Raw genomic sequence first — 266,816 nt, 5'->3', positions numbered from 1 at the left:
GGGTGTTCATCCTGCCCGGATAGCAAGAAAACTCCTGCAGGGAATCTCATGAATGTCAGAGCAAGCAGGTAACGAAGAGCTAAGCTCCTGTGAAATATCTTTCTTCCTTCCTTTGAGGAGGAGGAGGAGAGGGGAAGGCAGATGGTAAGTCTTCACTGGAGCACTGTGCGTGTGTCTGTTTTTGAAGCTTTACCTCTCCAGAATCGATGTGTTTGACTAAAGAACTGCATTCTTTCTGCAGAAAACAGAAGCAAGATCTCAGCACGTTGAATGGCTGCATTCTCCTGAATGGAGGAAAAGTGTTGGGGAAAGCAGTGAGAGGAGAGATGAGGAGCTGCCTGCTGCAGAGAGAACTGCTGGCTAGAAGAGAACCTATCAGGACAACTGCTGGCGTACTGAGCAAGAAGCGCTGGGAGGGTTTGTTGTTCACACTTACCAACCTGATGTGAGTTACTGTGCTTTTATTTCATCTCCCTCCAAAGATATTATGTCTGTTTAAATACAGTTTTCGCTCTGTTGCTCACTACTGGAGATGCTTCACTCAATTAGGCCTAGGTAATACAATGCAGCTTCTCCCTGGAAGCCCAAAGTAATGATTAAATTATATTCTGCAAAGACTCTGTAAAAACTGAACACAACCTCTGCTTTGTTAGTCAGTTTGTGGCAGAACAGCAGGAAAGCCTGTCTGAACTTGAATCTTATAGCTGCATTAAGTCATATTTTTTCACAGTAAAGACATAGCCTCCATCATTTCAGAATATAAGAGCATATTAAAAACACTTGTAAGGTATTATTTGTTCATTAGTGCCGGATCATATTCTAGGGAAGACAAAGCGGTACATCCTCTTCAATACAAGGGGAATATTTCCCATTTCCTAAATTTGGGGGTATACACTGAGTTTATTTCAGCTAAATGGGGAGTCCATCACACTGCAGGGGCCAGCAAAAAAGCTCTTGGTGCAGAGCAGCCACAGGCCTTCTGGCTCTTTATCCATTGGGTGAAAGCAAAATCTCAGTAATTTGAGAAGCTGGGCAGAACCAAGGGTGTTCACACACTGTGGGCAGGCACTGCTTCCCTCTCAGAAGCAGGTTCAGGATAGGAGGAAAACTGTTCCATTCAAGGCGCATGGGGTTGGGGCTAATCCATGTCATGGCAACCACCTGCCCAGACAGTGTCCATCACATTACTGTGGGGATGCTGCTTAATGGTTACACAGCAACAATGTGCAGAGGCTGTGTTTTGTCCCTGGCCTTCCCCCCACAGTCCCAATACCTAAGGCCCATTCTGCCCCTATGGCATTGATTAATGCCAAGTAAGGCCAGCAGGTGTCACTTCCATGTGTTGCTTCAATGACCTGCAGCAGGACGATGTTAACACAGAAGAGAGTTTTAGCCAAAGCAAGCAACCAAGGGTACGTGAGGAGCATTATGTTTGGGTGTTACCATCACCCCATCACATGTGTCAGTGGGAGTCTCACAGTCCAGGCAGCCCAACTGTTTACCAGAATCAGTTTTCTAAACAGTTTGTGTCCATGTGGCTGCCTGGCTCCCGTTCTGCAGCAGAAAACAGAGACGGATGGAGGGGGGGAAGGGGAAATTAAGCTGGTGTGATCCAGGGAAGAGCAAAGTGGTCTGAAGCTTTTCTTCTCCTCGCTGTCTCATGTTACTCCAAGCCAAGGACGTGAAAGGTGAAGGAAAGAACTGCTGGAGACATTTCATTGCTTCAATTTTATGGCGAGGAGAAGAAAAGAAAAAGAAAAGAAAAGAAAAAAAAAGCAACCCAATTATTTATTTAATTCTGGCTAGTCTGAAATAATTGACTTCACTTTCCTGTCTGTTATCCTGCATAGGAAGCCCTCAAAGCCCTTGCCTGCTCCTTTCTGTCGGGTATAGCTAAGGACGACTCAGGGCAGTCCCACTGATTCAACACGTAGCTCTGCTGACTCTTTGCTTCTACTGAGATCTCAGCAACACACGCAGCAGTTGTGGAATGCCTCTCCTGCTTTACATTCAACCCTTAGCTTATTCTAAAGCAACTTTCATGTGTAGACAAGCCAGGGCAAGGCTGCAGTGCTAGCTACCCTTCCTTTCTGTCTTCAGAAATCCTCCCATGGGAAGGCAATGCTTTATTTCCTCTTTAAGGCAGCGATTTGTCTCAGTGTACTCCACAGCTGCATAAAAGGGGGAGACTAAACATCAGGATTTGTTCAAAATGAGATGGTCTGGAACTGGAATAAGCAAATCAAACTCCCTTCCCATGAACATACCACCTTCCATTGCAAGATGGATCCAAATCAGAACACTGAATGCAGCTCCTCTAATGCCAGAGAAATTCAAATCCAGGTCTAGCTTGGAAACCTAGGAATGAGAGGTGAGGTAATACAACACTTCCCCTTGGGATGACTGCACTAAAGAATGCAGGAAGGAGGAAAAAATTAACCCCATCTGCACACAAAGTGAGCCACATCCCTCCTGCTCTCCAATCCTGGGGGAAATGTTCAAGATTTGAACATTATTCCTATCCTCCAGGCAAGAAAGAGCACGACACAGTTCTAATGAGTGGGATCTAGGGGAATGTGGAATTCATTATGAATAATGATTATATCATTATGATATGATGATCATCTTTCTATGATAACAACTTTGCAATACTGGCTGTGCAGTGAGGAAGAGGCATGAAGCAATAAACATTTGTTTGCTTTCATTTGATGGAAGGAAGATGGTTTAGCAAATAGGTTGTACTTGATATTTATGGCATTTTTACAGGTGAGCCTCACCTACACTTGGGTGTTCAGTCAGTTGTGTAGCACTGGATTCAGAGTGAATGTCGTATTCTTGTCTGTGATGAATAAAGATGATCCTAGAATTCAGCACCACTAGCACTTGCTGTACTGTTCCTTTTCTCATTGTTTCATAGCACTTACAATATGATGTAGAAACGACAACGTGATTTTGGAGGCAAATGCAGCAGCAATAACACCCTCACTCAAAGCTTTCATTAGAATCTTTTTTGGAAAGGAAAGAGATGAGATTTGAAGGAGATGAAATCTGAAAAAGAGCCTGAGGCAATGGCTGATTTCCACTTCAGCAGATATCAGAGATGGGCAAGGGAATCTCAGCTCTGGTTCCACCTGAACAGTGACACTTTTAGTTCAGCAGCACCTAAGTGTCATCAACCATCAGCCAAAGTTTTGTTCAATATTTGTACAGAGACAGCACCTGTGATTTCCTGGTTGAGAGGCCGCAGTAGTACCAAACAATGTGGAGAAGTAGTATCTGCTAATGCAAACAAACTCACTACGCATACACATATCTATTTGCTTGACAGTGCTATGCTTGCTGATAAAAGGCCAGTATTTAGTCCTGAGCGTGCAGATGTACTTTGTCAAAGCTGAAGAAGTGGAAAGATCAGGTGGGAAGCACTTACGGCATTAAAAACAGGACTCGCGTTCTGCACAAGATATTCCATTATAGAAGGTTTAAAACATGCTGTGACTTTACTTACTCCTACCTTTTGGATCAGTGACTGTTGAAGTTAGCTGGAAAAAACCCAAGGCAAAACGCAGCCAAAACCACGGAGCTGCATATGGTTTTGACTCCAAATTGTGCAAAAATGCAGTTTGTCAATGATTTTAAAGTTGAAATCATCATTCCTTGCCCCCCCCCATTATGTGCTCCATGGTTCCCATGGGCAAGGATGCCCATTGGGAGGCTCTGCTCTGCTGCCCCCCAGATGGGCCTTGGTTTGTCACAAAGGGCTGTGGAGCAGTCAGGGTACTCAGCTCAGGTTCAGTGCTGGAACAGTGAAGCCCACAGCTGAACTCTGGAGAGGTCTCAGCTAGATCTATTTAGAAGCTACGACTTCCATCAAATTAGTTATTGCCCCCCGTGGGCTTAGATCTAGGCCAGTTTTTAAATGATTGCAGCTTATTATATTTAAATACTTACACCCTGCTTGTATGGTGGCAGTGCAGTTTCTAAACCAGGTCGATGACTAATCAAGGGCAGTTTGTGCTAAAAAGGAGACAAGAAATTGTGGCAGAGGCCTTGTGTCAAATGCGGGCTCTGCAGCTCCTCCCAAAGTATTCTGGGCATTATCCTGGTGAATGCTGAAGGGGAATCTGGTGTTTTCACTCAGTTTTAGGCACTAAACTGATACGGTGTTCCAGCTATCCCACTGTGGGGTTAAGGGAACTCTTCACATCATCTCAAGGATGATGCATTCACATGCACTTTGGTATAACGTTGCACACGCAGGTGTCTCACACAGAACTGTCTCCACACCTAAGGGCCCAATGTCAAGACCCCGTGTGGAACTGCCATCATTTCTAAAGATGCAAAGGGATTAATTTCACTTAACTTCAGTGCTTACCACATCTCTTGGCTCAGATAGCCAGTGGGGCTCCCTCTGTAACCAGAGAGAAGGAGGCACATTACTTTTTTACCTGATCTTGAGATATCTGCACAAGGACAAGAGGAATCAGGTTCTGGAAGAGCTGATTTCTCTCCAGGAGTCTGTCACTTTGCTTTGGAACTGCTGCCCCAGCACTGCAACCTCCTCCCCCTGTGCCACTCATGTGTCCTGTGCCTTGACTGACTGCTGCTTCGGTTGGACTAGATGATCTTATAGGTCCTTTCCAACCTTGTGGTTATATGGTTCTATGATTCTAACTGCAGAACACCACCTCTCCAGGTGCTCCCCATCACCCTGTGAGGATTGCAGCCTGCACAGACATTCACAACCACAGCTGACCCCACCTGTGCTTGCTTTACCCTGCCTGGCCATAGCAGCCTTTTGCTGGAAGCTCACCACCCCAAGATGCAGGGAATGCCAGGACACAAGGAAGCTGGCCAGTAACCCAAGCCTACCCCGGGACTGTGTACAAACAGATCTGGCAACGAGCCTGGCCTCCCATGAGCTCTGAGGAGAAACAGCACGATGAGCAAATGTAAAATACCAAGAGAAGAGGCTGAGGGAAACAGCTGAGCTTTTCAGATGATCCAAAGCAGAATCTAGTGGGTGTTTCATTCCTTTCAGTTCCCTCTGAAAACCTTGGCTCGCAGCGACAAGATCACATGGGTGCACAAGCCACTGATTGCACAATCTTGTTCCGGACTGCTTCAGAGGCACTGCGGCTGTTTTTTAATATACACTGCCCCCTCTGGCTTCCCTCTTTGTTGCTTCTCTGCTGCTGCCAGGTGCCAATCTCCTGCAGGAATCAGGGGGCAGGGGCGCAGAGGAGGTGGCAGAGGTGTGGCTCTGTGGCTCCATCACCAGGCTGTGCCGTGGGGGTGGGGATGGAAGGATGCTGGTAGGAAATCTGGCGAGCAGCTGGCATCGTTTCTAGGGCACAATAAGTGCACGAATGCTTTTCTGCCTCCGAGTGCCATTCCCGCTCCTGCAGCTGGCACTGCGTGGTGATAGGGTTCACTTTATTTGACTTCCATTTATTTTTGTTTCTTCCACGGTTTTCCTTAGCAAATTTAGCGCTTACATAATCTCTATCAGCCTCTGATATTAACACCTCATTAAAATGAGCAGGGAACAGGATTCGCACGCTCCTGTTGCTGTATCTGCTTGGAGACAGGTGTTCTCTGAGATGCCTGAAAGAAAGAAGGTTTTTGTGGGGAAAACTATCTTTATAGGAGATAGGGCTAAGAATAGAATAACTCCTTGGCTTGGACCCATCTCTCAAAGAGACATCCAGATGGGAATCCTGAGTCCAGTGAGTCAGAGCGTCTGTGCACGATGAGGGGGCAGAGGGCCCCTTCTCTGCAAGCCTTCATGCAAGATTTAGGGAGGATTTGCACCCCACAAAAGCTCCCTGTGACACTGCAGGGTGCTGTGGGCACCTATGCAGAAGGTTATGGCTGTGGATAAGACCACTGCCATGCTATTCCCAACCCAGCACAGCCACCAGCACCTCCCTCATGGGAATACCCTTTTAAGAAGGCAGAAAGGGAAACACTGGCACTGCTCCAGCAGAGAAAATGATGTAGTGAAGCTCTCAGAACAGCTGAGGAGAAGAGGCTGTTCTTCTATGGGTTCAGAGAGGACTTTGCTCAAAGGAGAGGAAGAAGAAGGCAATCCAACCAGGCTGTCCCCATTGTGAGATTCCCTGTTGCCTCCCCCTTGCTGCCAGTGGAAAGGGTGGACAAAGGCCAATATTCCTAAGGCAAAAATGGGCAAGGAATGGACTGGTGAAGGGAATTTTGAAGCTGCCTGTTAGATATTTTTTCCATTGTAAAAGTCACTAACCCATATTTGATTGGACATGCCAGGAATGAACTCTCTTTTTGGTGTATGGCATTTCTGAGCCAGCACAGAAAATCTGGCCGGATAAATGCAGTATTGAATTTGGTGTTCAAAGTGTTTTTAAAGATGTAAGGATCACTGCCTCTGCATGAAGTGATTTCAGGAATCATCCCCTCAGGAAGGAATTGGGTCATTCAGAAATGCCAGGGAACCACTGCCCGAATGAAGGTCTTCTAAAGGCAGCCCTTGTAAGAGTGAATATAGAAATATTCAGTCTTGCACCTGCATGCTCACAGGTGACTGAGATATCTGCTGAGGTTCCACTGCTACAGTAAAATGCTTCTCCTGGGATACATCAGCAAGCTGGATATGCATTAACCCCTACATTTAGATAAAAGATCTACAAATGCAGCCACATTGCAGATGTTTTCTTTATACCTATAAAAATAAGCATATATGTTACATGGACTCACCCATTCTGAAAATCACAGCCTAAAGGAATATCTTTGGTGTTCAAAGAAATGGCACAATGTGTATCTTTTCTTCACTGGTAGCTTTCAGTATTGTGAACATTTCCAGTGCACAAAGCTAAATAAAAGGTATTGAATATCTCTTTGTGTGTGGGATTCACTCTCGATTCACATGGCAACTTAAATTATACTGTCTTTGTTACGTGAAACAAATCAGATCTGCTGCTCAGCATCAGCAACTCGAAAACACAGCTTTGGGGATCGTAGGAAGAAGTACTGCTGCTGTAGTGTGCCATTATGAGCCCAATGGGAAGATCTTTTTTATGGTAGGGAAAAATAGTATCTCTGTTCATCATTTATCCTTAATCATTTTACAGGGATTTCTCTAAAACAAATACAAAGAAAAGCAATCGTAGAAGGGGTTGTTCTTGTTTCTTTCCTATTGCATTTGCTAAGCAGGAGAGCAGCAGTGGTTCTTTGTCAATCTGCCTGAGCTGATCTTGTTCTTGGCATACCATGCATCAGGGAAAGATCACTTTTATTTGTAAAGTACCTTTAGATGCTCAGAGAGAAAAGATATTATAGGTTGAAGTGTGACTTCTATCTCATCTTGCTGTTATTTCTATAAATCCCAGAGGCAAATAACACCAAACACAGCAAATCACTCCCTATCTATTAGGGATGGCATTTCAGGGTTTGGTAGAGCAGCAAATTAATACTGCATTCTGGATGACTGGTTGAAAAGGTCTGATCATCTCTTTAGCTTCTGTGCTCATAGATTTTAAATGTTCAGTGTTCAAGGATGCTGACATATTTTTCTTCCCCCCAAAGCTACTCCTTTGTAAAGCCATCTGTGTAACTCAGTGCAGTACCATGAACCACATGTACCTCTTTTGCATACCTAACCCTTTTCCTTTTGCTTGCTTTCAGCGTTAGGAGTGACTAAGGTCCAACATGCCCTAATACCCAGAGCAATGAATGGAGGTGAGGCATCTGTCTTCTTTGTCATTTTTGAACTTTTTCCTTAATTTCCAGGTAATCTCATAGAGATCAGCTGCTTGTATGAGAGGGAATGACTGTATGTTTCTGGGAGCATTTATGCAGGGAACAGAATCAATGTTCTGAATTAAGGCAAACAAGTGCACTCTTCCACAGGAGAAGTAAAGCAGAGAACTGCCTAAGCATACCTAAGCACGACCAGATGCAGATGCTCCCTGTTCAGATTTTCCCCTAACCTTTAGAGGCCACTTTTGCCTGTTAAGGGCGATCTCTTAGACATGAGCACAGACTTGGGCTGCATCAAATGGCACCTGAAAGATCTGCGTTTATGGGAGCCAGCAGATGGAACATGTTTAGATGTTTCCAGAAGCTCTCACAGAAACCTCCCTTAGAGGCAAGCCGGAAATGTTCATCAGCTAAAGATAACTGCTATTGGAAACCAGTTTCGTTGCTGGTGAGGCCTAGCATGTACCTGGCAGGTCAGGTAAACAGAGTGCCCTTCCTTCCTGAGGCACTGAGTCACACAATGGATCTGTCTTTAGGAATGGCTCAGGAATGCCTTTGCCAGGCTGGAGCAGTTGATAACAGCTGGTGGACTTTAAACTCAGATTTCACCTGCGTGCTTCAACCTCTTCAATCCCCCCAGGTGCTGTTGGCTGTAGATGAATGTCCCTCCATTTCCCTTTGGAAGTGTATGCTGAACCTTTCGCTCTGATTCTGAGCCCTTCACAACCTTATCATGCCACAGAACCAGCAGGGCTAACCTCAGGAACAACCTCCTGCCTTGTTTTTGGAGGCCAGTGGACCCAAAAACACTGCACTTGTACCCTGGGAAGAACTACCCCAACCAATGGACTCCATCCTCTACCCAAAAGAACAGGTCCTTCCTTCAGTCAGTGGCCAAAGCAAAGTCATCCCCTATGATCCCAATGCCATCAAGTATGCTTTAGTCTCTCTGCAACACCCCCTCACCCATATGTAGCAATACATGTATGTCAATACACTGTGATGTATTTACCAACAACATGTTTACCAGAAGGAGCCACGGCCTACAAGTAGAACCAACACAGCATGAAAGAGTGGAGGAGAGTTTGGTTTACTAATTGCAAAACTGCATTATATTCAACCATAAGGAGTAAACAGAACTTGGCACCCAGCACAGATAAGACAGTATTAAAGAACTGCACACTCTCCTACATAGATATTATTAAATGTCAGTAGATCAGTCATGTAATCCTCTTAATTCTGTACATTAGAAATGAGGCCCTAATTGCAAGAGCTCTAAACTACATCAGAGTAAAACTATGCCTGCTCTGGGCTGACACTTTCCTTTAGTTTGTACAGTGAATGATGCCTAGACAAAAAACTATACCAAGGAGCCAAGTGGAACCTGCCAAAGCATCAAGATATATTTCATAGGAAGAAAATGTATAAAATGAGTAAGATTTATGCATAGTTAAAACATATTTGCCAAATGCTGAGGAAATGGGAAATATTAATTGATAGTGCTTTTTTTTTTTTTTTTTTTTTTTTTTTTTAACAACAGAAAATTAATTGCAATAATTCAGAGTCCAGTTCTGCTTTCCTTGTGCTGTGACTAATCTAACAGAGATGAATAGGCTGCTTGTGGAACAAGAAACTACTCAGCATGACTAATGGTGGTGGAATTGAGCCCCCCGTGAATATTATGAACCAGTTCTGAAACAGTGCTCATTTTGTGTCCCACTGAAAGACAGACGATTTTGTCCCATCTTTAGGTTTCTAAGATGCCCAGAAAGGAGTCCTTCCAAATCATACTAACTAAAAAGACTGTCACGAGAATGCAGAATGTATTCTTACAACTGCAAAATAGCGACAATAAGTGATATCAAGGTTCCAAATGTTAAGTCTCAAGAGGGCAGGACCTCTGCTGGGCTGTTGTGCTGGTAGAAGTTTAACATCGTCAGTGTCAAAATGATGCATTGGGCATTCTGGAGTCAGCTGAAGGCAGGTGGTCTGACAGCACAGCTCAGGACCATCCCCTGCGCTTCTCTGTTCTGCAGCCATCTGCTGCACAGAGCTGATGCTCTCGGCAGTGTTCATTACGAGACACGGTTTTAAAGCATTCAACATAACCACAGGCTGACAGACAGGAAGATGTTTATCCCCTCAGGGAAGATAGTAAAAAAAGTGCATCTGGAAGCAAAGCTTTTGGATCCCGTCTTTGTGGCCTGACTCCATACATGATGAAATCAAACGTTTTTGATTTGTAGGTGAGGTGCTCCAGCTCTCTCAGCAGCTTCATGGCCCTTCTCTGGACCCGCTCCAACAGATCCACATCTTTCCTGTGCTGGGGGTCCCAGCTCCCTCAAGTGGGGCCTCCTCAGAGCAGTGTAACAGGGGAGAATCACCTCCCTCAGCCTCAACCTGCTGGCAGTGATTCTTGTCACTGATGAGCACCTGGCTGCCCGTACAATGTTAAGCAAAAGGTCTGCACTCATTTCTTTCAAGTGCCCTGATACAGGCCTGGGACCTTTCCTGAGATACTGTTTTGTTGAAAGGTGGAGCTTAATGGCTATTAAACTGGGCCAGCCTCAGTGCCTGAGGTTGGTTCAAAGAGCACCTGATGGCCTGATAAAGGTCACCCCAGATCCTCCAGTACCAGAGAAACAGAGAAAACAAAACGCACAATATAAGCACTGTTATTTGAGAGGCTGATACTTCAATTGATTGCACTGATAGGTGAAAAAGTCGTGTGGTTAATGCCGTACATAAACATGCACACATCACACTTGGAATATGAAATCATGCTCACTGAGTCAAAAATACACATTGAGACTTGGTTGGTTTGAATGCTACTCTCAGGCTTTCCTGAATGTAATTGTTATTTGTAAGTGTTCTCAAACACTTGAGGGGAAAAAAACACACACATTTTTGTGCTGTGGGTTGTCTGCAAATGTTCATTTTGACAAGTTGCTGTCTGTTTCTGGTATTGGACTCATCACACACAGTATCTCATGTTCCCTAACGGGATGACAGGCTTGTAAAACAGAAGAATAGCAAGTGACAGATACTAGCATGATTTCTTGTTATTTTTTGTAGCTCCTGATTTCACGGGCACTGGAAGCCACGTGAATACCTTGAACGGGATATTAGGAATGAGGAGGTTATTGGAAAATAAGCCAGCACTCACTGGCCTTGCCAGAAAATGAAAGGCTTAATGATGAATCAGGTAGCTTCCCTTTGTGGAACTGGCATTTGGCCGTTGATGTGTACAAAGGAGCGTTGGGAGGAAACAATGGATAGGACACAGCTAGGTCTGACACGTGAAAGACTTGTTTAAAAACTCCTGGCACACTGTAGAGAATGTTTCACAGATGTTTCACGCTTATATGAGCAGAGGGGAGAAGAAGGGGAGACACCCTTACAGCTCACAGCATCAACTGAGCAGCTTGAAGACCAGTCGTCTATCTTCTCACCTTCTCAGATGTTCTCCATACCACTGTTTCTAGCCTAATGAATTTAACACAGTCTGGGGCTAGAACAGCAATCACACAGAAGCATCTTGTTCTCAGCATCTTCTACCTAATGTGTGCCCAGCAAGCACCTGGTGTCCCAATTAATTCTTGCACAGAACCTCAACAATTAACCATCTGATTACTGGATTACGGTCAAGTGCAAATTACCACTCTAACAAACGTGTCATCCTTTAACAGAACAAAATTCACAGTGGCTCTATGAGTACAAAGAACTCAGAATTCTGTTTTATTTTCCCATCCCTGAATTAAAATTATACTTAAAACATTGATGTTTATCTGGCAAATGTTCTAATTTGTTCCAAAGGGAATTTACAGTGATGGATATGTGACTTTGGTAGCATTTGTTAGCCATAAGAGGAGCATAAGAGATCAGGGGATCAGAGTAAGAAAATTAGCATAACTGGAAGGCAGTGTCCATATTATCCACACAGAACATGAAGCATTCTGTCATTTGTGCAACCAGGTTTTCTGGAACACAGACTTTATTTCTTTTTGCTGATTGATGGATGATAAAAATCAGGTAAGTACATCCATAGATGTCAAGAAGGTATTCAAGTAAGTAAAATTGTGACCACAGGAGTGAACAGCTTTGAAGAATCAAAAGCAAGCTAGCTGAAAGGGCAACGCGAGGCCATAGGAAACTCACCATAGATAAATGCAAGAAGGTACTTGTTAAAAGGAAAAGTCAGGGCCTACCACAAATTACTGGGACCTAAATGAACCAACTGAGCCCATAAATACCTGTGGGCATGATGCTGGCTCTTGACAGAGGCCAAATAAGCAACGTGTAAATGAGAAGAGTTGACATGTAGGCAGAATGTGGTTTCCACACAGTAATGTGTCCTCTGCCAGCCCCCAGGCAAACCACGCTGAGAGTGAAGGGAGCCAGGACGAACAAGGTCCCATGGCCCCATGTGAAGGCTCCCTCTGTGTTCTCAGTAGGCATCTGCAGTTTAGAAAGGGCTTTTGAGGCTCCAGCAGAGAGCTGGTCTCTCCAGTAAATGCTTGATAAATGCTTCTGCAGCTCTATGCTCCAGAACCAAACTCCAGCAGGATGAGTGAAGTGAAGGGGCTCACATTCATACACGACTTGTGAGCAGGAGTTCAGCGCAGAGAAGAGGTTCCCTGAGGAACCATTTCAACCTCAGTGATAGCAGGAAATTCAGTTCTCATTAGTTGCTATGCCAGCCACCCTGCTTTAAAGGCAGAACATCCCATTTCTGATGGGAGGTGGTAACTAAGAGACTGCGTGTCATGCCCTCCCTGCAAAGGAGAGACGAGGATGCCTGAGTATCAGCTTCACCTGAGTTAAGGTGACTCTGAACCTCATTCTGGAAGCTGGGGCTGCTTTTATCACCCCACACGGTAAACCACAGACAAGGTGGAATCAAACCTTGTTCGACAGGAGCAGAATTCACCTAGCCCCAGTCACCCCGAGGCTGCTGTGTGTCAGCTGTCTCAATCTCCTCTGCAATCAATGGAGAAGAGAGAGGCACTCATGGGTGACTCACTGCCTCCTCAGAGAGCTGTCTGGAGTAGGTGGGATGACTCATCCTTGGAGTGGTCCTTTCCACGCAGGCTCCGAGATCATAGCAGAAATCATCCGCCTGCCTTTCAGATGGCTATGGGAAGCAAAATGAACTCATGTCTTACAAGATGATAAATTACCTTCTCTGTTTTCTTGCATGTACTTCTGACCTAGGACTTTTGGATAAATGCACAATGTCATGTGGGACTTAATGTATTTTTAAGGCCTTTCGCAAGCAGAAGGCTAAAAATATAAAATGGTTTTCACAATTTTAGACAATTTGTACTTCAATTATATTACACTGCGTGCCCATTCTGGTCCAACCATCAGCATCGCTCAGATATGGATCATCAGAAAGCCTGTAGTCCTGTACAAAAAGCTGCTGGTGTAAAGATCGGAATGAAGTAAATTGGAATAGCTGAATAAGTAACCACAGCATTAGGATATTTTGTTGTGAACATGCACCGCATACTCAGTCTGCATGGGCTGCTGCCAGGTGGGTGCCTTCTTTCTGCTGGTGGAACTGCTGAAAGGCCAGAATGGGACACAGAAAGCAAATAAATGGCACTCAGATTAGGGTTTCCTTCTCAGGAAAGAGCAGATAGTGAGAGGAGAAGTGGGAAGGGCCTTAAGTTAAAAGAGGGGAGATTTAGACTGGATGTTAGGAGAAACTTTTTTACTTAGAGGGCGGTGAGGCCCTGGCACAGGCTGTGGGTGCCCCATCCCTGGAGGTGTTCGAGGCCGGGTGGATGGGATCCTGGGCAGCCTTGTCTGGTGGTTGGCAGCCCTGCCCATATTGTTGGGTTGGAACTGGATGATGTTTGAGGTCCCTTCCAAATAAAACCATTCTGTGATCCTGCACTTCTGTGCTCCTATCTCACTGTCAAAAAATGAGGCACATGATATCATGGCATCCTGCTCCCAGTCTGGAGGGGTGTGGAAAAGCTCAGATCCCATGCTCTGAATTCATAGTACTTCTTTAAGCTTATCTGTTTTTCCAGATCACCTGCTTTTGTGTTGGCACAACTTCTGCAGGGCTGCAATGGGGCAATCCCCTCTGTGGGACCCAGGATAGAACACTGACCCTCTGAGTGGTCTGTGTGATGTAGTGGGACGCTGAGAGCAAGGAATAAACAAGCACTCCCTGGCCTAACAGACATGAGAAGAAAAGGGGGCACGACTGTGCCTCGTGCTCAAGCTTGCACCTCTCATCCTCCAGGCACATTCATGGACCAGCCTGATTGCTGCCATCTGAAAGGTTTTCAGCAAGAAGTCACCTCCCCTTTGCCCCAGGTGTTGCCATCCTCCTGGAGGAGACCATTTCCCTTGCAGGCAGAAGGTTGCCTGTCTTTCTGACACCTCTCATCACCTCTCCTCTCTTTTCACTTGCACTGCCTGTGGGAAAGTCTTATGGACTTCCACATGTGCTGTCCCTAGCCATTAGTCTCCAGGGTGAACAGCTGTCAGCTGCATCCCTCAGGTTCAGGTACCTGCTTCAGCAAGTGGCAGTAGATATTTAGGTCAACTGATTGCCAGTGGTTGCAGAGCTGGGGCTCTAACTGCAGGCTGGGTGTTCAGATACAGCACTATGTAAGCCAGGAAGATGAAGAGTTTGTTGGAGCATGGCATCACCTAAAAGCCTCTTCCTAGAGGTCTGTGAGAGCAGTTTGTGGCCAGGCAGGAGGTCTAGGTAAAACCCAGCTTATTTCTCACTCTCTGAGGATAGCTAGTTACATAAACAAAAGTTGTCCAAATTTACACTGGCATAAAATGGCAGGAAAGACAAGGAAGGTGTTGAAAACCCATGGGTGGATACCACAGCTGTACACGCAGTCACTGCTTTGCATGGAGGGAGCTGAAGGTGGGCTGGGGCTTCATTTCCCCTTCAGGCTGTGCAGTGAGTCAGCTGAAGCTGTCCCTAGGCCCTAACTGCAGCAGGGATCCAGGAGAGGACTGCTGGAGCTCACTACTCACCCCCATTCAAACCCTTTGTAATGATGGCTTGTTTGCTTGCACAGTCACTCCAGGACTTCTACATTTTATGGCAGTGGTTAGCATTATACCTCTGATTGCTGCAGTTGGTACGCTGATGACGTAAAGCGTTATACAACCACTCGTGTGTGTGCATTGCTAAGCACCCAGAAAGAGACCTTTTCTCTTAGCACTGAAATGCAGAATATTAATGCAGGTCTACATCTAAACACTTTAGTGGTAACAGGAAAGAAATCTCATTAATGGTGTGGGAGATCACAGCTGAGACCATGGGGTTGCCTCCTCATCCCAAGACGAATGTATTCAGGCTCTGGATGGAGACCAGGCAGGCAAGCAGCAGTCAGGACTCTGTGCTTTGGTACTTCAGCTTGTTTGCAGAATGGCTGGGGAGAATTGCCTTAGAAGCTGCCACAACGGAAGAAGGTGACCAGGAGAGCAAATTGATTTCTAAACTCACTGGCAGCTGACGGAAATCACATGCAAATCCTGCTCCAAGGTCAAGATGCTTAAGGGCCTTAGTTTGGCACCTGCCAAATAATAAAATAGGTGTGAAGTTACTACAGCCAAAATTGGTCATTTAGTAAGATTATTTTTTTAATAATAAAACAAAGAGGACTTCAGCACTATTGAGATACTCATCATAGCCGCGTCAGTTATAAAAGCTTTACCATCTGTTTTATTTTATAAACCCTAATGTTAGCTTTCTACTTTGCAGCTTTCAGAGGGCACAATGGCAAATCCACTGGGATGACACAGGATTAAGGAAAGGAATTAACCTCCAGAGAACCGACAAGCTGTGGTTAACACCTTGGAATCTCAGGTTGGCTTGCCTGGTAGTCAAGCATGCACGTCACATCCATTTCTCCCTTGTTGTACAGATGGGCTAACACTGCAGAAAGGGGAAAAAAGGTGGTAAATATATGTATGTCTATGTGTGCAGCATTACTTGCCTTAGCTTTTTCTGATATCACTGGCAGCTGAGCTTTCACTGGAAAAGCAGAGATTTGCAGGCCTTGAATGCTTCCAGGGATGGGGCATCCACAACCTCCTTGGGCAACCTGTTCCAGTGTGTCACCACCCCATGGTGAAAACATCATCTCTTCTGAACAGCACAGTCACTCCTGCAGGAGATGCTTATAGCTTTGTGGGCCTCTAATACTCAGAGCTGTAACTTTTGCACTCAGTAGCTGTTTAAAACAAGTGTGTAGGAGGCATGGCTTTAACCTCTGGATGTAATTAGCAGCCTCACTTTGATGGCCCACCTCCCCACTCATGGTGCCCTGGACTTGCTGGATGGTGTCTCAAGCACAAGTAATCTACATGCAGCAACAGTCCTGGAAACAACAGAACTAAACATGAAAGTCACAGCCTGGAGTCCTGAGCAAGTTCCTCAGGACTGGGTGTGAGCTCCCTACCATCTGGCTTTCCAGGACACTGGAAAGTTTAATTCCTGGAGTGTCTGGCTCAGTCTCCAGGGATTGTGTAACAAACTGTGCTGTCCTCATCCTGGCGGAGGGAGAGATGCAGTTTTCCATACTCACACCGGGATGAAGTTATTTGTCATCTGTGTCCCCAGGTGGGCTGGGGCTTGTCCAGATCCCCTTGGGCTGTTAAAGCACGAACACAACCACCTCGGGACCACTTTGTTACAGCCATGTGGGATTCATCATGACAACATCTGCCTGTACTTACTGCTGTCTGTTCTCTTTCGCATTGCCCTCCCCAGTTCCATTTTCTCTTCAGACTCAACTGCTGAGTTTAACCTGCTTTCCCATTTAGCTTCATCCTGATGTGAATTGCTTGCAGAACTTTACTGGGTGCCATCAGTGAAAGTTTTAGGAGGTGCTTGGCAAAACTCCTGCTGGGATCAAAGCTGGGGTAAGGGTTTCTGCCTTTGGTTTATGTCCACTTGCAGCAGTGTGTGTTGCTGGCTCTGCAGAGGCTGAAGCCAGCACTTGTATGGGCTGCCTTCACTCAGCTTAGATGGGCAGCAATTAAATTCTGTGTCCTATAGGAGAATGAAGGGCTGGCTCTCAGGCAGGAGGCAGAGGATGCAGGATGCCCATGGAGATTTTCCTTGGTGTCCATCTACAGTTCACAACACTCCATCAAGATTGCCTTTTATCTTGCTGCTCAGCCTGAGAAACTGCTAATAATCTCAGGGATATGAGTATAATACATACACAGTGTCCATGGAGACGTTCTAGAGCTCTGAAGCATCACTACCTTGTTTTATTCCAGCTCCAGCTTGCTTATGAAAAATGTGTATTTAGGAAAACTTTCCTTTTAAATGGGCGCATCTACTTGCTTTTAAAGTGGTGATGACTTAAGCAATCCAAGTCAAGCAGTCTCAGATGACTTTTGGATCCTTCTCATGGAAAAAGAGTTGGCTTTCCAGGCATGTGACCCAAGCATCAGAATCTCTCTTGATGCAAGAGAAGTTTGTCCTCCCTCTCAGAGTGAGCCACCTGGAGTGAACGATAACACATAGATGCTTATCCTGAAATGACTGTGAGCTGCTGCTTTGTGCCAGAAGCCAAAATTAGGCTTTCAAAAGAGGTGGAAGGAGATGAGGGAAGGGGAGAGGAGGGAAGGAATGGGAAGAAGAGGCGACAGATGGGAAGGAGATTCAACCACCAGCATCTTGGGGTAATGATGCTCTGCAGCATTGGTGTCTCGTGTGCCCTGCAGAAGAGCTGCCACCTCAGCAGAGAGGCAGGCTGAGTGCTGGCAGCATGGTTGGTGTCTGTACAAGGCACATCATCACCAGGGGGTCACAGGCAGGGAAATGAGTGGTGAAAGACAGTCCACTCACAACATGTAGGAGGTGCTCAGCTCTTCCTGCAGCCAGCATCTATATCCTGCATGTCGTGCTGAGCCTGCCTGAATAGAGCCCAAAGCTCACAATCTATCACACCTTTCCCCATCAGTATTCAAGCTGAAAACAAAGGAGAGTCTAAGGGAAGGATAAGTACGTGCTTCCAACAAAAGTTTTCAGGAAAGAACCCTTCTATAGTGGTTCCCAGGTCTTGAAGGGCACCCATCAATTTACAGTACAGTTTCAATAGGCCCTGAAATATAGGAGTTAGAGTTCAAATACCCTCACTGGTTGCTAGACTGGGAAAATGCTACTTTTATACACTATTCACAAGGCTGATGCCTGTGAATGTTGCCACTGCTCAAGCATTAGTTAATTAATTGCAGTATGCAGTAGCTGTAGCAATAGCAAGAGTGCCGAGGCTGCGGATGGCTGACCTTGGGACAGCTCCCTGCACTGGAAGGACAGTAGGACAAGAGGTAATGCATTACATTGCACCTTCCCCCTCAGTTGTTTAATGTTTTAAGTGGTTTCTGGTCACTCCAGGTTGATTCAAGCTGGTCGAGAAGATAACTAGATCTTGCAGACTGTGTGTAGGGCAGATCCTCACATCCCTCCGATGGGTCTGTCCTGCTGCTGATGAGCAGACATGGCCTACTCGCAGCATGCACATGGTGTTCCTGCTCTGACAGGCCCCCTGCACCATCACGTTGTTCCTTGACTTGCAAATACATCCTCCAGGAAGCTCCTCATGGGCTGTCAGACAGGGTCCTGAACATGGGCTGAAGTACCAGGGTACTTGGGGATGAAGCAGAGTGTGGTTCAGTGGCAGTGCCACCATGTAAGGCTCGGCCTTGTCACGTGTACTAAGTGTTTTCTCTTGGGGAAACAAAGGAAGATGATAGAATGGCTTGGGTAGGAAGGGACCTCAAGGAACATCTAGATGAAACCCATCCCTGCAGTGGGCAGGGTTACCAACCACTAGATAAAGCACTTCATCAGGCTGCCCAGGGCTTCATCCAACCTGGCCTTGAACACCTCTGGGGATGGGGACATCCAGCTGTTCTGGACAGCCTGTGCCAAGGCCTCACCACACTCCCTGTGAAAAACTCTCCCCTGACACCCAATCTAAATCTTCCCTCCTTCAATTTAAAGCCATTTCCCCTTGCTCTATTGCTATTTACCCATGTAAAAAGTTGCTTTCCTTTCTGTGATGACATTGAGATTGTCATTGAGGGTACACACCAGAGCAAGCTGCTAAAGGACGATGTTTCCTTCCATTTAATGGCAACAGAGAAAGGCAAGTCAGAATTCCCTAGGGCACAGGTAGAGCACAAAAGTGAAGCTGCTACAGAAACACACCACGATCCCCTGCAACAAACCCAAAATCAAGGGATCGTGGTGCATAGGTCTTGTAGGACCCACAACTCTGTGCCCTACCTGAGCCCTTCTGCTTGTCCCAGTCCCAGTGCTGGTCCACTGCTGGCATCCCAACCTTGGCACTGGTCACCATACAAGGAATTATGAGGTACAACAGAAGCCTGTTCCATTTAGTCAGAAATGAAAATCAATATGTTCCAATTGCCTCATTGGTCAGGGAGTGCTGGGGCTGAATATTGATTTTCAGGACCAGCAGAAGGTCTCGCCCTGAATGTCAGACAAAGCTGCAGCCCCCAGATGACAGCCAGGCAGGTCTGTTGTGAAAGAATCCATGTGGGGTCCCTGCAGCAAGCACAGCCAGGCAGCACATGAGTTTGCACATTTGAGAGATGAATCAGCAGAACAGGAAAAATGCAGATCTAACCCGGCACCATCTGCCACGCAAGGCACCGTTTCATATAGAAACCTCATTAGTACCTGATGAGAGGGAAGCTGGGTGCACAGATACTTCTGTTTGCAATACAAGGTGTGTGCAGTGATGCCAACATCCATGTGGCTCCTCAGGAGGGGTGGCTCATCCCCTGCAGCCGCTCTGCCAGGGCCCTACAGGGACCAGGTGCAGCCTCTGCTGGGTGTGCAGATGCTCACGCTCAGACATCCCAGGGGACAGCTTGGGAAGCCCTGCAGTCCCTGACCTATGGCAGAGGAGGATGAGGCCCAGCCAGGCTGAATTTATGCTCCGTAGGTCCATATTGATCAGAGGAAAAGCTGAAAACGAGAATGGTGAGGAACCGAAATAGAAACAGCCCCATCCAACACACTGTCCCACGCTGGCAGGGACATGGGGACACGGCGAGCACAAGAGATGCTGGCTGTGCCAGATGCCGAGCTTGTGACCTACAGTGGGCACTGGAGCGAGGCCCAGGCTCATTGCTAAATGATCTATTGCTGTCTTTTAACCGAGCACTCCCACAAGGAGGGGCTGGCTGCGCTGGGGGACAGCCAGAAATGGCGTGGGAGGAACAGGGCACAGAAGTAAAGGCCTCAGAGAGCTGGTATGATCCAGAGATAAAGAAAAGTAATTAAACAGAGGGAAGCAGAATTAAAGGGTCACTTGAGGGCTGTCATGTGACAGCCGTGTTAAAGCTGTCGTGCCAGTGCAGCCTGGGATGAGAGCGTGGTGCTGACACGGGTACTGCCCTACAGGCTCTGTTCTTTCCTTCTCCACATTGCAACCAGATGTGGTGGGTGATGTCCCTGCCCATGGTGAGGGATTGGAACTGGATGGGTTTAAGTTCCCTTCCAACCCAAACCTTTCCACGGCTCTGTGATAACTGCAGCCTGGAAACGCTGCAGCAGGCAGACTCTTATCCTACACATCTCTACACAACCACAGCGTTTGCACTTATCAAATGATTCTGTTGATTTAGCATTTTAAATTCTAGGCAATTTCAGATATGCAAGGGGATGCATTAGGCTAAATAATTCCCTGCCAAGCAATCCTGCCCTACCAAACAGCAGAGAGGCCCGGGGAGGTGTGTGCTGGAGGTGAGAACGCAGCCCAGCGCAGTGTGTGGAGGAGGAGTTTCTATGGTGACATTTGCAGCTACAAGCGTAAGTGTGGCTGCCTGGTGAGGATGCTGCAGCCCGGCAACCCTCCAGGGAGCCCGCTGTGTTTTTGTCAGGGTTGTGATGCCCTTATGCACCACCCTCACAAAGCACCCCAGCCCACATCCACAGCAGCCACAGGGGCTGTCACCTGGGGCAGGGCAGCCAGGAGTAAAGTGTCCTGGTGCTCCTGGGGGATTCATTGTGAGGAATCCCTGCTCCAGGGCTGCTGCTGCTGCAGGAAGCGCTGTGTGGCACCATGGACTAAGGCTAACCCCGGCGGTTTTCAGAAGGAAGAGGAGGAGGGTTCGGGGCACACATTTCATGAAGGGGGATTTCCTGAGGCACAGAGAGAAAGGGAAGCAGGCAGCCCTGTGTAGAAGGGTATTGGGGCAGCTCAGGAGCATCTCTGGCACAAGGGCTGTGTGAGGGAGAGGGGAAGAGTTGGTCCTGAGCAGCCTGTGGGCAGAAAGGCAAGATAGCCCAGAGGGAATGGGATGATGAGGGCTTCCCCAGCAGGGGAGGGAGCTGGGGAAGAAGGAAGCACAGGGAAGGAGGCCAGAATGCCAACATAATGCTACTCACCGCAGTGCTGTGATATTTGAGGAACGTGGCCAAATCTTAGAGTGGTAAGGTCCAGAAGAGCAACTCTACTGAGTTGGATTTGGTTAGTAGTAAGAGCAGAAAGCTCTTGGTACTCTGAAAATTAATCTTTCAAGAGTGTCATGCATCCAGCATCAATGGAAGCAAACATTACAGCAGGAACAAATTAACCCCGCTGTGCTAGTTAGTAAATCAGCCACAAGAGCAGCCCTGTGCCACTGTGTGGGGCTGGGCACTGTCTCCCCACGGCCCCACAGCACCCAGGAGCTCCTCTGTTGAGCAGCACTGCTTTTAGAAATGAAGCACATCAGACAAGGCATCACTTACATAAAGACATCACCTCTTTCCTCATCTATTGTCACCTTCTTTCCTCTATCTCAGCCATTCCCTGACCCCTGCCACATCTGTAGGGGGCCAAAGGACCTTGGTGGAGTCCCTTAGCATTGCCTAGGGCTTGTGCAGAGAAGGAGACCCCCCACATCTGCTGCATTTTAGTGTGGTAACCACTATCAAGTGCTGGAGACCAAGGGACTGGCCAGGCGCTGATCACAGTCAGCAGCTCCTGGCTCCTGTCTGAGCCTTTCTTTGACAGGTGGAGGTGAGCAGATGACTCACCTGCCTGTGACAACCTTCAGCACTAACAGAGGAGTTTCTGGCTTCATTCTGGAGACACAAAAAGCACCAGGTATGGTAAGATTACAAAAACCACCCAGAGAAACAGCCCAGTAATGAATAGGGAGGAGTGCTTGGGAGAAGCTAGGCAAGAACATTATGAATTTGTTTTAACTACAGCAATCACTACCAAATGGCTGGAAGGATGCTACAAGTGCAGTATTATTACACTGTGCAGAATCTGAGGTAATTTGCTGCTGGAGCTTGTGTGTTATTGAATTCACTGGATAACATCTGTCTGGAATTCCTAGTGTAAAAACAATAAACACAGTGAGCAAGGCAGCACATCCAGACCGAGGAAAAGCAAAGCCCCACGAGATGCAAAGCGGAGGCAAACATCTCGTTACTGCCAGGGCAGCTCCAGAGGGGACCACCAGGGAGGAGTGGATGCTGCAGGTCACGATGAACGTTCCAGGCATGAGAGAGCCAGACAGAACAATTCTGGCTGCAGACAACTTCATCTTTGCCATGAGCAGAAAACGGAAGGAGACAGTAATACACCCCAAATCTCCATACTTAATAGCAGAACAAAACGTACTTTAATGCCTGTGCAGTTGGTAGCACAGAGCCGGAGCTTTCATCCTCTTACCCCAGGGTGCTTCTATTTGTTCTGCCAGCCCCTTCCCTGCCAGCTGAAGGACATACATTATTAATGCACAGCCTAAATGATGTTCTCACTCATCCCTTTACTATTAAAAAGCTTTGCTTACATGAAGAGAAGAAATAGGATTTGGCCCAAATATCTTAATTGTGCCACCCTGATGGGTTGTCTTAACACAGATTGAAACAGGAAGCTTTGTGTTCCAATTTTTGTGAGTGTTTTAATTACTCAGTTGGTTATTGTTGGGCTAATGTACATCAGCATAGAAGGGGAATACCCTGAGAACATCTTGGAGGAGTATCGCTGTAGCTCTGTCCAAATGGCAAGAGCCTGAGGCTGAAAACATTGCTTTATAAACTATGATCGTGAGCAGCTTGTCATTGTTGTTAAGGGAAAGGATCTGCACAGGAAGAGATGCCACCTGCAGAGGAAGCTCTGTGTTTGGGGCTCATCCTGCTCCGGCTGAGATGAATCAGCACCTAGCCCGCATTGCTGACTGCTCATGGCCCCATAGCAAATGTGAATTGTGGTTATGCAGAACCACAAACAAGTTGAGCAAGTGTAGCACCCAGTTGTTCATGCACAAAAAGTACTCTGGGAAACAAAGGAGAAAGCAGAACATAAATGCAAGCAAAACCTTTGGAAAGCTCTCCTATTACAATGACAGGTATAGAGGAGCACAGCACATTAAATAAATGAGAGGCTGCAGAATCTCGCCACAAAAGGCCTGGATGAGGGCTGCAAAACAGAGATGAGCTTCTTGCTCTGATGAACAAGGCCCAGGGGTGACCTGGACAGTGCTGCTGCCCCGACTTGTTGGGTATTTGCTGGGTACGTGGCCAGTCACACAGATGTGTCCTCATTTGCACTGTGCCAAAGAGGAGGCAGGTCAGACTTGCTTTTTCTAGACAGAAGGACGTTAAATGAAAGCTAAATGATTTGAAGGCCAAGGAAAAGGGAGAAGCAAACAGGTTGGGCAGGAGGTGCTGGAAATTCAGCAAGGCAGACCTGCAGTGTCAGCCGGGCAGGGTTCACCTAAGGTGAGCATGGTGTGGTGAGCCTTGGCCCAGGAGCTGATGATGTTACATACTAGCAGGGCTAGACATGCAAATGGAAAATGGAAGAGAGCAAGACTGCAATTTATTCCACAGCTAAGAGGTAGACACAGGATTTACTGGGAGCAAAAACAGTAGCTGGGACGTTTTTGAAGATGAAAGACTTGTACAGCTCTCCTAGAAAACTGGCTGGAAAGATGGAAACGAGGATGAAGAAGAAACCACCAAGTCCTGCATTCACTCTCCAGGAGCACATTAATGCTTTTATTTAAGAAGCTGGATGCTGACCTTCAGAATGACATTTCAGCATTTTGTCTTGATCAGTTTTAACAATTAAGGCAATGAGTTGTTGGTAAAGATTGGCAGCTGCTTGAGAATCACAGCCATTGGTAAAGAAGCTCTGGGATGCAGCACTCCTTTCAGCTGTTGAGTTCATGGCTCACCTTCCTTTTTTGATGGTATTCTTCGCTGTCCCAATTCCTCTCTTCTAGTCTCCTCTTGAGCAGTAGCTGCTTCATTGAGTTTTCCTGCTTGTTTCCTCCCTTGGAGCTCACTGGAAATGAAAGGACTTCCTTTCTCTCCCTGCCAGCCCTCCAGTATCTGACCTGCTGAAGTCAAATTCTGGTCAAAGACAGTTCATAAACATCCCTGCTGACAATGAAGTCTCAGCATCAGCTTTGTTTAAATTTCCGTCCAGCTTTCTCCCTTCCTGAGACACCAATTCTAAATAAGTCTGCTCAAGAGTATTTGGATAGATGAGTACCTGGGTAAGTGTCAGCACAGCGTGTGGAGGTCTGGTGTAGGCAAACACACAACAAGGAGGGATGGAAGAGGGAAAGGAATCAATCAAGGCCTTGGCACATTCATTACCACATTAGCAAGGGGAATGATGCGTCAGTGATTGCTGAATATCTGCTGCAGGTGCCGTATAAAGCGCAATCTCTTCCAGACATTGTTAGTTTATTGCCTTTAAATGGACCTTGGCCATCATTAACAATCAATCAATTCTGCGCCAGCCTCAAGTGTTCAAACACCCCATGCAAGCAAAGGCTGAGTGAATTGCTTTTGCAGCCTCGCTGAGATCCAACCTCTCCCTCTGCTCCTCCCCTCGCACAAAGCAGCTATCAAGGAAAAGCTGGTTTTCTTTGCTGATCCTGTACAGAAATACAGACTCCCTGGGAAGGAGTCAAAGCTCAAGTAGCTCAAGATACAATACAGGGACATTCAGCATAAGATCTGGGACCCCTCAGCCACAGTTCACATGCCAGGTTGAAGAGGAAAGACCCTTCATCTCCTATCTCACACTACCAGCCAAGCTCACCCTGGTTACCCTGCACCAGGACTTGGCAGGCTCTGCCCAGGGCTGACTTATCTCGCTTGCCCAGCAAAGTCAATGGGATCATTTTCTGTCCGACTGCCAGCTTGAGTCGTCCCATGGAAGTGCCAGCAAATACCCTATTTGTGTCAAAGGTGATGGCAGGGCACACAGCCGGCAGCAGGAGAGGGAAGCCAGATCTCCAACACTGAGCACATTTGGTGCAGTTTTCACAAAGCCCACAGCACTGAATTGCCTTTATAATACCTCCCTTCTTGCAAGATTTGGCTGTAATCAGCCAATGGGCTTATAAGTCAGCGTCCAGGGAAAGCAGGATATGACTCTGGTGTAATTGTGTGAGCCTTATTTCAAGAGGAAAGCATGTCTGCAAATGTCAGGTTGCTTTACCCCATCACAGCAGCGAAAGGTGAAGTCAGGCCACCACCAGCTAAAAATAGGCAGTGCAATCAAACCCCCATTAGCAGCCAGTAGCTTCATGGACACGATCGCACTCCTCCCCATTCACTCACCCCAGCTGGGAAATGGGAGGAGTGGCACAGAGATGTTCGAGCCCTGAGAAAACAGCCCAGAGCCACACAGTGAGCAAGAGACAATTAATTACGCAAGTGCCTCAGACAGAGGTTTCCAAATCTCTGTCCATGGGGCAGCAGCATCTGAGGTCTGCACAGACACGCTGCCCACATTGCCTTTGATTACACAGTAGGGAAGAGAAGATGAAATTTTGAGGGCTGAGTGACTGCAGCCCAAAAACATCTTATGGTTTTAGGAATTACGGTGTGTGAAGCCTGTCGTAGCCGGCACTTGCACTGCACGTGATCCCTACATTAGCCTGGTGCACCTCCTATGCACATATAAACTGTGTTGCCATGTTGGTCAGTGAAACTGACTCCAGTAAGGCATCAAGTTAGTGGGCTTCTGCACACGCTTATGGATGTCTATCAAATAACAAAACCAGGTTCCTACCAACTTCAGCACACGGAATTAAATTTGTGCTTGAGGAAAACAGAGGCGTGCTTCATCCACTTAGAAAGCAGCCTAAAAGCTGCAAAGGAGGAGGCTCAGGGGGGACCTTATTGCTCTCTATAACTTCCTGAAGGGAGGTTAGCAGGTACGATTAGCAGGTAATGGCTCCTTGAACTTGAAGGCACAAAAGGCAGAAGCCAAGAGTGAAGGCCCATCTAGTAGGCCTGAAAATACAAAGTGTAATTAACATGCATTTCTTCTCCAGGCATACTTTAATCTTGCAAGCAACAGGTGGGACACAAAGGAGGTTTGGGTTGTGCCCTATTACCAGTACACAAAAGGTACTGTGAGAACAGGCCTGGTGCCATGGATGCACGGCCTCTGACATGGTCATTGGGTGAAGGCCTCACAGGTGAAGCAGTAAGCTCTGATCCATACTGACCACCAGTGCTCTTGGAGAGTCAGAACCAAGGCTTGCTGGGAGCCTGGGAAGATACCCCAGCAGGAAACTGAAGGGCTTTGTGTTGGACCAATCCCATTCTACATGTCTACACACAATTCAAACTGCAGAGTGAAAGAGGTCCTCTGCAAGACCTTCGAGTGAAACCATACTTGGATGAGCTACAAACAGTACAGGAGACAGGACTCGGATGCTGTTGTCTTGGTAGATTTGACTGAGACCCACTAAAGACAGGTAAGTATGCATTAAATACATAGGCAGAAAGAAGAGGTTATTAGGGTGGCCCCAGTGTGATGCTCTTCTAAGAAGACAGATACAGTTCCCGTGTGTTGTTGATAGAAATGATGTCTGCAAGTCCCAGTTCTACACTGTGCTGGCCTCTGTCAACACTTCGGGTCACATTTCGGACAACGCGAGTGAACATGGTCAGACTGGAGGACCCAGAGAACACAATCTCTAGAATTAGAAGATGTACTATGAAGAGCATGAATTACCTGGGTTTACAGATAAGACTATAAAGACATAACAGCCTGATAACCTGCCCTGATAACACAGCTCCCTCATGCTGTATCTACTGTACCTCAACCATGTGAAGCAAAGACAATGGAGAATGCATTAACACGATGATGAAAGAAACTCCATCCATTACCTCATTTCATCAAGATAGGAAAACACTTCAGTAGAGTTTACAGAAACGCTACAGATTCCTTCATTGCTATGTGGTTTGCAAACAGCCCCTGGTCATTAGCTTTACTTGAAGTGTTTTCATCCTAACAGCAAATAACCACAGGGGATGGTCTCCAGGGACATTCATGTTGTACAGCATTACTTGTTTTTAAAAGCAGGCAGAAAATATGATATTTTACATTTCATTTTTATTCTCTTTAATCAGACACGTTACAACGCACAGCTGTGTCTTTAGCCAGATAACAGGGTGCCATTCTTCAGATCAGGAAGAGGCGAAGGACTCCTAGCCCTTCCTCTGACTTTTTAGGTTAAAGGAGTATCGCAGATATCCTAAATAAGAACTATTCCCTCATTTAATAGAGCATCCCCACTACACTCTTAAAGCATTTAAAACAGTTCAGTCATAGATTTCACTTGTTCCTGTATTTGAGACTGCAGCTACTGTAACGAGGGGCATTAATGACCCGAGGATCACTCTTGCTTTCTACAAGCTACGTGGAGAAAACATTAGTTCATAAGGTGGTTTCTAATTGAGCATCATACAGTCTTGAAAATACAATTCTAACTTCACCATCCCGCCACTGATGTAGCTTCCCAGCTCTTCAATGCTCATTGAGAGAGAGTGTTTATGAAACAAAACCTTTTTATTGAATGCTACACAATTTGAATGGAAAGAATAGAACATATACTTCACCTCAAGACCAAACTATAGGGATACATCCCAGAACATTTTCCAGAGTAAAACCAGATTACTGATTGCCAATCAGTGCAAGAAACATCTTTATCCATTTGCACTCAGTGTATCTTAGACAAATGACAGCATCAGAACATTGAAGTACCTCTCCTCCATACAGCAGATCTCTGTGGGAACCAGTTTGTCGGGATATAGTTACTGATAACATTAAAGAAAATAACGAAGGGTTACATTCTGATGTCAGGTGTACAGGTGCAGTAATGGATTACTCACAGAGGAGAACAACATCATCTATAAAAGTTAAGTGGTATTCAGGTTATCCTGGGGTGACTATAATACAGAGAAACTTCATGTCAAAGTAAGTATTTACACAGAAACTGTCACAGCAAAGAGGACAGGAAGCTTGTCTCGCTGAAGTAGTTCATTAAAAAGCAAATGAGTGGACAAAGACAAAGGCTTTGACTTTATATAATAAAATACCAAGTGCATTCTTTTAAGTGAATGAGTCTTTGAGACTATGGTCCTAGACTTTAGGAAGCCATGTGAGGGTCAGATGTACAGCCCTGCTGCGTAGCAAGGGTTACTTGGACTGCCAGAATTCTTACGTCTCTTGTAACCGCAATAAATCACAGCAGTTCTAGTGGTGCTTCTTACTGTGAGATCTAAATGAAAGCTCTTAAATAAGCCCCCTCCAGATGCCAAAGATAGGTTGTTGTTTCTTTGTATAGCAGATCCTCCAGAACAAATCTGATGTTTTTCCACTACTTCTGCACCGTACATCTGGGATTAGAACTGAGCCCAGAACACTTAAAGGCTAATTACGTTTAGCTTCTCAAATGCTCTTGGCCGGAGAGTTATTATCCAGCTTTTTCTTGTCAATGCAACTTTAATTGCATGCAATTTCTTAAGCTAGCCATATCATTTCAGTTGCTTTGGCTCTTTTCCAATAGGCTTATTTTAGTCTCGTTGCAAATTAAGGTTATTAATGGCTGGCTATTTTACGTATTTCTTCAAGAGCCGCTGCTAAAATAACCAGATGCATTTGAGGGTGAACACTTGTGGCTGACTGCTCAAGTAGCTTCAGAAATCATCTCAAATCAGATTTTCAACTAAGAGTAGAATTGTTTTTAACTAATATTCGTGAGCATTTTTTAAGCCAGCATACCCAAAAAGCATTAAACTTTACCACCTCTCAGCTTCCTCAGCCAACTACCAACTATTAAGGATCACAAGGCTAAGCAGAGTCTCCGGTGAAAGACTCGAAGGAACAAGCTTGAGCCCTCACAGTACAGGAATCCCATTTGAAATGGCTTGTAGTAACAGACTCCAATACACAGGACAAAACCGTAGAATAAAGTCTCACGATACTATTGCAGCCTCTTGGGAGCTTGCTGTGCCTCTTGAGTCAGTAACTCGAACGTTAGTGACTGAGCTCAAGCAGGCACCACACTGAACAGTCAATCTGAGCAGCTTCCCTCTTGCGTTAAAATTAACTTACTGTAATGTACATTACTTTCAGTGGAATGATACTGCTCGTGTTTTAGCAGGACGGGGAAGATTCCACTTTGTCTTTTCTTGTTTTATAAGGCAGATAATGCAGAAAGTTAAAACAGAACCTCTACAAGCGTTTCATCTGTGATATTGTAAAATCAAAGTACTACTTTATTAAATGAGTTATTTTACACAATATGAACATCAATATAATTACAATTGTAAAAAATTTTTTGTGTTTTTATAACAAGTATGGACTGATTTTTTCAGGATTTCCAAAGAGGGCACAACTGTACATTTACACAATTGTCTTTGCGTGAAGCCCGAGAGGGAACAGCATAAAAATATGAATGTTTCTGTAGCCCCTTCATTTTTGCTGATCAACAGTTTTAGAAAAGCAGCTGCAGGTTTGTTATGTAAGGTCTGACAGTAGAAGAGTCAATAGGTGCCATGATTTCACCTATAAGAAATAAGAATAACTCAGTTAAGCTGATCCATTACACGATGCCATTTACTTTAGAGCGAAAGAAATACTGCAACTGTTCTTCGCTTTATTTCGGCCTTTAATTGTAACTTGTTTCAGTTACAGTCTAACAACAGGCTGTTAAGGAACCTTCTAGAGAGAAAACGGAGGTTAAATTCTGTATTTGAATGCAGAAAAATAATCTGCATCCACTTGCATAACTTCAGGAACAAAAAAAGCTGAATCATTAGAAATATGCTAAACAATTCGGCTTTCATTACATGGTTTCTAACAACAGGCACACTTAGTACAAATATCTTCATCCAAGCAAGAACTGTGGAAGCTGACATTTCAAAGCACTAACTGAAGAATGAAGTATTCCTACAGCTCTAAGGACGACCATTTCAAATAATGTTAAACACCCTCCTTTCAAAACATCTTCCATGCAATGACAACCATTTCAGCCCCGTAACAACAGTTCAGGGGCATAACTTTAACCTATACTTAATTTGTACATTAAAAAAAATAAAGCATCTTTCAAGTCCAAGTGAGCAGGGGGAAAAAAAAAAAAGCACCAAACAAGTGATAATATACCTTCATTTTTAAATGATTATCTGATAAAAGTAATGACCTGTAGATATCTTTACGCCTGAACATCAGCCAGTTCTGGAGGAAGTGGAGTCTTAGGATGTTTGCTTTCAAAGTGCTGTTTGAAGGTCTTGGGATCCGGCATTTGTGTCTGATTAAAGAGAGACATTGAACTTTATGTGCAGTACATGAGCTACAGGATACTACAAAACCTGCCACCCCCCATGTTTTATTTTACTTCTGAATCTAATTTGGAAACCCTAATTAAGACCCTCAAAGTAACAAATCTATCCTAATCTATCCAAAAACTGACCATTGAGGTTAAAATGACAAATGAATCCCCCAGCTCCAAAATGGGCACACACAGGAGAAACAACCAGAAGGGAAGTATAACCCAAACAGCACTCCAATTTCTGATTTCCTATTAAGACGTCTATGCTAACTGAAGTTAGTGTATACTGAACTTGCATTAAAGCTTTTGGCATCATGTTATATCACTTTTCCCTCTCTACGTTAACACTGATTTCCGCAGATGTTAAGACGTTAGACAGGAAGATCTATTCTGTATGATGATCTAGTAATTGTGGAAGTTTGGTGGCCCTGCTAGGCAGGGGGGTTGGAACTTCATGATCCTTGAGGTCCCTTCCAACCCGAGTCACTCTGTGATTTTGTGTGATGGAACTGGCCTATCTTGAGGTTGATCAAGAAGTATTCTCAAACCTTCTATGCTTTAGACCATATACTACCAGTGCCAACCTACCCTTGCAATTCAAAAGGCAAGAAAACGATCTGAAACAGATCAGTACGTGGCATCTTATAATTTCTTGTATCTAATTATTAGTCTAGAAACAGACCCGTGTACAATAATACTTAGCCTTCAGTTTTTCTTACCCTACAGACAGTGCAGGTATATATCAAGGCAGCCTTGGCTGCAGCCTTCTGATCGTGTCCTTGCTTCTTTTTCTGCTCAGCTTGCTTTTTGGCATTTTTCTGCTGCGACTGAATCTTCTGCTGTCCACGAGCCATATCTACAAGCAGAAAGAAGATATTTAGTCTGCAAGTGTGAGAAACTGCTAGCTGACTCAGGAGTCATAACTATGAATGTAAGTAGTCATGCGCTCTGACCCACAGCTCCCATAATTCATACACAACAGGCATCTGTTTGAGCTTCTTACTTTGTGAAGACCCTCTGGTTTCAGTAGTAAAGAGACACAATAGTTCAAGTCCATTCTAAGGCTTCTTCCTTTGAAAAGCTTCAACATATGACTTTGATAAATGTTTAACAGAGACGCTCAATTTGTATCTCTGGAAGTTTGAATAGGTTTCAAGAAAGGGAAATGATCGCTATTCCCCAAGCTGTATCAATGTCTTGTGGTGTACTTGTTTGTAATCTGCTCTGGAATCGGGAATGGTAAGAGTGATGAATCATCCTTCTTTATCAAAGGCTGTTTGTAGAGGTGGCCACCCTTGGCAATTTCCAGCTGATTTTACAGGCATTCCTACATGCTCCTTGAAAGGACGTAATAGCTGCATCCACCAGAAGCCACTATTCTACACAACCCAGAAACACAAAGGAAGCTGGCACCACTGCCATTAGAAGGTCCACCAGGAACAGAATCAAGGTACAAAAGCCTTATTTCACAGAGAAGCAGAGCAGCATAATCTGCAGCAGGAGCGTTCCACCTGCACGCAGCCCACGAGGACACCCAGCTCAGCTCACAGCCCACCCCCACAGCAGACGCCAGGCAGGATTCGGTCACACCAACACAACAGAATTCAGCATGTGGTTACGTAAAGCAGCAACCCACTTCCACCTATTATATCTCCTCCAGTTCCTCGTGTCCTACGCCTAATCTAGTTGTGGGGCTCACAGAAAAGCAAGGCTTACTACTATACAAGTACAGGACAGCTATTGAAGTCCTGTTTTTTGAGGACAACTATTAAGGCCTGCTGCTCCTAACAGGCTGGCTGGTTATCACCCCTCTATGCATTATGTCTGCTGCTCAGGAGAACACATTGCATGGACACAACTGGCCTGCCACGCAGTCCTTCCCACAAGGGCAGAGGCCTTCCACCTTCCTGGACACAAAGCAGTACGGTGATCAACGCTGAGTAACACAACCCTGACCCAAAACATCCTGCAAATACCACAAATCCAGGCTACAGTCCCTTTTTCCCCTATGGTATCTAACACCACTACCCAGCCCTTTGGAGAAGGGTCACACCACAGCTTCAGTGCTCCCTCACATTTCACTTTTTCTAAAGAAATTCCTAAGTTCAATTAACTCCAAAAGAGAAAGAAGGCATTGCCAATTGCTTTGCATGCGCTAAATGGAACAGCAGAATTTATTATGCTTCTATTTTGTTGGTACCATAGAAATCCTTCAGAACTCAGGGGCTCCTGACAGACAAATTTCCATAGAGCATTTGTGTATTACTTTGTATGTCGGCCCCTTGAAAAGAGCATAACTCATACATTGCAACAGCTCACAGGACCCTGCATTGGACAGCTCTGAGTTAAGATATAAACAAGGAAACACAAACAAAATATCTGTTCAAATATATCATAGTCTCATGCGGGTTGGAAGGGACCTTAGAGATCATTGAGTCCAACCCCCGGGATTCGAGCCTCTGTGTAGCAGAGCGGCACTTCTACCACTCTCTATGATCCTACAAACAAGAAACCAGCAGCATTTGAATACTGAAGTTACATTAATGAAGCTGGAACACTTGAATGAATACTTAATTACAAGAAAATTAAGATTACTCGAATTATCGGCATACTAAGAAAACAACTAAAATCCATCCTAAAGTTGGTTTACAAAGATACAAAGAGGAGCCATCAGTCTCCCCGCACAACACAACACAGCGCTGCCCCCCTGTCAGTCACACCGCCCCATATCGCTGCACCGACCCGCTGCTTTCAACTAAACCCCAATTGCCGCGGATGGCTGAACCTGGCGGTGCCCCACGCGGGCCGCTCCGTGCAGTAACCGGAGCGGAGCGGCTGGTCCGGCCCGTGTCCTGCAGCAGCACCGCTCCCACGGCCGCCCTCGGTACCGCGGGATGGAGCCGGGCGCGGCTGCAGCTCGCTCTCCACGCTCTCGGAGCCCGGCCCGGGGCCGCGGCCTGCAGCACTGATGAGGCCTCCGCGCCTGCGCCCAGGCCACCCCCATCCCCTTGAGGCCGCGCCGGCCGGTCAGGGCGGCCGAGCGTCCCGTCCCGCCTCGCCGCACCCCGGGCAGCCCCCATCCCCGTCCGCCCCGCTCCCCTCACCCGGCTGGGAGCGCGGCCTGGGGGCCCTGGCGAGCGGGAGGAGACAGCAGCTCCGCGCGGCCCCGCCGCAGCCGCCGCCGCTGCCCGAGAGGAGGAGGGAGGAGGAGGGGAGCGAGCAGCGCGCATGAGCGGCACCACCTCAGCGCCAGCACCGCCCCACAGCGGCGGCCAATGGCGGCGCCGCGCCGTTACATAACGCGGGCAGTGCGGCAGCCATTGCTACCGTCAGGAGGGGCGGTGCTGAGTGTAGGAGGGCTGGGAATGGGAGCAGGGCGAGTTAAGGTTGAAAGAATGGGCTGAGCTGAGAAGGGTCCAGAGGAGGGCCACGAAGATGATCAGGGGGCTGGAGCACCTCCCCTATGAGGACAGGCTGAGGGAGTTGGGTTTGTTCAGCCTGGAGAAGAGAAGGTTGCGGGGTGACCTCATTGCAGCCTTTCAGTACCTGAAGGGAACTTACTCCCAGGAGGGGAGTAAACTCTTCGAAAGGGCTGACAATAGCAGGACATGGGGAAATGGTTTTAAGTTGAAAGAGGGAAGAGTTAGGTTGGATGTTAGAGGGAAGTTCTTCACTAGGAGAGTGGTTAGGCCCTGGAACAGGCTGCCCAGGGAGGTTGTGGATGCCCCGTCCTTGGAGGTGTTCAAGACCAGGTTGGACGGGGCCCTGGGCAACCTGATCTAGTAAAGGTGTATGTTTGGTGGCCCTGCCAGGCAGGGGGGTTGGAACTCCATGATCCTTGAGGTCCCTTCCAACCTGGGTCATTCTGTGATTCTGTAATACTCCTTGAAGGCAGCTGCTGTGGCTTGGCCAACTTACATGCCAACAGGAATATTTACACATACACATGCAGGGCAGCAGGGAGATGCGGGGTGGATATGATGAGCTGGTGCAGGGGCAGAGCTGGCTGTGTGCGGGATGCTTGGCATAGCTGTGTCGGAATGAAGCGCTTGTAATTGCAGATTATCTGGCTCGTGGACTTCCTGTGCTTTGTGCTACTCCCATGTGAGGTAAAGCAAGCCAGGGTACATGAAGGAAAGTTAAAGAACCCTTTGACTGAAATTGCATGTAAATAGAAATATTCTGTTTTTCTGTGCCCTTCTTTAATTGTTGGAGGGTTTTTTTTAGCTTAAAAGAAACATTCTATGTCCCCATCATTTTCTGTTCAGGGACAGAGATGCTCTTTCTGGCATTATATCAAAATACCCATCCTGCTCAACAGCGATCTGTTGGCATTGACTTTTGTTGCCAGTTAGTCTGGGCTATCTCACTTCAAAGTGACTGGTGTCCCCAGCACAGTTCCCTGCTACAAACCACCTGACATTTCGATATACGTTATTAAACCCACTTTGAAAACAAGAGTTTGCTTATGGCAGAACGGGTGGGGCTGCATCTCCCTTCTGAATCAGTTCCTGCTGCCATCTGCCAGTCCCTCCCAGGGCCATTCCCTGCCACATCATTTTGCTGCTTGCTTTCTTGCGTGCTTGCTATCGATCCAGTGCTGCATTGATTAAACCTCATCCCAGCAGCCAGTCGCTGGCTGGTGGCCAAGGGCTGCCTTTTACTGTTTGCTTGTGGGGAGCATGCAGGCTGACATCATGAGTGTGGCTACCAAGCAATTTCTTTTGGTGCTGACCATGACCCCTGGCACATCTAACAAGTGAAGGAAAGGGAGTGGGACATGCTCCAGGCCTGCCAGTCATGGGTATATTCTCAGTAATTTTGTGGATGCAGACCAGTATTAATAGGGACGTGAAAAAGAAGAGATTGGTTCTGCAGCTAAAGGTTGAAAAGCTTTGACTTTGAAGCCAGTATCCTTGGGAAGGATATGCAAAGCTGGTGTAAGAGTAGATCAGAGCCAGTGCTGCTGAATTGCATGGCCAGGTGACATGGTGGCCTGCAGAGCACCAGGCAGGCTGGAATCCTCCTGATGTGATAGTGCAGCAGTACTTAACAGGGCTGAAGGTCCTGACAGGATAGTGTTCTGCTCACTTACCCTTTCTCTGCCATATAGATTTTTCTCTCCTACATGCATTAGTACACCATTATTTTCCCTGTAAGAGAATTCTTCACAGCCACTGCTCCAGCTCTCATGCCTCCAGCTCTCATACCTCCAGTCTGCACCTACCCAACACCGTGTTGACTCCTGTTCCTCCTTTGCCCCCAGTGACCGTGTGCTACTCTTATCCAGCTGGGATGTTGACATCTCATGGGCTTGCCCAATATTGCTACTGTGGTACATATAAGAAGAAATTCATGAGATCTAAAACAACTTCTTCACTTTTCAGGTTGCCTAGTTGTTTAGCTCTGCACCGGAATGAGATGATACCAACTCACAATACGCACGTGGTGCAGAAAGAAATGTTCTAAAGCATGTGAAGCTATGCCTCTTTCTGCTTGTTTCTGCAGAACCAGCTATTTTTTCACTGCACAGTGTGCTGATCTACAGGCTGCTTCAGTAACACTCGTCTCTGTTGGAAGGGGGAGAGAAGCCCAAGGAAGGATGTGACACGGAGCTGCCCACATCCTCCGAGAGGCAAAAAAAAAGAGAAGGCTTGAGTGGAAAAGCTCACAAGGAATGACAGAGGGGGAGGCAGTCGGCAGCTGTGAGATCCAGTAGCTCAAAGGTTGGTGAGGCTGATGCATGTCCTGGAGAGCTCAGGCAACGACTGCCTTGTGACCTCTAAGCATTTGGCAGGTTCTCCTCTTTTAAACCCACATTTTTTTCTGCTTAAGAAAAAAAGAATACAAGGCACAAATGCCTTTCTCAGCATGTCACAGCTCTTCTGACCAACCCACACAGACGAACTGGAGGCCTTGAGAACATACGCTTCCGTACTACATAAACAGTTTAAAATAGATTTGAGCTGTGCGCAGCATTATGGACTGTTACTATTTTCAAATGCACGCAGTTTAATCTCTTGCATTCATTTCCATTTTGCACGTGCTCTCCATTCATGCTTTCGGGTCTCCTTCATGCTGAGGTCCTTGCCTTATCATGAAAGCCAGTTCATCTGTAGATTTCTCAATAAAAATACCAATGTTTCCCTCGTGTTTTAAGGATATATTTTAACACCTGTATGAAACATCCTCACATTGAGCTGTGCTTGTTAAAATGCACAGCAATTGTATTTAAAATCTCTTACAAACGTGCCAGCCTTGTTCACAGCTCTGTTCTAGCCTTGAGGAGGGTGGTACATCCCTCTGTCTGTGCTCCTGAGCAGCTGCACATCCTGGAGATGCCTCTCCCTCTGCCCTTCAGTTATCCCTGAGCGGATTTCATTGTTTCATCTTCCTGCTGTCCAAATAGTATGTGAATCTTGCGGTCAGTGAAGCGGAGAACAAGGATGCATCCCAGAATGACACATCCCAGAATGAGCACTAGGGCACAGCGTGCAGGAATGGACTGTGCTGCAGGATGTTCCCCCTGGAAGGAAGCAGCCTCTGACATCCAAAAGCGCTACATGCTGCAGGTTTTCCCATGTCTGCTGCTTCAGGAAGAGCTCAGTGAAAAACATCTGTCAGATTTCAGCTTTTTCCTTCTTAAATACCCCATTACTTGCACTCTGAAGTCCCTGTATGACTTAAAGGCAGGAATCCAAAGAGCCTGCTGCAATCTGAGCTGTGAGGATTGCGGTGATTGTCAGTGCTTCCTGCTAGCTGGAACATACTGGGGTCTAGCTCACAAACACTGGTGAATAAATGGGACCTGGCAAGAGAAATCACAGGAGTTATTTGGCATATCTGTTTTCTTGCTTTACGGCTGGTGTTGAGCAGCACCGGCAAAGGGCTGCTATTTCACTCTGTCCTTTAGCCTGGCTTCTGCTTAGAAACTGCAGGAGAAAACCAAAGAAAATGAATTATGCTTCTGTGAAAACCCTCGGTGCATCTCTCTAGTCAGGCAAGAGAGTATAACACTTAGAGGAGAGTCTCAAACCTGGAAAGAAGCAAGAGCTGGTTATGCGGTATCATTAGGTACAGGCTTCATACAGTGGTACGTACTAAGCTATAACAATTTAAATGTCTCATTTAAACTGCTTGATTTTAAAAGTAAAATTTAAAAAAAAATCAAGACTTAAAGGACTGCTGATCTGTGAAACTAATTTGAAAGGTTGTGCTCTTACAACTTGGCTGAAAAATTACAATGAACTGAACTGGAAATGCCTGAAACGGAGGCTTACATGTCAGCTCCAGCAGGGAAATGTCTTTTACAGTGCTGCCATAGGCAAAAAGGCCAAGTTAGAAAACAAAGGCCTGATCCTATCTATGCTCAGCCAGAGGTGCAGGCCCCACATCCCCAAACCAAAAGCACAGCCCCTGCTGTCCTTCACATGAGCCTCCCTGCTCCCATGTCTCTGTTTTACCCTTTGCCACACCAGCTGTCCCCTGTGTCCCGGTATGCACAGCTGTGCAAAGCTCGTAGTGAGGGCTGCCAGCACAGTGCATGCCCTTGCTCACTTCAGCTGCTCCCTATTTGAAAACATACACCTTTAAGGAAGATAAATTTAAACTGTAAATAATCTCTCAGGCCTGTTGCTTCTGTGTTCTTCTCTGATACCAGAAAGAGTTCTTTGATGTGAGAAATCTTTTCATCACGTAGGTAAAGATCACTATCAAATCTTTTCTTTACCTCCCTCTTTGATAAACTGAAGAGCTTGATCTGGAAGCATAGGATCACCAAGGTTGGAATAGTCCTCCAAGATCATCTGGACCAAATGTCCACCTACCAGCAATATTTCCCCTCTAAACCATGTCCCAACATCTAAACATTTCTTGAACATAATGGTGCTGTGCTCCAAACAGTTACTGGCACCAGTACAAAGGCTGACACTTAGGATGGCTTTCCATTTATAATTACTGTTTGAGATTCCATGTACTCGGGTCCCAGTCTGTTGTCATGGTTTCCATCAATTTCTTCAAACAGAGAGCCTGTATCTTGGCTTTCTGACTGTGCCACAGACATGTGCGATGTGGGCAGACATGCTGCCCTATGCAATGACCATAGGGCCCAGGTCTTATGGTGCCCAGATGGAGCCTCTGTCCCGTCTGAGTTATGAGGTGCCAAGAAGTCCTGGAGGCTTCCACCAAATCTTTCCTTGGATCCCTCTGAAGCTCAAATCCCTTACACTAACCTGGCAGCCTGGTACAGCGCTAAACTCCATTCATTAGACCTTAGCCTGGGCCAGGCAATGACCTTTGTGCACTGCGCAGCTGGAGGCCTGCAGCTCTCCTTGCTGGAGGTGAGGCAAACAGTGGTGATAAGGGAAGGAATGCACAGCCCTGCTGGCTCAGCACTGGAGGTGGTTTTCTGCCACACCTGACTGTAAAGAAGTTGGAAGTGTTTTTCTTGGGAAATAGGGGGAGGTAGAAGGATCCACCTTCATGTGTAGCTTACTCAGCACAGGCAAGAGAAAAGGCTTTGGTCAACTCCTTCTGAATGTGGAAGGAGTTACAGGACAGCCCTGAGGAACCAGCAAAGGGCACATTTGTCATGCTCACCATCACCTGTTTCTTCTGATACTAAACCTGCTGGAATACTTGCACGTTGTGTCTCATCTAGTGTTAGTGAATCCTGAAGTGTTTTAGGTGGGATTTACTGGAGCAGAAATGATCCAACTTGACTGCATGGGAGAAAGCCCAGTTGCTCCCACATGCCTGCAGCTCTTGTGACAGGGGGACAGCAGATTGTGGCACTAAGGTTACTGGCCTGGCACTGTTGTGTAGTGGCCCTTCTGACCAAAAGGTGTCAGGTGGCTTCCAGACAAGGCCTCAAGATCCCATTACTCAGACCTCAGGGAAGAAAACAGCTGTTCTGTTGCACCGTGGTGGAAAGACCACAGAAAGGATATGCAACACAGTGCCGGTAATCCCCACAGAGTATCTGATAACCATAAAAAACATTTTACAGCCTTCAAAGAAAGGGCTGACACCAGGCTGGACAGTCCTGGTGTGAGTGACGTTATTCCAGCCTGTCATGAAGGCCTTTACTGGAGAAATGGCAGAGACCGGAGGAGTTAAACCCAGTAACATCCCCACTGCTGCCCTTCAAGAGCTGGCTTTGAATGGGGCTGGCAGTGGCTGGAGGACACACATCACAGTGTGGTCTTGGCCATCCCCAGTCTGAATAATGACAGATGTATTATGGAAGATAATGCCAGCTATGAATAACATCATTCCTTAACATCTAAGGAAGGTGGGACTGGGAATTTCTGACCTTTGATTTGCTCACCAGGCTTCTAAAAGGAGATAATCCCATGCAATGCTGTGGGCCACGCTCCACTGACGCACACAGCTCCATTAGCATCAGGTACAGGGCGAGCACTCAGACAACAGCTGTACTTGGCCTGCTGGGGTCTGCTCTCCATTTATGTGCTAGACAGAAATACTGGAGGGAGCCCAGCCCAGCTCTGCTGCTCTGAATGCCGCTGCTTCTGTTTGACTCTTCCCAAAGGGCCCACGGGTGAATTTAAAAGAGGTGCAGTCGTTCATCTGCAGCTTGTACACCACACAAGAATGTGGTACCTGGTCCCCGAGCTCCTCATCCGCAGGACATGTCATAGCTGATGACTGTGCTTTTCCTGCTGGCCTCCCTCTGTGGTCTGTGTGCTGCTGTTCTGGAGATCAGTCCTGGTCTTCGGCACTGATTCAAGTTATAAAGTCCAATTTATTCTGAGCACATCTCCTGGAACTGCCGCTGCAGTGCACTGGCCCAGCCCATGCAATCTCACTATCTTGGGAGCATCTCTGAGTCCTTCCCTGCTGTTAGCAGGCACAGGCAGCAGTTAAGATGATGGTGGTGTTAGGAGGGCTCTCTCCTCAGAAGCGTGGCCCCAGCAGCCTGTCCCTGCTCGGGGGCCTGAGCAGCATAGCAACGTGTCTGCCATGGGCAGCGGGGAGCTCGGCTTCAGCCTCAGATCTCACTGGGCTTTACATTCTTTCCTCTGCTTTATCTTAACTTTTCTGTTCCCTACACAGCGTTATCACAGCTACTTGGGCTCTGTTGGCAGGTCTCCTCTATGAGCAGTTACACTCTGTTGGTAACAGCAGGCTGGTCAAGGTCAATTGGTTTCCTCACATGTGTCTTGCTGGATATCAGAGAATTCAACTGTAAGTGCAAGGGAAATCAAGCATCCTAAACTCTGCTGCTTAACCACTTTTTAACATTTAGGGGTAAGGTTTTGTTTTATTACAACCAAGAGCAATAAAACCAAAGAAACTCTCAGGTGCCAATGAACTCTCAAGTCGTCTTTTTGTTGGCAATATCTGCATTAGCCCAAAACTGCAGCATGGGAGAAGCAAATGAGGATTGGAGCAGATATCTGTCATCAGCTAATAACAGCAACTGTTAATTATGCGGTGCTGCTATAAACGTACCGTGCTGTGTAGTGAAAAAAAGCACCACTAGGAAGGACTGATGGCTTCCATAGGCAGAACAAACCAAGATGCTACCCAGGAGAAGGAACATTTCCCAGTGGTGGGGGCTTGATGCTTGCAATGGGTCAGGGAGTAGCACCTCCAGTTTCCAAGGAGGTGGCACCAGGCTGCTGGGGGCAGCTTTATGGAGATTTAACAAAGGGAATACAGAGCAGAAATAACACAACAGCCCCATAGCGAAGGGAACCCTGTCCTGAAGGGGCAGCTCTGCCAGCCAAACAGCAAAGCTCCAAGGGTAATTGCAGCGAGCCCAGCTGGTGGTAAGGCGGAACGTGCTGCATGGGAGTTAATTAAGATCTCCAATAAAGATGGTACAAGCTGACCTCACTCATGTTATCTGAGAAATGTGATGGGGCGTGCAGAAGTGGGGGCAGGCAACACAAGCAGCTTTGCTCAGATGTCATGCGTTGCACTTGGGTGTATCAGCACAAGCTCCAATCCCACATTTACCTTTGGGGCACAGTTGACTTGTGCAGGCTGCAGGCATACACAGAGTCTTACGTGGAGCTCACGTTGCCTTTCTCTCTTCCTCACCTCACTGAGTGTGGGAATGATCATTCTTCCTCTTTCTTCGGTTCTTTTGCCAGCAAACCAATAGAAATGCCATATTGCTGAGCTATCAGACTGGGCAGAGTAGCATCTTACAGCTGTGATTTAAAGTCCTTTGCGAGCACAAGGTCATCACATAAGGAAGGTGAAACCGGGTGCTTGCAGGATCTTCCTTGCAGTCCCAGCAGAGGTGGGGCACCCCAGCAAAAGGGCACCCAGGAAGCTTGGTATGTATATAAGATCCTTCTACATGAGGAACAGCTCTGCCAGGAAGCAGCCCCCCTAGTTGCATGGCTATAGGGATGCCCAGGGTGCTGCCTGCCTGGGCATTGCTTTGTGAGCTGGGACTTCCCCAGAAACCTCACTGGAACCCAGTGAAGTTTTTCTGCGGCATGAGAGGATGATCACTGATTCCTGAATAAATAATGTATTGCTTTCCTTCAAGGTATTAATATGCATTAGCCAGAAGAGCTGAACAAGCTCAATTTTTTTAAGCAATCCCCACTGGATTTATAGCAGCTCAATAAATACTCAGGTTGGGAGGGCTTGGGAGGGAGCTGGTTTGATCAAGTGCCAATCTGCATTGCAATAGAGCTGTCTGTGGGCACCTTCTTGGCAGACATCATGAAGAGACCTGAAATAATTTCTGGCCATTGCTATTATTTGCCTTACCTCCTTGAAAGATGGAGTGCTAAAAATTAGCTCACATATGCACTTTATTTTCCGCACTTCTCTTGATTATTTTTAATGTATAAAAATAACGCCCTTGACAGCTTACCCTCTCCTTTTCAGGAAGGTTCTTATATGAAAGCTGAATGTGCTTCTATTCTCCATCTGCTTCGCCTTTTGCCCACTGCTTTGCAGGCTGCAGCCGCAGTAAGGGCATGCACTGCTTTCCCATTGCATTTAATGAAAGATCCCAAGATAACAGGAAACGTGACACACCGCCACTGCTGGGCATGTCCTGGCCCTTCCCAAAGGAGTTTCCCATCCCTGCGTCAGAGCTGTCATAACCAGAGGCACCTCTCACAGCACTGATAACATCTTGAATGACTTAACATTTTGCAACAGAAGATTAAAGATTCCTCTGGTATTACTGGTTTTATTGTATATATATATATATATTTAGTTTGGATTAATTTGCTATATGTGAAGCCTGCAAAAAGAGTGCTACTCTCTTAATCTGAGATAGCAAGTAGGCACCTGTACCCAAAGGCTTGTGGCCAAAGGACCCTTCATTCTGAGGTGAAGGGCTCAAGAGTTATCCAAAATCCTTCTTAAAGAAAACTTTGCCTCAGAGCCTAAAGCAGAATTGCAAACTAAGCAGCAAAAACCTTGCTGGAGGGAAAGATGCCAGCTTCCCTCTGCACAGTTCTCAGCCAGAAGCTTAGTCCCACACCACAGTGAGACCTCAGTTGTGCATTTGTGGGCCAGCTCCTGCTGTCATCTGACCCTCCGCTCTGGAAAGAACAGAGGATACGCCAGTATGAGACAGTCTGTAGCCACATATAGGCAGAAGAAAGGGATGAGGAAGGAGAGAGGTAGGAGTGTGGCCAGCAGGGGCCATGTCTGGACATCTCAGTTCAAGAAAGATGGGGAATTTTTGGAGAGAGTTTCTTGGAGGACCTCATCTCCTGTATGAAGGAAGGCTGAGAGGGGATCCCATCAATACTTATAAGTATCTAAGGGGCAGGAGTCAAGTGAATGGGGTCAGGCTCTTTTCAGCTCTGCCACCCATTTACTTTGCCTCCTCCAGAACCTCATGACCCAAAGAGGAGCGTTTCCACAGGGTCACCCAACCACTTGACCATGGCATTGGTGATGTGGGGAGCAGCTGTGGGGCTCAGTGACCTTCTTTTCCCTTCTAGGGTTTCTTGGCCTTCTGTCTTTGTCCAAAGCTCACAGCCTTGTTCTGGAGGAGATGGGCACCTGGCCCAGGGGTCGGACAAACAGCAGCCATGCAGACAGCTTGAGAGTGTCTCTCGGAGCAATTGCCAGCCAAGTGGGGAAGTGCCTTCACTGCAAGGAGACCTTTCCTGAAGGCGCCAGAGGGGCTCCTGGTGTGCTCTGTGTGTCCTCACATGGTGTCAAGGAGTAAGGGAGGAGAGAGGCCTGAAAGGGAGCAGCAGGAAGGATGAGTGTAGAGAGCAGAAAGCCTTGAGGAATACCTAAGAGTGTGTGACTCACAGGGAAGGGAGCTGCCTGGTAACACGAACTGACAGAGCGCTCCTTTCACGGAGCATGGATTAGCTGAGGGCTCCATCTTTCTCTTACACAAAAATACTGATTTCTGAGAACCAGAACTTTCTAGGGCTGTCACTAAGCTTTACATGGAGGGATCACATGTAGAATAAATATCTCATTAAGCTTGACAAAGCAGTCTTTCTGTACAGCTCGTAGCAGAAGCATGAAGGCTGGGATAAGAGCAAACCAGCCATATGTGTGCTGCAGGCTGGCACCTGGCACGGTGAGCGGCCCCTCCTCTGCCACACACACAGAGGAGATGCTCTCCTGGATTCTGCCGCTGTGGGCCAGCAAAAGGGAAAAGAAACGCCCCAAACCTTCACAGCGGAGTCTTTTTAAGGGTACAGTAGGGTTAAGCTGGGTGTCAGCTTCTGAAATTAACGTTCCTATGCAAATGGAAGCTGAATCCTTGATAAAAAGAGCCGCTGTGCCAATGGAATGAGACAAGACAGGGCAGGAGCTGGCTAGCATGAGGCCAACCCCTGCTCTGCCCATTGATGAAATAACAACAGCTGAAAGGATGCGGGTCGACTTCCTCAGACTAGTGTAACTCGTCTCTACCAGCGTGAGGCAACTAAACAGCATGCAAGAGCTGCTTGGCGGCTTTGTGGGAGTTGTCATTTAATGAGACAAATAGAAACATTTGTCTAATGGAAACAAAAGCAAATACAACTAATTCAGCATATTCCTGTTGGGAACTTGGCAACTGGATCCTCAGGAACTGTTGCTCATGTGAGGTTGGCTCAGAGGTTGCTTACACACACCGCTCACTGCTCATATTGATGAGGGCTTGGATGTGGGCTGCTTCTATTTGTATACAGAAAGTTGTGGTGCATCAGTGAATGGTGCTTGCATGGCTGTGTATAGGTTTGCATGTTGTGGAACACCTGCCCCCAGGGCTGACCCTCTCTTCACCTTCCTTCGCTGTCCCTGATGGTGATGAAGTGCTACCAGGTGTCCTGGAGCCCTAACCTAGGAGCTGCCCCATCAGAGCTGCAGGATGGGCTGGGGCACAGGCACAGGCTCCTCAGCATGGCTGGGCTTGGCTACACCTGTCCTGCTCCCATCACTATGAGGCAGGGAAAAGGAAGCTCAGAGTCTGATCTGAAGGCAAGCTGATGTTGGCCTCTGTGGGAACAGTGCCATGACTTCCCAGAGCACCAGCTGAGGATGGAGCCTGAAAGCCACCTGCTGCAGGGAGGGCTGAAATGCTGCTGCTCCCTTCTGCTTTCCTTCGAGCTCAGCAGTGTAAACGGAAGATGTGTCTTTTCAGAAAACCTTCTGGTTCCATTTTTCCCACGTTTTTTCTCTCTCCAGCCTCTTTTCCATGACCACACATGCTTCAGTCCCCTGCCTGCTCTGACTTTTCTCTGCCTTCCCAGCTCAGCTCTCTATTTTCTCATCCCTTTGCTCCCTGCCATCTCACCATTAGCTGCAGCATCTCCCCCAGCGCCGGCACAGGCTCAAGCCACTCCACTGACTTTTATCTCCACTCTCCTTTTCATCTTTCCTCTGTCCTAGACGTTTTCCAGTCTGTTTCCCTAAGTGCAGTCTGTGGCGTACAAAGCCGTAACATTCTCTCTGACCTCGTTTTTCATTTCCATTAGTATTTTACAAGCAAGGTTGGATCTAACACGTATCACCTTTTGTTTTTTCCAGCTGTAAGGAGATCTCAGCTAAAGCAAACTCTAGGAGTTCCCAATAGCTGTCACTGAGGTATGTTTATGATACTGCTATTAATTTTTCCTAAAACAGAAGCTCTGTTTCTTATTTACTCCTCTTTCAGCTAAAAATATCCTCCATGCAGATTATGTACAAGGCAAATGAAAGGCCCTTATTTCTCTCGCCTTACTCTTATTTTTCACTGTGTGAGCTGCGGCAGCTGACTGCAATGACAGCATCATGATGGGAGCAAGTGGATCCTCCTCCCCAGGGTGACCGTCACTTAACCCGGCAGCCCGTGCTGTCCCGGCTCAGGCGTGCTGTGAGAGCAGCGTCAGCTGTTGCTCCCTGCTGGCAAAGCTCGGGAAGGCCCAGCAGGAGGGCAGCAGGATTGGTCATGTCTGCTGCTGGTCTGCTGCAGCTGCATCGGGGCTGCTCTGCTTAGACAGAAAAGACCTGGAAGACAGGGAAAAATCCCCCTCTTCTAATAGGATGTACGTTATTTTTCAGTTAGATGTGAAATTGTTGAAGCCTTTGGGAAAACTGCTTGCAAGCACGGGCTTGGATCCATGCAGTAATTTGCTCTCCGTGTGCCAGAGGAATCCCACTGCCTTCAAAGGAGGTGCAGACAGGGATGATGTGCCCACACAGCAGAGCTGATTTCTTCCTTAGGCATCCACTTGTGCAATTGCCAGCTCTTGGATGAGTTACTATGGTAATAAGAATATATCATGGGCATTACACGTGCTGTCACCAGGGTCAGAGGAGAGGACGGAGCTTTGTGCTCAGTGATGCATCTGGGAGGGCTTTAAAGACAAGGAGCAGGGTGCTGTCCTAGAGCTCAGCTGGCTGCCAGCAGGCACCAGGCCGCTCTCATCAAGGAAGGAGGTGACACGGATGCTAAATATCTGCAAGAAGCTGTGACCTGGACCTGAACAGACAAGCAGCCTCTGAACTGGCTCTGCAAAATGAGGTACAGGATCTGGGTTCCATTGCCTGAATGCAAACACTATTAAATCTGTCCTTTCTTCCAGGGCCTGCAAAGTTTATGGGAAAAAAAATGGATCTACTGGTGCGGAAACCCTGTTTTGTGCAGCATGGAGTGTTAAACAGCACCTTGTGCAGAGACTGTGAGTGCGTATGTGGGAGGAGCACTCAGGTCCTGCTCTGGCAGCCCCAAGCACTGCTGCCTTCCAGCTCTGCACTGCTTCAGCTTCAGCCTATTTTTATCACTTGGGCTGCAGTTTTTACATACTATTCTTATCCTTCATTACTGATTACACCTGATTATGAAGGAACTTAAATTTCCTCAACATGCATTAATGACTGTGTTGCTCAGCATAAATCAGAGAGCAAAGTTGGCAGCCAAAGGTGAGGAATGGGGGTCTGCACAGGGGCTGCGGTTGGGTGCAGGAGAGCATTGCCTTGTGTTGGGACCAGGCACTGACAGTTTTTGTAACAGAACATGTAAAAGCCCGTGATTTTATTCTTCCTTTTTCCTTCACTGAACAGTCAGTCAGGAGAGTTCTAAGTCACCCGCACAAATAGCCAGAAGAAGCAAATCCAAGCAGCTGTCAGGATGGATTTCCCTGGAAAGATGAGCACAAACCCCTGCTCTGATTTACATTATTCATGTACATTTTTTTCTAGTTCCGAAGGATTCACTAGGGCATATAATGTACTATTTCCAATCAAATGAGATAATTTCTCGGTAATTTTTCTGCTTTGCTGAAATCCACTGGCATTTTTTTTCCCCCTTGCATCTGTTGGAATTATTATTTAACCAATCCCTGCAAAAATTTAAGCTGCATGGATCTATTTACACCATTTGAAAGAGGAGAGGAGAGGAGAGGAGAGGAGAGGAGAGGAGAGGAGAGGAGAGGAGAGGAGAGGAGAGGAGAGGAGAGGAGAGGAGAGGAGAGGAGAGGAGAGGAGAGGAGAGGAGAGGAGAGGAGAGGAGAGTGAAAGGCAGGGGAGGGGAGGGGAGGAAGGAGGAGGGGAGAAGAAGGGAGGGGAGGAGAAAACTACATGAATTACCCACACTCAGATATGAAGATCCTTTGGAGCAAGAATAAGCATGTCTGACTGCAATCTCTAGCATCACCCTGAGGGAGAAAAGAGCAAGACGCTTCTAGAATGAAGAGCCACTTCTTTGCTGTACTCTGCACAACAGGCCTTGAGAAGCCCAGCAAGACCCCTGCAGAGTCAAGCTGCTCCAAGCACCCAGCATCGCCTAATCCCCAGCACACGCCTTGTGAACCTCCTCTCCACAGACGAGAAAGGTCTCAGCTGTGCTTTAAGCCACCTCTTAGACGTTGGAACAGAGGCAAGGGCAGGCCAAGGGGAGACTGCATCCACTCCAAGGAATGCAGCTCAGCTGCTGGTTGGTGCAGCAGACAGAGGTGCCCCACATTTACAGCAAAGGACAGACCAATTTCAGAGAGCAGATGGATGGCAGGAGAGCCTGAGAGCTGGAGACCACTTCAAATGCGCATTCCGCCAGCAATGGAAAACTATGAGCTGACAGGCCGTCATCAGACAAGCTATCATTTATCCTCCAATACAGCCACACTGTGCTCTTTAATGTGTTTAACGTGTAGTTAAGAGAGAGAATTTCTACAGTCATAGGGACTGCATTTGCACTTACATGAATTTTTAAACATCTTCTTGTTTAACCTTCCTGCTGGAATAGACATGTCTGCCTCTGGAAAGAAGAAAAAAGAAAACAGCCCTGAAAACCAATAAATAATATATCCAGTGAATGCTTCGCCCAGGGAAAGATCACACTTCACGCATCAGCCTCTTCATCAGATTAAAATTTCTTTCTGATGAAAGGGAGATTACCTGGATTCAAGGACTCGTGGCAGGACTGCCTGTGTGACAGGTCTGTGAGTTAAACGGCAGCACCAGAAGCCAGAGCGGCGCTGCTGGAGCAGCCTCCTCCTGTAGGGAACATACTGCATGGGTGTTCTCAAACATTATGAACATAGTTGTAATATGGCACAGTGATCAAACCTCTTCCAAGCTCTGGAATTTCTGCTGGCTAAAATGCTCTGTTTTTGGATTGACCTCCATGAAGACTGTGGCAGTAATGCAGCAGAGCTGAGGAGGTGCACGTGAATCCCCTTCTTCTGCAGTGCAAAGGAGTTGGGAGGGTTCCCATTCCCTTTTTCCTCAGCTTTACCCTGCCTGGATGCTGTGGCCCTGTCAGCTGCCTCAGCCATGTGTGCAAGGATGGACTGAGCAGATCTCCTGGAGGATTAAATTCATGCCCCCATCAATGTGCACGTTCACAATCCAGGAACAGCCGAAAAGCAATCCGCGATTTAACGTGATTTAATAGCAAGGTGCTGCTTGCATCGGTAGTGGCACAAACACACATACATCACAACTGTGGATTTCCTCAGCGCATCACTTTTCTTAGAGGCAAACCATGAAGACTATACATACACTGCATTTATACCATTCCGCTGTCATAGTGCAAGACAAAGCTGGAAAAACGAGGCTTGTGTTGACTCACAGCACAACCGTAAATTCTAGGAATGCTTCCGAGGCAAGTTAAAACAAATCAGTAATTACCGTGACTGACAGGTACTCTGCAGCCACCAATGAAGAGCCTGCAGATGAATACTAAAAATCTCTTAGCAGAGGAGTTACAACTCTGGCTGTCAACACAACTATAATTAGACAGCGCTAAGTGAAACGGCTCCTGCTCAGATGTACTCCCTTGAGAATCTGCAGATCTGGATTGTCTCATACTGCAAGGAGATAAAAAGGGCTGTATGGCCTCTATGTTGTGGGACCTAGAGATGCCAGACAAAATGGGACCCAAAGGCAGTGGTACAGGACTTGAGCAAGAGTGGGGTGAGAGAACCCAAACTATCACATTTCGCATTCCTCTTGTACCATCTTTTCCAGGGCCTCCAAGCACCTCACGAGCACTAGAGCTGTGCCTCTCGAACACCCAGGAGCATTAATCACTTGAAAGATGAGTTAATAATCTCTGAGTTGTTGAGACATGCTGAAGGACAAGCTGATAAATTTTCATTGCACAGTGGGGAAGTGTTCCTCTGGCTGGGAGATCGGGTTGTTGACAAGTTCAGAAGTCTCCAGGGACACAGATGAAGAGACAGAAGTTTTCTGTGTGAGCAGGAGCAGTCACTTACAAATAAAAAACCTCCCGTGGAAAAGTCAAGCGGTGTTAAAAGAGACCTGTATCGCTGCTTAAGGATTAATCTTTATATAAAAGCTAATTGTCGTAGCATAATTTCTCCAGTGCTTACAACAAGTAGGTCTTTCTCCTGCATCGTGCCTTTGATTTTTACAGCTTAGAGAAAATAAACACCCATGAAACATTTGTGGACAGAAATAGCTCTCCAATTATCATTGAGTTCTAAGGTATTTTTCATGCTGAACATCTCAACCCTGATCTCATTCATCACTTCTGGCAATGGATATATCTGAGCGGGGCTCATCTTTGAGGACTCCATACCAGCTGAGAAGAACTGGTGACATCCCCGCCAGGGTGAAGCAGCAGTGATGACAACAGCAACTGAGATGCATATTAAACTACCACTGATTAAATCACCTCTATCTATGCTGCTGAAACCAGCCCAACTCAAGCCTTGGTGCTGCAAACTGTACTGCATTTCCACAATAAAATATTAGTTTTCAGCCCTGCTTAGCACTGTTGTCCAGAGAACAGGAAATTTCCACTCTGTTCTCAAGACGCTGATCTGTTGACTCATTTTTCAGGTGAACTGCCATTAAACCTTATTGGGTGTGTGCTGCCACATCCTGTTTACGCAGAACTGAGGGGCTGGGTTTTGTTACCAGCTCCTGGTATGTCTGTTTTGTCTAACAGCAAAAGACCTTGGGTTAAGAAGCAGGAATTTGTAATTCCAGAGATGCCTGGAATCCCTGCTTCTCATCTCCATACAGGACTCGATCCATCATGACTAAGCACTGCTCAGAAACTTTCCAAGCAACAACAGACATGAACAGGTTGAAGCTTCGCACCAAGACTTCCTGCAGATGATGTGCCCACAGTCAGGATTTAAGATCAAAACAGTTAAACCTGGGCAGCTCCAGACTTCATGTCATGTGAGGGCTCAGCCACAAAATCAAGCTGCGTTCATCCCACTCCTGAGGAAGGCAGTGGAAAAGGTTTGCAGAAGTTGCTATTTCCAGGTCTTTTTACTCCTTCCCCTTGTGCTTCAGAGAGGTGTCACCTACCTGGTGTGGCAATGTGTTGTCACTATCAGTACATCTGTGTGGAGAACAGCTGATAAGCAGTGCCTTCCTATAAGTCAACGTGCCCCCCATCTAAAACACTCTTGGTACCATTATGCGTTGTAGGTACGCCTTTTTGTTCCATCTGGCAGTTTGATCCATGTTTACCTGCCACCACTTTTCCATTGATTCACACTGTTTCACATGTACTGAAAAGCTGTCTCGTGGAGGCTTAAAAGGCAGCAAATAGCAAGGTGGTTGCTAGCACTCCAAAGCAGACATTCAACCAGCAGCTCCACTGCCTGTTTTTAGTTACTGTATGGTAGGAGGATAATTCACCTAGGCAGCACTCTTAGTCCTTCTGTTTGCTATGGTGGAAACATTTTTGACGGCACAAATGAAAGCACATATTCAATGGTGACCACCACCAGAACAAAAGAGCAGGGCTGAGCTCCCCACAGTGTTTTCATGTGCTAAGCTAGCACCACCCACGTGTGCTTGCGAGAGAAAGAGGTACAGGGGTGATGCCAATACTGGTAGGGACATCTATAGTCACAGGTGGGGTAGAGGTTCATTTTCAAATGAAAAGTGGGAGTACAGCTCAGATGAGTCAGTAAGGAAGAGCCCCCACAGAGGAGTCTCACACCTCTTGGTGTCTTGCAGAACTGCTCGATGCTGCCTCTTCACTCCTGTCCTACTTTCTAGAAAAGCTTCAGAAGTTCACTGCATTCTCATGATGCCCCCAACAGCAATTCTCAGCAACCTGCACTATCACAGCACTCATTAAGCCATCAGCGACATGAAGAGAAATCTAAAGATGACAGATAATGCTTTTCACTGGCACTCCTCCTTATATGAGTAAGAGCTGAGCCTGGGCTGCGTGAAGTTCCTGGGGAAGGAGCATATCTGGGAGTCTCTGTGAATCACACAAGAGTGCAATAGGCAGAATCTTCTTCTGTATTTCTGCACAGAAAAAGTAGGGAGGATGTAGAAGTACTCTGGATTGTCCATTATGGCCTCTGTTATTGCTCAGCGCCCACACTGTCATTGTGCCACCAGTACTTACCCAGAAAAGCTGTTGGCATCAACAGGAGATCCATCAAGGAAGACACTTAGAATTTGAGACCCTAGCCTTTACATGGCCTCCCTGTCCCGAGTTGTTCTACATCTTGGACTAGGAGTTGGAATTGATTGGGCTTCATCTGCTCCGTCTTCTCTTCCTATTTCAGATCCATGGCATTCCCTGCTGCAGCAGAGAGGACCATATTGCTGGGAGGGCACCAGTCCTCACTTCCCAATCTGTGGCAACCACTCTGAATTCAAACCTCCAATTTGTTTGCATATTTGATTTTTATCAAACATCAGGCACCACCTGTACCACTGAAATGAAGATCTTTAAAGCTCACAACAAAGAACTCAAATGCAGTTCTCTAATGCAAATCTTGAATAAGCTTTTCTTCCCCGTACTTTATTTGCACTTGCAGATTTCCATCTGAGAATGCTGTAAAAATGCCAGTGCAATATGAAGTAGCTCTTATACACCAAAGGCAGACTGCAATGATGTAGGGCTGATTCCTAAAGGCAACCACAAGTTGGCATGTTTGTAACCAGTCAAGAAGCATCACTCACTTACTCAGCTTCCACCACAGGCTTATTTATAAAGCATCTCCTGGCTGTTATGGTAAAGGAGAATCTAAGCAGACTTGAAGTGGAAAAGGAAGTACTCCTTTACATTTATGTTGTCATAGATAAATACCACTTTGCTGCCTACCGAGTATTTCCTATGTCTGTCACTTTGCTATTTCTGTAGCCCCAGCACCAGAACTCCCCTGACAGCCTCTTCTGCACAGCAGTTCCTGGCATTCACCCACTGGTATTTCTTGGGTATCTCAACAGAGATACCGGCTGAATTTATCGTTATAACTTTATCTTCTATCATTTCCTACTTACCTGCAAGTCTTAATTATTCTTCTCTTCAAAACTTGTTCTAAAGATTGCCCACGATTGCAAAAAGACTGATGAGCCTTTGACTGCCAAGACAATCTTAGTCTTTTTAATAAGCATGGATACGGTGCCTACTGTTCTGCTGTCAGATTGGAGCAGTGCTGGCTTGAAAGATTTCTAAATTCTCTGGTTTTGGAATAGCAGTTTTATACACCAGTTCTTCCAAACTCTTGATGTAGACGATTTTATTTCTTCTCTCAGTCTGAGCACACCAAATGCTGTTTCTCTCCCACTTCATTTACAGCTACTCTTGTGTCTACACCTCTTTTTTTTCCAATCAGCCACTCCAGCTTTATTTTCTAGTGCAGCAAGAGTGGAAAAATAAGTATTCCTTCTGCCTTGGGGGTGTGAGTTTAGAAATTACTGCAGGTTCCCTCTGAAAAGAGGAACATGATAATAAAATAGTGAGATAATAAGATAAGTGCAAGACCACCTTTTGCTACTTTCACTCACCTAAAGCACTCCAATGTTTTACAAATGCATAGACCTCTGTTAATAGACTTTGAAGGCAAAAGGAGGAATCCTGCCAATCTGAGGCTGAGAATGGTACATTAAAGTCCAAGAGAACTGTTGGCAAGGATTCTGAAGAAGCACTTATGTGAGGGAATGAAGGTAAAACTTCAGTTAAAGCATCTGGCTTAGGCAGAGGTTTAAACATGTGAATTTATCCAATGTGAACAGCAGGAGATCTCCTTCTTTTCACTTCAGAGTGATTCTTCTATGCACAGGGTCTGTTTTTACGACTCTCAAGGTCAACAGCAAAGCCCCATTTGGTTTTAATAGCATCCTGTGTTTTTAGAGTGCTTTTTGCTTGCTTGGAGCTGAACTGAACTGCCTACATGAACTTTTGCACAGATTTTACTGCCTGTTTGATGCCAAAAAAATGGACTTGGTACCAAGGACTGTCACACAAGATCTTATCCAATTACTAATTACACTGCAACAGGTTTCTAAAAGCACATAATACTCTAAATGCACATAGTGTATTTCCACGTTCTGTACTCACTGATCATACTTACAGCTTTAGAGAACTTGGCAAAGGCTGCTAGGGCAAGCATCTTAGTTGAATTTTCACTGAAAAGGGCAACCTATACTTTACTTTCTTGTCTAGGCTGTTTAGCCATGAGGTAGCAGCGCTCCCAGATCGCATGTTCTGTAGTGTCTTCACAAGGTGTGAGGGTCTCTTCCTCAGGTGCAAATTTTCTGTAAGACAAGGTGGGAGTCCAAGTCATCCATTGCTACTATAGTGGAAAATTACATCAGCTGGCTAACTTTTCTAAGAATCAAAGTGGTTCTAAATTTGTTCCCTAGCTTTGTCAGTCTTTGGCTGTATAACATCTGTGCACTGTGAAATCTTGTACCACCAGCTGGACATCCTTACCAATATATCTGGGAATAAATTAGTTGTTCTGAAAAATGTCAAAGTCAACACAGAGGTTCCTAGATGAGTCCATCAGTTACAGCAGCAGAATTCAAGCACCTTGGCACCAACCCCTGGAGCAAGTGTGCAGCAGTCCTCGTGGGAGTATCACTGGCCTCAGCCAGCTGGAAAAGGACAAGAGCTGGATAAGGTCACACACACAGCTTTCCCAGCAGCTTGCTGCCTTTATCTACAGTATGCTCTATTGCACTCCTAGGCTTAATTTGCTCAGCTGATTGTTTAATGTGCCGTGCTCTGTGTGAGGCTTGAGACACATAAAAAAGGACTGTAACAGGACCGAGTGCACTGTCATTGGTGACCTCTTGTGAGCAGCATGCTGGCTACAGGATGGCACAATCAACATGCAGCCATGGGTTACAGTCATCATGGGTCTGTTCCTCCATCACTATTCAGCAGGACCAGAGACAGTGAACAGCAGATGGGAACTGCTGAAGGCTCTGAATTAAAAAATACCTTTTGGGTATTGGAGGAGTCCCAGTGGCTGATGGATATTTAGCCTGTCCAGCGAGACATCACAGCTCTGTAGGGAGGTCCACTTCATGCTTATGTAGGTGAGCTTGCTGGAGTTTGCAGTCCCAAGCAACCTTGCTAAGATACTTGCTAGTAAAACTGGTAGTAATGGGGTAACAAACAGAAATCAAGGATGTTTTTGGAAAGTTTTGCTAAAGATTATTTTGCTTTCTATATCAGAGCCATCATTTTTGGAAGTAAAAGAGAAATAGGTGTGTTTCTTTTAATAAAAGGAAAATCAGGTGGTTCCTGCTGGTGGAATGAAAAGATTATTTAATCAGGGATTATACACTAGTTTTGCGTAGTTGTATACCTAACTGAGGTGTTACAGCACACTGCTATAGAATATGAGTGAAGACAATGTATTTGTAAAGATAATTTTTTGCAACCCTACAGAACAATGAATCCCTTACGTTTGCACTCTTTATTGAAAGCCATCTCATTGAATTCTGCAGCTGGATGGGTGATTGATTCCCTGCTTCTGTTCAGATGGGGGATTTGTTTAATTGCGTTAACTTAGCAACATAAAGGGCACTTGGACACACGCTCTGAACAATAAACATTTTACAGTGGGATATTGAATTTTCTATCAACCCGGCATCTCATCCAGATCTCCTGCCAGATTCGTAACACACTGTAGAAACTGGAAAGTTCCGCAGTTCAGAGAAATGTGCTTTATGCCGCTTTCCAAACTTACTGAAGCTGCTTAACAGCATGCAGGAGTTATAATCAGGGAAAGCCTACATCTGGAGCAAGCTGTTTGTCTTGGCCATATTTCCGTCACAGCCCACATGGCTGTCAAACACTGAGGAGGGAAGACAGGGAGCAGGCCATTCACATGACATCTCAGAAGTTAACAAATGTTAGCTGAGCGGGGTGAAATACCTGCGTGCTAATTTACAAAGTGTGTATCTTACAGTAGTAACGCAGGATAAATCTCAGTGCAGTAAAGGGAGCGTACGGTGCTCAGGAATCACATAATTCAACTTTACTGCTTCCATGGCTTATCACTTATGGTGGAGATGGAATGTAATGTCTTCTGATTTACATCATGGCAGTTCCCTGAAGCCCCCTCTGAAGTCTTGCCTCCATCCCACCGGGATATAAGCTGAGCATTGCTCATTATCTATGTTGATATTATCTGTTCCTATCTATGCACAAGCATCCCCGGTCTGAGTTATGTACCATTTTGATTCTTGCTAGCTGTCCTGGCAGGAAGTGAAGTAGAATTTAATGTTTTGCTTTTATTAAAAATCAGAGGCTGAAAGTAGTACTTAACCACAGAATTGCCAACATTCATTCCAGTTTTAATTTACATTCTGATTTGACCTTATTTTAGTGCAGGCTGGCAACTGAGGCTGAAATTTTACCAAAAAAAGCTGAACGCTGCCAAACCAGCAAAATCAGAGCATCTGGAATGAATACTGCAGGCCTCCTGACTGCATATGCAGTCACAGTCTATGGCTCAGACCAGCCCAGCACAACCAGTAATTTGGTGCCAATAAAGAAACCATCACATAGCCCGCAGGCTGCTTGGTCATATGGCACCTCTTGCCCCAGCTAGGCTTGAGGGTTCCATGTGGTTCATGTATGTTAATAAATCCAGAAGTCCTTTTGTTTAAGCCTAGGGAGTGGGATTCTTTGCTATGGGATGAACTCAAGGTAAATTCAGCTCCCATCCCAAAGATACTCCACTCAAAAGAGCCTAAGATGAGGACAGAAATAAAGTCAGGTGAGTCCTACAAGTGGAATTTCCTCACTACTGCTACGTCAACCTTCCAGGCACTGCACAGCAATGCCTGACATGGGAGCTCCCATCATTTATTGATTCATTTCATAAAAAAAAAGAGAAGCTTGTTTATTTTACCAGAAATTATAATGTATTGGTCTCAGAGATGCCAGAAAAGCTACAGTGACAAGTGTATCAGAACTTATATCCTGTGGGTCCAAAAAAGGCACAAGCAGAAAATCTGTGCAAAATGACAGTCAAATCCTTGCAGGGTTTCCTTTCAGTAAGCTTGCCTGAAACATGGGCATTGCTGAAGCTCACTGCAAACACAGTAAAGCAAAAAGCCTCAGTCTGCTTGGGTAGCTGTTCTGTGGGATCTCCTCAAGCAGCAGTTCCTCCTGTAAGCCTTGTTTCCTAGCCAAGCTACAGTGCAAATGGTCTCCCCACCAGATACTCCCAGACAGATTTCTTATGCTATTGAATAGACAAGATGAGAACTCTCAGGAGTTCTCTCCACAGCATGTTACTCACTTGGCCTGAAAACCCCATGGTAACATGATTATATGAATTCGTTTGAAAGGAAACTGGTCAATTGACAGCATTTTCTCAGCTGTTATTTTGTTGCAGATATAGAATTAGTAAGATCTTCATTCCATGCTCCATGCTTCTTATGGCCAATGATCTGTTCTTGAACTCAGAGCCCTGTGCAGCCTGACCTTGAATGTCTCCAGGGATGGGGCATCCACCACCTCTCTGGGCAACCTATGCCAGTGCCTTACCACTCTTGGTGTAAAAAGCTTCTTCCTCATACCCAGTCTAAACCTCCTTTCAGTTTGAAACCATTTCCCCCTGTTCTGTCAACAAAGACCCTGGTAAAGAGTGTGTCCACTTCTTTCTTATAGCCCCCCTTTGGATACTGAAAGGCTGCTACTGGGTCTCCCTGGAGCCTTCTCTTCTCCAGGCTATTCACCTCCCAAACCTGTAAGATTTCCAGTGACAAAAAGAAGTGAATTGCCTCGGTGTTCTCCTTTCACTGAAGCAAATCAGAGAAATCAAGCTGACACTTTCCCAGCCTTCCAATAAGATGTTTCCCTGCCAGAGGTGTAGCAGTGCTGTCAGATACATAACCAGGGAACTCCAAAACTGCAGTAGAAATACGTAGGAGAAAAACACACACACACAGAGAATGCCACAATTGAGTGCACATAACAAAGACTGTAAGAGAAGGATTTGTCTGATCTAAATTTAGACAAAAGTTCTCAAAACTAATGGCCTGAGGAGTAAGGAAAGCTGGATGTAACAGTAACGGTCTCTGCCTGCTTCTTGCTAGAGGCAGTAGAGCATGGCTGGGCGTAGGAAAGCAGCATGCTGTCAACCATAAACCGGGTATTTGTTAGTCCCAGAGAACTGCTTGCTGTGCAGAAGGGAATTGTGTGATAAGGATACAAATGTAGTGAGCCTGAATAGAGGAAGGCTGGAAGAGAGGGCTGGCGGCTGCAGTAGCTCAAGCAGAACTGAGCTGAGCCCCCCAGCAGGTGGTGGTCTCTGACAGCGCAGGGAAGGAGCTCCTCAGTTGACACAGCTCTGGGAGAAGTCGGGTCTGCTTCTGAGACAGGGAAATCCAGAGACAGGGAAATCCATGCAGGTGTCTGGTCTGTTTCCTGGTGGAAAAGAAGCAGGACGGACCTGTGTACAGGATGCATGACAAAGCTGTCAGCACAGACCAGGCCCCTTGAATACACCTGAGCATAGTTACTTCCTGACTGACTGTCCAAAAGCTTGTTTGTAATTTGGGGTATTAGCATTATTCATGCCAGGAACTATCATGCAGCAGGGCACATAAAGCCTTAAAGACTGAGGGGCAGAAGGGACTCTGAAACAACACAGGACAAAGCCTAAATATTCCTTCTATTTCCTTTTCTCCCTTCCCATTTTCAGGGGCCGGGGGTCCCACAGGCCTACTGCCCCCTGTCACAGACATACATTGATCTAGGTAACTCCGTGACACCTCCTTCCCCTTTGGCTTTGCACAGTGCTGCTCCCAGCACTCAGCCTTATCCTTCACCAAAATACCCACTGACCTCTGTACTTAAATAAAACAAGCCTCCTGTGACATCAGTTACTTCAACGCACATGTACAAGGGGTGGAATGATGCTTGCACAGTCATCTTCTGTGTTCTGCAGCAGCTTATGTGGCTTTGTGACCTTAACGTTAACTTCTGTGAATGTTTAACTGTTCAGGATTTCAAAGAGCAAATGGAAAACACATCTACCACATGCCCTCATACCCACACCTGTCCGTACTGTCCTTCCCACAGCCCTTTCTGTACCTCAGCAGCGCTGCCGGCAGCTCTGCCATCAGGTCTGATGTTTGGTAACACAGTGGCCCAGAGCAGCCCAAGTGTGAGAATTCAAAGAAAAGCATTTAGCGCTTTGTCTCAGTGAAGCACAGCTCTCCTCACACGCAAGGTGGGCACAGCCCTCAGGTACGCTCCAATGGCGGAGGCCATTTTGGCGGCGCCGTGCCGCGCTCCCAGCCGCGAGATGGCGGCCTTGCGCCGCCCGCTACGAGCGCGGCACTGCCCTCAAGGCCTGTCCTGAAGTAAGGACAATATCTTAAGTAATAAATATTTTCGGTGGCACAGTAACACTCAACTCGCTGGCTTTTCCGTGAAGAAGAAAAATCAGTCACTAAACTTGCACACTCTGCCATTTGCTTTTAATGCTTTGTGCATAAATTACTTTCCCATAATCACCCGTATCGCCTCATAGCTTGAGTGTGCAGGTGCAGAATCTCTTGTGAATGGTACGAAGTGGCAACATTCCAGCTCACGTTATTACAAGCTGGAGATTAAAACCTGAACAAAAAAAGGTTGTGAGTAGTGTGAAGCAGTGGTTACTCTGCTCTGGGAGATCTACCATACACTGCTTCGTTTACCTGTGCAGTGTATTAACTGTGGGAAGAGCTGAGTCGGGGGTGTAGATTCAGGCTCTGTCAGTCAAAGCAGTTCTATTTCAGAACTGAAAAAGGTGTGTGGACATCTGAGATAAACTGAGCTACATCATGCGCAGCATGAATAGAAGTGTAGTGCTAACAGCTCCTAGAAAGATTTTGTTGAGGCTGATGTGAATAGAAGTCTTACAAAGAACCTACTTATAAAATAAGATGGCTTTTCCAGAGTATCACATTGTACAACAAGTTATCCTACATTAGTAAGCAAATGTATGCATGCATTTTTCATTAGGAAGGTGTATATAAAGTTGTACAAACTTAAGAGCAACCGGTTCTATCTTATTTGGCTGGAGAAGTGATGGAAGGACCTTCTGTTTCAGGATAAGCAAACAGAAGGTTCTCAGCAGTGGTGATCATCTGAGTGTCCATCTGAGAACAGAAATAGCCCTTGACTGTGGTCACTGGTGTATGATGCCAGTATGAGTTGTTACAAAGCTCTGACATCCCGGTCTGTAAGTGACTGCTTTTGTTAAGGGATGAAATATGTCAGATGAATCATGACTTTTATTTTGAATGGAGCTGTTATCTCACTGAAGTTCAAGCGGTTGGATGAGACACTAATTGGGTGGCTGGAAGGCTGAATGAGGCACTATAAGAAAAAGCACTTTGCAAAGAAAATGTTACACTATCCCCATTTTAAATGCACTGATTGTGTTTATACTAATCAACAAAACGTGCCCAGGCTCCCTGTTGGGCCCACAGGCTGATGGGCACGGAGCAGTTTGTGTTCGCTGTGTTTCCCTCCAAAGCAGAACGGCTGCCATCTGCACGTCTATTGGGAACGTCCTGGGGTTGTGCTAACTCCTGAGCAGCTCTGCCAGTTGGCTTCAACAAAGCCAGTGCCAAGGATTATGTCAACTGTTTATGGAAGATTGAATTCCAGTGCCCTGGAACATCCCCTGACAGTGTTCCATTTATGCTATAAATACAGCCAGAGGAAGACAGTGCTTTTCTCAAGGTTACATAGATTGCTATAAGCCTGAATCTTGGAGATTCCTTGGACGATGCAGTTCTGTAGGCCATGGTACACTAAATACACCACAGATCTTGTGGGTGTGCCTGAGTTTTAGCATAGAGGTGCTGGTGCTGGGACATCCCTTCACACAGAAAGACTTCATTTTATTTCTTCAGTCTTTTCATAGTCTGGAAGCATACAGTAAGCAAAATAAACTCTTGGGATTGGAAGCAGCTGAATTATACAAGGGCTAAATTTGTGTTGAACCACCTTTTAGAAGAGGGGATTTTCTGAACTGTCCTGTGGCAGTGGATAAGAGCTAAGCTACAAGGAATGAAGCACACTATTTGAAGCAATCTTTAGAAGATTTAGAATATTTGTTTTCCCATGTTTAGTTTGGGTTCACTTAAAATTCCATTTAATTCCAGTTGTAATTCCTATTCCAATAAACCAAGGCACTTAAATGTTATTGTGACATAATGCTCTTGGGTATTTGCTTTACTAGCAACTTTCAGAGAGAGTCAGAATGCTTGAAACAGGATTTTGATGAAATGTAGGGACCTTAGCTTCAGAATGCAATGAAAAATACCTTCTCTTGAGCATAGCCTTAATCTAAAGTACCTATATTCCCATTGCATGCGGGGAGTGAAGGGAATGCACACTTAAAAGCGTGAAGAACACTAAAATCCACCAAGTTTCACTCTGTTTTTGCCTATATGTCTAGCTCTGAGTTCATCACGAAGCACTGCAGCTGCCATCACAAGAATGTGGCCCTTAAAGGCAGTGACACTTCTGCTTGCTACTGGAAATGAGCACAGCAGCTGGCCCTCTGCTTTAGCTTTGGGAAGCACCTAGATCCAATGCTCTGCTCAGCCCAAGGGCATTCAAACCTACAGTTTTCATTAATATTTATATTCTCTAACCACCAGGGCTGGGGCTGTCAAAAGGAGAGCTGGGCAGACAGTAACACGATCTGGAGCAGGAAGAGAGAAAGCCTGAGGGTATATCTGGGTGGGTGAGGGAAGCCTGGATTATCATCATGCTGAGGAGGGAGCATTTAGAGGTGTTCTCCCATTTTGAGGCAAGTGCATCAGTCACTGAAATATCACATAACGGGAATTGTCATCTCACCTGGATAGACTGGATTGATAGGCCAAGGCAAACTGTATGAATTTCAATAGCGCCAAGTGTTGAGTCCTACATTTTGGTCACAGTAACCCCAGGCAACCCCACAGGCTTGGGGAGGTATGGCTGGAAGGTTGCCATATGGAAAGAGACCTTGGTGTACTGATGGACAGTCGGCTGAATATGAGCCAGCAGTGTGCCCAGGTGGCCAAGAAGACCAATGGCATCCTGGCTTGTATCAGGAATGGTGTGGTGAGCAGGACTAGGGAAGAAATCCTGCCCCTGTACTCGGCATTGGTGAGGCCTCACCTCGAGTACTGTGTTCAGTTTTGGGCACCTCAGTACAGAAAGGACATTGAGGTGCTGCAGCAGGTCCAAAGAAGGGCAACAAGGCCTGTGAAGGGCTTGGAGAATATGCCCTATGAGGAGAGACTGAAGGAGCTGGGGCTGTTTAGTGTGGGGAAAAGGAGGCTGAGGGGAGACCTGATTGCTCTATTCCAATATCTGAAAGGTGCTTACAGTGAGAGCGGGGTTGGTCTCTTCTCACTGGTGACAGGTGACAGGATGAGGGGAAATGGCCTCAAGTTGTGCCAGGGTAAGTTCAGGTTGGGTATAAGGAAAAACATCTCTACAGAAAGGGTTGTTAAGCACTGGCATAGGCTCCCCAGGGAGGTGGCTGAGTCATCATCCCTTTGGATGTGGTGCTCAGGGACATGATTTAGCGGAGGGTTGTTAGGTAGGGTACTATGGTTGGGTCATGGTTGGACTCGATGATCTTAAAGTCTTTTCCAACCTGAGCGATTCCATGATTCTGTCTTTCTTTGGCTGCTTTGGCTCAGCCTATGTGTCTCCCTTAGGAGAAGACTCTGAACTTAAAGATAACAAAGAAGTACAGGAAAGAGGAGAGGGTCAGGAGCTCATACTGTGCCTTGTGATTCTTATTCTATGCACAATTATTCAATGTGTGAGGAGACAGCTCACCTAATTCTAATGCTGTTAGTTGCTGTAATGGCCATGTGCACATCTTTTAGGGATATATGGTCTGCCGTGGGTGCTGAAATGTGGCATCACAAGGTGACCACATGCCTTCCTTAAGGCACTGGGGTACTTTACTGTCATGCAGTTGGAACAGGGGCCTGGCACTCTAGGTGTGCCCTGAAACTCTTTATGAGCTGCCGTTCATTATATTTCTAAAGCACCAAAAGAGAAGTGTGCTGCCTTGAGGTAATACGTAGTGGTGGTTCCACAGAGATCTTCAGCTTGCAACTGACCCTCTTGGAGAACAGAAAACCCTTGGCTGCTCTGATATGCCATGAGGGCAGCTGTTGATTCTCTTTTCTGACATGGGTCAAAGGTACAGAGCTAGATTCATTTAATGTTAATTAAAGGTGTGGGCTTTGTGTAATTGCTGGAAAAAAATAATAATGGATGTCTTTAGACATTATATTATTTTCTGACTTTATTTGCCTTCTCCTTCCACAGACAAGCATGTACATGTTCACATAAATACCCAGGTGCATCTCTTCAGTGTGCCTCAGTAGGCTGCACCTCACTATCTGTGTCAGGATTTGGACTAAAAAAGTCCCAAGAGACAATAATTGCACTGAACTGTCTCCATCAAGCCCTCACAGCAGTGCAGGACAAATGATTCTTGCTCCCTCTGGATGCTTCAGAGAAAAATAAAAAAGACTCTGAATTCTTTTTGTCAAGACTTGTGTCATTCCATCTACTGGGACAATGGCCAAGACCACATAGGATCTGTCCTAGTTTAAGTTCTAGGGAAGCTCCAACAGAAATGACAGATAACATAATCGTCTTGAGAACATATCAGGTGTTATTCCCCATTCAGGTTTGTGGAAGGGCTCTCACAGATGTGTTTATGTGTTTGGTACTTCTCAAGTTGGTTGATTTATTATGCTTATTGTGCTATCTGTCTTCTTAATTGGGTGCTAAAAGGCAAACAAGATTAGATTAAGCTAGAAGTTACTGGCGTATGATTTGTTGAACTTAAAGTGAATTAACAAGCATATGACTGCTGATTCTAATGGCGAGAGGAACTTTTTGTGTCTGTTGCTCTGTCATCAGTGCAGTTGCTGTACTGAATTCTGTTTTTCAGCTGTAGGTGTGTGACTGAAAGGGTGCAGTCGGATGGTCAGAACATTTGGTTTGGTGTCTTTGTGTTGGTTTAGACAAACTGTTTCCAAGCCTAAGGGAAAAAAGTCAGTAGAATAAATGAAAAATGGCAATTATTTTCTTCTGTACAGAAGAGCTCTCCCTGGAGGACTCTTTGCATTCAGTAATTCAGTTTGATTGGTTTTACTTGAAGACATGGTCTGTAAATCTCAGTCTTACGCTTCTGGCTATTTTGTGCCTGATAAATCATTGAATGAATCCACCAGAAACATATTGGCACATTGAAAGAAAAGGTCTGGAGAGAGCGAGGGAACAGTTGTGTATTAGCTGGAGTAACAGTGTACAGCATGCACAAGCGTGGAGAGTGGTGATTTAAGTCCCATACAGAGGCTGTAGGGGCCCATAGCTTCAGCAGTCTGTTGAGTCCTTACACCATGCTGAACTCAAGTAATCCTTTGCCCTAATCACACAGGATAACTTCCACTTCTTCCAGGCTTCTAGAACATCACTGACGCCAGCAGCCAGAGCCTGTTTACTTCCCTTGTCTGTGCACGTGTAAAAATATGCTGCTGGTGGATCCTTGAGTTTGCAGTTTGGGCTCCTCGCTGCTTCCCAGCCCAATCTCTTTACTATCTTGTCAGGAACTTGGCAAGGGGCTGCTTCAAAAGCTGCTGTGCACTTGCAGGGGTTCAGATTCATTCTGATTTTAATCTTAGTCTGTGGACAAACTTACTCGGTCATTAAAAACTAATAGGGGAATTTTCACAAGCTGTAGGTTCTGAAACTATGGAACAGCCCTACAGTCTAAGAACAGCTAATCCTGCTGCAAGGTAAACCTTTAGGCTAGCTGATTTCCTGAGGCTCCTGTTGATTCTTTTATCTATGGCCTTCTGGTCAGCTGCAAAAGCATGTTAAAGGAAAAACACCATTCTGTGCTTTACATAATGGCAATAGTGCAGAAGGATGCTAGTTCCAGCAAAGTGCGGGAAAAGAAGTGACACAGATGCAATTTGTGGAAACCAGAGATTAGCTGTTCAATTACCTTCTGCTCTAAATAGTCCTATTAATAAAATCTGCTAATTAATACCAGCTGAGAGTCTGGTCTCCAAAGTTTTCATCTGCATTAAGTTCCCAGGGATGAGATATATTCTGGGAAGGGCATGACCTGCACTTTTGGTAGCAGGCCTGAGTGATCTGACCAGCCTCACTTCACAGCTAAGTTTTCTTCTCCAGAAGCTTTCTCTTCACAGACTGGGTTCCATATATATGTATATATATATTTCATCTTTTCAGCTTAGGACATGCTTTTTCCTTGCCACTAAATCCTATATTGACATAAACGTCTGTTACTGTCAGCATGGACTGGGGATTGTTACTGAAATGAAGTGCATTGGTTGGGGTCTGCCATGCAGGGTAGTCAACGTGTGACACCGGCCCACTTGGAAAGTATTCAGTTGAGTAGGACTTGGCCATGAAATATTTTCTTACACAGAAGTCAGCCCGACATCTTGACTGGGAGGCAAGAAAGCCACAGGCAGTTGGAACTTTGGAACTCCCATGCTGTTATCCATCCTTTTTCAGCATAGCCAGATGACATACAAAAATACAAGTTCTATGCAGGCTTTATTCTCTTACTCTTTTCTCTTTGCAAGGTCATTCCTAGCATATCATCTAGCTGTTTAACTAGCTCATTTTACTCCAAAATTCCAGGCTGTGCAAAATGGTGAGGAAAAAACATGACTGTCCCTTGCTACTAAACACAGTATGTACGGGGATAAGATCTTAACAATCTAAGGTTGAGGAGTCACAGTTTATATGGAATGACTAAGTCCTGATTGCCGGGGGACTGGAACAAACTGAAATAAACTGGGGGAGCTATCAAGATATTTCAGATGAGTCTTCATGGAGATGCGTGCATTTTTATGTTCTTTTGCTAAAAGTCATAGTCAAAATGTCAACAGTGGTGGGACTGTTTGTTCAGCCATTTCATTTAAAAGCTGGTAAACTGAGATGTATCTCAGTGCAGTTGTTTAAAGATAAATGTTGTTAAAGAAACCCAGAACTGACTGTTTTATTAGGAGCTCTGCTCATATTATTGTCCTGCCTTATTTGAAGTCTGCGTGTTCTGCCTCATTATTGTTTGACATCGTCTGAAGGGAAGAACACTATGAGTGATGCATAGTCTCTGCTGAACAAAGTGCAACAGAGAAAATAGTATCTGGGCAAAATCACTCTTACATTTCTTTATCACTTGACCATGTAGGAGACAATACATTAATTTCACAGCAGGGAAGGAAAATACTCAATACATTTTATATCTTCCTTGTCTAAATAAGGAGTTTATAGATTTTGTTCTTGTTGGAATTCACCAAATAATAGAAAGGCTTGTGCTAATAGGAAGTCCTGTTGATTTTAGTCAGCCAGATAAATACATGTCCAGTAGTTTTGAAGGGCTAACCAGTCTTATACTGTTCTTCCCAGGCATTTTGAGTTCCACTGCATGCCGTATGCACAATATGCACACAGCTTGAGACTAGGAAACGTGCACAACATGCCAGATGAAAGGATTGTGATATCACTGTTCCCAGGGATCTGCTTCCTGGGAGGATCCTGGCTCCAGGAGGGGCCAGGAGGTGCTTGAAAGCAGGTTCATCATCTGTTCCCCAAACTGTTGCATCCACAGCTGGCAGGAGAACTAAGTATGTGCAAAATGGCAGAAAGGCTGGCATTAGCTTTTCTGTTCCAGTTGCTGGGAGGTTGTGCTGGCCACTTAGCTCTCTCACATGCCACTTTTCCATTTATTAAGCTCTTTCTGAGAGCTTTTTTCTCTACCTGCTGGCCTGCATCTCCTTGTAGTGTTGCTGTATCTTCCTGAATGTCGATGAAGATTTGGAGTGGAATGGGAAGAAGGGAGAACAAACTCATTACAGTGAGGTTTTATTGCCTCCCTCACAGTTTCAGAGAGCCCAAGTTACATACAGAGCTACCTGGGAACAGGTAGCAGCCAAGACAAGAAGCCTTTGGGGCTGCCTTGGCTAAGGGAAGGGCAGCCTGAGCTCTGCGCTGCTGGAGCAGTGGGGAAACACGGGCTGTGACAATTACAATCCCCTACCTGGTGCCTTATTGTGGGACATGCAGGATTTCTCTGGGCTGCACTCTTACAGAACTCCCAGCCCCGGGCTCCTCCAGTGCTGGGGAGGCTGGCGGTGTGCTAACCACCGGCGCCTGCTGTCTTGGCACTTCTCTACACTGCTTGTGCCTCACGCCTGCCTGCCTCCCCGAGGGGCAGAGTGAAAAGGGCCTCCCTGGTGCACCGGTGCTATACTTATTTGCAGAGCTGGCTGAATGCATGCTATGTTCACCAGCTGCTTTCTCACAAGCAAGCCACTCCTAGCAAGCTGCAAATCCTTAAATTCTGCTCCTTGTCTGCTCCTCATCTGCCTACGTGCCCTAATCAATAGGCACCATCCTTTCTTTAAGCATCAACAAGTTGATACAGAGCCTCCTTGCTCACTGAACGTAGCACTTGTGCCACACAGGCATGCTCTTGCCTGGCATGGAGTTTACACAAGAACTTTCCCACGCTGTCTACTTCCAAATGCAGTATGTGGAAAGCCAAACTCTATCCACACACCCTTAAACTCCCCAGAAACAGACTCTGCCTGCAACAGAGATCTGCAGGGGAGGCAATAATGAAGTTAAAGCCCTGGTGGAGAAAAGCACTACTTCTTCTGCAGTGTTATCTTCTATGGGATGGTGGCCAAGGAGTACAGAGGAAGTTGTTAAATTTATGTTGTGCGCATAATCAAGAGCTCTTCAATCTAGGAGGAGTTCATGTCCTCCTAGCCTACACAGAGAACAGTTTATGGAGGTTGAGGAAAGATAATCCTGTTAATTGTCTTTTAATAATTCTTAGTGTTTCATCTCTATCTGAGATATTTGACTAAGCCCCTCGGGCTCCAAGTTTCATGAGGCTACAGGTTCTGTCAGGAAGGATGCACAGTCCCTGCTCCATGGGAGACCTCCATGGGAGAGCTCATGATTTGACTCCTTGTTTGGTTTCTTCTGCTTTAGGCTGCCTGCATGTGCATCAGAAGCCGCAATAATCACAGACACAGAGTGAAGTACAGAAGGGAAATGAACACCAGCTCTCCTGTTTTTTCCCCTCTTGCTTGTACATCAAGTATGTAGATTGTTTGGACATAAAACCCATGCTGAAGGAAAGGAAAAACTGGAAATGGGATGAAACACACAGGAATTTGTTCAGGGTAGATTATGCCAAATTAACATAGTGGCTTTTTCTTTTTCCTGTAAGATAACTGACCTTTTCAGACAAGTGGTGGTCCCTCCCCTCCCCTCACAGGCTGTTACAGCAGTAGCTGTGGCTCAGGCCTTTGCTGACATGTTACCTTCCCCCTCAGGTGCCATGAATGAGGCAGAAACTCCAGCCAGGTATGACAATTGGCTTTTGCCAGTTTCTTCTTCCAATGCATGAGGGTGGATCAGTGGGTTAAGGCTCAAAGCTGGCTGCGTAAGAGGGAAGATGTTCAGTTCTTGGGCACTATTTGCCACCAAAACAGCCATTTCCTGTGGGGAAGAGATGACTGGATGGATGGGAGTGTGCTGTGTGTTGTGATCTGGAACACAAGCTGCATCACGCTGTATTAGTCAGTCATGGTGTGACTGTGAGCCACCAGTATATGGGAAGCATAGTTCTAGCTTGTTACAAGATATAAGACAGCAACAGAGAAGGTGGGTTTCATGGCTTGGTACAGGGATTCTTTGAGATTCATCTGGAAGGCCGTGTTCACTATGGATTTGTTCAAAATGCAAAGAAGGGTGTCATGAATGAGCATGAGACGGAAAAGCCATCATAAGAGGAGATTCAAAAGTTCCAGGCTTGTTTCAGTTAGCAGGAAGAGGTGAAGGGGAATATGATGTCTGCCCATCAAAGGGTTTGAGCATTTGGCAGTCTGGACAGAGGTGAAGTAAAACCATAAGTAAAAGAGCTGACCACAGATAAATTAAGGCTTCAGATTAGCAGGTGTAGAGCCCCATAGGATTGCTTTTTAATAAAACAGCGTGGCAAGCAACTTGACATATTTTAAATGGTGATTAATTTGCTCATGAGTGTTTGTACTTCAGCTGATAGGTGAAGGCAGGGCTCAGGACAGAGGTCCCTTCCTGCCATACATGCTCTGGCTCTTTGTGAGTTGCTGTTATTCCAGCTGTGCATGTTGTTGAAGATGTGAGGTTTCAAACAAACAGGTCTCATGGCTGAGCTCAGCTAAAATGGAGAAATATACCTCTCTTCCTCAGACACCAAAGTCACAAGGAATATCACAATGGCAAAGAGAAAATGCATCTCCCACTTTAATGTCACTGAAGAAAAGCCACATGGCCATTAATTCATAAATCCCATCCCATGTTCAGCCAGTATTGTCTGGACATGTGTACATATGTAATGGCCTCAAGTTGAGCCAGGGCAAGTTGAGGTTGGATATTAGGAAGAACTCCTTCACAGAAAGGGTAGTTAGGTACTGGAATAGGCTCCCCAGAGAGGTGGTTGAATCGCCATCCCTGGTTGTGTTTAAGAGCTGTTTGGATGTGGTACTCGGGGATATGATTTAGTGTAGGGTTGTTAGAGTTAGGGTTCTGGTTAGGCTGCGGTTGGACTTGATGATCTTCAAGGTCTTTTCCAACCTGAGTAATTCTATGATTCTATGATTCTATATGTACCCATGTATGTGTGCAAGACTGGTAATGGCCCAGGACACACTGGATTGTCATAACAGCAGTAAACCAGCACTTAAGAAATAGAAGGAGAATACCATGTTGTTGTTTTTTTCCATATTAATTCTTGCTCATACTCACTCTGGTGCTTCCTAAGTCCCAATTTGGCCAGAGTGTGTATGTATCTCTGTGTACATGCATCTTTGTGCAGTTGTATTTACATGTATAGATATCTACAGTGAATGATGCTTAGGTTCAAATATAGGTACACTTATTTTACATGTTGACGTTACAGGTCATTATATTTTCAAGAATTATGCTACCTCCCCATCTGGAGACACACTGTTTATGGGATGGGCTGGAAGAGCCGGGCTTTCCCAAAAGGAAGGGACCTCTGTCCTGATCCCTGTCTTCAGCTATCAGCTGAACTGTAATAAGGACATTTACCTCAGTGAGATGGACTTAGATTTAATAGATGGTATTCACAAGCCTTCACACCTGCAGAAGCTGCAAGGCTTTTACAATTACTTATATCAAATCTTGAAAAATTCGGGTGTGCTAACTTTTTTCCTCTTTCTGCCTCTCTTGATAATCCTTGAACTTTTTTGGCTGACAATATAAAACCCAGATAAGTGGAAAAGCAGATGAAACAGCCTGAGGCAGCATAGAAACACTTCAGCCTGGAGAGGCAGATGTTGGCAGGGCTGTTAGAGAGCCATGTAGGAGGAAGTTGGGAGCAGCCTCTAATGAGAAGATGCTACCAGGCATCTTATCACGCACATGCATCTGGGTGTGTGCATGTGTGTTCGCCTGTGTGTGCATGCAGCAGAGCTCGCTTATGCCTGTGTAAGAACAGCTACCAGACCAAGGCTGGCATTTGCCTAGATTGGACAGAGCTCAAGAGTACTGCTTATGTAACTTAATTATTTTGCCAATACATTATGGATTCTCTCAACTGGGAATGGCATTTCCAAGTAGCTGAAGTTTGCTACACACAGTAAATGTGTGACTTGTTCCTCCAAGATTTTAGCTGAAGCACAGAAAGATGCAATGTGAAAAGAGAAGATGAGAGACACTCTCTTGCCTCTCTAAAATCCTTCTGGTGGGACAGGAGCTATAAAAGGCAGCATGCACATCTACGGTCTTTATTATTTAAGTTCACCGGGATTTTGATAACTTCAATCCCTAATTTCTTTCAGCACATATTAATACTCTTCTCCCCAGAAATTCAAGTAGATTCCTATTTATCTCCTTCCTCTGCTGCTGGAGGTGCTTAGGCTATCTCCACACAACTCCTACGCAGACTGCAGAGAATATTTACAAGCACCCTCTCTCACACATGTCTTAGTGCATGCTCAGCTCTTGTTTCTGTTATAGTGGGAGGTTACTATTTTGGGGAGCTATTTAAGTAGCTCCCAATAGGCTTTGCTTTAGCTCAAGCTACATCTTATGTTTTATGTTGTGGGCAGTCTTGAAACATAACTGATATGACAGTGCAAAATGACAATGAACTTTACATTCTCAAGGACACACTGACCAGGGCTGTTCATTTCAAAGCTGACTGTGGAAGCAACTTGACCATAGAAATAGTTTCTTGGCACCCCAGCAAGCAAGTAGAGGGCTTAAACTACTATTCCTGTGAGTGTGTATGCTAGAAAGACTGCATCAGAAAATATGAACTTCTTTTCAAGAGACTGAATATTTATTTCCAAACCATAAACTGTCAAAAAGCCATAGGCAATTCCTATTTGTAAAATTTGCTGTCTTTGTGGGTTACTGGGACACATTTGGATGTAGTGATGGTGCCCATGTAGCTCCAGAAAGTTATTAGGATGGAGGAAGACAATGCCATGATGTTACCTCCCCTGCTAGGACAAAGTGTGATGGGCAGGAACACCAGGGCTGTGTCCTGATTACTTTTGCAGACAGCAATTTCTTGTGTTTATAGCTCCATCAAAATGCATTTAGGTGACATATACTCTATGTACATACATGCTTCAACTAGAACTCCCAGTGATTAGATGGAACATTGTTTTTCTATATTCAGTGGCACCTGAACTTGTGATTGAAGCAAGCCATTACTGCCTTGAGTGTGTCTGTTGTGATACAATGCCCCTCCTATAGGAACTCAGTGCAGACTCACACATTTTACACAGGCTGCTGAGGTGGTGTTTGATGTAATGATTTATGGCCTGAACTCCCTGGGTGGATGAATGACCTTGAGTTACTGGATTTTGGACTCTCTTGCCAGTTCCTTGAACTGTCCCTCAGATAAAGTTTATTGTGAGTATATGTCTTACCCAATCCAGAGGCAGAAAAATGTGTTTAGCTAATGAGCTGCAAGATATTCTTGACATTTTTTTCATTGCTTGACTGAAGCAAAATATGACCTTAAAAGCATCAGTAAATACTGCAGTTTTCATGTAAACACATCAGATATACATCTGTGTTTTCTTTGTTCTCTACTGATAATGGAGAAGTTGTAGAAGGGAGGTGTGTGCATACTTTCCACTCTGTGGGTTCCTTTCCATCCTTTAAGCAGTGGCCTTTATCTATCAAGAAGTCTTTCAGTGAGCTTCTTACAAAGAAAGGGGATAGGGCACAGAGGTTTGGAGAAGCTGAGTGCTGATCTTAGAATGACAGAATCATAGAACCATAGAATCATTAAGGTTGGAAAAGACTTCTAAGATGATTCAGTCCAACTGTCCACCTACCACCAGTATTTCCCACTAAACCACGTTCTTTGGTACAACATCTAAATGTTTCTTGAGCACCTCGAGGGTTGGTGACTCCACCACCTCTCTGGGCAGCCCATTCCAGCGCCTGACCACTTTCAGAGAAGAATTATTTCCTAATCCAACCTGAATCTTCTCTGGCAAAGCTTGAGGCCATTCTCTCTAGTCCTATCACTAGACACGGAGAAGAGGCTGACTTCCACCTCAATACAGTCTCCCTTTGGATAGTTTCAGAGACCAGTAAGGTCAACCCTCAGCCTCCTCTTCTCCAGGCTGAACAACCTCTGTTCCCTCAGCTGATTGATCTCAGCACATAAATTTTGACAGATTTGTGAAGTTGGTCTAGGAGGACTAACCACAGATACAGTAATGTAACTTGATTTGTTGGCCAGATTTACCTGGATTCAGAGCAAGTAAGAAACATGCTTTAAAAATGTATGGAAATGTTTGGATGTTGGAATTTGCCTTAGTCTGAACAGAAGAGACGTGTGAGGTCTCAGAAGGACTGCTGGAGGAATAAGAAGCAATGAGAGAAGAGGAGAAGTGCTGAGAGATTAATTTCTTCTTGGTGATATCATGTGAAGAAGCAGACCACGGAGCAATTTACTACTTACTGTGTCCTGCTCCTAAGGTGATTGTTGTACTCTGAATGAAGCAGGATAAACATGATCTTCTGGAGGATAATCTCAAATGTGATAGTGATAGTGATAGTGATAGTGATAGTGATAGTCATAGTCATAGTGATAGTGACAGTGATAGTGATAGTGACAGTGGAGTATTAGCCAAAGGCTCTGAAAAGTGGGAAAAGCAGAGTAGGGTAGGAGGAACAGGGATTAGGTAAGAATCCCAAGCTGGTACTTGGTACATCTCTTAATTTTCACCCTAGAACTCATTACTAGGTCAAAGAGAGTTTATGCTATTGATAAACTGGGGGCTTCAGCACCACCAAAGCTCACGCTTTCAGGCAGGCTGTATTGCTGAGGTGGAAATTGGGCAGCCTTCAGTAAATGAGCAACAGGTTTGTCCTTTGGGTGCTGCTGTGTGAGTCTGCCCACAGCAGTCCAGATCCTCAAAGCTGCCACAACAGCTTGATATCAGGCTGGAGTTCATGACCTGGCAGCTGATGCCACGTGCTACTGAGCAGTGTGACAAGCACGCTGGTTGTGTAGAGTGTGTCCATGAATGTGAAACTCAAACAACCTCTTGACCCACGATCCACCTATGGTTCAATCCACTCCACTCAATCAGATAGAAACCGCATGCAGCTATGCAAATAGTCCATCCTACCTGTCTTGCTGGCCTTCACTCTGCCTCACCTAATTAGTGTGGTGAGTAAATAAAAGAATGAGGTCAAATACAGGTCTGGATTTTCATTGAAATGGCTCCAGATAGGGCCACGCTACTTGATGCTGTGTTGTCCAAAGAGCCTGCTCAGAGATCAGTGGCTGTAGCTCCCAGAGACCAGATGAACCAGAAGGGGCCGGAATAGTTATCAGCTCCTGGAACTTTGGGCTGAGGGTTAAAATGAATAAAATACCATCTTTATCCACCGATCTGTTTAGCAATCAGTATTTCCCCTTGTTTGAGTTCTGGACTTGTACTCACGCATTCCTTTGCTTCAGATGCATTTCCAGGGCAAATTACAACAGCATCTGACATAGCAGGGGCTTTTTAGCACTGCAGCGGGCGCCAGGCAAATTTTTTTCTAAGTATTAAGTCAAGACAGTCTGCTCGGGAGTCAGGCAAGCCTGGCCAAGTTCTCATATACTCTCTCTATGGTATGCAGCCAAACTGTGAAGTTTTCCAAGTATTTTAATGAGACCGTTTCAGACTTTTTTATTAAGTTTTAATGCCTCTTCTGGCAGTTGTAGCTGCTCTGCTACAGGAAAGGCCAAGCTACCCTCCCGTACAGCTCCAGATGAATAGGCCTTAACCACAAATTAACGCATATATCTTGTACTGCTTCTGAAGGCAAAGGCTCCATGATCTGTCAGAGATTTGCTGTTTGCAGTGTAAAGTTGTGATTTTGCTCTATAAAGCCCTTATAAAAGAGCCTATTCTGATCCAGGCCTTTAGTTGCTCTCTTTTTTACCTAGGAAGCAACAAGGATATAACATCTACTTCTCCAGAACGCCCCAAGCCAGACCTCTAGACATAATTTCAACACGTGCTTCCAACAGAGACACATCGTGCTGGTGATACGTGTATCCGCTTATTCTGCTGAAAACCTTCCCCACACTGGAGGATAACTAAGCTGGACTGTTGTAAGGCATCTTCTTCCTGCAATCACTTTATCTGCCTAGGATTTTGTCTATGGAAATCACCTCTTATCTGAGATAGCCACACAGACATCAAGTCTGCAAATAGCATTTAAGGACATGTTTTTATGGTAGCCACATCCACCCACAAGATGCTCCTGTAGTTTCTCAGCAACAGCACAAATAGCGGCATGACACTTTCCCAGGCAATACAGGTGCTTCATGGGAAGCACTCACACCTGATGCTGGCACCTGATGTAACTCTTGCTCTCTGCATTGTAGAATCGCTCAGGTTGGAAAAGACCTTAAAGATCATTGAGTCCAACCATGACCTGACCATACTACCCTAACTAACAACCCTTGGCTAAATCATGTCCCTGAGCACCACATCCAAATAGTTTTTAGACACATCCAGGGATGGTGACTCAACCACCTCCCTGGGGAGCCTATGCCCTTGTTAAAACCCTTTCTGTAGAGATGTTTTTCCTTTTACCCAACCTAAACTTACCCTGGCGCAACTTGAGGCCATTTCCCCTCGTCCTGTCACCAGTGAGAAGAGACCAGCCCAATCATGAGTTGTTCTGGCCTCTTGTGGTGTGGCTTACGCGCAAGAGCTGACTGCATTTCAGAAACCTGTTCATCTACAGTGCCAGCACAGAGATGCAGGACTTGCTTTGGATTTGAACCAGCATGGCTGAAGGACAGCAAGGCCTTGTACCACTTCAGTCTCTTCATCCCTGTGTCCTAGATACAAAGTCTTCTCTTGGTACTCTGCACTTGAGAAACATCTAACAGATGGGCTTTCCTGATATCTGCTCCATGCCTTCTGCTCGAGTGGCACAAAAACAAAGTTCCATCTCAACCTGCGTGTGGCAACTGGGGGAGGATCCTGGAGGCTGGAGGAAAGCAAATGCCACTCCTACCTTCAGTAAAGGTGAGGAGGATCCAGAAACTGTGGGACAGTCATCCTCACCTCAGTGCCCAGGATGGTGATGGAACAACTACTGAAACCACTTCCTGAAACTGTTTCCAGGCATGTGAAGGACAGGGAGGTGACTGGCAGTCAGTATGGATTTATGATGGTAAAGTCATGCTTGACTAACCTGATGGCCTCCTACCCTAACGCAAGTTTGCAGTTCTCAGAAACCTGGAGGAGTGGCTGATGCACAGGAAGGACATAGCAGGTCCAGAGAAGGGCAACAAGGCTCATGAAGAGCTTGGAGAATCAGCCCTACGAGGAGAGGCTGAGGAAGCTGGGGTTGTTTAGTCTGGGGAAAAGGAGGCTGAGGGGAGACCTTATTGCCCTCTTCCAGTACCTGAAAGGTTCTTACAGTGAGAGTGGGGCAGGTCTCTTCTCACTAGTGACAAGTGACAGGACGAGGGGAAATGGCCTCGAGTTGCGCCAGGGCAAGTTTAGGTTGGATATTAGGAAGAACTTCTTCACAGAAAGGGTAGTTAGGTACTGGAATAGGCTCCCCAGGGAGGTGGTTGAATTGCCCTCCCTGGTTGTGTTTAAGAGCCGTTTGGATGTGGTACTCAGGGATATGATTTAGTGTAGGGTTGTTAGAGTTAGGGTACTGGTTAGGCTGCGGTTGGACTTGATGATCTTCAAGGTCTTTTCCAACCTGGGTGATTCTATGATTCTATGATTCTATGCGCCAGCTGTGCTGCCTTTCAGAGCATCATGGACCACTCCAGAGAGCTCAGAGCTCACCCAGCTTCCGTACCTGCAGAGAAGAATGAAAGAAGATGGCAGTGCTAGAGTGTTTACTTCCAGTGTTTTGTCTTTATGTGTTGAGCAAGTAACAAAACACTAAGAGAATTTTCCAGTGGTGCCCCTGAAGGATTTAGAAGAGTTTTTTTGTTTTTTTTTTTTCTGGTTTTGGTTTATCTTGAAAAATCAGTTCTTCTTCCTGGATATTCAATACTCTGATAGATAACGCAAGTGTAGACATAAGTATGGACAGTCATCATGTTTTCCCTTCACTTGCCAACTTGCATGCAAGACTTGTAGTAGTTCCTCACGCAGGAAATCATTGATGCCAGCTTCTTAAACAGCAAACTTACGTGACCAAAGCTGCCCTCAACTGTTTGCCTCTGATTTCAGTATTTGAAGTGGAGCATTTATGGGTTCTCTCACTTCCTGCCTCATGTCTCTGCTGCAATTGTAGGCACACTGGCAAGCATGGCAGCTCTCTGCAGCATGACAGTGTCATTTGCAGGACATGAAGATGGAGTCATTGGAATCACTGTTTTGTAAGATTATGCTGTCCAATGAAATGTATGGAAGTACAACATCAGTAGATTTGTTCCCCCTTTAGTTAGCTACTTCTGAAGTTCTGGCACAGGCAGAAGAAGTTACAAAGCATGATAACAATGAATACCAAGAATATGAAGTGCAGTACTTTATTTGAAAGAAATTAAATAGGAAAAAAAAAATCATACCATGGAGAACATAGATAAAATAAACCAGTATAAATGAATGATACATCAGCAGTGGTCACTTCCTGAGTATTGATCCTAGTGAGAAGGTTGAGACAGCAATGTCAAAGCAATATCACCTGGTTCAGTATTTTACCATTATTGAAGTGCTTCAAAAAACATGTCGGTTTTGATTTGTAGGTCGCCTTTATTTGTTTATATTTCTACAACCAGAATTTTCTATATTTATTAGTGGATGAATCACGTTTATTTAATTAAAGTGATGCAAGTGTATCACTTACTTCAGGTTTTTTAAATGATATGGCAGTTGACCAATTGCAGTCCCCGTTGTGTCACTCCTGCTGTCATCCAGGTAGACGTGGCGGTTTCTTTCCACATCCAGCTAATCCAACGGGCAGAGCCAGCCCAATATTGCTGCGTGTGGTGTAGGGCTGGATGTGCACCTTTATCTCTGTAATATCACAGCATTGTTACATTTGACATAACTTACAGCTGCTTTACAAAACTCCCATGATGACACTTGGATTTGCCACATAACTTGTCTTGGGGCTGAATGTGAGAGGACAACTGAGACAAATCCATTTCCATGAGTGTTTCATAGAATCAGAGAATCACCAAGGCTGGAGAATACTGGATGTAGCCACCACTTGCCCTCGGATTGCTTTCTGCAATTGCTTTTCATTACGTTTTCCAGTCCTAAGGAATTTCTCTCAAAATTCTGACAATGTTTGCTAAAGCGTCTCTAATGTCTTTGCCCATTTCCCTCAGCACGCCTGCATGTGGTCCTTCCTTTATTCCTGCTTTTATGGATCCCGAGCTTTTTATTAACTATTCCTGATCTTATCTTCAGGTTTCATAATTCCTCTTCATCTACTCTCAGTAATCAGATCCCTGCTTAAGAAAATATGTGTTCTCTTGCAGGCAGAGATGCCAAGTGTTGCTATTTTCTTTGCCCTTATCATTTCTCCCCGATTATTTTTTTAATATCTTTATGAGAGAAAATGCCCTTTCTGTTGTCTTTAATTTTTTTCTCCTTTCTTTTTCACATGTTCCAGGCTGATCTAAATATAGTGCAACACACTGGTGTCTCCCCACTTACTGTGTTCATCTGTGACCGAGTGCCTTATTGCTCCCCTGCCTATAAAGGTGAAGTGCATTGGCAGAGGCCACTCACGCATGGCCATGGTGAGGCCCTCCCAGGTCTCCAGCTAAAGTGTGTGAAGCTCACTGGGGTCTATCAACTCGGTGCTTGTGAGATCAAAGCAACCAAGGCCACCTTGAAAATGTGTTGCCCAACTTTGTTTTTCAGTTATCAGATCAGTTTTTCAGATCAGTTATTAAGAACACAAAGCCCACAGGAGGCCAGTTTTGCTGTGCAGCTGGGGGCTGCTTTCAGGTTTGTACCTTGGCTGGGTTTTCGTGGGTTTCCACATGGGAAGAGACAACATCTGATGCCATTGGCAGCAGCCATGAGGGAAGTCCTCAAGGAGAAGGTGCTACAGCCCAGTGCTCTTCATAGTGGCTGCCACAGCCATGGCAATAGCAGAGTACATGGATGCCCAGCATGGAGATGTGGAGCAGCACCATAGGGCTCCTGTGGCTCATCTGCTGCTAGTGAGGAGCTGGGGAACAGCAGAGTGTACTGGGGGGTGAGAGGAAGCAGGGGCTGTGCTGCAGCATGCTAAATCCTGCTCTGCATAATAAGAAGGAAAATTGGCAGACAGGAAAATGCCTGTGAGCAATGGAGGGAGTGGGCCTAAGCTGTCATGGGGGGGCATGATACTATGCAGAAGTATTTCCAGAATAGCTCTACTCAGGTCCCTGAGGGTGGCAGCTCCCTCAGCCCATCTGCCCCACTGCAGGCTCTTCTCCATGGGCTGCAGGTCCCGCCCAGGGCTGCTCCTGTGGTGGTATCCATGGGCTGCTGCTCCTTCACACCACATCTACAGCTGCATTGCGGGTTCTTCTATGGCTGTGGATGGAAATGTGCTCTGCACAGTGCCCATGGGCTGCAGGGGGATGGCCTGCTCCTCCATGGGGCTCTCTTGGGCTGCAGGGAGCTGCTGCTCTGCGCCTGGAGCACCTGCTGGAACAGCTGGGATGTGACACACACTTGGCTTCCAGGTGCCTGAGATGTGTCTGAAGCCTTGACAGCCTGGCAGGCTTCACACATCTGTGCGTGCAAATGCCCATCATTAACTTGACACAAAGCGCACCATGGCGCCAGGGCCTATGAGAGCGTGCTTGCAGGGATGGGTGTTGATGGATCCCACATTGGTTCTGTAGCTGACACGCATCCCATTCACATAACATGCTTCAGCCAAAGTCATCTCCTGTGCTGCGGAGCCTGAAGGTGACAAGGGCAACACACCTTTATGGCCAGGAGCCCTGTGCTACCTGGCAGCGGCTGGGAGCTCTCTGTCCCCTTGCCAAAGGAACTCTGCAAACAGAGGCAGCCACCTGCATGTTGTTGGCAGCTTGCAAAGCATGGACACAGCCAGGGAAGGGGTTGGAAGGGAAGGGGCTGCTGGGGAAGGAGCCTCCAGCTGGGCCACAGAGGCCAGCATCACAGCAGTGCACTTCTAAGCAAATCCAGCACAGAAACTCAGCATGCTCTGCACCACTGGAGCCTTGTAGGAGTATGTGAAAGTAAGGAGGTGCTGAAAAGCACTGTGGTTCACAAGGGGGCCTGTTTGCAGCATTCCTGTCAGCCAGGCAGAGCTATGTGATGCACCATGGCTGATAACTGGCCCCAGAACTACAACCTGAGGCGCAGACATGCAGCTGCTGATGCTGCTTATCTTGCAGATGCTGGGAAAGCAATATCTGAGAGATTGGATCCAGGACGGAAGATGTACAGTCAGACTCTCTGCTGACTTCATGATGAGATGGCACTGGCACAGTGGGAACTGTCACCTGTGATGCTGCTGTTCAAGAGAAAACTGAAAACAAGCCTGCTCAGCTTGTTGTGAGCTGAAGTTGTACTCACTGGGGCTTTGCAGATTTGCAGAATCAGATGTAGCAAGAAGCTCATCTCACTGAAGAACTACAGTGGAGGTACACAAGAAGCCACTGTGGACCAAATGTCCTTCAGAAGAGATCCCTTCCCTTCCAACCCTAACCATCCTGTAAAACATGCTACAGGAGATCCCACTCATTACAGCCCAGGCCAAGGTACAACCATGGCTGCTGCCAAGTGCCATCATGGGGTTGAGAGATGGACAAGCTATGGCTGGATGGCCATAACTCAGGCACAGGCTCTTCCCTCCACTGTGGGAGAAGACAGCAATAAGTGCACTTTCTCAGGTGACAGCAACTCAGTGCAAATCCTCACCACCCTTTTACCTGGAGCTATTTACTCATCTTGAAGCACTGTGCTAACACAGCCCGCTGCCAAAACCCAGCTCCTCCTCCAGCTCCCAGTGGGGAGAAATAGCCCTCGGTCTTACCCCGACATTTACTGTAAAAACAATCATTCTTCCACCTTTGGCTACATCTGTTCATGGCTGCCACTTCCACAACCCTGAACGGGACATGAGAACAGAGAGGAAACAAGGACAGGTGGAGCAAATGAATGGGCTTTAGGAGAGTGAGCTGGGATGCCTGAACCTGTCCTTTCTACAACTTATGGGGCCTACAGGTGTTGTCAGAGCTCCCTGAGCAGCACTGGCTGTACAAGGCCTCCTTGAGCCTCATGTGACCACTCCTGTGTTGGATTAACCACAGCAGCTTGATTTATGCCACCTGTGCATCCGACCCAGCTTATTTAACAAGCTCTACAAACCTATTGCACTGCCAGCAATAAAAGCAATGGGCACCCATGTCTTTCACAGGTTGAGTTTAAACAAGGCTGTTGACGGGTTTTACAGCTTTCAAATTGCTTCTGTGTACTCGTAAATAAGTGTCAGGTATAGCATTAATTATTTGGGGCTGCTTTTTGTTTTACACCGCAGTAAAGTTGTGACTTACTGCAGAGCAGTCCTCTCCTCTGAGGCTCTGGCTGTGCTCCTGGGCACAAGGAGAGATGGGCTGCAAAGATTTAGTGCCAGATCATTTACAAAACCTGTCTGAAAAGAGCTGATGTTTCGCTAAGTGTATTTGAATCATTAGGTCGTGAATTAAAACCTCTCGGGATTTGTTTTTCACACCAAGATAAAAACATTATAAGCAAGAAAAGCATTCTTTAAAATCACCCAGCCCTTGATCTGGGGAAAAAAGATGACATTCTCAAAGTGACCTTCATAGCTCAGATCAGCTGCACAGCTCATGGGGCTTCATTCTGCCTTTCACAGACTGCACTGATAAAGACCACAAGAAGCTTTAATGGGGTACTCAGGACAAACACAGCTGAGAAAGGTTATCATGTTCTGTATTTCATAGAACCAAGCCTTGATTTACACAACAGCACATGAGAAAGGGGAGGAGGGGATGATGGAGGTGTTCACCAGTGTCACATTACCATTGGCTTGGGATGGAGGGCGAACCTGATAATCCCGCAGTGTGTTTGTGGGTGCTTGTGATATTGGGTGCACCTGGTTTACTGCCCAGGAGCTCTCCTTACATAACTGTCCTTCACGGCTGCCTTGGGGTTGGCAGAGGCAGGAAGGGAGGCTTGGGAGGACCCGGAACATGGGTCTCTATAAAGAAGCACACACACAGATTTTCCTCCTCCAAGTATTTGCCATCTCCTGAGCAGAATAACCTGTGCAAAGCTTCTCATCCTCAGGAGCCTGGTGCCCTGGGTAAGCATCCTCCAAGTGAGTGCAGTGAGATATTCCATGACCAGCTAAAATTTCTTCTCAAACCCAGCAGACTGCGTAGGACCTCAAATATCTGCTCTGCCTGGTCAGGCTGTCCATGGGGACACGCTGTAGTTTCACAGATAATTGCACGTATAGAGGGAAGATGTAGTTAAATGTCTGCCATGACTTCTTTCAGCCATTGAGGAAAACAGGCTGGGACACGTCAGGTGTCTGCTCAGGCCTCGCAGGAAGCTTTCATCCTGTGCTGCTCAAGTAGGATGAACTATGAGATCACTGGTTGCTAAACACTTGGTGTGATTTCCCAAGGTTTGCCTGCGTGGTAAGTATTCTGGTAATTTGGGTAGTGTTGACAGAAGCATTGAGTATTACCCAAAGCACTTAGTGATTTCTTTTTAATGCTGGCTCCAACAGAAAAGTGCTAAGAGGTTCACTCCTCCTTCATGGCATTGTTATGCTGCTAGTGGTCTGCTGAAATCCACCTTTGTGTCCAATGTCCATCATTCAGCCTGGGCTGCCCTATTGCTCCTCTTCCAGCTCTAAGGATGCGATGGGAACAACCAACTTTCTGGACAGGGTCATATAGCTGCCAGCCCGAGTGAACTGTGCTGAACTGGGCTCTGTTTCTTCAGCAGTTTCAGCAGCCTGGGAATGGATCAAACTCATGCCCCTGATTCTTGGGTCACCTCCGTCTTTTAGGTAAATATTTCTTAGTTTTTTAGCTAAACATTTGAAACACTATTTCAAGTTGCGTTTTAATACAGTATTCTGAGGGTGGAGCAGTGAAATCTAAAAAAAAAAAAGCATAATTTATTTTATCCTTTATGACAAAGAAGTCTTTGCATTTATAAATCCATACTTTGGAGTCTCTATATTGGCTTGTTTTTCCTCTCAAGGACAGCGCTCTATTAAACTTCCCTGTACAACTGACTGTAGTGCTGCTTGCCAAAGGGCTCACAGAGGCATGGATCTGTTCCAGGATCAGCTTCCCAGTTGCTGCTGGGGAGAGGACTCAAAACCAGGCCAATAGATGCTCAACATCCCCATGGCCTTCTGCACTTGTAGAGTAGAAAATATTGCAGAAGCTGCTGGGGCACCCATAAAAAGGCATGGGGGTTCCTGAGAGAATCGAAGCATCATTAAGGTTGGAAAAGACCACTGAGGTCATCTAGTCCAACCATCAACCCATTGCCACCATGTCCACTGACCCATATTCCTAAGAGGAGCTTGGAGGGAGAAAGAAATACAGGTGGTGGTGGTTACCTGTGAATGGCCCTTTCCATTTTAATGATAAAGAAGGAACAGGAATTAATTGATGATAATTGTCATCCAGCTTTACACTCTTATACAGGGTCCCAAATGTTGCTAATAGTCAGAAGGAATATTTATGAAAGTGTTATTGATAATTATATAATAAAACTTCTTAGCTGCTATTGTTTTCACAAAATCTTGCACAGCTACTACCAACACCTCCACAACTTTTGTAATGAGATGGGTCTCAGTGGCTCCCATTCGACAAGGTGTGATGCTAATAAGAGCACATGCCTTTGGAAGACCCAGGGACCTGCCACTTTAAAAGGAAGCTCAGGTTGAGGCTATGCTGAGGTGTTACTGAGTGCGTCTGTCCCAGGATTTTGTTTAAATTAAGTCATTGCGGAAGTTGGCAGAAAGCAGCCGCAGGGGGTGGAGTTGCACAAGAACCTATCTGTGTGTTTGCTTGGGTGTGGGGACTCATGTTTGCTCTTTATTTCACAGAATTGAAAAGATTTAATTAATTATGCGTGTCACTTGGAGTAACAAATCCTTTACAACCTGAACTCTTCCATCACAAACTACTCCTCGGGAAAGCTTTACTCCTTCACGTTAATCTGTCCAGGCCTGAAGGAGAGGCTGTGCTTCTGTGACCATCCTGGAGATGCTTCTCATCCCCCCATAACCTCTGTTATTCCTGGCAAGGAAGGAACCCACTGAACCAGGGTGCTGGTTTATTGGTTTATTTCCCACAAACGCTTGCCATCAATAGCTGGGCTGCAGGCAAACAGCACTGTTTGCTTTGTCCCTACAAGCCTTGGGTGAGACACGTTCTGTGTGTCAGGATTTAACCACTGGTGGCAGCGTATTAGTCTCGTTAAACACAGATAGCTTCTCTCTTCTGTTTCTCTTCTCAGATAATCATAGGATCATAGAATCATTCAGGTTGGAAAAGACCTCTAAGATCATCCAGTCCATCTGTCCACCAACCACCAATACTGCCCACTGACCACGTCCCTCAGTGCCACATGTGCACATCTCTTGAACACCTCCAGGGATGGTGAGTCCCCCACCTCCCTGGGCAGCCTGTGCCAATGCACTACACCTTTTCCCGAGAACTGTTTACTAATATCCAAGCTGAACCTCCCCTGGTGCAATGTGAGGCCATCACCTCTCATCCTGTACCTGTTATGGCTGAGAAGAGGCTCACCCCCACTTCACTACAACCTCCTTTTGGCAGTTGTAGAGTACAATAAGGTCTCACTTGAGCCTCCTCTTCTGAACAATGCCAGTTCCCTCAGCCGCTACCCATAAGACTTGTACTCCAAACTCCTCACAGCTTTGTTGACCTCCTTGGGACACATTCCAGGTCCTTGTCTGTCTTGTAGCGATGCACCCCAAACTGGACACAGTACTCAAGGTTTTCTACTACTGATGCTAATACTTGGCCTACATGAGTCACCGAAATAAAACAACAGATGCTGCCGAAGACCTGCTGTCACACTCCCCAAGTGCCCTGAAAGAGTGGTGGTTCTGACAGCTGGGAGCTGCCAAAACAGAAGCTGATCAAGCAGGTGCTCCTGGAGGGCTCATGTACTCACTGAGCTCCAGGCAGTGCTATCAGGGTCTCCCCTCCATGCTGCATCTCAAGCACCTACACTCCCATTCCCATTGCTCCTCCCAGGGATCTCTTCCAGTAACTTGCTCATCTCCTGGCTGGTGGCCATCTATTCTTTATCACCTGGAATATGGTGAGGTTGGTATTGTCCTGTGCTACCACTACTCTTTTAATTGAAATTGTTCTGTTTGCTTCCTGGTAGCCACTTCCTTGAGGAATACCTCCTCTGCTCTCTGCACCAAGCAGACCCAGGACTCCCCCTAAACCTGGCTTCTTGTGCTCTCAGTCTTCTGGTGATGGCCAACTCAAACCAAGGTCCAACAGTGCGGATCATTTAGTGTCCTTACTCTGACCAGACCTGTGCTCGTATGGGATGACCACAGAACCACCTGCTCTCCTCAGGTGCCCAGAATAGCTCAAAAAGCTGCTGAGAACTGGGAGTTGTTTGCAAGGCACTGGGAAGAGCGAGAGGCCAGTGAGTGCTTAGCACTACTCCACTCAGCTGCCACCCACCGGCAGAGCGAGAAGGACTGCAGAAAATAGCAACAGCCGCTGTGGGTTCAGTTATGAATCATGGGAGGGACCTTTCTGTATTTGGTGACTCAGTGCTATGGTGACAAAAGCTTCACAAACACTTCGCAGAGAGTAAAGTCGTGTTTTCTGTTACTCCTCACATAGGGCAGTGCTGCCTGGGAATAACCTGTGGTGGTGAATTCCTTCGAGTTGGTCCTTTCTCAACACCGCTCTTCAAGAATATGATTTGCTGGGGTAAGAGACTTTCAGATGCCATCTCTGATCCACTTCACCTGGTAGGCTCCTTATTGGTAGTTACCTGTGAGCAACACAGCCCTCATCATATTCTCTGGAGTCCCCATATCCCCCTGAAGCAGTGTCAAACTTTGTCCAGAGCCTGAATAGCAGCTGGAGCCATCCTGCCTTGTAACATGCAGGGGCTGACTCACTGCAAGCTTCATGCACTGGTGGGATGATGGCCCTTCGAGTCAGTGTGTGCTTCCACACAGGACGTTTAGTCACTATGATTGCATAGCTCAAGTGGGAAGGGTAACTCCCAAACCATCCTCTTCTTCATCCTTCTAGGTGTCTATATAGCAAAATATTTGGCACACTGGCCGTTCTTCCAATCTTTCTGAATTCTTCATATCACGTTTGCTCCTGAGTCACCTCTAATCGACGCCACTCTTCAAATGTTTACAACGGCTCTGGCGGCTGTGCTGATACAGCGGAGAGCAGCAGTAACCAAATGGAAAGATTAAATTCCTCATGTGAAGGGTGAAGAAATACCCTTTACACAAGGCTGCCCCCGAATCTGGTCTCCCTATAAGTACATCTCCCATTTCCAGACACCAGAGGAGCACAGAGTTCAGCACTGACCACAGCTCAGCATCTCTGTGCAGCTCCCTTTGACATTAACAAGGGATGCTACTGGGACAAAGTGATTTTTCTAGGTACCTGTCACATCCTGCAGACATACAAAAATCATAATGGTCTAGATGTCAGAAGTAGAAAGGAGTTCAATTGGTGATCAGACAGCTTGGCAAAACGTGTTGACTTACAGGTTTGAAATGTAGAGTGGAGGATCCAGGCTCCAGCTGAGGACATCTGGGGAGATGCAGGGAAGGGAATGGCACTGTTCACTTCTTGCCTTGGTGCCTGTGTGCCTTTTACTCTTTCCCTCAACAACATCAGTCCTTGCCTTTGTGTAAGTCCTTGCCTCAGTGTTGCTTGCTTGTGGTATGAAGAGCTTGGGAGAAGCAATACAAACCCTGCTGTTGTGTCAGGCTTAATGACCACTTACTGGCCCATGCACTGTTGAGCAAAGAGACTCCCTCTTAATGAAGGTCAGAGTAAATAACAGTGTACAAATGATGTTTAATGGCTCAAAGTGATGCTGAGTCCTTTAAGATCAAGGTAAATGGTCTCTAATTACACTTGGATTTCTTCTTCCTCAAATGAGATCAACCAGTACACCAAGGATCAAGTCCTTTCAGCCAGGGAAGATATTTATAAGTAAAAAGATACATCATTTTTATTAAAAATGAAAAAAAAAACCACTTTGTAATCTTTGTGAAATAGAGGTTACAACGAATGGCTGTGGGGATAAATAAATAGAGATCAGTAATACGCATGTAACTAGCAGTACTTACCATCCATATCTCCTTTGGTTAGGAAGATGGGACACACTACTCTTAACTCTGCAGATGGAACTACAGAGACCAGGAAGAAGGATGTGGCTTCTCCAGTCACACAATGGCTTGCTTGTCAAGTACGAAACACCTGAGTGGAAATACACAAACACAAAAGCCTGTTCATAAATGGGAATAAAATATGAAAAGAATCAGCAAATCTTTCTGCTCCTACAACAGAAGGGTTACCTGTTGTGAGGACGAAATATCAGGTGTTGTATAACAACTGCCATGTCCCTGACAGCCAGCATCACTTATCCCAATGGGTCCCCCTAAGGACATTGGAGGGGCTGTTGGAAGGAGCTGGAATTAGGGCTGTTTGTCAATAAATGGTTTTATTTGATAAACTCATTGGCATTTGGATTCCTGCTAATGGCAGAGCAAGCACATCAGCAGTGTAACTGTTTCTAAGCTGACTGCCAAATGGTTTCCCCGTTTCACATTTACACTGTGCCAAGTGAGCTTCTCAGACCTGCTACAAGCCCTTTTTGCTCTCCTATTGCTGGACAACGGGAAAAAAGAGGCAGCTGCTTCCCCCAGCCTCTTTGTCAGCTCGCCTTCTCTCCCACTATTTACCTTACTTCTTTACCTTGCAAACAGCTCACCTCTCAGAGCCTGAGCTAAGCCCAGCCCTTTTGTGCCCTGCAGTCATCGCTCCATCTTTAGGGGAAAGCTGATTCCCAGGAATGCTGTGCATGCACATACCTATCTGGGCGCTGCACCCACACCTGCCCACCCGCTAACCCAGCACCCGCTGGCCCTCGCAGCCACATTCCAGCCAGCAGAGCTATTGCTCGCTAATTGTTACCTGTCAAACAGGTAAATGAGGCTGTTGGGCCAAGTCCAAACAAGCACATATTCCCACCGAATCCTAAGCTTGCAAACCTTTAACCTTTTTGCAGCCCCACTGATGGTTTTCACTGAGACTGATTGGAAAGTATGATGGTATCTTCCACAGATGGAAAAAAAGCACGGCATTTGGCTGTTTGTTGTGACAAAGCTCTCCTACACGTCCATACCTGCAGCACAGCACAGCAGGCACCCAATACACAAGGTGTGTGCAATGGCTCCCACACCACGCGAGCGGCCTTCCAAGATCACAGAATGCTGCGCCAACCTCAAAATGGCATCTGGATGGTGAAGAGATTATGTACGAACTCTGGGGGCTGGAAAAGTCAGTGTGCGCGCAGCGTGGAGCCACGTGGGAGGGCTGTGAACTGGCATTTCCTGCTCCATGCGCCCCGTTCAGACTTGCTCTGCTGAGTGCAGCAGGAGGGTCTGTGCTCCTGGGCGCAGGCAGCGGCCTGTTATGGTCCCAGTCTGCGAAGATGGCTGATGTGAGCTTCCTGCACAGGTCACAGAGGGAAAATGGTGCCAACCTGCTCCTACCCAAAGCTCAGTCTCCATGTCTAGCTCTGCAGAAAAGACATTGCCCCACAGAAGCACTCACAAGAAGGCAGCTGCTCCTGTGGGAATATATATCATGTGCTTCCATGCCAAAATGCACTGAAAGAAAATGTGGGTTCTGTCAGAACCCTGCAGCTACAAATCCCATTAAAAACAGAACAGGCTCAGACTGCCGGCACTCTGTGACCAGGGCCTTGGTAACACACATCCCCCCACACACGACTCCATCTGACAGCATTTCTAAGCCTGTAACGCAACAGCTTCATGTGGTGCATCGAGTCTCTCAGCCATCAGGGCCTACCTAACAAAGAGGGGAGAGTAGATGGTAGAAACCAGTTATTGGTAATAACAGAAACACGATCTCCCCAGCAAGATGGTAATCTTTCCCCACAAAGGCTGCAGATACCTCCATGGTACACCTGATTCTGACCTGTCTCTCACCTCAGATTTATCCCAGTTATACAGAATGCTTGCATCGCTTTAGACTGCAGGTGAATTCTATATTGGAAGGAACCTGGAAAAAGCAGTCATTTAGACCACTGGAAAAGCAAATGGGTTTTTAAGAAGCACTTAAATACATATTTTTCAATATAACAGAAGATGTGGCACTGAAATGTGGTCAGTGGGCATGGTGAGGATGGGATGGTCACTGGACTGGATGATATCAGTGGTCTCTTCCAGCTTAAATGATACTATGATTTAGCTTTTTCTCAGCAGCTGGAGAAGAGAGTTAGCTGTCTGGAGGGCTGGTCAACTGGAGGGTTAAAGAAACCAGTCTTCTGATGGCCAGAAGACTTAGCCCACGCATTGCAGGTCACTGCCTACCAACACAGGTTCCTCATATTACCCACTTCTGACTCCAGTGTGTGCAAAACAGTATTAGTCAGAGCTGGTTAACACAGGAATAAAGCTTTCCAGCTCCTCTAATGCTCATAAGTGAACCTCCCTGCTATTGCTACTTAGTGTCTTTGTGAAGTTTACTGGTTAATTTAATTGAGAGGGTGTGTAACAGTTTAAAGCTGTGTTTACAGTTGTTTTAGATTTGAAAAAGCAAATGTGAGGACAAGAAAACATGTCTTTAATGTCTGCTGTGGCTCAAGACACAGCAAGCATCTCTGACATTGCTTCTATGCATGATGGGAGAGCTCCTCACACCGCTAACACTGTTATCTTCCTACCATCACACTGCCTGCTGCCCACAGCAGTTTCTTTATTGCTGGTATGGAGGGCAAGAACTGATTGCATGGGCCGAGGTGCCAGTGCTCGGGGTGAGATAGCTCCTAGCCACTAATTAGCCGCTAATCTTGTGCACCGAGGTTCCCACAGACCGTGAGGGCTTCCTTTGGTGACTTTTCAATTAGCATCATAACACCCCGAGCTTTGAATGCTTTGTGCATATTTATCTTTGCTCCCAATTGTCAGGGCCAGCCAACGGGAATTAAACCAATTTAAGAGCATCTGTGTGTCTATTATTTGGCAGCTATTATCCTAAATTGACATAATCCTCCTCCCTGCTGAGATAGATACATATATATTTAACCTCGGTGTGACTCGCTAGGATTCTTCCACAGAACATGCGAGAAATCGTGCAGATACCGCTAGGAAAGTAGAATTGTAGCACGTACAGCAGACACGTGCCCTCATGGCACTGCTAGCGGTAGCAAGCTGGGCTGGCAGAGGCAGGCAAGCGTTGCTACTGGCTACTGCCCCATCGCTGGTGGAATGTTAACGACCGCTTTGTCATAGCGAGGGTACCTAACAGCCATCCCGCCCAGCTCAATAGGCACCGCCGCCCAACTCCGCTTAACGCAGCCCAGGGCTGCGGCCGGTGCAATTCCCTGCATTAATGGCACTCTCTAAGCAGAGGCACTTCAAAGCACCCTCCTCAGGCTCAAAAGGCTCTCCCCATCCCGCTACGATGGGCTGTTTACACTGAGGTAATTGCCGTGTGTATAATTGGCCTTGCTTACAAAGAAGATGCTCAGATATCCTCGGTCTCCCTTCCCCTCTCCCAGCCTCGCTGGAAGCTCTGGAACCCAAAGAGAACAACAGAGGGGAAATCCTGCCTCCCTGCCCTCCCTCATCACGTCAGGCTGGGTTCAGAGCGCCAAAGCATCTGCTTTAACCCCAGGCACAGCCGACAAAGCTTGAGCCAGCCCTGCAACCACTTCCAAAGCACAGAACAGTGATGCAGTGCAAGGGGTAAATCAAAAGACCGACATTCTTCATGGTACTGACTATAAAAACCAGACACGTCTTCTATACACGTATCTCTTGAAAGAAAGACGGCTATTTAACCTGCAGTGTAGAAAATACCTTCTTGATTGGATAGTGCTCTCATTCATAGGCTCCCACAGACTCGATGGCTTCACTGGGACTACGGCGATGCAGTGCTGCGCACCTGCAGAAATGCACTGCTACTCCAGCCACTGCAGGAGGCTGACAGGCTCAAAGAAACAGCCGCTGCCAGAGCTGTGAGTGATGCCACGTCTCTGCAGTGCCAAGAGACATCACATGAGGAAGCCACGTGTCAGACTCCAGGAGAAGAACTGGGCCTGGTGAATGCTGTAATTAATTCCCCATGCTTACACCTGGAAGGCTTTCATTCATCCTAAACAAAAAAAGAAAGATTGCTTTCCATGCACTTTCACAATGACTAAAAGCAGAAAAAAAATATGCTTTGCTCAACTTCATTGTAAGAATGGGGGCTGAAGCTTGTTGCTACCAAGACATTCTCATCCCTTACCTTACAAACAAGGCTGCAGGACAGCCAGGGTGACGGGACCTTCTGACATTCTCCCATGTGCTTCTTTTTTCCCAAGTCGCTGCATGTTCATTCCTGTGACCTTGGGGCTATCAGGGAATTCCCCATTACTTCCTGCTCCACTGTGCTGTGGTGCCAAGCTCAGTGCTCACTGCCCACACTACATACAGGAGAGAAATAATGATGAGAAAGTAAAACCTTGGTGGTTTTACTCCATTCTGCCTCTCCTTGAAGCCAACTACAACACCGCATCATCAGTTGTCCTGTGTCAATACTGGTATTAGCTCAGAGTTACTCGTGCAACATTTGAATTCAACCTGTGCAGCACAGGGGCTAACCCAATTGTCTCTGATAGGACAAGATGAAGGCATTTGCATTTAAAATCCTACATTTCACATGTGGGTTGTCTATCTAGTGAGCACTGTTCATTCTGAATTCCTTCCCTTTGCACTCTATCTTCATCTCTGCTATTGATTTAAGCTAAAAAGGACAAGGCCAGGCTGAGAAAAGGCACCATGTCCGACACTGTCCGACAGGAGTCCACAGGAGGCTGAGGTGATGCTTTCAGTGAGCAGTCAGGGCTGAGAATCTCCAAGGCACTCAATGCTCTGGTGTTAGTTTGTCAAAACGTGTAAGCTCTGCCTGTACAGTTTAAAAATAAATGCATTCTAAAGTGGGGAACTTGCTGGTTTCAGTGGGAATGCAGGCATAAATACTTTCCAGGAGTTGGGCTGAAGCATTCAGCAAACTACCTGTCTGCTTCTGGCACCAGCTTGAGAGATGGGCAAGGGGTAATAAATTCCTGGCTCTACAGATTCCCCACAAACTCTTTGGCAAGTGTGTTGCTCAAAAACCTCACGTACAGAATGGAGAGGTGCTGTACCTACCTTCTCACGTCTGCCTTGTGCTCCTCCTTCCAGAGCTCCACAGGTCAGGAACTGTCCTGGACAGCTGGTATCTGGGTCAGAACTTGGGCAACTTCACCAAAGATTGAGCAACTTCATCCCGATACCAACCCATGTCTCAGCCCCAGGGCACAGAGCCTGCAGGCTGTCAGTCTGGCCTCCCTCTCATACAGATTTACTGGAATGACACAGTCAAGGCGTATGAGTTTTGCCTCCCTCTCCAGGCAGCTTAACTGTGGTGTTAATTAGGAGTGATTTATACCTCCAGCAATGGTAAAGCAGGGCTCGTCTTCACTGGAGAAGTCCTAATCAGAGTGAAGTTTATAGCGAAATAAAGAGCAACACACATATCTCACCCCCACCCTACCCTGCAGGGCAATTGCTCATGTGTGGGAGCTCCAGAAAAAAGCAGTAAAGAAATGTAAATGTAAATCTGCCTGCTTTGCCCCTCACACCCAAGCACACCATATAAACAAACAGCCTTCACAGGATACTCTGTTTTCTAGTCAAATAGAGAGAAACAAATACTCAGCATCTCTGTGGCTGGAGCCACATGAAACTTCTCCATGCAGGATACTTTCACCTTGCTTAAGAAGAAGCTAAGATTTCCATCCACTTGGGAAAAAGGCAAAGAGAAAACTAAGAATGTAAAGAAAAAATAAAGCTGTTGCAAATCTTTCTATTAAAGAAGGGTCTCAGAGAAACAAAGGTAAAGTTCAAAAGCAGCACGTGCCACAGTCATGGGACACAGGCGAAGGAGAGAGAACTGCCTGGCAGGGCAGTTCCACCAGCAGAAATCTACACGGCAGAGACTCCGCAGTGATAAAGCAGGCTTGTAGGTGCATGCAGGGTGTGTGTGCTGTACAAACACGGTATTGCTGAGATGCTGCGCCTGATAGTGCAGGCTGATGGAGTGGCTGCAAGGGATCTTCAACTGGGGTCTTCCCCACACCACAGCCTGACTGATCCTCAGGCTCCTGAGCAATGATGAACCAAACCCAGACAGCAGAGAAGGCCAAAGATTATGTTGACAGGCTCTGAGACCTGAAGCCTGACAGAGTAACACTACATACTCACAATGCTGCCTTCATATTTATGACCAAGATCAGTGGGAGTGCTTTCTTCTGAAAAATTGCTCTATTTCAAAAGAGAATGACAGCAAATACCTATGCGTGTCTGTAGAGGTGCTTATCAAGAACAGAGACATGCAGCCTAGTGACCCTTCCATAGAACAAGGCACAGCAGAGATCTCTTGGCTCCAGCAGGGGCTCCTTTTGTGCCACCAGACCATCCCCTCTGGCCTCTGTCACAGGGACAACTGAGCAGCAGCCTCAAGGCAATCAGTTGCTCCTCTTCTCAGCAAGCCTGGAAAGCTGCCTTTTCCATTCCCTGTGATTTCTTAAGCAACTCGCTCCTTAATGAAGGCATTCACTTATTTTGAGGAAGAAATGGGTTGCTTCTAAGCAAATCCAAAGCTTTATTTCCCAGTTTCCATTGCCCCACTTGGAAGTGTTTCTGTGGAATCTCTGAGCCGAATTTACTCCAATTCCTGAATGTAGGAAAAGTAAACAAGCAATTGCTTATATGCCATCCTTCAACCTTCTGCACGTTGGAACCCCAGAGCCTATTTTAGGACATACCGTTACAGCAAGAAGAGGTACACTCTGTGTTTTTGAAAGCAGTTAACTGATGCAGAGACATATGAAGCTCTCGGGGATGTGTTCAACATGTGAAAACCTATTTCAGATTCCTTTCAAATGATGCTCTGCAAATCATAATGATTCAAGAATGGACTGATGGGGGCTGGGAGCAGAAGCCCCAGCAGCCAATGCAGAATACCAGTCCTGCTCCCCTGTGAGAGCCCATCAGCCAGGAGCATCCATCCACCCAACTGTTGGTTCAACTGTGACACTGACAAGAAAAAGAAGCTTTTAATTATGGAAAGAAAGATGGTTTTCTCTGTACTACGGCTGACAACCAACCAAAAAACCCCAACCATAGTTTCCTCTTGCCTCAAGCTTGGCTGAATCAATGGAAAATGCTACCAGAGATCAAAGCATGTGCAGAAAAGTTATCCCCATGTATTACATTCTGTTGAATTGGTATCAAAGCAATGAGTAATCTTTATGAAATGGATTGGCACTACTAATCAAGAAGCTAAAATTACAATCTATTGTCAGACTTAGCTGCCTCCTCAGACGCCTCCGTGTCTCAACCCAGAAAGGACTACCACACTCTTAGGTATTTTCATCACTAAAAATGACTTCTGTTTTAAGTTGAAACAAGGTTCTGTGTGCCATACTGCCTAAGACAATGTGGATATGTAGGATATTTACATTGTAACTCTGACTTCTTTCAGAATTTTGAACTCTATGCTCACTATGAGCAAACAACACTCCTTTAATTCTTATGTGGTTCCATGTTGCACTGAGGGCTCTATAAGACAAGCAGATCAGCATTTCAGATGGAAGTGGCACGTGCAGCCCCATGCCCTGCCCTGCAGCCAGGAGGTGCTCAATCATAGAATCATAGAATGGCCTGTGTTGAAAAAGACCTCAAAGATCATGTAGTTTCAATGCCCCCGCCATGGGCAGGGTCCCCAAGCGCTAGACCAGGCTGCCCAGAGCCACATATTCCACGGTCCTCTGTGCTGCTCAAGTGCTGTTGCCACGTATGATCTGGAGGAATTGGAGAGCTCCGTGTTCTTATGGAAATCCCAGCTGAGGTGTCTGGGAAGCACAACTAGCAGTTTCCAGGCAGTAGATACTTGTCCCTAGTCACAATGACTTCTGTTCTGATAGCACTTCCATAGTTTCATTGTGAAACAATACAAGTAACCTGTTGTTACAATCTTGTTACTTAAGATTACTTTATTTACGTTAAATGTTAACAGTGTAACATAATCCACTATTAGAACATAGGAACGATCCATTTGGCGTATGGGAGAGCAGTGCTAAAATCTATTTATTTTGATGTATGTGACGGTGTCGTTGGAGTCAGTTGAAGATCAAGGTCTGTACAGATTCCAGTAAATACAAAGGGAGGGCTATGGGGAGGATTACCAGTAAATGCATCACAAAATTAGTAGGTAGGTGGTTGGCTTTGAACTTACTGCAAGAGAACATTTTATATCAACAGCCATCAATGACACAGAAACACACAAATAAAAATACCTGGTAATCGCTGCCTACTGCAAACACTTGTTTCCAAACATCTGCTCTCTCACTGAGCTGCCATGCAACACTGTTTTGACATAAATACCTCTCTAACATCTTTTATCGCACAGACTTCTTTTAATAGTTTTCTGAGAGATATTTCAGGTACCTGCTGCAATTAGTAAGCTGAGCTGAACCTTGTTTGTGCACCCTACTTCCTCTGCCCGCTGCTGGCAAGTCCAAACAGTGCTGATGCTGGCTGCTATGGAACACACCATGTAAACATGAGGTAAAGCGTTAGACGGTTGAATTCTACGCCAAATCCTTACAACAACAAGCAAAAAAGGGGAAGAAACACCCTACCAGCTTCTATGCAAAGAAGCAAACAGCATGAAAAAGTGATCTACTATTTTATATTGCTCCTGTACGCTCCAAAGACAACTCCAGGACTTATAAAAATGTATTGCATGACCATTTCATTTTTGCCCTACACAGCCTTTATTCTATGAGAAGCAAGACTGGTCTGGCCTGAAATAACATTAGATGATTTTTTCAGTGACTAACAGATTAGTTTAAAACAATCCTGGAGCTCATAAAGAATGAGCACGGGGCTGGATGAGGCAGGACCTGTTTGACCTGCTCAGCTGGACGCTCACAATTGAATTCCACTTTGCAGTCTGGAACAAAATGCTCAACCAGAAAATGATGAGCCCAATGCCTACTATATACTTAAAATAATTTGCAGGGTATATTTGTTCACCTAAGCAAGTCTCAACTAAATAAGCTGTCATCTTCAACAACCTCAAATCAGGAGTTAATTGCTGCATTTTCCACTTCTGTTCCTAACTTTGACCTTGAAAACTTCTGTAGTCACTGAGCAGTAATTCAGTCTCCCAAGTGCTCCATTGGAAGCAATCTCTCCTGAGAGCAGGCTGCTAAAGGTGGTTTTGTAGCCGACCCAGTACTAGAACAACAAATTCCATTTCAGTCTGAGTTACAGTTTGGGCTTTGTCCAGGACTGCAGATGGCATCAAAAGCTGTTTTCTTCCCTGCAAAATTGCACATCAGCAGCATTGCTAACTTGGGGAAGGTGGCATTTTCAGAAGCGCTCATCACTGACCTTCCTTTCCTTATTCCTGTACAGTTCATAATAAAGGAAAATGAAAAATAAAATAAAAAAGTGAAAGTCACACATCCAAATGTTCCCCATAATTTGAAAAAAAACAGTAAAAAGGGAAAGAGGATACCTGAATTGAGGTTAATCCTATTTACAGCACTCAATTAGGCAGCCTTTCCAGGTCTCAAAAGCTTCTTTCAACATAATATCAATATTTGTGAATGAAATCTTATCATTTCTGCAGTTAGCAGTAAGGTTTCATTAATTTAATCTGCGATAGGATTCCCATTGTTCCTCCAGAACAGCTCACAGTATCTCACAGTAACGTGCCTGGGAGACTCAGCCTGTTTTAAGATGACAAAGTAACTCTTTATACTAAACAACTGCACTGCTTGTAGTGAATAAATCACACTGCTTCTCTATGCTTTACAAAGTCTTATGGCTTCCTCAAAATGTATTCTGCAAACCGACTTATACAGGCATTGTTATGTATAACGGCCAACAGACTGAGAAGTTCAATACCAGTATTTGCTATCCACAATTCAGGCCACATCAGCAATGTCTGATGGGGTTTACAGATTGCATAATGATTCCTCTTTCCTGGGACTGAAAACAAAGGAAGGCTAAGTCATACTCTGTGCTCAGTCCAAGTGTCATTAATCTAGCTAAGCTACACTTCTAACTCAGCTTAGTTAAAAACATAATGGGAAATCCCGTGGTGGGATTGGACCAGACGATCTTTTGAGGTCCCTTCCAATCGCTGACATCCTGTGATCTTCATGGGACTACACTTGAGCTGACTTAGAACTGAGCTATACCGATCAGGCTTTATTTGGTTAGTTACTATGAATATAGACAAGGGCTGAGAGACAGTAACAATCATTTGTGCCTGACAGTGATACAGTAACATCGGAGACTTTAGAGTCAACATTGATATCCACTGCACTGAATGATCAGAGCCCCAGAATGCAATTCTGTGAGTCTCCCTGTGCTCACACCCACTGCTTGGTCTCCAGAATCACTCAGTAAGCATCAATGAACGTCAGTGGGTGCCATTTGTTCTGCATGGAGGAATTTAATTCCACACCTTTGCTTCATATGGACTTCCATGTCAGATGCCACTTTGTCACACTGCTGCCATCTGTCACACAGCAACAACATGTAACGGGTGTCAGTGGGAAGGTTCAGCCTTTACTGCCACACCAACAACATCCACCTCCGATGCTGTGGGCCAGCAAAACCAAATAGAATCCCAGAATCCAAAACGGGAGGCATTACTTTTGGAGCAGCCCTCACACTTGGTTAATTTTTGTGAATACCTTTTGCTAAGTCCTCATCAGCCGGAATCGAGGGTAGAAAAGTCCTTCTCCTAGGACAGTATAAACTCGTTCTGCTAACTAACTTTTCTGCAGAGCTCACCGTGCAATACAGCGGCCTATTTCCCCTACGTGCAGCACTATTTGTAACGCAGAGACGAAGCCAGATGCTCGGGAAGATGCCTCGATGTGAGGAGCAGGAAGGAGCGGCGCTGGGGTAACGGGGACTGAGCGCAGACGCTTCCTCGCTTCTCTGGCTTCCGAGCTGACCCGAGGAGCCCTTTTCCTACCCCTCCCCACCGGCGGCTGTCGGCTGCCGCCCGCAGAGCTCCATCGCGTCCCTTCGGACGGCACTGAGCCCCGGGCAGCCGCTACCGGCGGCCGCGACTCACAGCGCGCAGCGATGGGAGCGGCACCGCCGAGCAGAGACGGAGCCGTCGGAAAAAGCCAAACAGCGACACAAACAGCGACACAAACGCCCCGAACCGGCCCCGAACCCCGCGAGGAGCCCGGCCGACAACTGCTTCCCCAAGTGGCCGGGAGCTCGGCCGCCACCTGCCCGAGCTCCGCCGCCCCGTCACGCCCGGCCGCCCTCGAGGCCCCTCTCCGGCCTCTCTCCGGTCCCGGCCGTGCCTCCCTCCGGGGGCCGCCACCCGAGCGCCATCGCGGCGCCGTCCCTCCCTTCCCCTCTCCCTCTCCGTCCCTCTCCCTTGGCTGTGCGGCCCCGCGGTGCCTCCCGGCGCGGCTCGGCGCGTTACCTGGAGCTCGGTGGCGCCGTACCTGCGTTCCTCTTCCAATGGCAGCTCACCTGCCCGCCCGCCCCGCCCAATCAGCTCCGGGCTCGGCCCTCTGCCCCGCTCCTTTAGTGGAAGAATCCGGCTCCGCTCGGGAAGTTACCTGCGCTGCCGGCCCGGCCGCTCTCCGCGCCGCTCCCCACATGCTCGGGGGAGGGGGCTGGGCCCGTACCTGCGCGGCGCTGCGCTGCCCCGGCGGCGGAGCGGGGCCAGGGGGGCACGGCAAGAAGAATTACCTGTAGCTCTGGTTCTGCAGCGCCGGGCGTTTCGCGAGCACCTTCACCTGCACAGACCTGAAAGTCCAGTTCCACCGGGGAGACCGAGAGCCGGGAAAGGGGAGCGAGTTCATTGGAGCAAACATGTCACAAGAGACGGACAAGTAAGTGCGCCCGGCGCGGCCCGACCGGTTGGATGTGTTGATGTGTTCCGCCGGGCCCCGCAGCGTGCGGAGCCGGTTTGGTTTGTTTCCTTTCGGCTTCGCTTTGGTCCTTATTTTATTTTATTCTTTCTTTTTTATTTTATTTATTTATTTTTTTTAATGGGGGTGTCTTTCCTTCCCCTCACCTCGAGGATCCCCGCTCAGGGCACGGCCGTGTGCTGCCTTCCCGCACGGAGCACGAGGCTCCTGCCGCCCCTAGCCCTGCCCTGCTGTGCCCACCGCCCCTCGGGCAGCTCTAAGAGCCGCGGGCCCGGTTCGTAGCCGTGGGCACCGCGCTTTGTTCTCTCCCCGCTCTCCCGTAAGGGGACGCCCCGAGGCCCAGGCGCAGGAATGCGGCGCGGGCCATCTTGGGTGGGTGCGGGCGTCGGGCGGGTAACGGGCGGAACATGGAGGCGGGAGGTAACGGGTGGGAAGATGGAGGCCGGGCACGGCGGGACGGCGGCTCGGTGCCTGTCCGGCCGTGGAAGGTGCGAGGCTCCCCCGCCGCCCGCACGAAGGGGCCTTTGTGGAGGAGGAGGCGGAGAGGAGGGGCCTGCGGCGCGGTGACCTGCGGAAGGACGTGGGGCCGCCCGGTGGGGACGGAGGGGTTACGGGTAGAGGGCGGCATTGGGGCCGGCTGCTGCGCCACGGGAGCCAGGAGAAGTCGGCCGTGGCCGCTGACGTGAAGTGAGGCCGATGGCGGCTGGAACTGGGAGCAGAGGTCGGAGCTGTGTGAGTGGCAGCAGAACGGACGCCTGCGGAGGCCTTGGTGAGGGCAGCAGTGATTGAAGTGCGAGGACGGAGCTCCGAGGGCTGCCCCGGGGCAGGGAGGAACCGGGCTCGCTGAGAACTGAGCGGCACGGACGCGCATCCCTATGGGCTCATCCAGGAGCAAAGCCTGACTCATGCATAAGACTACAGGAATGAGGGTGAAAGTGCTTTTCCCCTGGGTCTCGAATGCTACCAGTCCCATGACTGGCCTTCATTGCACAGCATGGTAGGGATGTAAGCTACAGATGGGAGCATCAGTCCTTCTGTTCCCATTCCCCCAATGGTGTCACCACCAAAGGGATTCCCAGACAGCAGCACTGCCCCTGTGCGGGTGGGCCCATGCTCTGCCTCTAGTTGGTTGGACAGCTTGAGAAAGTTTATAGGTGATGGTTTGGAAAGGAAATGAAAAGTAAAGAAATCCCCTGAGCTCTCTGTGTACAAGTGTAATGTGAGAAGACAAATAGATTCATTTTCAGAAAGATGACGGAGTGGAATGAGGGCTTAGGTTAAACTGGGATGTTGTATGGGTAGTTGTGTTGTTGGTTGGTTCTTGTTTTTTGTTTTTAAAGACTCTTATATTCTATTATAACCTAATCCAAGGAGTACAACGCTGTGCTCCTCCACGTGGCCCGTTCTTTAGGTAAAAAGAAGCCTTCCCTGCGTACAAGGCTGGATAGGGAAGTCTGTTATTTCAAGGTCAGTTGATTTGTCAGTGTTGGTGGGCATGTTTTTGTGCAGTCTGTGCTAGTAAAGCACTGCTGCAGGCAAGTGGTTGATGACGGCCACAGAAGGCATGGAAAGGCCATTGGCAATGCTACCTGCATCATCCTCTTTAAGTGAGAAAGATGGTAGTGGAGTGAGAATGCTAAAGAGCAGGTCACTGGATTCTAATGCTAACTGAGGGGCTTGGAAGGGGAGATTATCCCTGAGATACTGTGCGTATCTCCCATCTTTCCCCTTAGCTGTGCTGCTTAAGCTGGGTCTGGCCTGCTTTCTTCCCTAAACTCCTATCAGTCAGAGGAGATAAGACGTGGTTTCACATGCATTTCTCAGTGGTAGTACTGACTTAAGCAGGCTGGGACCACTTGCTGCTGCCTCCCTTTGACCCCTCTTCCCCCCCCCCAATGTCAGTAGAGGTATGTATGCAATGGCAGTGCTACAGACAGAGCTGCTAAAGCTTTAAGCTCTTCAGAACCTTGGATTAATGGCTCCAGAACACAGCTAGAGCTAATTTGGCAACCTTGGTACTTGTGAGACTTAACAGGGTGCTGAATTGCCACTAGCTCTGTGAATGAGGAACAGTATTCCCACCATAGCACTGTCCGTTCCCAGTGTTGGGTGAGTGGCAAGTCCCTCAATGGCTGGCATTGATGCTGCATGAAGAGTGGGGTTGGGAGCAGGCCTGAGCCTGCTGACCCTGTGGTTTCAGCCCCAGCTACTCAGGCTCCAACACCTCCAGGATGCAGAGGAGAGACTGAGGACAGGGGGCAGATATGGGGGTTGGGGTGTGCTCAGACCAACCACATGAAGGAGGGCTGGGGGCAGCCCAGGTCCACACTGAGCATGTCCACGTGGGCAAATAACTGAGTGGAGGGGGTGATACTGGATGTGGGAATGGGTTCAGACCTGCTCCCATGTGTCATTGGAGATATGTTCCCATTCTGCCTGCTGCTTGGCAGCGTCTGTGGCTGAAGTCCATCTTGGACTGTTAACAGAGTAATTTTGTCCTGGTTTTGTGTTTCTTCCTGGTTGGAGTTGCTGCCTTCATTCTATTTAGCTTAAGCATCCAGTAGTGTAACAGCAAAGGGTGTTTATGGTTTTCTGTGTGGTTCTGGGAATTATACTTAATTCCTTCTTTGAGGGCCAAACCTGCTCCCCATCATGAAGAATGGCAATTAGGTTGCAGACTGCTATGTTTTTCTTTTCCACTGCTGAGATTCTGGATAGAGAATCTATTAAGATGAGATTTTCAGTGTTAGTCGTCAAGGAAAGAATTTCACTAACTTTCTAATTGGCGGTTGGGACAGCAGTAGCTAATTGAAAGGGAAGGACTAATTGGTTCAGATGGCCCAGTGTACACACGGGCGCTGTCCTGTTCATTAACAGCACCAGCTTCATAAAGAAGAGACCTGTTGCTTATGAAATATTTAACCAATGAAACCCTATTAAGTGCATGTGAACTGAGGAGAAGACAAACATTGCAACATACAGGTAAGCTGAGAATGTCTCCAACCTGAAGATTACACATCTGCATAGTTCTGTTCATTTTCCCAGTACTTTGAGATGATGGCTTATTCCAGTATTTTATTTGCTCTGTACAGTGTACTTTTAGGTTCACTTTTTGCCTCCCAGGATCACTCAGCTGTTGAATTTGTTTTCCTCCTGGCCATGTAAAAGGTTTTGTGCTCTGAAAATCCAGCGGTCTGTGCTGTCGATGCAGCGATTCCATTTCCATTAACTCTCATGGGAGAACTGAATGAGTCAGGGCTGCGGGGTCAGTGGGCAGGTTAAACTGCGGCAGGTCAGGGAAGCTTTGCCGTGACCTGCTCTTAATTTTAAAGCCTGCTGCTATTTGTAGGCAGCCAGAACAGCCCTGTGTGCTGTGCATGCCTGAAATACGCTACTGAGCAAAGCCAAGCATGGCCTGATCCAAAGCTGCCAAGTGCTACTTCTGCTCTACTCTGTGCTGTGAGCTCCAGAAGGATCATTGTTGTTTGAGGAGATGTCACGATGTTGGGCATTTTTTACCTCTGCTTTGGCATGCATCATATCTCTTCCAATGTTAATGAGCTGCCAATTTATTTTAATCTTTTAAATCAGTTTTACACGCTTAAGATATTTTGGTTTTGAGTAAAAACAGAACTTCTAGGCAGCATCTAATTGCTGAACTAGTCTTTTTTTTTTATTGTTATTATTTTATTTTATTTTTTCCCATTGGTTTGTACTTGCAATTCATTTTACTTCCACTCTGAGTGTTTTTTAAAGGAGGAATCACAGAAATACCTGGGTTGGAAGGGACCTCAAGGATCATGTAGTTCCAACCCCCCTGCCCGGCAGGGCCACCAAACATACACCTTTACTAGATCAGGTTGCCCAGGGCCCCGTCCAACCTGGTATTGAACACCTCCAAGGACGGGGCATCCACAACCTCCCTGGGCAGCCTGTTCCAGGGCCTCACCACTCTCCTAGTAAAGTTTTAGTCATTTAACCCGCTTGATCTTGCTTAGGTTGGTCTTGCACTCAATAAGAATGATTGCCCTGAAACTGTGAGGGTCCCAAACCTCCTGCAGTCAGCAGTAGGCAAAATTACTCTGCCTCTTTAATGGGAGCTCTTTGATATGGGTGGCTGCTTGGGCCAGATGTTGCATCTTCTGGGCTGCAGATGTTCTCCTTGCTGTGGTTCTCCTTCACTCCCAGTCATCTGTGTATTGATAACAACCCTCCTGGATTGGGCACAGTGCATTTTGGAGACCTGTTGATGCTTCTGGGGAGGATGTGATTGCTGCTTGTGGAAGATGAAATACCGAGAGATGTGGGCTGGGATTTTCCCGTTCGTTAAACACTTACCTTCCTTTGTAGCTTAAACAACTGTCTAATTGAAGTGAAGATGTTGCTGATGTTTTAATTATGACTTTGGCAATAAATCCTGAGGAGTCAACACTTTCTTTTTTTAATAAAACTTGTAGTGAGACAACTGTGGATATGTTTTTCTTTTTAACCCTATGTGTAGGCAGAGCAGTATACAGAGGTAGGTGTATTTAGGCTCACCTCTTCCAAACAAATGCTTTTAAGCACTAGTAGGACTAGGACTACATTTCATTTACACATCAGAGCTGCCTGGAGACTTGTGCAATTATAAGCTAAGCTTACAGAGGCCTTTAGGCCTATTGAAACACCAGTAAATGACCACGCTCTTCATTATGTAAAAACAAAAGGAGGAGCATGTTCTGACTCCTGCATGTGACTGAAGTGAGTTCCCACACCCTTTGTTGTAGCCAACAAAACATGGGTGCTGCTGGAGACCTCTGCCTCTTTGTACAGGAGGAAAGCTGAAGCAGGTAGGTTTTCCTTCCATAAAACCCCCAGTCATAGCATTCTTCAGCCTGGTCTCTGCTCTGGACAATTAAGGGATCAGGAACCTGGGGTGCAATGTGAGCTCCCATGTAGCACCTTGCAATCATGGGTGGGGAAGCCCTCATGTCTTATCTGGGGGAATAAACAAGTCTGTAAGGATACAGAATAGAGCTCTTTGATTCTTATTTATTTATTTGTTTGTTCTTGGAACAAAGATGGTGTCCAAACAAGCACTCAAACCCCAGGAAATGGCTGAGATGGGTCTGTTTTCTGTTTCAAGAGTGGATTTCCTGGGTAAGACAAAAGCTGGGGGCATCTAGAGGAGATTTTGTTCCCCACAAGCACTGTTTGGAACAACGTGTAATGCTGAGCATATGGTAGGGGAGAGTGGGATGGTTGCACAGTTCCTGCAGGCACACTGCATCTGAGTCCATTCATGCACTTGTGTTCAGGGTGGCTCTCAGCCACCCCTGGCATCTGTGTAGACTGAACTTAGGAAAAAGGAGATTGGGGATGTGTGAACTTTGCAAAATGAGTAGGAAGCTTGTGTTCATCAGAAAGGGGGAGGAGACTGGCAGGCAGGAAATCTTGCTATTCAATAAAAAGCAGCTGCTCACCAAGCTGCCTTTCTTACTGCTTTTCCTGAATGTATTGATGAACGTTTATGGTTCCATCTGAAGTTAATTTACCAATTGCATCAAGTTGTGTGAGTTTCACCTGTAACAGGACTTTGTAGCCCCAAGTGATGGCTGCTGAAAGTTGTTCATCTCCAATCAGGAGGACTTGAAAGGCCAAGCCCTTAATGTGTTGCCATGGGGATCATTGGATCCTATGCAGCATTCCTCACCAATTCATGCTGTGGGACTCCAGATACAGCAGTGAGACAAAGCAAGCACAAGTATGGATGTCTCTATTTATATGCCACACTTGCAGAATCTAGTTTCATAAGCTTGATGCAAAAATGTTGCTACTAAGCAGTTTGGAGAAAAGGATTTTGCAAATTAAGGGTTGTGTGAAATTCAGTTTTGATATAAACACTGAAGTGTCAGGGCAGTCTGGCACCTCAGCTATACATCTATAAGTTTAGATACAGAGCTGCCTTCTGCTGTTTAAAAAAGACAAGAAAAGTGCTTGGCATTCAGTAGGAGCTCATGGGATAGCTGGAAAGGAAGCTTGTGGCTTTCACCTACTGGCTCTCCTCCCTCACTAAGTTGCATCTCCGCAGTAGATGTGGTGTGATGGCAGAGTGCACAGGTGTGCTGCTGGCTCTGGCTGGTTAGTGTGTGTCCTGGCTGTGGGCAGGCCTGGATGTGGGGATCATAGTTGTGGTTGGGCTCCTTGCACTGGTGGGCCTCGGGAGGCTTAGATGTGCCTGGTACTTGTTGCTCTTGTCCTTTCTAGCCAGGTGAAGGGGATGTTATAAAGTACGGCTCTTTTGGTTTGGAGGAGCTGGTCTCCTTGGAGCTGTGCCTCTGTCACATCTGGCCGACCCAGTCCTGGATGTTTGGGAGCTGTGGAACAGCAGAGGGGACATGCGCACACACAGCAGCCTTGGTTCTCCAGGCAAACATTCCCTCCTTCCAAACGACCTTAATTAATAGAGAAGTTTTCTTAAAGCGAGCTTGGTTGTTTTGGCTGAGTGCTTTGCGTACAATCTTTGAAATGATTGACTATGTTAAATCATGATAATTAAGTCTGACCATTAACCTCCCACAAAGCTGATTACAGCAGGAGGCAGGTGGGGGGGGTGGGGGGGGCGAGGAAGAGGAAGTTTTCTATTTTTCTTAGTGCTTTTGTTTCAGTCTGTTTGCAGAGTAAACACAATGAGCGTGCGGGTCGATTAGCTGCAGACCATCTCTGCAGTCAGAGGAGGAGGCTACTGAGTTTTTACATGTGAAAACCTGGGGTGTAGGGAAAATGTGCTCTGGGAGGCCTTAGGCCTGTACACGTGTGGCTTTGTGGTGCCTGCCTGCTGGCATGCAGGCTGCTTTCTCTGGAGCTCCTGTACCTTCACTTCCCAATGACTTCTATGCCTGTGCTGGACGGCAGTCTTCTGATTGCTGTAGGAGCAGCTCCTCCCCTCCAGCATTTCTGTGTCTGAGCTCAGTGTGGCTGTTAGATGGTGCTTCCAAAGGGTATCTGCTGTCTGCCTGCTGCACTCGTAAAACAGTTAGGACTGTTGTGTCGGTGCGACCAAAGGCAGCGCTGACTGTGAACCGCTCCGGGTGAGCGGGACGTTGTGTGCTGTGCGCTGTGCAGTGCCGGTGCTGCAACTGAAGGGGAGCTTTGTTGAAGAAAGGAGAATCCTTGCATGGAAAATGAGCAGCGAGCCAGAGAGAATTGGCTATTCCAGAGCGGGGACGGGCCTTCAGCCACCCCTGGCACGAACAATGGGGCCGCTGCAAATCTGATTTGAGCCGCTAACAATAACGCATTGAAAAGGAAAGCAGACCTCTCAGGTCTCTCTGTCTTTCTCTGGGTCCCTACTTTGTACTTCAGCTTTTGTTTGCTCTAGCAAACCCACAGCAACACAAATGTATGTGTGAGTACAGGGAGGGTGAAAATCCTTAGAACAGACGGCAAAAGGTCAGGCAGCAAAAAAGGCCCTCAAGAAAGGAGGGGAGCTTCCAAAACTCCAGGTATTTCAGATGAAAGGAGAGTATAACCTGACCTGTAATCACTGCATGTATTTGTGCAGCTATGACATGCGCCCTTCCCCCCAGAATTCATAAAATTCTGCTCCATGTATCACGTAGATTATTTTGTTTTCCACTAAATAAAGAGGCCTGTAGCCAGTGCTCCTGCACCATGGAGATAGTGATCTCAGCCACCCCCTCCTCTTCCCCGCAGTCCAGGGGTCACGCTCTGCTTCACGTGGAGCCCATGGCTGTTCCCATGGCTGAGGTCAGGCAATGGGCTGTTAGTCCTGGGCCTCCCTGTGAACAGGAGTTACTGCACGGCCCTCCCCTGCCACTGTGCAGCCACCATGGTGCGACCTGCAGAGCTGGCACTGTGCTAACTACAGGAGAGCAAAAAGAGGAAGCTGGATACTGAATGGCTCCTGTGTAGGGGATAGCAAGAAATGGTTTATAAAAAGCTACAGTATACTCAGATATAAGAATATGCATATTCAGATATAAAAGCAGATACAGTTATCTTCATTTATGTTTCCATTACATTGGAAATTCCAGCTACATCTGCAAAATAATCTCTCTCATTAGACTTGCTGGCACTGGTCAGTTTGTACTACTTTCTGGATGGAGGAAACCGCTCTACTACTAATTCCACTTACTAATGGTCCTGCATATATTTACAATGGATCTGTAACTACATCTGATGAGTGATAAAGTGGGAACTGAGCTCAAATATGTTGACTCATTGTGTTCCATCCACTAGACCCTTTGCTCATACCTTTGTTATTGGAAACCTGTCTGAAACTATTGACAAATTGCATTCCACAAGCAGAAAATAGCTCAGTTGTAGGGTGTACCCTGTTATTAAATACTGAACCAGGCCAAGTTTAGGTAACACCAGACTAGCATTACAATACACATTTTAGTGTTATTTCCATTTGTGTCTTATTGTAATGAATTTTAGTTAATTTCATTTTTCCCAATGAAGGTGTACAGCTAACAAAAATATTGGTGCAAAATTGTTCTTGCATTGTAACTTCCTTTTTTTCACAATTAGTTTTAAAATATCTCAATAACTCTGACTGTAAAAATACATTTACGTTATTATCAGGGGTTAAGTTCTTAAGATACCAAATACTGTTAAATATTTGTGTCACCAAGTTTGTTACAGGGGCACTTGCTTGATATAATGTATCACTTTCATTTAGCTATGTGATGTTCTTTAACATGCCTTGTGAATTACGAATAAAGTAATCCCTCCTGGATCACTATTTTATTCTTCCTGTCTATGCAGTAACAAGCGACTTGTGGCCTTAGTGCCAAATGACACTTCATTCAACACCAGACGAGCCTACACCAGCGAAGATGAAGCCTGGAAGTCGTATTTGGAGAATCCCCTAACAGCAGCTACCAAGGCCATGATGAGCATAAATGGTGATGAGGACAGTGCTGCTGCCCTTGGCCTATTATATGACTATTATAAAGTAGGTAACTCCATCGGTATTCCTCCCTGCTGCACTGGCAGGGGTCTGCTCTAATGAGGCATCAAAAGAGACAGTTTTCAAGGACAGAACTCGCTACACCTTGTTTTATCTCTGATACTGGCATCAAGTGTCCTTTCCACTTTAGGAAGCCTCCCTGAAGCTGTTTTGATGAATTTAGTTCTGGAGAGAAAAAACAAAATCAGAATTCTCATATCAAGTGTACAGGCATGATTTCTTCTACAGTACTGCATTCTTCCTCTTACCTTGGAAGAACCTTGGATCAATAAGCCCCCTTTATTTGGTGCTCCTATACTTGCAATGCTAGTTTAAAAAGTAGAAAAAAAGGAGACCTTGTCCATCTCTAGGTTTGTCTGCTTTTTTGCTTCATTCCACAGCTGTTTTATTTGTTCTTTGGCTGGACTATCTCTCATCTGACAGTTTCCCATGTTATTTTTATTTGTACAATGATTGCAGTAGGCTGTGTATAAACATACAGTAAGGTCTAGCCCTCGCACTTGAAGTTTGTGGTCTAAATAGAAAAGTGGAGAACAGAAATGGAGCTGGACACTGAGCTGACTCAATGTACAGGGTAGGCATTTACATGTAATTTCAGTCTGTTATCTGATTTTAAACCTAGGGCTTTATCTTCTACTTCGATACCACCTTTTTTTTCATATATTTCATAATTTAGGGCTATACCAAAGGATTCTGCTGAAGTTGGAGGAGAGCCCTACAGGGTACTTCTCTCTGTAATGCAGAAATGTCACTCTGAAAACCAGGCTGACCTCCTTATGCTCTGGAAACAAACTCCGTGATGCCTACTAAATGCTCGAATCTGAAACTGGGCTTTAATCTACCTCCACTTAATCTACCTTCTTACTTCCCAAGCTGCTGATTTCTGTTGTGAATGGATGACCTTTGAAATCCAGCAGAATAAAGCCAGCTCTGCTCTTAATTCATGAAGAGGTAGCAGGAATGGAAATTGAAAATGAAAGAACTCTGCTGCTAGTATTTATTAGCATAAATGCTTTTAGAGAATGGGTTTCACAGTCTCTGCTACAAATGTTAGATAAGTGTTCAGGACAAAGTTTACAGGCAAGATGTTATATGCCAACATTAGTGCTAATCATTGTTTTATTTCATTACTGATTATATTTCAAGAGATGTTCCATTCTTTTGTCTGAGTCTGTTTGTCAAGGAGTAGAGAAAGGTTTTTCCCAGTAAGAAAGAGGAACAGTCCTTTTGTCTTTTTGGCAGAATTAGCAGAGTCTGTGAAGTTAATGTGGACTCATACAATTAGGATGTGTATGACCATCTGGAGTACTGGCTTTTCTGTCCTAGCCTTGTATATACCCTTGTATCTTGAAGTTCATTATTCTGCTCGATTTTTTTTTTTTTTTTTTTTTGGTATAAAAACAGAAAACAGGTCTTTCCCTTCCCAAAACAGTGTTTTGGTGAACACACCTGTCCCCAGTTCCAGACAGTTGCAAGAGCCCCTGGGGGGCTCAGATGGAGTAAGCTGTGTTAATGTCAAAGCCATTTCCAGCATTCAGTAATGGTCACTTCTGTCTTAAAGTGAGAGAAAAGGATTGCTCTTGATGATGCTCTCAAACAGGAAATTAAAACCTAGCTTCGAGTTCTGTGCTGCACTGTGGAATTGTAGAGGAGGATTTCCCATTCAAAGGACTCTTGAATTGCCCTTATTTATCATCTGGTTCATCTATTCTCACGTGCTGGTAAAGGTGGTTTTTTTGAAGAGCTTTTCCTAGTCAATAGGAATTATTAGAATATACCTCTCTCTGTCTTTTTTTTTCCTTTAACCTTCTCCTTCTTTTTCTACTGATATTTATCTAAAGACCGACCCACCTTTGAAGATGAATATGAGATAAATATGTGAATAGGAATTAACAGGTGTGAGCTGTGGTTTAGATCCAACTTCTAAAATACAGGAAAGCTTCTGGTTTGTTAATGAGAAGGACACAAGGTAGGGAGAGAAGATGTCCCTAAGAGGAGGAAAGGCTTTGGCTGGCACTTCTAGACTCTACTGTGGTCTTGCAGATACAGCTGATGTTAACGTTAGGTACTGTAGTATCATTTTTTTCCCCTCTAAATCCAAGTGTTTTCCTGATCTTTTAATAAAGTATTTGAAGATAACAGGCATGACTTTAGTCCATCCTTATGTCTATTCTTGCTCTTTAATCATGAATTAACTGCTGTGATGGCATGGGTGTACCATCTCTTGGAAGTAGTAGGTGAGAAGTGTTTGTTCCAAAATTGCTGGTTCGGCAAAGAAAAACACAGCCATGGCAGCAACTTTGCCCTTGGTGATTTCATTTCTATTCTGACTTCAGAAAACCAGTATGTGGGAATCTGTAAGCTATTTAGAGTCAATCTAAGTCAGTCTTGGGGTCATATTTGACTTAATTCTCATGGCCACCATTGCACTCAGCAAAGCAGAAGTTAGTGTTCTCTGATGACATGCCAGCATGCCCCGACCATGCTTGTGAAGAGAAGGGTTTGTATGCTTTCCCTGGTACAAGTTCTGCATACTTCTGACTGCTCTGTAACAGGTGGACCTCACAGCTAGCTCTTCTGGTTTAACTGAAACCCCTACTTCCTCTGAGCTCAAATGTTCTCCGTGCAGTGCTCATCAAAACATCCCCTTTTCATTCTTATCATTTGTTAAGCAGTGAAGAGTGTGTGGGTCTGCGTGTTAGGGAATGTAAGCTTAGATTCTGACATTGCTTTAGTCTAGTTTTATATTCCAGAGATAGACATGCAGGAAAGAGCTTTCCTACAGATATATTTACACAAGGACTAGAAAAAAAGCTCCACAATCTCTACATTTTTTCTCTTTGGAAATTATCTTGCTCACAATAAGTCTCCCAAAGAAAAACAGCTCCTTGCATCAGTGTATTAGACAACGCTGATGCATTTTGGTATTTCTAATTGTTACAGTAGAGCTAAATGAAGTTGCAAGTACCTGACAGTTGCATTTACCTGACCCCATGCCTGATGTTGTTCTCAGGTTCCCAGAGATAAAAGGCTGTTGTCTGTTAACAAAGTGAATGATAATCAAGAAGACCAAGATAAAAGGTACAGTATTATTCAAAATCATACACCCAGATACGAACAGTGTTGATCAGTTGTGAACTGTAGGAGCAGGGATAGCTTGAAGATCTATGGTTGTCTTCCAAAAGACACAAGAATGAAGACTATCTGGAGAAGCAAACTTTACTGCTTATTACTTTTAATTTATTAAAAACTTAAGCAGGATTATTCCATATGCAATTTCAAAGTAGCAGAAAGTTTCATGACTTGTGTTTTGTTCTTTCACTGCTGCTGAGATTAGTAAAGTCAGATTACATTGGCAGTTGGCTATTGACTGCTTTTCCTTCAATTTTCTTAAGGCAGAAACTGAGTAGATTGGCTTCAGTAACCCAGTGTTTATAGTTTTATTTGACATAATTGAGTGTCTACTCATAAACAAATAAAGTAACTATTAAAATGATTCCCCGAGAAGTTCTTGTCACTCTTCTCAGATTTCAGCCCTCCTCAGCAGGCTGAAAGTTGTAGAGTCAGAGGAGCCTGATTCTTGTTTTTATTTAGACCTGTGCACAAGGGAGAGTGTATATTTAAGGAGATATATCTAATTTTTTGCTAGGCAGAATTTCTCAGTGTAGCTAAATTGATTGTAAATTGTGTTTAGCTAAATTGTAGCTAAACACCCTATGCATGTGTACTAGTATGTGTTAGGTGAAACTTTAAAACAGGTCGTAGTATAAATCCACTGTTTCAGAACAGAATGTGAAAGTTTGTTGAGGAACAGTTTTAATGACCCCAGAGAAATTCCAAAGTTGAGTATGGTTGGCAAAACTGGCCTCAGGTAGAAAGCCTGAAGAGAGAGGAACTCTGATGTCAGAGCACATTTCCTGGGTTGAAGACAAAGCAGAATGTTAGACCTATTTAAAGGTTTATAGGTTAACAATTTTATGTCAGTGCAACTCCTGTGAACAATCTGTTTGTTTTCAAAAGTGACCACAGGCAGAGAAGTGGGAATGCTGCTGGAGGTTACCTTGCAGCCACAATCTTGTTACTGATCTACTCTGATACAATAGGATTCCTGTGCTTGTTCTTTCAGAAGAGCATTGGTATCCAAGTCACACAAGCATAGTGTCTAGAAAGAGCATACGGCATGTGGATTTTGCTGTTCCTTCCTACTTGCTATTTCACATGCAAATTATCTACTGTTAGTAGTCCATACCTTGTGTTACTCCTTATGCCTTTTTGAGCCTAAGGGTTGTTGCACTGGTAGATTGACTTCCCATCCAAACTATAAGCCAGGGTGAGTGTAATCCCAGATAGGCAGAATTTATCACAACAAGTCCTACCAATTAGAGGTCAAATCGAGTGTATCGTCTTTCCCAAGCTGTTGAAGAGTTCGGGACCTCGCCTGCTTCACCATGTCGTGTGCTTAGGATTTGTTAATGTACTACTTGTTATGGCAATGGCTTATCAGAGTCGAAAGCGCACAGATCTCCTTCCCTGCCATCTAAGGTCATTAAGCTATTTAAGGAGGAGATTTACTTTATCAGGACAGTTCATAATGTTTGTGTTTTTGTCTCGCAGAAATTGTCTCAGTTCCACGGAAGCTCAGAGTAATTTGAGTGGGGGAGAGAACCGTGTGCAAGTCCTGAAGACGGTGCCAGTTAACCTTTCCTTGAACCAAGACCCATTGGAGTCTTCCAAAAGGGAGTACAACACAAATGTGTCTGGCAGCTCCACGCCAATTACGGGGACTGCAGTGACTGTGATAAAAGCAGAAGAGTTCACTCCTGTTTTTATGACCCCACAAGCACACTATACAAGAGGAGAAAATGAGGAGCACCGAGGGGTTATCTTTGAACCGTATGAAGTGTCCAACATTGCTCCCCACACCAATTATCTCAAAGATGACCAGCGCAGTACTCCTGACAGTACGTACAGTGACACCTTCAAAGACGGAGGAACAGAAGTAAGTTTTTGATCTCAAATTAACATCTAAGAACTCAATGAAAAGCTGTAAGTGAGATAAGGGGTTTGAGCTTGTAAACGAGATAAGGAGACTTGAGCTGTCCACAACAGCCATTAAAAGAACAGTAATGTTAGTTTCAGCACATTCAACACTCCTCTGTGTTGCATTCATGTCTGTTTGTGCTGATTGTAGGGGAAAATCATGAGGTGTTTCAGAAGTTTTTAAGTTGTTTAGTGGAAACTTGAAGAGTAACAGATACTGATCTTCTGTCTTGGATGTTATTGTAGCAAGCAGAGGATAGATACCATTCCCAAAGAAGATCAGTTGTCCATTAACTAGCTGTGCTTTCAGACCTTTTCCTAAATGTAAGAAACAGCACCCATTTTGTAACTGGGAAATTCTTGATGTTCTTCTAAAAGTGCAAATGAGCAGCATCCATCTCTGCTGCTAAATAAACCTAATTTTTTTAAAAGCTGTCCATTACACTAAGTTCTATTCTTCAACATAAGCAAGGAGGTGAAACTAGTGGGATTAGGGGAATAAAGGGATCAACAGGCAGGGAAAGACTCATATGCTTGTGTATGTAGGGGAATGATGAGGAGGAGAGAGAGAGGGAGCTGCCTGGTCACTTTTTTACACTGTTTACTGAGACAAAGTAATTATAAAAGTAGCCTTAGTATGGTAAATACCCCCTGGCTGCTTTTGCCTGCAGCAGAATAGTCCAAACAAGTCAGAGCAGCAGAAGGGTAGAAATGGATGGTTTAAGAGTGACAATGCTTGTGTGAATAAGTAGATGTATTAGGTGGTAAAACTCTCCTCAGATTTTCTCCTCCTCCTCTATGAAATTGTACAAGTAACAAATGAAAATATGAAACCAGCTACATTAAGGATAATTTGCTCTTACTGAATGTTGGAGAAATTTGTTATGTGCTTGTGTACACGGCTGTTAGAAAAGTAAATTGTCTCTACACAAGCATTGTGGATGAGGACATTTAGAGGTGACGTCCATTTCAAGATACAGAAACCCAGTTAGGTCAACTAAATGAATAATTAATGAGAGAGTTTAGATTGCCAGTGAAAAATCAGTATTTCCCCTGTAGCTGCTTTAAACTTAGATGGGACAATTTTCACCGTAATGATCCCATCACAGCTTAGATTGCTTGTAGTAGTTAGTGCTTGTGGATCCTTGATTTCTGATTGTGAGGAAATACTCCTGACTGATACATAATAATTTTGCTCTTCAATTCTGTCATACTGGATATTTGTTGTTATACTTCTGGAAACAAAACTGCTTTTTATTGCTGAGCAGCAATCACAGAAGAAGTCCTGGAAATTAAATGTAACGATCCATCAATGACTGAGAATCACTGAAAATGTGTTACTACTCGTATAGTAGAGTATAAATGGGCTCGTATGTTCAGGAAGGTGGAGTATAAATCCTTGCTTAGCCTGCACAAAAAGACTTCATTTTTGAGAAGCATCTCTTTATGTAATTTTTGTCCTGACAGATATTTTCATTTTGTAATGAGTGACTGAAAGTTTTGCTTCACCTAGTAAAGTGTGCATTTCGCTCAAAGGAAATATTGTATTGAAGGCAAAATGCTTTCACAGAGACACAGAACAGCCCACCCCTGCTCCAACAGGGACACCCAGAGCAGGGGGCCCAGGCCCATGGCCAGGAGGTTTCTGAACATCCCCAAGGAGGAGACCCCACAGCCTGTGGGCAACCTGTGCCAGTGCTTCAGCGCTGCAGAGCACAGCAGTGCTGTTTAGTGCTCAGAGCAATCCCCTGTGCTCCAGTCTGTGCCTGTGGCCTCCTGTCCTGGCACTGGGCACCACTGAACAGTGCCTGACTCCGTCTTCATTGCCATCCTCCCTTCAGTTATTTATGGACACTGATGAGATCCCTTTGAGCCTCCTTTTATCCAGGCAGAGTAGCCTCAGTTCTCCACCTCTTCTCACAGGAGAGGTGGTCTTCATCACAGGAGAGGCCCTTCATCAAAGCTTTAGCCTACATCACCACACCTATTCATAATAGCATATACAGCAATCTAAATCTATATCAACATTTCTTTGTAAACCTTTACGACGGCTGGCCACATGTAATTTTAAATAAAGCAAAACAAAAGAAAAGACAACGTGAAGTCTTTAGGAAAACTGATTTTTCCTGCAAGTCTGCTTATCTTTGAGATAGGGTATGTTTTTACAGGTTTGTTTTAGAATGGATCAATGTGCAAGCAAGGAATACAACAAGGCAGATGCTTTTCAGCTGCAATTCTGTTGGTTATGAAAAGCTCTAAAAATGGAACTTGATCAATTCCAGTGTAAAGACCATTTAGTTTTCACTTCAGTTTATAGGCATTTCAGTTTTAAATGGCTGATGTTTTTTTCTGGAGGGGTTTCATGTAAACACAGTTTTGCTTTTGCTGCTATTTTCTGTTTGTTTGTTTCAAACTGTACCTAATTATTGTTTTTGTTTTTCAGAAGTATCGCAGCGTGTCAGTGGGGGCTGAAGAATACATTTATGAACAAACAAGGTATGGCATCAGCTTTGAAATACCATAGCAGGCATTGCATAAGTGTTATCAAGGAAGTGCTCCCTTGTCCACTTTCCACCCTCCTTTTTGTCACCCTGGGGCACTTGCAGGCCTCTCTTGACACTGACCAGCATTGTTCTTCCCTTCTCTGCATGTTAGTTTTCAAATCTGACCTGTGTGTATCTTTACCTGTTATCTTACCCTTGGTTTGGGTTGAAGCTTCTCTTGAACCCCTGAAGTTACGTGTGATTAAATCTGCCCAGAGGAATTCTCCAGATAAAGAGGGAACGGCTTTGACAGCGGAGTCATGGAAAGTCTTCCCCACATTTTTCAGGACGGCAGGATGCACAGCTCAGTTGTCTGAGATGGCAGAACTAAACCTACCCAAATTTCTGTCTTCTGTTTTTCTGTCTTCTGTCTTTCCAGTTTTCTTAGTTACTTGTTGTAGGTTTTCTGGGAAACCCTCTGTCTTTTTACAATGCTCGCTATTATATTTTAGGTTTACTTGTAAAGTCAATAAAGCAGTAATTTAAAGCCATGTAAAAAAAACAAAGAGTTTTTATAAGTTTTGGGAAAAAAATTAAAAACTGAAGTTTGAAAGGAACCTCCCTGCTAAGAACAGAAAAAATGTGTGTGTAGAAAGGGCAGATGCTGCATGGTCACTTAACTATGAGAGGTTGTTATCAATAACATTTATAAGCTGATGCTTAATTTTAATCTCGTGGGTAGTTCTGTTTATATCTGAGAGATTACACATGTTTTAAAAAACAGGAACATGCCTCCATTACTTTTTTTTCCTGGAGTAGGCACATGACTGCTTCTGTAGGAGAGGTTTCTTAGAGCCTGATCTTTTTTTCTGAGCAATATTAAAACAATCATTAACTTTGGTGAGCTTGGAACTGAATTGTTGTGTGGGCAGTACATGTGAAGCAGACCTGTAGCAAGGAGTTCTGACATACACTGGGTGTTTATAAAATCGAATCTCAAAGCCATGGCCTCGCTAACAGTTCTCAGGCGTTTAGTCTTTTCTGCTGTGACACTGGTCCACTTTGTAATGTGACCTCCAAATACACACTAAGGAAAGAAAAGACTTCTTTCCTAGGAGTTCCATGGAATCTGTAGGTGCTCAGACATTAAAGCTTCAGACTGAAAGTGATGAATATGAAAGTAACTGAATACTTTATATGAGAGTCCTTAACTACACGGGTTTTAGTTAAAAGCCATGGTGAGATTTAGGGTAGTATTTTAACCATTTGAGTAGCTGAAGTGAGCTTAAGGTGTAATAGCAGTCCTGCTATAGCGCACACTCTGGTTTGCCAGCTGGGAGCAGGAAGAAATTTCCCAAGTAGTACCACAGGGAGCCTTCAGAACTGGCCAGGTGCAGCCTATCTGGGTTTTACTGTTAATGGAGCTTTAAACTTTGTGCTTTGAGATTTGCTCCTGAAAGTGAAAAGTACTAAAGCTAGGTGTTTTCTTCTGATTCATTTTTAAAAGAAGACTTGTAAAACCTTCTTTGCATATTTTCTTTTAATAAATGAACCTCTTGTCCCTCCTCTTTATATTGCTTCTCTGCCTAGTGCTTGAATATAGCAGTTGGACTTCCCATTCTTCATGTGCATCTTTTGCAGCAAGTGCTGTTCTGTTCTTACTGAATTCCTGTTTCTGTGGTACTAATAAGTATAAATGTCTGTGGAGATTGGTGATTTCCTGATTAATACTGTAAGTTGTGCTTCATTCCTTCTTGGCATTTGACGTTTACTGTGGGATATATAGCCTCATTCTTTATGATGGTTCTTGGTTCTCTACAGAGTAAGTAAAGATGAGGTCTTTGATCCAAGAGACTTACAGTCCAGATAGTTCTATGCTCAATTGCCAGAATCAATGAACTTGAAAGAAGAAATTTGCAGTTTTCAATACTTGTATGACATTTTTGAGGCATTTTATTTGTTTCCTTAACCCTATGACGTGTATGTACTGTATGAAATATGTAATGTGCAGAGACAGAGAGAAAAGGAGAAAATGATACAGATTTTGTTGTTGTTTCTTTCCCTGTCTTTTCAACAGCACTTTTCAGTATACACTAGAAGCTACCAAATCTCTGCGTCAAAAGCAAGGGGAGGGGCCTATGACCTACTTAAACAAAGGACAGTTCTACGCCATTACACTGAGTGAGACGGGTGACAACAAATGTTTCCGGCATCCGATCAGCAAAGTCAGGGTATATTCCAACTTCTTTCCTAGATGGGAATGGAGCTCTTCATAGAAATATAGTTGTGGTTGGTTGGGTTCTAGTCTTGTATGTCTGTGTGTGTGTGGACAGAAAAAGCGTATTCTTATGCTTGATTTAAAAGTGGGTGAGTGAAATTGCTGGTGGTCTCAAGTACTGAAGTTAATTGATGAGTTAGGAGCTAATCGATTTTATATGTATATATCTGCCTTAGTTTATGAGTTTAGCAGAATGATTATTGCACTGATACTGCTGTTGATGTTGGTGAACTTATCATTGCCCAGATTAAAAAGAAAAATCAGAGAACTTCCACATTTGCTGTGTAAGTCCATCTTGAATTGTGTACTTCAGTAGGTGCTCTCCAGTGTAGTTCAGATAAAATGTGAAGAACTGAAGCCACCCTTTGTGACACCAATTTTTAAATAGTTACACTATTAGTGAGCTTTCACTCGATGTTCACTTAGGAATATGCCCGAATGGATGATTTGCATCTCAGATTCTGAAAACAAAACTGAAGCCGGGTGTTCAGCAACATCTGCCTAGTGAGCAGGCCTCCTCATTTCCCTGGTGATGTTTTTGAGTAAGCAAATCCAAACCCAGTAACCTTGAAATGAGCAATGAGCCTCAGAGTTGATGCCCTGCAAATTTCACCCTGAAGCTGGAAGGGCTGCATATGTATGAGGCTGCAGAAGTGTTTCCATCCAAATAAATGTTCCTTAAAAATGTTGTGACTTTAGTCACAGGAACCAATGAAAATCAACATGAGCAGTGAAGCAGACAACAACCTATATCATAGAATCATAGAATCATTTGAATTGGAAGGGACCTTTAAAGGTCATTTTGTCCAACACCCTTGTAATAAACAGGGATATCTGCAGTTAGGTTGCTCAGTGCCTAATCAATCCAGACTAACCTTGAATGTTATCAGGGGTGGGACATCCACCACATCTCCAAGCAACCTGCTCCATATGCTTCTGTCATATTTTCTAACAAGAGACAATAATTTGTAAACCTGAACAATAGTTAATTTTTGGCCTGGTTTCCTAGGGGCGTGAGCTTGATGATGTTGAATAAAGCAAGTATAAGATTTCCCTACTGCTGAAAAGTCTCTGCCTCTGACATCCACCCTTTGTGGTGCCAGCTGTGCCATTTCTACAAAAAAGGAGTTGGGAATCTCACTGATCTGGCTATAAGCCAATCCTTGTAGGTCTGATTCACCACATATACACGAGTTTTGAAGCAACAGAAGAGATGGAATTTGTAAAGGAGAGATGAGACCATTTCTTCTAGCAGATGTGTGGTTTAAAGAAGATCATGAAATCGCATACAACTTTAGCTTTTATAGGCCAGGGAGCACATGAAGAGTTACAGTGGTGAACGTGCATAGGGACTTAGGTCATGAATCAATTGTGATCCAGTTCCTTACTTATGTAACAGTTTATTGTTATTTTTATGAGCTTGGTGACTCAGGGTTAAAGGAAGAATGGGAACAAAAGAAGATGTGTGAAAGAGATTTTGTTGTTTTGTTCTCCGTTATTTCTTTTCTTTGCAGGTTACCTAGCATGAGCATTCTTTCTTTGTTTTGTGTTTTTCATTTTCCTTGACTACAGCAGGGCTTTTTAAAAAAGCCTCTATTACTCATGTGCAGTTCTGTATAGTGTTTCAGTCTGTTTCCCTTGAACGATAGTTTTAAACAAAGGGAATTCAGAACTAGAACTGAAAAGCTCAGTGAAATCCAGTAAATATTCACACTGAGTTTGTCATTACGATCATATATGCAAGAGTCTTGCTCCTAAGAGGAACATTTGGACATGTTAAAACTGTATATTCATGGAAGAAGGTGAAGAAAAGCACCAACATTGTCACCAGTCATGCTCCAAGACTTACATTTTGTGGAATAAAATTTGCTTGAGGTTTTGGTTGTTGCAGGAACTTACCTACTACCTTTTTTTCTGTCAGGACGTAATTATGTTACTCACAGAAAGCTTCTCCTTTTAACTCCCCAAACACAAAGATACCAAATGAGACTTCTCTCTGAAGTTTTTATTCCTCCATTGCATTGTCACCAGTATCCCATGCACAACTAAACTGCCCTTTGAAAATGTCCTCCCTTTCCTCCCAGTAATCCAGAACTCCAGAAAAACACAACCATTATTTTAAAACTACGTTTCTTTAGCTGTGAGATTTTCCATGCAATTGTAGTACCGGACTGCAATAAAAAACAGTGATCTTTTACAATCCAAGCACTGTAGAAGGGCAGGGACTGAGTCATCATTAGAACTGTTGTGTTTCTGACTATTAACTACAGATTAACTATAATGCACCCTCTGCTGTTTATTTTCTTAGAGCGTGGTCATGGTTGTTTTTAGTGAGGATAAAAACAGAGACGAGCAGCTGAAGTACTGGAAATACTGGCATTCCCGGCAGCACACAGCAAAGCAGAGGGTCCTTGACATCGGTGAGTATGAGAGGATATTTTGGAGAAGACAGTGTGGAATTCTTTGGTGCCTTTCACAGGGATGTGGTGAAATATGTTGGCTATGGCTGCATGGGTTACAACCAAACTTTTAGCAGTCACTTGTCCCTGCTAGGAAAGAGTGTATGGTCTATGAAGCGGGAAGGAGACCTTGCAGATGAACAGTACTTGGCAGTCACGGAATAAAGCTTCTTCCTGCAGGTGTTTTTAACAGTGTTCCCCCTTGGTGGGAAGTTGGTGTCTGCGCCTTCTCAGGCACAGGGCATTTCCTTTTGCTTCTCAATGATTGATCCATTCTTCAATCCACTACTGGCCCACATAACAGTTAAGTCAGCAAATCTGATAGAGAAGCTTCCAGGAAGATGTAAATGTTTCAAGTCTGTGTTGCTGCAATGACCTCACTGTTGTGTACGGGGAACCTGAGTCTTAAGATGCCATCATTATGGTGACTGCAAATAAGCACCCAGGACTACTGCACCACCTGTTTTTGAGCCTTGTCAGTGTCAGAGAGAAGTGAGGGAGAGATGCTGAGCTCTGGTGAGCTATACTGGGAGACCTGTTTACTGTTCATCCTGTCTAATTTGCAAGCCCATTTTGATCAGAACTGCTCTATCTGCGTGCTTGGGAGATTTGAATGGAGGAAGAGCACGTACCTGCTGCAGAGGAGCCTAAAGTTGAAATGTGTGGGAGTGTCTAGACATTAAGCACTTCTCCCCTCCCACATGCAGTTTACACTCTCAGCCATCTGCAGCTGATCCCAGTCAAAGGAGATGGTGAGACCAAAGCAGACAAAGTCTATCTTGTTTTCACTGCCTGAGGGAACCAAACCATCGAATGGCAAGAATGAGAGGGAGCGTTGGGGGGGAGGGAAATGGAGAGAACACTCAGGAGTGTATTGTAGGACTTCATGGGGGACCAAATGCCTCCTGCACTGGGAAGTGGTCCCAGAACAGTCCTGCTCATACAGTGCCTCTTGACTTTCAAATGTTGCATCCTCTACTGAGGTTGACATAAATCAGGTCAAAACCACTGGTCTCTTATTCCAGCATCTCCTCATTACCTCTTGTCTTCTTATGGTTCTGGCTGAACAGTTTCCCCTGAAGAGCAAAAAGGATTCTGCACATCACCCCAACTTCTGTTTATCACCTGTTGGGGTATTTAAGGCAGTGAAACCTCCACCCCAGCCCAAATGACTCCTGTCATGACACACAGTAAAAGAGCCAATATATCATGTCACAGCTGTTTCTGAATGCTGCCTTTGTGCTAGTCCCTACAAGCTTACGGTACTAACACATACCTTTGAAGGGATGTGCCAGAGGGCTCCTTCCATTACTATGCCAACACCTTCTGGCACTGCCACATCAGTGTTTCATTTGTGGTGTGCAGCACACATCAGTCCCCGTACCCAGCAACTCAGCTTATGATATATATTTTGTAAAACAATGCTCTGAGCTGTGTGTTTACCCATGTTAAAGCGAATGTCTTTTATGTTGCCATTAATTTGAGATTAAATAGATCTGCGCTGACTTTTGAGGCACTGTGGCATGTTTCCTTTATTTGGACTGCAAACATGAGCAAAGTGCGATGGAGTAGGCGTTCCTGATTCGGCACTCTCTGTCAGACCTGAGAACTGTAAGAGCACAGTTTATTCACTTCAGCTCTTTCAGATGAAAGGCTTGAATGCTGCTCAGGTACTGCCATCTTGAGAACATCTGAAATCCAGCTTTAACTTAACCACGTACACTGTTTTTAAAGCACATTTCGTTTCACTTAGGACCTGAATTGTGGATGTTGTTAGGATATGATGTCCCCAAATGCATCTCCCATATAAGCATCAGGCACCATTTAGCAAAATCTTCCATTTTGTCTTATGGGTTGATCTAAACTGACTTTGCTTTGGAGGACAGGCTTGATACTGCTAACCTCCAGAGTCCCTCCTAGCCTAAATTGTTGTGTCATTCTATGCAGATTTTCTTTTGAGTTAAGAATTCAGCCCAAGGTACTAGGAGAGCTTCTGTAAAGGATCAGTGCATTAATGGCCACACCCTGTGTAGTAACCGGGAGAATTAGGTGTTCATGAGCAAGATTAGCAAGTAGCAGGATACTCCCTGGGGAACCATTTAAAGGGCGCTGATGGAGTTTTGCTAAGGGCAGGGGTGTGCATCAGATCTGTCTCATCCTCAGAGGATGACCTGATGATGTCTGCTGGTAGCCCCACTTCTCTGTTCTTTGAGCTCTCACTAATCAGCAGTACACACAGGGTTACACAGCTATTAGGCACCTTTCAAACTACATATCTGGGAATAGCCATTAACATGTATACTTTATTTCACAAAGTTTATAAACATTGATATTATTTTAACTTAATATTTGTAACATATGTTTAACATCTGCAAGTCCATTTTAATTGTTTATGAGTGCACTTCACATCCAAAGCATGACTTAGCAGAAAAAGGATTAGATGAATATGAAATATTCTAGTTCTGGAGTCCAACTATTCAGTCCTTAGGCAGGAATGATTCTGCTGCTTGTGCTGTTTCCTCAGTGGTGCAGGTCTGCTAATCTTCTTTCTGTGTACCCTGGAGACAGAGGCAATAAGGAGGTTTATTCCCTCACTTTGGACATGCAGGAGTTACTGCTGTATTTGTTTTGCATACTGTCTGGGGCTCTTTTTGATAGGAATGGTAGTTGAATGGATTAGGTTCTGTGTGGATCTGCAGATGCACTGATATTAATAGGTTAAGTATGTATTTAAATGTAAGTAAGTCCTCAGTGCTTGGAGACTTAAGCAAGTAGGAAAGTTGTTCTGAAGAATTTAGGCTTTTTGCTGGTACAGATTTTTGTGAAGAGAGCAGCACTTCACTCTTGTTACCAGCAGGAGTGAGAGAGACTGCTGAATTTCCACACTGCTGTGCTATGGTGTTGGATCTCTTTTAAAATGAGATGAATAAAGAGCGCGATATTAGATTACATCAAATCAGAGTAACTACTGTAAACTGACGAATACTGGAGCAGCTTCCAATGTGAACATAAATAGTGATTATGGAAGCTTTAGGTTGGGATTATCTGTGCTCCAGAGCTGTACCTATGTATTTTCCAGGAAATAATGTATAATTTATGTGCTCAGTAATAATAATAAAAAAGCTACTACAATGGTATGTAACACATGACTGATATTAGCCATTAATGTTGAAATTTGTCATTATTTAAACTGCAGCTTACCCACCGAAATAGGAAATAATTCCTGTCAAGCTGTTTTCTTTCATACTAAAGAACCTCAATTTTCTGTTTCTGGCAACTCGTAGCAGTAGAAGATGAAAAATGTAGTCACACTATTAACTTTCAAATATCCTTGAGTGTAAATGCTTTCTTATCTATTGAGGACTTTTCTTTGCTGATCTGCAAATTGAAGGAAATGGGAAGGAACTTTGCTTTCAAGCAGCGTGTATGTCACATACACAGTCCATGGGATCTGTGTGTGCCAATTGAGGAAGCAGGCATGTGTGCTGGGTGTAGGGAAAGGCTGGTGGGATGCTCTGCTCTGAAAACCTTTTATGAGAAGAAAACATGTGTCTTTACAAGACATCTTGTTCATGTCTTTCCAAAGTGCACCTACACAGCCCGCCCATATACAGCAGTCAGTTGCACGAGATACTTTCTGGTGAATCATAAATTTAAGGGGTGGGTGGATGTGTGCACATGAATATTAAACTACTGATGTGTCTTCTAATTCATCTCATTTGCATTCCTACACTGAATTTAGATAGTGAAGCCAATGACTTTGGTTGGAAAGGGGATGTGAGTTCACAATGGGAATGAAGAACACTTCAGACCTCCCAAACACCGCATGCAGTTGCTGCATCACCAAGTGTTTTATGCTATGCCTGATATCAGAGCCGTGAACTCTCACCATATCCAAAATCCCTCGTGGATCCCAGGCACGGTTTCACTTGCTCACTGAAATGCCAGCACTTTAGATGAGAGAAAGTATGGTAGCTGACTGGCTCCCATGTGTTAAATCATTTTCCTTGCAACAGTATTTTTGTTATAAATGCTTTAAAAGCAGTTATTACCTATATATTGTTTTTAGAGACCAATAGTTCATTTTTGGAAGGGCAAAGGAAATTAATTTTGAAGCTACTTGACAAATGCATTCCATGTGTAGAATACAAAAATATTCTTAATATAAGTGAATACAGAACTAAGAATCAGCATGCTTCTGAAGCACAGATTTGGGCAAATGTTAGAGTGACTGGGATTGCCAGGTTACACAACTTCAGCTCCTCAGTGCTGAGTCTGATTAAAGCCCTCAAGGGATTCTGAGGAAATGTGTGGATCCCAGAGAATCTGGAGGTTCCTTAATCGAGTAGACTTTACTTCTTTACAAACAGGATCTTTCTCTTAATCTGCCATCGAAGAGAACAAAGTGTATTAAACTGGCAAACGGAACACAAAAGTGGACTTGTCTTTGTTTTCAATTCAAGAAGAGTGGCAAATTTCTTCCTTACATACTTTTCTCACTGTTACTGTTTGGTTTATTATTATTATTTAATTTTTATGTTCATCTTTGAATTTCAGACTCCCTCCCTCTTGCTTGTTATCCCTTCTTAGTTGGTAATGTAGCATGAACTGCCACTTGGAAGTAAGCAAGGAGAGGGTACAGATGGTTGTATTCAGACAATACACCTTGTACATTTTTTTGTTGTCTATTTTAGTATCACACATACTTTGGAGAAAGGATCTTCGTTTGTTTTGTTATAATAGAGGTGCAGCACCCAGTGCAGTAATTCTTGGGAAAGCTGAAACTGTTGGGTGAGAAAAGCGCACTACTGTTAGCTTGTTAGAAAGCTTCTTTAAGGATTCACCATGAGGTCATTTGTTTATAGCAAGCCTTAAACAGTCCTTTTAAATGTTTTAAGAACTTTTAGTTAATTTTGAGTGCTTGGCCCTTCCCTCACCAAGATAATGAATGCAGCTACTCTTTCCTGCTGCAGTCACAGGTTCTTTTTAGAAGAATCAGTGTTTTGCAAGGACAGTAGCAAGTAATGTATTCTTGTTGTAGTATATTACTTCTTTGCAATTAAGCTTATTAATAACTTGATGTAAATAATGCAGTAGATAGTTCTGGTGCAACAGAAAAAACAGCTGAAAAAGCAAAGAGCTGTTCTTCAGTTGTGCTATGAACTGCAAAAGAGAAAGTCCAAAGCTTTTTTTGTGAAACTTTGTTAATTCTTACAGCTGATTACAAGGAGAGTTTTAATACCATTGGGAATATTGAAGAAATCGCCTTCAATGCTGTGTCCTTTACTTGGGATGTCAACGAGGAGGCAAAGGTAAGGAAAATCCATGCAGATTATATCCCTTTAAAAGTATCATCCGTCCTCAGTCACTGATGCACTTTTCTCCTATTAAACAATTGTTTGATTCCTAAGAAGGGAGGGGATGGTGGAGGTCTCCTTAAAGCCAGTCAAATGCTCTTTCTCTGACCAGGGAGATTCTGGCTATCCAGAATAGGGAAGATGGTTTGTCAGAGCTGTCAGGATAATGTTGTTAGACTTGTTTCACTGTCAAGTAAAGGGAGATGTGGTTATAAGAAAAGCCTGCAGAGCCCTCAGAGCCGTTTCTTATTTTGGCCTCATAGTGATTTTCCATTTAAAATATATCTAGCCTGAGAAACATTAAGTTATTTTTCCTACTTGCAAAGTCAGTGTCTAACAAAATGTACATTTATCCTTTCTCTAAATGATCATCTTCTTTTCTACACTTTTAACATCTCCAGTAATCAGTATTCTGTAAGCTGAACTGCTTTTCTCGTGTCTGCATATTTTGATAGTGTTACACAGACCGTCCTTGCAATATGGAATGAGCGTATTTTTGAGGACTGATGCACTGTGTCTTGTTTTGTTTTGTTTTTAATAATCAAAAACCCTGCATTCAGGATTGTGACTGCTACCGTGAACCTGTAAACCAGACCAGCAAAGCATATTATTAAGCACCCTATAGGTAAGGCAACCAAAGAGTAGCAGTGTTTCAGCTGCATGGACTAATGCAGGAGAAATGAAAAGCTGCAGGTAATTATAAGAACAGGTTTTCCTCTAGAAAGCAAATAGCAAGGGAAATTAGACTGTGTAAAATGAATGGGGCTATTGCAAGGCTCTCAGGGACTTAGGCATAATTAATTGACGATACTGTCAAGCAGAGCAAACTCCTGATACTGTTTTGTGTTTAACCCTGCCTGTGGTGGTGGAGTTGGAACGATGTTAGATGTCCCTTCCTACTCAAGCCATTCTATGATTCTATAATACAAAGTGCCCAGCATTCAAGTTGTGCTGAGGATCTCTCAGATAGAGACATCTTCATGCAGTCCCCCACTGAATGTCTAACAGCAGTGTCATCCTTGTGAGACTGCAGAAAATGCAGTGTGGTAGAACTAACGCTCACTATCCTGACATGCTGACTGAAGGTGCTGAGCTCTGTACTAACAGGGATTTTCATTGCCAATGTAAATTTTGTAAGAATAGAGCACTATGTAAAGAAAAGACAGCAGTTCTGAAAATCACCTTGCTCTTTCAGAAGGTAACATTTATGGACAGTTGTACTTGGCCCAGTTGCTAATAATCATGTATTTACTCACATAGTGATTGCATTTTCACCACCCTAGACACTCCCCTACTATGTGATTCCACTTCAAAATACAGAGGCACATTGTCTTCCAGTCAAAACATATGACCATTGTGTGCATATGGTCATTATGCCAGCAAACGCAGCAGTTCATTTGGGATTTCCAACATGACTGACTTTCATAAGGACCTTCACAGAAGCACTAGCAGGGCTAAAGCATGGCAGTGCCATCTCTTCCTCCCACCAGTGATCACCATCCCATTGCCAGGCTGGCTGTTTTTAAATACATTTGCATTTGCAGCCTCCAGATTTAGCAGAAAACTGTGCTGGTCCAGAATCGAGAAAGTTACATCCTGTGGTGTCAGGTATTATCCTCTGCCATTTTGTTCTAATACTGCACTGTTCATTCCTTCCTCAGCTGCCAGAACACAGCTCTCACTATGATCACTGAAATATAACATTGGAGGATTTTAAAACAATGACTCGTATTGTTGCTGGAGTAAAAAAGCGTCAAGTAAAATTTGAGAGAGCCATTTGCATTTCTGCAGGAAATAGCGATTAAAATGCGTATTGGCTTATGCTTTTTTATTTTGAGGGCTTGCTATCAGATACTTAATCTTTTAGGTGCTCGAACTGGAAAAGTCATGATAAAATTAAGAGGATTCATTATATTATTTGGTTATCAAGCATAAATCAGGATGTACCAGTAAGCTTGTCGTCATCCTGCACTGAAGAGTTTCCCTGTGCGCATACAGACATGCATGCTCTTGTTGGAGGCTTCAATAAAACAACCAACAGCATTCAGTCTGGGGTTTCCCATAGGATCCCCCTGCAGTGTTTGAAAGGTATGGACTTGGAGTCACGTCACCGAAAACAGATTTTTCTCCAGCAATTACCTCATCCAAGAGAGATGAAGAATTTCAAGCCCTAATTACAGACTCTCCTTGCTTAAGCATTTTGAATGATGATCTTTAAACTGGCTCCATTGTTTCTGCTCAGTGTTGTTTTCCCTTTTCACCACAATTTTCAGATTAAAGGTAACCTCACAGGCACAAAGGCCTTTCTCTTCTGAGTCAGACAAAAGCGGCACAGAGCAGTTCTTTCCAGGGCCTCTGAGATGCGATGTGATGAAGCGCTCTACTGGCCCGGGAAGAAATAAAAAAAATAGAGCAGGCTTTGGAACCGCACAAGGGAGTGATCTTAAAAAATCAAACAGCAGGAACAGAAGTCATCTAGCCAAATATCCTCCCTGCTCCTGGGAGAGCAAATCCTGTATCTGGGAGGACTTACCTCAAGCATCAGATTTCTCAGTGCTTTACCTGGAGGGCAGTTGATTTAAAGCCAGATATTTTTCTCCTCCCACCCTCATGCAGAGTTGTACCTTCCTCCTGGAAATCCCACATGATGATGGTGACAACCAGAATTTGCCTGTTAGCAGTCAGTCTGTTTAGGAGTTTTAAGGCAGCATCTCAGTTGCATCTTAAGTGAAGAAAGAAATGTGTGTTTAATGAATTCAGGCAGAGATCTCTCTATTGCCTCAGTAGCATGGAAGGAATTGGGGTATTACCTTTTTCTAGAAGAGGTAACCTCTTTCTAGAGGTTACTGTGGGGCTTCTGGTTCAGACTTGGGGCGTGTGAAGGATCTACAGCTGTCAGGCTCTTCTTTGAGACAGAAATACTGTGCAATAAGGAAACAATGATAGGAAGTAAAAAACATTTTTTGCATGGTCCATCTTTGTTTCATTTATATATTTACTTATGTATGCAAGTCCTCAGCATTTATGGGTGCAGTGATTTGTTGGTTCCCTTTAGCTGAACCTGAGTACCATGTTTGTTATTTTAAAAATAATTCTTTAAAGGAAAGTGAGGAAACAAACAGCAGTTAACGAGAACTGGCTGACTAATTTCACTGTCTTAAAAGTCTTTTTATGATATGCTTAGAGGTAGGTAGTTGCCTTGCTGTTGCTGTACTGAAGGTTTTGCTGCAGTGTTTGGCTGCTTGACAGAGTTTTAGTGGAGGCTTTTGAACAGAGAGCTCAGCTTTCTTTTTGACAGACATACCTCTGCCTGCTTGAAGTTTTGTTGCTGGCAGAATTTAGTTTGCAAGGAAGGTAATTAAAAAGCAGAACACTACTAGCAAAATGAGGTTATTTTTGTAGTAAATCATACCAATTCTTTGAGATATACCTTCTTTCTGATTAATTCTTTCCTAATTTAAAATGGCTGGGACAATGTAACCTTTGAAACACTACATTATTTGTATATTTTTCTGGACAGTGCTTTTTCAGCCTTTAATTCTGAGGTGTGACTTTAGGGTACAGCTGGTGAAGAAAACTGTCACTTACAGCAGATAAAGAATACTTGTCAGTGATAGAAAGAAATTACTGATTTGTTCCAAGACATCCAGCTTGGACATGCAGTGAACAGATATATTGGTGTATATGTTATTTGTGTAGGTGCTGGCACATAGCTTTTGGTAGTTGTGTGCTGTGCAGTTGTATTGAAATGTAGTTCTCTAATCCAAAACACACTGAAGGCCCTGGGAACCCTTCCAGTTATTTAATGACTTTTATTGCAGCTGATACAGAAATAAGCTGTGTTTTCAGTGAGTGGGTGATTTGCAGGATTGGGTTCTTAGACATCGTGGACTGCAGTGATCTGTGATTCCAGTGGGTCCAGATGTAAAATGAAGTTGATAAAATGGCACAGTCAGTAGCAGCAATTTGTAATGTGAGAGTTCATCTAACTTTAACATCAGTATGTGGGAAAAAAAAATTCTTAAAATTATAGAATGTCTTAGGCTGGAAGGGACCTTAAAGACCATCTAGTTCCAACCTCTCTGCTGTGGACAGGGTTGTCTCCCAGTATGTCAGTCTTCCTGAGGCCACATCCAACCTGGCCACAACTTCCCTGGGCAGCCTGTGCTAGTGCCTTTCCCTTTAACATCTATTGTAAAATTCCCTTCTTTTAGTTCAAAACCATTCTTCTTGTCCTGTCTCTATCAGACCATGTAAAAAATCAGTGACGTTTTAGTTTTTTGTTTTTTTGTTTTTTGTTTTAACCTTCATATAAAGTCCCTTTAAGTACTGAAAGGCCACAATGAGGTCTCTCTGGAGCCTTCTCCCAGCTCCCTCAGCCTTTCTTCGTAGGAGAGGTGTGCCAGCCCTCTGATCATCCCTTGGGTCTCCTTTGTACCCATTCCAACAATTCCATATCTTTCTTGTGCTGGGGGCCCTAGATCTGGATGCAGAACTGCAGGTGGGACCTCATGAGGGCAGAGCAGAGAGGGACAGTCCCCTCCTTCCTTTACCCTGCTGCTACACATGGACATAGAGCTGTTGACTGCAACTCTCTGGCTGCAATCATCCATCCAGTTCCTTATTCACTGAATATTCAGTCCTCTTCAAATCCATATATCTTCAATTTAGAGATAAGGTTGTAGTGTGGGACCATATCCGAGGCCTTCAAAAGACCAGGTAGATGATATTGAATGATCTTCCCTGGCCCAGTGATGCTGTTACTCCATCATACAAGGCTGCCAAATTGATTAGTCATGATCTGCCCTTGGTGAAGCCATGCTGGCTATCTCAGATCACCTTCTTGTCTTGCATATGCCTTACCATAGCTTCCAGAAGGATCAGTTCCATAGTCTTCCCAGGCACAGAGATGAGGCTATCAGCCTGTATTTTCCTAGATCTTTCTTTTTACTTTCTTAAAAATGAGAGTGATATCTCCCTTTTTCCAGTCCCTGGGGACTTTGCCTGAGAGTCATGAATTTTCATACAAGATGGAAGGAGGCTTGACAACTATATCAACCAGTTCCTCCAGGACTCCAGTGTACATGTTGTCCAACCCAATAGATCTGTACACATTAAGTCTCATCAGATGGTCTCAATAACACTCTTCTCTCATAGCGGGAGAGATTTTGCTCCCCCAGAGACAGTTTCCCAGGGGATCTGGAATTCACTCTTCTAAAGTTCATCATCCTGACTTTGCTCTTTGCCAGGCCCATGTTCCTCGAGATCACAAGCTCAGCCAGGGTGTGGTCGCTGCAGCCCACACTGCTTCCAATCTTAAATGAGTTCATCTGCATTGGTGAGCACTAAGCCCAGTAATACTTATTCTCTGTTTGGTCTATCCAGTACCTGTATCAAGAAGTTATCCTTAACAGACCCCAGAAGTCTCCTGACTTACATGCAGTCTACCATTTTGCTTTCCCAGCAGACATCCAGGTGGCTGAAATACCCCATCAGGATGAGAGCCTGCGAGTGCAATGCTCCCTGTTGCTGAAATATAAAGGATTTGATTAGTAGAGGAGAAGTTAAAATTTTTTTAGTCTCAAAATTTGAAAGCTGGAGAAAAAACTTGACTTGTGCTAGCAATTAATGTTGAAATTTCACTGTAGTCAAAGGGTTTAGTAAGTATGCATCTGGGATTCAAAGCAAATGACATTTTTATGTAGTTGCCGGGGTGTGGTGTCGATTGAGGAAGCTTCAAAAGAGCAGTGTAAACATTTGCTAGAGACATTTGTATTGAAATAAAACAAAGATCTTACCTTTGTATGGGATTTATAAGGTAACGGCTGGCGGGAGAAACTATAAAACCACAGTTTTTGTATATAGGAGGGACGATGGGATTGATGTTAGTAATTAAAGAGACAAGTCGTTTAACCTCTTCTTGTTACAGTCTAGAGGGATGAGCCCTTTTAAAGCAGGGCCATTAGGATTTTGCAGAGACCGGTCACGAGCCATAACTCCTATGTATTATCAGTATTTAGTAGAGAAATTGCTTCAGGTTTCTGATTCTGTGGATAACACTCTTCCCTCTCTTCTGCCCATGGCTCTTTCTGAGTTGATGGTAGCCAGGAATGTAAATAGTAATAAAAGATTTATATTAGAGATTTTGTAACTGCAGACCTTTAAGGTGTGTAAACAGAGACCACAGCAGGAATCATGGGCACCAAATGTTTCTCCAAAGCACTTTTTCATTGCTAATGGCGTGTCTGAGCTGGAAACTTGATGGGAGGAACTCTATCATTAATTGCTCTAATCACAGAAATGCTGACATAGTAAAAAAGACATCACTATAGTGACAACCCAAACTTGCTCCTGATAGCGAAACATTGCTAAAATCCAATTTACAAAGGAGAAAGAAAAAAAGATTGTAAATTAATTCAGGTACAGCCATAGTCGCATCCATTTAAATAGTTCTAAGTCAAGTGTAGGCAGGGCCCTGGAGAAAAAGAAAGCAGTGATTGCTACTCCTGCTAGTGTCACTTCTACTTAACTCTACACTCTAACCACGTAACCCTGCCATGCAGCAGGCCAAAGCAGGAAGGTTCTGAGAGCTTTGTGCCTCCCCAGAGCTGAGGTGGGCTTTTCCCTGCTTGAGGCTGCCCACGGGGCCACGTGCTGCTGCTGCTTGGCTGACTGTGAGCTGGTGGAGGGGCTGCACTGGAGGGTGAGAGGAGGGCGAAGTACAGCAGGCAACACAAATACTTCACACTAGTAAAATGACTTTTGTCATCTTCCCCTTCCCTCTGCACTCTCCCTCCCCTTCCCAAACCCTCACTCAGTGTTGTGCCCTAAAGGAAAGCTGATAGATTGTGAGGAAAATGTTTCCAGCAGTAAATGATATGTGCTAATTCGAATCCATCTGTCTTTCCATGTGGCACAAGTAATATGACAGAAAGTAGTGTACTCTTCGTGCACATGAACCTACTGTGATCATTGCTCCTCAGAGAGCTCCTGATGTATTGTGGTGTCACAGTGAGGATATTGAATCTCACAGCACCAATCTATTATTCATTATGAGTAATCCAGTATATGAGGACTCTCAAAGCCATAAAGTCAGCCTTGCCCCCATCACTCCTACTGTGCTCCATATGCCTGGAGGCAGTGGGAGAGGTGACACACAGAGGATGTGGTTGATGAAGGTGTGACAAGGCCTTCCTTTGCCTTTTGGCTGAGTGTGCAGTAAGGGTGGTGGATATAAAGCCTATCTGTCCCCTCACACTCCAGCGTGTGATTTGGAAAATCCCTCTGTAGAGGTATGTGCTAAGGCACAGCAAGGCCGGATTGTTTCATGCCAGACCTCATTCCAGTGCTCCGTGTTCACACACATTTTAAAGCACTGCCTTGATGCTATAAAGGAGTCTCAAGGCAAATGAAAATTCAGGCCATCGTATTTCAAAGGCATATGCACCCATATCCACACTTACCTTTGGATCTGGAGGAGACCAAGTTGTAATTTGAAACAGAAATAACGCTATCAGTTTCAAAATCAGAGTTTCACCTAGGGCCCTTCCCCACCTCCCTCCTATCCCCACAGTTAAAGTTCAACTATTTCATTTGTAAATGCAGCTCTGCGATACAATCTGAAGCAGAAATGCGGAGGTGCTATTAGCTCAGTCAGGCAAACAAGCTGCTCTGGCTCCATCGTAAAAACCTGCCCGTAATGTGCCTTCTGCCATTAGGGTAAAGTATCCTCCACCAGCTGCACCAAAGACCTTTATTCTGAGCTCACCTTTCTTTTGGGGATGTTTGCATTTTGTTCATTCGTTTTTGGTTTTTGCCCTGTTTATAGCTGAGAGGAAAGACTTCATTCTTGAGTCCTCCCAGACCCTGGGGGCTTTTGGCCTCACCTCTGCCTGGCAGGGCGTGCGTTCACAGTGTTTGGGAGCCCTTCTCACTGTGCTCATTCTGCTGGAGCAGCTGCAGATCATTGTGGTTCAGGGAACGCACACTGGCTGTTTTTTCTGTCCTTTTTCATACTTCCCAGTGCTTGGGGTTGTTTGTTGTTTTGGGGTGGTTTTTTGTTGTTGTTATTGTTCGGGTTTTTTTTTTGTTAAGCTAAACACAAGTGGAAAATAGAATAATTTTAACACACATGGTAAAAATTCCTATGTGAAGCACACATTCCTCCATGGGAAGAATGACGGCTTTTTAAATACAGTTTCATCTCTCATATTTCATGCACACTGCCCTGACTGAAAGATCTCAGTGATAATGCAGATCACAGGAGCAGCTTTCTTTACACCAAAATAGTCTTGGAGGTGGGAGACCCTTCTGCCAGGCTCTGTATGAACATAGGGCAGAAGCTATAGACCTTACCCCATTGTATGTTTTAGAAAGCAGGAGATAACTACTGTTTATCTGCAGACATATGTGTGTGTAATAGTAGGAAAGCATGAGGCAGGTTTCTGAAGAACAGACAGGCAGAGTTTGCCAGGGATCAAAAGCATTGTTAGGGTTCATAGATGCTTCGTGGAAGTGGTGGGCTTCTGAGAAGCATTAGAAATGTTTGAGAGTTGAGCTTTTTCTCAGCTTTTTCTCAGTTTGACAGAGAAGAAGAGATGCTTTTTGGACACCAAAGAGAGGCTGTGAAGGACCCTTGGAGTGAAGATTAGGGCAATATATTATTGGGATGGAAGACAGAGTTAAGAGCATGGAAAGAATCTTTGAAAAAGTTTAGGATTTATGCTTGGCCACAATGAATGTGAGTTGTGAGATGGCAGAAGAACAAAGATGTCAGACCCAAAGATGGCTGGGAAGGACAATGCAAGGTTATCTCACTGTGTGTGTTAACAAATAGTATAAACGTCCAGAGCAGGTTTGTAGGGTGGAACAAGTCAGGGCTAAAGGCCTGCCACCCACTTGAGACATATTTTAGGAGGTTTTATCTTAGATTATCTTTACTCAGTTCCCACAAACTGAGCAGCCATTAGCAGCTGGTGCATCTGGGTGTGCTCCTGGGTCACTTCTGCTCTGACTCTCCCCAGAAGAATCCATCTTATGCACACTGGCTCTTTGAACCAAGGCCTGGTAAGTTGGTGCAGTCAGGTGATTCACCTCAGATGGGAACTGAACCAAACCAAAGCACTGATACATGCCTTAAAAATCCCTTCCTTCTCAACATGGGAGCATCTTTGCTGGACATAGGACAGAAGTGGAAAATAAATAAATGTGTGAGTTGTCAGAATGGAAATACTGTCTGAATTAAATTTTTTGGGGGGAGATCTGCTCTTCCCTATTTGTTTCCAGAAGGTTAGTGGCTGTTTGCACCTCATTTAAAGTCATCTCTCTGTCACACAGATTTTCATCACAGTGAATTGCTTGAGCACAGACTTCTCCTCCCAGAAAGGTGTGAAGGGGCTTCCTTTGATGATTCAGATAGATACATACAGCTACAACAACCGCAGCAATAAACCCATCCACCGAGCCTACTGCCAGATCAAGGTTTTTTGTGACAAGGTAAGTGGAGTGTACAATTACCATGGATGAAGGAGGCACCTCATTTGACAGTTTGCTATTACTGATGTGTTATAGCTCTAATAAAAAGTTTTTCTCCCCAGTGAATTATGTTTCTTGGTAGAATTTGGACCAGCTGTATCACGAATCTAGGTTTTCACCCAGTTATTTTACTGCTTTGCAGCCTCTTTGGCCCTGATTCTTTGGCTTGTGAGCAATTGTTGGACTATGCAGAGACAGCACACTATAGATCATGGCACATGAAGATCAAAATAGTCACAGAATGCACTAAGGTGCATCTCTGCTTGAAAAGTCAGTGCTGACCATAGGCTTATGCCAGTGCCATTCTGATGGTGTTATATCTTCTACCTCTAACAGTCAGGATAGGCAACTTTGTGGAGAGGTCTGTGATAGAGAAATGTTTTATTCAATAAAGGCTTTTATATTGAATAAATTTGTCTTTAATGACACACTGAAAAGTCCCAGTATGTAACTGATGGCTTCTTTACTGCTTGATTACAAACAGTTATTCTGAGAGCTTGAATTAAACTTTTCATCACTAGAAGTTTCTTATTAAAAACCAACTGAAAAAGATATGTTTGGAAAACATAAAACATAAACATTTAACATGAACATTCTCGTGTAATGTTTCAGTATCTTTTGTTTCTTACTCATTTCTTTTGCATAATTTATTTCTTTGCAGTGGTTTTCCTCATTCCTTTGCAGAGATTGGTAAAATTTGGTGGGATACTTTTCAATATCAAAATATAGATCATGTTTTAGTGAGTCTGACAATGTTATGGTCAGCTGTTTGTATCACCAGATAGAAACAGTTGCTCTGAAATGTTGTCTCTGTGATGATGATTCTTTAATGTATAGCATGACTACATATCATTTGTGTTTAACACCTGGCATCCCTGCTGGGAAGGATCTTCCAGGGGTGGGTTGAAGCCTGGATACTTGTCAAGGTTCAGGGATTCAGAAGCTTGCATCTATTTATGTGACTTGGAAATGTATCCAAATTAGTCTTCCTGTCTTACAGATGGGAACAGAAAGGCAAAAGGCCTTGCCCCTGGCAATATGTGGCATTAACTTTATAATGGAAAGGGCAGGAGTTCAACTGTTCCAGGTCTCTGCTACTGCTCCTTCCCCTTTTTCGGTTAGTTCTGCTCTTGCTGTCTTGACAACAGGATCTTGAGGGCGAATTGGTCAGTTGTATTACTGGGGAAAAAAAAATTGAAAGTAATGAATGTAAATGTATGCACCGAGGTCTTGCAGTCCAAGTGTTACACTTTTAATTGCAACTCTGAATGTCAAATGTTTAGAGATTTGAAGCCACAGATAGATATGAAAAGCTCCGTAAATATCAAAGTAGCAAGTCATTTTCATCTACCTGTTTTTGAAAAGCAATTAGAAAAAAATTGAATTATTAAAAAAAAGGAAGGAAATTCGGAGTGCAAACTCATCAAGGGTGACCTACAGACACAACTGGTGGGGATTTTGAATAATACATGTTCATTGCATCTATTGGCTTAATTGGTACTTCAAACATACAGATGAGGAAGCAGGAAATTAATGTTAAGACTTCTAATCAAAACTGTCTCAAAGCAGAAGAAGAGATCACAGGGGTAGTTAAAGCATTATGCATATCAAACTATTGAAACTGGGAACTGGAGGGCTCAAGGGTATTGATAATGAGATGTGTATCTATATAAAATGTATACATGCATGCACACACACAATGCTTTTTAATTTAATGCAGGGCTGAAAATGAATTAAGTGACTAAAAATGAATGAAAATTATCTAGGTCAATTCATTTGACGGCTTGTGTTCATTCGCACTTGGAAAGAGGCTGAGGCCCAATTCTCCTCTCACTTTACGCTGGTCTGTCTTTACTGACATCAGATTGTCATTATGCTTTTGTCAGTCAATAGATGGCTGGAGAATCAAAACTCCAGTGCCAGCTCAGTGTGGTGATTACACTCCTGTCCACATGGGAACCATCCTGTGTTTCTCACAACTGCACGTTGCACTCAGCAGAAGATACCTAGTGGGGCTGGGCACAGCCATCTTTTCCTAGCAATGGTGACATGGTGCTGGGCAGAGGGTCACTCCTCCAAGTCTGTTACTCGCCCTCTAGTGACATGACAGGACTTAGTGGCTGCTTGGTGGAGGCAACACAGCAAAGACAGTTTTTTGCTCAACTCTGTTGTGTTTAATTAAAAAAAATATTATCATAGAATAGAATCATAGAATTACCCAGGTTGGAAAAGACCTCAAAGATCATCAAGTCCAACCACAGCCGAACCAGTACCCTAACTCTAAAAACCCTACACTAAATCATATCCCTGAGTACCACATCCAAATGGCTCTTAAACACATCCAGGGATGGCGATTCAACCACCTCCCTGGGGAGCCTATTCCAGTACCTAACTACCCTTTCTGTAAAGAAGTTCTTCCTAATATCCAACCTAAACTTGCCCTGTCGCAACTTGAGGCCATTTCCCCTCGTCCTGTCACTTGTCACTAGTGAGAAGAGACCTGCCCCACTCTCACTGTAAATGTGGAGTGTAAATTATGGAGTGATTGTGAATGGCATCAAACATTTTCGTACACTTGAAAAGTCTGAACTGCACTGTTATTCCCCAATCTGGCAACCACAAAGAGAAGCTGATAAGAAAAGTGCTTGATTTATTAAAATTATCTGAATTAGGGGAACTGCACAGTAAATTCCTCCCACTGAAGTGCTGAAACGTATCATAGTTTGAAACACAGAAGAAGAAATATTTCTGTTTCTGACTGCTTTTACAAATGGTCTGTCTGCAGCTGTGGGGCCTCTTTCAGAGCAGTAGATGTGTTTATCTTAGTTAAATCACAGGTAGATGTGTGAAGGTTTGAAGGAAAACATTGCTGATAAACTATTTCTTTCAGCTGAAACACAGTGTCCATGCTGTGGAAAGAGTATCTCTGAAGAAATAGAACGACATCTAGCTAAGTAGCACATCTTTTCTGTCCATTAGTATTCACTTGAGCACTTGCTGAAATTTAGTATTCTTTTACATTTTTAAACTAGAAAGCCAAACAGATCCAATGTATTCTTTATGTAACATAAATGTATGCAGATAAGGGCTGCAAATGTTGTAATCATTTTAGTTCCCTATTCATTCTCCAATCTTTTTTCCGTGTGTATTTTCTAGTAGACAGTCTTGAAAGCAGCTGTTACAGTGCACGTCTTGTTTTCTCAGTGCTAATCTGCTTTGCCCTTGAGGTCTTTTTTATCACATGCAGATCTCCTATGCTACATTAAGATAAGAGAATATAATTTTTATTCCTTAAGTATGTTGTCAAGGAAACTTGCTGCCAGCCCTATTTATATACTGCAAGATGCTTTAGCCACTGAGTGTGAAGGAACTAGTAATTCAGGGACATTCTGATTTTCTGTATGTGATTAGCTTTGCTAAAGTGAAGCAGAAGCACTTGATGGGGCAAATACTGTAACATGCCAAAGTAAAATAAATTGATCTTGTTTTCCTTATTCTGAAAGACTGCATGTCATTTTGAATATATGCAGTGCCTACCATCTTGTCTTCAATTCAGATAGCAGTAAAGGAAATGGATTGCTAAGGGGTACTGAGCAACTGTAATTACCTGCTCATTTTCAGCTGCAGACAGAAAAAAGCTGGAGTCTATGGGTCTGTCCTACCAGGTGTGGAATTCTTTGGCCTTAATCTAGAAAAAGGTGTACATGTGAGCTTTGTGGTGGTGATGGGAGTGATCCTTACGGTGGTAAAGGCTTTGCTGGGCTGGAGCTAGAGTGCTTCACACCTTGCAAGACATAACCTTAGAGGAACTGAAGATTGGAGAGGGAAAAAACCAAACATTTTGAATCAGCTGAAATTCATAGCCTGGGTTTTGCTAATTGTTGATACTAGAACTAGTTGCATTGTACACAATCCAGACATCAGTGAAAAATGAAAGACTCCTTAAGTAGTTTGACTGGTGATAGCCTGATTTATAGTCCCCTTGACAGGGTTATTTCTCGTTGTGTCCTGATATGCAAGGTCTGATTTATTAGATATGTCATATGGCTTAGCTGTGAAAATGGTCCAGCAAAACTACTGGTCTGCAAAAATCATGTTGTGGTCCATTGTCTCAGCATCTGTAGCAAGGACAGAGATTGTGCAGGCTTGTCTGGCCCTCCACAATGCCTTTTAGGCTGCTTTTAGCTCAGAAGGGCCAGCAGGTGGTTTTGGGGTCCAGAAGCAATTCCAGCCTGTCTCACCTCCCACTGTGCCTCCTAATGGTGGTGTCAGGGAATTATATTATGTAGATCTTCTAAGCAGCCAAGCACTTCTCTATCTTATCCAGCATTTTTGGTGAGGACCTTTCCATTTATGTCAACAGGCTTCATGTCCACCCTGCCTTAGATTGTTGGCTTTCTCAGGAATCACAGTCACTGCATTGCTGAAGTGGCTGTGACACCAGTAAGAACAGTTAGGCAGGGAAGGCTGCCATGCTTGGGCTGCCTGTCCCATAGGGGACTTGGGTGTCTCATCTTAAGCATGTGAGGACAAAGCTGCCATACTTTTCTGGGCTCATAGTTAAAGAGGCAATCAAGGACAATCTGAAAACACACATTCTTAATTGTGTATAAAAAGCCAAATCCTCCTCAGCTTCTGCTCTCCTGAAACACCTGCTTGCTGCCATGTGAAAAAAAAATTACTTTTGAAGTCCATCCCAACACCTGTGAGCAGTCAGATGTGACACAGAGGCAGGGCTGAGGCCTTTGGGACACTGGCAGTAGGGTATATTTTTGCCTTTGTCAAAGAGCAGGAAGCCTTGTAAGCAATTTTGCTAGGGGCAGAGCTTGGAATCCCTCTGAGTTCATGCAATACCCGTGGCTGATCTCTGCGAGAACTGGGCTGGGGTCTGGGTCTGAAGGCAGTGTTTCTGTTAGACACCTTCACGTTTTTTAAATAGATGTTTCTTCCTCCAGTCTTCACCTGGAAAGTTATTGGTAGATCAAAGCCAGGAGCAGATATTTTCTTTAATCCTTTTTGAACTTGGTTCATTGGGTTTATGTGTGAATTTTGCCTTCTTGAGTGAATATTTTTAGCTTTCTTTCAAAGAAACTTCTAATTTTAATTTGTAAAACATCCTTAAGTTTTGCATGCCGACTGTCTGGAAGCATATGGATCTTTAATACAGTTCACAAGATGACTGTATTCATATTTATAAGGTAAATCAGGAGAACTTCAAAGGAGGTGTTACTTCTTCTTATGCCAATAACAACTTATATTTTCTAAACTTATCAAGAAACTATTTACACAACAGAGGCCTGCAACTTCCCATGAGTTCCTAGGACCTAGTAGGGTAATGCTATGATGCTTTCCAGTTTCTCCAGGGCTTCTCCCTGTTTGAAATGCCTGCATTATTCTGTAATGAGCCTCTGCACTGCAAACAGCTGTTGGTATAGTGTTCTTGCATTGGCAAATCTCAAAGGACTTCATAGAGCTGGACAGCACAATGCAATCCTGCTCCCAAACAAGGTGGGTGGAGGGGAGTTTAGGGAAAAGTGTAGCATAGACATGATCTAAGATGACAGCAAACCTGCAGGTGCTTTATATACACACATTAATTATGTGGCCTGAGCGTTCCATCCTTTGCTGAGGTGCTGGGTGCACAAAGCCCTTTGTGCTGGGTGTTGACAGCAGGCCTCCTCCAGACCTCTTGGCCATTGGTCCCATCTCCTCCACACCAGCAGCAGTGATGGGCACAGGTTTATTCCTTTTCCTGGTTTCAAGCCTGGGGGCTGCTGGATGTGCCAACCCAAGTTTCAGATACAGGTGCTTAATACAGAGTGTGCTGACCTTCCACATTCCCCAACAGTGTGGCTGCATTTAGCTGTAATGGGATAACCAGCCTCCATTTGGGCATTTTTGATTGCAGGTCATGATACTTATCGTGGTTAGTTCCTCTTGGGCTAATAATATCTGTGGGTTGTCTTTTTTTTTGCATCAGGGAGCAGAAAGGAAAATCCGAGATGAAGAAAGGAAGCAGAATAGGAAGAAAGGCAAAGGCCAAGCATCCCAAGCCTCCTGTAATAACTGTGAGTAAGATGGGTCTCTCTGTTTTGGGCTAAGTCATGCTTCGCGTGCCCTCTCTCACAGCTGCCTTTCTTTGTGATCCTCCCAGCAGCTGAAGGAAAGCTGAGTGCACTCCCTCTGCAAAAAAAGAGTGATATAACCTTCTTCAAAACAATGACTGACCTGGATTCCCAGCCAGTTCTCTTCATACCAGATGTTCACTTTGGAAACCTACAAAGAACTGGACAGGTAGGAAATAATAATGGGACAAGCAGGTGCCTACCTGCCATCTGACTGCATGTGCTCTGAGGCAGATTGTATAAATACAAAGCACTGCTATTGGTGGTTGCTTGTTTCAGCTCTTGGTTTTGGTAAATGCAATTCTTGGTGAATAATTCAGCTTACAGAAGACAAATGCCTTAGTTCTGGGTGCTCAAAAATGAAATCTATACTTCACTAATAACAGACTATTTTGTGTTTGTTATGATTTTGTCATTCTTTTGCTAGTAAGATGTGGAACAAGCAGTCAGGGATTTTGAACTAGAAGTATGATTTGCGACTAGAAGTCTGTTTTTTTGAATGTTCAATTTGTCCTGATGAGATGAAGTGCCACCTGGTGGCAGAAGAGGTCTCCCTGTCTGGAACGACTGAAAACAAAGCCTGAGCTCATTGCACAGGAGTAGATTCAGGAAACCCTGCTGCCCATTCACTGTAGGCATCACCTGGAGACGTCGCAGTTCTTTAGAAGGAAGTATACAGTATAATATGGGAAGTAAAATTCCATCATACTAATGCCTAATAACACATCTTTAGTATTGGCTTAGTGCTGAAGTCGTGAAATCATTATGAGCAGTAAGTATGAGGAAGTCTGCTGACCTGACTTTTTAAGACCTACTTTATTACTTGGTGGGAAATTGCAAACCTGAATTTTCAGGCCAGCTTTGACAATTTTTTAAAATATGAGCTTGTTATTCATTAGCTTCTGAGGAAGTGGAATGAGACCTTTCTGTATGTGTTCATAAGGATAAATAGCAGATGATGAAACTTTACAGACTTCTCACTGCAAAATATTAAAATAATGAAGATTAACTGATGCTGTATTTGAATTGTCATTTATTGTAAAGCTGAGAGGATTGTGGTAGAGCAGAGCACAGAGTGCAGACTTTGCAGTCACAGCTGTCACTGACTCGCTCTCCCAAATTGGAAAGACGCCCACTCATGTATCAGTGCTGGTACCTTCTGTCCTCGTGGCTTTCAAAACAGAGCATGGATTTGTCTCATAACAGAAGGTGGAAGCATTCTTCAGTGTATGTCATTGTGTAAATAATTTTCCATATAACTGGAAGATGCTTTAGGCAATGTTCGGCCCTGTCTTCTGCTCTATAAATTGTAATATCAGTGTTCTTTGCTAGTCTAAACTTTTAAAATTGTATTGCATATTGGTTAATATTAGAATGGTTTATTGTGACAGTGTTTTGTAGCTCCTGGGCTTAAAATGGTTTTCAGATGCTGTAGAGTTCAGCTTTACACACACCTCTGAGTACCAAGCTGTACTAGTTGTACAGGCTCAAAAGTCAAACCTTCAAGTGAAAGCCAAGTGTGTGCTGCATTTCATCAGGGCTCCAATGCCCTGCCTTCACCCCATGCTGGCTCAGTAGTTCAGCAGCTGAAATATGGGTGTTCTTGGTACAGACCCACACTTCAGGCATATTATGAGGAATTTGGCTGACTGCTGTGTAAAGCCTTCTGTCATGGGCTGTGATTTTATACCACTGCTGCTACCACTGGCCACACTTACTGCTGTTGTAAATCTGGTCCTACTGAGCTACGCTGATGTACACAAAACTGTGATCTGGACTTGTTCTCCTGCCCACAGCCTGTGCAAAAAGATCATCTGTACCATTAGCAATTGCATTTCCATTTGTTCTGTGGTTTAATATTGCTCCTGCTTGTTTAATTAGGTTTTCAGACAGTATTAAATACATATAAAAAGCTTTTGAGTGTGGTGGATTAAGGATAATTTGAGTGATTAGTGGTTGATTTATAAAATTGTAGCATAAATGAAAGAATTATATAAACCAGAGGAGAGGACAATGTCTGTCAAAATACTTTGAAATATTTCAAATAGATGATATTCAACAGCAGTCTTTCAAAGCTGCACTCTATGCTGACCGAAATTAGAACCGCAGATGTGTGTGTTTCATAGAAGATGGATTTTTTAACAGATTAAGAACTGCAAACCACTTGCCATTTCTCCCATTTGAAGTTACTTTGTTAAGCATGTGTCAGTGTTTTTGGAATAATTCCTTTTCTCTCCTTCTAGGTTTACTATAATACAGATGATGAGAGAGAAGGGTAAGACATTTATTGTTTCATCAGCTTTGCAGTTAGCAGTTCAATTTCACAGAATGCAGGCATAAAAATATGAAATAAAACTCACTCCTCCCTTCCCCCATGTTCTCTCATCACTGATGGTAGGTGAATAATTTGTGTAGAGAGGAGGTTTAATGTATAGCAGCTTTCTTTTCCTTTACGTGAACTGACTTCTTTTTATGCCTATTTTTTCTTACATTTCCATGTAGAACAATTTGAAGAGCTGTAAGGTTCAACACAAGGTTAGGGCAATATATTTGATAATAAAGAGTCTTTTATGTAATGGTCTTCAAATAATCATAAAACCATGAATTGTTTAATGAAGCACTAAAATTCACTCACATTCCTGGAAGCTGCTTAACAGCACTTGTGTGTATGTGACAAATAAAGCAAATGCAGAGAAAGCACCCCAATATCAGAAGAGAAAGGAAAGAGAATGGGAGATCCTGGGAAAAGACTGGAAATGGGAGCACTCTCTGTCTGGTTTCGAAGGGACTGGAAGAATTACAGAAAGTCTCTAAAACAGGGAGTCACAAAATAAGGACTTGAACATGTGTGGCTGAAATTTAGCCAGTATTAACTGTGAGCCGTCCATCCCTCACGCTTTTCTAAGTTGGTTGAACCTCGAACCAACTAAATATACTTCTCCCAAAAGAGGTGAATGCACATGTATGTGTGAGTTCACCTCTTTACTCAGTAGCTTCTTCGTCACCAATTCTTCCAGCGTTTAAATACATATTTAAACAGTCAAGAGTCTTCAGTCTTTTCTAAATAATATGTCACACTGGACATATTATTTCCTGTCACCTGTCCCAGCCAGTCAGTCTAGGCAACTTGAGAGGCTTGGATTGTTTAGATATGCATCAAAAGCTAAATCCATGCAATTTCTGGTCTGTTACTTGAGTAGCTAGCAGGGTTTTTGCCAGAGTACCTTTGTACTTTGAGTCATAACTGCTGCTGTTGTCTCTTCCCTGTTGGTGGGAGCACAGTTTTCCATGACATGACCCCTGTTGTGTGTTTTCTAGTAGCAGTGTCTTGGTCAAGAGGATGTTCCGACCTGTGGAGGAGGAGTTTGGTCCATCCCCTTTGAAACAAATGAAAGAAGAAGGCCTGAAAAGAGGTAATGGTCAGTTCTTAGTGGTTAAAATGAATGCTCTGAGAGTCCTGCTCTCACGCAAGAAAAGATGCATCTGGCTTAGACCAAGTCAGTTGTGTGTTGCTAGCACAAACATGGTACAGATGGGAGAAGATACCATCACACCAGCCCAGTACACAAGGTGGCACTTCAGCAATTGCTTACAGTGATGTAAAAGCTGGAAACAAAAGGAGACAGAACCATGTACTGTCTCGAGAAGGGGTCAGGACACAAGTGTATAAGATGCAAAAAACTTAGAAAGTTTCATGGCCCTTGGCCAAACTACAGAGTTCACGAATGTTCCAGTAGCGAGTCTGTGTTTGTTTATTTTTAACTTTTGCTCATCTTTTCTGATCTGGCTGGGGTCACAATATGCAAGATGCACTGGGTCAGATACAGAGACATTACACAGGCAAGCTTGTGCTGTCTGCAGAATGAGATTAGCCTGAATGAAATCTCAGAACTTTTCTACCCAATTCAGAATGTAAGGCATGGAAAAACATCCTCAAGTTGACATAGCTGAATTATTTATAAGTTTGTTTCCCGTAACTGTTTTTTACTGCACTGAGAGAATACTACCACAGTTGCGTTCATTTCATACACTCTGTCTGTCTAACCCATTTTCAAGTTCATATCAATGCAAGTTAATGTTGAATAACATTTAAACAGTGGTTTATGTAGAGCTGTCGACTTTGCATGAAGATAAGGATGAATATATGGTGGTTTTGTCCACAAGATGTGCTTTCTGAGCAGTAATTTACAATACGGAGTTATATGTGATAAAGACCTACTCTGCCATAGTTAGGCACTCTGGAGAATATTTGCTGTTCCTTCAGTGTCATGAGTTCTGTCATGTAAGCTTATTGGCGAATCCTGGGATTTAACCAACCCACATAGATCAAGCTCATGTGTTTTTTTTAGGTTCACCTATCAGTTTGTGAGACAACAGGGCAACAAGGTGTAGAAGTGAGCTTGTTTGTTCTCAGCTACATCACCTGTAAGACTCAACTTATCGTAATCCTGTATTTGCAAATTTTCTCTGTTGGTGAGGGTAGTGTGCTTGAAACAAGGGAAGCATGCAGAATTACAGGATGGAGAGTGGTGTTTTCCTAGAATAAATGTAAACACATTATTCCTTTAATTAATCCTTCAATGAATAATACGAGATCAGCACTGACCACAGGCTTGCATCTGGTTGATTCAAGGCCTTGACAAAACTCACATTATCAGTCAGGGCTACATCAAATAGAAGGGGACAACCACAAGGACTGCATAAGAAACTGTCTTTTACTGCAGTTTCACCTGGGTTTCCCAGCTGGAAGCCTGGAGAGGTGCCTGTAGGGAGATGATATTGCTTTGCTTTGAATATTGCTGTCCTTTGCTGTGGTAAGTTGTTTTAATATTGTCCAGGAATTGCAACTATTTCAAGGGGAAGATGTGAAAGAAAAAAAATGTTTTTCAGCTGGTGACAAAACTCTGCTAAATAATTAAATCCAGGAGAGGCACGAAGTCAGAGAAGCTGGAGGATGCTCTTTTCATATCCCTTTTCCTGTTCACTATTTGTTGCAACTTGGACGATGCTGGCTGGAGGCCAGACCTCCTCCAGCACGGCCTTTGCTCTGGTGAACTTCCTGCCATCAGGAACCCTGCATCTGGGATTGTACCTATGGAGAGCTCCAGCTGAATCTGCCCACTTGACAATACTGTTTTTGCATTAATGCTCCGCTGCTTTTTCCAGGCCCAGCATTTCTAGAAGCTTGGGCTCAGTGAGGGGTCCAAGTACAAATGAAGAGCTGGAGTGTCAGTGTGTCATTTCACCTCTGCCTCCTGGAGCTAAGTATCAAGGGGCAGCCCTCAAGAGAAAAGGGATCTGAAAGGGGTTGCAAACCATCAGTGAAACAAGTTCTGTATTCTTGCACAGATAGCTGCATCTATTTGAATGTATCTTTCATGTCCTTGGTCTCTGTGGAAAGTACAAGTGCCCAACACAGAAATGTAGAGGATGTTAATCTGCACCATCTGTGCAGATTTCAATGGAAGTTTCCCATTAATAATAAGTCCAGCAGCCATGTTACAAATCAGGTTGGTTTTCAGTCCTGTCATTCTCAGTCTGTCATATCTCTTTTCTCTCTGGAGAGTTGTGTTAATCATTTCAAACCATTTTCTGTTCATAGAAAATGAGGTTTAGCGAACCATCCTTATGAATACATTATGTAACTGTTAGCCGAAGAATTGGTATCTGGGCAATCAATGAAAACTCCAAGTGCAGAAAAGGAAAGCCTGGTGACAGCTACCAGCTCTGCTTCCCTTGTCTGAAATGTGCCACATCTCCATCCAAGGATGTGTTGACAAAGTGCCCTGGTTGCTCAGAGTGAGGCTGGGTATTGGCCACACCTGGGCTCAGCTTGCCAGTCTGAGTAGAGGACTTCATGTCTCATTATGTTCCTAGTTTCCTTTTTACCATGTCTGCTGCTGGTGTTCTGCCTTGGCAGGTTTGCCAATTGAGAGCCAAGCTGCTGACACTTTCAGAAGAGCTGTCTGACATTGTTCTACCACCTTCATATTTAAACCCCCTGTTGAGTGGCCTGACTTCCAGAAATCACCCAGATACAACAGCCTGCCTTGCATTCAACAAAAGCTGCTTACTGGTGTGGAGTTTTGTGAATCAGAGCTACTTATGAAGATAAATTTGTCACCTCTGCCTTTTGCAACTCTTTTTAACATCTAAAGAGCATTAGGGAGTGCCGTGGGCTACACTGAAAGTCCAGGTAGTGCAGAGATTAGGAAAATCTGAATTTGTCTTACTCTGTCAAAAATAACTTGCTGCCTGATGCAAGATATTTTCCCCCCCAGTACTGCAGTCTCTGTCAAGGTGGCATGGAGGTGATGACAGTAGGTTCAGAGGCTGTTAGTGCTGGTTGAGCCACATCATCACACAAAGGTTTGCTGGGCTGCTTTGGCAACTGGAAGAGGGGGCAGACTGAAGAACAGCTCACAGAACTGGGCTATTTTTCCCCATGCATCCGCCCTTTTTGTTTGCAGTGCAGGAGGATTCACAGGGGCCAGAATATTGGAGCACAAGGGCAGGGAGGAGACAGGATCTTTAGGCACTGCTGTCATCAGGAGTCATTTATAGAAAAGCGTGCTTTTCACTCCTGTTATGGGGAAAGAAAACCAACACCCCCCTTCCAATATGTTTACAGTAATCCCAGCTCTCTGTGTGTATAATAGTGATTCAAATTGCCTGTTATCCTTGCAATGGATTCCTCATTCAACATAATATTCCATGAGATGCCAAACACAGCAGAGTAATTTAAAGCCGAGTGCTTGGTTTGTATCATGACCCCAACTTTAGCTTCAGACTGAGGGATTTTACCTCTTTTCAGACACGTTCTTAATTATTAAGGCTGGCAGATAGTTCAGATGTTTGAAAAGCTGGAAGTTACCGGACAGCCCTCTAGTTGCAAGAAAAGTATTACTGAAACAGTAAATATCTCAGTACAAGTAAAAATAGCATTTGACATGAGTGCTTGCTTATGCAAGTAGGAAGATCAAAACCAACCAAGTTTTAACTACTACTGTGAATTTATTTGTTCCTTTATATTTTGACCATTGTTTAATTTGCGACTCAAAGTTATCTCTGCTTCTCTGACATTCAAAAGGACTCTTTCAAATAGGTTCCAATGAACTGCCAAAATGTGGGCGAAAAGACTGCTACCACAGTCATGCAGAGCCAATTTGTGGCTAATACTTGTAAACTGAAGATGCAAAGAAGTGCTGTTATCCCTGGTTTTGTAGACTAAGACATAAAACTGGTCTGAGCAGCCAAGTTTTAAGCCTTATTTCAATTATTCGAAAGTATTTTTTTTGTTGGAGTTTCTCTTCTTTAAGTAAATGGAAATTTAAATTCCTGAACTCCTAGACTTCCCACATTTAATTAAATTTGCTGTGTTTTCCTTGTGTGTTTTCAAGGCAGCCATGGTGTGTCTTGCTGATGATAGGAAATTCCTTCTTTTCTTTTTAAGTGGAAACCATTTTCAGCATTTCATTTTATCTGTCAAGGATCAATATTTGTTTTTCCTAGTCAATGTGGGGTGTTTCATCTGTTCAGTTGTCTGGACATGCTCCAAATTTGACTTTTTTTTTTTCTTTTTCAGTGCTTTTATATGTGAGGAAGGAGACAGATGAGGTGTTTGATGCCTTGATGCTGAAATCACCCACAGTAAAGGGGCTAATGGAAGCAGTAAGTATCCGATGTCCTTACTTTATCTTTCTTACTAAGAAAAACTTGAGACTCATATGTGTTGCTGAGGTAAAATATAATTGACAGACTAAGCTATTCTCAGATATAATGAAAGCATTTCATAAGGGCTTTTTGGAGCACACCTCTGAAATGTTGGCGTGTTCTAAACTGAATGCTGTCAGCAAGTTGCTGAGATAAAATAGACTCACAGATCTGATTTATTGGAGAGCCGACCCTTGAGGAATGGCAGTAATTAACCAATGTTAAGGAAACGGGGAAATAATAAAGGCTCCATTTTCTGAAGTGCTTCTTTCTGAAGTGCCAGTTCAGAACCTGTTGAATCTTCTCATGTGTTCAGAGCCATCTTTTAAAGAAGAGACCCAAGGATGCACTGTTTCCATGCACTGTTTCCATGTTTCCATCTGGCTTTTGTGCAGTGCTGTCTCAGCACACAAGGGACAGATCATGAGCCAATGCAGACAGGTCATTCATACTCCTGTCTCACACACCTTATCCAACCCTAGCTCCCAGTGTGACTTGCTGCAAGCCTTCTCTTTGTCAAGGTGTGTCTTTGACTTGAGTTTTTACTTGTTACATGTTATCTGTGATTGTGAGTGGAATTGTGTGCCTCATTGCTTAGGTAGGGAACTAATATAAGACTGACCTGTAGAGAGAAACTGCCTGGCCTGAGAAGATGGAAATGGAGGAAAGTGCCTCTAGAGAGCTCAGCTGAGTAGTAGAAGTATATATATTCATACTCTTATAAAATCATCAGTGTCTTGTAGCACATATCAAGCGCAGTGCAGTAAGGATTGAGTTATTTGGCCAGAAGTACAAGACAAAAAGCTCTTGTGGTTTTAGAGACAGTCTCAAGCACCTATGCAGATCAGGGTATCTCTGAGGTGAGTCAGCTGCAGGAATGGCCTGATAATTCTTTTGCTAAAGCTGTTTGTTAGTGACTGCAGAATGCACATGTATAATAATAGGCAGGCTTCTCTTGAAGGGGTTGCAATCTGATTCATGGTGAAACTGGAACATGATTTTATCTTGTCTTTGTATGAAAGTTAAAAGTAAGTTTTAATCCTTCCATAACCCTTCATGCTAACATGAACATTTTATTTTCAGCATTCTGTGCCTCTTAATGCTGGTATCCAGATACTCTGTAACATAAAAATAAAGCTGGTCCAGAAACAAGAGAGGTTTTCGTGTACATCTATCAGCACAGCTGTTAACTCAGTGGCATGTTTTCAGCACCAGAGAAATCTGATCTGTTGTAAAATGTCCCAGATCACTGGAAGGAATACATTCAGAAAATTTTAATTCTCTTTGGTAGGATATAGTGGATAAGTGCATGCCAAAAAGCTGTCAAGTTATGTACTCTTAACTACTTTCTCTGCAATCTTTTCAGCAAATAATGCAATTCTGTGATTGTACACATCCTAAATATTCAAATCTAAGTTCAGTGCAAGGATTCAGGAAGCTGAGGATCTGGTGACTGACCGGGTCCAAATCCTGCTTTCAGATTCATCCGAAGTCAGGTTAACTCTCTGGATCTCGGTAGATGCAGTAGTCTAACATGACTGAGGATGATCTAAACTGGGAAATACAAGCATCTTCCAGTGTCTTTCTAAAATTAAAACCAGCTGAGTTCAACACAGCTTGCTTAGACCACAGGTTATGGTACTTGTCTATATATGTATTCTTCCAATCTATGTAGAGCAACAGAGAAGACTGCTCCATAGGAATAAATTGGCAGAGATATTTTCCTGCATTCCTTGACCAGCCCAGGTGTTGTCTTTTGTGTCACAGAATCACAGAATTGTAGGGGATGGAAGAGACCTCCAGAGGTCATTGAGTCCCATGCCAAAGCAGGTTCCCTACACCAGGTCACACAGGTAGATGTCCAGGCGGGTCTTGAATATCTCCAGAGAAGGAGATATTCACAGCCCACCCTGGGCAGCCTGTTCTAGTGTCATCCTGACTTGAGCAGAAAAAGCAGTTCTGGTGGCTTGTACAATCAGATGTGTGCTACGAACAGAGTTGCCATGCCAGGGGGCTGCAGCCCAAAGGGAGAACAAGCCTGTCATTTCAGTACCATTCTGAAGGATGTCCCACAGCTTCAGGCATCCTAAAGGAAGTAGAGAATTCTTTGCTCAGAATATTTCAAAATAGAGTTGATAAAGGAAAATATTCCAAATAAAGATATACTTTGTTACTGCATTGTAGCATGCTTGGGATCAGATAAAAAAAATAATTCTATTATATATGGAGGTTGTTAGTTGCGTTTTTCTCCCCAAGCTGGCAACAAACCTGTTTCAGAAGAGGGTGTTAAGTGAGATGCCCTAGCAGATGCTAGCTCTCTGCTTTCTCAGATTCTGCATTAGGACTTAGCACATTTGTACTGGAGACTTGCTTTCTGAGCCTGTGAGTGGGAGGCTTTCCCATTCCCCTGCTTGAAGCCGTGCTTCCACAGCTCACCATTTAGTATAATTGGTTGAATCCTTAGGGGTTCCTGAGAAATGTGCTTAGTCAGTTAGCTGGAAGTCTTTCCCAAAGCTCTCTAATCCCTTCATATCATATAGATCCCACACCTGTCACAGGCACTGTGACAAGCACGACTTTCTTGGCCCTATCACTCATAGCTTGTGTAGGAAGTGGTGTCCCAGGGTCCCAAACCACTTTGAGCAACATTTGATATGCATGAGTGTTAGGCATCCCAAGTATCCTAGGGAAGTTTGATGCTGGAATGTGCAGAATGCTGTATACTAACTGCTAGTAAACCTCCTTGAGAAAAGAATGTTTGCATCGAGTCTTCAGCTCTGATCTTTACAGTATCACTAGGTTTCAGAGTTAACATGCCAAAGAAGGTACAGCATTTCCTCATATTCACACAGGAGTTGCGACATTTTCACGTATCTCCAGCACCGTATCCAAAAGGGCAGTGAAACATGCTGGTGTGAGTAAAACTGAGGTATGGAGTGAGTGGGTCTGGTGAACTTACCAGATGCTCCTTAAATACATCATCCGCTGTTAGCCTCAGGTAGAAACAGCAAGCAGAGGAAACTGTTGGCAGAGTCCAGGTTTCATAGGCTCATCACATCTTGGAGTTATGCTGTACTTCCTAAATACAAAATTGTGTCTTAGACAAGATGGCAGTTATACAAGTATAGGTGATGTAGGAAGGTATAAGCTAATTAATTCTCTTAGCTGCCCCTGGCTGTCTTGACGGGAGCCGTGATTTAGGTTCAACCTGAGAATATTTGAATCTGTCCCTGGTGCTGAGTGTTATTCATTGCTTGCTTTTCATTTTCTGTTTCATAATTGCTTTCATTTACTTTTCCAAAATATGACTTTTCTCAATGGCAGTCTGAGCACAAAGGAAATGATTTCACAGTGACTGATGTTTGACAGGTTTTAGTGGATTTTTAATTGTACTTTTCAGTTCTCTGATGCAGAAGAAAAGAGTCAGCTATTTATCTGCAACCTCGTTTAACCTGAGAAGAGCAAGAAGCTTACTTTGGTTAGCAGTAGCATACCACAGTTCATTAATCACTGACTGGAAGGTCCTTTTTTCCATAATTCTTCTGCCTCTTGGGACAATCCTCCTCTGAAGTGTGAGTGTTGAGACCCATTCTCTCAAAGAAGAGTCGTAATTTGGAAAGGAAGCACTTAGTTCTCAGGGACTTCAGCTCTATGAATGCTGCAACACAGGTTTGCTTAGGCCAAAACATTGCCATGAAGAGTGCTTGCTGATTGTGGCAATTTGTTGGCTAAATTCTTCATTCAAAGTTTTGCTATGTTTTCTACGTTATCGTGTGAGTGGATGCAAAGGGACTGATTTTAAAAGTCCTTTGCCATGTTAACAGACTTCTCTGAGGCATCTCATCTGGCTATGGGTACATTCAGGTGATGCTTTGTGATCCAGTGTTCTCATTTTGCAACTCTACTAACTGCCTCCCCAGCAATATATTCTGTGAGGTACCATGGCTTCCCACAGGAAAAGGTACCCAGAAGATACTTTTCATGCCAAAGGAGTGTCATGAAGGAGACTATTAGCTTAACAGATGTTGGAACGCCATTGAGAAATAGTAGATGTCCTGTTGTGTTGCTGCTCATCTGCCTTTTGCCTTGGGTGAGGAGTCTTTGCTTCCATGAGTCCAGATAATTAGAGTAAGGAAAGGGAGAAAGATTGCTGAAATTCTCATATCTGTGAAAACTGTAGTCTCCAAGTTTTGGATAGAAACTTAGCATTTTTAATGAAGATTTCTAGGATCATTTCTCCATCAAATCATTCTTAAATATAGATACAGTGTGGTTGTGAAACACTTTTTTTTATAGTTCTGTCAAAGTTTGCAAAGATAATGTTTAAATTTCCTTGTGTAAAGGGAGAGGTGAGGCCGTGCCATTCCTCAGTAGTCTTTATTAATTTTCTTTTGATGATTTCAGATCTCTGAGAAATATGGGTTGCCAGTGGAAAAGATTGCAAAACTTTATAAGAAGAGCAAAAAGGGGTAAGTACGCTATAAGTAAACTAACTATGACAGTCAGGGATCATGACTGTGCCTGGGGCATCACTGTGCTACACAGTATAAACACTTTTAGGAGACCTGCCCACACCCCTAAAATCTTACTGTCTATGGAAAAAGCAAACGGTGGCAGAAGAGGAAACATCCAGCCTGTATCTGACCAGCATTCATAGGCTTACTGTGAAGGAGCAGTATTTATGTTTGGAAAATGTTTTTGCGTAAAGCCTGTTTTATAGGTTTTATGCTTACTTAATAACATCATGGAGAGTGGTATGGGAAAGGCACAGCCTTTGCTGTGAATGGAGTTTCCCTGCAGCATTAGGAAGAAATGGGCCGCTGCCTGAATCTGAAAGGCAGGCAAGCACAAGGGAGAGCGCTGTTTGCTGCAGGGCTTTCAGCTGAGTAAATTTAGACATGAGCATCACAGCTGTGGTTTTATAATAGCTGGGCTGCTATGCTTGATCATAAATCTGAATCTCTCTGTTTTATCTTTTGTTACTGCTAAATAACATCAATATTCTAGCAACATCATTTTTAGTCAGTCTTTCATTTTTGGCCCTAACAGTAACTTAGGACAATGTTTTGTCTGATGATTTCTTTTGCTTTTGAAAAGACAGGTGAAACTCGTTGTGTTTTGCTTCCTTCTAACACTGTTTCTAAGTGACGTGTTTGTTGGAAGAAACCCTTTATGGTAAAGAGAGAGGAAAACACTCCTATGCACTTGTATTCTTGAACCTGAGCTGAGTTCTGTGAGCTGTGTGCACAGCACCAATTCCACTGCTTTCCCGTGTCAGTGACTCACATCACAGAGGAGGAACAGCTTGTGTGGCATGGCTGGGGGGCAGAAAAAGATGCACTTGGGGGATCTGACACTGCACATAGGAAATGCTGGCTGGGTCTGCACAAAATCTGGAGTGCACCTGCAGGTGATTCCTGAAGTGGGTAAAGACCCAGCCCTGGCATGTATCTAACTACTTTCACAAGCTGTTACCTATAACACAAAGGCTAGAAGGGACTATGGGGCAGACCCTGATGATAATTTCCCATCTTGTCCCTGCACTGGCACATTCTGGAGTTTCTTATTGTTTCATGTTGAAGTCAGTGGAGCGTATGGATGTGGTGAAGTGCATGGCTTTCCTTTTTGCTGTTCTGGTGTGTGAAAATACTGATTTTTGCCTTTGTCACCAGTATCCTGGTAAACATGGATGACAACATTATTGAGCACTATTCCAACGAGGACACATTCATCCTGCACATGGAAAGCGTGGTTGAAGGCTTCAAGATCACACTGACTGAGATCTAACCTCAGACAGAGCCCTTTCATAAAGAACCCACAGCATTTCATTCTTCTTGGAAAGCAGAAGATGCCTTTGGAAGTTGACAGGCATTGATCAGAGAAACTGTTACAAGACTGCTTTGAAAATATTGTCCGTTCTGCACATGCACACCTACTGCATACGAGCTTGGGTTCGTCAAGCATGAGGCCACTCATTTTAACCTGGTCCCTTATTTATTACTCCCCACTCTCCACTGTACAAGCAGTTACCAGCCCCCAGATTTGTAACCAGATGACCCACTGCAAATGTGAAATGCGGCATTTTAGTCCATGCCTTAGTGTGGATGAGCTCATTCTAAAATATGGTGAGGAACCATGCTGGTCCATTTTCAGAAATCTGATGTAAATCACTTTGCCAGTAGTTTTCTCCTCTTGCTAAAAACTGGTGCAGTGCTAAAGGTGGGGAAAGAGGCTGACACAGTTCACTTGCTCAGACCGGTCCATCTCGCTAGTGTATAGTCTTGCCAAATACCTCTGGTAGTTCTCAGCATGTAGCAATGAGGACTTGTAAGTAAGGCGTTCAGCTACAAATGTCACTTGTAAGTAAATGGTAAAGAAACCATTTTAACCTTGTATATAATGTTTATAATATGCAATAATATATTTTAACTACTGTATGTGGGCGCGTTTATTGCCACTATGTTTTTGTACGTATTGGGTTTAGGGTTTAACAGAATTTTTCCTAGAAGATTAGATTTCTGCATTCTGTTAAGGAGTATGTACTGAGAATCTGATAACTGCGTCTGCATTCGTGCACTCCACCCCTGCCCACCCAGTTTTATACCAGAATATTGGAGCAAAAAGTGCTACAGCATTTGGAGTGTACTGTCACTGTGGGACCCACCTTTGGTTCCCAGGTCCCAAATGTGAAATGCAGCATTTTAGTCCATGCTTAAGTGTGGCTAAGCTCATTCTAAAATATGGTGAGGAACCATGCTGTACCTGTGTACTCCATCCAGCTGTCACCAAATCATAGAGGCAGCCCTGTGTCTGGTGTGCCTAGAGGCACACAAGGGATTTTTCCCTGGTCTCTTGGTGAAGTGAGGGCTCTTGAAATGAGCCTGTCTCAAACCTGTGGAGGAAAAGGTTCTTTCCCCAGCAAACTGCTCATTAAAGAATTCCTCTAGACTGCAAGAAACTTCAGACTCTTCTTCAGGGAGCTTGCTCTTGTATCTCCTTTGAATGATTCTGTTTTGATTCCTAGGACAGTTCAATGAGGTAAAAACTTGGGCTTGATGTAAATATTTTACAGAAACTGAAACAATTTTTACCAGTGCAAAGAGTGGCCCACACCCAATTTGCAGAGTTAGGCCCCTCTCACACAGGCTGGATCTGAACTATGCAGTCACATCATCAAGTTCCATATCTGTCTCAGGAATTGAGAGAGAAAGGCTACAGACTAATCATACCAGGAATGGAGTCCGAGACATGATCATCCCCAGCACACGCAAACTTGGCACCTCTCTCTCTCCTTTCCAGTTCCTCTGGCTGTCTTAGATTGCTTCTCACACAGTGCACAGTCCTGTGGTTTTCAGTTGTAAGCATTTCATTTCCCATGCATTGTGCGGGGATCCCATGAGACAGGCAGAAATGGGAGACCTTTCCTACAAGCAACCTTATTATTATTATTAACTTATTATTAGTTCTTCCTTCTAAAGATTCCTTTTTACTTAGTCACAGTATTTTTTTCATTAGCTGGTTAATGACGTAAAGAAACGCTGCTGAGTTTAATGGGGCTCCTTCTCTAGTGGTTTGAACTGTGGGGAGCTATTTACATCCAAGCAAAGCAGTTGGAAAAGCTGACCAGTCTGATTTGATCCTGTTTTTGCATGAATTGTCTTGCGAACTCTTGCAGTTTCTTAACTTCATCAGTGAGAGCATCCCATTAGAATCTGATCTTCAAATAGAAATGTCAGATACCTGTCAAAGCTGCTGCGCTACCAGAGCCTGTGAAAACTCTCTGCTATTTGTGTCAGGGCTATCACATTCAGCATCCATATGCATCTGGAAGGCAAAGTGTCTGTTTTGTCTGTCTTCTCTCCCTTTCTACTCATCTGTTGTGTGTTCTTTCTGCTCCTGATGCAGATGTGTGTAGTAATTCCATTGTCTTTTTATGGATACATACTCCAGTAAAGATGCTTTTGCTACATTGCTTAAGGATGGACATTTTGGGAATACAGTGGATTTCGGGTAATTTCATTTATTTCTGCTTGGCTCAGATAAAAAGTCTTTGCTGACTTAGCCCAGTTACTTTTCCACTCCCAAAAAATGGGGCAGTTTTGGCAGGTGGCATTAAGAACTGGGGCCAGTACACAGGACTTGTGAGCAATGCTGTTGGTTCTTGTATTTATCTCTTATTTAATGGTGTTTGGGATTCCAAGGAGTTTAACTGAGATTTCTCAATTGGTCACGATGTCCCAGCAGAGGCTGTGAGCTAAGCACAGCAGTGAATGCATGCAAGATTTGAGCCCTGCTTCTGCCCCTATCAGTGCCTGTGGTGGCTGGGATTGGCTTGTGGTGTGCTGCAGTAGGAGATGTCAGTGAGAATTTGAGCTTGACAGAGAAGGACGGGACTGTCCTGGCAGCACCAGCACCCTTGTTAGTATTTTATTCTTGTATTACACAGAGGTGGATCTCTCTTCTTTGGTAATTAGAGCTAGATTCTGCTGCATGCTGCAATGTCCAGCTCTGAGGAGCAGTATCATAGAATCACAGAATACCTTGAGTTGTAAGAGACCTCAGAGCACACCCATCCCCAACCCCCTGCCATGGGCAGGGCTACCACCCACCAGCTCAGGCTGCCCAGAGCCCATCCAACCTGACCTTGAGCATCTCCAGGGATGGGGTGCCCACAGCTCTCTGGGCAGCTGTGCCAGTGCTGAACACCAGCTCCCTCAGCCTTTCTTCATAGGAGAGGTGCTCCAGCATCTTCACGGCCTCCTCTAGACCTATTCCAACAGTTCTGCATCTTTAGTGTACTGGGGGCCCCAGGCACGGAACCAATACTGCAGGTGGAGCATCATGAAAGGAGGGCAGAGGGGAACAATCCCCTCTATCGCTCTGCTGGCCTCCCTTCTGTTGATGCAGCCCAGGGTACAGCCCTTCTGGGCTGCAAGGCACACTGCTGGCTTGTGGCAAACTTTTGTCCACCAGAACCCACAGTATAGGATCAGCAAAAGCTGCAGTGCTCCAGGAAATACTGGAGCTTAAGGAGCAGAGCTGCCTTTCCAATGCCATTTTAGGAGCTTTAGGTCAGGCACTGTCCAGGGAAGGAAAGTTGTTTCCAAGATTAACTGAAAGCTTTTCTAAATATATCTCTAAGTGTACAAATTCCTGGTCAGTAGCGAGAGAGCTGATCCTCCTGCCTTTAGCTCATTCTTACGGTCTCACTGGAGAAAGCAGGGCTGAGGAGGATGGGTAGGACTTATCCAAACACTAAGAATATTTGAGAACAACGACTGGAGCTAGTTGGGGATGATCTCCATTAACTTTATTTATCTGCCAGGGCCCGAGGACTTTGTTTTTCTGCTCCATATGCCAAATGCATCACAAGCATCTAAATAATTGTGAAGAGCACATCACCCTGCACCCAGTCAGTTTAGTTACAGCATCAGCTGCCACAGAAGCATCGAACCTGTGTGCTGGTCATGGCGAGCCACAAGCTGTCTGGGTTCACCGCCTCTGAGGGTTTGTTTGTTGATCAAAATCAAGATATTGGTGCTGGGGAGGGGCCAGCACCAATAATGCAAACTTCTGAAGGAGGGACCCATTCAAAGGCCACAAGGAGCATGAAGTCTATTGTTTAAAATGTATGTATTGCTTTTGTTTCGTGAAGAAGACCGATTAACGCCGTGTCTTCCAAGTATGAAGTAAGACTTGGCTATTGTTTAGCACACAGGAACATCTTAGTTGCCTCCTTTTGTGGCACTGCTCTGGTTGTTTACTCAAGAGAACAAAACTCATTTCCTTTCTCATTTGCTTCCATACAAAGAGTGAGAGCAGTGCAGTGTCTGTAGATGCTGTGTGAAAGACTATGACAGAGGTGCAAAAGGCAGAGTAGCCTTCTAAGCTCTGGCCGTGGTTCCTGCTGCAGATTTGGCACTATGTCCGTCCATTTGATCGTTTGCTACGAACACCCAGATCTCAGTCTTTCCTTTTACACACTCAGCTGCTTATGTCCCCTACGTGTAGCACATCCTTGCAGCAAAGCTTTGTTGATGTATGGCCATGTTCCCATCAAGGTATTTTGGAGGACTTTTTATCACTGGCTGTTAACTACAAAGAAAGTAGTTGCTTTTTCATTTTGTCCTTTTTTTCCCCCCTTCTTTTTGTTCTTTCTCTTTCCCGTGTGTTCTCTCTCATTAAGTCCCTGGTCATTGGAATTCAGAGATCAAGAGCCCTTTTTTTGCACGTTTTCCTCTTTCAGTCTGTGGATAGATTAAATGCGATCAATGAATTAAAACGATTGGTAAAAACTCAGCCCTCCAGCGGTCAGAGGAGCTGTATGTTGGTTGGTATGAAATTGGGAAGGAGTATCTTAGGGCCTTAAATGTAAAGCTCATCAAATGTTTATATGCTCTTCCATCTCCTATGAATTGAGACAAGATACAAACGAGTGTTTGTGCCAAACTTTGTAACAAGCCCTCGCTCTGAGAAACAAACTCTGTATAAATAGCGTGCTTTTATATTAAGGAATAGCTCATGTAACTTAATAGTGTTGCAACTGGGAGAGGGGTTTGATAAACTGTAAATACAGTTATTTTATTTTTTGTACATTTTTAAGAAGGAAAAAAATAAATATTCCTGCGTATGAGATAATATTTCTGTTGCTGTGCCATGGGGATGCAGTTCCTATGTGTGAACCCAGAAAATGTTCCAAAAAGAAGAAAGTAGGAATCTACGATACAAGAAAACAAGTGCAGAGACTGAAAAGAATAATCACTAAAAGCTGCATGTAAAAGCATGCACGTTTTCTTTCTCCCTCACCACTTTTCTGCCAAATACTGAAGTGTCAATGTGAAGTTGTCCAGCCTCAGTGGAAAAGGACTCTTAGAGTGCTGGGACAGCATTATCGCATTCATCTTAATGATTCAAATGCAAAAACTCTCAAGTGGAAGGAGAAAACTGATCTCAAACAAGTGGGTAGGAAAGAGGATCCCCCGTGATGCACCAGATCTGGATCTTCAGGCAAAGTAATCAGAAGAGTTGAACTCCCAAGAAGATTTAGGGCACAACCTCCCTCCCTGGCAGTCTATGGCTAGTCTAGAAAAGGCATAGGCTGGGCTTGAGCACCTCTCTCCTTTATAGGCTCCTCCATGTCAGCAAGGTTTTGCCTCAAGGTGCAACCAGAAGAGATGCAGTCACCTGCTCCCTTTGGTGGCTGGACTTTGCAGCCTGTGTTCATGTCACCAAGCAGAAGCACCTTGTTTAAAGGAAACTGGAATTCTACAGTCAGTGGAGAGACACAGAGGTGGACATCTTTAATGGAGGCAAAGGTGAACTGCTGACTTTCTCCAGTCCTGATCTCCTGGCATGTTGGAGTGTTCTGGGAAACCAGTGGTAATTCTGACAGTAGCACCTTTGTGAGCACAGGGCACCCCATCTACTCACACTGTGCTCTGTGTGCCCAAAGCACAGATGCATACTGGCCCATCCCTCTTCCAGTAAAACACTTTCATCAACCATTTTGATTCCCATGATTTACCTTTGTATTTTTTACAAATGAGAGCCCAGGAGGCAGAAACAGCTAAGCTGTGAAGGCAGCGTGGAGCAGCCCTGTTGTGCTACGGGGTGGCAGAGATCAGAGCTGATACCTCCTGCTCAGGGCAAGTCCTGACCAGAATGAGCTGCCATACAAGAGCCAACCCTGACATCTTGTTTTCCAGGCAGATTCCCAGGCCATGAGGGAAGAAGTCAATTCACCAGCAATCTCAGTGTAGAGCCTGTACTCCAGCAGCAACCAACAGGGCTGTGATGCCCTATTTCTTACATATTTCACACATTGACCGGGCTCTTCAGAGTAATCCCATTTCCTGGGCGCTGCCTGTGATAGAGGTTTAATAATGTTTTATAGGAAGTCATTTTACTGAATGGCTCTTGAGATGTGAATGCTTTAGGGCTAAGTGGCTGGAAGTGCTCTGCCTGATGTGAGAGTAGTGGCGAGAAGTGCTGCAGCAGGTGGGAACCACCGCAACTGCAGCAGTGCTCTGTGTTTCTGGGGCAGCTGGGTGTGCTTTGGCTGCCCCTTATCTGGGAGAGGGTGAAGCATTTCCCTCCTGGAGGGCTTGGCTGAAGTTTTTGAGGCTGATGGTGGCCTACAGCTCATGTCTCATATAAGAAGCGCTGAGGCCGCCGTGTCAGGGGAGGGGCGGCTGGGGGTGAGGGACAGGGTCTGCACCAGAGGGCGGTGGGCATGGAATGGGCTGCACAGGGCAGTGGGCACAGCCCTGAGTGCCAGAGTTCAGGGAGCGTTTGGACACAGCTCAGACACTGGGTTGGAATTTGGGCTGGGCCATTGAGCAGATGCTCCATCAGCCACCACCCTCCGGCCCCTTTCAAGCTGATATTAATGTGCTGTTTCACAAATTGGCTGGGTTTCATTAATCTGAGGTGGAAACAAGCAGTGGTCTCAGTTACCTCCCAACGGTATTTAAACTACTTTTAGCATCCTGGTGCTAATCCCAGCTCCAAATTTATCCCAGGTAAAAATGCGAGGAGCTTAAAGCAGATGCCTGTGGCTGCACGAGGAAACAGCCGCCCCTGGAGCCAGCAGCCCTCCCACTGCAACGTGCTGCCCGCGCCCATGCATGGCTTAAGCCTTCAATAAGCTGTGGAAATTGACTTAGCTGGGCACAGCCTGCCCGTGGGCAGGAGGGGGCCGTGGAGTTCCAGGCTGGAGGAGAAGAACAGCACATCCACGTAGCTGGCTGCAGCAGAATATTTATTAGTAGGAAAGAACATTTAGGGGAATTCAGTAGGAGAATTTGCGTGAACCTTCAGTATCCACCGTACATTGGTTGTCATTGAGATTGTTCGAGGTTACATATTTATATAAGAAAACAAAATAATTCATATTTAGGTGCAATCAATAATTCCAGTATGAAAAAGCACCATGTCACAAAACAGTTTACAATACAAAATTCTTCAAAATCTAACATTTAAAAACAATATTTGTTCAACAGTAATAACAATACAGTAAAAAAATTCTTATTATTTCCCTTCAAACAATACTGCTTATATATTTTGGCACTGGAAAAGAAACTATCACGAACGCGCCTTTTAACCACACAATGCTGTTTTGTGAGTGCCTATATAATGAGGAAAAACATGCTTTTGAAGTCAGTCACTTTGTCGGGTGCAGTCTGAGCTGCTTTCTCCTTCGTAAAGTTAAAAAAGAGAGGAAAAGGGATCGGTAAGCTGCAGCATGTCTTGCCTTTTGGCCCAGGACAATATCGGGAGAAGCATCTCTCTCAGAGCCAGCCTTGCCCACAGGATGGGCACGAGGCCCCCTGAGCCTGCCCAGAAATGTGGATCAGGGCCCTCAGATGGACCTATCCCACAGGAACTGACCCCAAACTCTATGCTAAGCTCCTCAAGGAGATTCTGACCTCACACTTGCAGCTCAGGCTAACGTTTAACTAAGTTGCAACTTTAGTCCCAACTGTTGTCCCAATGCAGCCAGCAGCATCAACCCAACCAGAGGTGACGACAGTAGGGCTGGGTGCTGCTGGGAGGGACAAGGGCTGGGGACCGCCGTGTGGGCCTCACCTCTGCCCATGATCCAAAAGCCTGAGTCTGAGAGAGAGAGAAAGCCAGAAGCACAGACTTCTTGGGAAGTTTCCTCTCAGAACTGACCCTGTGAAAATGAGAATGCGATACTACACGTCAAGCAACGGCGCCATGTGCAGCTACGGCCCTTGGAAAGGCTGATCCTAGTGAGCATGCAGTCCTTGGTGCTAGCTCTAAAAGCCAAACGAGAACAAAAAAAATTATTTTCAATAGTTTTTACATCTTACATCAAAGATGCCACTACAAAAACACAATAGTATCACACGTCAATTAGTACAGTCTTAAAAATGCAAACCAACACTGGAAAGACTTCCATACATTCTGCATATCATATGTACAGAAGAGAAGAGCTTCTCGAGAGGAGAGGGCAGTCAGAGAGAGATCATCTTTGGGGTGTTTTTTCTGAGGAAGTTGCATGATACAAATACATTTCAGCATAAGAAGACTTTTGCTGTGACACTAAGGATTCAGACAAGTCCTAGCTGGCAGCGAGCAGTGGGGACGAGGTACATGCTGGGCCACAAACACAGACACGGCCTTCTGCCACACCGTCTCCTATGACTTGGTCATCTGCTCTCCTTGTGGGGGTGGGGTTCACACGTCACTGCAAGTACACCTTCCTATAGCATGCAATGGCACAGAGACAAACCCTGAGCGCTGCCCACAGCCTTCCTGCAGGCACCACTGCCAGGTGTCCCTTCAGCCCTGCTGCCCAGTGAGCACTGGTTGGAGCCTCAGAGCATCACCGCAGGAAAACACAACAGAAGGGGAGAGAAAAGTGCGAACATCATGATAGCTATGGGCAACCACACATGGGGCACAAACAGTTTGAGACAGTCGTAAGAAAACAATGTGAGCCAAATTTATTGAACTCATAGTTATCCCTCTCCTTTCTGAGTTGCAAAAGTCTTTCTTAGGATATGTAAGTTTGCTTACAAGAATTCTTCTAGAGAGGTATTTGATTTTGCCAAGACACAGGACGTGCTGAACTCTGTGCTGCTGCAGTGAGTCTGCCCGTGGCAGCTTATTTAAAGGAGCGGTTTGGGGGCACTGGTCAGAGAGCTCTCCCCATGGAATGGCCATGAAATCAACGGGAATGGGACATTTGGGCTCCTTCAGCTATTGGCCACTCAATAGCCTCTGCAGCATCAGACTTATTTGTCCAAATGTACACAGCTGAATTTATATCTATTTAGTTTTCCATCCATGATGTCACCCACTGAGCAATATTTAAAAATCAAAAGATCAAGTGCTTCTGTCAGAATGTACTCGCAGCGGTCACCTCGGGTTCAAGTGCAAAATAGCACTGAATACACAAATAGAAACCACCAGAGTGCACGGATGGAACTGGAGTGAGCAAGTGGTAGAAATAAGCATATTGAAACGCAATTCAGTCTTCGTGCAAGAAACTTGCCAACAATAATAACCCCTATCTTCATTAAGCCCTTCATTTTTAGTGGGCACTGTGAGCCCACATTGCTCGTAATGCTCTGACACCAAGACTTCTACCAGTGTAGGGGCTGAGTGATAGCAGGGCTGAATTGGGGAGGTCCCAAAGTAAATAATAAAGCAAGAAAACAACTGAAACACGAATAAGGAAATCAACCAGAAAATGCCAAAGAAATGTAGGCCACTCTAATGGCTCACATGCTGCACAATGGCAACAGTGAGCTCCCTCAGACCCTCGTCATGCCAAAGTTATGGGGTTTGGTTTGGTTTGGTTTGGTTTGGTCTGGGGGGGGGGGTTATTTTTTTGTTAGACTTTGCTTTCAGATCCTAATGAAAACTGTTTGGTTGTCCTGGAAACAGGAAGAAGTTCATGATAGGGAATGAAAAGGTGGTGCTGATGGCAAGGAACTCTGTGTTCTCCCCCAGACAGCCATGTGGGATCCATTAATCTTCCCTCTGAGTGCAGCCAATTAACAGCACAATCGAAGATAAGAATTTAAGAGGATTTTCTCAGGTGGGTTTACTAATCGCCATCATCCCGTTCAGTGGGGGAACGTGAGGCCAGCCCTGAGTACTGCTCAGACCCAGTCCTGGCAAGGAGAGGAGCGGAGGTCACACCCTCAATATGTGCTTTGGACAGGCGGCAGGAAGAGTTTCTGCCTGACCTTATTCTATTTTGCCAGAATTATCTCTTGGACCTCAGCATCTGGACACTCCAGGCAGCATCAGGGCAGCACTTGCTGCACGGTAACGCATGGGAAGACACTGTTCCTGCTGGGAGAAACCAGCCCTCTGTGGAATAAACCATGCTAGCAGAAAGCAATCACTGGTCAGGTTCAGCCTGCAGTGCCTCAGCAAACACATCAGTGGTAATGAGAACCGCATTGTTCCAGAGGTGCGGCATGTTCTTGAAATGTTTAATACCACCACTGCTTAATAAAAGTAAATAAGTAGTGTGGTTAGCAAGGTGCATGCAGGAGGGACAAGGGCTGGGAACCAAACAGAAGCCGTTCTATCTGAGTTCAGCCTGGCTCCTGCAGCTGCCATGGGCATGTGTTTGTTATTCATTTGTAGACAGAGGGTGGGGATGGCAGCTGAGAGATGGGGCAAGGCTCAGAGAGCCTGAGTGCCTGCCCTAGGGGGGTGGGTGGGAGCATCTCTGCTACCAGGTCAGGGCAAGAGGGGAAGATCTCAGCTGTGTGTCAGCCATGCAGCAAGTGAACACAATGGAAAGGGTGGCTGGATGGCATCCTTATGCCTAGATCCCAAGTCCCCAGCCTCAGCTTGTGGTGTCCTGGGGCCTGAGAGGTCCCGCAGGCTGGAAAGGGCAGAGGAGCTCTTCTGCGCTGCTTGTAGCTAATGGGGAGCTCTGCCCTGGGCTTCAGACGCAGTTCTAAAGGCAGTGATGCAACTTACTGTTTGTCGTTGCTCTTGTCTTTGCATATTGCTCACTGCAACCCAAGTTCTACTTTTTTTCTTTGCTTCTTGTGCACTAGCCAATATTTTACAGGTGACATCTTGATCCCAACTACATATTAAATGGCAGCATGTGGGAGCCATGAGGAAATTTAACCTATGTATTCCCAGAAGCCACTCACATCTGGCCTGCTTGGCTGGTTCTGGTTAAAGTATGGATAGTGTTTCTCATCCTGTGAAAATCCACATCCCTGAAACAATACCTGTCTTGGTATGAACAATTTGGAACAAATTGGACAAGGAGGTCCCTTCACATCTGACATTGTTTTGCTGATCTCAGTGCTAGAAGGATCTAACAACCACTCCACTGATGGCCCTGATTCCTAACATCAGTGCCTTCCACAACTATCTACAGCCCCTTTTGTTCCTCAGTGCACCTGAAACAGCTGTTCTCACCTTCACTTGCCTGCAGACTGTTACCCCAGCTCTGAGAGTTAAATGGAGTTTCCCCCTTGTCCGCCATGGCCAAGAGGAAAGCTCCTGCCCAAAAGGTTTGCCTGCAGTTATACTTAGAAGCGGAACCAACAGCTCCCAGGAGGAGCATATGGCGTTTCCTAACTGAGGCACAGTGAACAGCTTGGCTGCTGCCATGCAAGGAATAGCAGAGCTACTCTGCTTCTGCAGCTGCACGTTCGTGCTAAAGGTGCTCAAAGAATATTTTGCTAGCACCTCTGACTCCATGCACACGACAGTGTTGCTCAGTTAGAAGATGCTGTGTTAGCCTTGTCTCAGAGCTGTGGAGCTGGCATGCTGCTGCTCTGTACCCTATCTGCCTGCTGCACAGTCAGTGGAAAACTCGGAGCCCTTATCAGCTGCCTGGAGCTTGCCAAGTTTCTCCGTGTTTCTGAGTGCAAGTTCTGCCTGCGATACCAAGGAAACTGCCTTCCCCCGCTTCCAGACTCCTACATGAGATTGCACCCGGTATGGCACACGTCTGAATAACTGTGCAATGGCAGGTAGAACATTCTTCTCCACTGGCCTTGCACCAGTTCCTGGACAACGAATTCCTGAGCCCAAAGACCACCTGGTTGCATGAAACCTAAGGAACACTGTGAGAGAGAGACACAAGGAGGGGCTGGTACAGCCACACTGGGGACAGGTCTCACCCAGCCCTCTGTCAGCTCACTTTGCACCCCTACACCAAGTTTCAAAGGGAAATGTTAGGAAGATGCCCCCTTTATCTCAGCTGTGCTACACTGCTACACGTAGGGGTTCCCTACCCACAAGCACATGTCCCCAGGGACCTGCCACTTGTCACCGTGCCGCCCTGCTCACATGTGCCGGGCAGTCTGTGGCCAACAGCCACGCGCTCAGCTCAGCTCAGTCTGCGGATTAGGGCTCGCCATCAGGTTACCGCTGCTCACCGAGTTTCCATGAGTCAGCTCAGCCCAGGTTTCTGCCCAAGCATGTGCTTTCAGCCCACAGCAGATGCAAGGTAATACGTCTTAACTTAGTCTGCAGTGCAAGAAAACCAGGCTAAGTCCCAGCACTGCACATTTTCCATCAGTGAGGAGGGCGCATCTCAGCTCATGGGGGCTGGGGATGGGTGAGCACATTGTGTGCCCCCGGGCACTGCTTCTGCACACAGACCTCTTCCAGACACAGAAGCCCTGTGCTTCTGGCTTAATGTTTTAAGTTACAGCTGTCCTGAAAATGGGGACATCATGCTTTCTAGCAGAGAACAACACAGGACAAAATGCCTCGGCAATAACATAAAAATCCTAATAGATCCTAAGAGGAACAGCACAGCACCATTATCCCAGGAACATTCACTGCTTTGCACTCCAAATAATGTCAGAACGGATCTTTGTTGGCCCCTCTCAAGCTTTAAGTGCTCACAACAACAAACATATGCTGGTTTTACAAGGGTTGCAAGTAACACAAGCCATGGATTTCACTTGGCAACTTCTGACTCAGAACCTGGTAAGCTGGGAATGCTGGAAAAATGGGACTGGTGTTTTCTGTGGATAAAGTCTAGAGGCTGGAAGTACTCATTCATTTATTTGGATGATGCACCAGTGAAGGTTGCCTTCTCCACACACAAGTACTACTTGACAATGTATCTACAAAACTGGGAGGTGACATGCAGTCTGGTAGCCTTCCTGTCCATAAGTATTTTTAACTGATCTCTTGAAAGCGTCTTGCGGTGTTATTTTTACAGTGTCAATTTGTTTTTAAAAGGGTTATGAAAGCAGCAATGCCTGCAAATGTCAATGGCAGCAAAGCAGAAAGCCCCAACACAGTGTGCAGCACCGCAGTCTCGCTGCTCTGAGGCCTGCAGATGCTCCCCTAACAAATTCAGCTGCTGCTCACTTTGAAAGTGCATGCAGATACAAGGCAAGAAAGGGACAGTAAATAGTTTAAAACAATACCAATCATCACCAGTAGTCAGGTAAAAGAATAACCATAGTTCAATCTGTAAATGTTTATGCAATACTTTTATCTCCAGCTAAGTCCTCTGCAGCTGTAAGCTGCCTCCCACTCTTCCAGACCTTGTGAGCTGTGGAAAGCATTACATCTCCACTGGTCTGCGGTCACACCACAAGCTGTGCTCTCACACACGCTGCACAGCAACAACATGTGAAATCTCAAAACTACCAGGAAAACCAGACTGAGATGAGGCTCTGGGCCAGAAATATCTCATCAAACTGGAAAGGGATGATGCAGACACTTAAGTAAAAGGCAAAGTTTTAGAAGTTTCAGTCAGATTTTCAAATTCATCCCCAGTAAGTGCCTGCTTTTGTGGGCCTGGGCTGCTCTGGAGCTGGAGGCCTGCAATGAGCCTGGAGGTGCTCTGTAGCATCTCTGCTGGTGCCTGCAGTGGGGATGTGATGGACACAGGCTTCTGCTTAGGAATGGCAGGCTCAGGCACTCCTTTGCAGGGTGAGATTTGTTCACAGGATACCTGACAAGGGTTAGGGAGCAAGAGCTAAGGAACATTTTCATCACCTGTAAGAATCATTGCCAAAATGTGGCTATAATGCTTGTAACACCTGACAGCACTAAGTATTGCAACCTGTTCATGTCTGTGCACATGTGTGCTTGGGCCTCTTCTACCTCCTCACTTTCCCCCACACACCTCTGCTCAGGATTTTAATTAGTGTCACAGGAATAAGGTTTCTGGCTTTCTGCAGTCATTTGAGACAAAGGTGTGAGCCTGGAGATATTTACTGAGTTACCCACTCATGGTCGTTGTGGTACAACGGATTAACAATGTCATCTTTAATTTATTTTCATTTTATTTTAATATGCTTTGCATATTAAACCTGGCAAAGGAAATGATCGTGAGAAGTCAAGTCTAGGAATTTCTTTTCTCTTAATTGTACATGCTACCTAGTGTTCAACAGAAGATTATTCACACTCTGCTACTTTTTCACAACTTCTGTTTAGTGCTTCCTTAGTGAATCATCATCTGCAAAGCAGACTTATTTTACTTAGTTTATTTTAAATTAAGGCTACCGGGGATTAGCATCTACAAGGTCACTTGACGAAACGCCAACCTCGCCTGTCAGGCAAAGGTCACACTGCCGAGCTCACGGCTCCCCATGGCTGTGGATTGCCCACATGGACACCTCGCCAGCAGGATCACAGAACGGCCTTCAGCTAATGACAGATTAATGCCAATTTAGTCAGCATAATGCCTCCAGTCACTAAAGCTTTTCTGTTGCAGCAGCACTTGTACAGTTACCAAGAAATCCCGTGTCTGCAATCCTAGCTTGGAAAGCAGCAACTCTGACCGAAGGATAAAGGTTTGCAGCAACACATTTCAGAACTCCTGCATCTAGGCGAAAAGAGAAACATTCAACATTTCTTTCAGAGCTGATGGGTTGATTGTTGGTTGTTGTTTTTTCTGTTTTAATTTTTATATATATAAATATACCATAAAACGTACAATTTCCTTGTTTTAGTACAGACTTTTGAACTTCACTAACATGAAGGAAATATAAATGCTACAATTTCATGCTTAAAACAAGTTTTGATGACAGCCTTCCCCTGTTACTGCTTACAGGAGCAGGCCTGGGAACTGCATTAGCTACGTGGAGAGAGACAAAAACACCCCCAGAATGTCGTACAACACGAGAACATTCAGAATAGCTGGTTTACTTCGGTTCTAGCCGCTCGCAGGTGTACATCAGTTCCTCGGCTGAATGCCCGCTCTCCTTAGCAGAAACTACTTTATTACTAACCTGAAAATTTCACATTCAACGTGTATCTCCCTTGAATTCATCATCAATACCCAGTTTTTAATATCCATGTCTGCCTTTGCTGACCCCAAATGGCAAGAGGTATCGTCAGTTGTGGATTTTGGGATCAGGACTGCAAATTGCTGGATTTTCAGATAAAGCCGTGTGAAATCAGCCACTGTAAACCAAGTGAAAACTGTTGATTGCATTATTATTCTTTTTTTTCCTCCTCCTCCTCCTCCTTTACAACCTTGAAAATGTTCACAGCATTGAAACAATGAAGCGTAGGTGCAGGGGTGCAGGCAGTGCAGCCCTCACCAGTCGTGCACATTCGTCATCCTGTCTTTGAGCTTCAATGGCGCCTCATGGGCAGGAGAGGAGATCCCAGGAGAGTCCTACCTCATCATAACCCTTTTGCTTCAATCTCTGCTACACTTTCAGGTCCTCTGGGTGAATACTCAGCTACTAAAGCAGCAACCCAAAACCTGTCATTATGTCTTGTTGCCAAGGGTTTGTTGTTGGTTTTGTCCTTCTCAAGTGTACTTTCCAAAACAGACACATTAAGAAAAAAAAATAATAATAATCTTTAAAACAATGATAACACCACAATATCTGTTTAAAACAGTACTGCTTGTGCTCTGGACAAATCGGTAAGAGCAATTCAGCATTCTTATAATTAATCCACAACAAAAGAAGCTATAAGATGCCACAAAAGAAGGCATAATTGGCCATACAGAGGCAACACTACCATGAATGTTGTTTGGCAAGGAAAAAACAAACAAAAAAAAAAAGCGGATACATAATTCATCCAAAGACTGGGTTCAGAATTGCCCGGCGCTGCTGGGATCACACTGCAGGAGTCTCACTATTGATGGGTCACTCTTGGCGCCTCGGATGAACTCTTCTAGGGAGAGTTTTCCTAGAAAAGAGACACGTTGACTTAGCATGCATGGGTGGTCGCTGCACACCTGCCAAGCCTGCAGGGAAGAGTGGTGGAAGGAAAGTGGCAGGGAGCAAAGGAAATCCCTGGGGGTGCACGGCAGATGGGTCACTTTCTCAGAACGCTGGTTTGGAGGAAGGATGGAGAGAGGACGGTGGCTGCACCCATGGATGAGCACTTTCTGTGGGGGCCTGTGCTGAGAAGTCAGAAGTACTCTAATCGGGTGAGGAGACATGGGGTCACATCTCCCCCAGTAACATGTGATTCCTTGTGCCTTGAAGAAAGGCGAGAGAGTGCCAAAATCCTCCAACTCTGAGGTAGGGTCGAGCTAAGGCCAAACATTCAAGCCCTGGTTATGACAGAGGTGAGACTGAGTCACATGAGAGTCTCACACGGGGCTTGTGCTTGCTCCCAGACCATGGAGAAACCTTTTGAAAAGAGGCTACAGCCACATTGATCTTTTTCCATAGTTCAATAATTCCTTGAGGTTTTTTTTTTTTTTAGGAAATACAAATTACTTTAATACGAAGTACTGAGAAGATGGGGTACATGGCAGAAGTGCAGGGAGGTTTCACTTGTTTTGCATTCAACAACCACCCTACCAGGTGAGAGCAGACAACAAGGGCAAGGGTTTTTAAAAACCTAAAATCCAGGCAAATCAATGCTCAGTTCCACAGTGGAAAAACATAAGTGTTTATCCTGAGACTACCATCTCCTAGTGTGAAATTAATGACCTGACAAGAAAAAAAAAATAACTTGTGTGAAAAATTAAAGACCTGAATATGGGTTTCTGAGCAATGTTTCTGAGCATCACACACATCTAAGTCCCAGAGACAGCAGGGCAGCTTGCCTGCAAAGGGATGAGGAGGGATCCTAGGCACCATGGCTTTGCCCATGAGGCCGGAGGAGGAGCAGGGAGGTTGAGGGGTCTCCTGGCATCTGAAGGGAGCTTACCATCACGGTTGGTGTCCATCTGGCGGAAGATCTTCTCTGTCCTTTTCTCTGGTGTTGACTCATCTTCCGGCATCTTCATTACAGAAGAAACCATCTTATAGATTGCCTGTGTGATATGACACGAGCAAAGAGCTGGTAAGAAGCACACTAGGTCAGCGTAGGGGTATGGTTACCTCCTGATGTCTGAAACAGGTAGAAAACACTCTGGAAACATTAGCTGGGACTTGTTCTGTGGTTGCTGAAGACACAAGTATATGCAGCTGCTCTCTATGGTGGGATACTCATTTAGGAAATAATGTCTTCCCTGACTTAGTCATAGTTGAACACAATCTCAGTTTGGACCGAGATTACATTTTCCCTTATAAGAACAGTCTTTGGATGAATTTATCACTTGGAGAGCACTTAGGCACTGGCAGCTCCTGGGACCTGGGGAGCAGAAAGACCACCACGATCTTGTTCCATGCTCCAGCATACCTCCATGCTGTGGCCTGCCCCAGTGCTACAGCCTATCTCAGTCCTGCAGCCTATCTCAGTGCTGCAACCTGTGAGACCATCTTCAGCTACCCAGGCTCCATTTTCACCTCTCCTATCCCTCACCCCACCTTGTGTACCCATCTGCCTTCCCCACCCTCAGTCAGCATCCTGCCTGTGGGAGGGCAGTGACTCATCCCTGCCTTTGCTGAGTCTCACAGATAAGGAAGGCTTGACCAGCAATGAGGTGGTCATCTTGTGTGCCTACAGAGCTAGAAAACACCATTCATAATTTGTCCCACACAGAATGTCTTAGTCCCACCCATTGTGGTTCTTTGCATGGACAGTTCCGTTAGTCACACATGATCCTAGCTGCCCCTAAAAGAGAGCTGATGTTAATTTTAAAGCAAGAAGCAGTGATCGTCTCTTCACCTCATTCTCTTGCTCTGCAAGCTGAGTTGTTGTTGCAGGACCCAGGAGGCTCATTGAAGTTCCTCTGCCTCCCTTTCTATCCATGAAATCCACTCTGCCTGGCACACACCAACATTCCAGCCCAGGATCCTCAGGGGACAGCCCTAGGAGCATCTCTGCATAGGTTCACCAGCTGCAGGACAAGGCTGAGCAGCATGTTCTACATGCAGACCGATGAGCACCCATTGCCTCAGCCATCTCACTGGCTTTCCCTCTGAGGGCAGAGCCAGCTCACCTTTCAAATCACCTAGCCTTTAAATAACTTGAAGCATAACCACCCTAAGAAAAACATTTATCTGTTTAATTAAATATTCATCACTTATGCTCAGTGCAGACAAACATCTGCTCTTTCAATTATGTCACCAATGCCGAGGCTGCAGGTTTCCTCATCTGCCATCTCCTGAGACTGTAATGCTGGTTACAGACTGGAGTGGAAGAACTTTTCAGTGTGGTCAGCTGCTGACTGCATGGGAAGGTGGATTCTTTTAATCATCATAAGGTAGGCTGTGGGAATGCCCAGGGTGTCCCAGGGGATTCAGGGTGCAATAGTGTGAGATGCAGAACAGACAGGGATGCTCTCCACTCAGCCTTGACTATCAAATGACCAGGAGAATAAGTAGAAGGGATGAACATGGGAACAAGCAGACATCAGGATGGGGGAGATGCAGGAAGGAGGGAATAGAGTTAGTGAACAAAAAAAGGAGTAAGAATCTGCACCTGCCTCATCCCAATCAGCATGTGAGCCTCTCAGGGATTAGAGCAGAGAAGAGGCTCATAAAGCTGCCACGTGTAAGCATCTTAGGCTGTCTAGCTTTTGTCTGAGGGAGGGAGGGGTGGAGAGGTCATTCCCTTGCTCAGGGTGAGAGGACAGCAAAGCAAAGAGTCTGCATTGAAAGTGTGGATGGAATGCCCTGGAGCAGCAGAGCAGGCATGTTTACTCTGGTCAAAGTAACCATAGTAAGAATATGCAGATTTTTAGGACAAAAAAAAGCTCTTCAAGATGACTTCATCCCACAGGGTCCTTTTCACAGAGGCGTGTGAAGGGAATAACAGATGAGATATTCTAGGAAAGCCAGATGGGAATAACATAGTAAGCGTTCCTTTCATGCTGAAAATGGTTCCTCTGGACAAATTCTTCTGTCCTTACTCAGAAGTTCAGTGGGAAGTTTTCCCAAAGTAAAAGCCAGCTAAAACTGATTCAGAATCTAGAGATTTGCCCCAAATTAATTCACTGCAGCTACACAGAGCTCTTTATTACTGGTTTGAAAGGCAAGTCTCAAAGGAAGCTGGTTTCATGCAATAACCCTGCAGAACTTGGCTGTGCCAGCCCCGGGCTGCATAAGCTGGCACTGAAGGGCTGCGGGAGCTCCAGTCCACATGGAGAACAATTCCTCATCCTCACAGCACAGCAGTAGAAAGCCAATGGTAACACTAAACAGTACAAGGTTTGGAGCTGATCATTTATCAGTTCCCAGGTGGACTTCTGCCAGGAAGGCTTCTTCAGCTCCCTTGCACCCCTGAATGCCACTATGCCACTCGGAAAGGGTTCTAAGAGTGAGCACAGGCTCCAGTTTCATCCACTCTGTCTGGTTCTTCCCTGAGCTCTTCCCTGTCACGTTCCACCTGTGTCTATAATAACTGCAGTGGGTGCTTTAGTGTAAGGTTCACATCTTTACCCAGCTGCTGCTCTGTGTAGCGTTAAGTGGCACTGCTAAGCACTGTCCAGAAACCTTTGTGAGGTCTATGCTTCTTTGCTGGCAAAGTGTCAGAGTGCTCCTTACAGTGATGGCAATGATGACAGCACAAATTTAGAGGCAATCCTTTTTCCTCAATCAGAATTAATTTTGACAGCTAGTGGTCTCATAAAGTGAATAAACAACCTGAAAAAAAATTGCTCTCCTTTTAATCCCATTGGGATTGGCAACCCTTCACATAGCACGGAGGTTGAAACTAGATTATCATGATGGTCCTTTTCAACTCAGGCCATTCTATGATTCTGTGATTTTTTATACCATCTGCACTGAAAGCTGTATCAGCTTCTACTTCTTCCCATATCAGCTTTTGTTTCCTTTGGGCCCAGCAGGTGAAATAGGTGTGCTCCATTAGTATTAAGCTGAAAGCGTTATTCTCACATCTTGGCTTAGGACTCTTAACGTGAATCCCATGATTCCACACTGTGAAAAGCAATACACCCCTAACACAGGGCTTCCATATTTTATCTGAAGTTTTAGTGTAAGAGATTTTTGCCAAACACATCCACTTCCATCCAGGGGAACAAAAACAAAGCTTCTATCTGGTTTGCAGTTATTTTTGAATGTTCTGAGCTATTTAGATTATGGGCAAACACATGAGAAACGTGAAAACCATTTCTAGAGCAGGAGAACCTGAAGCCTCTTTCTGCAGCACTTTGCAGATGTGCTGTGACTGGCAGTACTATTAGAGTTGCATCAAAATGTTTTTCTGAACTATTCATTGTGCTGGTGTTGGTACTAAGAAGGAAAATGTACGTAACCATTGGTATTAAAGAGAAAATGGCTGTGGAGAAATGGCTTTCCAAGCACAAAGGAAACAGTCTGAAAATGGTGAGCAGCTTGCCGTGCTTCTCTTCCACATTATTTCAAATGCAGTAATCCCAGGGTACCCTGGGGCTGTAAGAAGGGGCAGCATTTTTGAGGGAAACTACTTTTAAATTGGTTGCTTTTTTTTTTTTTTTTTTTTTTGGTGTTCATTTTGATACATCATCTCAAACAAGAATCTAAATGAGAACACAGTAAACTGCTATATCAATATGCAAATGTATGCTAGATAAGGGACGTGTGATAGGTTCCTCTGAGACACGTATCAGAGATATTACAGAGTTCAGTTTTTCACAGTCAGCAGCTGAGGGCATCCACAAAGACATTCAACACAGAATCCTGTCTTTCCATATTAAAAAAATAATCATCTTCCGTAAATGAAAGTGATAGTTTCTAACTGCTTTTTTATAAGGCTGATCACTGTACATCAAATGGGCACTTCTTGCCTGGTTTCAGATCACAGCTGAATGTACTTTCAGAAACCATGTGACAAATCATAGAATCATAGAATGGCCTGGGTTGGAAGGGGCTTCAAGGACCATGAATATCCAACCCCCTACTGTATGCAGGGCCATCAACCTCCACATTTAATACCAAACCAGGCTGCCCAGGGCCCCATCCCACCTGGCCTTGAACACCTCCATGGATGGGGCATCCACAGCCTTCCTGGGCAGCCTGTGCCAGCACCTCACCACTCTCTTGGTAATCCTACCCAACAGGATGGATCTAGGGGCTCCCACTGCCTCCTATACTGCAGGTTCACTTTGTAGTGGCAGCATGGTTGTACAAGATAGTGCTATAATTTGGTACCAAGATATTGACAAAGGTGGCCAAGCATTTCAGCCTCTAAGCATGCTGGTGAGCAGGTCTATGGTCACTGGGAAAAGCTGCTATTTCTGCTGGTCCCTGCTTGGAGCACTGCAGAGATCCCAACCATCGAGACTCTAAATTTGATATGAACACACCTGTGGCCTTGTTCTCTGTATCTGTAAACCTCCTGATTTGGGGATGTATGTTGCTACTGAGCACTTGTGCCTCCTGTAAACAGGAGGCAGCCTTTGATGTCTCCTCCCAGGGAGAAGTCATTTGCTAGAGCTGGGATCCCTTCGTCTTTGCTTTGTGTTTTCTTTGTTCCTTAGGGATTCTCTTGTTATTTTTCATGACAAGAAGTATAGCTAGAAAAAACGTACTGACAGCCTGTATCCTGGCCCATGGGGGTGGAAGATTTGAAGGAATGGAGTTTCTTCTAATGCAAATATGCCACTGCACTGAGACTGTGTGGTGTCTGTTTGCTCGGGGCAGCCCTGCTTCTTAGTCCAGAATTTGGAGCACAAAACAAAATTGGTGGAAAACAACACAACAACTCAACATTTGCAACCGAGCCAAGTATCTGCTCTTACTGAAGGAGTGTGTTTGTTACTGTTTGGAGGACACAGAAGACCCCTGACAGAAAGACAAGGGCATCACACATTACACTGATTCCATACACACAGCTTGACATCACAGGCTGTAATTTGTATGTGTATTCTTTTCCCTTCATTTCCAGTACAAATACAAATCTGCATAATACAGTACATAGCAAGCACTGCAAAATTACCAATGAAATGAAGGATCTGATAACAGGCTTTTTTTTATTATTCTTTCTTGAACGATGCTGCATTACACAGACTCAAGCTGTGTAAATATGCGACTGCACCAAAAATGTTTTAAAGCTTTGAGTAGAGTGACGTACCTCGAGGGTAAAAACATGTTAGAGAAAGACACAGAATGAGGTGGGACTCCTATTAACAGCACAAGAAAATGCATCCAAAGAAGTAGTGTATGGAAACTTCATCTATCCAATGAAGGTTTGTCTGTACTGGCAAGTTAATACAAAGATAGCTGGTACGGTATTAAGTATACAGACCATGCTGGAATTAGACAGATGTGTTTTAAAATACATGGGCTGTTTTTTCATAACAACATGATTTCAAAGCAGATTTCTTATTGAGGGAGCCTCCCTTCCTTAAAAGTAGGCTATCTGGCTAATCTAAGATGCCTGCTTGGTCCAACTGTAATTAACTGTAATTAGTTGGCAGTGATTTCCCAGAGGGCAGAAGCACACTAATCAGCAGGCTAACTGCTCCACTCCAACACAGCACAGCTCCTGGAGGAGAGCTTCCTGTGCAGTGTATCACTCAGAAAATCATAGACTGAATATCAAATGCTGGAGGATGAATTGTGACAAACCTTAGCCAAAAGAAATAGCATTTTACATTCGAGTATTATACAGAGAATCAGAACATCAATCCCCAGTGCCGCCACAATTTTCACCCAGCTTTCATTCTGGCATTGCTCCATGACATGTTTGGAATGAGTGAGGTGAAGGGGTGCCTTTGAGCAGCACATACCTGTACGATTTCCAGCATCTCTGACTTACTGATGTAGCCATTCCCATCGAGATCATACATGCTGAATGCCCACTTCAGCTTCTGCTCCAGTTTACCTCTCGACGTCACGCTCAAGGCTATGATGAATTCTCTGAAATCTATTGTTCCATCTCCATTGGCATCAAAAGTGCGGAACACATGTTCCGCAAACTTAGAAGCGTCCCCATAAGGGAAAAAGTTCCCATAGATTTTTTTAAACTCCTCCATGGATAAGTGTCCACTCGGGCAGTCTCTCAAGAAGCCCTTGTACCACTCCTGGATCTCGTGTTCTGTAAAGTCTGTACTTTCTAGCAAATCTTGCATGACTTCAGGGCGTAGCTTGCTGTTCTGCTTTCCCATGTTGGTGTCAAAATGTTACCTACAGAGGAAAAAAAAAACCACATTCATTTTAGTTATAATAGTTATTAACATTCATAATTATTAATAACAATTAGCTTGAAAGCTGCAAAAGAACAGCGTACTGGAGTTTTCTGACAACTTGGGAATCAACTGAAAGTTTTGACAGTGTCTCCTGCTACAAGCACACTCTGCAAAAACTAACAAGCCTCTCCTACATGTTATTTATTTTACCCTTTCACAGTGTGGAGAACTGTCGTTGCACTGAATTTATTGCCATCCTACTTTCCCTTTTCAATCCCCATGTAAGCAATGGATGATATGAGGTGCAGGCTAACTGGTAGCTGTGTGCCACAGCACAACCCCCAGCCAACCCAACCAGCTCAGGGACCTCACCCCAAAAAGCTGCTTTTATTTAACTTAATTAATGGTATCAGAATGCATCTACCGTGGTCACAGAAACTGGGAGCTCCAAAGAACTTCTGGATACATCTTCATGAGTCAACTAGAGCAACCCATACTTTGCCTCTCTTGTTTGTCATGGATCAAATCCCATTTTATTTTGAATGCAGATAAAATCTGGGCAGATTTTATGAACGGTGGATTCCCCATCCCCAAAATATGTGGGGGTTGTTGATGGTGGATTTTTTTTGTTGGGTTTATTTTTGTTGGTATGCTTGTTTAAAAATCTCCTTGTTGCCAGAAATTGGAGTTCTTAGTAAGTAGCAGTAGTCTGGGTGGTCACGACTCTTTGAAAACAAAACCTTTTTAAGAAAGGGAGAAAAAAAGGAGAAAGTATCCAGACAACAACACTGAAAATTCATTTCACTGAAATTACCAGTTAAGAAAAATTCCTTTACCTCCACCATCTCAGTTAAATCGCTTTAATTATATTTTATTTAAGGCAAGTTGCTACACACTGTGCAGCAGATTTACTAACTATTGGAGCTGTTTTAAGGTTCAGAGCCTGGGTGCGTTGGCTCCAAAGTACAGCACCATCATTTGTCCTGGAAGTTTAGTGTTACACCTGAAATGTGGGGAGGGACGCTTTGTCGACAGAAACCTGCCTGAGAATTCATCAGGGGAACGACAGTCACAGCTGAAATCTGATGTGTGGACAAGTTAAGTAGAACTGCAAAATAATTTATACAAGACTCCCACGCTGTTGTCAGAGCAGAGTCTCTGAGATGCCGAGATGGATTTATGAACGATGCCTGGAGTGGCAAATGAATGTTCAGTAAAATGTCCTTTCCGGATCAAGGTAATACTTTTAAAAAGCACAGAATAAAACAGAATCATTAAGTGACAGCAGCAGCTACTGAGAAACGCACTACAATTTGAAGCTCAGCTCCTGCCTCTCCTATATGACACTAGGAAAGAGAAACAGGGGCTCCCCCTAACTGATGTTTATTGTTTCCTGTGGAAAGAAGCTGAATTCTCACAGGGAGAATTTGAACTCCTCAAGGCAGTTGGAGGACTGTCTCCTTCATCTCCTACATTCTTGAACCACAGCAACCTGAAAGCTTTATTTCTCAGAGATGAGATGGCAGGATCCATCTTAGATCTGCCTCCACAGGCTCCACCAGCTGCATGTCTGAGTTCCTAGAGCCAATGGAGAGGATGCGCCCTGCTCATGGACAGGAGGCTGACACACTGACGAGTCCTGTCCACTGGGAGCTCCTGCATCTCCTGCCCGCTTCAAGGGTCTGCACAACTAGCTCAATCCAAATTATGTCTTTTCTTCCCGAAGGATTTCCTAGACACTTGGAAAGTGGAAGATGCCACCTCAAAGATAATTTTTGACAACTACACTTCCTCCTGATGAAAACCTACCATATAGTTCTTCAGTCATCCAAGCTCTTACTACCCTGAAAATGTCAGAAATGTCCCTGTTCTATAGACCCAGTTCAACAGCTGAGTGTTGCATTGCCTTCGGTGGGTGTTGGTTGGGATTCCCAGTAAACAACATGGGTGCAAGCAGAGTGCACAGATCACATTAGACACAATTGTGCTAAGCAAAATGGCAGGAGTGAGGTCTTCCAGCAGGATGGAAAAGCACTTTGGCAAGTGAAGCAGCAAGGCTTAGTTTAAAATGGCACCATTTTAATAAAAGCAATGCAGCAAAATCCCACAGCACTTAGTATCTACCCATGCCTGCAGCCTGCAGCTGCCCCACAGCCCCTGCTCTGCAGACACTGAAGGAGGGAGGGAAGATCTCTGAACCACGCACAAGCCAGCTGCAGTGGGAGCAGGCTGGCATTAGCAGCATAATCCCTTGCTGCTTTTTAATACCTCAAACATTTGGGAATGCAAAGCTCAGCCTGTGCACTTCCAGTCTGGAGTCTTATGAAAATAGTATTCGGTCTCTGGCCTTCATGAGATAACCAACAATGTGTTTCAGACCAAAAAATGATGCATTTATAGCTGCAGATAGCTGCAGGTTTAATCTATTTTTACCAAGGAATCAAAAAAAGACAGGATAACAGGATGCACTGCATTTTTTTGCTAGCTGCAAAACATTGCCATCAGGAAAAATTCTGTGTTCTCCAGGCACGAAGGGAGAACCAACCTTATGTGGTTCAGCAAGGGGCAGAAACTCGCAGCCACTGTGATACCAAGCAATGAAGTCAAAAGCCATAGAATTTTTCTTGAGCCCACTTGCAATGAATTTGTATCATGGTCCTCGCCCTCTGACTTGTTCATTATTAATAGGTGCTGTTCTAGGAACCACAACGAAGGGATTTATTGTGCCCATTCCATCAGCAGCAGATCAAAATGCCTTCGCAGCCAAGTACAGAAAATCCTTGAGGACACTCAAAGATCCTTATAATCACTTCGTAAACTGCTGCCTGCCTCTTCAGGATAGACTGGATTATGTGCAGAGCACAGTGAGCTGAGAGACTTCCAGTCAGCAATGGCAGCAATAAATGCAAAGAACAAAACGAAGCTGAATCTGCTCAGGCATTTTCCCCACATTTTATCACCTCCTGTAGATCTCTCAAAGTTCTAATAAATTGTGAGGTGCAAATAATAAAAGCAAATAAGTAGTGAATGCCAATCAGTGGCAAAGGAAAGCACTGACAATCCTGAAAAATAACTACTGGAGGTATACAAAAGAAATAGATTTGTTTGTTAATGATAATGTTTACTTGCAGTTTCTTCCACTGATGCGACAGTGCTGGACTTGACTTGATGGATATGAATGGCTTCGGTGAGGGACAACATGGCAGAAAAATATTGTGATGCCTTCTTTCTGAGGACAATATTATTTGGCAAAGTAAGGTATTGATGATGCATTTACAGATGGAAAGGTCAATCTCATTTCAGCCCGCAGACAATCAGAAAGGCAAACATCTCTGCTGGGTGGTTGCTAAAAGAAGAATCTGTTTGCTGGTTATTGCAGGAAATGTCACAGGGAATGCTCCATACATCAAGTATTTAGAGCTAGGTCTAATCAGGCCTAGGTGTGGAATTTTTCACGAGACCAAAGGCAAAGCTTGTCAACCATCAGAATGCTATGGCGATTACAAGAGGACTAACAAAAGTAGTGACGGGTTTCTCCAGGACCACCTTTCCGAGCAGCGCAGCACACTGCACAGATGGACCTCGGCACTGATTCAGCCTTCCCAGACAGAGCCCTGACTGGGCAGAAAGGCAACGAACCCTTATTCTGCTGCTTTTATTCCTTTTCTCTTTTTTTTGGAGCAGTATCTCAGCACGTGTTTTTGAAAGAAGATACAACTCACTACAAATCACACAAGGACTTCAGAAAATATTCCTGCAGATTAAAATTCTCAGCATTGCCACTCTCAGTTTATCTGATGATATTGGCAAACAGCAGAAAAACCCACAAAAAACAGATAAAATTCACAAGCAAGATTCATTAAAAAAAACCTGACATCCTCTTATGAATATTCACAAGAGCAGCAAACAGATTTGCAGTGCAGTATAACAAGTACACCATGTCTGAAACATCCAGCATGGGGTAGATCTTCACTGTCCTCCATCCCCCTCGAGGGGATCTTCCCCTGAAGAAAGTGCCGATGAGACAGCACTTACTCCTGGGTTTCCTGCTACAGCCCCCAGGTGAAACCAAGGACAAGAAGTGACAGCAAAACCTTTACAGATCTTCTTAAAGTGGGGTGGGCAGCCCAAGCAGGAGCAGCTGCACGTTTGTGAGTTGCAAACTTGGAGACGCTTATGGATATTGAACATCAAAAGCCCAGGCTCTTATCCCTGCAGATTTACCCTTGCAGAGAAATGTTACAGCTGCTCCACGACGTCTCCTGTTTCTTTTTATCATAATTCCTTCATGCATTTTAGCAATCAGAGCTGGAGAGGGGAGTGGAATAGGACAGGGAGCAGAAAGGCACTGCCCCTGTCAATATATGCACTACTACCAGGGTCTTCAGCGTCAGTGGCAGATGTTAGATAACATCTAGATGTCTGCTTTCAAACTGCTTCCTGCAAGGCTGAGTTCATGGTACAGGATTATATGACTAGGCGTATTTCTGGTATTAGGAGCTGAGAGGAAAGATCACATTATGCAGATACGCACAGTGTAGTGCAGTAACTCCACTTGTGTTCATGGTCAGTAATGCTTTCCATTTTAAAGACTTGCTTGTATAAACTTATCTGCTGAAGAGAACTATCCCTTCCATTGCTTGTATAATGGGCTTTGTCTCACCACCCCAACCCATCAGGTTTGGGTTGCACAGGAACATCAACCAGGTCTGCTTTCCAGCTGCTGGCAGTCAGCTGCTTGCTGCTGCCCAGGGAGCAGCCAACCCACACAGATGGTGAGGTCACAGAATCACAGAATCATTAAAGTAGGAAAAGATATCTAAAGTCATCCAGTCCAACACCAGCACACTGACTATGTTCCTCAGTGCCTCATCTACACTTTTCTTGATAGTGACTACATCACCTACCTGGGCAGCCTTTTCCAATGCACTGCCTCTCTGAGAAGAAATGTCTCCTAGTACCCAACCCGAATCTCCCCTGGCACAACTCGAGGCCACCACCTCCTGTCCTATCGCTGTTATCTGGGAGAAGAGGCTGACCTCCACATTGCCACAACCTCTTTTCAGGCAGTTATAAAGAGCAGTATGATCTCCCTGAGCCACCTCTTCTCCAGACTGAACAACCCCAGTTGCCTCAGTCATTCCCCATAAGGCTTGTGCTCCAGACTTTTCAGTCTCTACCACTTCAAAGAGAAGCTCAATGAGAGCTGTCTAGGAAGGTTTTCTACTCAGGCATAACCTCTGTTTTCACATAGGCATAGACAAGTAGTGAGGACTTCCAGAGAAGTGACTACTGGAACTGCACATAAAGAAGTCCATCTTCCCAAATCCTACAATGACCTTTCAAGGGATAAATAGAGAGCTTGAACCCTATGCTTCCCTGTGCGTGTGAAGGGACACCAGCCTCCAGACTTGTTGTGTGCCTGGGATTTATCCAAAGTGCTTTGGGAAGTGAGAAGAAACCCATCACCCTACGAGCTGTGTGAAAAATAACGCAGTATGTGCTGATTAGTCATCCTTCAGGGCTGCCCAGCAAAGGCTTCACCCACCCAGCACAGCTTAACAGTAATATTTCCCATGCTGAATGAGAAATATGGAGATAAAAAAGATAACAGGAATCAAATGAAAGAAGACCTCACACAAATTTGGCTAAGCCCTCTTCCAAGGCTCCCAAAGAGTCTCCCTATTTCATTTCATTTTTTTTCCTCATTGTTTAAGAACTCTCTACAATAAAAATCATGATGACATGCCTGTACTTTTTGGTTCACAATTATCCTTTTATGGAGAGCTGAGGAATGGCAGTTCACCGCAGGCTTTGTGAGAAATAAAATACTGATTTTTTCATTAATCCTGGGTAGAGCCATCTCAGGTCTTTAAAATGACTAACTCTTAGTCTTGGCAGGCTTGAGACGACTCTTTTGTGCATTGGATATATGTATATAGATTTGATTTCTTCAGTCTCTGCAGAATGACTATCATTGCAGAAGTATGTTTGCCTTTGCCCAGTAATTCAAGACCAAGGACAACAGAGACTTTGCTAACACAGTACGTTAGGATGACCATCCTTAGGAGGATGTTTCTCCACCCTTTGCTGCATTCAGCAGTTTCACTACACACAGAACACTTGCAGCGTTTATAAACACTGGTGCTGAGCTCACTGCAGGGGAGCTGTTGGAACATCTCAGCCTGTTCCAGCTGGGGTGGCTTAATCTCATGGTGTTCCTTCCAAAGGAGACCATATCTCAAGATCTGAATGACACACATTTTGTACAGCGATTTTGTCTTCTTTTATGAGACCAGCTTAGGAGCCTGAAGTTTCTTTGTTTAACAACTCTGTTTAGGAACATATTTTCCAAAATGCTCAAGGTCACATTTTTCAACCACAGTTTACCTCAGGCTTCTCAAAAGAAGCTCCTCTTCTGTTTGGACACCTGTGTAATAGGCAGCTTCTCAAGAAGTGTCTGTAATAAGCAAGCTGAGATCTCCCAGAAAATAAGACCATTTATTTTGGTACCTAACAAGGGCCTGGGCGCTTTAGAATAGCCCTCCTCCTCACCCACCTCGCTGCAATTTGCTTTTATCCTGATCCTCACATCTCAGCTATGTCGAGCGCAGTTTATTCTCTTCTTTTCTGAAGTGCTCCTTCCCTTTGTGTAAGGCACTCACCAGCAGTAACATAACCCTGCCCGGTGCACCCAAGCAGACCCGTCATCAAATTCACCTAGCAGCAACTTTATCGGGTTTCTAATCTGTCCTACATCTCGCACAGTCCCTTTATGTAACCATATATGCAATACCTTGGTGGGAGGGAGTGGAAACTGAAGCAGAAAGCTACTGTTGCACAAAGTAACAGGAGAAGCCAATGTGAATTCATGATCTCGATTTTTTTTATCTTTGTAAATAAATAGCATGTGACTCCCAAAGAGTGACATTTGTGCTTACTCTACCCTTAAAAGAATTGCTAACAGATGGTCTCCTATCCCACAGCAGAGACTCGGTGTTGACAGATAAAATGAAAGCATGATACTGAAAAACCCAGAGCCATTAACTGCCAAACACGATGTGTTTAACGATGGAAAAAAAGGAGCGATGTTCTACCTGGAAAGCAACTGAGGGTTTTTGTTCCACATTGAAGAAATTTCATGGAACTTTCTCAGGGAAAGTAAGCAACAAGAGAATGGAAGTGGGAGGTTTTGGCAGCCAGGACCAGAACCTTGTTAAGGAGGTGGAAACATGATGCACTGAGTTAATGCTGGAGTTTACTACTTCATGAATATGAATGTCCATGCCAGCACCTAGCACTGTCAGCCTGTCTGAACACGGGGGACCTGAGGAAGAGACGAGTTTTAAGGCCAAAGTAATTTTGTAGAGATTGTAAGAATTTTTGAGAACCACTTTGAAAGAGACGTTTTAACTGCAGAGAAAGCGCTGATTTTTTTCACTGTGCGTGTTGTTTCTAAGAATTCTTACATCCCTGTATCTGCAGGATGAGCCTGTGAGCAGCACTGGCTGAACATTTTTTCCAGTAGAAACCATTTCCATCCAACAGTGCAGCAGAGTTGACATCAAAATGCTTTGTGGAAACGTGTTGCATTCAGAAAAAAAAACATCTAGAAAAATGTCAGAATTATTCATTTTAACTTTATAGTTTCATTTTAACAAAGATTAAGGTTTGTGACTTTATTTTATTATTAATTTTGTTTTGACTTTTATATTGGGTGTTAAATTTTGTACCATGATAGTTTTGACATTACTGATAACACAATTTATTACCAGTGCAGTTAAATAACTTGGTGTTTCCAAATCATTCTTAACTTCCATCCTGCTGGGAAATTTTGATGTTTAGTTCCAATTTGTTGTGAAAATAAATATAAATGTCAAAATTTCCTGTGGATCAGGAATTTCAGATTCTAACCAGCTCTAATCAACAACAAAGCCATCTGCTTCGTGTTAATGACTTGGGGCAGTATGTAATACTGCAGAACAGGGTTATTTTCTGTTGCTCAGCATCGCTTGTGGAAGTCAATGACATATGGCATGGTTTTAGCTCCTCGTTGTTTAGGGAAGTCTGAGGCTAGCCACTTTTATTCTTCATTCTATATTGCTACATTAAAGGAACTCATCAGTGAAACCCGAGATTTTCCTGTGAATGTATGAGAAAATATCCTCCCAGTGACATATGGCTCAGCCTACAGCCCCGACATCTGAAGGGATCCTGCTTAACCAGCTAGATCCTTTCCAAACCACAGCACAGAAAGTTACTTTCATTTTGCAAAGATTTTAAATCGATAATTTAAATAAAACACGCTTCACAATAATTTCACATTTTTTGGAAAATTAGGAGGAAGACTTTGTGTCTTGTAGCTTCATTCAGATGAGAAACAGCTTGATTTCTATTTGAGAAGTTATGTTGTCATGATGAACTTCAGCACTAATGGAATAAAATAGTATGTTGACAGTAGTTTGAGGCAACACCTGTGCTATTGTTTCCTAAAAACTCTTCCCTGTGTTCCCAACTAAATTCTTCATGCTGCAGACAAGGAATTGAAAAAACAGTTGCCCCTAAAGTGGTCTTGAAACCCAGACTACCTGCTCAGCCGTAACCCTAACTCATAAAATCTGCTGCATCTCCTGAAAAGTTTCTTGTCAACAGGAATACAACCAGCTTTAGTGATGATGATATCCTCTCTTGTTCTTGATGATACTCATGCCACTCACCAGGCAGATGGTCGATGTGACTCTACTCAACACGCCCAGAATTAAAATATCACCAGGGGAGGAAACGTTTTCAGACTAAAAGAGGGGAGATTTAGAATGGATATAATTAAAAGTTTTTTGCAATCAGGGTGGTGAGGCACTGGAAGAGGTTGCCCAGAGGGGAGGCAGATGCCCATCCCTGGAGACATTCAAGGTCAGACTGAGGGGCTTCGAGCAACCTGATCTAGCTGTAGGTGTCCCTGCACATTGCAGGTGAGTTGGACCAGATGATCTGTAAAGGTCTGTTCTAACACAAACAATTCTGTTTCTTTGAACCTGTAAGCATGAGGTGTACCCTTCATAGCCATTTCAGCATAAAGAAAACTGTCATACGTGTGAGGCCTGCACTGCTCTTGCTGACAAGTTTTAGAGAAGCCTATGTCCATTTTTAGAAGACAGCCAGCATTACCAGTGCTCTCCATGGGAGAGGTGAGCTCTTCACTTAGCTGTACTCATTTGCACTCTTCAGGCACCTCATTTCTCACACATGCAATGGAAAGAGGGAAGAGGTGAAACTGAGCAGAGCTGGGCTCCTAATGACATGTCCTTGGAGTACCATCTTCTCTTCATTCTATAAGGCAAGTGGCCTGGAAGGACACCCCAAGGTTCTGGGGAAAACAACTAGCATTTCATTTGGACACACTGCTTTCTCTGGCTCCTACAAGCACAGTTTGTGTTCTGTCTTTTTGGAACACTTAGTTTGGGTATGATATGACGTTTGCAAGAAGACTTGTGCTCATTTTGTAAGTAAGAATGATGTCCAGTCCTGACAACATGCTGTGAAAAACAGGCCCATGTCATACCCGACTGCTATTTCTTGTAAAACACAGTGTGTTGCCTGATTTTAGAAATTACTCAACAGGAATGAATTTGAAGCTTGAACAACATGGTAAAGGTCGGTAAGCAAACTGCCTTAAGAGGCATAGAAAAACATTTTACAAATTAAGTGCAAAAATAATTTTCTATGTTCTGTGTCCATCTCTCTCACACACGTATGGACGTCTTGTATAATCTGTATCTTCTTACTATTACTTTTATCTGGAGGCAAAACCCTAGCAGTTCTCTGTATTAAGTGTAAGCTGTGGCAGCTCACATAAACAATACTGTTTTGGGAAGGAACCCTTGTGATGATATCCATCATGTAGTCACAGTATAGATAATTTAATTTTCCTGCAGTGAAATAGAAACAATTGTGTATGTAAAAAGTCAAGACGTCCATATCCTTACATAAGATGCAGAGGGAAACACTGTATAAAAATAGACCGAAGCTAGACTGAAAAATCTGAATTATCTGTTTGAATGTCTTTGTGCCACCACTGAAAATCATTTTCCATAAAACTGAGATGAACTCCTCCAAAAATGAATGGGTTAATAGCAGTTCTGCCTTCATTATTTACATCCTCTGAGGAAGTAAACAAAGTTAATCAGATAATTGCTTTTCGACAAGTGAATTTTTGTTTCATCATGTGATCAACAAACAATTTGTAACGCTTTTGAAAAGTCAAAGTCAAAACGAGACAGCTTCTTTCTAACGTTTAACCTCAGGAAAACAGATTTTACACATCGTGAAACAAACTCTCACTTCCCAGTGACTGTTAATAAACAACAATCCTGTTGTTATTACATTTTTGGACCTGCTTGCTTTTGCCCTTGTTGTCCTCGTGATTTCAGTTCTCTGAGATTTCTTTTTGCAATTCTCTTTTCTTGTACTTGACTTTCAGCACCTCTACCCATTTTTCTTCTCTTAAGAATTCAGTTTATCATGTTACTGTAGAGAGCTCTGTTCTTTCTTTGATGTTTTCTCTTTTCTCTTATCTCTTACTTTCTCTGCTATTTCTTAGCTTCTTAGAACAAAACTCAATTCTTACATTCTCTATTATCTTTGAAAACATCCACGCCGCATAATTTCTTTTTACTTCTTCTGTTTCTCTTTCCTCTACTGATGTTTCTTGGCACTGATGTTTCCCACACCATGTAGTGTGCAGAAGCAGTATACTAAAAATGAAGCATGTCACGACCAAAGCAACAGGATTTGGAAGCCTTGGAAGGAGGGCATTTATAGCACAGATTCCACATCTCACTCTCTACTGAAATAATCCAAAAGAAATAGGCATCTGATTCCCAGCAAACTATTACCACTTCATCCAGAATAATTTCATCTTGCCCTTTTTGTCTTAATGGTGGATTACCAGTAATGCTACCACTAGGAGCAGCTTCTGAACACTTTACAGCACCACCACCAGCATTTGGTTCATGTATTGGTGATCTGATTTGTTTTCTTGGGAAACAACACTTCTCAGACATGGGTAGAAATGGAATTACGAGTGAGTGGGAGAGATTAGATTTTTTTGCCTGTAGCTAATGGAAATTTCATCTGTTATATGATGGTCAACAATACAGACCCATTCATGCAGTCTGTGCATTTATGCAATCAGAATCTCAAATATAGAGATTTCAGTCTTTATTGGTTCCAATTTCTTGTGGTGTACCCCAAACAGTCTTCTTTCTACAGTAACATTAAGCTCTTGCATTCTTGGTATTGTGCCTTAAGAAAAATAAAAGGACTCATATTTGAAATGTCTGCCTCTTTCTGTGTGTTACATACAGCTTTTAAGATGTCCTGAAAACATCTTTAGTTGACAGTTCTCTCTTCACCAATAATTTGTGTCCCAACCCACTCCCTGAACACTCCCCAATTCCACTCATTTCAGGCAGATATATTTCCTAATTCTCTTCTCTACTACCAATGTTATGAAAATCAGTGAAGATCCACTGCTCAGAAACAGCACAAATGCTGAAGAATCAGCCCACTGTTTGCAAAGTGCCATATAAAATCACCATACAAATTACTTATTCAATAATAACAGCACATCCTGTTCCACAAAACATGTCTCATATCTTAATGTTCTAATGACTTCACTGGAAAGAGACTTAAATCAATGAGCAAGGCAGGGATCCTCCTGTGAATTGCCAAAAGGATCTTCCAAAAAAGATTAAGAAATTGTTAACTATGAAAGCATACATAGAACTTCAGATTTTCAGCTTGTTCCTTTTCTGTATTAAATGAAGGGTGCTCCCCATGAGACCTACTGCTTTTTAATGAACACTCTAGGAAAATGAGACATTCATGAAGAAGCAGAATATGTGTCATGCAAGGTGCTCTACAATCTGTCACTTAGTTAAATTCAAACAGGGATGTTTTCACATTAGTCTCTACAGAATGATAAAACTGTCACTTATCACCAGTTTACCACCCAGCACTTCATTAGATTCATTTGATCTCAATCTAAATGAAAGATGTAACTATCATCGTATCAGGAGCACAATTCAAACCCACACATCCTTCATTCATTTGTGATCAGATGGGAACTGGTTGCAGTGATCTCATAATGCTTTAGAGATCACTACCTCTTATCACCGTAGCTTGTCATTCCTCTGATTTTTTGAAGGTTGGCAATAAAATTTACATTGCAGTTGGTTTCCAAGTGTTAGAAACAAGAGAGAAAGAAGGAAAGAAGGAAAGAAAAAGCAAAAAGGGAAAGAAAAGAAAAACCACACACGACAACCTTGGAGAAATGCCAGAATTTTCTTGGAAATTTCCTTGATGAAGGAGTAGGAGTGAGATGGAGCAATATCTTTGATTTTGGCAGCAAATCTTTCTTCTGGCAACTTCATTAAACACTCATTCCCACTTTATGATTTATCAGCACAGAGCTGGCATTTCTGAGTGTGACTGATGATCCTCCCTCTGCTAACAAAATTAGAAACATCAATAATTCTTAGATTAATTGCTCAGAAAATTTCCAAGAGGCAAACATTTCCTTATTTTTAAACCCTTGTTTTCTGCTGTAGTCAAAGCAATAGAGGCCAAAGTTCAACTGCATGTACTCCACTTAAAAGATGGGTTCTCTCTACTCTGAGATTTATATGTGTGCAGAAATGTGTGCATCAGTGCTATGTGGGTGGGGGAATCTATGGTGAGCCCTCAGTTCCCAGACACTGAATATATTCTGACATAACTCACAGAGGTCTGGAAGCAGTCTTGCCCTTGTATCTGTGTTTTCTTTCAAGCGAACATGGGATGTGTATATGTTAGGACCTCCAATGAAGATTACCAGGTGCAAGAAATATTAGTGCATAGAATTCCTGTGTTCCCAGGTGCTGGCTCAGCCATAATGGAGTTCTGAATGTGGCTACTGAGTGGTAAAAAAAAGAAGTCTGCATTAGCCAAGAGGTGAGTAACCATGCTGGTAATGTCATGCTCTGCTGGTGATCTGGCACAACAGCGGTAGTCACCCCAAACACGGAGCTGGAAGCTGTGGAGATGCCATGAAATAATGCAAGTCTCCCCACTTTTTCCTTGTTGATCACACAAGGAAATAAATGTCTTTCTAAATAAGATCTGTGTGCACTTCTACACTCACTGTTGAGATATGCATATGGAAATCTTGGTTCAATTTCTGACTGGAAGTCTATTTTTGCACCTCTGGAAGGGTCCTCATGCTACTCCTTAGTAGAGTACCATCAGGTAATTCTCAGTGGCACAAAGGCATGGGTCTTCACCTTCCTTTGCAAATTAAATGGATAGAAAGGAATCAATACCACAGCACTGCATAAAAAGCCATGAAAGCACTGTTAATGAGCTGAACTTGTGAAAGAGGTTTAACCAGATCTTTGATTTGACTTTACCTAATAAGGTAAAAGTGAATGGACTTTCACAGATACCTCGAAGACTCATACAAAAGCAGTGAGCACAAGTAAAATGTTACATTTAGATTTCAACATGTAATCCTCACCAGTATACATGAAAGATGCACTTGATATTTTCCCAGGATATAAATTAATCTACAAAAACCTTTATCTACCTTACAAATCTCTTAGGGCAGAGATATCCCTGCACTCCTGTGTTCGTTGACTGGTGACAGTGAGGTACAGCATAAAGAAATGAAGAAGGCAATCCCTGAAAAGGTCTAAACACAGACATCTCACAGCTAAGGGAATGCTCGGTTTTCATAGAATCATAGAATCACAGAAACATTTGAGCTGTAAGGGACTTTTAAAGGTCATCTACTCCAACTCCTCTGCAATGAGCAGGGACACCTACAGCTAAATCAGGTGCTCAGAGCCCCATCCAGCCTGACCTTGGCTGTCTCAAGAAATGGGGCAATAACCACCTCTCTGGGCAACCTGTGCCAATGCTTCACCACCCTTAGCACAAAAAAAAATTCTTCTTTATATATGATCCATTCTAAATCTCTTCTCTTTTGGTTTGAAACCATTTTCCCTTGCCTCTCACAACAGACCCTGATAAGAGTCTGTCCCCTTCTTTCTCATAGCCCTGCTTTAGATACTGAAAGGTTGCTCTCAGCCTTCTCTTCTCCAGGCTGAACAGCCCCAATTGTTACAACACATTATCTGTTAAGAGGCTCAAGTTATTCCTCTATGCACACATCCAGGGCATGTTTTCCTTTTACCCCAAGGCAGAAGGTTGACAGCGCTGGGCTGCCCAGGCCAAGCACTTGACTGTGACTTAGGGACGAACCCTAAATGCTCTCTGCACCAGGCAGGACATGTGGCCTTACTCTGAGAATGGCATGGGCTGTCCTGATCCTCATGGAGCCACTAGCACAGACAGCTGGTTTGTTGCACATTCCACCTAGAAACCAGTTTTATTATTTGTTAAATAAACACAAGCACTTTTAGACACAGGTTTAAAGTGGATCCAAAGTAAACAAGGAGTTTCAGAAAAGATGAGGCAGCTCAGGGTTATGATTGCATTATTTGTTCTTCAGAATAAGAGTGATGCTCAAAGAAAGCAGCCTCCATACGCAGTAGTGGGACTAGAGAAACAATTAAAGGACTTACATTTTGGATAAAAAATCTTACATTCAACAGGACTTGATATGATGGATAAATAGAATGATTCTGTCTGTTATTTCTGAGATATTCTAAATGTAATATCCTGAATTACCAACATTACTAATGGTCATTGTGATGAAATAATAGTGTGTTTAAATTTGAATAACCTTACTCTGTAACAGACGTACATGCTACACAACAGGTACAGACTTTTTTTTCCTATATTGCTTCCAGACTTCATATTCAGAATTAAGCAAACAACTGATGCAAAGAGGGACAAAAATATCATCACCAAACTCATTAGTATCTTGCTTTCTAATACAAAGCAACATATTAGCTTTGCATGCAGTCTACACCAAAAAGCATAATTCTGTTGACTTTTCTTCTGTCTCAGTGGCTTGCCATTGCATTCTACCTTCAATGGCCACTTGAGAAATCTCATTTTATATGCCTCTTATATTTTCCAAAACAATTCATTTCCAAAGCCAGCTGATAACAAAAGTGAAATTAATTAAAGTTAGATGATAGAAAAATATCTAGAACATCATATTCACAGCAGAAATTAAGGCTCCTCAGAAATGCACTGAGATCCTACTTAAGGTGCACGGTAATCACCACAGAACAAGAATGCTCAGATGCAACTTATCATTTCCAGGAATTATACACATGTAGGATTATCCAAAATAGGAAGTTTTACAGATGTTTCCTGAGATGTTCACGGACCCAGCGTTGAGTAAATAGACAAATATGAACTTACGAATCAGTAATATGTGTAAGTCTTTTTGTACACTCACACATACACCAGCTCTTTCTGACTCCATGGATATTATATTCCTGGTTTATCTAAATAACATTATTTCTTTCCTACATCAAGGCTCGGTAGCATGGCATTAAGCTCTGGCAACAAAATTCACAGTAAGTCTGCAGCAAGATGCTATTCCTGTAGAAAGAATCAGTTCCTAAAGACCTCGACAGATGGACTCAGTGCCACCAGGGAAACAACACTTCCTCTGAGAAACAGGTGAATGGGAAAGAGTATGGAAAATTGAGTTTTGGGTAGTGTGCTATAGGTGTGAAATAGTGGGAAAGGATACATTTAATTACATAGACTGTATGGACCAAAGCACCTTTCACAGTAATACAATGGATTGGAACTTAGCTAAACAATTGTGCAGCCAAAAATAAAGCCCTGTCTGACATTCATCCCATGCCTGCTGAATGCAGCAGGGCCTGCTCCTCAGGTCCTCTTCCTCATCTGCTCCCTGCTGTCCATGGCAGCAAGGCCAGGAGATGCTATAAGTCTCTGTTGCACAGATATTGTGAGGAGCAACTTTACACAAAGTGCATTTCTCACTGCATGGCTCTCTGCAGACAATGACCCTGATCAAAACACCCTATGTCAGCACCTCCATTTCCATTTGGAGTTTAGGTGAGAATCCCATCCCGGGTTTCCCACTGTAGGCTGCATTCTGCTTTTGTGGAAAAGGAAATGCTGTCTGCTGCCCTGTTCTGCAAAAGCATCAGATGAATACATCAGTATTCATCAAAATAATCACTGCTGAGATTATCGAGGGCTTAATTTAAGTTAGCATCAGCACTGGCTACAGCAAATTCCAACGTCAAGAGGAGCCTGGCTACAATTACAAGACAACAAAAACTCATCACTCATCAAAAAAGTGATACCTGGAAGCTTCAAGTTAAGCATATTTATACTAAAGGGTGGCAAGTGGCTTTGAACTAGGGCAGCCATCTTCAAAAGGCAACAAGAGGGCCTTCTGAGTGGAGCAACTGGCTTCAAAGAACAGGGAGCCTGAATACACAGGGAATCACTCTTTTAGGGCATTCATCTTCCCAAATCTTCAGTCCATCAAGGAAGTTTTTGATGGAGAGCTCGGGCACAGGTCAGTAGGAGACAGGCCCTGTTCATTTAGGCACTGAAAACAAAAGCAAGATAAGAAGTAAGGTCTCTCCACTGAAACCTGCTCAAGTCAAACAGCTGCAAGTCCCTCTTCCAGTGCTGTTTGACCTTGGAAGTGCACAGACATCAGAGGCTGTCTTCTTAACATATTTTTTTTTCAGTAGAATTCAAGTTGTACAGCAGTATCAATAGGGCTCATCACCTACCTCATACATACCACTCTGGTGATGTGGGAACTAGTTGTTCCTTTGGCTTGAGACTCTAATGGGGAGGTGTGCACAGGGAGAATACAAGCTTCCCACAAAATGCTGCAGTCACCAATACTTAGAGAGTGAGTGTTACACGCTGGTCTTATGGTACTGCCCACATTCATATTTCTCCTCTCATTAGCTTTGGCTGTTAGGAATATTTCTTTAATCTCATAGGCAAAAGAAGCATAAATGATTAATCTGCCCTGAAGGCAGAATGGTCCTGTGGGACAAGAAATTCTGATTTCATAAAATGAACCTTGCAGAAAGCAGAGCCCAAAGATTTGGCTCTTTATGGTGCAGCACTGTATGCCCAGTCTTCCTGTATATTATATCTGAATTAGGGGTTCCGTGCCTTGTGCTGAACCTTTTAGACAACCTTTGTGCTTGTGCACGAGGCCATCACAGTCATCACTGTGTCTCCAGTGAAGCTCAAGGAGAGATTTCTTCTCTTAAAATGGTAACATTCCCTGTTGTAAATCCAAAACAACCGACTTTTCCTCAGACTTCCCAGAACTGTGTGTTCCTGGGCCAAGAGCAATATCAGCATCAAGGAAGGGTCTGAGGAAAGACTTGGGCACTCCGAAGGCCATGGTGACTTTACTGAACAGACCAAGTACAACTGAGCAGACCACATGCACTGCAGTCCCACTGCCTGAGCAGCTTCCTGGGCACCTTCTTTTTCTTCGCAAACCAGAAGTACTGTGATGTGGTGGTGAAGAAACTTTTTGTGAGGTTTAATGTTTTGATATATTGTCATGGTTTATCCACAGAAATCAGTCCTACACCTACAGCATCAGGCAGCTTACCAGGAGAGTCTGAAGGACTTGCTCCATCCTATGGGACAACAATTCCCTTGGTCTACTTTTCTGAAGGAGTGGTTAGATGCTGGAATGGGCTGCCCAAAGAAGTGGTGGAGTCACCAACCCTGGAGGTGTTCAAGGAGTGTTTAGATGTTTCGTTGAGGGACATGTTTTAGAGAGATAGGTGATAGATGGATGGTTGGATTGGATGATCTTGTAGGTCTTTTCCAACCTTGGTGATTCTATGATTCTATGTATGGCCAGGATAAGCATTGGAAGGTCCCAGTCTTTCTTCCTACAGCATAAATTTCTCCTGCTCCTAACTACTGCTGATAGTCAGTCTTCTGGATGTAAAGAAACTGTTTTCCTCACCCTACTTACATGTTGTAGATTTATGGCATGCACGATGCACATATTAATTGTCTTTTGTTATTTTTCTCTAGGAAAACGATAAACAATAAAAAATTGATTTTCTAATGAAGACTTTGAATGTCATCTGTACTTCAGTGAATGGAAAAAGAAGAAAATAATTAAACATATGCTCTTTAACTCCTATTAGTGACTGTAAAATAGCCAGAATATTCTGGAGGTTGTGGCCATGGCAACAGACAGTAGCTTAGGAAAAGGAAATATCTGCAGTTATAATTCGACGTGAAGATTGCTCATCTCCTTCCAAGAGCTGCAAGTTTGCAATCAGAACCTCAAAGGGTGCTATGATTTCTTCATATTTATGTTTATTGTGACACTCTACCATTGATAAGAGCACAAAGTGGCTCAGGTATCAAATTCAGTCTTACTTCAAGGAAGAAAAACTACTGCTTTTTGGCAACAGACTGAAGGATTTGCTGGTAAATGTTTTTGTAGACAATGACAAAGTGCTGTGGTGGAAGTGGACCAGGTCTTCCCTGTCATGGATCTGTCTGGCTCCCCTAGGTCAGCAAGGTCACAGCCGCTTATACCAGATCAAATCCCAGCTGCTGGCAGCAGACTCCCTGTAGGATCCCAAAGAACTGAGCATGGAGATCTTGGTTTAAAGAGCAAAGCCAGCACTGAAGAAAAGGGTTTTTCTGAATGCAGAGGTTATGTGCAAGTTTTACGCAGTTGTGTGTCAGCTAGATGAATTGTAAAAAATGTTCGCATTGACCAAAGAGTCCAGGCAAGAAGCAACAGCTTGATATCAACCACAGCTCACAAAGAAATCGCTGACATTCCTTTGAAATGCGCACATGATAAAATGTACAGAAGAAATGTCGGACAATAGGCAAAACCCTGGGGAGCTGGTCATGGTGGATTCAGTACAACAACCAACTGGAGGCTCCCTGAAAACCTGATCTGGGGCTACACCTACAGCTTGGTGAACACGAGCTGCTGCCAACAGGTAGTAGCTGTTTTCTGTGTGAGAAATAACCAGGGACAGGACTGGAGAGCCTGAAAATGACATATTTGTGTGTGGTTCCCTTTATGATGCACTGCAAGCCCCCAGAAGGGACAAACAGAACTAATTTATTTGGATTTAAGTCATAAAGAAGAAATGTGCATTTGCTTCTAAGGGTTTTCATGATAACAGGATTCTACCGTCAGGTAACTATAGATGCTTTTAGCAAACCATTTGGAGTACCACACATTTAGATCTTCATAAAGGAAGACAACCTAATCAACACAATAATTTATTCTGACCTGATCAATTACAGCCCCCAGATGATGTTGAAATAGTACACACAGAGCACACGTTAGAGCCTGGAATGTAAATATTACCTTTTAAAATACGAAGACAACTAAAAGCAAAATCTGGGGCAGCCCGCAAACTTCCCTAGCATGACCAAGAGAAATAAATCTACTGCTGCCAACTACAGTTGGTAGAATAGACTTCATGCCTGTGGATTTTAACCACACCATCCCTGTAGCATGGCCAGATGAACAACTTAATTCAGCTAAGTTGTGTAAGAAAGTGTATCCCATTAGCAACACAGGGCAGCTTAATCTTGAGTGAAAAGCAGTGGTGCATTAAGAACTGTGATGCTTTGTGGGGGAACACCTGGCTGTCTCTTCACACAGCCACCCCATGCAACACAGCCACTGCTTTCCCCAAGTCCCAGCCACACCATGGTGCAGCCATCACCATCTCTGAGGCTGCAGAGATGCACAAGGTCAAAGGCTCTTCCCCTGAGATCCAAGCTGTCATCCAACTTGAAATGACCATCCTTTAATATTTCCTCATCAGCTGCAAAATCTCTCCCTAAATTGCTCCTACATCAGGCCCGTGGGTACTGAGCAGTGTCCGGTCACCATCCAACCTCATGCCATGCTGTGTTTTCAGACATCCCTTTACCGCATGTACATGCATGAACGAAGTCCTGCTAGCTGTCTGCCTACTACAACCATGCCATGGGGTGCTTTCTTCCTCCTGTTCCTTATCAAAGAATTATAGAATGGTTTGGGTTGGAGGAAACCTTAAAGCCTACCCAGTTTCAACCCCGCCACACTGGGCAGGGCTGTCACCCACCAGAGCAGGCTGCCCGGGGCCCATCCAGCCTGGCTTTGAATGCCTCCAGGAATGGTGCATCCCCAGCTTCTCTGGACAGCTTGTGCCAGGTTCTGGCTTGTTCTTCAACCTGTTCTTGCTGCCACAGCTCACAGGACTGAGCACTTCCTGTGCCACCAGTACTTGTTTCCTACACCAGGAATAGATCTGGGCTCCCCAGAGCAGAGGGAGAGGGGGATACTCCTTGTTACTCTGTTCAAAGCTTCTTTCCAAGCTCTATTCCACATGGCCTTTCACGTGAGCTGCAAAGAGTGGCAGCAGATGCTCATACCCACAGGGAGGGGAGTTTTAGTGCTGCTCTATTTCCTTTCCTGCAAGATTCACATTGAGAGAAGGAGAGATCACCTGTGGGAATGCTTTCTTTTCTGTTCCTCCAAAGCATTGGAAATCGAATGGAGTGCACCACAAGGCCTCACTTTACTGAGCTTTTATCTTGCAAAATTAGGTTAGCAGATTTGTTGCTAAAGTAGCTTAATATCAGGAAACATCTGTACACATGATGGACTGGAATATGAACTAATTCTGTCAATGCAATGACTGCCTGAATCTTACTGCCAGGTAAAAGGAATTCAGTTCTTCCTTTGAGATGCTAAGCAGCTGCAGGATGGCACAGTTCTCTTTCCACACTTTTGGTTCGGGTGCTTCTTAGATAAAAGTTTTCTCAGCATGAAAGAATGATCAGGGAAGAGAGGAGAGGAGAGGAGAGGAGAGGAGAGGAGAGGAGAGGAGAGGAGAGGAGAGGAGAGGAGAGGAGAGGAGAGGAGAGGAGAGGAGAGGAGAGGAGAGGAGAGGAGAGGAGAGGAGAGGAGAGCTGGGGGTCCAGCTCACATTCAGCCATCCCTTTACCACAAACATGTCAAAGCCCTGCAATGGGTCACTCTGTGTCCCATGTCAGCTGAACTCAGGGCAGCACGGAACTTCCTTGAAGAAGTCCTCTTCTGGACATTGATACTCAGAGCCTCTGGTGTTGCCTGAACAGAGCAATGGGTCTAGGCTGGGTCAGAGCAGGTGCACAGAAATACACCAAATGCTCCAAACCTAGAAACAACCATAACAATTTAGATCTCATGATGGGAGTTCAGGAGGTGACCATTTTAGTATCAGGTCCTCTACGTTACTTATCTACACAAAGCAGCAGGGATCCAACTCCAGCTACAGGATCCTGATCTCCATACAAGCTGTGGAATCTGGGGAGTGACTGAGCAAACCCCACATTAATTGGCTGATTTCATTGGCAGAAGCAGAAATATTGAAGGATGGTTTCACAAAGCAGCTTGGGTAGAACACAGTCTCAGTCTGCTCTACACCCAGTGTCAAATGAAATATATCATTTATTGTCTTGGAGTTCCTTAAATTTAGCAGAAAGAACTGGAAAACACAGCCTTGTGTCACATTAAAGCCTTTTATGCCTGACTGCTCTGCTCAGGACTCAGATCCTCAAATCAAGTGCTCCCTAGGCTGTGCTAGGGCAACTGCTCACCAATAGAGTTAAATGGAACCTGGAGTGCCAGGGGAGCTCCTGCCCTTGGTTTCAGATCAGCTTATACATAGGGGCACAAGGAGAAGGACTGTGAGCCAGCCCTCCACATGCAATGGTGAAAGCCTGTCCTTCAGATTCGCGAATACTCTGATGTTTAAAAAAAAGCAAAACTTTCAGGGAACAGCCTTAAATAAAGATGGATTTGATTTTTCTAAAGGTGTTTCCTTATTTTTCTTAAAAGAAGAATCATGCTTATTTGTACAGAAGAACTTGATATTAGCGCAGAGAGATACCCCAAACCTGAATTTTTCAAAGGAAGGAGGGCAAGGATTTCTTTTGCTGCCATCAAAAGGGCAGCCAAAGATTCAATAATATCCCCTCTCTTATTTGAGCCTAAAAGAGATGGAGCTCTGTTCTTTGGTTTGTGGGATGTCACCAAGTCCTCCAAAAGCCTCTAAAGCCTTTGGCACAGAGAAGAAAAGAAGACAGTCAGATCTTTGTGGGGAAACGCAGAGAGATGCTGGGGGAGAATCTTGCAGTCTTAATTGCAGAACTAACAGGAATGTTGTTTTAGGACTACGGGATATTTATAGTCTCACCCGTTTTAAATGTAAAGGGTACAAACATCATTTTTGCTATTCCTCTAAAGGCCAATATCTAGGCAACACAGGCCAGAGCACAAAAGAATTTTCACCCCATTCCAATTTCCCATAAAAAAACCCCACGTACTAAGCCTGAATAATGAGTTTAGTCATTTGAATCATGAATTTGGCTTTATAAGATGCTGGGAGGCCGAAGCAGAGCAAAACACGTCTGCTAACACCCTGACTGGAGCACCACAATTGGCAAGTCCCGCTGAAGAGAGATCTCAGACTAAAGTAGTAGAAATGTTAGGGGTTAGAACTGAAGTTTCTTGGCAGAAGTGACCTTATATGGAAGCCTCAAAGAAAGCGTGGCTGCACTGGCTTTCAAACCAGCACATAAGATTGTGTTTCTAATGGATATATGTGTGTATACATAAAGGTTGATACAAAACCATTTGGGTGAAATCACAGTAAATAATTCCTGCTTGAGAAGCACTGCATAGAACCAGACAGATGTAGGGTAATGGTATGAATTAAAAGGGGAATTCTCAGGTAGAAGATGGTTTTACAATAGAGTTCTTCAAGGAAGAGTCTCAGGACAGATCTTATTTTACATTTTCATTAATCATCATAACACATAATCTCAAAGTAGTGCCTTTACTGATGACACCGTGGTGGGAAACACCATCAGCTGGCGAGCCAGGCGATCACACAAGAACAATAGGATGACAATCATGTCTTGGAAAGGGATGTGAAATCACTGAGTGAAGGGCAGCTAGGCCAAATAAGGGAAAGCCTGAGTAAGCAGAAGAGACCAGGAGCACTCGGCTGTTTAGCCTAGCTAAAGAAAGGCCAAGAGGGAATATGGTTGTAGTCTATAAATACATCAGAGGGGGTAAACACTAAGGAAGAAGAAAAGCTATTTAAACTGAGGGACAATGCTGGCACGAGAACAAATGGGTATAAACTAGCCATGAATGAAGTTTGACTGGGAATGAGAAGCAAACCTCTAACCACTGGAACAGTGAAGTCTGTAGAACAGTCTTCAGATCATAAGACAGATGGCCTAGCTCATGTGAAAAAGAAGTCTGAGAAATTTGCAGCCTGAGCTTTCATGGTGGTGTTACCTTCACCAGGATGGATGCCTCAGGAGAACCCTTTCTTTATTCTCTTTTGGAAGAGAAGGGACATCTGGAAAACCAAACTTGCTTCTCATTGCAGGCAGCATGGCAGGTGGCCAAGAGCAGAGCCATAGGTTGGGTATTAGGAAAGATTTCTTCTCAGAAAGTGTGGTGAGGCATTGGCACAGGCTGCTCAGGGGGGTGGTGGAGTCACCATCCCCTGCAGTGTTCAGTTTGGGTTCAGTATTGATAACGCAGATGAGAACCATTTTACTTTTAAAGCCAAAACAGACCTTCTACAAAGCTTTTGTTTGTTGTTTTTTTTTTTCCTTAATGTGATCCCTTCCTCTCCTGCAGACAACACAGACACACTTTCATATCACACAGCTTTCTCATCTGACCATCTCTGACCACTCTACAAAGGCTGCAGTGCCACATCTGCATTGCAGTGTTGGCAGAAGGGATTAAGAGGTAGGAGAGGATTTTCTACAGCACCTGCATCAGCTGGTGCTGTGTTCACAGATCCTGTGAGATCTGTTTTTGAGGATCCCAAGGAGCTCATCATCTCCTGGGGCTGGATCTGGAGAGACTCACAAAGGGACAGGACACAGGAGGGACACAACTGGAAGCTACTTTCTAGGCACTGCAGCACGACAGGTATGTCAGCAGAATGACATAATAGAGACACTTTCATGTGACTTCTCTGGATGTCTCAAGTATTATAAACGAGCACTTTAAGGAGCGTTGACCCTACAGTGAACAGCACTAGTCCTTGGGGTGCTGCAAGGTCTGTGAGATGGTTTATTCTGCTTTTAGCTATCAAGTGCTTCTGTGCATAGAGCCAGCAGTTTAGCCTGTATGGAAGCTGTCAGCTACCTGCCTAACACGGCAGCACAGAGGTGTAGGGGAGCTGTTGATCAAGGCTTTGAGTTGAGTTTTCTCTTTTCCTCTCCTGGAATTGCTACTCTGGATGTGAAACAGCAATAAAGGACAAAACAGTAATGAATGGCACCAAAGAATTTCACTTTGTGAAATGGAACCCGGCCCTGCTCATGGGACTGCAGGAGGAGAGGGGCACTGCTGTCCCCTGCTACCTGCTGAGCTCACCAAGGGCAGCACGGGTGGAATGGAACCAGTTGGAGAGAAGATCAGCAGCCAGAGCTCTGTCCACAATTTGGTATTACACCAGTATCCTCAGGGCAGGAAAAAATAGCTGAGAACAGATACCACAATGCCTCACAAATTCATCTGACGCTGATTTCTCTCAGGGGACATGTAATGTAGTTAAGCACTGTTCCCATTAGATGCCCCAAACCTAATTAGTTTATGTAACTGCATTAGATGGAGAAGGTGCACGTTGCTGATAGCTGTTCAGTGGGAGTGTGCTGTCGATCTTCCTTTAGCCCACTTTAATTTTAAGTGATCTTTGTTCTATATTAGATTCAGCGTCTTATAATGAAATGCAATAAAGATTCCTGGAGTAAATCGCATTTTTCCCAATATATTTAAACATGTCTTATTGATTGGAGGAGGAGCAGTTTTGGAAGTAATATGCTTAAAAAAGCACCCGAATAGCCTGTGCTACTGCAGGCGAGCACCTGCATCAATGAGCACATCCACAAGCAGAGCTGATCCTATTGGTGCCAGGTGCTTGAAGGCTAGTGGCTGTAAGCCTGGCCAAAGGAAAACACCTGGCCTGCACACATAGATTTAGCATGTTGTGAAACCTTGGTCAAAATTGTCCATCAGCAAAATCACATGGCTGAATTTGGTTGGTGAGGAACAGCAAGTGGTGATCTTCAGAGGAGAGACTGAAGCAAATGATGGCACAGAACAATAAATGAAAGCACTGCCGCGGCACAGACAGTTGAATGGGCATTTTTGGAAGATGAAACGCCTGTGCTTTTAAACAGGAGCACATTTTGGTTAAAAACCAAGTAAAGCTGAGGAACTGTACATTAGAGCCAGATGCTCAGTGGAACTGGAAATTTAAGGAAGGTTTTGCTTTTTTCCCCTCTGATGACGCCTGGAAGAAAAGCTTGTTTTTGGTTTTGTGAAAGAAATATTTCCCATTGTCTTTCAGAGAGCCATTTCGGTTTCACTGGAGGAGCAGCTGTGTGCATGCAGGGTGGGATGCGCAGGGTGCATCTTTCATTACACCTCTCCTTCCCTGGGAGATAGTTGCTCAGGGCTAATAAGGTTTAAAACATATTCAACAACTCTGAAAAAACGCCTTCCTAAATCCTGCTATTATTCTGGGCAATACAAACATAGCAATTTCTGGTTGCAAGCAAAAGGGGAAAACTTTGCTGTTGCATGCAGACATGCACATGTTTGCGATCTAACAGGGGAAGTAAATATCCAAGCGACTGTGCTTGGAAAGCTGTGGGGAAGGATACAGGTAAATGGTCCCTGACTTTCTCAAAACCCCATAGACACAATTCTTCAAGGACAAAAATGTAGCTGTTGAATGCAACACAAATAGCATACTGGGGAAAACTGCACTGTAATGTGTCCTTTGCTTTTTTGTCTCTCCCAACACTCATGTGCTTCAATGAGAGCACAGAGACATCACTTCCCTCTTGCAGGGTCCCAAAAACAGGTATTAGGCACATTAATAGCACTGCAGAAGTGGGTGTTGCTGATGTCTGACTGAAGGAGTTAATACAGATGATGACAATTTACACATTCTGGAGAAACTGGAAAGGCACAGGATATCCAAATCTTCAATTTCCACATCTTTAAAACAAATACAAGCAAATGCCTCTGAGTGAATTCCTAGCACTGAAAGGCTGACAGGCAGGGAAATTCCCTCTTCCTTCTGCTAGATATCCTCACCCTTCCTAGGAGAGACCTTGTGCCATCTGCCACATAGGACAGGCCCAGCTGCACAGACAGGGTACCAAACCCTCCCACACAGGAGGATGGGACTTGGCCAGGAGCAGAGCTGTGCCAGGGATAGGGAGCAGCTTCAGTCCCTGAGCTCCAGTGCTGGGGATGTTCCCTACTAAGTTTGGTGTGAACACAGCCACTGCATGGCTGCTATTGCAGGACACCTGATAACTTGTCACATGCTTGAATATTAATGTTGAGACAAAATAATAATAAAAAATTAAATAAATGCCAGGACCTGGGGGAAGCAAGCTGTTGTATCTTGGTAAAGGGGTGCTGGAAGGGGATTGTGAGCTAGATAGCTTTACTCACTGCTGGTCCAGCCTCACTGCACCCCGGATTTAGCAGCAGCACCTGTCTGAGCCATGATGACTCATTTGGGCATCCTTCGCCAGCTACCTTTACAGTGACTCTGGGGCTTTCCATAGAGGATGCTGTCAGTGGGGCTGAGCCTGGGTCCTGCATGCCAAAGCTCCCAGCAGGCATCCCATCCCCCTGAGGTCTGCACAGGGACAGAAAGAATGGTAAGCTTCCCCCCTACCCCCCAAGTATTTGCATGGTTGGATGGCTATGGTGAAGGCAAACTGCTCAGACATAGCACAGCAAGCCACCACCATGAACATCTGATTTTTGGTTCTTTTGGGGTTTCCTTCCCACGTTCTCCCTCCAAGTCCCCACAGGAAGGCTGCCAGCACCCATTTCAGGTGCCTGAGAATGAAGGACATGATGACAAGAAGAAGATGCCCCTGAGTAGCCTGGGTGGAAACCCCAGAGCAGCTGCTCCTCTGGGTCATTTTTCAAGCATGAAAACCCAAAGCCACCCTGGGGCTGTGTCCCAACTCAGTGGGGTATGAGACAAAATTGCCTCAGTTGTGTGGAACTGCCACCTGCCCTGTGGTCTGCCCTCAGCTTCCCGTGACAGGTCAGCACTGGCGCAATGCAGACACATGTGGGCACGCAGCTGTCCGGCTCTGGCTGCTGATCCCCTCTGCTCCTGGTCCCAGCCGCTCCTCTGGTTAAAAATGTTATTTTAGGAAAGAAGTGAATAATGGGAACAGCCCTGGAAAAGCACGGGGAATTCAGCAAACAAAACAAAAGTGGCTATTTTAGACAAGGCCCCCAAGTGTAACAGTGACTTGCTTTAACTCCTTTCTCGCCTGTCCTGCACTGAAGGCTGTCCTCAAGCACAACTGGAAGACAATTGCAGACACATACAAAATCTGTTCCTTAGAATCACCCTTCAGGAAGTGGTATGAGAAACAAAAAGCCTTTGGTTTGTGCAGGAGGCTGGTTCCTCTCTGCACCACCTCTGACCTCCCCGAGTACCTTGCTTCCACTTTTACATAGCTCCACTTCTTGTCTCTTGCTTCATAGGTAAAACAGACAGCAGATGGCCCTCCTGAAGCAGTGCTACTGCCCCAAGCTCCCGAGCTACTCAGTGATCAAACGGTGCAGTACGAGACTGAGCCTACCCACACCAGCCCTCAAACGCCTCTTGCAGCTCGGTTTGGGGATTCTGATTAGGGCAATCCTCCAACACAGCAAGGGAGAACAGCAATTCTGATCATGTTCTCAGTCTTTGGAAGTAAAATAATTGAAAGTGAGTGATTCTGCTTGCTCTCTCAGTAGTGTTCAAGCAAGAGAAGACAGTGGTTAGGTTGCAAAGATGCATCCTTGGCCAGCCGAAATCCTGCACTCTTCTTGTTCGTATCAATCTGCACAAAAAGCCTACAGAAATGCAGGCTGTCCTTCAGATGAGGCTGTTTTAGAAGGGTCAGTGCAATTCCTTATGAAAAACCCCCCACAAAAAGAACAGCTATGAATAGGACACTTGACAGACAGGTCCAGCGGACAACAGACCGTGTTTCTGCTGAGATATAATTGCTCTAATTGGGCTTGGGCTTGCTAAAATTGTAAAGTTAAAGAGGACTCTGCAATCAAGCTGCCATTCTGCACAAAAGAATAGAGTTGTGATAGGAACCACACAGCAGTTGGGGAAATAATCAGCAGCTTTGTGCTCACTGCCCCCAGCATCTCAGGCTGCCACAAGGAGCAGCCGCACAGCGGAGCAGAGCGCTCTGCCTGGAGCTGGGAGGGTGCAGAGCTGAATTGCTGCAGCCTCTCCAAGAGGTGCCTGACTGAAGCTCATGTGTAGGATGAGCTGGGTCTGCTGTGGCAACACCAGCAAGGAGAGCATCTGGCCAGAATGCTCCCTGTCCCCTCCTGCTCCAAGCCTCACAGCCCTGGCATGCACCTGCCTCCTGGTGTCCCCAGGCAAGGCCACATTGTCTGCAAAGATCAAATTGGCCTAATTACATCCTCTCTAACAAAAACACCTTCCAACTCTGCGATGGTGTCATGCAGCTCCTGTCCTCCACTCACATCACACATACCAGGTGCAGGTGACAGGAGGTGCATCACCCAAATTCAAGTGATGGGGCAGGTGCCCTCCTTTGCACCAGCATTGTGTGGCCCCTGGCATGGCTGAAGGGAGCGCAGGGACCAACTTAGCAAAACCCTGAGGGATGTATGGGGAGAAGGAAGCACTAAACACACCTCACACTCAGAAACTGCCTTCTGCTCGCTTTGCTCTGTGCATTGCAAGCTCTGCTCCATGCACCAGCATCCCATGTCCCGGCAAGTTGGTAGGAAGGACTTGCTGCAGGTGGTTCTCTCCCTAGGAGTGTTTGCTTCCTCAAGAATAGAAGGGGATTGCTCAACATAAGCCCAACTAAAAATGAAGGTTGTGCTTGTTTTTAGCCAAGTTACCTATAAACCAAATACTACAATAAGCATAATCAATTAAACCATAAGAATTGCCAGTGCAGCTAAAACATTGCAAACAAGTACCCCAAAACATCCCAAATGTTCAAAGGAAGAGAAGCAGAGTTAAGCCAAGCCCTGTCCTCTGCGTCTTTCAGGAGAGGAGGTATTGCTGAGAATTTCAGACTTTGGACAAATTCAAAACAGCATTCAGCCCAAACTACAAGCTTCTTGGCTTTTCTGGGTGTAAATCAAATCCTTACGTTATCTCAGTGTCATTCTGTGTCTGCAAGCAATTCATCAGCTCCCAGCCCAGCCAGACTGAAGATCAGCTAACAGGCTCTGAGCACTTCAGCTCTCCGTGATTGGATGTTTCTGTGGAAATGAATCTTACACACACACAAAAATCCCAGAGATCAGCAGAAAAGTCAACAGTGCATTGGGACCGCAGAATGTCGGACTTTATAGCTTGGAGCCCACCTCAAGGATTCCAGTGTTTGGTGAAGCTGTTAAAAGGGCAGTGCTCCTTCACAGCGCTCTCTCTGGGAAATACCGTATTCAGCAAACCCCAAATTACAGTTTCTAATTATATTTTCCTACTGTAGTGCTGTCTGAAATGCAAATCTGATGACAGAATAATTCGACCCATGTAAAATAATGACAAAATTACTGTTTCTCAAACCTCAACTCATACTCCCTGCCATTTAAGAAGATAAATTTAACAGCAGTAAAAGTACAGCCAAAACATATTACATTTTTCAAACTGTTATCTGACTATAACTGTCTGCTTAGACTTTGGCTCACCGTGGAAGATTGCTTCAAAAATATGGCTACCAACGACATTCCGGAGTGAGAATTTCTGTGCTTGGAACCAACAATGAGGTCAACTTTTCTGTTGCATTCGGACTATCACACGCATGGCATCTGGCTTTAATTGGAAGAACAACTGTTGATTAAAATGTCAACTCCCTACTGCTGCTCAGTTATCATTTAAACCAGTCGTTGTTAAAGTTGATGCGGGACATTAAATTAGCAGAACGCGATGATTTTTAGCAGCGTGGAAAACAGCTTCTGCAAGATGTAATTTAAGAGCCTGAAACCCAATACGGCTGTGGCAGTTCCCACTGTTTGACAATTCCCCCCATAGGGGGGGATTCAATTCCCCAGGGAAACACTGCCTTGAGTAGCAGCTGGGATCTTTAAGGTGACAGCAGAAATCACCTTCTGAGATGAGAAATGCAGGAAGGAGCTGGTGCTCTGCACTGCAAGTATTATTTTTTGTAGGTTTTCTTATGCTTCTAGCCTAAATTTAGATTGTCACTGACCATCAGCTCAACCAGATCAAGGTAGAGCACACTAGAGGCTCGAGTGCATTATTATTACTAGGCTGGAGGCATCAACAGCTTGAGTCTGTTTTTAATTCCCCTGACTGCATCCAGTTGTGTGAGAAGTGACTCAGGGAGAACTCAGCCTTGCTTTTATCCAGTCTCACCTAGGTTCCAGCTCCTGAGTAATTAGTGGGCTGCTCACTACTTCCTGTGGATGAAGGGACTGTGGAGGAGATTCTGTCCTCCACCTCTACATGGAAGGGAGTGACACCTGCAAGTGCCAAGGCTGACAGGAGCTGTGGAGTCTATCAGGTGTCTCCAGAAGCAGGTATGATGTCACCAATCCCGTGCACATGCCATTTATTTTCTATTTGTGTTGTATTACAAGCCCAAGGAAGTTGGTGTTTTTAGGGCCATGGCACTGGGAAGAAGAGAAGGGGTGGGCTGCAACCCTCTTCTTGCTCCTCAGTGATGGGATGGAGGCAGGGACTGAAAGGCTGCTTGGTGGGTGAAGGGCTGAAGGGATACTTAGCATTCTGCTTGCTGGAAATTTCATACTCTTCCAAGGTAAAACCCAAGCATTTGATAAAAGGGTTTGTATAGAGCTGACCAACAAAACAAGAGCACAAAATCACCAGGAAGAATACATGGACCAGGGAGCGCTCTCGCACAGGTCCCTTCCCCTCCTCTGAGCAGACGCCCATGCCCTCTGCAATGCCACAAGCTTTCTCCTCGCTGTCCCTGCCGTGCCTGCTCTGGGGCTCAAGGAAGGCGGCAGTATGTCCAGAGCCCCCAGGACCCAAAGAGAGGGGACCGAGCTGCTCACCCTGCCAGGCAGATCACATCCCTCTGGTGACATGGGAGGCAGTTCATCGCTCTCAGGGAAACTAAACAAAAAACGTGCCTGTTAAATTGGAAATGATGAACAAATTTTTAAAATATTTCTAATGAATATCACTTGAGTGAATGCTGCCTTTGCTATTTTTCACCTTGCGGACATTTTTGGGGTGTCTGCAGGCAGGCAGGGGCACGGAGCATCCCTGTGGTGACCCAGGGCAGCCCAGAGGGCAGGGGCTGTCCCAGCGTGGTGCAGCCATGCGGGTGCTGTCACTCCTTGTTAAAGACAGCGAGGAAGGAGGGGGGACTTCTCATGCACTGATGCATGAGAAGAATTCGTGAAATACAATTTAAAATATTTCAGTCACCAAAACACTGATGATTTGGACACAAGTGTTATATTGGAAGGAGCAGACATTGCCAAGCAAAATGGCTTAGAGGCTTCAGCTGCAATTATCCCTGTTGGTCTGTTAAGCATGCCAAATGCAGTGAGATCCAGAGCACTAAGCCGTAACTTTCCTTACAGAAGAGCTTTCAGTTTTAATCTCTGCCTTGGCTCCCTTTCTGAAACAATTACTGCTTCTGCACTTAGTAATATTAGGGTATTTTTTTACACTGTTTTTTCTTATCTTTTATTGTGCAGTGCTTTAAATATTTGTGCAGTTCTGCGGTCATTTCAGAGTGGCAGCCGCTTTAGCAAATCATTACCATTATCAATAAACCCTTTGAACTTTGGGAGGAAGGGAGCAGGACTATTTAATTAGGGAAGATAAGAGCGCTCTAACATACTTTTCCAGGAAATAACGCACACGATGCTTCAGCTGTGATCTGTCCTCAAGGCGAATATGTGTGCTCACACACAAACTCCAGCCGTGGCACCAAACTTCAGCAGCCCTGGAATCTCCTTCTGCAAACAGCCTGCCCTGAGCCAGCAGTGTAACACAGGCACACAGCAAGATCTCTTCCTTTTTAAAAAGACCCAAATTGCATTTATTTTCCCATTGCCATGGTGCTGCTCGAGCCGCTATTCTTTTTTTAGCTGTCCATAACCCACCATGGGGTAATTACAAAAATAAAAATAAAAACCCTTGCATGTGACAAAAAGCCCTTATTACAACCACGCTGCTCTCTTGGCACACATTTCAGACACGTTCTCAGGAAGCTCCCCGTCCTTCCCTCTGTAAACATAATTGAGCTGAGCGCCGTGTGCCCCTGGCCAAGCATGGAGACCCCGAGCAGTGTCCAGAGCCTGTGTGGACAGAGCTGGCTCACAGCTCCAGCTCAGGGACCAGGCAGCGAGCTGCTCCCCATGCATCCATCGCTGGCCTCCCGCTTGCTGCACACTGGGGACCAAACCACCCATACTGAGCAGCATTAACAAATGCACAAGTTCTGACAGAAGTGCAGAGCTGTGATGCCCAGATCAACAACATAGCTAAGCAGGGTTTCTTTCAACTCCCGAACGGATTCGCCTAGAATCACTCATGTTCATTTACATTCCGAAAGTGTCAAATGAGAACAATATAATTTCATTCTGCTTTCACGGCTCATTAATCTAAATCTAACTCTGCTTAGCAGTCTGCAAGCAGAATTAGCGACTAGAAGCTGCTTTGCATCTATCTGATAGCACCGGGCTCGTTCATCGTGACAAACTTCAGCCAAAACAAACAAGTGAAAAAACACCCTCACGATAAGCTGCTTTGCATCTTTCTTTCTTTTCTTTTTCTTTTTTTTTCTCTTAAAAGATACCTGACGAGAACATAAAGCAAACGGTTACCTCACACTGCAGAAATGCAAGTTTTTAATAGTCCATGCTCTGGCAGCCCCTGAGAAACAGCAGCGGCGGCAGTGGCGGCAGCGGGGATAAATCCAGCATCCACTGGGTTCTCACACGGCTTTGGCTGCGCGGCCGAAACCACAGGCTCTGCCTCCAGCTGACGTCAAAGAGCTGTCACATGGCCAGATGAAAGCCAAGAGAGCATTGGTTGTCGTGGCAACCGCAGCACTGCTCTGAAATTATTTCAATAGGTCATCTGTCACACGGGGGGCACGTCTGAAGCGTCGCGGGTGCCCCTACAGCCCTACGACCCCCAGTCCAACTGGGGCTCACCCAGTAACTGTGTCCCTGTGAGAAAGCACGCCTCTTCCTCTTCCTCCCACATCCCCTCATGCAGCAGAACAAGCCCTTTTCTGGCTAAGCAAAGGGGCACAGGGGCTGGAATCCCCACATAGAGCACCTCTGGGTGTGTGGTCATTGGGATGTCCTGGGATGGGGATGAAGCGGAGCCCACCTCTGCCCGCCCCCAACCCAGCTCCTAGCTTTCAGCCTGCCCCCAAACCACCATGAAATACTTTTGGAAAATCGGAGTGGCCAGAAGGATGGACATACAGAGGGAAATGTGGTGTTCATCTTTCTGCTATACCATAAAGAGAAGCAGTGATAAGGGGGTTACTGCAACAGAGAAAGGCGGAGTCAACTGTCTAAAATATGTGCCTTAAAACGAAAATATGCTCCATTCACTGGAAAAACATTAGCAGTGTAGCAGAACAAGGATAATAGGATGATTTTTTTAAATCCCAACATATACTACATGTATCATGTATAATCCACCATGGAAGGCTGAAGCTTCAAGCCAACTCCCATCAGTTAAACTGTACCATAATACAGTTTCTTCACTTAAAGCAGCTCTTGTACAACACTTGCACACATTTGATGGTGATGTTTGTACAACATAACAGAAAATTTGGGATTTTGGGTTAAAAGGATCACTCAGTCTGTACAAGAATCATAGCATCATGAAATAAAATGACTTGGGTTGGAAGGGACCTGAAAGACTGTCGAGCTCCAACTCACCTGCCACGTGCCAACCATCAGACTGGGCTTCCCAGGGCCCCATCCATCCTTCCCTTGAATGCTTCCAGAGATGGGGAATCTACAACGCCATGTAGTGCACTGCAGCCTAACTGCTCTTCTGCCAAAAATGTGTGCACGTGGGGGAGAATTTAAATGCTTTGTCTGTTTTTAAACTCCATTTCACAAAACTAGATGATATGGCACATGCATTTTAACAGCACAAAACATTTCAACAGCATTTGCTCATGTTGTGGGGAGGCTGGGCAGGGACTTTTATGCCGCTTGGACACACTGAGATGAAAGCAACAGCACTTATTCCTTGCAGGCCTGAAAATCCAGCTGAAAGTGGCAGAAAAGTGGATATTTGATGTCTTAGCTTCATTTTTCCACACTAAACCCCCAATGCCAAATCTGTCTCTTTGGAGGTGTCAATCAGCCAAGTGCGCAGAAAGCGATGAGACATGGGCACTGGCTGGAAAAATGCATTAAAAAGTTGTTCAGGGACTGAAGACTGCTGAGGAACACATGTGCTTTGTCCACCTGGGACCTCAGTCCTCATCTCACTGCAGGAAATGGACTTTCACACAACAGAAGGGCTACTGGAGCTTCTCTGCAATATGTGCTGTATCTCACAACATATACATATCTATCTATAACTCCTGAACAGGTACATAGCTACCTATAACTAGTGGAAGCACCCTAACAGACATCTGGATATATAGCACAGCTTACATCCAGTCACAGTACCGCTAAATGAGACCAGATCCTGCTTTTCCTCCTGTTCTTGTTTTGACTCTGCAGAGCTAACAATAGATAACATTTGTTTGCCCATAACCCAGAAGACACACAGAGAGCAGAAATACTATCTGGCACGGTCTTTGAACCCACAGAAGATCTCCCCTGGTATCAGCCAGAGAGGCAGCCTTGCTCTCAGAAAGGAGCCCCATCGTTTTAGCAGCTGGGAATCCACTTGATGTTTCCCTTATAATAGCAGTGCTTAGAAAAGTGCTTTATCCTGGAGTCTTCCCTCAAATATCCATGACTTCTACTGCTTTTAAAAATAAAATAAAATAAAATAAAATAAAATAAAATAAAATAAAATAAAATAAAATAAAATAAAATAAAACAACCCAATGAGCAGGCATGATTTTAATATACTACTTTAAAAAACCCTTTGTGTTTTGCTGGTGACTGCAGCTTGCTGCTTGAAAGGCGGTAATGTTTCCATTGGCATCAGAAGAACAGATAAAAAAGAGACAGCAAAACGCTGTCATATTGACTTTTGCTCTTGTAGAAAAACAGGGTGGAAAAAAAAAACCCACAGGAAAAGACATTTTAGTTTTCATGCAGCTGACAGTGCACTGCAGGCAAAGGGGGGTTTGAAAGAAAAGCAGTCAGCATAAGTGGCTCAGCCCACCCCATTCACTGAAGATGGCCCAGTGAAAGAAATATTGTTCGAGCCAAATCAGGTGGAAGATGGTTTCCCAGGAATGCAGTACCATAAGAAAATCCCATGCTCTCCATATTATATGCCAGGGCTCTGAGTAGCATTAATTCCTGTTCCCAGGGATTGTAAGTAGTTCCTCATCCAGGAGCAATAATTCTGGGTTCCCATGCAACAACCTGGAGCAGATCTGGAGGTGTATGGATGGGCAGTGATCATCCCTCCCCCTGCAAGCATCTTGGGTGTGTGCACTGCACAGGGCTGCTGGAAGGCTCTTGCACCATGAATAGTAGCAACTGTGTTGCATCCACATAGGGATCCCACCTCATGGGCACTGAAGCACCAAGAGGAAAGTTCAAACACATGAGAGCAAATGAAAAGTGAAATAAATACTCTTTACTGGAAAAAAAAGAAAGCAAACCAACTAGTATTTGCAATCAGCACCTTCTAAGGGACCATCCAGAAGGCTGTCTACTGCTGAACATGAATACTTTCCATTAACGGATGTGTTTCAGTCGTCTTCTTTCTCATGTGAGGACCACACTGAAAGAAAGAAGGGAAAAGCCATTTGGATCAGAGAAGTGTGGCAACATGTGTGGGGAGAATCATTTTGGATCAAATAAAGCACTTTGAGTAAGGCTATTTGAAGACAAAGGACTTCATTTGCAGTGGGATTCAGCAAAGAGCTGTGTGGGCAGGGGAGATCACCATTGCATGCAATGCGGGCAGCGTGAGCTCCTGAGAAGCACTGCTCCCTCTGCTCTCAGGCCCAGCACAGCTCACCCATCTCCCATTTCAGTGACTTAACCACACCTGGCTCACTTGGTCTCAGTTTGCTGATTGCTTAAAATGTCCCAAAGCAGCACTTTCTGCAAAATAATTGATTTGCTTATTTATTTATTTATTTATTTATTCTTTCCCTTCAGGTGAAAGTAATATTTCATGTAGTGAGTTACCCCCTGAGCCCTCTTCCTAGGCCCTTTCTGGTCTCTCTTAATAATATTTGCTGATTGTCTGGCCCTTCTGTGTCTCTTCCTTGCTGTGTGGAAGTCACATCTGAGCAGCAGAGATATTAAGATCCTGACCCAAAGTCATCTAAGCACATGGATAACCTTAGGCTGGCTGGAACGTTACACGTGTGCTTAAGTATTTCCTGGAGGATAGCCCAAGTGCCTGACAGCCTTGTGGAAACCAACCGTGCACACAGCGATAGTGAGTGCAGGAAAACAAAGATACAAGGTAGAAATATCATTCTGCTCCCAAATAAATCCTTCTCCAGCAGGGAGAAAATAACAGAAATTTGTAACAAGAATTCAGTCATCTGTATTTTCGTCCCAGCTATATTGGAAAGAAACATTTCCAGCTTAAAAAAAAAAAAAAAAGAAAAAATCTTTACAACATTTATCTCAGTTGGCAAATTTTGTAGATTTTTTAAATTTTTTTCTCATTTTTCTTTGCCAGTGCTTCCACTCCCTCATTTTGCTCCATTTTTTAATTTTCCCTATCCTCGATCCACTGTCATCTGCTCCTGTATAACTTACCACAGAATCACAGAATCTCAGAACTGTAGGGGTTGAAAGGGACTTATCAAAGTAGCTGCTGGTATTTAATTTGTCATAACTAACCACCAGCCTGCACCTTCACATAGAAATACTGCTATACAGCCTTGCTAAGCTTACCAATATATAAATGGCCCAATTGTTAAAATTAATTTCAGAGCACTTTTGATGTAGCATCTCAATGCCCATGACCAGGAATCTTGGTGTCACCTTAACCTTGGTGGAGACACCAGCACCCTATCACAAGACATCCCATTGCCCTAAGGGTCTTTGAGGCAGATGAGCAGTGGGGAGACATGTTGTTCCTTGTACAGGATGTTACTGTTTTTGCAGTTCAACCACAGGAGCTCAGTTGGTGCCACTGTGAGCATCCCTGCACACCAAGCATGGGATAAGCCCAGCTTTGGTGGCCTTTCACCCAGAGCTATGCACACAAGTTGTGCCGTTTGTGTTAGACACTCATCAGATAACAGGGAGATGGTGAATGTGAAAAACAAGAAAACAGAGGGGATCTCAAGGAAGCAGTGTTATCTGGACATGAGTGAAAATCTCATCTGGATCAAACATGGATGTAGGGAACAGTTGTCTCCACTTGGCTTCCCTGCCAGTCTTGATCAGGACATCTCTGCCTCCATCCCTTCCAGACTGCCCAGTGCCTCCCCTGGCAGCTGGTTCAGGCTTTTTGCTTCTGGAAAGGTGTTCTCTAAATGGCCAGGTTTTGTCATGCCCTTGACTTCTTAACAGTGGACAGATACATCTTCAAGCATATTGAAAATATAAGGGCAGAAAAAATCCCTGAGTTTCACTCTCAGAAAGGGGAACACTCTGCTCCTTCATGCACTGTTGTTACGCAGCTTTTCTGGCAGCCTCTTCAGCAACTTCGTCCTCCACGGATAATAGAGAAAGGTTTCATATTGTCTGTAACTGCCAAAGAGATAATGATGAAAGCATTTTTGGCATCAGTTTTCTGGCTTGCATGAGTTGTCTTTGCCCTTTCCTTGATAGTATACACCTTTCCCCTTTCTCCATTTAATACCCACATGTTAAGTGGCAATAAATTAGTGATAAATGTCCTCAAGACAGGAGATGGAGCCAGAACGGGTATCATTCTGGAATGTGGAATGTGCCTGCTACTTCAGCATCACCTCTGCCAAAGCAGATCCAGCAACACCAACCAACTGCATCCCTTGGACAATTCTCATTTTTACCTTTGCCAACACCACTTGCTACCTCTGCAGGTCTCAGCACCAGCACTTCTCATGCATGTGCATGCTTCCATCCCCTGCTGTAAGACATGGGGACATCGGTTAGTCCTATATCTGTGGTGCAAGCCCACATTGCTTGTACACTGTACAAGCAGAGCTGAGGTCCCTTGGCTTGATCATTCAGGGAGTGTTTGGACAGAGCTCAGACACTGGGTTGGAATGCGGGGTGGTCCTGTGTGTAGACAGGATTTGAGCTGTCCTTGTGGGTCCCTTCCAACACAGGATATTCTGTGATAATTCCATGAAATGCAGGTGCAGGGTTGCTCTCATACCACAGGCCCTGAAGCCACAGCACAGACTCTGACAGGGGAGGTGGACACACAGTGATGGCTGTGGCCTCCCAGCTGGGCTCTGAGCCTTGTGGCTGTTTATATGAACCTGAATATAAAGGCAGGCTTGCAGAAGCCAACAAGCTTTCTGTTGGCCTCGGTTTACTCTGGGGCACATGTACAGAGAATTTGCAGGCAGATATGAACTCACTCTGCCCCCCCATTTGAACTGACTGGAAGCTGCATGAAAATTGTTTACAAGGAAAAAAAATAACAAACACACACACAGAAAGGAAACTAGGAAGGTAAGCACACTCAGGCAATATTTGGTTGCTGTAGCGCTCAAGTAAAACAGAGCCAACAAGTGCTTGCCAAAATCATGTAGAAATACCCCAAGAATAAAAGGAAGCAAGCTAGGAACAGACAGATTCTGCTAGATCCAGTCACTCTTTTTTTCTTCTTCTTCTTTTTTTCCCCCTAATATATGCTACATTTTGTGCTCTCATCTGTTCTAGTTAGGAACTAAAATTACATCATACTTGAACATCAAGCGACGGGCCTCATCGCATGGAGCACCTTTCTGTCCTTGCTGAGATGACACTGTCCAGTCACAACAGATGTCCCTGGTCTCCTCGCAGGGAGTGACGACAAAGGCAGTTTTCCCACATTATCTCTGGGTGGGATAGCACAAGTCACCCAGCTGTGCTAAATCCCAGCAACCAAGTGCAGCAAAACAAAACAAACTGCAGCAAACTTCATGCTGTCACTGTAAGGCGAAGGGCACGGCCTTAGTGAGCCAGATGATCAGCCTGGGCCTGTGCAGCCTCCATGACACATGCTGGCCTCGGTAGCTTGGGCAAGCTCAATATTTTCCAGTTGGAGTATCCAGTAAGTCATCCTCTCCTTATTCTTTTTTTTTCCTTTGTTTCCTTTTTCTCCTCTTTTTTTCTTTTCTTTAGAAGGGTGGATACAAGGAGATTCAAGTAGAAGTCTGACAGTTTATTAGTGCTGAATTCTCTGAACTGTTTAGAATCCAGTTCTATCTGTGACTAATAGGCAGTTTAGAAACAGGTTGAGCAGTGGATTGACCCAAAACACAGTTAACTTTGCAAAAGAAATTCACCCATGTAGATAAGTGCTGTGAGCACAGTGAGACAGGAATGAGGAGAGAAAGAAAGGTAGTTATTACCCAGAGTAGTGTTCAAATTAAAGATAACCTTGGTGTGGTCCCAAAACTAATTTAATCCTTTGTCTCTGTTTCCAATAAGAGCAGATGACAGTGAACAGAAGGGCAAAGACGAGGTGGCTAATTAGGTTCAGAATATGGAGAGGAAAATGTTCAAATCTGAAATGGAATAATATTTGGAGGATTTAATGTACCTGAATTGAAGGACCAGATGATTTATATTTAAGAATTGCAGAACAATGGAAGGGCTGGCAAATGAAACGGCAAATCTGGCAGCAAGTATTTTAAACTATTATTTCCACTTTGTGATACATTAGGGTGTCTGTAATAAAGAGATTCTAAATAATACTGACATACAGGGGCAACTTTATCTGATCTACATAGCATGCATAACATAAAATTTTAAGGGAAGAACACAGAGGAATAAAATACAAGTTTGTACCTTTGCTTTTACCACCTAACTACTTAACGCTATTTCCTTCAGCTCTGCTCAGGGTGTCTGAGCCAAAAATTGTTTTCTGGAAAGGCACAAGTGAATGGAGCAGAGGCCCTTACTAATCCCAAGTACATGCTGCCTGTCACACAGGTGCTTCCCTGTGGACATAAAAGGAGGCGATGATGCATCTCTCCATGCACCCTACTGCTGGATTGATCAGCCTCTGATCTGAAATGTTACTTCTCAAGGTAAGTGGAATGTCTGTCAAAGAAAGCTGTTGCCTTGAAAACACAGTTCACTATAAAGGGGAGGAACAGCTCAAGTATTTGTCTTCTTTTAACTTCCTGCAGTGTCGTTTCTCTTGAACTGCTTTATTTTTTTCCTCTCCTGGAAAAAGACAGGAGAATTCATTCCTCAAAGGCAAAAGAAGCAAGTTCCATGAGGCTGGTAACCATTCCCCATTTTCAAATGTTGTCATGGAACATTTCATAACTAGGCAATGCAAAAACAAAAACAGTATAAAATGACCCTGGATTCCTCTCCTGGAAATTCTGTGTTGGAAAATGAATTGGATAAGGGAGATTTTCACATTGCCAAGGGGCAAATTTTATTGGATTTCAAGTCTTTGGTGGATTAGCAACAATAAACATGGAGAACACACTGAGGGTACACAGTAAATTGCATCTACACAGCAAAGTCAGTGCCACCCTGACACTGACAGCAAGAACGAGATGAAAGTAGTTGATCAAAAGAGGGGAAGGACAAAACAGAAGGCAAAATGTCATTGTCTTGCCTTATGTTCATTTGCCTTTAATTTTGAAAACAGCTGGCAAAGCAGACAAGCTATTAGAAATGCATTACTAAAATGAAAACAATGCTAATGGTGGCAACAGTGAAAGCTCCTAGGATCAGCAGAAACTGTGATTCCCAGTACTTGTTGAAATAAGCCCATTTTGATATGAAAGGGGCAAAGAAAATGAAATATATATATATATATATATGTTTAACTGTATGTGTCAAAGCAATCTCACTGTTATCTGATTATTGAAGAAGTGTTATTTGGAGCTGGTGATTGAGTATTGCTGACAAAATGGATGTGCTGGAGCTGGGGCTGACTCTGCTGAGATGCACAAATCTCTTGAGATCCTAGATGTAGTCCCCAGCCTGGTGTTCTGCCATCACAGTATTGAACAGGGCAGTTATTTTCATCGGTGTTACCAACAGAGAACCTGTGGCAGAAATGCAATACAACATAATGCAGCTCCCACTCTCCACTAGTGCATTCATCATGCACAGCCAACTCCTTGCCCAGATATCATCAATAACAGAATGAAAGACTGTGGGAAAGAAGCATGGCTGCTGCAACGGGCACACTGTGTATCTGAAGGGATGCACCCTTGGAAAACTGTGTTGCAGTGCATATGGTGCCAGGGCCCAGGTGGGATGAGCTGGGATTGCTAGCAAGCCTCATCTCTCTTATACAAGGAACCAGGGATGTGAGCAGATCCACACCTCAGGTCAAGGTGAGTAAGAAACAGCTTAGAAAACCTTGCAAGTATCAGTAATATTGCACTGTAATGCCTAATCCAGCAGCTGCAGCAGCCTTTCCACTGACATGAAAAGTGGCTGGACAAGGGCCTGAGTGACTAACTAGTATAATTTTTTGAAATAGAGGCATATTTTCAAGAATATGACAAAAAAAGCTACAACTGTATTCAATCTTCCTTCAGTAATTAAGATGTGTGTCTTGTCACTGTTTCGTAAACATGCTGAGTCTGACAAAAGAGAACCAAAGTTGCCTCCTTTCTGAGCCAAAAAATGTGCATCTGAACAGAGGTGAGGCTTGGAGAGAAAAGGGAGGAAGTGCTTCTGCAAAGTAAATTCATATTAAAAAAAGTCAAGTGATGTGAACAAAGCAGAAGTTAATCAGAGTCAGAAAACTTTGTAATAAGAAGTATCACTGAAATCCTGATTTTGTAATCCCATTAGCCTGGAACTGGTATAACCAAATCTTTTCATGACCTTCAAGTATTAGAGTTCTGCAATAATGTTCTGAAATGGGATTTCACTGTATTAACTTGAAACATATTTAAAGATATGTTTAATGACAGACCCTACAGCCCACATCTAAAGGCTAGGTATGATCCAAGGCAAAGTGTCTCAGTCCTTGATGCCATCACAGACAGGCATCTGCAGGGAGCAATTTGCCCTTTCCTAATGCAGCTGCAGACATTCTGGTGTCATCTGTATCCTGTATATGTCAACAAAATCCACAGAAACCGGGATGAGGAGGCCAGGGTCTCCAGAGTGACCCCACTGCAATGACTGTGATCTCAGTTTGCTGCTGAGGAGTAACCAAGGGGTCTGTTGGCCACAGAGGTGGTGAGAGCTGGGACCAAGGAGGGGATGTCCCCAAATCACAGGCAGCAGGGGTTAGCAAAGCCAAGGACTTCTGTAGGAACCCTGGGGACACTTATCTGTGTGGTAAGGAGATGCCTATTTGAGCATGGCACCATGGTGCCAAGTGAAAGCTGCGATTAGTTTGTTTTTGCACAGGACTTCATGCTTCACTAGGAAATGATGACTTTCCTAGTCAGTGTGTTTTTGTTAAAAAATCAGAGTATAACTACATTTTTATCAGGCCCTCATGACTGAGCAGATATCACATCTTTTGTATTCAGAAGCCCTCACTGCTTTTTTTTTCTGTGCTGAAGCTACAGTCTGAAAAACAGTTGGAGACCATTTTAGGGCTCTCCAACTTGCATTGTGAGCACTTCTGCAACATGAGGCTATCAGCAGGATCTTCACCAGGCAGTGCAGACTTACAATCCTTCACAAAAAAATGAGAGCACTATAATGCTGTGTGAAACTGTGTGAACACATCAGGAATACATGCTCTATCTCTCATTCCTGAACCCCCATATCATTTTCAAACCCTGACCTTGCCATTCCTGTGTTTCCTGGCAATTGACTTCCCTGTACTTACTCCATTTATCTGAGCAAATAAGGATAGGAAAGAAATGAGTAAAAATTTGCTCCTGGTTTGTTTGTTTGTTTTATTGAGCTCAATGACAAAATTGAAAAAATAGTTTTAATTAATTTGTCAGCAAATAGAGAGACTCACACAGAAATGAAATTCTAAGGATTTCAGTGATCTGGGAGTATTTAAAATCAACTAGGCATAAAATATACAAATGATATTTAACAAATTTAACATGTACTATTAAGATGTATTTTGCACAGTTTCCAGATAGTGCTCAGGGCCATAAGTAAAAGCCCCAGTGAACAGCTTTCCTGGTGCTAGAGCTGCCCCTGTGCCAGCAGAACTGGTAGAATGGAGTGGTCCATGGGGTGATAAGGAGCCATGCCCATGCAGTGGGAGTGCTCCTAAGCCAAGAGGTGTCAGCACCCACACTATTTTGGGTAGAAAGGGACCAAACCACATAAGCAGAAGTGCTAGGAACCACCCACTCTTACACCACGATGCCCACTTAGCTGGAAATGCCTCAAGGACAGTTACAGGTCTGAGATCTTCTACACAGATGTTATCATCCTCCTGGTGGCATGGGTACCAAAAGGATGCTGCATGGAGGATCTACAGGGTCCAGGAAGCCTCTGGCAGCATGTGTCCATGTGGGATGCTGCAGTGTGTGAATATAAAAAGCTCACATTCTTGGTGGACTGTGGGCGTATTCCAAACAAAGGCAGCCCAAGGGGGATTACGAGGATCTAAATTGTCAATCTGTGTGTCCACTTTCCCTGCTTGAAGTGATGAATTCTTTGGGTGGATTTGGATTTTGGTTTATTTATAAGTAGTGTCTGCTCGTCTTATTCCTTCCTGGGCAGCTCCTGGGTACAGGAACTCAACAGATGCCAAAAGTGGTGAAGAAAGGTATCTCTGGAAAGGCTGATGTGGATGAGGCCTATGTTATCTTCTCCAGGGATGCTTCAGAGGACACAGGGAGCCCAGTGTTTGTTTACATCTTTTTCTGCCTGGGAGCAAAATTCCCTTTCCCAGAGCAAGTCTTGTTACATCAGGTGTGTAGGAGGTGATGATCAATCCACCTGTGTGATTCATGAAGTTGCCTCTAGGATTTCCTTCCAGTGGAGTCTCTGAGTATTCATCTGCTATGATGCAAAAAACAAAAGCCTTTGCAAAGCTCTTCCTGAGCATCATCAGTTCAGGATTTTGTTCTGAAGAGGCCTACAGTGCCCTTGAGTGACCAGCTGGATTTCCCATCTTCACCATCAGGTGAACCTGATAAAGATCACAGAAAGAGAGCAAGGGATAGTGGCACAGTGTCAAAGAGGGGCCACATATAGGGCAAGAGGTCACAAACACACAGATTTCTCAGCAGAAATGTGTGGCAGCTGCCAGCTCAATGATGGTTCTGACAAGAGAGAAATTACTCAAAAAAGGAAGTTGGCTCATGGACAAGCAGAAGCTGAATGAATAGTGTTTCTCATTTCCTAGGAACGTCACCTGTGGTTTTTGGTGGGAGAGAGAATGTCAGTAACAACATGGCTTGCATGTAGCACATCCTCATTCTGCTTTTCTTAGTTAACAGGGAGTGGATGGCCTGGTGTGCAGTGTCTCTATAGAAACAGCTACGCTCTGATGCCTAACCCAACAGGCTGGGCATGGGTTATCCCATTTATCTGCTTTTCCACTGCCTCAGCATAGACCTGAGGAAGAAGCACAGCAGGGTCTATGCCAATGCAGCTCTAGTGTAATGGGACACTCCGGCTGACTTGGAGCCACCCCATGAGGATGGCTGCAGGGAGGAAGAAAAAGAATAGACTTCTGCAGTGCTGTGATTCAGATGCTTTAAATGTGAAGAACATAACATCTCTGGCATACAGGCTGGTGGTGGGGTTGCTGATGAACTGGCACTTTGAGAGGTTTCAGCTACTCTTCAAAAGTACTTATAGCTTGAACGGGCCTCATACTGGCTGCCCAAGTGAGAGACAAGGGCTGCTGGTGGGGATCTGCACTTCTCCCAGTCAGGATTTGTGTGGGGAGGAATGAGAGATACCAGCAAAACAAACATGGCCATGTGTGTGTGTGCAGAGTAAAAACAAGCATGTAAACAGGGCTCGTTCCAAAACAAACACCTGCAAAATAAACACAGAATGGCCATGTCTTAAACAAAATTGAGGGGAATGTTGCAGCAGCCAGCCACCAGCCCACAGCTGAGTCGATCTGCACTACTGCAGGTGTTAACCAAGCCAGGGACACTTCCCTCCAGGAGCACCTGTGTGTTGCCCTGCACTGCTGCAGGGGCTGGGAACAGCTTGGTTACTTTGGAGTGCTCTGGGTGCAAATGCAGGGACACTGCTGGGCCCTGGACCAAATCTTAGCTCTGTTGAGGCTGGTACATAGGGCACTAGTGCTATTTTCCTCCAGCACAATGCTGACCCTATTCTGCAGACATCACCGCAGCAATGATCCAGACCAGATCCCTTCTTTCTTTCCTGTAAAGACTTTGTCCACTGTATGTTTCATGCCATGCTGGGGGTGGAAAGAGTCTTCCTGCTCTGAGCTCATACAGTAGCATGCAGTCTGATCCTTCCACCTCTTACAACCCAAATCCCAATGCCGAGACCTGGCTTGGCCTCTTCATTCCCCTCCATCTCTCTTCCTTCCTTCAGAGAGACACATCATGAAGTGAGAAGTTCTCTCCTCAGTCCCAGACCAAAAAGCCAGCATTCACAACGTATACCAAAGTATGTTCTACAATGACTGAAAGCAGCCCTGCAAAGAATAGCTGGGATACTGGCCGATGGAAAATAGGACACGAATGTGCCACAGATGTGTTCTTGCAGCCCAGAAGGCCACCTGTATCCTGGGTTACATCAAAAGCAGCATGGCCAGCAGGGAGAGGAAGGAGATTGTTCCCCTCTGCTCTGCCCTCATGAGGACCCATCTGAAGTACCATGTCCAGGCCCGGGGCCCCCAGCATAGGAAGGATATTGAACTGTTGGAGCAGGTCCAGTGATGCTACAAAGATGCTTAGAGGGCTTGGAGTACCTCTCCTATAATTGGAGGATAAGAGCTTTGGGATTATTTACCTAGGGAAGAGAAGACTCTGGGGAAACCTTACAGTGGACTTCCAGTACCTAAGAAATGGCCTGAGGTGAAGTGCCCTGTAAGCTGAGCATCAGAAACTGGGTTTTCTGCTTCTAAAAATCAGAACAAAGTACCCAAACCTTTGTCATGGGGTGAATCACAAGCTGCAGCAGACAGTTGATAAAGAGGCTGCTCTTTATTATGGTTTATATTGTAAATCTTACATCTTGGCCAAGGACTGTACAAGTGCTCATGAGATCAGCCACAGATAGCAAAACCAGGGACCACCTCTGCAGTGGCTTTTAAAAAGGAAAGCTTTCCCTGTCCTGTATTTGCTCTACATCTAGTGGGCTGACTGCTCTGAAAAGAAGCTTTACAGAAGATGCTATTATAAAAGGAAGAATTTACTTTATCACCACAGAAATGCATATTATATCTCACTATTTCCTAACTCCTAAAGTATTTATGGTTTATGGTTGGACACTCGTACTGTAAATCAATATGCAAGAAGTTTCCTTTTCATGGCAACCTCTTCAGCTCCATACTCTTTTGGCAAGCAAAGCACAAGCGCCTGCCAACCTGCTTCTTCTTTTCATATCTCGTGGCTATTTAGCAGCAGTAACTCATGCTAATGAGGTTGTACGTTTGCTCATTCCCTTAAAAAGTAACACCAGCTCTCTCAGATTGCCCCTCATCTCTGTGCAGATGCTGCATAGCCCAGAAGCAGAACGAATGAGCTTGTACACATAGCTTGGCCACTGCTGCAGACATGTCTGCCTTTGCATGGCTTGCTTAGCAGCTATCCTGTGTTATGAGAAAATATAACATTAAAATTCAGCCATATCTAATACTCATAATCCTCTGTCACATTAACTCTTTATGGTATGGATTGCTGAATTACAAACATTGCCAAAGTTGGTTCTAAATTAAGCTGATTTATATGCAGGAAATGTTCCTGTTTAAGAGCTGGGTGATGTTGGTGTGACTTTATTTGCTGTTACCAGATTCTCAGGGCTTACAATTAATTTGCTAAATCAAACACAGTGATCAAATTCCCTCAGATGGTTCATCTCCTTTTGGTCTACAGAAACCAAAGCTTTGTATACCTGGAAATAAACACCAAACTGTGCTTGCAGCTCCAGCCAGATGGAGTTATTGGCATTACCATGGTTCAATAAACCTGGCATAATTAAAATGAACATTCTGCCCAATCAGCATTGCATACTGGAGGTGCACTGCTCTATTTATTTTGTAAAATTATTCAATTTAATTAAGGACAGGAAAGTGCAATATTAAAGCAATGTTAGCATTCCTGCAGTGAAGCAAGAATTATTTTTCCTTTCCAGAGAAAACCACACAACATGGTTCTGTCCCCAGCCAGACACTTGTTTGCTTGCACAGCCACCAGCTGAAGCTGTTTTCATCAGCAGAAAAGCTACAGGTAAATCCAGCAGGCAGCACTGATCTGGGATCACCTCCTTTCATGGATTGCCTTCCTTGTTTTAGGAGAGCAGGCAAGATACCCTCTAGGGAAGGAGTTTCCTTGGGCTCTTACCAAATAACTTTACAGTACTTCCAGTACTTAAAGGAAGCTTATAAACAGGAGAGATACTGACTTTCTACATGGGCAGTGATTGGACAAGGGAGAACAGTTTCAAACGAAAAGAGGGGAGATCTAGATTAACTATAAGGATGGAATTTTTTTCGTCAGTGGGTGGTGAGGCACTGGCATGGGATGCCCAGAGAGGTTGCGGATGTCCCATCCCTGGAGGTGTTTAAGGCCAGGCTGGATGGGGCCCTGACAGCCTGATCTGGTGGGTGGCAACCCTGCCCACAGCAGGGAGGTGGATCTGGATGGGCTTTATGGTCTCTTCCAACCCTTGCCATTCTGTGATTCTGCAATTCTATGATTCCGGTGATCCCAGGATTTACTGTATGTAGTGGCATAAGGAGGTGCTCAGTCCTGCCCCTAACTTATGTGCAATGCCATTACTGGGCACCATACGTCCATCCGTCAGGAGAGAGAAACAAGACACTGTCAAGAAGCAGAAGAGAAAGCACAGGCAGTACTCTGCTACAATAAAGGAAGAAAAGGAAGGAAAGTTTCAAGCACTTTATGAAGAGCTGCTCCATCTGGGTACTCTGTGCTCAGTATCACTCATGATACTGCCAGAGCTGTGCTCCCACAGCACCAGGCATTTGTGTACACAGAGAAGCCTTTTCTCATTCTTTGAGAATCTGTTTCTAAAAAATGAAGACTATATTTCTCGTGCTCCTTGTGACAAGCCAACTTCCTCCAGTACAGAAGAATTTGATGTACAAGTTGGCTTTTCTATTATCATCCATTACAGACATTTTTCTTCCAAAGCTTCTTGGAATTGTCACTGTTGGAGACAGGTTCTGAGTTAAAAATACTTAGTTTGAGTGCACCTTCTGATTCCTGTCTTCCTACCAGTTTGTGTCTGTTTAAAATAAACACAAACTGTGTTATCTATAAATAATGGGCAGAGTAAAAAGACCTTGAGAAGAACCTAAATTCAGCATCCTTAATGTCTGTGAGTTTCTGCTGCAGTCTCACTGCGGTTCCAATGGAGAGTTTCTGTTTCTCATTTCCTTGGGGTTTTTGAACAGTAGTATCATATAATATGTCATCTGTTTACTGTAATGGGAACCAAATGTAAATATTGAGAAATCTGATAAACAATACTGCAGATTCAGTGCACAGCAAGTAGACATCTGAAAGCAAACCCTGAACAGCCTTCCACTTTTCAGGGAAGGTTGGAATTCACCCGTGGAAATTAGAACATTCATACCCAGGCTTAATCCAGGCCACAATGCTTAACAGAGGGCAGAGAGGGGAGAAACAGCTTTCGTGTCTGAATTTATGATTTAAACATGCTGCTGAGATGTAACATAAATGAGCATTTGCAGAGAAGCCTGAAACTGTTTGAATTCTTGCCGTGCCCTTTGGCCTGATGTGTTTGGGCTGTTGGAGAGTGTGTGTGACTGTATGGAGAGGGAAATGTCAATGTGAGCTTCTGGATAAACCTTTGCTTGGGCTTCTTTCTGCTGGGAGCTGAAATGGACAATAGGATGGGCCTGGGATTTGCTTTTGCTTTTGCACTGCTGCCTTGCAGACCCACATCGCTGACCTCCAGGACTAGTCCTGCAGCAAAGAAGTCTGTTGACTGAAGTAGTGAAGTGATTGTAAACACTTACATTAGAGAGAACTGCCACTGGACACAAGAGAACCCAGTCTTTTTACCTTAAAGGAGACAGGTTGGAATCTGTTTTGCAAACAGGGAAATCATTGCGAAGACCTCCTTTGTCCGTAGGAATTACCAGTGTGGGAATACAGAGAGATCTGCCATCATCACTGGTAGTGGGAATCTGCAGTTGGAGCATCTCTTTCAGTCTGTCAAACATGGAAACAGAGGTCTCTTTGTCTGTCCTGTGAGCCCAGCACCGCCAAGGTGACAGTGACAGTCTGGGCAGACCCCTGGAGCAATGGCATTTAAACCAGTACAGAAATGCCAACCAGAGAACCACAGAGCATGAGGTTATCCTTCAGCACTGATGGACAAGCAGCAGCCTGATCCATCCATGGGGCTGCACTTGAGATCCTGTCACTGCTTGCAGGGAAGGAAGAGGGACCATTTCTTCTGTACAAAGAGTTTGAATTAGAAGTTAGTTAGAAAGACAATCTTCACTCCTAATGAATTTGCCTGTGCTTTTGTTTCTATTCTGCATAACTGACAGACTGGCAGATTCATTTACTCCCAAATATCCCACAAGGATTTACAGGGAATGAGAGCTCCAGCTCAGAGCCCTAGTGCTGCAATGTTGTTTCTGTTATTGGTGCTGCAAGCTTCTGTTTTGGATAAACAGGCTTAAAGCTGTAAGCACTTAATGTGCCAGCGACAGGCTTGAGAGCAAGCGCTTCATTAGAAAGAAGTAGCAGAGCTCACAGCTCTCCTCCTCTCTTCCCTTGGCTTCCTCAGTGCAAGGCTGTACCTCCATGATACAGAAACATGCTGACTGACACCAAGGCAAACACTGTCACCACCATGTGAGATGAGAGAATGGGTTTCTTAGTCCCTGAGGTCTAAGAATGCACTATTCAGGATGAGCCCCTTCTCAATCCTGAGCAAGCTGTGCAATCTGGGCCATAAAGCAAAGTGTCTACAAGATTGAATCACAGAAAGGCTGTGGCCAGCAGGGCCCTCTGTGCCCCTCTGGCCCACCCTTGCTCCAGAAGGGGGCCCAGGCCCATGTCCAGGTGGCTTCTGAACATACCCAAGGAGGAGACCCCACAGCTTGTAGGCAACCTGTGCCAGTGCTCCAGCAACGCACAGCACAGCAGTGCTGCCTGGTGCTCAGAGGGAGCCCCAGTGCTCTAGTTTGTGACCATTGCCTCCTGTCTTGGCACTGGGCACCACTAAAAGTAGCCCCTGTGAGTTCTCTTGAAGCCAGGTATTCAGGTTTTTTATCAGGTACTTGGACACTGATGAGGTATCTCAAATCCCCACTTCTCCACACTGAGCAGGCCCAGCTCTCTCAGCCTTTCCCCATAGGAGAAGCACTCTGGGCCCCTCAGATTTTTGGTGACCCTTTGTTGGGTCCAGGTCTTTGTTGGGTCTTTCCACTGTGTCCAGGTCTCTTCTGTACTGGGGTGCCCAGAACTGGATCAGCTGTGATCTCAGCAATGTGGGACAGAGGGGAAAGACCACATAACCAAAGACAGAAAGCCCCCATTTCCATTCTCTCAGCCTTTCAGTCTCCCCTGATGTATGTTGCCCACTTTAGAGCATACTGTTCAAGCTGAAATCAGAGCAGCTCTGACAACAAACCCACAGCCTGAGGGCTGCCTTGCCTTGACTCTGCTGATCTCTCTTTTGGCTTCACCCAGGGAAACCATTTGAACACTGAACTACAAATCTAATTTCACAGTCTGGACCATGAAGTCCCTATGGCAGAGACCAACATGCAGGGTCAAAACAATTAAGCATATGGCTTGGGATTTTTCATTTTTATCAGAAAAGCTAAAATTCACATTACATGTGATGTCATTGTGGTTCTGACACTATTCTATTGAGCTGGCATTAATTATAGATCTAGCAACACATTCTGTGTTCCTGAACAATGACAAATGTGCTGTGGAAATTAATTGAAATACCGAAAGCAAAATAATAGCTGAAAAATAACCTGTTTTTCATCTTTCAGCAGGAGAGCATGTTTTCCTGAACTATCCTGCTTATTCAAATCCAAAGCAAGTTGCAAGCTAAAAGAACTAATCGAAATGCAAAGTAGCATAATTCTGAGCTCATTCTCAGAGAAAGCACCAAACATGTTTAAATGCCATTTTGCAGCCATCCGCTCACATAGCAGCGTGATGAGCTCTCACTCAGTGCTTGTATGTCAGGGGCAGGCTCTGTGCTGGGCAGCTCAAATGTTGCCCTCTGAACAGTCCTTGAGAGAAAGGTGAGGCTGTGTGCAGAGGCTGCTGGAGTTTGTGGTGGAGCTAATGGGTTGGCCAGGAGTCCACAAACACTTCTCCATGCTCATTTGAGTGTGAATTGCCCCGCGAAAGGGAGATCGCTGAGAGCTGCGGCCCATGGCTTCACGCTCTCCCAGCGGATTTGCTATGCTTCAGAAATGAAATGCTCTGTGCTTTTGAAACTGAGCTTTTGATAATGACCAAAAAATGGTGAGATGTTTGTTCAAGATGGGGTTAGCTTACTGAACAATGCAGGAGCTGAGTGCATCTGAAGAATACTGGAAAGAATCAGATCACGCCATGCCTGGAATATTCCTTTTAAGTGGCTATTTCAGCACAGTAAAGGGCTAGGGGGTATTCTTTCTTCATCAGAAGACACTGATTTTGACAATATATTTAGTAATGGGACATAAAATTATACATGTTTGCTTTGGAGTAGTAAATGGCAACCTGAATGGTCACAAAAGTAGTTTCTCTGCTTCCTTCTTAGCCAGTATTGGTGTTATTAAATATATTGTGCTTAGAACACTTACAGATACTCAAAATTACATGACATTTTTTACTCAGCTAAATTAGAGCCTTGTGCTTTATAAAAGACGTCTGACCCATATTGATTACAGAAAAAGGAGGAAAGATTTATTAAAGAGAAGAATGAGCTTTTTGTTACTGTATCTCACTGGCAAATAGAAGAATTAGACTGTTCCCTTTCTACTGCACTTAGGGGGCTCAGCAGGTGGACTTATACGCCCAAATTTAATGCTGAGAGGTTATTTGGCAGTTTAGCAGAGATGCAAACCCTACAGGTTAGGTCAATAATTGGATGCAGGTTGTCCTTGTTGCACTGAAATCTGTCTCTCCTTTGCCACCAGTGGAGCTGTAGGGTCCATGTTTTGTAGTGCAGAAGCTGAAGGCTGCTTCCTGCAAAGGGACAGTGAGTATCACCCCATGCCTCCTGGCACCCCCTGACTGCCCAGGCTCTGCAGCACAGTTTTCTCACCACGCTGAGTCCTCCTTGTTATTCTGTGGGGAGAAGGGAAGCATTGGTAACATGCACAGGGTGTGAAGGAGAAATGGTCTAGAGTTGAAAGGACAAATGCAGTTTGGGGTGATCTCACCCATATCTTGTGTGCGAGTAGAGCACTAGTGTGTTTCTCATTTTTAGTCAGCTCATTTGGCATAACTGCTGATTCCTAAGTGATGATTTCCACTGGGCAGCTGTGAAATAGAGCACTTGTGGTGTTACAGTCCCATCTCCATGTGCCAACACTTGCCCCAACAGCCGTCCATGGTATGACAACATGCCACAAGCTTTTCCAGCCTCATCTATGGAATCCAAAAGTCTGATCCTGTCTCAGTCTTCTGTAACCATCCATAAGAGGGAGCTAACTGTGGTCCCATTACGATGTCTGAGCAGGGATCCTGAGTCCCCTTCCCTCCCAGTGGCAAAGGCAGCTGCAGTAGTGCTGGAGGCACAGATGAAGGGGCAGGTCCTGAACAGGAATCAACAAGTAAAACCAGTTCTGCCTTGTGGCATGTTTACCAGAATAATGAAACAAGTGAAAGTCACCAGTTCCTCCAGGAAGGCTTAAAATTGCACCAGGAAGTCCAACGGAAAGGTCATGTCTCTCCCCAGATGGTTTGTGTGATCTTATCAGCACTCTCATGAATAGAAAGAAAGCAGACCCTGATTACCTGAGGCAGCAGCCTTACTCTGGCCATGACCACCTCCATGCATTGCCCCCTCTGCCAGGCACTGCTGCCCATGGATCTCTGCCAGTAAGCTCCACCATCATTTCCCAGTACTACCCACTCAGAGACAAGCTGGGCTTTGTGGGGGGGTACTTCCAACACCTTTATTTCACTGTGCACAGAGAAAATAGAGAGAGAAAGGAAAGAAAACAAATAAACAAAAAATCATCTGTGATGGTTGGTTTGCAGAGAGAGCTCTGATGCTGCTCTGTGGGAGCACCTGGTTAAGATTTTCCTTTTTCTTGCCTGTGGACAACAGGGTTTTACTACCTCTTCAGGTGGGATCAGATGGTCGCACTGGAGCAGAGGTAAGAGAAAAAGCTCAGAAGAGAGAGCAGCCACAAGGCTCAAGAAGAGGCTTAGGTTAATGAAGACATTGCTATTTAAAGCTGGATGGGAAGACAATCCCTGGCAGAGGATTTACTTGAATCGGGTCAAGCTAAGATTGGGGTGAGTAACCTGGCTGCTTCCAGACACACTGGCTGTTTTTCTCTTTCCTTTGCTACCCAGCAGGCATATTCAGCATGCACTGAGATGACCCGTCTTTGGCTGCAGCCACCCACATGCTGTCACCTCCCACTAACCCACCTCCTCCTTCCCTTTCTTGTTCCAAGCAACACCTTGTGCTGAATACTTCCTGCAACAAAGAATTTCTGCAATTAAAATAAAAGCTATCTGTGCTGACTGTATGCCAGGCATGGGTCCACCTCACCCCCCTTGAGTGGCAGATGCCAAGCCAGGACCACCATCATCACTGATCCCCTGTGAGCAGCACAGCCCACACATCCTGGGAGATTGTCCTCCATCTTCTCTTGCATGACATTTATGACCAAGGACTCAGCACCAGAGTCCTTGTCCAGATTTCCTTTATAAAACATAGTACTATAAACCCTGTAAAACCTATAAAATCCATAAAACACTTACTAAGTTATAAAAGTTCACTCACTAATTCCAGATGGTATTGCCGACCTCATCCAAAGGATTAAAGCACTGTGTGCCCCAGCAGCCGGGACACAAACGGAAGTTGGTTATTAGCATTTAGAGAGGCTGTTGGACAGGATTAACATGAGGGACAGGAGAACAGAGAAAGGGGCTTTAGCTCCCATGTCCTCATGTAGGGCAGCATCACGGGTACAGCCCACAAACGCCTGTCCTGGAGTGTCATATGGTTGCTCAGTGGGATCCAGGCCCTTTTCTCTGTAGATCTTGTCTGGATAGTTCTGCGTTTTCGTACCAATACCAACACAAAGGGAGCTGAAGAAAAGATGATTAATTATTTTGATTTTTGTCGAATCATAGAATGACTTGAGTAGGAAGGGACCTCAAAGATCATCTAATTCCAGCCCCCCTGCTGTTGACAGTGTTGCCAGTTGCTAGATCAAGCACTAGATTTTGTTTGATCTCAGGTGCTAGTCCACTGGAGAGTAGCTGCTAGCCTTGATGGCCATGAAGGTGGTGATCTGTACTGTCCCTGAATCACTCTGGAATTCAGGAACAGAAGATTAATGGAGGAGAGGAGGAAAGCTGTAGAAAAGCAGTTGACATCAGAGAGAGGGAGGAGACAAGGTTATGCCTTTGCATGGCATGGAGACAAAAATGGACCAAAGGAAACCACCACCTGTCTGAAGTAAGTGGTCAAGGTGTTACATTTCCCACAGAGGACGCAGATAGGGACTAGGCACTTCAGGATGAGCATTTCCTCACCAAGTCAAATGGAGCAGCTGGTTCAGAGGAGTGGGAAGCTGTGTGGGTGGACACCTGAAGTGCAGCTGTCACCATGTGACATGGCTAAGAATAAGAAGAGTCCTCCCTTCTGATTTCCCCTGCTGTATTCTGGTTCTCCAGGCCTGTTGTCTGTGTCTGATGGAAACACAAGGGAAAGGCTGGAAGCTCTTCCCAGTCATGGTGGCCACATAACAGCAGATCTTATGGTCTCTGAGGCCATTAATCACTTTGTATGGGTTCTGTCTTCCACCAAGGCAACAAAACTCTTTCACAGGTACAAGCTAAGTATCAAAGGCCAGACCTAAATTGCTAGGGGCTTAAATTACTGAGGTCTTGGTGTGATGCAGAGATAAGTGGGGTTGCTATGACAACCCCTGAGAGAAAGGAGGAGAACTTGCTGTGGGTCTGTCCCAAGAAAGAGTGAAGGCTGATATGATCAGAGACAATTTCCAAGACTGTCATTGCCCGTGACACCATCCAGCATGATCAGAACATGGTGAGACCTGCAGGTGCTTAGGCATGTGGAGCACTGCACCCTCACCATGTCTCTGATTCACCATCTTTCATGCCAAAATACCACCGCTACCATGTCACACACTTCTACCCCTTCTCATCCTCATCCTCTTCCTCCTCCTTCTCTTTCTCCTTCTCTTGGTCCTGCCACCATCAGCACCACATCACACTCTAGCAGGTGGGAACACTGGGCACAGCACAAAGGTGGGTGTAAGGTTTGAGTTTGGGGGGCAAACCAGTCCTGGAAACAGTGAGGAAGAGCACTGCTACTCCTCCTCTGTGCAGGAGCGGGGAATCCATGGGCACCCCTTCCTATCTCTCCAGGTTGCATTTCACTGCAGTCTATATTTGGAAACAATTGATGTGATGTTAAAAATAAGCTCTGCTTCAAAAGGCAGATTTGAGCTATAAAAGGAACTTTTACATTGGTATTAGACTGTACTGTCTTTTCTTTGTGTCAATTCCCAACAAATAGAACACAAGACTGTAATCTGTATAGCAATATATTCAGAGTTCGTACATCTGTCTGCATCAAAGGATACTCAAAAACCAAGGACCTACTTCTACTAGCTTTGTCTTGGAAAGGTTAATTCATCCTAGGAACAAATCTCCACTCTAAGACAAAACCTACTTAACCCGTCATATGACTGATTTCCTGCAGACATGGGGCATCTGCTGGCTGGTGTGGCAGGGGGACTCCTCCACCATAAGAAGGAAAGGCACCATCAAAATCAAGTGTATGTCAAAATACATTGACATTTCGATACAAGCCATACATTCAGTGTTACTTTAACAAGCACCATTGTCTCCAGAAAGATCCCTTCAAAAAGACTTATGTTTCTGGGTTATACTTTTAGAATGTAAAAAGAAATAAAGATCTTCTGAAGTGGTCGATCCTTCCTGCAGGATGAAGAAGAGAGGGTTAATTTCAAAGGCATGTGGTCCCATTCCAAGACTAAAGCCAGACTCAGTAACTCAACAATCTCAATGATGCCATTCTAAAATTACCAAAACAGGAATTACTCTAAACTTCACTGAATATATATATACATATACATATTTTACATACATACAGTTTACATATATATATATATATATATATATATATGTATATATATTAAAATAAAAAGCAAAAATACTCAAATTATTTCCAAAATGAAACCCTGTTATTTTCTGCTTCTTAAGTTTTCTTTGTATCTGTTTCTTGTTCTGATTTAAGAAGCTGTAGGATACAGAGGGACCTGACTTCACGGGCATGGTCCCACAGGGCACTGAGATTTCATCCGTGTGGGTTTTTAAGCCAAATACAACACTGTTAGTGTGTAAGAACAGCTCTACTGGTCAGAGTAAAGGTCTTTCTGACCCACCAGCTAGTCTCCAAAGTAACCAGAAGCAGAAGCTGAAGGTAAGAGTGAAAAAACCCAGGTAATCAGTGAGCACTGGGTCCTCTGGGATGGCCTTCCAGCTCCCAGCAGCTGTTAGATCAGTTTTCCAAGCTGTGGATTACATCTGGTCTATTGTGTTTAATGGCCACCTATGACCTTTTCTGAATCAAGTTCTCTAAATCCCCACTAAAAGCAGCATCAGCTTGTCTTCAGAAAAGCCTGTGGCAGTGGGTTCTTTGTCTTAAGAGGGTGTGAAAGAAAAGTTTCCCTTATGTTTATTGTAAATGCTGAATTTGACAACCCACCTACTTGAGAGTGTTAGGGCTGAGTGATCCCCTCCCATCCACTTTCTGCATGTACAGCATCACATATTCCTGCTATCATTCCACGTCCAAGCTAACAAGCCTGGATCAGCTCAGAGCCCCCTCCCTGAGATGTCCTTTTGTGCTTGCACTGCACGCACCCCTGGGATGTGCTTGTGGTTGGGACTAATCAAGATGCTTAAGCAATTCATATGATTAGCATGCCCTTTATGAATCACATTTACTTCACTCCCATGCAGAACACTTATGGAGCACCTCAGAATGCCATTTGCCCATAGATATAAAGCAAGGTAGATACAGGGAAGCAGTCCAAAGTCACGGTTTGACAAAACAAAGAATGCTTTCTCCCCACTCCTGTGACATGGCCACTTCACTGTCTGAAGTTGGTTACAGGTGTTCAACTGAACGAGCTTGCTCAGAAAGGCTTTGTGGATGAGAAAGAAACATTTTGTATATCAGTGAGGAGCTCCTTCCAGCTCAAGCAGCAAAATAGAACATGTGGGCAATCGTAGGAGAGAAGGTAGGAGGTGATCCTGCTGGGTAACACTGATGTTTTGACAATAAAAGAGACGCTGTCCAGGAAAGGAGCTGAAATACCACTGAAAAAAAAGGAGAGAAACTGATGGTTGGATGGATAGAACAGGTTTTCAAAGCACTGAGCTAGAAAAACAGCCTTCAGAGAAGGGTCTGGGAGGGTATTGGTAGGGCAGTAACATTGCAGTGATTGAGACATTTGAAAATCTGGAAAGTAATTTCAGGAGAGAATAGACAAACAAAAGTGTGGAGAAGTTGCAGCTGGCTTTCCTGAATTTGTGTTGATACCTAGAGGAGAGTTACAACTATTAGAGAAAGTAGATTTGAAAAAAAAAAAAAAATGAGAGCTCCATGCAACATCAGCCAAAGGAAGACCTTCCAGGAGCCACATTCCTACAAGAGATGTCACTTAGCACCGGTCCCTGAAGTTAGTGTCTCCACCGACCATGTGGGGAAGTGGGCACCTTCAAAACTGGACTTACCAAGGTGGAGTCAAAATACTGAGAAATCACAGAAAAATATGTCTTCTCTGCACTATCTTCCCTTCCCAAACATCTGACAGATGCATTTGTCTCCAGACTAGGTCCTGCATTCATTTCACGGAATCACAGAATCATAGGCTCATTTAAGTTGGAAGTGACCGTTAAGATCGCCCAGTCCAACCATGTTCACTCATCCCCACCCTGCCTGCTAAAGCATGTCCTTCAGTGCCCCCTGTATACATTTCTTGAACACCTCCTGGGATGGTGACTGCTCTACTGTCCTGGGCAGCCTGTGCCAATAACTTTGCTTAGAAGAAATGTTTCCTAATACCCAACCTGAATCTCCGTTTTTGCAGCTTGAGGCCATTCCCTCTCATCTTAACATGAGTTACCTGGGAAAAGTGGATGACCACCACCTTGTTACAACATCCTTTCCACCTTTCCAGATTCACAAAATGGGAAATGAGTTGTGCATCCCTTAAGGTTGCAGTGAGGTCATGGTCCCCATGTACAACAAAGAAGTGAGGCGCCAAGTGAAGGAGACCTCATTGTGGCCTTCTAGTACTTGAAGGGAGCATATAAACAGGAGGGGAAGTGGCTGTTTATGAGGGTGGATAGCGACGGGACAAGGGGGAATGGTCTTAAATTGAGATGTGGGAGGTTTTGATTAGATATTAGGAGAAGGTTTTTCACACTGAGGGTGGTGACACACTGGAACAGGTTGCCCAAGAAGGTTGTGGATGCCCCATCCCTAGAAGCATCCAAGGCCAGGATGAATGTGGCTCTGGGCAGCCCGGTCTAGTGGTTGGAGACCTTGCCCACTGTAGGAGGGTTGAAACTGGATGATCTGTGAGGTCCTTTTGTGCCCAGGACATTCTATAATTCTATGATGCAGATGTAGTGGATGTAAATCTGAAAGCAAAGTAAAGACATGGCCCCGCAGTGACTGCTGCTTCCACACAGAAGCACTCAGTGGCATGCCTGGAACTCCTAACAGGAACCACCTGCTCTCAGGCTTACCAAAGAATTATTGCTCTGTTCTGTAGCTGTTCTCACATATACAAACACTGAAGAGTCTTTTTAGAAGATGAACAAACCTTTCTCCCTTCCATGTAGATTCAGGACTGCTTTTGTTTCAGAGGAGGCAGATGAAATGTACTAAAGCTAAAGAGCATAAGTACATTTGGAACACTAACATCTTTTGTCACAGCTTCAATGGCCTATTTGTCTCCTGAAGGACGCAGTCCCTGGCCCCTTGCATTGTTGCTTCTATAACAGCAGGCGAGCACATGGGAACCCCAGAGATGTGTAGTGTGCTTCTCTTCCCAGATCTGCCCAGCTGAAAACCTTGAATGCCTGGCATGGCTCATTTAGAGTCACGTCTTAGCACTTCAGTCCCACTTGTGAAAAGCCAAAAGCTCCTCGAAAGGCAAAAAGCTTATGAGCCAGAATAATTAACATACTGAGCAGAAATTCAACTGCCCTTTAAAATTTGGGTTGTGAGAGTGATCCCTCTAAACCAGGCAATCTGGTCTGTGTTTTCTGAGCTGCTGCTTGTCATTCTGATATATTGCAGTTTTTATTTATTATGAGGTTTATATGCTCGCTATTGAAAAAAAAAAAAAATCCATTTATAGAATAACATGCAAGGAATGATTTAAAAATTCATTACAAAGGGTCATTCAACAGAGCTCAAACTGATAGGAATTTGGCTAATGCTTGTCTGCTGAATGCTGAGAATATGTTTGTGGATTTGGCCTTCCCATAGCACTGAGCATTGCTGTCTTCATCTATTCATCACATTTTCATTTTGGGAGCTCAACGCAACACACAGAACAGTTTTTAAGACTTGTATTAATACCAAATAGAAACAAATGTTTTCAGAGGAACTCAGCACTGCAGGATTGTCACAGCCCATCTTTGAGCAGCGCTGGCAGCACACAGATCGCTGTGATTGCTGCTGGAATGCACACTGGGTTCCAAACGCATTCTGCATTCTGAGGCCCATTGAAGCTGAGTAGAGCCAAGAAGTGACCAGGAAGGAAGCATTGTGAGGACTTTTCCTCTGCCGTCAACACACAGCTTGCAAAAATGCAACAGGTGTTTAATTGCATCTTTTCCAAACCTCAGTAATTGTGCCAACTCTCCCTGCCACCTACATTGACCCTCCCACACACATACATTTGAACATGGTTTATTGGGAGCTATTGGTAATAGGTGAATGGTTGGACTGGATGATTTTTTAGGTCTTTTCCAACCTTGTTGATTCTATGATTCTACATGCACTTTGTTAGGCACTGCCACCATATAAACTGATAAATGGTAAAGAAAACTTTTTTCTTCACAAAAGCTTTTTATTTTTGGTTTACACAGACACTTTTTAAAGTGCTCCCAACTCAATATTTAATCAGCAAGTCTGTGAGTCTGGCACAGGAAATTTAGAGAAATATCTTGGAAACATCGTGGAGACGCTGAAAGTGAGACTGAGGAAAAGAATATTACTATACAGTAGAAAACTCTCTCACATCATTTTGTGTGCCCAGCACAGATCAGACATTCATAAGTTTCTTCCTCTTCAAAGAAATCACACATTTTATCCCTCTTCACCGTGTCCATACTGTTACCTGCATTTTGAAGAATCAGCGAGGTGTTGCAGGCTACTTTACAGCTTTTTATCCATATTCATGAGGCTCCTCCCAGAGGACCACAATTAGGCTGGAGCTGTGTTTTACTCTGCAGCTGACATCCCATCTCTCTGACAGGTTGCCCAAGCAGAGCTGATATTATTAACGCTGCCCAAGATTCTCATTATGAGATGCCACAGTGAGATGCTCAGATGGATGGCAGCTCTTGTCCCTTCAGGCTGCACATTCCTGTTCTGACTGCTATAGAATTAAAAATTCTTCTTTCTGGAGGGAAAAAAAAAAAAAAAAAAAAAAAAAAAAAAAAAAAAAAAGCTGCTCTTCCTTTTATTTTTATTCATTTATTTATTTATTTTGACAGAGATGGGACTGTGGACAATCTGCTTTTCCAGCATTAAAATTCCTGTAAAGCTCTCTTCCTTCCCACCCTCCCAGCTGGATATGTGACCCAGCTGGAGATGCTGATACCAGCCCCATCAACTCTGGGCTTCCTGCCACCCAGGCACAAATCTGTCCTGAAAAACCACAGTGCACATCCTTAGGAAAAGCTGCAGAGTCTCAACTGTTGAAGCTTTCCTGGGATCTTGTCCTCAACACGCTGCTTCCCATCCCATCCCAGCCAGGTGTGGGTGCCTGTGACCTGTCTGGAGCACTTCCACATGCCCCAAGGGAAGCAAATATCCCAAGAACAGCAGGGCTTGGTTGGGCCCCAAAAACACAGCTAGCTGAACCATTCCTGAAGGAGCACCACCATCACTGAAAACCCTTGAGAACATGGTGAGATGGGTGGGATAAGATGGATATGATCTGAAACATACTACAGATACTACTAAAATGAGTTGAAAAGTTCCCTTTGGCTTCAACAGGCTTTGGATAGAATCCAGAGCAAAGGATCAAATCATGTCAGCAGAGGAATGCAAAATCCTGAGAATAAGTAAGAGCAAGCAGGAATCCTATCAGAAACCGATTCTGCTGACAGGATTGAAATAACCATCTGAATTTACTGTGCAAGAGAATAAAATTCAGAAATAAAAGCTCCAGAAAATGGCTGCATCTGCACTGAGCCAGGTGAGACCGCCACATGTGCAGTTAATTCACGTGAACCAGAAAGTCAACTCTGGCAACTTCTGTTGGCTGCTGCTTCAGGGGGAAGAGGCTGGGAAACTGAAGGACAAGCAGAGCTGGTTGGCCCAGGCTTCTTGCTGCTTTTGTTGCCTTTCTCTGCCATGTCCCTGCATAGAAATGTATGGCTGGAGGGTGTTGTCCCAAACTGAATGTACCTTTTTATCACCCTGACCACATAGGCCTGCAAGCTTTCACAAGGGACCCAAGGACTGAGAAAGGGTTTGAAGGCCTCACACTGCCAAAATGGGGGACATGAACAGGAGGTCAAAATGCTCATTTTAAAGAAATGCTTGCTGAGAACCTGACGCCATTCCTTCAAGCTTAGCAAATCAACACTCGGCTACAGTCCGCTCAACTGCAGTTGATTACTGTATTGAAGTTATTTGACAGATTAACAGGAACATGTGGCTTCTGTTAACTCCTACGTTTGTGCTTTCTACTGATGAGAGGAAGGATCGTATTCCTTTCTCCCAGATATCTCAGGTCGGGTTTTGTTTCCCAGTCTGCCCACATTCCTCGGAGTGACCTCTGAGCCCTGCCTCACCCAACGCAACATTCTATGTTTGTTACTGGGCTGTGTACTTCCTCTCCCACAAACTTATTCACCAACACATCAGCAAAGGCACCAGTGTAGGTTGCCCTGAGAGGGTGTGGATGTCTCGTCCCTGGAGATGTTCAAGACTGGGTTGGATGGGGCCTTGGGCAGCTTGACCTGGTGGAGGTGTCCCTGCCTATAGCAGGGGGGTTGGAGCAGCTTGAGCTTTGAGTCCCTTCCAACACAAGCCTTTCTGTGATTCCATGACATTCCCAAAATGCCAGACCTCCTTCAGAGATTTCTCTCCCTCAGCCCCTTGCTCATCTTTTCTGATGTTTTAAAGCCTGATTATGTTTCCTGTACACCAAGCGTTCTGCCAGGGGTCACAACTTTCTTTAAGCAGCAGTAGGAAAAAATCCTATTAATCATGTCTGTGGCAATCAAAATTCTGGTCAGGGAAAGTGAAATGTAATTACTCGCTTTCATCAGGAAAGCTGCTGCCCTGCACCTGAGTTTATTAACCAGACGGCATATCTGATCTGGGGACAGAAACAAAATGCCACCAGGTGTCAAAGGGGAGAAAGAGAAAATTTGCCCAGCTGGCCCAGCGCCTTCTGAACTCCTTTTTCCATTAATTCGAGGTATGCTGCCTCAAAGAGTAGGGGGGGATGCAATGGTGAAGCCATTTTTCTGGCTTCTGAACTGGCTGATGAGGCTGAGCTGCTCACTGGGGTGACCTGGTGGGGTGGCAGAGCCTGGTCCCTTCCTTACAGCACACGGCACTATGTGCACACAGCCCCCTGTTTAGCACACGAGACCCTTTATCAATTTTTGGGAATCAGGAAAAAAAAGAGCAGGAGGTAAGAAAGTCTGAACATAAAACTGGCCATTTAGGTCAGTATTTTACTTTGGGTGCACAGCTGGACCTTTTTATTTTCCTACTTAAAAGGGCTAAATCTGGTCTTCAATAAATATGAATATTTTCTTCACTACCAGAAACGTTCCCAAGGCTCAAGCTGTGCATTTTATTAGCTGAAGCTGTTAGCCTTACCATGGTTCATAACCATAACTGGGATAATGGAGCATGCAGCTAAAATACTTATTGCTCCCTTTTGGAACTGAAAAGGCCATTTCAGAAGTTTAAACAGCTTTGGATTTATCAGGAAAGTCTTCCCTGAGCTTTCCCCCTTGCCAAGAAAATTCCATCGAAAGAAACTGTCTTACAGTTTCCCCTGGAGAGGACTGTGCTGGGTAATTTCTGCTGAATGGATGCCCCAGGATGGGGGCTGGCTACAGAAGGAGGCTTTGCCTGTGCAAAAGCATCTTTATGGCAGAACTCAGACCAGTGAAAGTGAACAAGTACAAACCTTGACCAGTAATTACATTTAAGATCATTAGCACGCTTTAATGAACCTAGGAGGAAAATATCAGAATATTTGAATTCATCAACAAAATTGAAGGACCCCGTAGCAAAAATGGTGACCCCCGCAGAGGCTGAGGTATTCAGCCACCCAACCGCTACCTCATCTGACTGACAGTGAGGATATTTGGATTTCTTCATCATGGATATATATGATTCCATTATGTGCTATTATGTGCTATTACAATTTATTGACCCGGTGAAATTTAGTTATCTGTGACCCTTGGTTATCATGGATTCGCAGAGTGGTTTTCTTCATTAAAAATGAAAGCTGTTGAACAATCAGACAACACTGGTGATAAAGAGGGTATCTGACCAAGAACTGAAGCACAGAAAAAAACAGTACTGAAAGCCTTCCAATCTGATGCTATCAGAAAACCGAGTATTAAGATTTGTCTAGTAGAACAATGGACTAATTACATGTGACTTTAATAGTACATACATTATTCATATTGTTGGAGACAAAACAAGAATTAAAAAAAAACATGGCTAAATGAATTTCCTTTCCAAAATGAAATGAGCAATTTCTTGCTGGAGCAGGTGAACTGATATTACCAGGGCTTTGAAAAATGGAGAAAAAAATCAGTGGACTAGCAAGGAGATTGAAAAGTCAAATGAGTCAAAGTATTCATCAGCTTTCATAACTTAGGTTTGAAACCAAAGCATCCTAATGGCACATAAAGCACTGAGCAGAGCTGAGCACTAAGCTCAGGGATGTCTGTTTAGCACTATGAAAGCACCAGGTGAGTGGTTCCAGGGGGGCCCTGCGTGCAGCACCCCATGCTCTCATCCATGGTGAGCTGAATGGATGGGGATTGCTGCAGTGGATGGGAGTAGCTCTGTCCCCTGGGACTCTTAGGAGATCTGTAAGAGTGAAAGGAGTTGGGAGTTACTACTGTGTTGTTTTGGACTATTGGCAAGGCAAGAAACATCTTCATTATTTCCCACCTTTCATCCACCACAGTATCTGCACCAAGAGAGAGGAAAAATCTCTTCGTGCTGATGGGATGGCTCCAGGAACTGGCTTTCATTGCAGAGGCTGCTTGTGGTGGAAGAAGCCATTCACATCAGACTCAAAATGAATGCAAGCTTCAGTCTGAACTGTGCGGAGCAACCAAAGCACATCCTTGGAGAGAACCTACACCCTGCTAACAAAGCTGTGATCCTTGCAAGCACAAGTACAGCTCTACTCCGTGATCCTCCAGCTGCCAGCATCTTCTCTTATCCTCTTTTTAGTTTTCTTTTTCTTTTTTGGCCGTGTGTGGTTTGCAGACAAGAGATGTCATTTAACCATATCCACAGACAGTTCCTGGTGGTATCAAACACAACTACAGCGTGGCTGGGGAACCTCCACTCCAAGCCAGGGAATGCACGCTTTCCCTGTACACACACAATGGCTCTGCTATTTATAGTCTGCATTACTGCTGGATGTTGCTGGGATAGGTAACACACATGCCCCCAGGGAAAACGGAGATCCTGTTTTACCCTTTATGTGCTACAGGTTCCTTGCTGCTGCATGTGCTCTTTTGGGTATTGCAGATGGGAATCCCATTTCCAGAGCATTTTTGCTCAGTGCCTGCATGAGAAGCCAGCTCAGCAGGAGAGCCAAAGCCTCCTGGGGAAGCAGGACCTGCTCTTTTGTCTGTCAAGCAAGCCAAGAACAAAGGAGGTGAAGGACAAGGCCAACGTCTGCAATTAGAAAATGGGAGGAAGGAAAAGATCGACTTTCCCATAGTATTGATTTCCCAAAGGCATCACAAGCTGGGCTAACTTTCTCCTAAATTTTTGGCTTCTCACTTCCAGTCTGCTGCTTTCAGTCTTCAGCACAGGGTCTGGGCTTCCCATAAATTGGAGGAAATAAGGCAAGGGAGAAGTGGGAACAGCCCAAAAGTACCCATTTCCTTGCTTGGAAGATCTTTCCCAACCATTTCTACTTATCTATCCGCACTTAAACACTTTTCTGTCCTGGGGACTTTCCTCTATCCTGGGCATTCATTTCTATAGAAAAGGTTAACAGATTTTAAAGGAAGAGATACTTGGCTCAGACACAGGAAGATGCTGCATGAGGAAGGGCATCAATCTCTGCTGCGTCAGATCAAAGCACTTCTGTCATCTGTTACATAGTACACAAAACTGTCAGGAAAGAAGTACAGTATCATTAACAACTCAGGAGCTTCCCACAGTACTACATGTTTAATGACTCTACTGCTCATATAAGTGCTGAGCACAAAACTCAACTCCCCTGAACTAAGGAGCAGCACGAGGTGCCATGCTGAGACATCAGCAAGTGACAATTGGATCTGCTGAGCTGTCCCCAGCGACTGGACTAATGCAGCTTCTGCCCCAGCCTGGAAGCAAACAAAATCTAGTTCTGCAAGGAAAAATTAAAAAGATTTCAAATATTGTGAGACCTCACTTGGAGTACTGCATCCAGATGTGGAGTGCTCAGTGCAGGAGAAGCATGGACCTGCTGAAGTGTGTCCAGAGGAGAGCCACAAAAATGATCCAAGGGATGGAACACCTCTCCTGTAAGAACAGACTGAGAGAGCTGGGGCTGTGCAGCCTGGAGAAGAGAAAGCTGCAAGGCGGCCTGATAGCAGCCTTTCTCTATTAAAAGGGGAGCCACAGGAAAGAAGGCAACAGACCATTTGGCAGAGTCTTTTGTGACAGAACAAGGGGAAATGGATTCAAACTTAAAGAGGGTAGATTTAGATTAGATATAAGGAAAAAGTCTTTTACAGTGAAGGTGGTGAGGCACTAGAACAGGCCATCTTGTCCAGCTCCCCAACCATCTACCAGATGTACCCCTGAACTTTGCAGAAACCTTAATTTTGCAATTAAAAAATGGGACTAGCTATTGTAGGTGGACAGTGTGGGTGAGAAAAACCCAGGCTGAACACAGCTGGCTTTTGGCTTAAGCCTTCAGCCCTGGACCTAACTATTTGCTGCTCTGCAAACACAACAGCTCTTTTCACTGCTGTGTAATGCCACTGGAGTAAGATAAATGAGCTCGAATCCTTCTACAAAGAGCATAATGCCATTTTTCAAGTCCATAACTCTAAAAGAAAGAAAAGGAAAAGGTATCAGGCTGCCAGCAGCACACAGAACTGAATTTTGCTTTGTCTGGAAACAATATAAGATTCATATGCAAAGCCCAAAGAGGACACAAAGCTGAGGGCCTGGTGCACAAAAGGTCCTGCAAAGCCCTGTGTGTGATTCCTCTGAGCCCACATAGACACCATAAGGACTGCTGGTTGAGGAAATCCCAGGGACAGCCACGGCTTGATAAGATAATCCAGGAGAGAGGGAGGCAAGCAGGTGTCAGACAAAGGGCAGCACGAGATGCATCATGCTGCAAAGCGCAAGCTGCGGCCAGCTGCTGAGGGCAAGCCACAGACAAAAGATGAAGTGAGCCTAAATAATAGCCCTTGGGGAGAAGCAGAATCACCACGCCTTGAAGAGCAACACATTGAGCTTGTCAACCCCCTGACAAATGTCAAATGCCAGTGATTCCCAAACGTACAAGAAGCAAGCAGTACTGGCTAACCTTCTGGAAGATAAATAGGGATTTCACGAGCTCAGCTTGAAAAGTAAATCTTCAAAAAGCTTTGGTATCCGAGGTGCGTGCTGGATACCTGAGTACCGACCTGACAGCAGCAGAGCTGAGAACTGAACAAAGCTTCTTTGACAATCTGACATGGGCTCATCAGGTCTGGATTTACTGAGACATGGTGAAGTATTTGCAGAAGGCCATACAACGGCCTCTCCCTACCTACAGCCCTGTGTTTAAAATTCAGTAACTCGCAGACTGAAAGGTTAGGAATAGCTTTTCACTACTGCTGAGATATGGTTTCACAGTACCAACGGGGCTGGCACTTTGTTTCAACACAATTACCTGCAACCTCACATGCAGAACAGTTCTAAAGAGCTGAAAGTCACCAGCAGCAGAGAGAGTTTCAAAGTCAACCCACACCATCCAGCACCTGCACTCTGAAAATGGTGTGCTTGCTTTTGGCGCCTAGCGCAAAAGGCCAACCTGGTAACCTTGCATACTCTTGCAAGGTTACCTTGCATAACTTTGAAACTCCTAAACTAATCTGCACGCACAGCTGCTTCTTACGTCACTCTGGGATCAACAAAGTGAAGCCTGTGAATCTCACATCAGCACTTTTAGTGCTAAAAAATCTTTGAGCATACATAGGTTTCTCAGATGTACAGTTCTCAGCTAATTTTGATGAAACTTACTGAATTATTCAGCATGAGCACAACCCCAAGAATAGGTGCTATGGAAAGGTATGGATTTCCAGTGTCCAACTTTGTCTTTTAAAAGAATTCTGCTGTGAGCAGAGCATGAAAGCCCACAATCATCAAAATCGCTTCAGTCAAGTTATCCAGAGACTGCAACAGCAGAATACTCCGAATTTGTGGATGCTTTCCATGGCAGTAGCAGGAAAGCACAAGGCTGAGAGCTGCAAACGAGGAGGATATGGCCATGATGAATTGAGAGACCAAAGTCTTTGCAGTGCCTTTCCTATAAATAAGAGTCGCAATCTGCAAACCCCTGACAGTGAGAGCTTTGAAGTACTGATTTACTAAAAACAAAAAGAAAAGAAAATGTACCTCTTCCTGTGATGAATTATTCAGCTCATCTAGAAAGAGGGGAGAAAAGAGTAAAGGAAAAAACAGGAAGCACATAGGTGTTGCTCACAGACACTAGAATAAATCTAATAACTTTTGGAATTTCTGTGGAAATAAATTTAAAGGTAGTTTTCAACACAGGAAGTGTGGCTTCAGCTCATGTAAAAAGAATGTGCAAGAAATGCATACTGAAGGTGCCTGTGTAGCAACAACTCAATCAGCTGCAGTCATCCACCATGCCATCACTGGTTTCTGCACTTATGACCACAGTCTGTGTACACAGTTCTGTGGGTGGATGTCTGGTCTTCCTTTCCATACTTTCACTTCCCTGAACAAAGTGCAGGGTGTCTGCAGGAAGGGAACCGTGATGTCAAAATTCATACAGAGGTGGTTGGCCCTCCCATTGCTGATGTGCAAGCTGATGCAAAATAAATAGCTAAAGTGATACTAAACCCCTTGAGGTTAAATGCTTTCACTTTCAGCAGCTTAAGAACAAGACAGAGTTGTTTATATTTTACTATGCTGATAAGGATGGCTTGGATGGTTTTCTCCTTCACTGGGATGGCAGAAAGAGTTGATTGTAATCACTGTAAAGTACAGTATCACACAGCTCCCTTGATACAGAGTAATGCTATATAGGGGTTGATGCTTTCTCTAATATTATGACCACATTTAATTCAAATGTATTTGGAACACAGCAGGAAAGTGCATTACTTCAAAACTGAACTCCTACTGCCAAAGAACAGGTTAAGAAACTCAGCTTATCTTTCAATTAAAGCAGATTGGGAAAAGTGGTCAGTATATGAGCAAAAAAAATGGGTGAACCTCAATAGCTTTTCTAAAGTTGAAAGCTATTTTCTGTCCATAGGGTGCTGCTGGATAGGAGAATTTGTGAAGTGGTGCCAGAAAACCTCCTGTGGTGGTGGGAACATACCTGGTACTGCAGGGGGGGGAGCAGGGGCTAAGGAGGAGAGGAGTCCCACAGGCCTTGCCAAAGGCTGGTCTGAAACTCTGGAATGAAAGCACTGAAAGAAACCAAATGGTGTTTTATGAAAATATGTAAATCATAAGGAGGTGGCTTGAATAACTTTTGGAAGCACAGCTTCCCCGAAGAAGCATTGAAAAGTGCCATCATTTTGAAGAATGGAGTATAGAAGCCCCATTTCTTGGAGGTCCATTTCAATCATATCAGGTAGAGCAAGTTAAATATAGCTGCAGAGACAGCTGCTGTACTTGAGCCCATCAGATTCACGGTGAAAATCGTGCTCAGTCTCTCTTCCATTCTCTTAGAGCTGATATTTACAGTGAATAAAACACATAATTAGGAAAGCAGTTGGCAAAAGCCATGATTTATAATATTAAGTAATTAAGCAGCACTGGACTGATTTGGCTGCAGCTCTGAAAAACCTGCATAATGAAACAAAACCACTTGACATTAAAGACAAACTTTGCTGTGGTTTGATTTCAGCCACTGTTCATGGAGATACAAAATTTCTTCAACTGACCATTTTGGGAACTTGGGCCGGATGAAAGCAGACTTCCTATGTCTACCATTGCAAACAGCAGCAGGGCTGTGCCTGCCTAGTTTGACTACCTTGGCACTGTTGGACACTGTTACCAAAAGCAAAGTAGTGTTCCAGCTCACTCACTCCCGTCCTGTAGTGGGAGAGATATGTCACCTGCGTGGTTCAATAGCTTACAGGTACCTGGGGAGGGTCCTTGTGCACCCTTTGATTCCCTATTATGAGAGGTGTCACAGGATGGCTGAAGCTGGCAGGGCCCTCTGTAAGCCGTAAGGGCATGTTGCTGGCTCCTGTTCAACTTGGTGTCCACCAGGAAGGAACTTCAGGTCCTTCTCTGCAGAGCTGCTTTCCATCTGGGTGCCTCCAGCATGTGCTAGTGCCTGGGGTTGTTCCTCCCAGGTACAAGACTCCGTACTCCTTGTTGAACTTAATGAGGTTTTTGTCAGCCCATCTCTCCAGCCTGTCAAGACTGATCTAGATGACATTAATAATGATGTTAAACAGGACTGGTCCCTGGGGAACACTGTTTGCTGCTGACTCCAACTAGAGGATATCCCTGCAGGTGCAGGGATGGCAAGGCTCAGTCCCCAGCCTCCTCCAGGTTTGGGGCAGCGTAGATAAGAGGGAAGGATGGGCCCATGGGCTCTGCTGCTTGGTGGCTCAGGTGTGCTGGGTTAGCTTTAGCTCAGCAGCAGCCACCCCAAACAGAGGCACAATGGATCCCACCACAAAACAAGCCTGAAACCGTCTTCTCTTAAGATAGGGAAAGAAACAGACACCAGCTGAGATGATGGAGCAGCCCTACCACCACAGTAATGCATCTGTTTGCTTTTTATCTTTGTTCTGTTAGTGAGCACTGGCATTTAATTCTAATGTAGTCATTTTACCTCTTTCCATGGTCCTTCATGATTTTAGAGCAGAGAGAAGGAAATCAAAGCAAAAACAAAGTTGCATGCATATCACACACACATGTAGAGTGCTACAAACAATTTTCCTTTTAAAAGATCCCAGCTTTGATGTCTAACGTCTTCTATAGTTAAAAAACGATGCATTAATTGTAAGTCTCTACTCATGTATTCCCTTTATTTCCAGTCAGTTTAGATAACCGAAGTGTCTGGTTTAGGTTTGCTTTCTGCTTCCCCACGCTAACACAACAGTGCTTTGTTTGCGGACTCCAGCCCTGCAAGCAAAGTGTTCAGATAAATGGTTCATGCCTGGAATTGTTAAACGTTTGAGGTGCCTTCTGTACACAATAGAACTTTGAAGTCTTTGTAAACATAAAAGGTATTATTTTAATCAATAACTCACTGGTACCGGCAGGAATGTTTAAAAGTTAATGCTTATTCCAAGGGAGATGCTGCAGTGGGTGCTGAATTGCAGGAACTGGATCTTCATTTTGGCAAGCAGGTTTCACAGAGTGTTTCGTATCAGATTCGATCCCACGGTCACTCCTCACGTCCCTTGGTCATTACTCCTCAGATGAAACACCAAGGAGACAGAGAATCCCCTGTGCTTTGCCTGCAGCGGGCACACATTGTCAATACTGCTATTATAGCTACCTACACAGCCAGCAAGGGTTTTTTTGTGCTGTCAGCGATCTGCACATCAAAACATGCTCAGAGCAGGAGTGAGAGCTAATGAGCTGCCTCCTTTGTGCAGTTTTATCAGAGATCAACAGACCTGGGTGTTTGAAAGGCCGCTGTGTAACTAAAAGCAGCAATGGAAATTTTCTGATGACATGAAATATCAGAAAAGGAGCTGCTTTTTTAAGCAACACTCCTACTGTAGCTGTTTATTTCTACCAGCTGTTTCAGGGTTCTGAGGTGAGATAACAAACATCTTTCTGCTCAGTCAATGGAAAGCTCCTATTTTTATCTTCCTTTTTTACCTTTTATCCCCAGACTCAGCAATTAAGCAACAATGTCTGGAGTAGTCAGGGGGAAGTGTTTAAAAAGAATAAGATGAAGGCCAGGCCAGGAAAACACACCCAGTTGCTATCGTATTTGCTTTCAGCCTCCTTCTCAAAGCTCACCTTGCTGCAATGCTTTCAAAACCGGCCATGCCTCAGCACTGATACACTAAAGTAAACTTGTTTTTTGTCCTTCTTGCTCTTTTTTTTTCCTACTGTCACCACTAATTCCAGGTTAGATTCATCCCTGCTGCCCACCACACCAGATCTCTGGTCATCAGGCTGGTTCTCAGGGCAGAAACGCCAATGGGAATGGAAACAGAGGGTGGGTTCACTACCCTGAGACTGTCTGACCCATTCTTAAATCACTTCTCGCACTATTTTGCTTTTCTGTTCATCTGGGTATTGGTTTCCTCCATCCCACATGTTCCTTTCCTTGGGTTCTGAAGGACAAGGAGAAGAGGGAGGGATGGTGGAGGGATGCTCCAGGGCTGCTTGGTTTCTCAGCAATGTTGGATGCTTGGCAGCATTAATTGGACCCATGATTCTGTCTGTGCTCCCCATACAGCTACCGAGCCAGGGGGAAAGGTGGAGAAAGCCATGGAAGAGAGAAACACGTTCCACTGTGTCTCAGCTTTAAACTTGGAATTCGTTTCAATGTTGTGGATGTTTGAAGTGGCTAGAAGAAAGAAATCAGGATTCTGCAATATTTCTGTAGCTCTGACATTGCTCAGAGGCTCTTCTTGAAACAAAGCCAGTGTTCTGGTGAAAATGCTGACATAGCCTCAAAGACAATGTCATCAAGTTAGAAGCATTCAGATCTCCATGAGTGCATTTATTCCATGAAATCAGAGCCGAAGCTCAGCTTGGGAGGAAGCAGTTAAATCTCTGCATGTTGAACCATACAAAATGTAAAAAAACATCACTTCTTTGGAAAGAGATGAGCTGGTTCTGCCTTGCAGACTGGCTCTTCCTTAGAGCAGCTCTGGGAGCTGTGTGAAGAACACCATCTTCTCGTAACTATGAGAAACCCCTGTCCTCCGTGTGTCTCATTGCAGCAGGCAATGTGAGACTAAATAAAAGCTGCAGGCTGGTGCCACTGGAGGTACATTCAGTTTACAGCACAAATGTTTTGCTGCCTGGATTTCCGAGGCAGCATCTGGCATGTAAGATGCACCAGCAGAAGGAATTTTTCCACTAGCAGAGTTGCCTAGAGGACAAGCATGAAGCCTTTGGACACTCCAAATCTCACCTGCATCCAGGATCAAGTCAACACAATGATATATGTGTATAATATATATATATTCCTCCAGGAGCTTGATGCTTCCATGCCCTGAGCACGTGGCCCTGCAGGCAGAACCGCAGCAAGCACCTGATCCAGAGAGGAGGTTATCCTCTGCAGGCTCCTGTGAAAGAGCACACTGTTCTCACAGTAAGTGCCTGCTGTTTGCATATCAGTTACTTTTCTTGCGGCCAACCATGCAAACTCAACCTTGAAATGAGAAAGATGTTTTATTGTTTCTCTTCCTACAACAAATACCTCCCAGGCCCACAGGTCTTTCCCACACGTCAGTGACACCAGGGATTGAGATAGGATAAACCACAGATCTGATTCAACTCTCAGCAAGCTGTAAACTAGACCTAAACTGCCTTCCATCGTGCACGCAGCTGATGCTTCTGTTGTTCTACCTTGCTGAGTCTGCACTGCTGAGAACCAATCATTGCCCTCACTAAGGACTGCCCTGTGGCTCTTTATTGGGCTGCCTAGGCCCTGTGGGCTCTCCCCCTCAGCTCCTCTGCACACTGGCTCCTGCTATTTTTTGTTTTGCCACTACCCTTCTTCCTAGTCCACTCCTTGAAGGAATGCCTTACCGTCTACCGAAGGTAATGGGTTCTTCTCCCTCTCTCCCCAGTGTGTGGGGTCTTGTCAGGCTGTTTCCACTAAGTTACAGTTGATGATAAGAGTGAGGCATTTCCTCAGTACAGTGGTGTTTATTTGTCACACAGCCTATAAACAGAATTGTGTTTCCCTGAGCACAGAGCACACACAAATAGGAGCAGGTTTCTTGCTGGGCAGCCCATGGACCTTGCTGGGAGTGCCTTGCCCAGCAAAAGCTCTGTCTCCTGGCTCGCTCCCAGTAGCTGCATGCTCCCAGGTTTCCTACTACAGCCTTCCAGTGATTCCATAATAAATACATTCTCCTGGAGAGATAGGGAGTTATTTTTAAACACACACACACTGCAATCAATCCATCGCCCAGCCCCACACTACCAGGGCCTCTGGGGAAACCTTCCACCCACACGGTTTGGCTTCTGCTCAAGCCTTGTAGGCACGGCCAGGTGCTGCACTGCAATTACACAGAGGTGCATTAATTGTGGCTGCCACTTAGTAATTGTGAGTACCAAACTGCCTTTTGCTTTGGCTTCTGCCAGAGCAAGAGGTTGAGGATATGTGTCAAGGCATAATTAATGCCTTGTAATATGAAATACAGCACAGGTGAGAGGCAGCAGCGTGGACCAGGTACCATCTCATCTCTCATCTATTAACACAGGAGCCCACAAGTCCTATTTCAGGCTGTTCTTCAGAACAAAATCCTTATATCTTTGGTGGAGAGTAATATGGACACCATCCCACCAACAGATTGAGCACCAGCTTCTCCCTGACTACCTCGCAAGAGTTCCAGCCCCAAAGCACATCTACTGCCCCATGAGCTAGGGGCAGATACCTCCAGGCTCCCATTGGAGCCAGATGTGCTCCACTCGGCACCAATTTCATTTGTGTAGGCTGCCACTCCATTTTATAGGGCTTCAAATTTGTTATGGAGCAGAAAATGGTTTTCAGGGAAAAGCAAACACCCCGTGTACTTTCACACTGATTAAAATGGACTCTCCAAGGCAGGTCAGCCAAGGTATAACAGCGAGTTGAAAGCAAAGCAAAACATTTCAAAGCAGAAGAGACTGGGAAAGTAGGAGTGAATACCTTCTAAAATGTAAGAAAAAAGGTACAAATTATGCTGTGGTACTTTTAACAAAGTGTTTTCCCATGTCAGAACAGAAAAGAGATTTGAATAGAATATCCTTCTTCAGAGCTGTAGAAGGAAATGAATTTAAGAAGATGAAAGTGAAGTGTCAGTATTAACATATAGATCCACAAGGAACTGCTCTGCAACAGAGCTTCCAGACCTAAGAGAGGAACACATCGTCTGACAGGTCAGCAGTCAGACAGCTGATCCCTTCTCCACAGCAAAGACTGTTAGAATGAAATTGCTAAAAACACCCAAACACAGTATTTTAATATTAAACAGATACTGGGGCCCAAATGCCCCAATCATATATATGGGATGTGAGGGGTGCCATGGCTGCTGCTGGATGGACAGTACCTGCATGGGGACAATTGCACTACAACCACAGAAACAGAGACACTGCAAGGCTGCTTTTGGAAAGAAGGCATCAAAGCATTAAAACTGTATGCTTTCAAAGTAGGCAAGGTTTCCTTGGCACTGATGCCTTGTCTCTCCAGCCTGCTGTCTTTTGTGCTGGTGCTGTGGAGGCACAGAGCAGGAACTGTGGCTCTCCATGATGGATATTTGGCACTTAAAGAGCCACTGCCAGGAAAGGCAATCCCAGACAGAGTCTCTATAGGGGAGTGCTGAACTGGATGTTCAAAGGAAAGGTTCCCTCCACCCATCACGCTACTGATGCCACATGGAGCAAGTAAATTGCATTGATTATACAACAAGCTTGGGTGGGGAACCTCAGCTGTCCAGGAATCCTAGAGGTGATCATGGACTGGCCTGAAGGCAAAAAGACATATGCCCAGTTTTTGTCCCACTCCTCTCTAGAGATGTCCTATAAAAGGATGAGTACAGCAGCCAGGTCACATACAGCACTGCCCTGCTGCAACCTGCTATGCCCCTCTATGCACTCAGCCTCATTTTGCATGCTGGTCCACTCATTCTTCCATGCTATCCTACCCCATGAAACTACTGCATTAGTAGAGCCGGTTGAGGGACCCAAAGGGGCAATTTTTTCTTAGAGGGCAGCAAGTGGCTCAGACAGTGGGAAGGCATTTCAGCCACACAACTGGGATGAGAGTTGTGCTGCCTGGCCCCAGTGGCATGACTTTAGCAGAGACAGCATTGCTGGCCTTTTCCTCAGCAAACATCCATGTGAGTCCACATCCCAAAGGCAGTCATGGGGGTGACATTCCCCCTGCCAGTGTTTCCTGGCTGGGACATTAGCTCTTCCCAAATTTTGAAATGTTTCTTACTTATCTGATGTGTGAAAGGCTTGAAAACAAAGACAAGAGAAGGAACCAAGACAGAGACATAGACATGATCTCAAATAAATAAATGAGTTTTTTTCTTCTCCTTTTCGAACAAAATTGGAGTTACTGTCAACAACAACAGAAGACATTTCAGGCAGAAATGGGATTTGTTAGAACTTAGTGGCATTGCTGGGTGGATCCTTTCATACATACTAATGGCTAATCCTCCTTGCATCCCTAATCCGCTCTGTGTGTCTGTTGTATCTGGTCACAGCACACTGCAGGATGAATAACATTTCTTTGTCAATTATAAATCTAGAAATGCTCAGACTCCCTGATTATTTTCTTAGATTCTTGCACAGGGTGAACAGAACCTTCCCCTAATGGATACACAGTATATATATTGTGTGTTGTTTTGTACATACATACAAAAATTGTTATACCATTTCCTATTTTGCTGCACAATGCAAGAGAAGATCCTGTCAGGGTGCCTGCATAAGGTGAAGGGGAGGAATTCTGCTGTGTGGAAGGAGAAAGCAGGGAGCCCAATGGAGAGCACATATCCAGCTCATCCCCAGAACTCCTACTGGAGGGAACTCAGATCCCACACAGAGTCCCAGTGCCTTATGTGTCCTAGTCCCAGCACTGTGTGGTACAGAAACATGGCTGCATCCCCACTGCCTGGGCTGCAGACCCTGGCACAGCTTTAGGGCCAGCACCCAGCTGCGCTGTCACTGTGACCACATAGCATGTCTGGCAACCTCCCCTTAAACTAACAGCTAATTAGATTTCTCTAATGAGACAGCATGCTTTAACTGGCTGGAAGAGGAGATGGGATGGCAAGTCTTCTGGCTTCATTTTCAGGATCAACCAAAATGAGTCATTGTCCCGGCTTTCTCACAGCTTCAGACGGATTATTTATGCATTTGTTGATTTAAAGTTTGTTCGCTTTTCTGGTTTAATTCAAAGAGAATGAGTATAATTTCACTAGAAAAAAAAATCCCATTTTAAGTATTCTAGTCTAGACACAGTGAGACTGACAGCAAGAATGTGGGTGCAGGGATATCAGAAAAATTATTGCTATTGCAAAACGTTGTTACTAGCTGTTTTTGCTATGCTGTTAAAAATGAGTAAACCAGCAGCTGTTATTTTTGGATGGGGTTTATTTAGAAAAGGTCTGAGTGCAGAAAATTGAAGCCTGGGCTTTTGTGTGATGTGGATTTGCTGGTTGGAAGCAGCTACTGTCAGCCTTAGTACTCTCAGACTGATGTCTGCATCTGCAGGCAGGTGTTACAGACGTTAAAGGAGATGGATGCTTGGCATGGAGGCACTTTTCACAGCAGGCATCAGTGACCAGAAAGAACTAACAGGACTGAAAGTCACAGGATCCCAGAATGGATGGGGACCTCAGTGTCCCTCTGGCCCACCCCTGCTCCAGCAGGGACACCCAGAGCAAGGGGCCCAGGCCCATGACCAGAAGGCTTCTGAACATCCCCAAGGAGGAGACCCCACAGCCTGTGGGCAACTTGTGCCAGTGCTCTGGCACTGCAGAGCACAGCAGTGCTGCCTGCTGATCAGAGGGAGCCCCTGTGCTCCAGATGGTGCCCACTGACTCCTGTCCTGGCACTGGGCACCACTGCAGAGCTCGACTGAGTCCTCATGGCACTCACTCTTCAAGCATTTATGGACATTGACAAGATTTCCCTTGTTCTCCTATTCTTCAGTTCCAGTTCTCTCAGTCTCCCCTCATATCAAAGATACTGCAGACACTTCATCATCTCAATGGCTCTCATCACTGTAGGACCTTCTTCTTTATTTACAGAGCATTTAGGGAGCCGATGGCTCCCTGAAATCCCAGGGACAACCAAGATACTGTATCACCCAGCACTCAGGCAAACAGCTGAAGCTCAGTTGTTAATAGGGCCTCCAGCAGTGTGAGGAGACACATAGGGCTGAACCCATGTGAGGAGTGCAGGAGTGTCAGAAAGATGCCTGCTATAAGCCAGATTTGGGGTGAATGAACCTCACCTCCATAGCAAGCTCTGGCCTACAAGTGTGTAAAGGGGCTGTTTGTCAGAGCCACAGCACAAGGAGAGCTTAGGACTGAGAGCATGTGGGATAGCTGCTTGTCTCGCTCACCACTGCAAAATCCAGGGCTGAGTGGCATCTTAACCCTTTCTTTCAGGTGCTGGAGCAGAGTCCACCCATGATGTCATCCCAGCTCCACAAGAGGTCTGAAGGCCCAGCATCTCTCCTCCACCTGCAACCCAGCAGCAAGAAGTAGATGGGAAGAGTGTGCAAGATTTCTGAGGGATACCTGAATTCCCTTCAGTCTACTGCTGCTCCCACCCGTCTCTCTGCTAATACACAGCAGTTACTTTCCACACAGTTCACTTGCCTAATTTCCTATCTGCAGTGGGAGCAGCCATGGTAGGAGGTTCAAATAATTGTTTTTACAGGACCTGGTTTGCACAGAGCCTTTTGAAGGTCACACTGATTATTTCCTCTGGAGCAAGCAAAGTACCATGTAATTATTGCAAATGCCACCTGGTGAAAAATCGCTCCTAGTCAATCACCTTAGCATGGGGACAACTGCTGTAGCCCGTCGCTGCCACAGCAAATCAAGCAAAAGCAATGATGGGTCTCGCATGTCTCCCATCTGGACTCTTGTATTCCTCCAAATACAGTAAAATGGTGAAATGATTTCCTGAGAGGCCAGCAGAAGAGCATCCAGCTCAGCAGGGAATGCAGAGCAGATGACACAGTGCTGAGACACAAAATTCATCCTTGTCGGGAATGTCAGGTATAGAAATCGGACCCATCCCACCAAGCAGCCCTGGCTTAATGGCTTTTCTTGTAGATCTCTGCTTCCATTTAATGAAAATCTGTGATGCTTACAATTTGAGGTGAGTTCTTTCAGTGTTGAGGAGGCCCCCGCACAGGGCCCAGTAGAAGGGTGGAATGGCGGCCCAGCCACACCGGGTGCTGAGAGCACTGGCTCTCGTACGGCACAGCGTGTGCAGGGACGGGGCGTGAAGGGCAAAGTGTCTGGAAAGAGACACGAGGAACAGCACGTTTGGTTTGTAAAGCTTGGTTTGTAGCTTTTATTACAAAGCTTGGCTTGTATCTTTTATTGTGAGCCCCGCTCGGGGCGCCTCTTGCAGGGCCGAGCAGCGCGCTGGGCACTGCCGGCCCTCCTCTTGGTGGGGCGTCGGGACCCCCCAGCCGAGCGCTTCGTGCCTCGGCCGCGAGCGGAGGAGCCGCGGCTGCAGCCCTGGGCGGCGGGACCGGCCGCCTCGGGACCCGGCTCGCCAGGACCCCCTCCGAGGGCCCCGCTGGACGTGCCGGGGAGCTCCTCCGAGTCGGGACCCCCGCGGCTGCCGGCCGCTGTGGCGCCGGGGGCAACGGGCACCTGCGGGGAGGCAGCGGGACCAGACGGGGCTGCGGGGCCATCCTCCACCTCCTGGGTGCCGCTGGGGTCTTCGAGGCCCAGCAGCCTCCGGGCCTCCTGGCTGCAGCGGCTCTCGATGGTTCCAACAAGAGCGCCCATGAGCGGAGCGGCGACGGGCCCCAGGGCGTGCTCCGTGCACTGCGCCAGGATGTCCCTGTCCGGCCCCACCTGGCACAGGAACGCCAGGATCATGCTCTTCAGCCACTTGATTCTCCACCAGCGCAGCTCCCCGTTGCGCCGCAGCTCCTGCTCCAGCCAGGGCAGCACCGGGTCCAGGATGTCGCGTCTGACCCTGAAAAGCGCTGCCCACGCCTCTGGCACGAGGCCGCCCACTCTCTCCGGCTCCGCGGCCTCGGGCTCGGGGGACGGTGGCGCAGAGGGCGGAGCCGATGCCGCGGTGCCGCTGGGGCCGGTGGCGGTGCCGAAGCCGACGGGCACGGGCACCGCGGGCGGGGACACGATGCACTCCACGTACTCGTCGTCTCCCCGCACCGACACCCGGATGGTCTTCATGGCCGTTCTGCACAGCGGGCAGCTGTCTCTCAGCATCGCCCAGCGCTGGATGCAGCCGACGCAGAACGTGTGCTTACAGGGATTGGCGGACGCCACGTCCTGTCTCACGTCGCGGCAGATGGAGCACGTCCACGCCTCTTCTGCGGCCATGCTCTTCTCACTGCAGCGGGATGGGAGAACCGAGGATGACAAGTTGCTCTCCGTCACCTCAGCTGCAGAGATGGTGTTGAGCTCTGCAAGAGGAAGAGAAGCCACGGTCACTCGCTGTCCCAGGGGGTGAAAGGCCTCAGCGGTCTCTCAGCACGAAGCCATCCCTAAGGGACCCTCGTGTCCCCGCACCACTCACCTCCGCTGCTGCGGGTGCGCTCCGTAGGGCCCCGGCTGGCTGCTCTAGGCAGGGCCAGGGAAACACAAGCGATGCCGTGGGATCGGGCACTGAGATGCTGCAAGCAGCCCCAGGCACGACCAGCACAGCACAACCAAAAAATCCTCGTTCGACCAACAAGCCTCGCACAGCTGCTCAGCAGGTCCAGGAACGAGCCAGACTGAGCCGGGCTCTGCCGGCACCCCACTATGAGCACTGAGGGCTGAGTGGTCACAATCCGTCATGCGGTGATGTCACAGCCTGTTGCTCAGGGACGTCGCCATGGGCCGTCCGCCCCCACAGCCCCCACCCATGTTTCAGATGTTACCTTCTTTTCTCTAATTAAAACAACTCTAATTGATGTACTAAATCAACTCTACTTGTTTATACATTTCCTGTTTTTTCGCTAGTAAGCTGTCGATTTTTCACTTACATGTTATGTAGAAATTGGGTTTGGCATTCTCTTCCTCTTGATTTCCTAACGCCCCATCAATCTTTCTCCATTCCTCTTCTGTCAGCATTGCCCCGCTGCTTTTGGCAAATGTCTTCCATTATCAGTTTGGAAATACCTTTCTTTCTGAGTGTTGTGTGCCACCTGTGGTGTGGGGTCTGTGAGTAGCATTCATTAATTCCTTTGGAATGGCTTGTGGTGAAATAACACTCGTGGCCCATACATAATCATCAGCTTAAATGGGAAGTTTCTAAAGAGCAGCTATCCTGTTGGCCCTCTAGCAAGGATCTGCCTATCCTTAGGTTCTAAAAAAGCACCTAAGCTGTGCATTTTTATGGGAAATCAAAGAAAGCCTTGAGTTACAGAATCACAGAATTGTAGGGTTGGAAGGGACCTCTAGAGATCATCGAGTCCAGCCCCCCTGCCAAAGCAGGCTCCCTACACCACGTCGCACAGGTAGGCGTCCAGGCGGGTCTTGAATATCTCCAGAGAAGGAGACTCCACCACCTCCCTGGGCAGCCTGTTCCAGTGCTCCGTCACCCTCACTGTAAAGAAGTTCTTCCTCACATTCATGCGAAACTTCCTATGCTGTACTTTCATCCCATTACAGAATCACAGAATGACCCGGGTTGGAAGGGACCTCAAGGATCATGTAGTTCCAACCCCCCTGCCTGGCAGGGCCACCAAACATACACCTTTTCTAGATCAGGTTGCCCAGGGCCCTTTCCAACTTGGTCTTGAACACCTCCAAGGACGGGGCATCCACAACCTCCCTGGGCAGCCTGTTCCAGGACCTAACCACTCTCCTAGTAAAGAACTTCCCCCTAACATCCAACCTAAATCTTCCCTCTTTTGACTTAAAACCATTTCCCCTAGTCCTGCTATTGTCAGCCCTTTCGAAGAGTTTACTCTCCTCCTGGGTGTAAGTTCCCTTCAGGTATTGAAAGGCTGCAATGAGGTCACCCCGCAACCTTCTCTTCTCTAGGCTGAACAAACCCAACTCCCTCAGCCTGTCCTCATAGGGGAGGTGCTCCAGCCCCCTGATCATTTTTGTGGCCCTCCTCTGACCCTTTGCAAAATCTCCATGTCTTTTTAGTACTGAGGGCTCCACACCTGGACACAGTACTCCAGATGGGGCCTCACAAGAGCAGAGAAGAGAGGGACAATCACCTCCCTATCCCTGCTGACCACCCCTCTTCTGATGGAGCCCAGGATCCCATTTGCTTTCCGGGCTGCCAGAGCACACTGCTGGCTCATGTTGAGTTTTTCATCCATCAGGGCCCCCAGGTCTTTCTCTGCCGAGCTGCTCTCAAGGACCACTCCTCCCAGCCCGTACAGGTGCCTGGGGTTCTTCCGGCCCAAGTGCAAAACCTTGCACTTTGCCGCGTTGAACCTCATTAGGTTCACCCGAGCCCAGCTTTCCAGCCTGTGAAGGTCCCTCTGAATGGCATCCGTTCCCTCCACCGTATCGACTGCACCACTCAGCTTGGTGTCGTCAGCAAACTTGCTGAGGGTGCACTCCATTCCCTCATCGGTGTCATTAATAAAGATGTTAAAGAGCACCGGTCCCAAGACAGACCCTTGAGGGACACCGCTCGTTACCGGCCTCCACCTGGACATAGAGCCATTGACCACCACCCTCTGTCTGCGGCCTTTCAACCAATTGCTTATCCATCTAGTTGTCCACCCATCAAATCCACCTCCCTCCAATTTGGAGATGAGGATGTGATGGGGGACCATGTCAAAGGCCTTGCTCAGGTCCAGGTAAATGACATCGGCCGCCTTCCCTTCATCCACCAACGCCTTCACTCCATCATAGAAGGCCACAAGATTAGTTAAGCATGACCTTCCCCTGGTGAAGCCATGCTGGCTGTCTCGGATCACGTGCTTGTTCTTTATGTGGTCAAGCATGTTGTCCAGGAGGATCTGTTCCATAATCTTCCCAGGCACAGAGGTGAGACTCACCGGCCTGTAGTTCCCCGGGTCCTCCCTGCTCCCCTTCTTGTATATGGGAATGATGTGACCCTTCCTCCAATCATCCGGGACCTCACCTGACAGCCACGACTTCTCAAATATGATGGAGAGCGGCTCAGCAACCACCTCAGCCAGCTCCTTCAGGACCCTGGGCTGCACACCATCTGGCCCCATAGACTTGTACTGATTCAGTCTAAGGAGACAATCCCGGACTTGCTCTACCCTTACAGTGGGGAGGGATTTACCTCCTTGGTCCCCACATAGAGGTATGGGGGTGCAAGACTTAGGGGCGTGAAAAAGACTAGAATCCTGGCCACCAGTGAAGACCGAGGTGAAGAACTCATTCAGCACCTCAGCTTTCTCTTCATCTGTTGAAGCCAGTTCTCCTTTTAAATTTACCAAAGTAGGTACGCCCGTTTTGGCCTGTCTCTTCTGACCAATGTACCTGTAGAAGGTTTTCTTATTGTTTTTCACGTCCCTCGCCAAGTTTAGTTCTGCCTGTGCTTGGCTTTCCTGATCCCACGTCTGCAAGTCCGGACGGCATCCCTGTATTCTTCCCAGGTGACACAGCCTTGTTTCCAGAGCTTGTACACCCCTTTCTTCGCCCTCAGCTCTCTCAGCAGGTCCTTACTGAGCCATGCCAGTTTTCTACCTCTCCTGCCCACTTTCTTATTCAGGGGAATGGAGACCTCTTGTGCTGCCAGGAGGGCATCCTTGAAGAGCAGTCAGCTCTCCTCAACGTCCTTGTCTTTGAGGGCAGCGCACCAGGGGATCTTGGCCAGCATTCCATTGAGTAGCTTGAAGTCTGCTCTTCTAAAGTTCAGCGTCCTGAACTTTACCCTAGCCCTATCCCCACACACTACTGAAAAGAGACCAGACTCACCACTATGGCTCCCACACCTCAGGTATTTATAAACCAGGATCAAGTCCCCTCTCAGCCTTCTTTTTTCAAGACTAAACAGACCCAGTTCCCTAAGTCTCTCCTCATAGGGGAGATGCTCCGAGCCCTTCACCATCTTAGTGGCCCTCTGCTGGACTCTTTCCAAGAGATCCCTGTCTTTTTTGTACTGGGGAGCCCAGAACTGGACACAGTATTCCAGATGAGGCCTCACCAGGGCAGAGTAGAGAGGGAGGATCACCTCCTTCGACCTGCTGGACAACATACTTAACAGCTTATGGGAAACCTTGTCTTAGCAACTTTAGGAGGAAAGAGTGAAAGGGGGAGTTGGGAGTGGAGAGAGCTCCTCAGTCCTGGATCCCACGTCTGACCTGATAATGGCAGGGTCAGGTGTGGAGGGATAGGGTCCCCCCAGTCTTGTACATGGCCTTATTTATAGGCTCCAGTGCATGGACTTCTGGAGCCTCCTCTTGTCCCCGTCGTTCCACCCAAATGCATCAAAACAGCTGTCCTGCAAATCTGGCTGGTAGGACTGAAGTTTGTCAAGTGGGTGAATTATCTCTAGCTTGGTGGGTTCTGTTTAGTGCCTAGGAAGAGGTACTACATAGAGAGACTCGGAACTGAGAAGTGGACTTGAACATGGATGGTTCTGCACAGTTTATCCACAAGTGTGACTTGTGGTTGTTTGACTTTTGTTTCCGGTATTCCACATAATAACATCATGTAGAACACAAGGAGTTAAAGAATCAGTGCTCCAGTTCTGTGGGCTGTCGATACTTTCTAGTATGCATGTCTCAGAAGAGAAGAAGGACATCCCCCAGAGGACTCTGTGTTACCCTTTTCTGTTCAGAGGGAAATATCAAACTGTTTGCAGATCATGGGGTGCCTCTTTTCCTCCTCTGCTCGTCCCGGCAGCATGTGTGCTCCCTAGTTGTCATGCCTTCATCATTACAGTAAGGCCTTGGGTTTTGGACATGGATGACCGTGCTGTCAGTCTCCCTGACTGTACTCTTCATCATTTCTCTCAGTATCTGTATCAATAATATTTTGCGGACACCTTCCCCAGAGCCAGAGAGTACTGATTGGCAGGGAGTGAGGAGGGACTTGGGAGAGACACTAGAGAGATGGCCATCCCTGGAGTCATAGAATCATAGAATTTCCCAGGTTGGAAAAGACCTTGAAGGTCAAAAAGTCCGACCACAGCCTAACAGTAGTACCCTGACTCTAACAACATTCTGCTAAATCATATCTCTGAGCACCACACCTATAAGGGGTAGAATGTTGTGGTTTTGTGCCTTTTCTTATCAATATTCGACATCATAACAGCGCATGGTGCGCTGGGGGTTATTGCTGAGGTCCTGTTGATTGTCAACAGTTCCGTTTACCTGTCTCAGAAGAAAAGAGATGTACAGCAGCTCCTAGAAGACTTAACTGTTTCATTTCCATTTTCCAGTTGGTGGGAAAGACATGACTGACTGGAATTCACGAGAGCAGTTCTCTCTGCTCCGTGGTGCATCAGAGTAAGAACCTCGGCCTACAGAAACTCTTGTTGCTTTGCCGTACTAGCTTCAATCCCAGCAAACTTGTATTTTTGCTATTTAATTAGTAAACTAAGTTTCTTTTCCTGCTCAGATTGTTGCTACAGTGTTTTTCCCCCTCTCATTCCCTTCTGCTCCCTTTCCCCTTCTCCCCTCCTTTTAGGCCCAGTGTGCAATGGCCCTGCTCTGTCTCCCTGTCACAGACGCAGACATAGCGATAAGGCCGCGGCAGTGTGACAGCCGTGCTGCAGTTGATCAAGACGTGTGAACTGGGAACTCTGGAGTGTTCTGCCTGAGTGCACAGGTGGCTGTTCTACACAGTGCCTTCACCTGCCGCAATTTGGGCGGCCTTCACCCGCCGCTCACAGGATCCCGGTCACAGTGGCTCTGCGCCTCACAGCCCGCACAGGGCCCAGCAGAAGGGTGGAATGGCGGCCCAGCCACACCGGGTACTGAGAGCACTGGCTCTCGTACGGCACAGTGTGTGCAGGGCTGGGGCGTGAAGGGCAAAGCGTCTGGAAAGAGACATGAGGAACAACACGTTTGGTTTGTAAAGCTTGGTTTGTAGCTTTTATTACAAAGCTTGGCTTGTATCTTTTATTGTGAGCCCCGCTCGGGGCGCCTCTTGCAGGGCCGAGCAGCGCGCTGGGCACTGCCGGCCCTCCTCTTGGTGGGGCGTCGGGACCCCCCAGCCGAGCGCTTCGTGCCTCGGCCGCGAGCGGAGGAGCCGCGGCTGCAGCCCTGGGTGGCGGGACCGGCCGCCTCGGGACCCGGCTCGCCAGGACCCCCTCCGAGGGCTCCGCTGGACGTGCCGGGGAGCTCCTCCGAGTCGGGACCCGCGCGGCTGCCGGCCGCTGTGGCGCCGGGGGCGACGGGCATCTGCGGGGAGGCAGCGGGACCGGACGGGGCTGCGGGGCCGTCCTCCTGCTCCTGGGTGCCGCTGGGGTCTTCGAGGCCCAGCAGCCTCCGGGCCTCCTGGCTGCAGCGGCTCTCGATGGTTTCAACAAGAGCGCCCATGAGCGGAGCGGCGACGGGCCCCAGGGCGTGCTCCGTGCACTGCGCCAGGATGTCCCTGTCCGGCCCCACCTGGCACAGGAACGCCAGGATCATGCTCTTCAGCCACTTGATTCTCCACCAGCGTAGCTCCCCGTTGCGCCGCAGCTCCTGCTCCAGCCAGGGCAGCACCGGGTCCAGGATGTCGCGTCTGACCCTGAAAAGCGCTGCCCACGCCTCTGGCACAAGGCCGCCCACTCTCTCCGGCTCCGCGGCCTCGGGCTCGGGGGACGGTGGTGCAGAGGGTGGAGCTGATGCCGCGGTGCCGCTGGGGCCGGTGGCGGTGCCAAAGCCGACGGGCACGGGCACCGCAGGCGGGGACACGATGCACTCCACGTACTCGTCGTCTCCCCGCACCGACACCCGGATGGTCTTCATGGCCGTTCTGCACAGCGGGCAGCTGTCTCTCAGCATCGCCCAGCGCTGGATGCAGCCGACGCAGAACGTGTGCTTACAGGGATTGGCGGACGCCACGTCCCGTCTCACATCGCGGCAGATGGAGCACGTCCACGCCTCTTCTGCGGCCATGCTCTTCTCACTGCAGCGGGATGGGAGAACTGAGGATGACAAGTTGCTCTCCGTCACCTCAGCTGCAGAGATGGTGTTGAGCTCTGCAAGAGGAAGAGAAGCCACAGTCATTCGCTGTCCCAGGGGGTGAAAGGCCTCAGCGGTCCCTCAGTAGGAAGCTCTCCCAAGCCCACAACTGGGCCGTCACGTGCTCCCCGCTGGCACAAGGCCGGGCTCCCCACAGCTGCCCTGAGGGACCCTCGTGTCCCCGCACCACTCACCTCCGCTGCTGCGGGTGCGCTCCGTAGGGCCCCGGCTGGCTGCTCTAGGCAGGGCCAGGGAAACACAAGCGATGCTGTGGGACTGGGCACTGAGATGCTGCAAGCAGCCCCAGGCACGACCAGCACAGCACAACCAAATAATCCTCGTTCGACCAACAAGCCTCGCACAGCTGCTCAGCAGGTCCAGGAACGAGCCAGACTGAGCTGGGCTCTGCCGGCACCCCACTATGAGCACTGAGGGCTGAGTGGTCACAATCTGTCATGCGGTGATGTCACAGCCTGTTGCTCAGGGACGTCGCCATGGGCCGTCCGCCCCCACAGTCTACACCCATGTTTCAGATGTTACCTTCTTTTCCGTTCCCTGCTTCCCTTTTGTACCATCCCCTTCATTCCTGCCCACCTTTTATTCTCCACTTTTGGCATGAATGCGCCAGCCTTTCTTGTTCTCTAACTAAACAACTCTAATTTATGCACTAAAACAACTCTACCTGTTTATATATTTCCTTTGTTTCATCACTAATAAGCTGTTGATTTTTCACTTACGTGTAAAGTAGAAATTGGGTTTGGCATTCTCTTCCTCTTGATTTCCTAATGCCCCATCAATCTTTCTCTTGTTCCTCTTCTATCTGCATTGCCCCGCTGCTTTTGGTAATCTCTTCCATTATCATTTTACAGGGAAAAAGTAAAATTGTTTGCAGATCATGAGATGCAGCATTTCCCTTTCTGCTTATTCTTGATCCATGCTCTTAATACATCTGAAGGCTCTGATGAGATGCAACTTTAGGCCAAATCTCTTTTTTTTTCAATGCAGCCTCCATCATTTGATCACATAAACCCCTACTCTGCATTTTCTGCTTATAAATGAGGAGTACTGCTTCAGCTCATTTGTTTCCTTAAAGTCTCAGCTCTTCCAATGCAAACTTCTGATACGGATCTTCCTGTTGCCATGAAGGCTAAATTGCCCCAAACAAAACAGTGGCTGATTGATAAGTGTATGTTTCCAAATAAATCTCGCAAAGCAAAACCAGTTTAAAGTGTTTGCTTCTGACTTGGTTGCATTTATCTTTAATAACAATTTGATGGCTATGTAACTGAAGAAATATTCTAATGAAGGCCACAGACACTTAAAGGCTCCACATAAGATCTATTTGACATGACTCTGGCAGATGCAATAAATCTCATGTAAGTGCTTCGGGGATCTTTGATACTTTAAATGGCCAGGAGCGAGCCACCAGTTGTTACTGCACTCATTAATGTCTCTACTCTCCTTCAAAAGACAGAAGCCTAAAGATATCATCTGACATGAAATCTGATTTTCATCCCAGCTTTGCCTGCCCTCCTTTTGTACATCAGTGTATGCTTCTTGTAATCGTCATTTTTGGTCCATGAGATTTAATTCTTCCAGCTGCAAATTGTCACTGTCACCCACAAACTGGGTGTCCAAGTCAGACAAGCACCTGAATCCTGCCCACAATTTTTGTCAACTGTTTTTTATTAAAAATAGTTTCTCAAGCATACATGTATTTTTTGAGAGCAGCATCTGTTCCCAGGCATGTTTAGTATTGTAAACTGCACATTTTGTTCTGAGCTGACAGGTGTCATGCCTTCACCTAGCCAGCAACCAGCTCTCCAGTTATGTGCTTTTGATATCTCTTCATAGAGTGATCAGTCTAAGATGAAAGTGGAAAGCACTCACTTGTGAGCAGCTGAAAGGACAACAAAAACCAAAGGTAACCTGCCCCTTTGCCTGCTCTTAGCATCGTGCTGCAGGTTGTGTGCTTTTTATGCTGAAAATAAGCAAATGTTCCCATTCCCTACTTAGTCTCTTGGTAAACCCTTTGCTGATATGAAAAAAAAAAAAAAAAAAAAAAAAAAAAAAAAAAAGTGGGGTAAAATAACTGGGTTGGAAATTGGGTTTGTACACCCAGGGCCAGGATAGAAGCAGCCAAGGCTGTGCCTGCTGGTGCCCTGCTGGTGCTGATGGTGCAGAGGAGCAGGGGGGGGCTGCTGCCCTGGCAGGGTTGTGGCCTCTGGGCTCATTTCTAAGCTCTGCTTTGCCC

At 45.1% G+C, this 266,816-nt stretch overlaps 5 protein-coding genes and 2 long non-coding RNA genes across 19 annotated transcripts; 1 reads left to right on the top strand and 6 right to left on the bottom strand.

Annotated features, from left to right (window-relative positions):
- Positions 1 to 9,302: 9,302 nt before the first annotated feature.
- LOC116652986 (uncharacterized) lies at positions 9,303 to 17,231 on the bottom strand. Its single transcript, XR_014943313.1, has 3 exons — positions 16,456 to 17,231; positions 15,540 to 15,652; positions 9,303 to 15,290 (listed from the first exon to the last, which is right to left on the bottom strand). It is a non-coding gene; the product is annotated as an uncharacterized LOC116652986 (long non-coding RNA).
- Positions 17,232 to 27,571: 10,340 nt separating this feature from the next.
- On the bottom strand, positions 27,572 to 33,599 carry ZNF706 (zinc finger protein 706). Of its 5 annotated transcripts, none has more exons than XM_015856124.3 (4): positions 33,459 to 33,549; positions 31,074 to 31,210; positions 30,189 to 30,333; positions 27,572 to 29,591 (listed from the first exon to the last, which is right to left on the bottom strand). In XM_015856124.3, the coding sequence occupies exons 2-3, from the start codon at positions 31,206 to 31,208 to the stop codon at positions 30,238 to 30,240; spliced, it is 231 nt and encodes a 76-aa protein (XP_015711610.1). In that variant the 5' UTR covers positions 31,209 to 31,210; positions 33,459 to 33,549; the 3' UTR covers positions 27,572 to 29,591; positions 30,189 to 30,237. The 5 variants fall into 5 exon arrangements, 4 of the variants coding, with proteins under 4 accessions (XP_015711610.1, XP_015711609.1, XP_085395509.1 ...); XM_015856123.3 differs by having other exon boundaries at positions 30,226 to 30,333; XM_085539383.1 differs by lacking the exon at positions 33,459 to 33,549 and adding an exon at positions 33,097 to 33,238 and having other exon boundaries at positions 30,226 to 30,333.
- A 43,003-nt stretch (positions 33,600 to 76,602) lies between these two features.
- LOC107310435 (uncharacterized) lies at positions 76,603 to 98,284 on the bottom strand. Of its 3 annotated transcripts, XR_014943310.1 has the most exons (4): positions 91,544 to 91,866; positions 90,639 to 90,816; positions 86,447 to 86,576; positions 81,005 to 82,201 (listed from the first exon to the last, which is right to left on the bottom strand). It is a non-coding gene; the product is annotated as an uncharacterized LOC107310435 (long non-coding RNA). The 3 variants fall into 3 exon arrangements; XR_014943309.1 differs by lacking the exons at positions 90,639 to 90,816; positions 91,544 to 91,866 and adding an exon at positions 98,047 to 98,086 and having other exon boundaries at positions 76,603 to 82,201; XR_014943311.1 differs by lacking the exons at positions 90,639 to 90,816; positions 91,544 to 91,866 and adding an exon at positions 98,180 to 98,284.
- On the top strand, positions 98,188 to 158,965 carry GRHL2 (grainyhead like transcription factor 2). 6 transcript variants are annotated; one of them, XM_085539380.1, is made up of 16 exons: positions 98,188 to 98,322; positions 107,134 to 107,323; positions 110,352 to 110,419; positions 111,953 to 112,337; positions 114,822 to 114,874; positions 116,939 to 117,092; positions 119,448 to 119,559; positions 124,816 to 124,910; positions 134,292 to 134,450; positions 140,470 to 140,557; positions 140,647 to 140,783; positions 142,858 to 142,889; positions 143,936 to 144,027; positions 148,200 to 148,285; positions 152,732 to 152,796; positions 154,000 to 158,965. In XM_085539380.1, the coding sequence occupies exons 1-16, from the start codon at positions 98,303 to 98,305 to the stop codon at positions 154,112 to 154,114; spliced, it is 1,851 nt and encodes a 616-aa protein (XP_085395506.1). In that variant the 5' UTR covers positions 98,188 to 98,302; the 3' UTR covers positions 154,115 to 158,965. The 6 variants fall into 6 exon arrangements, with proteins under 6 accessions (XP_085395506.1, XP_015711592.1, XP_015711593.1 ...); XM_015856106.3 differs by having other exon boundaries at positions 143,933 to 144,027; XM_015856107.3 differs by having other exon boundaries at positions 140,644 to 140,783.
- A 2,105-nt stretch (positions 158,966 to 161,070) lies between these two features.
- NCALD (neurocalcin delta) lies at positions 161,071 to 210,257 on the bottom strand. Of its 2 annotated transcripts, XM_085537169.1 has the most exons (5): positions 210,154 to 210,257; positions 207,016 to 207,139; positions 176,847 to 177,243; positions 170,939 to 171,044; positions 161,071 to 169,963 (listed from the first exon to the last, which is right to left on the bottom strand). In XM_085537169.1, exons 3-5 carry the CDS (start codon positions 177,222 to 177,224, stop codon positions 169,866 to 169,868), a joined length of 582 nt encoding a protein of 193 aa, XP_085393295.1. In that variant the 5' UTR covers positions 177,225 to 177,243; positions 207,016 to 207,139; positions 210,154 to 210,257; the 3' UTR covers positions 161,071 to 169,865. The 2 variants fall into 2 exon arrangements, with proteins under 2 accessions (XP_085393295.1, XP_015711597.2); XM_015856111.3 differs by lacking the exon at positions 207,016 to 207,139.
- A 46,586-nt stretch (positions 210,258 to 256,843) lies between these two features.
- On the bottom strand, positions 256,844 to 258,278 carry LOC146761716 (uncharacterized). Its single transcript, XM_085540870.1, has 2 exons — positions 258,037 to 258,278; positions 256,844 to 257,923 (listed from the first exon to the last, which is right to left on the bottom strand). The coding sequence occupies exon 2, from the start codon at positions 257,838 to 257,840 to the stop codon at positions 256,857 to 256,859; it is 984 nt and encodes a 327-aa protein (XP_085396996.1). The 5' UTR covers positions 257,841 to 257,923; positions 258,037 to 258,278; the 3' UTR covers positions 256,844 to 256,856.
- A 5,220-nt stretch (positions 258,279 to 263,498) lies between these two features.
- Positions 263,499 to 264,593, bottom strand: LOC146761715 (uncharacterized). Its single transcript, XM_085540869.1, has one exon. The coding sequence runs from the start codon at positions 264,494 to 264,496 to the stop codon at positions 263,513 to 263,515; it is 984 nt and encodes a 327-aa protein (XP_085396995.1). The 5' UTR covers positions 264,497 to 264,593; the 3' UTR covers positions 263,499 to 263,512.
- Between the last annotated feature and the right edge of the window lie 2,223 nt (positions 264,594 to 266,816).

Source organism: Coturnix japonica, chromosome 2, assembly GCF_054131305.1.
Source record: "Coturnix japonica strain WE chromosome 2, WE-NBRP24, whole genome shotgun sequence".
Classification (NCBI taxonomy): Eukaryota; Metazoa; Chordata; class Aves; order Galliformes; family Phasianidae; genus Coturnix; species Coturnix japonica.
This window is presented reverse-complemented; position numbering and strand designations above follow the sequence as displayed.

Bases quoted from the DNA above. Each gene is read 5' to 3' on its own strand.
- LOC146761715 (XM_085540869.1), bottom strand. From the start codon at position 264,496: ATGGCCGCAGAAGAGGCGTGGACGTGCTCCATCTGCCGCGATGTGAGA.
- LOC146761716 (XM_085540870.1), bottom strand. From the start codon at position 257,840: ATGGCCGCAGAAGAGGCGTGGACGTGCTCCATCTGCCGCGACGTGAGA.
- ZNF706 (XM_015856124.3), bottom strand. From the start codon at position 31,208: ATGGCTCGTGGACAGCAGAAGATTCAGTCGCAGCAGAAAAATGCCAAA. The intron at 30,334-31,073 runs GTAAGAAAAACT...CTCTTTAATCAG, and splicing joins ATACCTGCACTGTCTGTAGG to ACACAAATGCCGGATCCCAA.
- NCALD (XM_085537169.1), bottom strand. From the start codon at position 177,224: ATGGGAAAGCAGAACAGCAAGCTACGCCCTGAAGTCATGCAAGATTTG. The intron at 171,045-176,846 runs GTATGTGCTGCT...CATATCACACAG, and splicing joins AGATGCTGGAAATCGTACAG to GCAATCTATAAGATGGTTTC. The intron at 169,964-170,938 runs GTAAGCTCCCTT...TCTCTTTTCTAG, and splicing joins GATGGACACCAACCGTGATG to GAAAACTCTCCCTAGAAGAG.
- GRHL2 (XM_015856105.3), top strand. From the start codon at position 98,303: ATGTCACAAGAGACGGACAA. The intron at 142,890-143,932 runs GTAAGACATTTA...TGTGTTTTCTAG, and splicing joins ACAGATGATGAGAGAGAAGG to TAGCAGTGTCTTGGTCAAGA. The intron at 144,028-148,199 runs GTAATGGTCAGT...TTTCTTTTTCAG, and splicing joins AGAAGAAGGCCTGAAAAGAG to TGCTTTTATATGTGAGGAAG.